We start from the raw sequence: 288358 nt of genomic DNA, 5'->3' as shown, positions 1-288358 counted from the left end.
GAAAAAAAGCATAATAAAACTACAAAAAGGATACGAAATACTGAACTCGAAACCGGGTGATTTCTATGCCAGCTTCACCCACCCACTTTTACAAGAAAAAGGAAAAAATGGAAATAGAAAATTGAATGAAAAAATTTAACGTCGCGGTAGTCCAATGGTGAAACTCAACATCGCAAAATCAGCTGATTTTCGAAGTCGAGAGTTGTAAGGTTCGAGACATTGTAAAGGCAGTTGCTTTTATTTGGATTTAAATGCTAGAATGTGACCAGCGTTCCTTGGCGGTAGGGTTTTAATTAACCACTCGTCTCAGCAGTGATCGCCCTGAGTCTGTTCAAGACTGTACCGCTACATTTACAATTATATGCCAGACTTCGCGCAGATGCCTCAACAACTCTGCAAAGTACTGTTGACATCATGTCACTGTGCTGTTACTCTGTAACTGGTATACATATATATACACTCGTGCGTCTATTTATGTATATAAGGGAAATTTTAAGATTTAAAAAAATAAATTTCAATAAAAAATAATTTTTTAAAATCGATGTGGATACCACAAGACTTCCTTGTACGCCTTTTAAATTGCATATACACATTTTTTGCTGCACTCGTTTAAACTAATTTCATTTGAAAGTGAAATGATCTTCCAACTCCTTAATAATGTGGACTGTTACACAATTGCTGACATATTAGTTTTTATTAACATAAAATATTTCTAAATTATTAATTTAATAATCTTACATGAAATTTTAAGATAGAGTAAAATTTCCTTTTTTACTCGTATTACTAGATCAGTATTTTTCTTATCTTTGTGATTAACAAAAGTTAATAATCAGATTTCTGGTGAATCCTATAAATAAAAGTTAATAATAACTAAATTATTCCGTTTAGTGATCTCCTGTATACTGGTTTCAAATGTTAATTTCGATTTTACGGTGTAAATATTCAGTTTTTATTATTGGATTGTTTGGTGAATAATCTAAAATGAAAAAGAAACATTCTTACTGGAAAAAGAAAGATAACATGAAGAAATATATCCTAAAAAAACAACAATAAGAAAAAGAAAATATTAAAAACAAGGGAAGAATAAAAAAAATTAAGAGAAGATGATAAATATAAAGAGGAAGAAAATGTTCGAATCAAAGAAAGAATAAAACAAAAGAAAGAATAAAAAGATTAAGAGAAGGTAATAAGTATAAACAGTAAGAAAACGATAAGATCAAGTAGAATAAAAAGATTAACAGAGGATGGTAATTATAAAGAGAGAGAAAATGTATAACTAGAGAACGTGTACACAAATTAAGATCAGCAGAATTACATCAAACCAAACAGCGATTAAATGATTGACAACAAAAAACAAATAAACAAAATGATGATAAACTCCGACTAGGGTGAATGTTGTCCGACAATATCAGAGGAGTAATGAACTGAAAGATACGAATTTTTTGCAATTTATTAAAGATCGGGCATGTATGCCTCAGTGTATATAACGTTCTTGTGAGGGTTTATTTTTCAGTCACTCTGTAGTTAACTTTAATGTAGATAAAATTAAACAGAAATTAAACTAGAAAATCCAAAAATAATATACCATTATAATTATAATTTTCAATTAATATTAAATAATTAGATGTTACACCCAATCTATTACATGTACACATATGTAGTAATGTCTAATTAATTACAAACATTTTTTTTAAATACATAAAATTCTATTTTATTAATACGTCGAATTTTATTTCATTTTTTTTAATGTTATTATTGAATTATTTTTTGTAAATTTTTTTTTACAATCACGGGTTAATAATAATTAATAAATTAATATATTTAAATTAAAAAAAGTTAGAAACAATAAACTAAAATAAAATAACTTTAAAAAAAGGAAATGAAGTCTTATTCGAACCGATGTGTCTTACCTTGAAAGATCCAAATATTTCATTAATTAAAATTTTATTTGGGCATAACTCTGGAACCAATGAAAATAAATACCACTTATGATATATATTTTAAAAACCTCTCAATGAGGGCTTACTACTGCCGAAAAAGAAAGTCCAAAATTTTAATGTTTGGAAATTTTGGGGTTTTTATGGACACTTTGTTTGATTCAGTCGAACGCAATCAAAAGGGAAGTGCACAACTACATGTTACAGAAGTCTTAAATCTAAAATATCAACATTCTGTGGCTAATCGTTTTTGAGTTAAGCGAGATACATACTGTCGCCGAATGGCTTTAACGGCACGTGGCAGTTACTAATCTTACGGTAGGCCTGAAAAGGGCCGTTTTTGTCGTCCATTACCTCCGACAGCTCGTTGTAATTACTAACCTTACGGTAGGCCCGAGAAGGGCTGTTTGTTTCGAATGGCTTTGACGACTCGTAATTCATAACCTTGTGGTGAGACGGAAAAGGGCCATTTTGTGCGTTAGCTCTGAGAAAAGCTGTTGGATCCGGAAACTGGTCTCCGGCGACATCAGGGAGTTGCGGCTCGTCCATTAAGAGAAGGTAATAAATATAAAGAAGAAAAAACATATATATCCGACCGAGTTTCCCTCAGCGCAGTTGGGTCCTACTACAGCGTGGCAGTGTCGATCTTTTATTGGAGCCGGTGAGTGGTGGGGCTGCAACGCCACTATGATGGGAGAACTGCGCGGTCATCTGCGTGTGGGAGTGATGCTGTATCAGCGCGTACGTATACTGTGCGCCACTCACATTGTGCTACCGTGTTCGCCCGCCGATATTAAATTAGTCATATATGTGGTAATAATACATGCGTACGTACGTACCTACAGACGTCGCGCTGAAACTTGTCAAAATGGATTCAGAGATGGTCAAAATAGATATTTCCGTTGAAATATGAAAACCGAAATTTTTTGCGATCACAATACTTCCTTAACTTCGTACAAGCAAATAAAAAATCAGGAATTTACTCACCAATAGATAATTAATAGTAATCAATGTAAGCTTCATTCATTCTTACCTGTAACAAAAAAAAACAAAAAACGAATTAATATATAAATTAATTAAATAAATGTCTTAACAAACGCAGACAAAAGTTTACGTAACTCTTTCGTAAACCCAAATTTTAAATGATTTCATAACATTACTTTAAAACTTGCTTACTGAAATAGTGTCAGTTCAATTTTAATCGTAAACAATAATTTTTACTTTTATTTTACTTTTTTGATCTTTATTATATATATATATATATATATATATATATATATATATATATAATACAAACATACTATTATATAAAGAAGAAGAGGGTCTTTGTTTTTTCGGATTAAATAAAAAAACTACTCGATCAATCCCAATAAAATTTGTGCCCATGTTTCGTGGCATAACTGAGAAGGTTATTTCTCGAAAAAAATATATCCATAATTGTGAAGATTTGCTGATTGAAAGACAAACAGTAATGATTGAGTTTATAAATTGTGAGTCTGTATCACTGAGTGCGCTGGGTTTGAATTTAATGATTTGAATCAATCGAATGAATAATATTACAAAAAAAAATAGAATTAAATTTATATTAAATAAAATATTAAATAAATTTTTAAAATTTATATTTAATAATAATGGGCTTTCCGTGGGGGCTGCATGCGACGCTAAAGTGGTGAGATATGTGAGCACCTCGCGGGAGGCTAGACCAAAAATCACCATCAACTGGTAGCAAACGGAGTGCCCCTGGGGCGGTGTTTTGGGAATTGAAATGGAGTGCTCTTATAATATCTCTGCAAACAATCATCCGATTTTCAAAATTCAAATGGGGTATTTGTTAGCAGGTTGAAGGATAACTTTTGCATGCATAAGGTACACTCTCCACCTAACAGATCACGGTTATGCGGAAATATATATATATATATATATATATACAAACATATAATTAAACTGTTTGTTTGTTAACGCATCACCTTAGAACTAAGCGGCCGAACACTTCTTCTGAAATTCGCAGGATACAATCGTGTTATTCCAGGGAAGACTTAAGTCATCGGCCGAGGCTGTAGCTCCCTTGAAGATTAAGATATTGAAATTATTCATTATTTTTCTGCCCCTAAGGAGGGTGAAGTTGTGAATTAAAAATATTCATTAAGGAAAAAATAAATTAATCCTTTTACCTCATTATTATAATTCTGTTACCACGACAAAAAAATAAGTTATGAATTTTTTGTCGGCAAAGGTGCCTGTACTTCAGTTACTATTATTCTGCCGGCCTGCGTGGCGCGAGTGGTAGCGTCTCGGCCTTTCATCCGGAGGTCCAGGCTTTGAATCCCGGTCAGGCACGGCATTTTCACACACGCTACAAATCGTTCATCTCATCCTCTGCAGAAATATCTAACGGCAATCCCGAAGGTTAAAAAAAAAGAAGTTACTATTATCCTATCTTTTGCAATTTAGTTTCTTTTTCAGGTTTGTATAAAGCCTGAATAATATAATTATTATTTATCAGTATTATTTTCACAACTATGAGCACAACATACAATACGGGGTCGAGGGGTTGGAGCCCTCTGGTTTAATGGGAATGGCGACCGAAGCAAGCTGTCCAAGACGATGTTATTCCTGAAAATTTGGGAACGGCGAGGGAAATGATCTCTGCAGCCATGGGATAGACTCCTTGGCTGGGGGGCCAAGGAGCCTATCCCCGCTTTGGGAGATCCCTCTGAGTTGTCTCCACGATTCGCCTAGTCTAGCCTGAGCTGCGAGAGTCCAGGTTCTGGCTAGACGAGCCGGCTAGTCCATATATATATATATAAAATCCTACAGTCCTTAAATTATTTTTGTATTTTTTTAAAGAATATGAACGTAACAAGATTATTATTTACTTTTTAATAATATTTATTTTAATTGATCTATTACAAAAATTTATTAATTTTTTGTTTTCCCTTCTATTCTCTTCGGGTTGTTGGTTATCATAATCATCCTTTAAGGATTTTTTCCCCCAATCACTTGATTTGATAATATGGATGTCACTCTTTGACGTCGTTTTAAAAAAAAATATTATTTTTTTAAATTGGCTAGTGTGAATGTAAGCAGTCCGGATACTTGAACTTCCGAAAAATCGGCGTCCGGGGGTAACGGGCGTCCTATTGTGTATATGTATATATATATATATATACACTGAAAGAAAAAAAATTTAAACGATATAAAAATAAATGAGAGGTATGATTTTTCAACTGAAAACTTATTTATGAATGGATTATAATACAGAAAAATAATGTACAAATGACCTCCGTCAGGAGAGATATCCATATTATAATCACACACACACACACACACACACACACACACACACACACACACACACACACACACACACGCACACATATATATATAAGTGCTGTGTTTCCTTATGTCATATGGATATGTTCCCTGAAACAGGTCATTTGTACCATGTTTTTCTGTATTATAATATGTTTACAAAATAAAGTTTTCAGTTATTTCTTAATAAATATAGATTTTGCTCTTTTCTTTACAGCTTCTACTTTTCCTGTCATCATTTATATCACCTTGTTTTTCACTACTGCTTCAGTTATCGTATGTGTCACCTAATTCTTTAAAAATTAAAAAAAAAAAAATTATTAGTGATAGATGCAAAAAATCAACTTTACAGCTCAAATCAAATCGTTCACAAAAACCTACCAACCATATTAATAAACTAATTAAGTCATTGTCCCATCCAACACTCCTTAGCGACTAAACAGAACTAAGTAAAGATAATATAATAATATGAATTGATAGTTATGAATGAATATAATTAAAATATGATTGTATTCATGTCGGAATCCTGTCGCTGGATTGTGATATCTAACAATGTGTTAAATTCCTGAATTTATTTGTACAAAGCAAAAATCTAGATAAAATTATTCTAAGGTGAATTAATCAAAAATCGGTAACTGCAATTAAAAAAAATTCTTCATTCATAAATTAGATAAGGTAATTAATGTGCCCCAAAAAAAATATTATATTTATCATTTAAAAAAGTTAACAACTTTCAAGATAGTAGGTAATAATTTAAGCAAACTATTTTTAAACAAAAATAAAAGGAATATTTTACTTTATTATGTTTTTTTTTTTTTAGTGGGTGAGATAGTACAACTTGATAGTTTCAAGGGATGACTTTATGAATTTCAAATGATTCATAAAAGCTTATTTTATTCTACTTTGCATTAATCTTGGCTGATTTTAGATCATTTAAAAACTTTAAATATATTAATACAATTTAAAAAATAATAATTTTCCTATATAAGATAAAACTGTTTCCTTTTTGTCTCCTTACTCTAACTAAACAGATTAATATAAAAGGGATGGTGCCACAAAACTGGCAAGACCCTTGTGGGGACACCTAATCTTTCATCTTTTACAAAACTCACTTCCGATTATAAATGATATAAATTAAGTATGATTTAGTTAAGTTAAATAATAAATATTAAACGTATTATAAAACAATGTTAAATTAAGTATGATTAAGTTAAGTTAAATAATGCATATTAAATTGTATTATAAAACAATCTTAATTTTGGTTCTAAACTATGAATAGATAACCTTAGAGTACAGTTATAATTAGTATCAGAATTACTCCAATTATTATTCATTTTGTAAAAGTGAAAGAAATAAAAAATTTGAATTTGAATTTGAATATTTAAATGACTTTGATTTTTTATTTATGTAATCATATGACTACTGGCAACGTGATAAAAATCATGTCATTCCGTACCAGTTTTAAAAAAAATAATAAGCAACTATGCAAGGCTTACTAAAACGACTAGTATCTTTAAAATTGAGCTAAACTTACAATTATTTAAGCCATTTTTTTTCTTTAACCTCTGCGGCCATCGTTAGGTATTGCTTCAAAGGTTGAGATGAATGACAATTTTTCTAGCGTGTGAAAATGTCATGTCTGACCGGGATTCGAACCCAATTTAAATTTACGAAATAGTAGCTCTAACTCTGTTTGCTCCATATACTAGCTATATGAGAAATAACATTACTCTTAAAGAAAGCTAGTCTAATTGGTACGTCTTGTATCTCAGATGCTTTATACAGAGTTCCACGAAGAAACTGAAAAACATTGACACGTTCTACTGGTAAAAATAATGAATAAAGTTCATATAAACTTAGGTCTTTTCTTTCTTTTTCCTGTTTAGCCTCCGGTAACTACCGTTTAGATAATTCTTCAGATGATGAATGAGGATGATATGTATGAGTGTAAATGAAGTGTAAGTCTTGTACATTCTCAGTTCGACCAAATTAAGGATTAAAATTCGTGTTTTCTCATTTTTCATTATTTTCATCTGTAGAACATGTCCTGAAAGTTTCTCCGTTTCTTCGTGGGACACTCTGTATATATGTTAAAACGATAATATGATTGCAAAAGTTAATGTTATAAACCAAGAAATTAATTACTTCTTTTTATTGTGAAATAATGAACAGTTCAGTTCAGAAAAAGAAATAATCGTCTTTAAAAAATCAATTTACACTTTTTACAAGAGTATTTATTACGAGTATTTGTCGTATAGTATTTTTTATTGGTCATAAAATTTAGCTTCTGAAAGAGATCTTACTTTACCCTTTGGTATAACAACAAATATAGAGAAAATATGAATGACAGATTAAATAATTTTAATTTAAGTAATTATCCGTTCTTTCATTAAAATCAAATAAGTTTTCTAAAAGCTGTTGTTAACATGGATAAAAATAGGCTTAAAGGAATGAGTTATATCTTACTAACCACTTACCTTTTTATTAATTTTTTTGAATTGGAAGATTTATTACAAGCAAACCTGAAGAAATTTATAAAATTTATGAAAAAGAATATTCTGCTTTTACGATTTTGCAATTTTAATGTAAAGCAAAAACAATAATAAATTATTACATGTTTTATAATAATGAAGCTTTATTTATCGGTCAAGTGATTTTTTTTTTTTTTTTAAATATTTCTAATGCTATTTAAAAGACCTAGCAATTTTTGCTCCAAGTAGAAGGACAAGATTTCTTTTTCTCTAGACTACATCTTTTAGTTATGGTGTAGTAACGATATTTATAATAATATATACACAGTTTATGATTTTAATTAACAAAAGAACGGAATAAAAATTATAAATCAAACAGAAATTTAAATGTTATAAAATTTTCGATCGTTTTTTAAAAAAATGTTCTACAGAATTTATGTAACGTTTAAAATCAATTTTACACTGTTACCTATATTTAAAGCATAACATAAACTAACTATACTTTTTCTAAAAGATACAGATTCTATTTCATCAAACTTTAAAGTTTCCATGAATTTTTTTTAATTATAATAAAAAAAACATGATAATAAAGGTAAACTGAAACTAATCTTTGTAAAATGAATTATTTAATAAACTTGATTGGGATTTCATTTGTATGAATATCGAAAAACTATAAGCAAATAATCTAATATATAAATCTAGTGTTATCTATGAGTCTGTTACTCTTTTATCCAAAAAATACTTAATCGATTGAACTGAAGTTTTGTACAAACGTCGTTTTTATAACTGGAAAAAACATAGGATTATGTCCGTTACGAAATTTTCATCTTTTCGAGATGGTGGCAGTTTTAATCACTTGCAATAACAAACGGACTATGTTCCTTGGCGATATTCAAATGAAATATGGCAAAACCCTTGAAAAAACTTATTTGGAGATCTTGAAGTATTTAAAATTAAATATTCTAAAATAATGTCTTTTTTCTTTATCGATATCTCTTTCGAGTAACGAGAAAGTAGCTTTAAAGGTGTACGGTGCGGCAGCTCGACCAACAAAGCCATTTCCACAGTATGGGCAACGTATTGCTTTGCGATTGGCACCTGCCTCCGGTTACTAAATAAAAAAAAACTTTAAAATAAAAAATAAGAACTAAGTGCGGGGGCACCTACTCATGGTGTTTGTCGGGTAATGCGAAGAACGCTGCAAAGTAATTTTTACTCGTACAAAAAACGGGTAACCAGCTATAACTAATATTTTTAAGATGCGCAAGATTATTCTGAAACTCGCTCATACAAAGTTATATTCAGCTCATACAAAGTTTCCAGTCCTGTACCGACCTAACCCTTGCTCTTAAGAAATAAGAATTGACTGACAGTTTTTAAATTGAACAAACATTAATTGTTATTTATCAGTGTTTTCCCACAAGGATGAGGATAATAAACTAAGTGGGATACAAGGGGGCACAGCCCACCAACTAGATTGGAAGGACAAACAAAGTGAGCCCTGACCGGGTAGTGTGTCATCATTAAATATTCATAAATATTTAATGAATGAAATAGAAGAAGAAATCTATATGATTTTGAATATTATAAATTAGAATAAAACAAGAAAATGATGATTTATCTGTTTGGATAAAAAGGTGATGACAGTTCATTTTCAAATCAACATTTAGTTATCATTAATTATAAAATAATCAATATGATTACGATTTTATTCTTTTAAATCGGTTTAATATAAAAAAATAAATATCGTTTAATTGGTGAAAATAATATGTACATTAATTATAGAATATTTATCAGCAATATAATAAATTTAAAAAAAGAATTACCGCAAGAAAAAAACTTTTTTGAGCACTGCACAGTTTTATAATACCAACAAATCCATCACATTTTATAGGTACTATATTTAAAGGTAAAATAAAAAAAATAAATAAATAAATAAAGCTTAATAGCATCATCCTACCGGATAATCAGCTTCCAGAAATAAAATAATAGTAAACAAGAAATAAAGGCTTAAGTTGCATTATTAATAATATAAAAAAATAATATTAATATTAAAAAGGATGATAAATGGAAAATTAAAAATTAATGACTTCTATTATTTTTAAAATATAAAGGATTAAAATATACATGTACGCCTTTTATACAGTCTTTTATCAGTAAGTACTTCTTTATCCAGTAAAGAATACAGTTATGAATTTTTTAAATCTATTTGTAAAACGATCATAAAACATTTTAAACGTTTTCTAATTTTTATAGCTTAGATTACACAGGATAATTCACGAAAAGATAAAACGTTTCAGTACCTTTTCCTGTTGGTAAACGTACAAAAGAGAGTTCACATAAATATAGGTTTGAAAACGCTTCGTTAGCAAGTGTCGGATGGCAAAAGATTATTTCTGCACCTTCGATAAAACTATTATATGACATCTTACTTGAAATTTTGAAAAAAATTGCTTACAAGTGACGAGATTTTCTTTACGAAATAATCGTCATAACATACTACACGACAAATCCATGCGATTTGATATTCATCTAGTACTGAGTTCTGCGTTACGCTGTGCTTGCAAATTATCTTCTTCTCTTCAAACGCAGAAGTTCTTGACGTTGAATGGAATACGAATTTGACGAAAAAGAACGAACGAGTTGTGTGTAAAAACTGAAGCAAAGATTTTGAGATTTTAACTCCCTCTACCAGGGATTGTCTCTATTAGGGACATTCACGAAGTGCAGTTATTGGACGAAATATTCTTTTCTTGTTCCCCACAATGATTTTTTGCCTTGGAACATAATAGATTCGACACGTTCAGACAATTCCCGCCTATCATAACTGGGTTAAAGAGAAACATGTTCTTTTACGTACACATTCTTTTACAATTTTTTCATTCAGTAAGAGCAGCACTTCACATACTAAAGGTTTTGTTATAAATATTAAAACTGGTATATTCCTTGTTCGATTTCTACGGTTTCTAAAACCGAGTTACGAATTCCGTTTTCTAGACTGCAGCCGCAAACCGCTGCTTAAGAGAGCAAAATTGTGACAACTCAGCTTTGCAAAACAGCGTTTATCTTTCTTGTCCTTTAACGAAAGAGATATTTCATGACTTTGTACGATAAACATAAGATTATGTAAAATCCGTTTGCTTGTAAAAACAAACTGCACGTTGTTTATCTGGTATCTCATGGATTAAGTCAAATCCATGTCGAATGAAAATAACAAAGTGACAAGCACAACAAATACACGCAGTATACGATTGAAATAATTTACTGCACCGAGTAGTATGCAGCCAGTGAAAAACACAAGGCAGGTTGAAATATAATTATAGAACTATAGATAACACAAAAATTAGTAATTTAATACTATATAATCTGAATAACGGTATTAGTAATTTAGAAAATCAAAATTAAGGATGTGTTCGCTTTTGAAATAAGAGTCAAAAATTCATACTGTAGATAATAAAAGTTATTATACGAGTATTAATACTACTTTACAATTTTATTTTTATTTCACATATTCCTAATATTTTAATATTTGTCTGGCAAGTAATATCTAATTCTGGAATTTTAATATTTCGACATCAAACATATCGTATGCCTTTGTTACGATAATTAGAGAACAGACAAGGTACACTTTAATAATTAGATAAACTAGATACCAAACCAAATTAATACCGCTTTGACAACCTAATTTGTAATACCTATATCTATACCAATCCACTTTGCCATAACATTATTATTATGCAGGTTACATTAGGACAGAAATAGCATACTACTTGTTCTCTGATTTCGATATAGCTATATACTGGATAAGAGGGAACTGTTAATTTGATTTATACAACTTCAGAGCTTAATGAAGGCAAATATCTGCTAAATATAAATTTTTGAAATATATATATTTTATAAAAATAACTGACAACATAATTGTAATACTTTCCTGGCCTTGGTTATTTATTTTTATTTAGTGAAAAAATAATTTGTACATGTAAAATTTACCTTTTTAAGGTGGGAGTAATTAATGATAAAGTTTTATTGTAAAATTATCATTGTATGTTTAAATAGACCAAAAAAAACTTTTGTTCTGCTTTGTTTTGTTCGGTGTTGTTTAATTTTGTTCTGCTTCCCTACCACCAAAATAACCTTCCAAGAACATTGCCCCTAGGAATTTTTGGTCATAGCTCGCTTTGCTCTCCCTTCCCTTTTTCTTCCGTTTTCCTTTCCTTCCGTTTCCCTTTCCTTCTCCCGTTTCTCTTTCCCTTATTTCCCTTTTACCCTTCCTCTTTTCTTTTTCCTCTTTCCATTTCCTTTTACGGTTTATCCTTTTCACCGTTTTTCTTTGTTCCACTTTCCCCTTCTTCCCTTTTTACCATCTTTCCTTTTACCTTTCTCGATTTTTCCCTATTTCCGTTTTCCCATTTTTCCCTTCTCTCTTCTTCCCCGCGCGTAGATCGGTCCAGTACTTTTTTTAGTCTATAGCGGACACATATATCGGAAACATTGCAATGGAATAGTAAAATATTTTGTATAGCGTATGTTGCTTTTACGTCCAACATATAGCTGTGTTATTAAAAAATAACATTTTTTTTTTTTTTTTAAATAATACGAAATTAATTTTTTATTGTTTTGAACCCCTTAAAATCAACATTAGTAAAATCCTTTCTTAGTGCATTCCTACTTAAAGATAAGAAGGTACCCTGAAAATTTCAAGTCTCTACCTATAACAGTTTAGTTGTCCGTTGATTATGAGTCAGTGAATCAGTCAGGACATTCTCTTTTATATAAGAGATGTATTAAAATTTTGGCTCAAACATTTCCAATATCACTAGATCAATTTCACTGAAATTCAGATATGCTGTAGTATAGTACCTGAAATTTTTCATGTAAAATTTTGTTTAGATGTTCTTGAGTTACGCACAATTTAAGGTGTCAAAAATTTTAACGGGGCAAGTTAAAAGCGTCGGTCGTTATGACTGCAAACTGGAATGTTGATGTATGCGGTAACTACTGATCAAAGGATTTTTTTTGTAAAATTTTTTATTGGAATCAGTTGATACTTTTTCAAAAGGAAACAAAATAAAATAACGAAATTCGGATTCTGAGCAGAATTGCTCAAGAGTTTTTTGTTCTTTAGTGTTCTTGGATGATGAAACGACAAGAAATGTAAAAAACCTTTCACCTAGTGATTACCAAACGTTCCATCTTGCAGAATAACTCTAGAGCTATGATGCCAGGAAAGTAAAAGAAAGGGAAAATGCTTTAATTTATAATAACAGAATATGGACTTTTTTATGGTTCTTTTTTTGAACCTAGCTATGTGCAATTGAATAATAAGGTGAGAAAAATGATATATTTTTGTTTTTCATGTTATTTTATCTGTAGTAAGAAAGTTATAAGGAATGATTGAATAAAAAAAAAAAAAATTGAAAAGACGTTGGAAATAATGTGAACATAATGGCTTATAACTATTTACCGCATCCTTAAAAGCAGGTGCTATACAATAAAGAATAAGGGATTAATTATCAAGAAAAGACTAAGAATTAAACTGCAAGTAATTTTCCAAAGAAAGTGATTTTTTTTGTTAACAGATAATATTTTATGTCACCAAACACGTAAGTGGTCTTTTAATATGAGCTGTTCGAATTATTCGTTATGTAATAATGCATTATTCAGCAAGCAAAATGAGAGCCATTAATATACGAATACAAAGTAAGTTACTACACGAGTCTTGGCGAGTCTCGTAAACTTCGCAAGAGCGCTTTATTGGCCATTATAGAGGTGAAGTCAATATTTTTTTCAAATATTGGGAAATACTGGGATATTGATCTAAACCAATCATAGAATACATTGTTTACGGAATTTTTTTTTTAATTTTCCAAAAAAATGCATTTCTGTGCCAATATATTATTAGTCGTTTATAAAGGTTATTAGTAGTAATCGATCGGAGTTATAAAGATATTTCTTTACGTCGGATTTTGAAATCCGACGTAATTTGAAATCCGACGTATTAAAATTAATAAAAGTATAAACAGTATAATACAGAATCTTAGTTATCTACAGCTGTACTTTCAAATTAATCTCTACTTGCTAACTACTAAATCGAATTAAATCAAAGTAAAAATCCAGCTGATACATTAAATATTATCCGCTTTTGATTGGTCACGGGTTGAAACCCGTAGGCTTTAGATCGGTTAAACATCTGTATTGTAATGATAATCTGTTTCATATTCATTATGATATAGGTTCCAGCCGAGTAATTCAAATCGTTATAACACAGCGGTAGAAAAAAAAATTATTAGCAAAAATTGATGATAATTGTTGATATTTGAGACAACTCAAATATCAACAACTTTTTAATTTCATGTCTTTTTTAAAATATAAATAAACTTTTGTTTCCCGGGTATACAATCAGTTATACTGTAGAGCTGTATATTAAGCTACATAAGGAAAACTGTATTAACTGATCAAATTTTGCATGTCCAGGTTTTTGCAGATTATGACCCCACCTCGAATAATAATAATGATAATGACAATAATAATAATAATAATAAAATGACAAAAAAGATGTAAAGATACACATGATTTGGATAAATATGTAAAATACTTTATAATTTAATATGCTTAGATATGCTAAGTAACCACGACTTCTAGAATGTATAAAAAAAAGAAATACCAATATTTTTGCGTCGTTGTCACCACATAAATTTAACCCGGCAGGAATCAATATTTTTTTAAAGTGAATCAGTCCCTCTATAGCACTGTACTACGCACAATTTTATTTTAAAAAATAATAAAAGAGGTAAATTGCACTCGTCATTGAGCGAACAAATAGGCGTTTTCACAAATACATTCAGTTGACAACACAACTGGAAATAGAACCCCGGACAGAAATACTTTGTGGTTGAGAATCCCAACAATGGTAAGGTATTACACTGTTATGGAATGTAGTAAATAATATAGTGGATTGTCATGATGATCAGCATATTCGGAAAGAATATTTTGCAGCAAAAGAGATATCCAACAAAACTACACACCAAAAACCAAATTAAATTGCAAGTATGTCGACTAAATCGATTAAGTTTTAATAAAAATACTTAATAATCTGTACTTCATATATTGTTTTCTATAAAAATTGCAATTTAGGTTAAACGATTAATTGGTTAAAGGCGGTTCTTTTAATCCTTTTAACTGAGTATAATCTACTATATTCGTGTATATATGAATAAAATAATTTAATGGTGTCTGAATCTGTTACACTTTCGCCCAAAACCACTCAAACATTAAAGTGAAATTTTTCACGAACACAGATTGTATACTTAGAAAGAACATAGGACTATTGGCGTAATGATATGCTTCACAGTTACAATATGGTGGCCGTTTTTATCGCTTACGGTAACAACCGGATAATGTTCCTCACTAAAATTCATCTTTATTATGGCCCAACCCTGGGTCAAGTGAACTTTGAAACCAATTGCAGTATTCGAAATTAAATTATTTACAAAAGTCTTTTTTCGATAACTCTTTCGGTTATCGATAAAAACAAGTTTTAAATGTGCAACAACAGACGGCGTGACAGCTCACCGACACAATCACTGCAATTGCTAATGTGTGTGTGTGTGTGAGACGCGACCGGCAGTCTTCAGTTACTTGACTAAAAAAATAAAATAAAAATAAAAAATGAGAAATGAAGTACGGTCACTTCGTGATGTTTGTCGGGTAACGTAGAAAGTAGTAATAAAATAATAATAAAAACCTTAGAAAATACTTTTGTTACCCGTCCTTCGTACGGAAATGGAGTTCGGGCTACTATTTTTAAGATTTGGTCCGACTATTCTGAATCCCGCAAACTTCAGATCATTCAAAGTTTCGTGTCGGGTGATCCCATTGTTGCTCTGAAGAAATTACAGTAAACTGAAAGTTTTTTTTTATAAACTTAACTGTTTTAATGACTATTTATCAGTATTATTCACAAACGCAATAGCCTAGTGAAAACAGTAGTGGTCCAGGAGGCGGAGCCTCCTAGCTAGCCAGGAACACCGAGTGAAGCGAGCACTGATCCACTATTATAACATAAATAAACAATTTTATGAAACGGTTGACTAACAATTCAGAGTGGGCATAGGGGTTTAGCCATAGTAGTTCAATCAATAACTTTAATTTCATAAGTCTAAGTGAAAAATTTAAGAAGCTTAGACTAATCCTACACTTTCGACTTGGACTTCTCAAACCAATATTGAATTTTTTCTAACTACAAACTGATTAAATTCTATTATGAACCTTTTTTTTAGAAGGAATAAAACATTATATATATATATATAATGTTATAATATTTATTATAACTATAAAACTTTTTCCAGCTGTGAAAGCCTGGCAGATCACCCCTAATTATATATGGGTGCTGCAGAAGGACAACATCGAGGCTCCGTCTCTGTACAATCTCACCTAACTCAACCTGGACTACATAAGCACCCTGGGCATTTAGTTGACCGAATCTAAACATCTAAGGAATTAAAGTACAGCGCAACGGCCCTTATATAACAGCTTATGCTCCCCTTATGGACGGTCCTTATGCTCCTTACTAACAACTGGGTGCTAACAGCTGATGATTCTTGTGCAACTTCTTACAGTTAGTACAGGTTGGAGCCTCGGACTTATGCGAACAATCGTCAAGTTTGTGGCCCTCCTCGCCACAATCTATGGGACTTCTAAGCCTCCGTGCTCTGACATCCCCGGGGTTATGCTATACTTAAATGCAAAACCGGTCCTGGGTGGAGAGGAACGGTGAATTAGGAGGTTTAGTCGGTACGGTGAGGTCAAACACAGGCTTTTAGCAACATCTAGCCGAACCCATTCGGGTCTGACACACCACCACTTATGTAGGTGGGTTGGTAAATGTATATCTCCACAACATCGAAAAAAAAAGTTTAATTCAGGATACCACAATCGTGAACTGTTACCCACGCAATTTAAATATTTATAGGTAATTTGAGGAAACAGGTTTAGCAATGAAAAACAAACCACCAGGCAGTATGTGGACTGTTCATACCCCAGACAATATCGAGACTTTGAGATTTTGTTATAAGAAACACACATCGTTCGTCAACATGCAGTGTCTTTACAATCGCATCGTTCACCATTTCTAAGAATACTGTTGCAGGACTTACTTTACCATCAGCACCAGTTGGAGATCATCCAGAAATTCAAACCATACACATCACATAAATTTCCATCAATTTTGTGAACGAATGGATGTAAAGATATACGATAATAATGACTTTGTTAACAAAATAGGGGTGTTGGAAGAAGCCAATTTCCCGCATAAAGGATCTTTTAAAAAAGAAAATTTTCGTTATTGGGAAGAAGAGGATCCTAAATTATTGCTGTAATAGTGTAGCCGTTACACAGCTACACCAGTGCCCTTATAATAGGTCTTTAGTTTTTTGAAAATTTGATGTTGGCCTCACGATTTCAGTCACGTTAGACTGATAAGTCAAAATGCTGAAAAACTTTGTTGCGCAAAAGCTATCAACATTTCAACAAAATATTAACAATGTTTGGTTTCAAAAAGAAGGATCAACATCACACACAGCGCGAACATCGATGGCTGCTGTATAACAATTGTTTGGTAACTGTATAATTTCGAGAAATGATAACATTTCATGGGCTTTCAGATCTTATAACTGTACACATATTGTACAACAGGAATTGGCAAATGCAAATTCCTGTTGCTCACTTGCTCAATTGCAACATGTCATCTTCCAAAACTATACTTGTGTACGTATTTATAAACAGGATGTTTTTTTCTAAATAAATGTTTTAAGTTTATTTTTTCATAAGAATATTTAATTTTCAAAATGTCCTGTTTTCAAGAATTACTCTATATAAAACAAATCGGTTTTTTCCTTGGAAGAGAAAATTTATACAATTTTCTTTTCTTTTTTCCTGTTGAATTTTAGCTACTTTAATCAACAGGATCTAAACGATCTGACTGAAAATAAAATTAATTCCTGAAAAATGATACAGTCATTTATATGAATAGTAAGGAATCAATGAAGTGATTGCTAGGAAAAATAAGGAGAGAAACTGTCTCTCATCGGCTTATATAATAAGCCAATCGAAGCACGTAGAAACGCAGATGATATTAACCCTATAAGGGATTGAATAAGTAATGCTTATAAATTTCAGTAAAAAGGTAAATAAAACTATTTCTTATATCAGAGATGAATTTCATGCCTCAAAAATAACAATTCAATTTGCTATTACTCAGGAAGATCGTATAAAGCAAAAAACTGAAAAATAATCTTCAGGATAATAGCACAAAAACTTTTCTTATCGTATATTTGATACTAATTTATATAAACAAATTAGTCAACATCTCTTCACTAACTGTAATCAACGCCCAACAAAAACTCTGAAGATAAATTTATGAAAATTTGTATACACGTTTTTCTTACAGTGTAAATACACTCTAGGAAGAATTTTTCAAATTCCGAGTTTAAAGGGTTAAAATAGAGTAAAAATGAAATTTACTATTTTTTTTTTTAATTTCTCGGTAACAAATGAAGAAATCCACTTGATTTTTGGTGTGTATACTCTTCACACAAATATAAAAACTGATTTCTAGATTTTTTAAAATTCGATATTGAAAGGGGTAAAACAAAATAAAAAAAAAGTTGAATGATTGCAAATTTTCTACTTATCAGATTATACTGAAATTAACCCAATTTTGGCTTGCAAATATTTTTTACATAAATATTTAAAAACAATTTCCGGGTTTTTTGAATTTTACTATTTTAAGGATAAAAAAACAAATAATTTTTTACATTTTTGAGGAGTTTAATGCTACACTGTATCAATCTTTATGGGATTTGGTAACATTGTGATGGTAATTTAAGTTTGTAATTCTGATTGTGTATTTCGTGAGCGAAGTCTCGACGGAAAATGCTAGGAAATATATAATTTATAAATTATATAACACACACATGGATAATTGATAAAATTTTAAAGTAAAAAGAATAATAATAATAGTGATTTAATTTTACTCACCCGTGCAGTGAGCCATCTGGGTCAGGCAGCACGATTTTCGGTAGAACATTTGAAAGCCTTCTACGTGTACGAAGTGTCTGTGTGGATAAATGCCATCGATCAATTACAGAACCAGAAGGTGTTGAAACACCAGGAAAAAATTTAACCGGACTGTGTGGTGAAAGTATTGTTAAACGGCGATCTTGACCGGTTTGTGGTTGTAAAGATAAATGTAATTGTGCAGATGATTGCGGTCTATATCTTGGACCCATAACACGTAATTCTCTTTCCAGATTTTCTAAAGATTTTGCAGGTTGTTGTTGTTGTTCTTGTGATTGTTGTTGGTGTTCCGGGACACTTGATGTGGATGAAGCGATCCAACCTTCTCTTAAATACTGACCGGTGTTAGACCTCATATTATCTTGCGATTTACTCAAACAGCCTTGAAACGGTAAATTAACAACTAAATTAGTTTGAATTTGACAATCGTTACTAGCGCTGCTTGAATCTTGAAATGATAATGATCTTTCCACGATACCTTCTTCACTATGAGCTTTAGTATTTTGAAAATAACCGGTCGATAAAGTGGATGATTTATCGACAATTATTTCATGACTTCTGCTATGAAAAGATGAAACTTTACCGGCAACATTTAAAAAATCAGGACTTTTTGATGAAAGAAGGGTTAATGATGATGATGCCGATGAAGATGTGGATAAATAGCTTGATTCATCGACGGATAATAAAGTACCGGTTTTATCTTCAGTTATTGCTGGTGGTGATTCAGGAGCTGTTGCTTCATCTAGTGATTTCTTTTGTTCTATTATGGTCGGTGGTATTTCAACATTAGAACGATGCGGTAATGACGAATGTTTAATATATCGTGAAGCATATAATGTCAAAGAAGGAGGTTCATATAACGGAAATGGATGTGAAGCACTAGAAATGTTTTCAGATGATATTTTTGATGAACTGATAGAACTTACGGTGATTTCAGATTGTTTCGTGACGCTTGATGATGTTGAAAAAATTGTTAAAATATTTTCATCTTTATTCGCACTATCAATACGTGTAATTGAACTTCTGCTATAAGATTTTGCTTTGTCTTCTTGCGTTTTTTGTTCAGTAACTTCGACAACCGATGAAATAGATTCATCATCGTAACTAGTAGAACTGGATATTACATCAAGAGGTTCTGACAATGATATGTCGTCATCATCGGGTTCAGTTATTATTGGATTTGTATTTTCACAAAAATCTTTCTTGGCTCCATCCATTTTTACGAACAATAATCTATTTTTAATAATCGCAAATAATTTCAAATTTTATATATCACTTTAGTCACTTAAGTAAATTTTCACTTGGTAATATTTAATTATCATTTTAGTAGATTTTACAAACCGATTCAAGGATATAATTTTCTTAAACTTCCATATTTTATCAATAATTTTAAGTATTTTCATTATTAGTTATAGTGACAAAAATATTTTAAAAGTACTATTTTTATAAAATAAAAACTCAAACCATTAGAATATGTCCATAATTTTTTTTTTTATATATAATACAAATGTTAATATTTTGAAATTTCTAAATAATAAAATAATTTTATTTCAACTTTCACTAATGTTACTTATCAATTTCAGTCTTCTTTATTTATTTTATTCTCTTTCCGTTAGATATAAATTAATTTACTTTGTAAATATATTTAATTCACCATGAATAGTTATTTATGTTTTTATATATAATACATTCTTTTTTTTTCTAAATACCAGTCTCAAAATGCTTATAAATTACGCTGAATATCTTCTGAAAAGACAATTAAAAAAATATATATGTATGTGTGTACGTACGCAAACGCACTAGCATGCAGGAACCTCACACACATACATTCAAAGCAAAAAAACAGTAGTTTCTTTTAATAAATAATTCTAAAACATAAATGTTCAAAACCTTTTGTGTAATAAACAAAAAGCATTTTATGTAAAAAAGAAATAATTTTATTTCCGAGCCTTCTCCTTTAAATAAATTTAGTTCCTAGAAATCTGGATAGTAAAAGAATGATAGAAAAATTTAAAAATGTTTTAATAGAAAAGAAATTTTCCCTTTTATATCAATAAAGTTCTTTATTTTATTATATTATTATTTTCTTTATATATAAAGAAGTTTATATAAAAAGTTTATATATACAAACGGTTACGAAAAAATAAAACGTACAAATACTATTTACAACAACCTCTTCATAAAATAAAGTAATAACTACGGTCGTGTCTGTGCACGCATCACGCAAAAACTGGACAGATTTTAATGAAACTTTGCATATTTATAGCTTAAAGACTTGGTCATTATCTCCAATTAAAATTATCACGATATTTCTCATCGGGGTTAATTCATTAAAGATATTCTCTTGACTTCTCTACTTGAAACAACGGCGTTCTTAACTGTGCGCGTTTTCTTGCCACAAACAAGAGGGTGAACAACGCAATCGGGTGCCTAGTGTAGGAAGTAGTTTTTTCTGTCTCATATTAAAGTGAGCGACATTTGCGCGAGCACCTGATAAAGGTCTGTTTTGAGATGCTAAGATATTTTCTCGTGAATGCTCAGTTGTACATTGTCAGTAATAATTTCTAATTGTTAGTAATTAATATCTATTAAACTATAAACTATTAAATATCTATTAATATTATTTATTATTATTATTATTGTTGTTCTTTCTGTAGTATTGTAATTAAGTTAGCTATAATTAAATTCAATTAGCATATTTAGCTTGAATTACAATCGCATAATAATAATTTTTTTATCAACATATTTCCGTTTGTTCGTCATATTTTTAATAAATTTTCATTTTAAATTAAAAACGAATAAAAACCTAAAGTTGACAACGGTAAAATAAAAATAATATATAACAAAATTGAAAAAACAAGAAAGAAATAGGTACATAAAAATTAAACAAAAGGTACTATTCATATCTTACTCTAGAATAAAATTACTTATACGACTATAATTTTGAAAAATAGTGTAGTAGTCAAGGTCGACCCAATCCCCCACCGACAATCCGTCTTGCCGTACCTCGATTTGTTTTAGTAGACCTTCTTAATATATCTTATAATAAAACAATATCACTAAGAGAAGGTAAGAAAATTAGATCGACTGAAATAGAAATTAAAATTAAAGGCCTGACATAAGAAAGCTTGGCATTTTACATTTTTTAACAAGAGTTCTTGTTAATTTTGTTCATGAGAACTTTTTTTTAAACTTATTTTTCTTACCTGTACAATAATATTAACAGAAAAGGTTTGGTAAGGATTTCATAAAACTTGTTTATATTTTAATTAGAATAAATTTGGTGAATTTAAATTCACTAAATTATCAATTGAAATGAATATTTTTTTCTAAAAATTTGTTATACAAATTGAAGCGTTTGATAATCTAGATTAATATTTGATAATTTAGAAAATATTTAATGAAAAATTTTAAATGAATTTTGTTAAATATAGTATATATATTTAAGAAACGTCAAACAAAATTCAACTCATACACATATATATATATATATATATATATATATATACTACTTTTATACAGTTCACATAAAAGAAAAAAGCGAAGTATAATTTACTAAATAAGTGGATAAAACGAAATCTTATGTGCAAGATAGAATTTCAGAGTGTAGTAAAAAGAGGCTCACAAGGATTTCAAATATTTGTAATTGAAGAATTGTAAAAAAACTTGCCTTCGAAACCCTTAGGGAAAGATATAGCAACCCTTTAGAAAAAAGAGGAAACATGGTACTGAACCTATATATAAATTTTCTCTAACGTTCCTAACAGTATCTAACTCAAAAAATACCTCTTCCGAAAGTTGTTTTTACACCAAATTTTTTTTACTTTAATAAAAAATATATAACTTTTGTCTTATTTAAGGAAACAAGAAGATTGTCAATAAAAAATTTTCCATCTACTTCTTACAATGATCTAACGATATTTTATTTAAAGTAAACAATATTTAATGACAATTATTTAAAAATATATTACAGTCGTTGTAATATCCATATTGATTTCATCAGGGTCATCATAAAAATACATTTTTATACTTCATAAAAATTTTCTTTGAAAATATAACCCAAGTTTAAGTGAAAAGTATAGTGAAAAATTAGTTAAAACTTTAAACATATCCAGTTAATTAACAGTTAGCTGTTAGAAACCGTCTTGGTACACAGGGAAAAGAATTCTTTCCTTTTAAATTGAACAACGCGGGTTTGATTCCCGGCCAGGATCTGAGAAATTAATAACGAGTAAATTCTAAAGATATACTGATGAGCATATTTAAATTGATTCAACTAAAATAAAAAGGTATTAAAAAAAATTATAAGCGTTCAAAAAGAAAATTTTAAATTATTTATGTATTTATACAAATCGGTTCACATGCATGTACAAAATAATGCTGGTGAGAGAAGACAAGTTCTAGTATCGCGGTTAGTAATCATGTACGCACGGAGAACCCTCATTAAAACTCAGTTACGTGAAAAACAAATGCTGTATGAAATTTCATGTATTTAAATAGTTACAACCTTCCTTTGAAACATAATATATATTTTCGTAAAATTTACATTGAAATCGATCAATTTATCCAATAGATAAAGGAAAACAAAGAATTTTTTACTGAATAAATTTCAGCTGTTTCCGCAGTCGTCCGTTAGTGGTGTAAATAAACATAGTTATCATGGAGTCTAAATCATGAAAAAATATAAAAAATATATACATAACATGATTAATTATATCTGATGATTATTAAGAATAATTTAAAATTAAAATAAATTTATATTAAAAATTAAATAAATTCAAAATAAAAATTAAAAAATCTAACCAAAATATAATTTACTGGAATCCCTGGAAATTAAAAAAAAAAAGAAAAAATGAATTCGAAATTATTGTATTAGGTCCTACCACCATTACGTCTATACATGACCTGACACAACACAAAGAGTGTGTGTCACTCTCAAAAGTGACACACAATAATTTACAGGTGTAACCAATCATCCCAAGCCACGATTATTGAGGAAGGTGAGGCATGAAATAGTTTTTTCGCCTTGTTGTCCTCGCTGTATCAAATATAATAGGGGAGTAAAAGTAATATAGTAGGTATCTCAAAATCAAAACGAAATAGATTACACTTTCTTCTGATTTGGATTAAGTCGTCTTAATCAAAAATACTGAACGTATAAATTAAATTTTCACAATTTTATTGGTCCTTTTCTACACCAACAAAATCCACACGGCTTTCCATTTGTAGATGACACGTAATCATATTCTTGTTATTTGTATTAAATGGTAAATCCTACCAAATATAATACCTATTGCTACTTGTACTGCTGTTTCTATTATAGGAGCATCCATTAATGAATTCTTATACTCTTGAGTTGAATACTTCCTTCCACACCTTTAAAAAATCCTGGGTATTAGTGAAAGATTCCCAAATTGAAATCTCAGGAGGCTCTTTCGTGTATAAAGTAAAATTAATACTTTAGAGCATGTATTTAACCTGCTCAACATAAAATCACTGATTAGTGATGTTTTGCTTCCTTTCCAGGTAAAAATGCGTAGATTTTTCCGAAGGAAGTTTTTGTAGCATAAATATTTACCAATTGGAGCAGACCGAGGTACAGCCTTTCGATTATTTACCTTGTTTTGGGGTCCTTCACTAGGTAGATATCGATTACTTCTAAGGGGAAAACGTTTGACCCGCGGAATTTACTCATAAAACTGCGGATGTGGCTACTCAATCCAAAGGTGTCACTGATTCCGGCTATGTTAGCCATTCCTGGGTATTGGATGCTGCTGATAGTCATGATGTATGGTTGGAGATCTTTTATTTCTTATTCCTGTTTTAGCCTCCGGTAATTACCGTTCACATAAAACTTCAGAGGATGAATGAGGATGATATTTACGAGTGTAAATGAAGTGTAGACTTGTACAGTCTCAGTTCAACTATTCCTGAGATGTGTAGTTAATTGAAACCCAACAACCAAGGAACACCGGTATCCACGATCTAGTTTTCAAATCCGTGTAAAAATAACTGAATTTACTAGAACTTGAACGCTGGAACTCTCGACTTCCAAATCAGCTGATTTGGGAATACGCGTTCACTACTAGACCAACCCGGGGGGTTTTGGTTGGAGATCTAAGTGAAATCGTAACTCATCAAACGAAACTTGGATAATCTAATCGATACGATTTGGCGGTAATGTACTGTACTTTGATCTTGGTGTTTGTTGACGACATGCCATAATCTTCATTGGCTTGGCTACTCAATTCTATAGATTATGGAGTGGCCTATTCTACAAATAGTTAGCCTAGGCAAAGGGAACATAGAGGTGTAACGCATTCCCTTGAAAAGACAGAGCCCTCGATGGTTACAAATCAAACATGACTTTGAGAACCTTCCCGAAATGAGTTCTAAGGAAACTGGAGGAACTCACCACTGCAGCTAACTGGTGCTTGGTCACGGTGTTGGACTCTTAAGAGTAACTGTTTTGCCTTTAGAGAATCTGTGGATCTTGTATTCGTTCTGCGCGCGTGTATTCTTGAAATGGAGTGAAACCTGTCTACTCAACCGCTTGGATATTTTTTGTTCCATTTCATCTCGATGGCCCCTGCAGTCTCAGGTTTAATGCGACATCATGGTAAGTATCAGAACTTCTTATGAGCAAGGGAATCGATATTCCAAGCACATTTTGGTTCCGTTAGAGTAAGAAGGTAGTGCAAATTTGTAAGAAGGAGCCTCAAGTTTGAAACAAGTGTGGAGCGCTGGGATCCAAAGCTGCCGCTTCCAACTCTCAGTCGGGGAGTCAATTGCAACCGCGGGGTGGTTGGCAAATGGGAAACTTTGCAAGCTCCCCACAGCTCTGAATGTAGATTATTCATTTTCCCTAATTTACCTTTTTTTACTTTTACTAAAAGAAAACCAGCGAAGGTTTGATTTCCATCGACTATCGATAAACATTACTTGGATAAAAGTTAAGAATATAAAACCTTTGAGGTAATACGTCTATGATATGTGGTTTGATGAAGTATCCCTGTATATAGATTTATTCGATATTTTATACAACAGACCCAATCAGGGGCTACAGGCTTATTGTATAAAACCGGGCCAATTCATTATATTCTTTGAAATGAGATCTTGCCTGATGTTTTTGGTGAAAAAAAGTATGATTTGACTACCTAGATATCTCCTGATAATACTACAATATTACAGATTCTTTTAATGTAACTCTCAAAAGCAAAAAAAAAAAATTATTAAAACTATACGCTACACAAAGCAATTCAAGATAAAAATTCTGAATTCCGTCCAGGAAAATCTAAAACGTTGCTAGGAACATAACCGTGACCATATTAACATGGTCAATCATGACATATATTTTATTTTATTGTTTTTAATGTATTCATATTACTCAAATTAATGTTTAAAAAAAATAAATACGATTTTACACTTCTGGTTTGTAAAATAAGAAAGAAACAAGAGATGTAAAGAAACAAAAACAGAGAACAGAAAAAGTAAAACAACATCGTTTTTGAAAGCAGGAAATTATGATTTTTTGGAATTAAAAAAGATTTCCATCTTTAAAGGAAAACCCTAAAAAATGTTAAGAAATTTATTTTCCAGAAAAAATCAACAAATAGTTTTTTTCAAATACTATTAATTTATTTTTATTTAAAAAAAAAAATATTTCTCATAATTTTCTCTTCCTAGAAAGAGAGATAAAAAATAAACAAAATAAGAAACGAATAATAGATCAAATGAGTGAATGAGATTTATAAAACACAGTAGTGATTGAATATATATAACGACATGAACGAAAATATAACGAATAATAAACAGATGATGTTTAAGTTCCTTCGGCAATGTGAAATGGGTGTTCCATTCATTTGATTAGTATTCAATTCAATTTTTCATACTTGTATTCTGTTCATTTCAAAAATAAATTATTTTACGTACATTCCCATTCTTTTAACTCCATTTATTTGTTTTTTTTTTTTGGTGGATTAAAAACCAACCAATAACAACAATATTAAATTGGTTTTATAGTAAAAAAAATAAAATAAAAAAAAAAAAAACAAACGCAGGCAGGAAAGAGGAGTTAAACAACTTTGAAATGTTTCTATACGTATGTACTAATATGTTTTATACACTAATATATATATATAATATATATTAGTAAATGAGACTGAAATTCCGTCGCTACACCCAATATACATTATTTTTAATGATATATTTCCCTTAAATAAAGCTAAACAAAAAGTAACCTATTATTTTGATTTAAAATAATTTTTAATTGCAATTATATTTCTACAAATTATAATAAAAAAATTTTTTTCTACAAAATTCTTCTACCTCCATAATCTTTTCTCCTCCTATTTTCACATTCAGTGGTCCATCTTTGTTATTTCTACTACATTTCATTACTTTTGTTTTGTTCTTGTTTATTTTCATGCGATAGTTCTTGCGTAGGATTTCATCTAAGCCGTTCCCTGTTTCTTCTAAATCCTTTTTACTCTCGGCTAGAATTACTATGTCATCAGCAAATCGTAGCATCTTTATCTTTTCACCTTGTACTGTTACTCTGAATCTAAATTGTTCTTTAACATCATAAACTGCTAGTTCCATGTAAAGATTAAAAAGTAACGGAGATAGGGAACATCCTTGTCGGACTCCCTTTCTTATTACGGCTTCTTTCTTATGTTCTTCAATTATTACTGTTGCTGTTTGGTTACTGTACATGTTAGCAATTGTTCTTCTATCTCTGTATTTGAACCCTAATTTTTTTTAAATCCTGAACATTTTATTCCAATCTACGTTATCGAAAGCCTTTTCTGGGTCTATAAACGCCAAGTATGTTGGTTTGTTTTTCTTTAATCTTCCTTCTACTATTAATCTGAGGCCTAAAATTGCTTCCCTTGTCCCTATACCTTTCCTGAAACCAAATTGGTTTTCTCCTAACACTTCTTCCACTCTCCTCTCAATTCTTATGTATATAATTCTAGTTAAGATTTTTGAAGCATGACTAGTTAAACTAATTGTTCTGTATTCTTCACATTTATCTGCCCCTGCTTTCTTTGGTATCATGACTATAACACTTTTTTTGAAGTCTGAAGGAAATTCCCCTTTTTCATAAATATTACACACCAGTTTGTATAATCTATCAATCGCTTCCTCACCTGCACTGCGCAGTAATTCTACAGATATTCCGTCTATTCCAAGAGCCTTTCTGCCATTTAAATCTTTTAATGCTTTCTTAAATAAAAATTTCTAATGACATTAGGAAAATATTGAAGTTGTTTAAGTATTACTTTGCCCCCAGCACATAAAGATCAAGAGTTTCATTATTACATTTTTCGCATTGCGATAGTTACATATTTAATCATTTAGCTATTTGAATATTTTTTAAATATCAATTTCAGAATGAAAATACGCTGATTTGATACTTAACATATTTCCAAAGGTTGAACCGGATTTTGACCTGAGAGTATCAGTAGGTATTCAAACGTTTGAACAAGTTCTGGCGTAGTTTCGTTGTCTGCGATCATAAATTCGTGTTAAATGTTAATAGTGTGATAATCGACTATTTAATGTACACAATCACACTACTGCATTAAAAGATAAGGTTTTTCGTTTGTTTTTACAAACAATTAGTTGAATTATGAAAAATTCACGTAAATGAAAATTTCAGAAAACTCACATAATTCAATAAAAAAACAAAATGAAAGCTGTAAAATTTCTACTTTAATTTAATACAAAACAGATTAAAAGGTGAAGAAAAACGTAATAATTTTAAATAGACCAAAACTTTCCTTTAAAGACTTTTTTCTTTTAATGTAAAAATAATACAATTTAAACAAACACTAATAATTATTAATAGCAATAAAAAATGTCGAAGATTTTGAAGTGCACAGAAAAGAAACATAGACGGATAACACTATAGATTACGACTCAAATCATCCAACGGAAAATAAATTAGCGGCTTTCAGATACATGATAAATAAATTACGTGATTTGCCATTAAAGAAACCAGCATGTAACAGAAATTGAACACTACTTTTCATATAGCAGAAAGTAATGAATATAAAACAGTAATGATGCAAAGAATGATCAAAAATAAAAGAAATGGAATTAAAAAGATAAAAATAAATAAAGAAATCTATACATGGGCTAGATTAACTTTAACAGGAAAAGAAGTATACCCGATCAAGAAATGTTTCAATTAGTTTAGTATAAACCTGGCTGTAAATACGAATAAACTTGAGAAGATTTATTTAACAGTGATAATCAAAATAAAATGTAAATGCGATGTAACATGAACTGGGCAAACGGGAACAAAATTAAAATAAAGATTTAACGAACAAATGAAATCTTTTAAATTCAGAAAACAGGATTCTAACTACGCAAAACATTTAATTAAAGAATGATTCATTTAAAATGGAGGACTCGATGAACTGATTCACAACTGTATAAAAGGAGAAAGACTGAATATTTTAGAGAATTTAGTAATGTTTAAATTGAGAAATAATGGAAAAAACTATTATAAATGAACAAATTAATAATCAACCGCATGGTTTATTTAGAAATCTTAATTTTCTCAAAACAGGAAATATAATTTATTTAATAATTAGATGTAGAATAACCAACAGATAACAAAGAACATAAAGCTAGGTAATGTATGTGATTTGAGTGGAGTAAGGGGCGAGAACGAACGTTATATAAAGTTTTACAAAGGAGAAGAATTGCCAGTACAGCGAGTTCTGAAAATGGAATTTATTATAAACGCACCAGCAGGTGATTTAGTAATGACGAAGCTGAGAAAGTTAGATTAATATACTAAATATAATAATAAAAATAGCTTCTAAAACAAACTTAATCATCAAAGAAATTTTTTATTACGACAATTTGTAAGAACAAACGAAACATTATAAACAATTTTATAAAAAATCAAGTTAGGATTTTAATTTTTATCGGTCATTAAATTTATAACAGTTTTATTTTAGTTACATTTTATTATCATTCCTTTCGCTATTTGGTTTTGGAAGCCAATTACTTTTATACCCATTAGCGTTGATAAACCACCTAGTCTCTGTTTTTTTTATTTCATCAGTATACTGTATAATGTTTCAACACTACAATTTTCCAAATGTCATGCCTTAACATTATTTATCCTAAACTTGAAACCTTTAAATAGTAAATATTTCATTGGTTAACTATACAATAGATAAATTTTAGATAAATTTTTGATAGTGATTCATTTTATTTGATTTCATTTTAAATGAATTAATTATTATTAAAATTACATTAACATTTAATGTTAATAATATTACCTTACTGTATTGCTTTAACTCTTATTTCTGTTTTATTTTGTTTATATTACCTGAAGGATAAGTTTCTGGAAAATATATACCGAGCATAATTTAGACTGTAAGAAAATAATTTAATTAAAATTTTCTGAAAAATTTTTTTCTCGTTTTCTTGTTAATTTTTAATCAAAAATTCATTAAGAAATGATTCATTAAGAATTGTTTTTTCTATAAACATCTAAATCTTTAAAAATTATTTTTGTTTTATTGGTAGTAATCGTATTCAATTTTATTACATGAAAAATTAAAACAATTCCTCTAACAAAAAAAAGAAAAATTAGGAAAGAAATCCCCAAATTTCAGTATGAGCACTAACAGATTATTAGTGTGTCTAATTCCAGTTCTCTACTCAACGACGCATCATCAATCTTTCTCAGCAGAGAAATGTAAAACTAATATTTCTTCTTCATGCCTCTAAAATATATATTGTCTGATTCAAGGAGGTTAGACAGGAAAATAGTTAAAATTATACCAAACATCATTTTCCCGGAAACCTACGAAATTTAATTATTACACTATTCCAACACATCAAGTAATCGTAAGGTGAATGAAAAATTATTTTCGAATTATGAACTCGTAACATAATTTCTTCTTTTTTTTTTTGTCTTCAGTCATTTGACTGGTTTGATGCAGCTCTTCAAGATTCCCTATCTAGTGCTAGTCGTTTCATTTCAGTATACCCTCTACATCCTACATCCCCAACAATTTGTTTTACATACTCCAAACGTGGCCTGCCTACACAATTTTTCCCTTCTACCTGTCCTTCCAATATAAAAGCGACTATTCCAGGATGCCTTAGTATGTGGCCTATAAGTCTGTCTCTTCTTTTACTATATTTTTCCAAATGCTTCTTTCTTCATCTATTTGCCGCAATACCTCTTCATTTGTCACTTTATCCACCCATCTGATTTTTAACATTCTCCTATAGCACCACATTTCAAAAGTTTCTAATCTTTTCTTCTCAGATACTCCGATCGTCCAAGTTTCACTTCCATATAAAGCGACACTCCAAACATACACTTTCAAAAATCTTTTCCTGAGATTTAAATTAATTTTTGATGTAAACAAATTATATTTCTTACTAAAGGCTCGTTTAGCTTGTGCTATTCGGCATTTTATATCGCTCCTGCTTCGTCCATCTTTAGTAATTTTACTTGCCAAATAACAAAATTCTTCTACCTCCATAATCTTTTCTCCTCCTATTTTCACATTCAGTGGTCCATCTTTGTTATTTCTACTACATTTCATTACTTTTGTTTTGTTCTTGTTTATTTTCATGCGATAGTTCTTGCGTAGGACTTCATCTATACTGTTCGTTGTTTCTTCTAAATCCTTTTTACTCTCGGCTAGAATTACTATATCATCACCAAATCGTAGCATCTTTATCTTTTCACCTTGTACTGTTACTCCGAATCTAAATTGTTCTTTAACATCATTAACTGCTAGTTCCATGTAAAGATTAAAAAGTAACGGAGATAGGGAACATCCTTGTCGGACTCCCTTTCTTATTAGGGCTTCTTTCTTATGTTCTTCAATTGTTATTGTTGCTGTTTGGTTACTGTACATGTTAGCAATTGTTCTTCTATCTCTGTATTTGAACCCTAATTTTTTTTAAATCCTGAACATTTTATTCCAATCTACGTTATCGAAAGCCTTTTCTGGGTCTATAAACGCCAAGTATGTTGGTTTGTTTTTCTTTAATCTTCCTTCTACTATTAATCTGAGGCCTAAAATTGCTTCCCTTGTCCCTATACTTTTCCTGAAACCAAATTGGTCTTCTCCTAACACTTCTTCCACTCTCCTCTCAATTCTTCTGTATAAAATTCTAGTTAAGATTTTTGATGCATGACTAGTTAATCTAATTGTTCTATATTCTTCACATTTATCTGCCTCTGCTTTCTTTGGTATCATCACTATAACACTTTTTTTGAAGTCTGACGGAAATTCCCCTTTTTCATAAATATTACACACCAGTTTGTATAATCTATCAATCGCTTCCTCACCTGCACTGCGCAGTAATTCTACAGGTATTCCGTCTATTCCAGGAGCCTTTCTGCCATTTAAATCTTTTAATGCTCTCTTAAATTCAGATCTCAGTATTGTTTCTCCCATTTCATCCTCCTCAACTTCCTCTTCTTCCTCCATAACACCATTTTCTAATTCATTTCCTCCGTATAACTCTTCAATATATTCCACCCATCTATCGACTTTACCTTTCGTATTATATATTGGTGTACCATCTTTGTTTAACACATTATTAGATTTTAATTTATGTACCCCAAAATTTTCCTTAACTTTCCTGTATGCTCCGTCTATTTTACCAATGTTCATTTCTCTTTCCACTTCTGAACACTTTTCTTTAATCCACTCTTCTTTCGCCAGTTTGCACTTCCTAACATAATTTCTAAAAACGAATAAAATCTTTAAAAATTTAAGTATAGAAAATTTTATTATGTTAGCATCTACTTAGGTAAACAGGTTTTCGGATTAATTTTCGGTATAAAATTTTAGTAATTATAGTTCAATATGTAATATAATCCACAATAATTTTTAATACATAAGCTAAACCGTTTTCAAATATGCAAACCAAAACAATTATAAATGTTTTCTATAGTTGTTAAGAAAATTTTATATTTAGAATTCTACTAACTGTTATCATTTTATAATAATTAACTGAACAGAAAATGATCAAATAGTAATGACAAAATTTCATCTCAAATTATATACATATCTGTAAAATAATGTCTCATCCCATCACGATTGTTTGTTTTAATACGCATTAGCTACTAAAAAACAAAAAAAATCCCTTTCGGCACGGCGGAAGGCAGAGGTAGATTTCACCGGTGGTAATAAGTAGGGGATAAAAAATATTTCCATCTTAAAGTTAAGAAAATTTCAAATTTATTCAATATGACAATGGTTACATGTGAAAAAAGTTTCACATGTTTAGCATACATTTCCCATCTTCTTACAATTCCAGCAACATTTTGGTCATCCATTGCTGTAAGGGTTGGTCATATCAAAGATTATTTCAGACAAAGGTTTTAGCTAATGTTTGGAGAACGAACGATTACTTTAAACCGATTCGATACTGTGCTATTAAGAGAGATATTAGTTGTTATGACTTCGAAACCCCATTTTTTCCACCTCCTGGGCCAATGGTTGGTGATATCCAAACATTTTACTTAGATAATTTTCACGCCCTTATTCAAAGAATAGTAAGAACTTTAAACAAATTCGATATTTTACTTAAAAAGAGTGTTATAGGAATATTTTTTTTCAGAAAAGCCCCCTTGATCCGATTTTTCCATTTAACAAACTCCACTGAGATTTTGGGTCGTTATATTTTATGTATCAATTTGGAAAATATTGGTGAAAAATTACGACAGTTCGTGCTCACAAGAAATTAAAATATATATAAACCTTTGGGCTGACGGTAGTTTTGGGATCTGGTGAATGTGAAACGCGAAGATATGTCGAAATTTTTCGGAGGTTGAATCATGGTACCCAGCTTTCCTACGAAATCTTTCTAACAGTAAAAATATTTTGCGTTCCATTTTGTAAATATTTTATGCCTTTCATCATACTTATGTACTTTAATATTTATTGCATAAATAAAATTAGTATAAAAAAACGTTAAAAAAATAAATAAAGTTGGTGAACACAATAAACCCAATTGTAGCAAATGAAAATAAAATATATAAACAAAAAATCCATATGGGTAATAAGATACACTACTATTAAAATATTTATTTTTATTTTTAATTACAAAAAAGAGGTGTTAATAAGGATTAATTTTACACATGCATTACCAACCACTGTACTTTTTGTCTATTTATTTAAAGCCTGAATTACACAATTTAAGGAAAAAAAATTTACATGGGCAAATCAAATCCCTTTAAATTTAACATATTTTTATTACCTCATCAAAGTTTTAAAAATAAAGGAAACATTAAGAGATAAATAACATTTCTCTACAAGATATGATGGCATATATCGATTTAAAAACAAAAACAGATAATGATACCAATAAACTTAACTGACGTTGCATAAATTTACTGCTATCGATATTGAAGGAAAATTAAATTTCACTACGTTGGCATATATATTACATGTTTTAAACAATTAATAACCGTATTAGTTATAACTCATACAAAACAACCCTGTTGAAATACAGAAAGCCACCAGAAATATTGTTCGTCGGTAAACTACTGTGTCCAGTGTGGGGAAGGATATTTTCGACGATTTATTTAATTGCTTGTAAGTCGATTTTATTGTTAGTATTAGTATTTGTTATTTTTCTAAATTAATAATTTTTATTTTGTAATATTTAAAATATTGTTTCATTTAATTAAAATCTACATTTTGAGTTGTTTTGCTTTTAATAAACTTCAAAGTTTTTACATTAATATTTATTTTCTGTAGACTTTATTCATATTGTTTTACTCGAAATCAAATTTTCTGTATGTTTTGTTAAGAATATTTATTTTTTTATCATCCATTTAACAAAGATATCTGATCAAACAATTTGTATTTGTCTCAGATTTTTCAAAAAATACAGTTGTCAGACCGATCTTTTTTTTTCAAATTTTCAGGTCAGATTTCATACAAGACCATTAAAGTTTCTCCTTTTTGGTGACAAAGAATTACAGTACGGGTTAATTTTACCGAGCGCGCAGGAATCAGACCGAAATATTTTTTTCTGCCAATACTCGCTTACGAAGCATTTTCAAAACTATGTTTATAAGTTTCGTATTTATTTTCACCAGTAGAGCATGATATGAAAGTTTGTTACATTTTTAGTGGATCACTTTAAATATAAAAAAAAATCGCTTTTTAATTCTTTTTCATGTTTGGCTATATTTAATGTTGGTTATAAGCAAAGAATTTTTCAATATTAAAATCCTTATTTACCATGTATATTCCATGTAATACTTAATTTTTTTTTAAAAAGTAATAAAAAAACTCTTATAACCTCAATTGCTTAATTTATAAAACTAAATCTGTACGGAAGCCAAACATTTTTGTCATATATTTGGCTAAATATAGTTGCTTCGATATCACGCTATCATACAAAGGACTTTTTTTTAAATGAAAAATGATGATTTATTTGAGATTCTTCAGATCCTTTTAAAATGATATCTCAAAATTTATAAAAATCTGATTATTAATTACTTGAGACTTAATCAATTAAGATAAGTTCTTAGGAATAAAAGCTTTAAATTATTTCAAATTTTCTTAAAAAAGAAACCTCTAAAATAAACTTTCAGAAAATTATGTTAAGGTAATGAAACACTTAACCCTCCAGAATTTTAATTATACTTTATTAAACATCGGATGATCGATTTCAAGATATTTTAACTGCAACTTGACCGACCTCGTACAATAATTATTAAGAAAGTAGAATAAAACTACTTTATATAAACCCCCAAAAAACACTAAGAATGTGAAAATCCCTCAAAACAATTGTTTGCCCCAAATCACAAAAACAATTTATATACAAAGAAACTGAATAGTATTTGCTATTCTCATATTCTTTAAAACATAATTGTTTGCTTCAAACGCAGAGAAAAAAATTTTTATAAAAAAACATATGTTTTTACATGTTACCATGGAACTACATAAATATACAAACACTAATTTTAATTGATTAACGTAAAGTACACAAAAAAAGTAAAATAAATGTTGAAGAAAAAAATCTGTAAAACTCTCAAAGTATCCATAAACCAATCAAAACCGACCTCTGTATATTACGTATTAAAAATTAGACCAAAACAAAACAGTTTAAATATATACATAGTACACGTATGTGAAAGAGATGAAATATAAATCTGATTACGAACACAATCGAACTCGACCTGGAGTAACTAAATGTAGGGCATCTGTTTTAACACATTAATTACAACCACGCTTAAGTCAGCAAGACACTTCATTGTATGTGACAAGCAATTTCCTCACCAACGTACAGTTAAGATTAAATTGTATGTACTTCGATATATATAGGATAGGTCATAATATCATGCTGACATAAACATAATGTTAGTCATGTGCACCTGGCAATCACTTATTTTCTAAGTAATCGGTTATTCTAAGAATTGTTAATTGCAGTTCGTTTTAATAACATATTTTATTCAGCTCTATTGTAGATCTCACCAAGTTGTAACACTTCATAATAATATTGAAAGTATGCAAAATATTATATATATTATATATTATTATATATATATTATTATATAATATAATATTATATAACTTGATTTAAAAATTTTTAAATTACAGTTTTCAGATTTCAACGGAAATATCCATTTTGACCATCCCTGAACACATTTTGACTAGTTTTGTATCCTTTGTAAACCTTTTGTATCATCTACTTGTGCACCTCCCATTTCGATTGCAATCGAGTGAAATAAAAATTTGTTTCCTTTTAAAAATGTGTATATATAATTTAATAAGCATACAAGGAAATCATGTGGTATCCACATCAGATGTGGTGAAACATCTGATTATTTAATATTAACTGAAAATTATAATTTAGAATCGTATTATATTTATTTATGCATTTGCTTCAGTCTGCTTGGTAATAAATATGGCTATAAAATTTAGTATCCTTCTCCTATTTCGTTTTTGCTTTCTTTTTGTTGTTGGTTACATCATAAAAGTTTAAAAAACATAGTATTAGATAGATGTAATACTTAAAGAATAATAATGGGACTTTTACTCTAACCTAATATTACAGATAAGATTGTTGAATTAATAATTGTATAAATATTTGATGTTAATAAAAACTAATATTTTAGTAATTTTGTAACTGTCCACTTTATTAAAGAATTGGAGGATCATCTCATCTTCAAATGAAATAAGTTTAAATGTAGTTCAGCAAAAAATTTGTATATATAATTTAATAGGCGTATAAGGAATTTATGTGGTGTCCACATCAGATTTTTTCTTTGAAATAATTTATAACAATAAAATCTTTATCGACACAGTAGAATTTGTAGTATTTTTAAAAGTATATATATTTTTATATTTTAAATAAATCTATGAAAAAATCATTTAAATTAATAAATAAATGTAACTGAAACCGAATTATTTATATAGCCCTTTATGGTGCACAGAAATGTTGTACGGAACTATTACCTTTGATATGTGACTTGATACAGATGAATATAGTCATCCTTCTTTAAAAAGAAGATGTATTTCACGTAAAGAAAAAGCTTGTCTTTAAAAATATATTTCTCGTAAGTTTTGTTCATATAATCGGATTGTTTTAACCACTAATCATTGTATTTTAATAAATTTCTAAAATATACGGTACAAAAATAATTCAATAATTTAAATTAATAACGAAATTATGTAAAAAAAAAGATTGAGATTGAAAAATTAAAATTTGAAGAATAGAAGACTGAAGGAAAGAAACAGAGCTGAAAGTGAACCAGGAGAAGACATTGTAGGTAGTAAGAAGCCTATCACCGAGGCATCCCCAATATGCACATCAATTGAGCTTTTTAAACTTTGATAATTAATTTAGAAAGACTTTGATTGTTCTACACTTCTTTGGATTCTATTTCATGCTTACTTGAACTGACCGCACTCAATCTTTAGAAATGGTGGAAATTCACCAAGGATGGATAACCAGCTTAGCTACTCTTTTCAAGGACCATATTTCAGGGACCATATACTCTGAAATCCGCCTTCTTCAGATCACTCAAAGTTTCTTGTTCTAACAAAACTGTTGCTTTCAAGAAATTACAATACACTTATAGTTTTTATAAATTGAACAGAATTTAAATGTTATTTACCAATATTATTCTCAGAAGCATGATGATAATGAACACGGTGGCGGTCTAGAAGGCGGAGCTAGCTAAAGAAGAAGAGCGAAACGAATCCTGACGAAAATGTAATGTAATTCAGTGACGGAAATTAAATACTACATTATTACAATAAAAAAATTAACCTACAGTTTCTAATGATACCAGAGTATAAATCGATTGTAGGCTGATGTAAAACTTGCCGATGCTTAACGATATCATATGATGTAACATCAAAGTGTTTTTCTTTTAATATTAATAACGACTCTTTTGATTGGTCTGTGTTAATAATATTTTATCACATAAAAACTGATGGTAAGGGAAATATAGAGGAATGATAACGGTAAGAGGGTTAAAACACAACATATATACACACAAAAAAGACACCAGTTATACGCTTGACCAAGCGTATGTAATAGAGAGTGAAGGAATATGTGAAAGGGTTGCAAGTTAGCACGCATACAATCTATATTTAGATTAACACAAATAGGAACTAACTATTCTATCACGATTCATTCTTTATTTAAATTAAAATAAAATAAAACAGATAAATTCTTCATAAATTTAAATTTATTTTATATTCAATGTAAAGAAATAAAATAATTTTTCTAAATATGATATTCTTGAAATTTTTCCTACTAAATGGAAAGAAATTGCTAAACGAATTATTTATTACAAAAATGATAAATTTACTTCAAGTTATGCGTTTTATTAAAAAAATAATTTTTGAATTTTTAGATTTACTTGAGGATCTGTTTACGTATTTATATATATATTTAGAAATATAAAAACATCATTAAAAATAATTCAAACTTAAATTATTTATCTGAATAAAGCAATCGTAAATTTCACTGAATAATTTAATAACAAGACGAGATGACATAATAAAATATGCAGATGTGAAAATGGAGAAAAATTGTTAACGGGAATTTTAGTGTATTTCAAAACGGAAACAGAAGTAAAATATAATTTTTGAATTTTTAGATTTACTTGAGGTCTATTTTTACTCGTATATATATATATATATATATATATATATTTCGAAATGTAAAAGATCATTAACAATACTTCAAGTTTAAATTATTTAACTGGATTAGGCAATGACAAATTTTCAGTAATAATTTCATATCAAGATGAAATGATATAATAAAATATGCAGTTGTGAAAATAGAGAAAAATTGTTGAAGTGAAAAAAAATAACACGTCATGAATTAATGAAGCGACATTCTTCAAGATATACATATATATATACCCTAATAAGAAGAAAGTAGAATCAGTGTTTGTATGTATACATAGCTTATATTTTATTCATGTATATAAATAAATAAACATATATATATATATATATGCTTATATGCGCTATGATTTCAGACTCCTGTGCTTGTATTAAATATTAGCTGCAATATTTTACAGCTTACACATTCATATACGTCGATTGTAAGGTAAATTACATACCCAATTTAACCGTTTTGTCTGTGTTAGAAATTTGTTATTTAAAATGTTCATATATACACGCTCATGTACGCGCATCCGCACACAAACACACACACACATATACACAGAATAAGATGTAGCGTATTAAGTGTACGTAAAGATTCTACCAAATGCAATTTAAAAAAAGCAAGCTTAACAATATCAAACCTTATATAAAAATTTTCTCTGTATAAACATACTAAAATAACAATAAGGATTATTTCATTAAACTTAATTTCACTGAATAAATATAATATTTACTGAATTGATTTAAATGACACAGAAATAATACTCCTCCATCAGAGAAGAGTATTGAGTTACTTTGGTTAATGTATCATTCGATAAAATTTTTTTGAGCATTACAAATTGAAATTGCAAAAAAAAAATATATTTTGGAGGTTCCCATACTCAAGGGGAAATATTCGGGTAACATTAATTTTTAGGAAAATAAAACCTAAAATGTGATAATTTTAGAAAAAGAACTTTTCTAAATCGTTTAAAAATGTAGAGATACAGACATAATTCTAAATAAACAATTTTTTATTTTCTGGGAAGGGGGTGAACATTTCTGATGATTATATTTTTTTCAAGAAATACTAAACAGTAAGGGCAACCAAAAAAATTAGGATTTTTACATTTTAAATGCACTGGGTAACTTGTTAGATGGTTTTTTTTTTATAAAAAAAAAAATGTTGATACCACAGACTATTGGAGTGAGAAGGTCGAAAAAGTTTTTTATTGTCATTTGAAAACATATTAATGGAGAAAGTATAGATGCAAAGAACTCCATAAAATACTCCTTTCCTTAACAAGATATAACTGAAAAGAGTTTATTAAATAACTAAAAGTTTATTAAACTTTTTGCAAAAGTTTAATAAATTCTTTTCCCCCGAAAGTAGTACCTATCTACCAAGTTTGAAGAAAATAGGTCAACGGCATCCAGAATTATAAGACCAAATACAAACCAACATATAAACATACACAGCGCGAACATCCGTCAAACAAAAAGGTTTTTGGATTCAGGAACATTGGAAAAATCTTTCTCGCAAATTATTAAAATTTATTTATTTAAAAAGTGCACCGAATTCCTTCCGTTTTTCTAATAATTTATGAACCCACACAGTTCTTATACGATTCCGTTTATGGCGAACGTTTTCCATCCGATTTGGAAAAAAGATTGCGCTAGAAGAAAGATTATGAAATAATAATAGCGTAAGAGGTTACACAACCTGCATCTCCAAAAGATGCCAATTGCAATACGTAGCAAACAGGAATATTTTTAAGAAACAAATCAACTTTACACATTATATTCTATTAAGAATTATATGGAAAAAAAAAACCAAGTATTACTTGTTGAATTAAATATGGGTAGTACTAGGAATGAGAACAAGTGTACATATATATATATATATATATACACACACAAGTCCTCTTTCAACGGAACATTTATTGTTTTCCATATTATTCAAAGCTAGTGCGCATTTGAATATATTAAAACGTATACATCATTAATTCTACAGTAATTTTAAAGACGATTTTAAAAAGAACTTGCACCAAAACTCTTAAGCTGTGGGCAAAGTATAAACAAAAGATATAAAACTTAAAACTCATACTCCTTCTTTTGCAAAGACCAACTAAAAATATTAAACGTAAAACACTACGTGTCAACTTTACGAATGCCAGATTTATTATTTAAAACTTTTTTTATATAATAAAATTCTCTTTAAAAATATATAGCTAAACGTAAAAAAAGAAAAAAATAATACTTTTGTGATGATGAATCGTAGTCTAAAGACGATAATTCTATTGCACTTGTAGATAAAAAGAGAAAAATTGGAAAAATTTGCATTTTAATTCATTATCAAGAAAAGTAAATAAATGAAAGTTGTTCAAAAACTGTGAAAAATTATAATCTAATGTCAATACATTATATAAGCATTTCTACTGTAAAACACTTAAATGGTCTTTAATAAATTATAACTTCTTTTTTATATATTTCAAACAATTTCATATCTCAGTTAATTATTAATTTCATATAAAAAACAATTTTTTATACAACGAAAAAGATAAAAAGATATACCTAAATACGAAAATAAACACTTAAAAAAATAAAAGAAAAAATCAAAACATACAAAGTAACTTTTTTCATAAATTCATAAATTTTAATAAAAACTTTTCTTTTTTTCTCGTTTTTCTAGTTTTTGTATGTCTGAATGGAAGAAATTTTATAAAATTTATAAAAATTTATATATATATATATATATATATATATATATATATATATATATATATATATATACACACACATACAAAAAAATAGTGGCGTGTGTGAGTTTGGTTTGATTCTAGTCTAGTTTTACGACGCAAAAACCAATCAACCGACGGAGAAGAAATCTTTCATGAACATAGTTTTTATATCTGAAAATAATATACGAGTGTTGCCGTTAGGAACTGTTTCACCGTTTGAAGATAGTGGCAGTTTTAATGGCTTATAATAACAAAAAGGTTATGTTCCCTGCTGATACTTAACTTTACTACGGCCAAGCTGTTGGTCAAACCGAATTCTGAGAACACTTGCAGTGTTTTTAATTAATTTTCTACAAAAACTTTTTTTACCATCTCTTTCGGTTATCAAGAAAAGTTGCCTTTAAGATACGACAGTGGACTCTTGATACGACGGTGGCTCAACAAACAAGCCACTCCCATTTTTTCTGTGCTTGCGACTCGACTGGCTGCATATGCCTCTGGTTACCAAAAAAAATTAGAAACCAACTTCAGTTACCTCAAAAAGTGATGAAACGCTAAGAACTGTCAAAGTACTTCTTTACCCATTCTTCGTATGGGTAACCAAAAATTCGATTATATATGTTACTAAACCACACATACAGTTTCGGACGAATTCCACAAATTCGTGTGTATTCGCCCACTAACATGCCCGCAAGAGTGTGGTTTGTTATGCGCACAGCTCTAAACGGTGCTCATATTGAGACACATTAAAAGGTAAATATATTTTGTAAATTCCCGTAATAAAACACATAAATTCTAAATGAAGTAAAGTAAATTTAATCTAACCCCCTATGGTATTTAAACACCGAAGATTATAACCCCCTCCCACGTGTTTTTCGGATGTCCGGTACTTATAACCAATTTGATAAGACAACCGTTATTTAGAAACAAAAAAAAATTAATATAATTTTTAAAATGACATACTTCGGTAAAGTTACGTTACACGTTAATAAATAAACATAAACCAAATAAAAAAACCTTCACAAAAATTAAAAAAAAAGTATATTATTAACCTTAGAAAGTACACTTTATGAGATATTTATAAACAAAACAAACATTTTGGTACTAGTTCTACCTCCACCTAGAACAAAAAAATAAGTAATAAATTTTCATTATTAACCGATTAATTCTCTTCATGTAATCTACAATTCATATTGTACATTATGCTTTGTAACGTATTGCATAATAAATGTGTACATATATGTGTCATTTTACAACATAGTTCACTTGAAATTAGATATTAAATTTAAACTCACATAAAAGAAACTAAAATAGCAAACATCAGTTATTGACAGAAACATCAGATTTATAATATTGTTTCCCTCACAACACAGTTATTGACAGAAACATCAGATTTATAATATTGTTTCGCTCACAACTCAAAATTATAGTTACATACTTTAATATTAAAATGTCTGTTACAGAGAATATATAGTTGATCGATAATTATTGCACGTTTAATTAGAATATGCTTTTATAACATAATAAAGCAGAATTAATTACTATCGAATGTTCCTCGGAGTAGAGCTTATATAATAAAAATATTTAAAATATCGAAAGAAAAAACAAAACAAAAATTATACGAAAATTGTTTTAAATTGTATTTTTTTACTGATTCTTATTATATTTATTTATTTACTTTCCTCTCTTATTATGGAAAGCTCTTGATTTCCAGCAACGTAAATGTAACGCCAAAACTTATCCGTGTTGGCCGTTTGAGGTTTCGGTTAGAGGGGAATTAATGACAAATTAGTTTAAGGATCACCATTAGTAGCTTTGTAAGGAACATAAAAATAACAGGAAAATTAAAAAGGCAGTAAAGCAATTTATAGACGTAACTTTAATTATATGAACAGCGCGGTACAAAAACTATACAACTTGCCTATTTACAAAAATGTCCGATTGTTTTAATGCTTCTTGGAAGTTTACAGGAAAACTTTTCACTGGATAATTGAAGAAGGTTTTTTAATAACTGTAACACTTGAAAAGTATCCTCGTTAAAAACACTACTAGTATTTACACGACAAACAGTTGATTATATGAATAAATAACGTTGATTTTATTATGAAAAGAAGGTGGTAAACAACAGTACTTATTACTCCCAGCACCAAAATTAAAATTGAATTTTAACATTCTCCGCAGTAATAAAAATATTAATTATTTTTATGATCTTATAAATAAAAATTACTCAAAGATAAAAGTGGAACACCAGTACTACCAGAGCAATTCATTTTAAAAAAGACACGACAATTGTTTGAAACATTAAAAGCGATCAAAAAATTGATAGAGCTTGTTGCAAACCACAGTTGAAGCGTTTCCATAGACAACACATTTTCGATGATAGGGGTATGGATTCGTTCAGTTGTTTCTTGTCTCTCGTAGTGTTTGTGTTAGATAAATCGTGTTTAATGCTTTTAACTTTATAACAAAAGAGGCACAAGGTGGACCCCGATCCTTTTTAAACAAGTACAAAAACACGTCTCGTAAGCTACGGGATTTCACTCGGTAGTGTTCAAAAACTTTTAAAGGAAGCAAAAATTAATTCCCATAAAGGCTTTAGCACTCCTAAAACAATCGTAACACTAAAAAAACCTAAAATTTCTATAAATAACTTTGATAAAAGTATCATTCGTAAAGCGAATTATAATTTTTACATCGATAAAGGTGAACGCTTCGATCGCTACAACCGGTCGTAAAAAAAAATAAAAATCGATTTTCAAAGAAACATTTGGAATATACGACGCAATACCAAAGACATAGGGTTCAAGGGGAAAAAACTTAAGTAAAATAATTAGAAAATCCAGAAAACATACTACGTTGCTTAAGAGCTATTACAGTGTATCGTATTCAAAACAAACCCATAACTTTCACGGACGAATCCTATGTACACGCCAGTCATACCAAACCAATATCGTGGAGTGACGACTCTGACCGCAACCATGCGGCTTCGATTTCTAAAGGCAAGCGTACTTGCATTGTTTCTGCCGGTTCCAATGTAATGGTTTAGTCAAAAACGCGCGTTTTATATTTAAATCTGGTACCAAAACTGGAGACTACCATGATTATGTGGATTCTGATCCTTATGAGAGGCGGGTAAAACAACAATTATCTCCTAATCGATTCAGTTTTAGCCGAGAAAGGTCAAAGAGTTTTGAGATTGCCTCCTTATTCTTCGAAATAAACCTGACTGAAAAAATTTGGGCGACTTTAAAAAGAGTATATCGCGAAAAATTTTATAATTATAAGATGTTATTGCGTTAATTGAAGAACGAGCAAATCAATTATGAATGCCGAATGAAAATCAAGGTGCGACCAAGTCAAGGACATAGAATACGAGCTGACCCTAGCCTAGATTTGACCAGTTCTTGACCGGACACGGCTGCTTTCGCTCATACCTAAAGAGATTCATGAGGGCGGAGTCCGACTTGGGTGTCTATTACGGGCAAGTCGACTCCGTCGAACATACTATTTTCGATATCTTCATTGGGATCAAACATAGAAGAGATTGTAATCAGTATTTGGGACAGAAAAGAAGTTAAACTAAGAAGTTTCAATGTAAGTATATGACATCCCATAAAATTAAAGTAATATTAACATTTATAGACCTTTAATGAGCCATTTCTATCAAACTGAGTGAGTGAGGGTGATAGTATGATTTTATTTACAAAAATAATCTGCGTAAAAAAACCAATGCTGAGAAATGCATCACGTTAAAAAAAAGCTTAAATTTGTATATCATTTAATTAGAGACATAAAATATACGTTTTAATATTTAATAAATATTCGTTTTAATTGAAGAGAAAAACAAAAAACCTTAAAATTTAGCTGACAATAAAAAAACTACCAAGTAGTGGAGGATTATTATTATTTTTTTAATAAATATTTTCGGCTCCAAGAATTTATAAATCCCCAAACAAAGAAACCCAGGAGGTATGTCTAACACGTTTAACAAAAAAAAATGTCTTTGAATGTCAGTTTTAAAATATAACAATGGACATTCCATACATACGAGCTGGAGTAGAGTGTGTGATATATATATCATACATAACAAGATAGCAAAACAGAATTAGATTCCAGGAATATTAACCTGTAATAATAATATAGACAATAATTAACGATACTTAAAGCATATCTACTAGGATTAAGTACGTAGGAATGTATTGTAATGGGAGTACTTAGGAATAATTTATGACACTTTAAGCATATCTAGTAAGATTAAGTACGCAGGAATGTAATTGGAGTTCAATGTTAATTGGATGCATTTATGAATTAGCGTTTGATTAAACATAAATGCAAGAGCATAGTACTTAGCATATGTAAGCGCTATTATTGGATATGTGTAATTTTTAAAATTGTTAGTATGTTGAAGCCTTTGTTTTTTACGTAACGTCTCTTTAGTCCTCCACTTGCTTTGTTAGAATCAACATCTGAAGCAAGCCTTGAATTCGCTTCGTTTCAATGAATATGTAACGAAGGGTTCTTCGTTAACATGTATGCTTAACATAGTATAATAATTTTATTGGAAGACATATCTAATAATAATTAATATTAATAATAGAGTGTACATCTAAGTTGTAAAATGTAATAATTATAATAAATAAGAATTAGTTATTAAAAATATTCATCGTCAAGAATAGACTTATTAACTTTCATCTACCGTTTGTGTTCATAAAATAAAAATAAATAAAGAAATAAAATTTAAACAAGGTTTAAATTTACGATCAATTTGTTACATATATAATACAGAATATAGAATCTGTAGCGTCGGTATTAATTTTTTTCAAAATTTATTAAGAGAGTGCGGGATGTCGCGAAAAGAATGATTACTATTTCCTTCAGAGAAATTTTTTATTAAAGAAAATGTATTAGCTACAATGCATACATCATTAATTTCTGTATTTGCAAATAGATCTTTCAAACAGACCTTTCTTTACAATTTTTAAAATTATCTCATTCATTCACTATATCCTCGCAGATCATAATTTTGTTTTCCGCCTTAAAAATGACACATCTAGATGAAGAATATATATTTATTATAAGTTCAGATGGGCACCGGGGCAGTCATGGCCAGTTGTTAAACTGTACATGGCCAGATATCGCTTCTAGGACTACCAGGTATAATAACTTCATTCTCTACCAGCGAAGACCATCTTTTACTTTCACTTCACAATAGGAAAAATTGTCGAATAGAAACTCTAAACTTAATATCCTAAGACACTATGACACCGTTGGTATTAATACAATTTGTATAAATTAAAGTTTCCACTTACCAACAGTTTTCAATATACATGTCTTAATATTTTCGGAGTCACCACTCCATTATCAGGGATTTCATAGAAGATGTAATTCAAAATTCATATGTGTAACTTCTCTATGTATAATTATATTTTTAATTAAAATTGTTGTGTTCATAATAGTCGATCGTCAAAAAATAATTTATACGTTAATAAAAACACATAATTAACGTTTATATGACGTTGCCTTTTTCTAGAGGGGATTCCAGCTGATCCATTTTCCGAGATATTAAATATAACATAAATATGTAATGTAATTAATAAATATTAATTTTTGTAAATCCATAATTAATTTCTACATACACGCTATGTACGAAGTGTATGCAGTAATAAAACGATTTTAATTACTTTCTGAGGTAAAAAAAAATAAAAAATCTAGGCGATCCGGATACGAATAAAAAAACACCGTAATTTTAAAATTCATTCAAACGAAAGATCTACTACCAATGGGACCGTGAAATGAAACAAACCTACCGAAAGAAGCGCTGTATTGCTCCAAACAGACAGTGGATATCTATTTTAACCACACCCTCTTAAAAAATAAAAGGTAATTAATACTTTTTCTTAATTTAAATTCGACCGCACAAAATAAATTTAAAAATTCTCTTCTTAAAATAAAATATTAAATTATAGTTACGCGTTTTAATTAACTTTTTATTACCGCAAGCATTAAACTTTTAAAAGATAGATTTAAAGTTTATTTAAACGTAATTCTGAAACTAACTACGATATTAAATAATTTCCTTTCATTGTGTTCTGTTTCTGTTTCATTTAATGGTGTAAGTATTTTCTTTGTATTCATTAATTTAACTCATTCTCTTGACATTATATACATAAAACTTTTCATCCTAGTTAGCGTAATATAATTATTGACATTGATTTCTCCATTTACAGTTTTAATTTTTTTTCTTTGCTTTAAGTAATTTCAGAGATATTTCGGTATCAACAGAAATATATGTGAAAAGTGTTATTAAAAGCACGGTTAAAATGTTTGTGGTTAAAATATATCCTTCAAATATTTGAAAGAAATTAAAAATAATAATTTAAAAGTGTTAAAAATGTACGGATTTATGTGTACCATCTCAATCACTGATATAAAAAATAATAATAATAATTATTATCAGCAATCGAATAATTAATTTTGTAACAATGATTGAAACAATAAACATGTCTGTACTTTTAGAACGTAATTCTATTCTAAACTAGCATTCCCTCATCACGGCTTTGCCTAAGATTTAAACGTATATAACATAAAAAATAGATATTTTTTTTGTAATTATGGTTGGGAGGGATGTGCTCTTACAATTACGCTATTCACAACTTAAAATAAATCCCAAATTAATTCTTTAATGAAATATCGAAGTTCGTCAAATACAATTTTGCTCCCAGCTCAGTTAAATTCAGGAGTTCCATCATTTCATTTTTTGACTACAATAGTTACACATTTTTAATGATATCAAAGTTTTAATCAAAAGTTTATTTGTAAACTAACATATTTCTTGAAGAACGCGATTAAAACCCCAGATGAAGAGCTGCGATGCTACCACTCCGTTACGAAGATTCGCCTCTTTATAGTAAGGATATTTAAAAGTATATGGTCTAATGTAGAGCAGATGTCTGCAAAACTATAAGTCGTACAGGGGAAAATAAAGCAGTAAATGGAAAGTTAATATTTAACTCTTATATAAATAATCGAAAAAATCTTTTTTTTTTCGATTTTAGTTAAAATAACTAACAATAAAGAAAAAATTGATAAGTAAAAATAAAATTAAAGTATGAAAAGAATGGCAAATTAAATTAAAAAAAATAAAAGAAAATTAGAGAGCTGGAGAGAAAAAAGAAGGAAACGAAAAGAAGAAATGAAAATGAAATAAAAGAAGAAAATGAAAGGAAAATGAATGAGAAAAAGAAAGAAAAGTTGTTACCTCAAACGATTTTCTTTTAGAAAAGTCACACGAATAGTTTTATCTCAATAAATGTATTTTTCTTTAAAAGAAGAATACGTTTAAAACATACCCAAACTTCGGTGAAATAGTCCGTAACGGAACCAAATCTTTCAATCCAGAAAACAGGTATTAGTTTTATGCAGGTTAATATACCTCAATCAATTATAAATGTACGTAAAAAACTGATGGTACATTTAATATAGTGGCCCTCAATTAAGGATTTCGATTAAATTTCAACTTTCAAAATTTACAAATTGACAAAGAACTCTAAAACACTAATTTTAAAATGCATGATAATATACATATAAAGTATTTCTGGTTTAATTCATGGTATAGCAAACATTTTTTTTGTTTTCATTTTAATTATTTGTAATTAGATTTATATTATTTTTATCCTTACTAAAAATTCATCAGATTATCAAGGTGCCTCTTTACAAAAAATATAAATTTCTCTAATGCAAAGTAAAGGCACTCAATAAGAACCGGTATTTTAAATTTACCGCCATTTTCGAACTACACAATTCTAAGCCGCTATATTTTATATCTGTTTTAATGAAACTTAGAGGTTATTATAAGTGCCAAATTATACTGTAGAACATTTATTTATTGTAAAAACCAATTACAAAAATAGGTATATTTGGCGTAAAAAAAAAATTACCCACTCATTTCGGTAGATATAATGCTTCATCAAGTTCAACTTTTGAAAAGTTAAACAGTTTGATAATATATATTCTCTCAAAAATGATACACCTCATGTGCGTCAATGATCCGGTTAGTTCGCACAAAATATCACTTCAGTGATAGAAAATTGGATAACTTTTGAATGTATAGAGGTGTGTGTGTGTGTGTGTATATATATATATATATATATATATATATATATATATATATATATATATATATATATATGTGTGTGTGTGTGTGTGTGTGTGTGTGTGTGTGTGTGTGTGTGTGTGTGTGTGTGTGTGTGTGTGTGTGTGTGTGTGTGTGTGTGTGTGTGTGTGTGCGTGCGTTGGGATATATTTCCCTTAATATCTCTGTAATGGGTGTACGTATAATCATGAAATTTAATGGGATAACTCGAATACATGTTAGTGGTATTGTACAATTAAATTTATATGAAAATTAGATAAACAGGTGAGATTGTTGTTTAAATTAATTAATATGTCTATCTCGAGATAGATGAGTTTTGATCTAGTACTTCCCCGGGGAATTTTCAAACTATTATTAGTAATATTTTAACATTATTAAATTTTAACATTATTATATTATATTTTAACATTATTATTATATTTTAACATTATTTAATATTTTAACATTTCCCCATATTCTTCCATCCAACACAAAAAAAAAATCTTAAAGTTTTTCTGAAGTATTTATGAAAATTATTAGTAACGCTATAAAAACGTTTGAATAAAAATCCCTTATCCTCCCCATCCTTTAAATTAAAAACAAATTATTTTAAATATTTATAATTTTAAATTTTTTGAACATTTTGAAGTAGATAAACAAAATAAAAAAGAGGTATAGTTACATTATCATTACATGAATTGAGGGAATAATTTTTAAGTTTTATAACTGTTTTTAGAACAAATAAGTTCACAACTTTCTTTTATTGCATTTCATTCCTTAAGTAAATTTTTAAAAACGATTCAAATATTATTAATAATTTTCAAATATTTTATCAGGAAAATGATTAAACATTAAACTTTATAGAATTTTTTTAAAAAATTCACTACATCGTCGATGTTTTTATTTTTAAGATTTATAATTTAAACAATTACTAAAAAAAAATTAACCGAGACATCTGCTATTGATTTCCCGGCAAATATAGCTAGAATATTAAAGGGGAAAGTAAAGAGGTCATATCAAAAAAGGGGTATCGGATTTTTTGTATATATTCAGGTTTTAGGAACCAACTTGTTCATCTAGAGAAAAAAAAACATATGTATCTATATGTACCGCACTAGTTTTGGCTTTATATCTGAGGATTGACCAAACCAATTTTCTTTAAAAATTTATAAATAATTTGGCTCAAATATTTCTATGTAAGAGGCATTGATCAAATTAGTTTTTTTTGAAAAGTCATTAATAATGTGTGGGTAAAACAATTTTGATTTTCTTCAGAGGTATTTTAGAGAAAACTTTATTAAAGCATATTTGTTACAATGATATATATAAAAACCAAATATTTTTGAAAAATGAATACCCAATTCTTAAAATTGAAAAATATGTTTTCTGTTCTTTTGCTATATCTCCCTTCGGTTTATTTATAAATTTCAAAAATTTATTGAATGTTTGTACTTCATATATAGAGCTTTAAGAAATGTTTATATATATTTTTTTTTAAATTATAGACCGATAACCTAAAATGCATAAAATTTTTTTTTGAAAATTGTCTTTTGTTACTTTAGCTTCTGCTGAAGGAGGTGTTAAAATTTAAAGAAATCTTTACATAAGAATTTTTTAAGCTTAACCTACAAATGAATATGTTTAGAAATCTTTCTCTTAAAATTTATTCATTCACCTCTAAAAATATACGTTGTTTTTTGTTGGTTTTTTGCCTGTACACTTTTAATTTTTTTATTTTTTTTTTCTTTATTTTAAAGGAGTATTAAGATTAAAGTAGTTTTGGGAGCTACATTACATTGCAGATGCAAAATGAGAAGCAATATTTTCATTACTTTAATAAAACTTGTACTTTAATTTTTCAGTATTTTTTAAAATTATTAGAGATCAGTTATAAATAACGTTTTCCTAAAGTTTTCCCGTAGAGTAAGGCAGCACCTAAAATCACAAATATTTTTATTCTTATTTGGAAATTTTGATGTTTAAATCTTATTAACCCATTTCAAAAAGGAGGTTATGTATACGATACGTATATGTTTTTTATGTTTGTTTGCGCGTTAACGTTTTTCTTATTAATCAGACTGAAATAAATCTTGTTGCAATATACGCATCCGCTTTTCTCGGTGATAACATGATGATGAAAAACATTTTTAGATACAAAATTTCGGTCAGAAAATTGACAACAAAACGTTTATCGACGTTCAGCAAGTAGGTAGGGACAATGAGAATCCTGATATTCTATATGTACGTGTCACTTTAGATGATGTTATATGATATTCTGTAGGGTAATTAATGTGAGTTTCTGCACAAGATATGTAGCAGAGTTCATAAAATCATTAAAAAAAATCGAGATATCTCGTCTTATACCTTTCACACCCAATAGAAATTATATATAATATTCAGCATTGGTAGGAAAGTCGGAGTTTTATAATTCTATCTAAGTGCATCATATTACATGGTCTACTGATGTTTCTATTTTTTTTTAAAATAAATAATTTGATAATCATGACATAATTGAGGTCACCGAGAGAATCATTCAATACTTTCCCAGCTTTTTCCCTTTTTTAAATTTTTTATTTTAAATTTAAAAAAAAATTTCTTGCAGGAATACAAATGTTAATATAGTACATGTTTATTAATATGCTGTATATTAAAATATGCTTATATTTTTAGATTAAAAAAACTGATGGAACCAATTTTTTTCGCAAATTATTAAAAAAATTGAAGATGCACAGTTTTTACTAAAGCTTTAGTCGGGGACATTCTGTAGGTAGTGAATCGATCCACCCCCAACTGGCACAGAGCAATGTTGCAATATTTCAAAGAGCGCAAAAAATAATCATTTCCCATCTTTTTAATAATATTTAAGAAATGAAATAAATAATAATTTGGTATTTATTTTACACACGCATATAATAAGAATTTCTAGATATTTTGTTTTATTAAAAATAAATATGACATTATACTAGGATGATAAATATTATGGATAATTTTCTATTTTATTTAAGTATTTAGCAAGCCTTTTAAAAAAATTATTCTTGATAACAACTAACAATTTTCATGAAGTAAAATCCAGTTTGTAAAACATTAAATGTACATTTTTCCACCCACTACTCTACACGTAGAGAATTAATTCTAAATACTGTAACATACTCTAAAAAAAAATGAAATCTATTTCAAAAATTAATTTTACATTCTTTAATTGTCAGATGACAATACTTAGATACATGAAACATTTAATATACATTATAACATTTAAAATAACCTAATAAATGCGTTATTGTCATTCAGTATTCATTTACATTACGTTATTTATTTTTCAATGGATGATATAAGTATTTCTTCGCGAAAGAATATTTTAAAATTATGAAAGACTAATTTTAGATTAAATTCTCCCAGGCTATATTTCAAAATAATTCAATACGTGTTTGATAAGTAAATTTCCTTAGATTCTGTGTTGCACAATATTAAAAAGGGTCTAGACCACTGTTTTTCAACCGGTGGTCCGCAGAAAAATTTTAGCAATTCGTGAACTTCTTTATATTTAATACACAGCTTTACAACCTTTAAATACACTATTACTTATTTTTTAATGGCAATAGTAATGTACATAACTGATAAAACGGATCACTGCTTACCGTACAACTGCGAGTTTAAAACACTGTCTGAATTTTTTTGGTAATTAATCCTCGAATTACTAAAAAAGAAAACCTGCACTTTTTTCAATTTGGTATGTAATTTTTTATGTGGTCCGCAATACAAGCTTAAAAGTTTTATTAATCCATAGTATCAGTTGCGTTGAGAATCACTGGTCTATAGTACTGATTCTCAAAATTTTTAAGCGTGGCAAATCCTATTTGTGAGTTGAAACTTGCATGTTTTAGTTTGAAATATCAGGAAAATATTATCTTTGCCTTTTTTTTTTATCAGCCATCGCCTTCCTATACCGCCTGAACGCCCGCCCCCCAATTTTCTGTGAGCCTTCCCACCCCCCCCCCCCTGAAGGCCACCAGCGCTCACAAGTGGGAGTTATCGCCCACTTTCAAAACGAATCGTCTAGACCAACTATTATCTTTTTTAAACCGGTGAAGAGAGTTAAAGAAAATTTAACTCGGTAACAAAGAAGATCAACTTAATCCACATAGATCGAGTAATCAAAACAACTGCTACTCTTTTCAGAGATAAAATAATTATAAATTTCATGCGTATCGGATTGGTAGAGTTTATTAATTGCACAGAAGTATAACATGAAAATTTTTTAGTTGATTTCAACTTTTCATACTATTATATAAAGAGACAACCTCTCTCTCATTTATTCTCGATAACCGCCAAAATCTATTGAACCAATCATTACGAAATTTTAATTATAGCTTTCTTTTGAACCCTAAATGTTTACTTCACCAATCTCACTACTATATAGAGCATAAATACACATTTAAAAAAAATGTTTAAATAAATAACCAATAACTTCCTTATATAAAAGAAAAACATATATATAAATAAACTAGAACTCCTTCAACTAAATTTAATGTCGTATATATTGTAGATATTGACCATAACGATTGTCAATGTCGATGTCGACTTAAGGAAGTTATTAAATGAATTATTAAATTTTATATCATTCTTTATAAAATATTAATTTCTATTATTATCGTAATATAAGTAAAAACAAACGCTACTTTTTCATTTCTCCCCTCTAAAGGTTTGCCAGTTTTTCACCTGGTAATATAAATATGGTGATATAGAGTTATTTCTCCAACCTGGTTATTGTTATTATCAATATTTCCTCCTACTTTGAGTTATTTCCCAGTGAAAAACTTTTAAACTTTTGGGAAGGGGAGAAACGAAAAAGAACCAAATTAGTTTGATGATAAAATTAAAGAGAATGGCTACCATTTACATATTTAATAAAGTTATGAAGGTTTGAAAAATATTGAATTTCAATATAAAATAAAATTATTACTTTGTCATGTAAAAAGTTACTGAATATTCAAATTATATAAATCAAAACTTAATGAAAAAAAATGATGGGTAATTTAAAAAAAAATACATATCTACATTATAACACATGTTGAAATGATTATTCAATGAAACAGTTGAACGGAGAAAAAACTAGAAACTTTGAATTTAACTCATTTATTGAATTTAACTTTAAGTGAATTTATTTGATGTCACGTATTTTACGGCAACCTCATTTTTTTTTTAAAAATTCTTTATTGTGCAAAGTAGACAAATTACTTCTTTAGAAAAAAACAGTAATACATATTTTATTTCCTAATAAAATATAAAATATTTTTTAAAATTATTATTATTATTATTACTATTATTTAAATAAGACATGAAGAGAAGTACCTCATTAATTTCAAGCATTTAGTCTATTAATGAAAATAAGGGAATAATAATTGTTGAATTATTTTATATTAGAAGAAGAGAAAAAAATATAAATCTTCGTGTTAACAACAAAAAATAAATAAGGAAAAGCACTTTTAGTACAAAAAGATAACCATACTTCATTTATTTAATAATAAATAATGAAAAAATATGAATATACACACAGCGATTCACGAATAATTCAACAAAGTTACAGGATATAAATTCTACTACCGGAAGTAAACATGAAAGTTCACATAAAGAATTGAAAAAAAAAAAGGTTCCCGGCACCTTTTTAGTAGTTTTGGAGAAATTTGCCGTAAAAATAAAAGATTGGCGTCGATAAACACTATTTTATGTTTGGCATAAAATAATTTTTTAAATGAGTAATAAACGCATAAAAGTTTTAAAGGAAACTTGTAGATAATTTGATTTTGAGGAAGATGCTATGAAAAGATTCACAAAACCTAAATAAAAACACAAGAATTTCAAAGATAATTAAAAACAAAATGTGGCAGATTTTAAGTAAGTAATAAACGAAACAAACTCTTGACTCTGAATATTCATATTGAATTCAGTTTAAATAAATTATAAAGTGGCATTATTAATGGCTGCAATTGGCCCTTATTGTGTCACTTCAATATAATAAAATTATTCTACATTTTATGCTATAATTTTACAAACTTTTTGAAATAATAAACCAAGTAGAAAATAAAGGAAAAGCAATTTTCTCTCCGTTATTTTTTTATAATGTTGGAAAAATATACTAATTTATTCGCTCAATTTTCTAATGTGTAATTTTTTTACCAGCTGATTAATGTGTACGTGTAAAAAAAGTTGGCAAAATATTGTTAGACGTTTCTCGCTTGGTTATTTATTCATATATAGTGGAAAATTAATGATAAATGAAAAAAGTTTGAAAAACTCAAAAAATGGATACTTCTCTCAGCATAGCTTTTGAGCTATGCTGACAGGAAAGTAAAAATTAAATTTGTTATTTTTCAAAACGATTATTTCGAATTCAAAACTGAAAGAAAGTCTTTCTTCTCAGTGGTTTGTCCCTCCAGTAATATTCTGAATAGAAAGTTTAGCAGTAATTTTTTTTTTATCTAACAAATTTTAATAAATACATACTTTATTTATATTAAAATCTGTTGTCACTTATAGAAATTACTTATTGTAGGACCGTAAAACAACCGAATTTTTTTTGGAGGGTAGATTTTTTTTGATAGAAAAATAAATTACACATTTTTTAAAAAGTTATTAAAAATTCCTCTTGATGATGATAGTTTTATAACTCAGCTTCAAACTTTAATTATGACTGCATAAATTGCAGTCTTCTGATAAAATATCAATAGGTTAAAGTAAATACTCGTACATTAGCTGTCGATTGGAATGTACATTTTAATGGGCTTTTAGGATACTGATAGTTTAACATTCATTACAATACCCATAAAAATATTGAGGCCTTACTAACTGAGAATCATAATACAATGAATTTCCTCTTAACCGATTACGATTTAACCGGCCTATATGGAAGCGTTTTTCCGCAGTTAGGTGACTGTCTTGTTAATAAATTTTGTTCTTAAAGTTATTTATTCTTAATAAACATCATGACACAAACTAAATTTTTACTGTGACCGCAAACTGTACTGCATTTCAAGCAGAAAGCAAACGACGATTATAACATGATTTTATAACCGATAGATCACTTTACAATTTGATTTGTTTTAAAAGAATTTCATAAAATGGTACTTTATTTACAGATGACATACGTAAAGGAAATAACCAACTTTAACCTTGTATTTGTCTTTCTACGCTAATTAACGCTGCTCAACGAAATATTGCTAATTTTTTGGCTAAATTATTACGTTTTTGTTACTTATTTTAATTATACAATATGAAAATGTTTTATTTAATCCAGGTGTAAATTTCCAAATACTTTTTTTTATTTTGTAACGTCTCTGAAGTACCTTTAAACTTGTAATCCTTGCTGTACAAAGAAATTGTAAGAAAGTGTTAGAACATATTAATTAAGGTGAACTAGTAAAACGTGTTCGTGACTAATTAGTTCCCGATAAAAGAACGGGAAACGATAGGCGTTATAAAATAATTTTATAAATTTTAATATTAATATAATAATCTTTTACTATTTATTGATAAACTGTATATAATATAGTACTACGTTTCTTATAATATATATTTGGCTTAATTGGCCATTTCGATAACCGACTGAGAGTCGAATCCCGACTCGGTCGGTGAAGAGGAAGTCCATTATATTATTTATATATAAATGTATATATATATATATATATATATATATATATATATATATATATTCTAGTTCACGGTCGCAGCTTCGCCCGCGCAATATGATTACTTGCGTTTCCCGTCTTTTATTTTTTTATTTTATATTTTTAATCAAGTAACCGGAGTCTCACACACAGTAACAGTGGCAGTAGCTGTGTTGGTTTGGTTGAGTCGCCGCGCCGTATGCCATCGCACCCTTTAAAAAAATCGGAATTCAATAAAACCCGAAAATACTTTTTAGATATTTATCTGAAGAGTATTTCTAAGTTCAAATCTACTGAATATCAATTAGTATAGTCGTGACTAGGTTAATTTGCGATTACTGTTCAAAATTTTATTTATCTATCTTCACCATCTTTCAATGTCGAATTTTAAAACTCCAGGAATCGGTTTATTCACATGAAGATTACAATAATCAAAAATGAGGTTCATATCTTATCTTCATTTGTTACTGAGAAATTAAAAAAAAAGAGCCGGGTCAAAAACAAAATAAAAAATCCATTTGAACCCTTTGAACTCGGAATTCTAAAAAAAATTACAAATTAGATTTTAGACATTCACATGAAGACTACACTCACCGGATATCAGGCTGATATCTTCATTTGTTACCGAGAAATTAACAAACATTATAAATTTTTTGTTACTCCATTTTACCCTTTTAAACTCGGAATTTCAAAAAGTCCTTTCTTAGTGTGCACTTACACCGTAAGAAGAACGTTTATACAAATTTTCATCAATTTATCTTCCGTAGTTTTTGCTTGGCATTCACTATGAATTATTCACGATATGTTCTCTTCAATTTCAGTTAAGAGCTCTATTGAAAAATATCTTGAAAGCGGCTCGCCTAAGAAAGGAGAATGAGAATTTACCGGCTCTCCGCCTAGCACCCCGATTGAGAGGTGAGGCACTGTAACGGATTATTTATTATATACACGTTTCAATAAATAATTTTATATCTTAATATATAGCCTATGACGCTCCCGATTACATAATGAAGCTACTGTTAAAGTTTGGTAGCGATTAGTTTAGCAGTTCTTGAGAATTTTGACGTACAAACAAACGTTTCTTCCTCTTTATATATATACATATATATATATATATATATATATATATATATATATATACATACACATATTTCCTTAACTAAAACAAATGTTTAAGAGTAATATTTATTTCTATAAAAATTGTCATTTTTCTATTAGAATTCTAGTTTATTTGAAATCAATTTAATTAATAAAATGAATAAAGTTTTAATTATTTTTCCTTACCAAAGGGTCTTTAATAAACAATCAAAACGTTTTGCATTTTTGCAATGTAACACTGATATTTCGAAAGATTTTTCTGCAGTTCCTCCAATGTGTATATAAAAATCCAGCTGTGTCAGCGAGTCTGTTACTCTTTCACGTAAAAAAAATTCAACCGATTGAGCTGAAATTTAACATAACATAATTTTTACCCCCGGAAAGAAAATACGACTTTTTCCGTTATTAAATGATTTCTCTGTTTTAAGATTGTGGCCGTTTTAATAGCTTCAAGTAACAACCGGATTGTTTCTTGCCGATACTACATTTTACTATGGCCAAACCGTTAGTCAACTGAATTAGTTTTCGTAAGTCAAATTGAATTCAGAAAACACTTGAACTATGTGAAACTACACTTTCTACAAAAAAATTTGCTGTTGTTTTTTAATATCTCTTTTTATGTATAAAATTACCTTTAAAAATGCGAAGGTGCACCGCTAGGCGGTTCAGAGAACACAGCCAGTGCTATTGTTACTGTGTATGTGACGCAATTAGTTGCACCTGTCTCCGATTAGTTTACTAAAAACCGTAAAGTAAATATTAAAAATTAAAAATGAACTAGGTAATAGCCTCATGGTGTCTGTCGGATTGTAGTTGGGTTTTAATTATCCAACACGTCTCACGAACGGTCGACCGCTCATCATTAGTCGACTTTCAGACATTCATTTCTGAAGTAATGCCTTATGGTGGTTTCAGAGGCTAAACAGAATAACTGGGTGTTATTCTGAGGTTATTCTGGGTGTTATTCTGGGTGTTATTCTAGTTGTGTAAAACTAAGAACCGTGAAAAATACGGTTTTTAGCTTTGAAGGGATAACCTGTTAAACTGCTATTTTTAAGATGGGGTCGACTCTTCTGAAACCCGCATTCTTCACATCACTCAAAAGTTTCGAGTCTTGGGCTGAGCAAGCTGTTTCTCTGGAGACATTACAATACACCGCGAGTTTTTATAAAGTAAACAAGTTTTAATTGATAATTATCAGTATTATTCTTCAAAGCATGATGGTAATGAGCACGGTGGAGTTTCAAAGGCCGGAGCCTTTCCCGACTACAAAAATTTTATTTAAATATTATAATGTTGAATATTATCACAATACTATAACAAAATTATTTTACTTTACCAGTTTAGGACAAATAAATTACCTGAAATATTAACGTAAAGACGTTAATATTATTTTATAACGTTATATCTATTCAAGTAGTTTATAAGTATACATTTTCAATATTTTAAGTAGAGATTACCACTGCACAACAATATGTAATTTTAATAAAAATAAAAATAAAAAGAAATAATATTATTATAAAGATATAAAAATTATCTTATACAATACTGTATAATAAGATAATTAAACAAACTTGATTAGTAAAAATGTAAAAGCATTCGTTAATATTTTTATCATATGAAAGTTAATTGTACATTCATAACAATTTAGTGAGTGGTTAACAAACGATTTTTTTTAATTTTTTCTTTTAGTTAATTTCAGTCTCTTCTTTTCAATTATTCACCCAATTTTTCGTAATATGACTCTAATAATAAATGGATTTAAAAGTTTTTTAAATTTTTTTTTTAAGAAATATTTAATAAAAACTACCTGTTGTTTATTTGTTCGGTTTTTCGTTAAAAAAACTAATTATAACAAATTACATATTGTATTAATTATTTTTAGTAACAAAAGATCCGAATGTAACTAATAAAGTAATCATTAATTATGTTGATACGTATATTTATTTATTAAAATGTATTTTAATAAAAAAAAATTATACACCGTTTAAATAAAGATGTTTTTCAAAGAAAATAACAAAGGCACTAAAATAAGGTATTTTTTTTTTTTTACTTAGACTGACAATTGTTTGCACAGCTGTTATAACAACGTAGAAGCTGTAGCAACATTTAGCGTTTAGTTACACAAGATATGACGGTGTATAAAATAAAAATAAAATAGAGCTTAAAATTAAATTTTTAACTGAATGATATAGAAGAAAATATTGTTAATTTTGGAGTACACTGAACAGCGCTGATATAAACACCACCGTTGTAATTACACAGCAATATTATCGAAATCGTGCAATCTAGATCGGACTATTTTCCGGTAATTTGAATGCAGAGAAGTCAAATTTCTTACTCTTTTTCATGTTCAGTTGACGTTACCTACGAAGAGTTATTCAAAGAAATAAAATTTTTATTAGGTTGCAAAATTTTATTTCTTTATTGTCAGTTTAACAAAGTTATAGTACGAGGTATGTTTGAAAAGTAGGTTACAACGTGTCTGTAACTCAGAGGGAAATTTTTCGTATCAAAGTTGGCATTCCTGCGTGAAAGGGTGATCCAAGTGGAGAAAAAGGCTGGATGGGGGTGAATCAGATTGGTTCGGTAAGAGTTGTGTCTTAACATCAACCCATTTGATTCCGCCAAATGAGAAGTGCGAGCCCTCACCCTATATCTCGCTATCGCTAAAAATGAGAAGCCCCCCAACATCCACCACGAAATTGTTTCTATTTACGGTGATGTGATGACAAATGATAAAGAAAAAAAAATTATGTAGGGAGTTTAACATTCACGATGAACAAAGGAGCGTAAGATCGACGATTGTGACAAACTAGTTTGATGACAAACTGGATCGGCTGGTTCGCGAAGATTGCCATTTGACTGTAGACGAACTTCATGGAATGTATCCAGAAGTTTGTCAAACTGTGCTGTATGAAACGGTAACCAACCGTTTGGATTTTGGAAAATTGTACGCAAGGTAGGTATCGAAAATGTTAACAGAACACAAAACACATCGAGTACATTTTTCTCGGGAGGTTCTCGATCGTTACGAGCTCGAGGGTGAAGAATTCCTCAACTATTGTGACTGGAGATGTGAAACACACATTGGTAACCTATGGAGTGGCGGCATACTGCCACCTTAGCCAAAAAATTAAAAACTCAACCGTCTGAAAAAAAAACATTATGGCGAAATATTTCTACGATGAAAAAGAAATTATGCTTATTGATTTTTTGACTCCAGGACAATCCATAAATTCTGAAAGACGTGCGAGACCCTCCAAAAACTTTGACGGGCAATCTAAACAAATGAAGAGAGCAGCTGACAAAAAGAGTATATCTACTGCACAATACGCTTCGCCCCTCACCGCACCCAAAACAATCGTTCTCCACAACAGTTTTGGTTAGGATATTCAGATCCATTCTGCTCATACAGATACACGTGTGTAAACGTCATAAAAAATTTCATTATAAATATTGTAACGTTACTTTCCGAACACACCTCGTACGTCAAATTCAAAAAAAAATATAATAATCGAGAACAATTTCTTTTTGCTTGATTACTAATTTAACAAAGAATCTATAGAACACTTGTACGTGGGAATATAGAAATGGAATTTTTTATTATTATATATAATAATAATAATATATGTGTGTGTGCGCGCGCGCGCGTGGGTGTCTGTGTAGTCAAAAATTAAAATATATATTTTTTAAACTAATTTTTTGGCATACCCCCAAGTATACTTTGCGTACCTCCTGGGGTCCGCGTACCCCACTTCGGAGACAACTGATCTAGATAAAACAACCATATGTATCTACATTTGTGTGTCGCAGTGCTTTGGGCCTTATATTACAGGATTGACCAAGCCGATTTTTTTTTCAAATTTGATTCAAAAATTTCTATATATGAGGCGTTGATCATACACTATTTTTTTAATTCTAAATTCGTAAAGGCTGTGTGGGTATATCGTGAAAAAATAGTTTTGATTTTCTTAAGAAACATTTTAGAGAAAAATTAATTAATTACAGAAAAATTGTTACCAAAAAATCCTACATAAACTAATTTTTTTTTTTCAAAAATCTAGCTCCATCTCTTAAAATTGAAATTTATATAATATTTTTTTGTTTTTTCCCTAAATCTCTCTTCGGTTTATATACTTTTCAAACAAAAATATTTTTTTGAAAAATATATTAAAATCTATATCAGATATATTAAAGTAGCAATTATTTGGCAGATTTAGTTTTAATACCTAATTATATCAGTATTTTAAGACTAGGGAACTTTTGCACTCGGTGTTAATTTTTTGCACCAATAAAAATATCTTCTTTTATTTATAAAATATGATAACGTAAACGAAAAATTTAGTTTAATTAGTTTTACAATTAATTCTGTTTTTTCTTAAATTAAGTTTTTTTAAATATTCTTTCTTTTAAAGGGTTTTAAAATTAAATTTCCATATTAAATCAGTAATACTTTTAAATAAAAGTAAAGAAAATCATTATTTTTATTATTTCATACTTTCGTTAAAACAGTAACATATTACCTAGGGATAAGACAAAATAAAATCATAAAAAAAGTTATATGTTAAACGTTTTCCGTTATAAAGAGGAAATTTTTTATTAAAATTCATGAAAAACGGATTCATATTTGCTCAAAGAATTGCATGATCAACAAATAAATTGAATAAGAAAATACAACAACGATTTTAGTAGAAAAAGATAAATTGTTTTTTTTGTATATAAAAACCGAATATTAAATAAAATTAAATGTTCATATTGGATTCATAATTTTTACAATAATTGTATAAGCAGTAACTAAATGAATGTAACTTATTTACAACTGCAGTAATCCACAACAAAATTTTAGTCTTCAAAGTAAAAAGAATCGGCCGATCTCCATGGCGAAGTGATAGTTTCTTGGTTTTGATCCGGCGATACCGGGTTCTAATCTCGATTAGGCACAGCATTTTTCATATTTTACATAATTTTCATTTCATTTTCTCATGGCAAACGCTTCAAGCTTATGTGGGGAATTCATTATTAAAAAAATTTGTAAAGAAAAAATTAATAAAAGTAAAAAAAAAAAAATAATTTTATAATGTAACAGGGTTTATATATCGGGTTTTAATAATCCAAATTAATATGGACTGTAGGAATCTCAAACTGCAGAGATATATTTGGATTACTGGTAATAGTCGTATAAAACATGAAGCTATTAAGCAATCAATATTACGAAAGGCGGACGTAATAAACGTAGTACTAAATAATATTTTTAATTTTTAACAGTGTTAGACTAATTATATAAAAAGTATCTTTTTATATAATCTTCAAAGTACTTTTTTTATACAAAGAACGTTCAATAATTAAAGAGACAAATGGCAGCAGGAGAAAAATTATTTAATAGAATAAACTGATACTGTTAAGATGGCACTCATGACATAAAAAATACCGACTATTCAAAAAAAAAAAAATTCAGTTATTATAACCACTTTTGATTATCTTAAAATGTTTGTTCCGCTTGAAATGTGTACCTGAAAATCGTGTTTTAATTATATTTCTATATTATGAACATCGGAAATTCACTACACGACATTAAAACAGTCCGGTAAGAAATGCACTAACCGTGCGAATTTTACAAGTGGAATAATTAAAATCAAGTAGAACCATTTTCATCGATTTTTATCATACTGGAAGACCGGTAGAAGTTCGGAGTAACGCTTTCCAAAATTACGTTTATGATATTACCAAAAAGAAATGACAGATACAAATTTGGAAAATTGAGTATCAGCATTGTCAATTCAATTATCCATAAGCTGAATTACAACAAAACGTATTCGAAACGTGTTTTGGGACAATCTACTCAAAAAACCCGAATTCACATTTGTACATTAATTAAACGACTGGTTTTTAGCGGAAGGTAATATTTTTTTTTAGTCGCATGATAACTTATGATGAAACATGGGTTCAATATTTTACGCCGGAATCTAACAGTCAATGAATGGAATGAAAACATCTGAATTCAATTCCTAAGGAAAAGATTCTAAATCTATTTGTCAGCTGATAAAGTGATGCTACAGTATTCTGGATCAGTTTAGTTTGTCAATATAGTGTTTAATAATTAGTGAGTATTATTGTGACATGCTAGAAATCGAAATGAAACCCCCAATAAGCAGGAGACGTCCTTTCTTAAAAAGCGAAATTCTTTTTAATAATAACACCCTCCCCAATATCTCTCAAATATAAAGGAAGCTTTTCAAAAGTCAGGTCTGGAGGTTTTGTCACATCAAGCTTACATTACCGACTCCGTATCATATTTTTTAATGTTTTATCCCTTCAAAGAGTTTTTCCTGGCTCCAAGTTCGACAAAAACGAGGAAATCCAGAATGCGGCTCAAAAATACCTAAAATAAGCAAAAAATTGTTTACTACTGAAATAAGAAAACACACAGAATGATGGAACAAATGCCTAAATGTAACCGGAGAATTATTGACAAGTTGCGTTAATTTCATTATCACTGAATAAATAATAACTATTCAAGTCATTCTCTTTAATCGTTTGAACGATCTACAATAACTGTCACAAAAAGAATGACAACAAAGCTCATTGTTCCAGAAGTGATAATTATTTATGATTAAATTACTATTTCATAATGTGTATTTGATTACTTGATTAGTTTTCTTTTACCTCTTCGCACAAATTTTAAAATTAAAAAAATTCTAGCCCGGTTTTGCGTAAGAACGACTTTTCGTTTCCGACTCCCTATTCTATTTTGCAATCAGAAACGCATTGATTTTCAGAATACAACGGCAATACATACGTTCGATCATCGAACACATAAGCATCAACTTTCAATTCACACACCACTATGATTCTCTTTATAAGCAGGTACGAAAAATAAACCTCTGTATAGACAACAATCTCAAATTGAGGTTATATTTTTTGTTGTACATTAAATTGAACGTAATTCAAGAATGATTCAACAAAACTTCATCAAATTCTCACAAGCACAACTTCAGATACACTATTACAGGAAATCTAAATTTACGTGAAATTGATGAAGTAGTTTTGGAGATTTTTGAGCCACAAATTTTATACATACGTGAAACGCAAACTACAACTTGAAAATTTTTACCCCCAAAACCCTTAAATTATCCTACAAAAATAAATGAAGATTAATTATTATTCTTCTAAAAACAGTATAGATATTTTTATAATTAATTTGTACATTCATATAAACTTACATATCGCGTAAGATGAAAAACGTAACCATACAGGTATTTTTTTCTTTTTATTTTTGAATAATTTCACTAATGAGATGAAACTGCGCGACTTAAGTAAAACAATAAATAGATACAAAATAAATCAAACTGCCGCTATCTTTTACATTATTTTTTTATTGTTGTTATAGAATGTGTAATTTATTAACATTCACCAAACCGATAAAGATTTATGCTGAGTCTAATAAAATCTGTTGACGGAACAAATGTGAGTAACGTTAAAAAATATTTTAAATAAAAATTTTATTAAAATGTAACATGCAATATTGTTATTTACACACTCACTCCCGTAAAAAAAATAAGAGCAATTAAATTATTAAAGTAAAACGATTGGTTATACAACAGAGTACATAAATGTCGATCAACATTAGATTGTAAAAAAAAAAAATTGAAATTTTATCACCACGCTACGGTTTAATCAAACACTTTAGTGTTTAAACTAAACTTCAATATTATCATCAAAAAAACCTCATCCGCTATAAAAAAAAAATCATTCATACGCAAACCCCTCCCACACTAATACAAAGTAAAGAGAATGTGTTTTTATCTCTAAGCCAGGAGCTTTTAACTAGTACAAACATTCGGTTAAGTACGGTTCAGAATATTAAATATTACTCGTTTATCAGCTATATATTTAATTTTAATATAATGTACAAAGAAATATATTTGATAACGTAATAAAACCTGTGGGTTACTAATATATCTTACACATATTATTTCATAAAAAAATGATATTTGTTTTGTTTTACTTCTGAACAAAGATTAAAAACAAATAAGTTTTGAAAATCAATATTTACTTTTCATGCTTTTGAGTTTAATCATATAAATGAAATCCCATCTGTGAGTAGATTGTAAAATGTTCTTTCTTAGAAATTGTAATCAATACCGTATGATGAAATCTGTTTAGAGGAATAGACTTGTTTCTCCTACAGAGTCCTAAACAAAATGCAACATATCAATCAATCAGCCTTTTATAAAATTTAAACTGATTAACGAAACGGAAGATGTCGGACGGTGCAGTATCCTTCTTCTTATTCCAGTATATGAACGTCCCTGACTTACATCAGGGACGTAAGTTCAAGTTTATTTATTACTCATCAATGAACTGACGAGTAATAAATATCTGGCTGGAAATTCAGAATCTGTGAATTCTAAGACTGCGATCCGATCCAAAGGAAATTTCGAAGGCAGAATCCCCACGGAACGATGTGTCTGCCTGCTTATTTTCCATGACGCGTTTCCTTTACCGTTTAAAATAGGCAGAAAGCTTAATATTTATGGGGCTACCATTCCGCGTACGGGAAGGGGACTGATGGCGACTGTAGGACCTGTTCCTATCCAGTTGAATTGACTGTCTTACTTAATTTTAATGTGTACCTGAATACAGAAAGAGATTGCCGAATGTATCTGTATTGATTGCTTCCCGGCCTCTAGCCCCGTACGTTTAATTTGGATATACTGCTACCTGTAGCGATTTGCTTCAACAAGTACAGCGTGTCTACGTTCACGTCGTCGGGGCTGAAAACGATGAGTGGCTGTCAGTCAACCTGCGCTGCTGTGGAGTGTGGGCTACACAGCCGCGTAGTGTGTTGCAGTAGTGCCAATGTCGGCTAAGTAAGAACGTTTCCTTTGTTGTGTTCCCATTTCATAGGTTCATGAGGCCAAAACATTTTTCTAGATCTTCTGGCAGGTTCGGGAAGCGATTCGCTCCGAACCTGGAGCCTGGCATTACAGTTGGTGCTTGTTTGGTTCAGCAGCTATGGAGCAACCCGGAGGGGGATGCCTGAACGACTTGGTGGGGTTAGCCAAGGACATGGTGGCCAGTGACCCCTTCAAGGCGAGAAGGTCGCTTGGTAGGTCTTCGCCGAGGCCACGATCCTCCGAGAAAGAGGTCTCAGACGTCTCCACGAGGGTGATAGAGCCCCTGGGTTCTCGTACACCGGTGGAATTTGCACTAAATTCTGCCGAAACTACAGTGCCAAGCTGTGTGGGGACAACCTCGGTTGGAACCGTACAGGGAAAGTCCAGCTGAGGGGGGCAGACAGTCTGACAGGCGTCTCGTACCGAAGTCAGAAGTGGTGAAAGATAGTGGAACGGTGATCAGCTCTAATCCACAGACCTCTGGAACGAAGCCTTCCTTAGGGAAGACCAGCTTTGGAGCTGAAGGTTTGGGAAGGATCAAGGAAATGCGGTCCACATGGACTAAATTCTTCCCCAAGAAGGATTCACGGATTTTGGTGGAGGGTCGGCAGTTAGTCGACTTTTACCAGTGAGAGTGCAGTTTGTTGGTTGCTGAGCTGGCTTTATGATGTGAAAGCCTCAAGGCCGCCAGACGGGCCCTTGATTCTGTTGTGTCAAGGCTTCCGGTAAAGTTGACCAAGTGGTGGAGGATGTCAGCGGTTTTCAGCCGGTTACGAGTGAGGCGCTTGGCAAGACCCCACAAGAGTATTAATCTGGTAGAGGAGAAGGTTGAAAAGCCTACCTCCTTTACCACGGTAACTTCCGCTGCGGGGCCTAAAAGGCGTAGTCCACCGCTGCCAGCCAGATGCCGGCTAGCAAAATTAAGAGAGCCACTGTCAAATCAGGTGTAATCGGTGGGTCCCGATTACACCTGGTCCGGTGGCTTCGTCAGCCACGTCGGAGCTAATCCTGAAAAAGGTCCTAAATCCGAGGAAGGTAAGGTTCCAATTTTCCCGGGTCATGAAAACAAGGGACAATAGCGTCGTGCTGGGGTGGTGAATGAGCAGCAGGCGAAACGGCTGTTGGAGGCCGACGTTCTGAAAAAGAACGGGCTGAAGGTTGAGTTGCTGGCCGAGCGGCGGCCAGAAATATTGCTATATGATCTGCCAAGGGCGATCCCGAAATCCTCAAGGCCATGTACGGTCAAAATCCGTTGTTGGATATGGCCGTCAAAGATTTCCTTCGGGAAACCAAGGTGGTTCAGCAGCTGAGGAGGAAGGAAGTCCAAAGAGTCACTGGGTGTTGGAGACCTTGCCAAAGATCCGGCAGGACTTGGTGGCCAGTGGACGTCTGTTTTTCTAATGGACTTCATGTACAGTTTTCGACCATATACAAGTCGCCCGATGCTTCAAATATTAGGGCTTTGGACACACCCCTCTTCGCTGCAGACACAGTCAGAGATATGAGATCACTGTGACCCTGCCTTGCACGCCTGCCAAGTGCACCGCCCATACCTTGGTGAATTGTACCTTGGAATGGCGCATGGAGCTCAGGGAAGAAGTGAAATTGATGGCTAAGCAGTTCGGCCGGGCCATCAAGACTGGCTGCGATAAGGTCCTACGGCGGTCTTGGCCAATCGACGGACCCTTAAAAGGTGGCCAGTTTCCCTGATCGAAAAGTGCCTAGAGCCGTCATAACCGCCGCTTCCGAGGAGCCGTCTGTTAAACGCAGACGGTAACCCGGGAAATAGTGGTGGTCCTCTGAACTTAGCGTGCTGCGCGCAAGAGTTAGGACCGCTAGGAGAAAATATACCAGCGTCGTCCCGTTACGGGGATTATCGTTGATTATGTGCGCGTTGAGGGTCTGCGGATCTACCGGCGCGCCCATAATGAGTATGTTCATGCCATCAAGGAAGGCAGACTGAAGTTATGTCAAGACTCCATGCGTGACTCGCAGCGCAGCTCCTGGCAGCTACCGAAGCCAAAGCCACTGCAGGTGCTGTCCAGTCTTCGATGCGGGTTTGGTGGTCGTGATCATACTTTAACATCTGTGGAGACTTACCAGGCCTTCCTCGACACTCTGTTTTCAGATGCATCTGAGGGGGAAGCAGAGGTCGGCGTTAGGACGGGGGCTATGCCCTTCCCTGGCGTGCGTGCTGTGGATCCCGCGTATACAGACCGAGTGGTTTCTCGAATGGCCTGCCGAAGTGGCATCTGCCGCCTGCGGAAGAGGTTGCAGAGCCTCGCGATGGAAGCATGGCAACTTTAATGTGACAACTACGACTAAGGGACGATCCTTGTATAAGTTTATACAGGATCTGGGTGGATGTTATGCCTCGAGCTCGATTTTAAGGACAACGGGTGCTCGAGTACTCAACAACTATTTTAATTTAAACCAATATCTCTTTTGGTTCTGCCTGACAGCTGATGAGCTGTGCGTTTGCAGGGAGGTCCAACGAACGAACACATGATGTTCGACTGCCCAGTTCTTGGAGGAGCCAGAACTCAGGCCACCTGGGAACTTAGAGGTCAAGGGGAAAATTGGCCACTCATAAGCGGTCAGTCAATGCGGCGAGAGAGACTTTGTCGGACCGTGTGGGTGTTTCTTTATGCCGTTGCGTTCTTCAATTGGCACCAGTAATTTTTCGTAGAAAAATGACTCCTACCGTGCTGCTGTAGGAAGCTACTCGAGAGTGATGGCCATAATAAAGCCCCAAGCGCTTTAATATGGTGGATAGGTACTTGTTTGCATTCAGCGACCTAGGCGTGGCAGCGAGTTGCTGTCTTGGCGAAGTAAATTAATTTATTAGTAAATATATATTTTATTAGTTGACGGGGCGCGGCTACCTTTTTTTTTTTAGTAATATATGACAAGTGAGCGGTGGGACACAAAGCGAGTGGTGTGTGTCACCACGCTTAGTTCGCTCACGCAATTAGGTTAGCTGGAGGAGCTATTTAGGACTGGTCGCGTAACTGTTTCGAGGCTCAGTAGCCATTTGTGGCACAGACATTCGGTTATATGCTTTAGGACGATCGAATGGAGTGGTTACGGGAAAGATTTCAACGGCAAATACATTTCGGTATGTGTATTCGCCGATACAGATACCGAAATGATAGATTAAAATTGAGGATTTTACCCTTTTGTGATATGGAAACTTACCTTTATCTTATCCTTTTCGTATAAATAGCGTTTAAACAAATTCATTACTATATTTTTAACAAAATAAAAATTAGATATTTAAAAAAATAATCAGTGGAACCTGCATTCGATAAAAATATTAAAGAAATAGTTTTTTTTTTTTGTTTTAGTTATATTTTTTTGATTGTAACACAGTTATCAAAAATGTTTACCAATTTAAAAAACTTAGTAATGCTAGTTGTTAGATTAAATGACATATTTGGACAGATTTTTCATAAAAAATATTTTCTTCTAAACTGGGCGATTACTATGGTGACGGTGTTGAGCGGTAGAAGGAAACTTATTCAACGACACGCCTCCTATTTGACGAAATAGTTTTTTAGTAATTATATTGTTGGCCTCAGAGTTATCGCTATTTACAGCTTATCGGATAAAATTAATTAATTTAAATGAATAATAACTTTTAATTGTTAGAATACTGAAAACTCGTAATTCCTTTAATTTTATTATCAAACTAATTTGTTTTTGCGTATATTGGGATATTAATAAAGAATTTCAAATTTTAAACTTTGAAAACTTCAAGATCAATAACTTTAAACCATACTGGAAACCACTGTTCGATATAAATTGTTCGATATAGATTGTTCGATATAAATGAATTTTAGAGAAACTGTCAGAAATTAATTACTGAAAATCGATTTTAATATTTACATCACTCATATAACGCTGTGATTTTCTTCCGCAACATGACGTACCAATGAAATTTAATTTTACGCAAGAGTACTTTCATTTATATTACAACTTATTTTTGTGTAAAATTTTTATGGCGACAAATTTAATATAGTAATTTAATCAATTTTTATAATAATATTTCATATTTTGTTAAAACTCTTCCACAATCTATTGATTAAATTTCAGACTTTTTAAGTATTGCACACATTAGCTAAGAGTAATTTTATTTTAATCGTGAAAATGACTTTACAATTCAAAATAAAACTAAGGCATACATTTTATTTTCGTAATAATTTTTTTAAATGTATTTTTTTTATTTATAAAAGCCGTTTTATTTTTTATTAAGTTTCCATATATTATTATTAAGTTTGGAGTAAAATGATTATCACGGCATAAAATATATTTAATATCAAATTTTTTAAAGATAATAATTGAAAAATATTATTATTATACCATTAGGCATGTTTGTAAAGTAAGATTCATTTTCAACTTAAATATATATAAACAGATCATGCTTGTGTAGCTAAGTTATTTCAGGCAATAGTCAGCTGTTAACAACAACAGTTTAGTCATTTTGTCGTTAGTTATTTATATCCATCTATTTATAAGTGCTATAATTCGTTTTCCTGCAAAGTGTGAAGTATTCGAAGACTGATCTGATTTTGGGGGCAAAAGTAATTCTGCTGCTGAAATTCACAAGAAAAGTTGTAAACCTTACTGGTTCAATATTAGGAGTGTCGCTAAAGTAAGACAGTAGTGCCGTTCATTTTGAGAAGGGCAAACGAGCACTCACGCTGAAAAACATAACGACTGGCCACATGAGGAACGAAGCTTCCTGTTTTTCGGAACAAAATAGGCATCTTGCTTGTCAAATTTAGTCATAGCGGAGCTGTAAAAAACGCCGATACGTATTACGAAACATTAAAAAATCTTAAAAGAATTATATAAAAAAAAAAACAAAAAACAAACAAACAATGTTGGATGCTATTCCACGTAGTTTTGTATTTTCATGACAATGCCCGACCACAAACGGCTAATAATACAGTGAGACGATTGGGGAAATTTCAATCATCCACTCTATAACCCTGACGACTTACTTCCCGGCGATTATTTACCTTTTCTTTGTCTTAAACCGTGGCTTGTATAACAAAGGTCTGACATTGGCTATCAATTTCAAAATTCCATTAGTGCGGGGTTTAAGTCACTGGCAGCGGAATTTAAATACCGGTTTAAACTAGTGAAACTATACCAAAAATATGTTGAACTTGAAGGTAGCTGTGTAGAAAATAGTAAATAAATTTACTTTTATCCGTAAATGATATTAAAGTTTATTCATATTTTTTGTCTCGGTTTTATTTCAAAACGGACGTTACTCTTAGAAATACAGTTCGTATATTAAAGTTTATCTGCATTACACAAAAACATAACAGTTTAATAATTTTTATTATACATTATATATTTATTAATATTTTAGATTAATATATATTAACACATAATTTTTTTTTATTTGTGATATTTGTATATAATACATTTATACGATCCTCTCCTGGAATTACTGTATTTGTTGAAATTTTTAGTCTTTTAAATAAATACAAAATGTGATATTTGTAACTAGTAGCTCTGAAAAAATATGATATTATGTAAATAATTTAATGGATTTAGCTCCACAAAGAAACTCAAGTAATGAAGTGAAAATTGTATAAACAGAACTGTCCAATATAATCGAATTTGCAAGTATATTGCTGTATTCCGTATTTATAATTACAAGTGATATGAAGAGGTCAATGTCACTTGTATTTTAATGGGTCACATCTATGGTGATAAGAAATAATATCATGAACTGAAGAGTAGAAGTAAATAGAAAACCACTTTCCCTCCTCACGTTCCTTAGTAATCTTGTAATGAAATGATTGTTATTCTTAAAATATATGTGCCGTTCAAGTAGTATAATCCATACAAATTAACATAGTTTATAAAATAATTGCAATTTCATGAATAATAAATTTATAGATTAAGAATTAAATTTATATAAAGTAGATTATTTCAATAGCATATATATATATATAAAGTGTAATATGTAATACATATATATAATACAATATTTACGTAATATATGTACGTTTGAATGTTTAATAAATTGGTTCAGTAGTTCTAAAGAAAACTAAATTATCGTTATAATAGTAGAATATTAATTCCATCATTGCAATCTTTAATAATCTAGAGTCTAGACCTTTTAAACTCTCATCAGTACTTCAATTTTTTTTCTTAAATTAAAATACTTTAACCATTATTCTGATTAGGTATACAAACTCTTATAATTTCATATCGCTCATAAAAGTAATTACATAAAATATGCCATGAAATATTATGTATAAATAATGAGAATTAACCTAGTAATCTACACCACCATATATACGGTTTTCCCGTAATCCTCAATTTTTACCTCTAAACCTAAAATAAAAATTACTAACTTAAAGCCAAATTCAACTTCGTAACATCTAATTACTTCTGTTTGATTATTTCTGCTAAGCAATTAGAAAAGCGAAAGAGACGATTTGTTTGTGTGTGCACGAAGTAATGGAAAAATGGTTAAAATTGTTCTTATAATCAAGAAATCAGAAACAGATAGTGTGAAAGATTCTATTAAGAAAATATATCATCATAGATTAATTAACGTATCATTATAGAATTATTAACGTAGTTTGATTAGAGGTAAATTTTAGGACATCAGTGGTCTTTTAATATGTTGAAGGAAAACTGTGAGTAAAAGAGACAAAAATAGAGAGAGAAAGAATCATGTATTCAGAAACCAAAAAAATTAACCTTCTACGATTACATTAAGTTTTCGTTAAACTTTTAATAACTACCAACGATTTAAATAAAGTTAACATTAAGATATATGTGCGTGCTGGCGTAAGTGTGTATTTATAAGTGCAATGACGTGCATTCCTACAATCTTAATGAACAAACATTTTTAATTTTTTGTTTTTACAATTCATATTAACTTCTAAAACACTTCGGAAAAGTCAAACGGAAACATGAAAAAAAAACTCTTAGTTTCACTGAACAGTATTCATTTCTTAAATGAAATATTTAATATGTTTTTAAGATGCAAGCGAAAATAAATAAAAAAATTATAGATTTTTTATGTACATCACGTCATCCCCATGATAATTTCATAACTCATAGTCAAAAATTTGAATTTCTTTTTCGATTTTGACACCATGGAAAATAAAGTTGGAGTTCAACTTAATTTCGTCAAATTTTGTTTTCTCTTTTCTTCCAGTTTTCCTTCATCATTTAATTGTAATTATTTTTTTCATTATTCCGACCGCTGGATCTTAATTCGAGATTTTTCAATTTTAACTTGTAAATTTCCAAATTTTTGGATTGTATTTTTCAAAAGGGTTTTTAAATTAGATTTCCTCTTCACAGATCTATTTTTTCTCAAGCCTTTTCTTTGATAAAAAATTAAATTGATATTTTTGGTTTTAAAGAAATTCGAATACTTTTTTTGTCAAATCTATTTTTACTAATTTTTTTAAGTACCCGTAAAGTATTAATCATTTTTTCTTACGGAATCGGAATTATTTCCGGTTTGTTGGTATATTTCGCAATTATTTTAATTGTCCAGTTTTTATTTCGTTTTTTTAGATCACAAAATATTACTTAATTTTTTTTTTACTTTTTCTATTTTTTTCTTTAAACATGTTTAAGCTTAACGACTTGTTACAGTATCTTATTTTTGCATTTATGGAAAATAATTTTTTGTTGTAGATCCCTTTAGTTAATTAATCTATACGCTTTCTCAAATTTTCCCGATTATTTCATCGATCACCATTTTTTTTCTAAGCCATTGTCCCAGATCTTTTCTTGTAAGTATTATAATTTTTAATACTGGAATTCTCCAAAGTCCGACTTAACGGATTTTGTGTATAAATTTAGTTTTTTTTCTATGAATATTTTGTAATCCATTTTTTCGTTTTTTATTTGTAATTTTTAAGACAGATTTCTGTTGATTTGATATTCTGAGTTAAGTACCAAATCGTAGGCGAAAATAATCAGGTCATTATTTATTATATTACATTCATAGTATTTACCATAGGGTGATTTCTTTTAATTAAAAACCAACTTCAAATTTATTACATTTTTCTTTACATTTATTATTAACTCAGGAAAATCCTAATCTCGGCAAGTGGAGAAAAATTCTCAGAAATTAATTTCACTGAATAAGTATTCAGTGAATCCTCATTCATGGAATACCTTATATAATTTCAGTAAAAGGTATAAGCCAATTACAAAAAAAAATTAATAAGATTTTTCTTCATTTACAAGAACCTACTGCCTTTTTCTTTCTAAAGACATAATAAATCTAATTAAATATATTCTCCTTTGATAATTTTGGGTTAAATCCGGGGTTAAGCATATTAAAAAAAAAGTTTTTTTAGTCATTTAACTACTCGAATAATACTTCTTTTTCAATTTTAATAAGTATCATCATATTTCATACTAAAGAATTTAACCAGCTATAACTCCATCCATTATTAAGTTAATTAACACAAACGCTGTTTTAATATATTGAAAATCTACAAACTTCCTACTGTAATAAAAATTAATAACAATCCCATCTTTTGGTGTCTTTTTTCGAAAGCGGACACATTTATCAAATTGTTATTATAATGGTAAAAATAAGTTTTATTTATATTTACTCTTATGGATGCAAAAACAAATTCAGCAAAATTGATCGAATGGTTTCCTGCCGATATTACATTGGTGCTACATCAATTCGCATAAATATTTAGTGCAGACTCGATATACCAAACTCTTTGTAATTCCGCGTTTTCGCAGCTTCCTTTATAATCTCCAATGAGGTTTTATGCCGCTCAGTAATTGGACTTCAAACGTTAATCGTATGATTAACAATATGTGTAAAATTGTAACCTTGTATATCATCGTAACCACCCAGCAATCAGAAATTATGATTGTTTCAGGTCTAATAATATATCGACCTGGGGGACCGCATACACGAAACATTCTTTCGTTTCTCAGAAAATTCTTGCAAACACCCACTGATGAGGGTAAAACGTCCCTCCCAAAAATAGTATTTTTGCGTTGAAAATAAAATGATTCATCTGCATCCACTTTCAGATCAGTCATCCGTATTAATGATTAGTTTACGGAATAACATGTCCGGGAACACTTCCGTACAACAGTTTTCCATTAAGGTATTGCAACACTATCCGTAAAAAATTCTCTACAAAACGTAAAACTGGTATTCTCTATTCAATGCGTACGGGAAATAAACAAAAACTTCCAATTTCAGTTTTCTGGCTTGTAGCCATCTATCGCCCTGTAAAATAGAAATTTTGACTACCTGTTTTAGCACAATTCCATTTATCTTCCTCGTCGCGACATTTATAACCCTAGGATTATATAAAAACTAAAACTAGAACTATATAGAAACTATCACAGATAGAACTGTGACATTTAGTTTATTCCATTTTACAGGAAAAACACGTTAAAATTATCAAATTTGTTCCTTAATTTAGGTTTCAAGAATTTTGAAATGGCGCCATATTCTGTTCGTTCTGGCGAAATATTCCGCTAGCTAACACTCGAAAACAAAGATTTTACAAATATATTGTTGCAGTTACTTTTTGATTTGCTTATATTAAAGTCCCAAATAAGCTCTCGATCTATTGCTGTATAATTTAAAATTACTGTGTATTATTCAATTAAAACCAGTTTTCAAGGAACAATCTAGTAAGACTTTCCCAAACGAACATTCTTATTATTTTTGTGGTTCTCTCAAATAATAATTCATTCTAACAAAGTTATCATCTATAACTTCTACTTACCCTAAGTTAATATAATTTATTTATCTCGTGTTCTGGCGGTTTAGTGGCACATATTTTTTTAATTAAAACTTTTTTTCGGTATTTTGGAGTCTTGTAATTGATTCACAAAATTATATTTATATATTTTTTCGTAAGCATATTAGGAAACCGAATATTAGTACTTTTGAACTAACTTTATAGTTTACACCGTTATTACGTAACGATTACTACAAAATTTTAATTTTGGCGGCATTTTTTTTCTAAGTAAAATTTAAGAGAAATCACACCGTTAAATATTTATTTTGAAAATGTCGATCTCCGTGGCATAGTGGTAGCTTCTCAATCTTTCATTCTGGGGAATGTCCCGGGTTCAAATCCCAGATAGGCATGGCATATTTCATATGCTACAAAAATTTAATTTCCATATTCCGACATACAAGTTCTTCTGTGATGAATTAATTCAAGGAAAAATACTTATTTTTAAAAAATTGATTTTTTCCGACACTGATCACTGTAGAACTACGTAGTATAGCTATGTAGCTTTGGGCTACTTTTATATCTCTCCAATTCGCCTTCATTCTTTAATTGTGCCGCTTTTCCGACCACATTAGATTAGCTCATTCTTTCTTCTTTTTCTGGATCCCTTTGAATTTTTCTGGTTTCCTAAGTACCCTTCTGTCTTTTAAATCCATCACGTTTGTTTGAACCAATTAATGCTCTTCGTCTTGTCACCACTACACTTGTCAAAATTTTTCTTCCTAACTCTGATTGAATCCTTTCTTGTCTGATGTCCGTAGAATGCCAGTCTTCGCTTACGTAATGCTTCCTTGAATCTATCTAACTCTCGGTGAAGTTCCTCATTCTTCCTTCATTCCAACCATCATTTCTAGGCCCTAGGATTTTCCTTAGTAAGGAAAAGTTTGTCTATTTGCAGTTTATCTATTTCTTCTTGGTTCAAAGCTACGCATTCTGCCGCGTATAAAATTCCTGGTCGGATTACCTCAGTATAGTCCCTGATCTTGCATATTCTTTAGATCCGTTTCTTATTGTATACGTCCTTCGTTCGCCCATAGAATCATTGATCCTAACGATGTTTGCTTTCTTATCCACTCCATTTGAACTTCACCCAAGTACCTAAATTTCCTCATCTTCTTAATTCTCCTAGCTTTGTCTACAACACTTTTGGTGCGTTTTTAATATTTGTCTTATACTCTGTTTTTTCTTAGAAATTTGTAAACTTGCTTTTTTGGCCATTCCGAGTTCAACATTTATTTGTTGTTCCGCCGTTTCTACACTTTATGCCAAGAGGGCGAATTCATCTGCAAAGGCCAGACAATCAATGTTCAGATTCTCTCTCACACATCCCAATTTGACTTGCAAGATAAACATCTTGGCAAACTTTATTCTCTATTCTTCTTACTACAACAAAAAGAAGAGGGGACTGTCCTTCCCCCTGCCTGATTCCAGTCTTGATTCCAAAAGAATAAGATGTTTCCCCTTTAAATGTACTCTTGAACTTTCTGTCTGTGAGTCTGCTCGATGAGATTTATTAGTAGTATTTGGTCAATAAAATCTTTTTAAAAAAATTGAATTTATTTTTAAAAAAACAAAAGATATGGATTAGTTTTTGTTCGAATGGAGATTATTATCAAAATGAATAACACAAAACGGTGATTTTCTCATAAAGCATTATATAATAAATAAATATGTAATATCTTTTATCTGAATTTGATGAATGAGATTTATTTTTTTTTGCCTAATATTATTGTAAACATATTTATGGGTGATATGAATATTATCAGAAAAAAATAATTTCGTTAGATTGTACATTAAATGTGTTAATAAAGATTAAATTTATTTTTAATAAATTCCCCATTCCCGGGAGAGCGTAAGAAAAAACTCGATTTTCTTCAGAGGCATTTTAAAGAAAATTTTATTAAAGCAAATTTGTTACTTACAATACATATATATAAATAATCTAAAAAATACACGTTTCAAAAAAATAACCACCCTCTTAAAATTGAAATATATATATTTTTCAAAAGTTTTACTTCATGTGTAGAGCTATCAAAAAATTTCTACCATTATTTTTAAAATTATACACTTCGGACCTAAAACATAGAAAAGGTTTTTAGGAAATTTTCTTTTTCTTCTTTTAGCCTTTAATGAATACGGAATAAGATTTAGAGAAAACTTTACCAAAGAAAATTTGCTAAATTTAGCTTATATATTAATATTTTTAGAAAAATGTTTCATAAAATTTATTTCTCATGTCCAAAAAATATACATTATTTATTTTTTGGCTCTCTTTAAATTTTTATTATTAATAGCCAGGAAAGTCATGTAATACTCTATCGGCTTTTTTAGGATTTTTTTTCAGCCTCTTCATTCACAGTTTAGAGTGAATATAGTAGAAATAAGAGTTTAAGATAAATGTAGGAAATGGCAATTCAATAGAAATCATTATTTATGTAATTAATAACTAGAAAAAATTTTTCTTAGAAAAATTTAAATAATTTTATAACTGTTCCACACACATTATAAAAAAAATGTGTAACTTAAGTAATATTATTAATACATTTAAGAGCAAATAAAATATTAATTAAAAATTTAGGAATATTACATTTAATATAATTCTAATTTTCTGTCTAAAAATTATATTCCTTAAAAAAAGAGTATGGACAACATGAAAAATTTATTTATTTATTTATATTAATTTAAGTAAAACAAGAATATGTTTGTTGAAATACAACGTATGAATTTAAATAGCTTATTATCTGTAAGACAACTAAAAATTTTATCCTATTATAAAAATAATTTTTTTAAAAATTAAAATAATTATTAGAACAAAATAATAAACAAATACGTTAAAATTTTGGTTCAAACATAAATTTAGCGATAGTATAGCTAAATAATAAGCCATAATAATTTTATTACATAACCAGGGTGTAAACACAACCTATATAAACTTATTACAATCCCTATACGAAGAAAGAAAAGCTACAATCTGTGTCAACGAACATAAATTAGAGATAAATGTACAAAAAGGTGCACTTCAAGGCATCACTGTATCACACATTCTCTTCTCAGCCGGCCTCGAGGAGATATTTAGAAAAATGGAGTAGGAAGTAGAGAGCATACAAATAAATGGCACCTATCTAAACTACCTGAAATTCGCAGATAACATAGTCCTTTTCTCACAAGAACTACAAAGACACGTACAGGAATTACAAATGGCTGGTAAACATACGGTCTAAGGATGAACCTTAAAAAGAGCCAGGTCATGTTCATCAAGTTAGCCGAGGAAAGAAAGATTTTATTTTCAAGAGAAAAACTCGAAGCGGTAGATCATTACATATATCTTGTCCACAGATGTCAATGAGAGTGATACAATCAAAGAAATTGAATGACGAGTTAGCTTGAGTGACAGGAACTCAAGATACATAACATCGTTTTTGTGAACGAACTCCTCTTTGGCCTTGAAAAGAAAGTTTTCGATCAATGCATCCTATCAGACCTAACCTATAGAAGAAAAATTTTGGACATTAACCGTTTTATCATTACAGAAACTACGGGTAACACAAAGAAGTATGGAACGATGTATGTTTGCAATTACCAGACAAAATACAAAGACCTGTGAATAGATCAGAGAACAGTGGAAAGTTCTTGATATCATCCCGAGAGTTAAAGAACTAAAATGTCGGTGGGCAGACCTTGTAGAAACAACTGATGGCAGATGAACTAAATTAGCCACTTGGATGGACAAGACTAGATATTAAACGACCACGAAAAAGACCAAAGGGTGTTTTCATTTGATGATATTTTCAAGTACATTGGACCGAATTGGCAGAAAATCAAACAAGATGGTATTCATCCTGAAAAGGCATTCATCCGACATCGGGTCGACAACGGTTGAAATAATGATTTGCGCCCGCCCACACACACGCAAGCACACACAATATATATATATGTATAGAAACGGCCTCTTGTTTCAAGAGTGAATTAATAGTGAATGGAGAATTAGTAGTTCAATCCCTTTTCTCAAGTGTAAATTATATTAGCATCATCGTCTTCGTTTATTTATTTGGTTTTATTAAATAATAATTAATCATTCTTTAAGTGAACGAATAACACTGTTGATGATCTACGGGTACGGTGATAGAGTACGGCCTTTTAGATTTCAAAACAGAGAACAAATAAGTAATCCACGGTACAACTATTTCAAGAAACTCTCAGAAATCGTTCTCGCATTGGGAGACATAAAACCTCCTAGTCTACCTCCAACAGTTCAAAGATTTGAAATATTTCCATAATTAATATCACCTGTATGCATGCGTGGGTGTGAATGCGCAACTTTTTTTCGATAAGTGTTAAACAATTATTATCAATAATTATACAAACAATCGAAATTTGTCTCTACTTTTATATATTTGTAAACGGTTCAGGCTAAGCTTAAATGATTTTTATGCTTAGTCTATAATTTTATATTATCTTACAAATAAAATAAAAGTAATTAAGATTCAGTTAATGGATTACCAGTATTTCTAGGAACTTCATTTATTTATTTATTTTTTTATAAATATTTCCTAATATGTTAAGATTTCGTTCAATGAATTAATTACTATCAGTTAAAAAATAATAGAAAACTTTTATTATTTAATGCTTTTGTAAATGGAGGGAGAAAATATTTTTTGTTTAAAAGTTGTTCTTAACACTAGAAATTTAACAAACTACATTATTAAAGAATTTTTTTTTTTGTTTTACATTTATTGCTTTCTATTGTGGAAATTTCCTTCTTTAGGTACCTTTACTCTAAAAATGTTTTGACAACAATAATAATTAATGAAACATGAAATTTTAGACAAATGAAAAAAGATTTTATGAATGAAACATTTGTAAAACATTCAAAAAGTAAAATTCAGATTCCTTCAAGCATATACTATATATGTTTACTTACTTTAGAAGTAAGCAATATTTAATTTTTCAATTGATAGTAATTGATACATTAAATATTATCAAATACAAAACATTTATTTTTCTAATTAATTATAAATAATTAAATTACTAATCAACATGTTTTATTCACTTTAGTAGACAACTTTTTATTTATTTGTATTTCTTCTAACATGTAAAAAGAGGGAAAAATTAACGTTATTTTTTTTTCTTTTAACGATAGGTAATATCGGACATGTTATGTATTATAATAGTTATTTTGACGGTACAATTATTTCATTAGTTATATAATTAAATCTTAATTTTAACTTAGATACTGGAATATTTTAAATAATTTATTTTAGGAACGATCACAATATTATATATATACAAGAAAAAAATATTACAAGAATATTGTTGAACTAAATTAGTATTTGCATAAAATTAAAATTTTCCATCAATAAAAATGTATAACAAAAAAAACCTATATTGATTTTTAAGAAAATTAAAAGGTACTTTAATAGAGTACCAGCGCCTCTAGTTGTTCCCTTCAAATTGATGGCTTTATCGAATAAATTTTTTATCCATTCTTAATTTATGACCACTACATTATTTCAACAAAAAGATCTCGGATTAATTTATGTATTGACTGCTTCGTGATTACTTCCGGCAATCAGCTTTCCTGTATTGTATCGAGTATTTCCAAAATTGGGTTCTCGACCCATATGATGCGACGAAAGTAGAAATTCGACGAAGTAGAATTTCATGTGGTACCTGATAGTTCTTTTGTGCTTTTTATTCCACCATTTCAGATAATCTCGCCAGCGTTTAACGATTTGAATATGAGCCCCGCTTTGAGGATAGTCGAAATAGTATCTATGATTTACAGTACAATAACGGAACCCTTCTATTTTCAGTGCATCGGCTTGGTACGCACGCTAGGAATCCGAGTAAATATACTCCCGTCATTAACATTGTCTTTGATAGCATGCAGCAGGGTTTGAATAGATCTGTCCATAAATTTGTTTAAAAAAACGTTCGCCGTTTACACCAAAACCCATTTTTTTTTTGTTGGTAGACGCAATTATCGTGATCCTTGAGAATAGCATCTCATCGAATTTGACAAACGTATATTTCTCCCATCCTTACTTGACCTGCGCTGTTTAGTATGAGTACTGTATTCAAACCAATACCCAAATTACGGTGATACCAAGCATCACTTGACAGTTCAAACGCCCTACTTTACTGAAAACGAAAGACAGTCACGAAGCTGAACTTAGTATTCTTCAGACACAGATAATGACTCAACCGATACGTTTCTTACAACCCCGTCAACTTTGTAAAGACCGATAGCGATTACGTTGCGATATGTCCTGGTTCCCGGTAGAATGCGACGCAGTTGCAAATGCTTATGTTAAATGTTGGTAGCGAAATTAAACCGCTTTCAATATAACACAAAGACTCAACTCTAGATAACCGATTGCAAAACATAAGTTACAGATATCTATTTGAATTTCCATCACTGTAGTATTGTAACTTACCCTTATCCTATCATTTTTGTTCGAGGTATTTAATCAAATATTATTCATATTAGGACCGTAAAATGAAGCACGGTAATGGATTTCTTCTAACTTTGAAAAAATAATGAGAAAATGATAATGAAAAAAAAATTCAGAAGAAACTAAAAGGTATCCTTTTCTTAGAGTAACATGTCCAGTTAAACAATCTATTCTTTTTAATACAGGCAATGGCACGTCCAAAAGCTATTGTTCGACTAGAAGGGTTACCGGTTTTGAATAAGAATGTTTCTGTTATATCCCCTGGTCTGCCCACAATACCCACCTCATCCCTTAACTGAGGAAGCGATAATTTTCATCGTCTATGCGCTTACACATTCTCATAAATTCTTATATAAAATACTTTATTCTTATATAAATACTATAGTCGAGTTGTGGACTGCACGGTGTGTAGAAGTGTCTTTCTAGAGCTCCGCGTTTTTTGTTATTTTCGATTGGTTTTTTGGTTTTTACATTGATTTGGTGGACTGGAACTATAAGTGGATTGGACAAGGAATACGGACTATCATTTTTGACTTATTTGGTTACGGATTTATCAAGTTTTTTATAGTTTTTTTTTCTCATTAGTGAGATCAATATTTTTGTGTTTTTTACTCGCTAAATCTTAGATATTATAGTGTGTTAAAGTGTTGGTGACTTTTAACAATAACGAAAAGACTACTAGTGTGTATAAAAAATGAGTAAACTTATTGTACAATAACTTTTTAACAGTTTTGTGAGGTTATAATAGAGCTTATAATAGCAAATTATTAGTTAGTCGACAGGCTAATACCAGTCTGAAATTAACTGTAAACAAGGACTTAGGAAATTTTTTCGTGTATTAGTAGTTATGCGAGTGAAATTTTTCTAAGTCTTTAGACTAGTTTTTATTAGGGAATTCTTAGTTCCTTAATAATTTCTGAACCAATCGTCCTACATCCCTCATCCCAAGTTATAAATCCATCCCAAAAAGTTTCCTACCCACTGACCCCCCAACCACCCCCCAAAATTTTTGACCCTATTTTTGGGTTGATACATTTTACCGATCCCCCCGACCCCCCACAAATTTTATTTTGGGGCTCCTATCCCCGAGTGGGTACTCGTTGGACTCGGGATCGTCCCCATAGTCCAACAGCGCTAATATGAGACGAAGAGGATCACTCCCCTTAGAGGGATCATCGCAGGGAGCTTCTAGCTCACAAAAGGTTACCATTACTAAGAAAACGGAGGGTAAATGTAAAAAGAGACCCCGACATGGGTCCTCAGAAGAAGAAGAAGGACCGCCGGAGGGCCTTAGCAATCTGGTTTACCAATTGGGATTAACTATGGTGGCGCTGAGACAGCATAGCTGAGACCGGGTCTCTCAAAATACATAAGTACACATGAGCAGGAGCTCAAAGGCATATATGATGGGCTTAATGCCTTGACGCAAGTCTGGTCCCCTTTATCAGTTGTTACGCAGGCTACTCAGACGGACCCTATAGTTGTGGAAGATGAGATGGAGCAAATTCTTACTAAGGAGCTGACAGATGAGCAAATAATAGATCTACTGCCCAAAAGGTGGCCAAATAGTTTGCGGAACAAAATTAGTTTGATTAACGAGTTGCCTTCTGAGGTGGTGGACTCTTGTACTGTTAGTGATTTAAGTAAATCAAGTCGAGGGGATGAAAAAGAAGGTATTAGTACCAAATACAAAGTAGGCGACATTCGTAAAGATGTACAATCAATTCTTGGAGACTGTGACGAAATTAAGAAAAGTAAATACAAAATCTACTATGATGGTAATGCTACTGAGAAGAGCACAATGGGAGCTATATTGAGGGCTTTAAGGAAGATTATTCCTCAGGCTGGTAATTTAGTTTTTGTCGTCCCCAATAATAATATTGGAAACTACATGAAGAAATTAATATCTTATTTGCGGAGAGACGAGGAAGTAGCGGTTAAAGTGCTTACGATCCCAGTTGAAGGTAAAGCTATACAAGGCAAATCTGGACAAGCCCATATTAAAAAGTCGACACCACCGGCAGTTGACACTCGTACTGTGGTTATCAAAGCAGCTGGAAAATCCTATTCTGATTTACTTAAAACGATGAAGTCTGCAGTAAGTAGCGAAGATGCAAAAGAGGTCATCTCCTTACGTAAGGGCAGGAATGAAGAACTCCACGTGAGAATTCAGGGAGCGCAGAAAGCTGCTGAGTTTACAAGTAACCTACGAGATAAGGCGGCAGATTTGCATGTTGACCTGCGTACAAGAGCGGGAAGGCGCACAATAGTTCACATCAGAGATGTAGAATATGACACCACTGAGACAGAAATTTTTGCTGCAATTACTGCAAGAGTAGGTACTGATGAGGATATCAAGATATCGTCAATTAGAAAAGGGTACGCCGAGACCCAAAATGTTACAGTTATCACCTCGTATAGGGCTGCCTGTAAGCTGGTGGAACAAAGGTTGAGGATTGGCTGGGTAAATTGTCGGGCATATATTAGGGAATCAGAGGAAAAGTGCTTCAGATGCTGGAATACTGGACATCGTAAACATGAGTGCAAGGGCCCTGACAGAATGGATCTCTGCTTCAATTGTGGAGGCAGAGACCACAAGATTGCTGAATGCCGGGAGCATTGTAGCTGCCTGGACTGTGGGAGCCAAGAACACCGCACCGGTGGCTTGGGGTGCTCAAAACATTTAAATGCTTAGGGTGATAATGGTTAACGCAAACAGAAGCACCATGTCTCATGATTTGGTTAGTGAACTGGTCATAGAGCAGAGGGCTGATTTATTGATAATCACGGAGCCGAACAAGTACCTTGTTGCTAGATCAGGCTGGATGGTGGATACAAATGGTGACGTGGCAATTATGGATGTAAGTGGCAGGATAGCATGGAGATTGACGTCCAGATCTGGAGGCATGTTGGCGGTGGAGTCGGATTCAACACTAGCGATTGGTGCCTATGTGTCTCCAAACTGTGACATAAATGAATTTACTAGAAGACTAGACATAATACAAGGAGTAGTAAATAACGCTAGGAAGAAAGTCATTATTCTAGGTGATTTCAATAGTAAAGCGATTGCAGCAGGGAGCGCATACACCAATCGCAGAGGTGAGATCCTTACGGATATGATGCGGGCAATTAGCTGTCTTTGTGTAAATGATGGCACCCCTACATATGAGGCGAGAGGACACTCGTCAGTCTTGGACTTAACAATCGATAAGATAGATGGAGTAAGATAGATGGACAATATATGGAGTAGGGAACACTGGGACTGGCGAGTGTTACCATATGATGTGGCGAGTGACCATCATGCCACTATGATTACCATAAAAGGCTCAGACTATGTGACTAGAGAGAAAATGCCCTATAGTAGTTTTACAAAGGAACAGATCGAGATCATAATCGATAGAACGGCCGAAAGGATTATCAACATAGAGAATCTGACACCAGTTGCCCTGACTAACGTTATAAGACAAGAAATGGGCAGAGTAGCTCACAGAAGAGCCAATACACACTCAGTGTATTGGTGGAATATAGAGATTGAAACACTGAGAGGGCTCCTACAATCGCGCAGAAGAAGGAAGTAGAGACTCAGAATGCGAGGCGGACAGGAGTACGAGGTGGCATCTCTGGCTTATAAAGAGACCAGACGGGCCTTAAACAAAGCTATTCGTATGTCTAAGAAAAAACAATGGCACAGACTCTGCGAGGAGTTAGACGGACACCCCTGGGGACAGGCATACAAAATAATCACTAAGCGATTTGAAAGGCGTCTGCCCGTATTAAATAATGAGCAGGTAGAACAACAATTTAATGAGCTATTCCCCGGTAGAGTAGAAACTGCAGGAAATGTTACAGACTGCGAACCCAGACGCTTTACGTTCTCTGAACTGCACTTGGCTGTAGCACAACTGGGTAATAGGAAGAGCCCGGGTCCAGACGGAATTCCAGCGGCACTCCTTAAAGGGCTGATAAAGAGAATTCCTTATGAAATGCTTGATGTTGCCAGCCATGGATTAGAAAACAAAACATTTCCAGGAATCTGGAAGGAATCTAGGGTGGTGTTTATCCCAAAAAGGCACAAATGAGAATGGAGAACCTTTATAGAGACCATTGAGTCTTTTAAATACCATGGCGAAGGTAGTGGAGAAGATGCTCGCTGGCCGAATCTTTAAGGAACTTGAGGAAGGAATAGGCATTAGTGGAAATCAGTTTGGATTCATGAAGCGTCGTTCGACGATACAGGCGGCGACAAAGGTGATCGACTGGGCTAAGGATACTAGGAGCGGCACATGGAGAACGAGGCGTATTCCCCTATTCATAGCTTTAGATGTAAAAAATGCATTCGGTTCTATTAAGTGGGAATCAATAAATAGGGCATTAGTGGAAAAAGGTATCAGTCCTTATTTAAGAAGGCAGATAGGGGAATACCTCTCAAATAGAGAATGCTTGGTGGAGACGCAGAGTGAGTGCCTACGTTTCAATATTTATGGCGGTGTGCCACAGGGGTCTGTACTGGGACCTTTAATCTGGATACTGGCCTTCGATGGGATATTAAGACTAGACTATCAGGATGGGGTACAAGTAATTGCCTATGCCGATGACCTGGCGATACTCATCAAGGGTAAAACAACTGTCGATGTACAAGAGAGTGCTAACAACACATTACGGACGATAGATAATTGGTTGAAAGAGAGGGGACTCCAGCTGGCAATAGAAAAATGTAAATATATTATGTTCACAGGGAAGAGGATTTTAGACCGTCCGGCCATCCAAATTGGAAACCAACAAATAACAGAGGTCGAAAAGATTAAATACCTGGGTGTGACTTTTGAGAGGAATTGCCGGTTCACCCAGCATATAATAGACATATGTGCCAAAGGTGAACAGATGACTAAAAATTTGAATATAATAATGTCTTCGCAGAGAGCTCCAAGATCCACTAAGCAAAGGGCGATAGCGTCCACAGTGACATCTATGATGTTATATGCAGTACCAGTGTGGTGGCACTCAGTCAGGGTTAAAAGAAATTTGAACAGACTGGTTAGTACTCATAGGAGGCTGTTGCTGGGGGTTGTTTCAGCTTACAGGACGGTCTCCTATGAGGCGTTGTGCGTGTTGTCTGGGGTGCCACCAATAGACTTAATGGCCCTGAATAGAATCGAGAGGGCGCAAGGCCTCGAAGCAAATGAAGCAAAAGATAAACTTAGACATAGATGGCAAAATAGATGGCAGGAGGATGGACCAGCCAGACGCACGAAGGAGCTGATTCCAGATCTTACACTACGGTTAGACAGGGAACATGGTGAGTTAAATTATCATATCACGCAGTTTTTTACAGGTCATGGAAATTTCAATGAGTACCTCCATCGTGTTGGAAGAAGGCCAGGTCCAGAATGTATGTACTGTGAGAGAATTGACAATGCAGAACACACATTTTTCTGCTGCGAGAGGTGGGCAATTAAAAGGAGGAACTGTGGCATAATAGGTATGAGCCCAGCAGAGGTCCTAGAGCACATGTTGAGGAGCGAAATAAACTGGAAGAAGGTTACGGAATTTATAGTAGCAGTATTAACAGAGAAGGATATAGATGAAAGGCGACTAGGTTACTAGTGTAGAATAGGGTAGGGTGGACAGCCTCAGTGGTGAGAGACGGCACGCTGAGGTGTGTCGTTCTCAATGATCCACTGAGGACTCCAAGGGTTTAGATAGGTTCCGATGAAGAAGAAGTGTAAGAAAAGACCCGGTGCCACGGGTAGTCGTGGGTATGTCGTGGTTTCCAAATGGGCAAACAGAAAATCACTCAAAAGAGCTGACACCGGGAGCCGACCTGCCATGCCGGACGTTCAGCCGGTAGGCGGAGAGGCTCGTTAGAGTTTACCAGACACTCCCCTGGGTGGCGCAATACCAATCAGTTGGACCGGCCCGGAGGAGTAGAGTGAAAAAAAAAAAAGGGGGATATAAATACTGCGAGAAACCACCGGGGAGAGTGAGTAATTGTGCGAGACAATGTGTTCATTGGAAATCGTGATAACAAGCGATGATTAATAAAGCCTGAGTTTGACGCGGTTGCGGTGACGGTGATATCAATAAGCTTGTGGTAATAACGAGTGAAGAGTACGTCACGAGCATTCCATTGTGGCCAGTGGGTGAATGCAGGAAGTTGTTCGGTGAGTTATTCGTGAAAGTGACATTATTATTCAATCATAAACTGTAGGGAAGTTCAACTGTAGACAGTAAAGGAAAGAATTGTAAGATCCTTAAACTTTTCTACTGTAATGTTTCTGTTAATGCAATATCAGGTTTTAGGTACCATTACGACGTTTTTAATAAGTTGGACTGAATTGTGGTTTTTTATAATGTAACTATCACAAAAAAATTTTGTCCCTTTTATTTTATTATTTTGTATGTTACATTTATTTACTGTCATTATTATTATTATTTTTATTACTTATTTCATTTATATGTCTTTAAAATAATAAATTATATTTTTAAGAAATTTTAGAACGCAAATCTCTCAATATCCCCTGTTCGAATCGCGAACGGGCGGCAATAAATTGATAAAAAGAAATAAATTCTGTATTTAAACAAATAATCAGTGGCGCTGGTATTCAATAAAAGTAAAAAAATAAAAATAAATTACAATTAGACTTTCTTGTTAGGGATTTTTCTCCCATTGATTTTATTTTATCATCAATTTTTAATAATATTTTTTTTAATCTGAACGGTATATTTTCGACCTTTTTATAATATGTTTCAAGACTAATTTAATGCAATCAATGATTCACAAATGTTTAATTGTCTTATCATTTTGGTATCTTACTAATTGAATCATTTGAAATTAATGATTTATAACCATAAATATGGATTCTACGTGATACTTTTGGTAAATTACATATATTAAAAAAATACTAAAGCGAAAAAAATAAATTATACTAAAGGTTAAAATTAACTCAGCGTCAAATAATGGGCAGGCAGGAGTAGGTTTCGTGATGAACAAGAAGATAGGGAGGAGAGTGGAGTATTTCAAAACGCATAGCGATAGAATCATTGTAATAAGGATAAAATCAAAACCTAAACCGACAACGATTGTTAACGTTTATATGCCTACAAGCGCCCATGATGATGATGAGGTAGAGTGTGTATACGAAGAGATTGTTGAAGCAATTAAACACGTAAAAGGAGATGAAAATTTAATAATAGTTGGAGATTGGAATGCAAGCATTGGAAAAGGCAAGGAAGGAAATATAGTGGGTGAATACGGGCTGGGCAAAAGGAATGAAAGAGGGGACCGACTTATAGAGTTTTGCACGAAGTATAATTTAGTAATTGCCAACACCCAATTTAAAAATCATAATAGAAGAATATACACTTGGAAAAAGCCAGGCGATACTGCAAGGTATCAGATAGATTATATCATGGTTAAGCAAAGATTTAGAAATCAACTCGTTGACTGCAAAACTTACCCTGGAGCAGACATTGATAGCGACCATAATTTGGTGATAATGAAATGTAGATTGGGGTTTAAAAACCTGAAGAAAAGGTGTCAGATGAATCGGTGGAATTTAGAGAAGCTTGAGGAAGAGGAGGTAAAGAAGATTTTTGAGGAGGACATCGCAAGAGGTCTGAGTAAAAAAGATAAGGTAGAAAATGTAGAAGAAGAATGGGAGAATGTTAAAAAGGAAATTCTTAAATCAGCAGAAGCAAACTTAGGCGGAATAAAGAGAACCGGTAGAAAACCTTGGGTTTCAGACGATATATTGCAGCTGATGGATGAACGTAGAAAATATAAGAATGCTAGTGATGAAGAAAGTAAAAGGAACTATCGGAAATTAAGAAATACTATAAACAGGAAGTGCAAACTGGTGAAAGAAGAGTGGATTAAAGAAAAGTGTTCAGAAGTGGAAAGAGAAATGAACATTGGTAAAATAGACGGAGCATACAGGAAAGTTAAGGAAAATTTTGGGGTACATAAATTAAAATGTAATAATGTGTTAAACAAAGATGGTACACCAATATATAATACGAAAGGTAAAGTCGATAGATGGGTGGAATATATTGAAGAATTATACGGAGGAAATGAATTAGAAAATGGTGTTATAGAGGAAGAAGAGGAAGTTGAGGAGGATGAAATGGGAGAAACAATACTGAGATCTGAATTTAAGAGAGCATTAAAAGATTTAAATGGCAGAAAGGCTCCTGGAATAGACGGAATACCTGTAGAATTACTGCGCAGTGCAGGTGAGGAAGCGATTGATAGATTATACAAACTGGTGTGTAATATTTATGAAAATGGGGAATTTCCATCAGACTTCAAAAAAAGTGTTATAGTTATGATACCAAAGAAAGCAGGGGCAGATAAATGTGAAGAATACAGAACAATTAGTTTAACTAGTCATGCATCAAAAATCTTAACTAGAATTTTATACAGAAGAATTGAGAGGAGAGTGGAAGAAGTGTTAGGAGATGACCAATTTGGTTTCAGGAAAAGTATAGGGACAAGGGAAGCAATTTTAGGCCTCAGATTAATAGTAGAAGGAAGATTAAAGAAAAACAAACCAACATACTTGGCGTTTATAGACCTAGAAAAGGCTTTCGATAACGTAGACTGGAATAAAATGTTCAGCATTTTAAAAAAATTAGGGTTTAAATACAGAGATAGAAGAACAATTGCTAACATGTACAGGAACCAAACAGCAACAATAACAATTGAAGAACATAAGAAAGAAGCCCTAATAAGAAAGGGAGTCCGACAAGGATGTTCCCTATCGCCGTTACTTTTTAATCTTTACATGGAACTAGCAGTTAATGATGTTAAAGAACAATTTAGATTCGGAGTAACAGTACAAGGTGAAAAGATAAAGATGCTACCATTTGCTGATGATATAGTAATTCTAGCCGAGAGTAAAAAGGATTTAGAAGAAACAATGAACGGCATAGATGAAGTCCTACGCAAAAACTATCGCATGAAAATAAACAAGAACAAAACAAAAGTAATGAAATGTAGTAGAAATAACAAAGATGGACCGCTGAATGTGAAAATAGGAGGAGAAAAGATTATGGAGGTAGAAGAATTTTGTTATTTGGGAAGTAAAATTACTAAAGATGGACGAAGCAGGAGCGATATAAAATGCCGAATAGCACAAGCTAAACGAGCCTTCAGTAAGAAATATAATTTGTTTACATCAAAAATGAATTTAAATGTCAGGAAAAGATTTTTGAAAGTGTATGTTTGGAGTGTCGCTTTATATGGAAGTGAAACTTGGACAATCGGAGTATCTGAAAAGAAAAGATTAGAAGCTTTTGAAATGTGGTGCTATAGGAGAATGTTAAAAATCAGATGGGTGGATAAAGTGACAAATGAAGAGGTATTGCGGCAAATAGATGAAGAAAGTAGCATTTGGAAAAATATAGTTAAAAGAAGAAACAGACTTATAGGCCACATATTAAGGCATCCTGGAATAGTCACTTTAATATTGGAAGGACAGGTAGAAGGGAAAAATTGTGTAGGCAGGCCACGTTTGGAGTATGTAAAACAAATTGTTGGGGATGTAGGATGTAGAGGGTATACTGAAATGAAACGACTAGCACTAGATAGGGAATCTTGGAGAGCTGCATCAAACCAGTCAAATGACTGAAGACAAAAAAAAAAAAAAAAAAAAGGTTAAAATAATTATTTATAACTGATGATATTAACATTTATTTAAATAAGAACAAAAAAAAGTAGAACTGATAAAAATCGAACATGTTCCATAAAACTATAAAAACAGACTGGGTTAGAACAATTTTATTATTTTTGTTAATTATTATTAATGTAATATTTTGAACATAGTACTTAGCTTTAAATAGATAAATAAGTTGGTTATTCAAAACAATATAAAAAAGATAATTTGTCAAAAAAGTTGATTAACAATATTTTTTTTTTAATATTCAATCCACGTATTATGTACAGTTAGTAACTTTTATAGTAGAAAATAAACGTAAAATTATTACTAAAATAAGGGGTTTTGTATAAATGTTTATGTGATCATTTTTGTTTCAAATGGTACCAGCCACTAGGGTAGTTTAGTGATTAATTAATCGTTGTAAATCAGTTGTTTAACAGCTTATTTTTTAAATCGAAGGGTCTGAAGTCAAATCCCTTATTGTTTTTTAATACTAAACAATGGAACCGGTGTACTTTGGTAGTTGGGGTTCAAATTAATCACACGTCTCAGGAAGATTACACCGCATCGGATAGCAGTGGGAGGGGACAGTTACTTATTGGGGGAAAGGGGAAATTTCACAAGTTGTACAGATTGTCACTTATCATTAGAAAAAAGTCATGCACTACTGGAAGTGTTAAAACAGTTAATCGTACCAAATTGAAAACTTAGGTGTCCAGAATAAAGCTAAATAAAGATTAGCCAAGAAAATGATTTTATATAAAAAATTTGCAAAAAAAATGAATATATCTTAATATTCCAGGATCTACAAAGGTAACGAAATAAAATCTCGAAGAACAGTAATTTCTTTTATCGATTGTCATATTTTATACTCTTTTATATGGAGTGCGTGCGCGTGTGTATATAGAGCAAGTTGTGTCATACCTCGGCTGTTCGATTTTGGCAACTCAATTTTAGGCAGACACCCGGCGCGAGGCTACGGACAGTTTGCTTTAAGGCGTTCGTTAGAGGTTAGCAATAGCGCGTGCGCAATTCATTCCGTAACTGGGTTTGTGCTGTCGACGTCAGTGCGTGTACAGTCAGCAAAAGAAGTGAATCGCGAATTACCGTATAATTGTGTTTATACTGGGTATTTTATATGGTGTATTTTATAACGTAAATGTATTCTATTTAAATCAAATTGTAAATATGACCCCTAAAAAATCATGCAAGTGGAGAACCTCTTTTCAATAATTCTGATTATGACTATACCGTCTCCGCAAATGAATGATTTTTGCCCTTGGTGAAAATGCATGCGTCCTTCTCGTTTTGGAGGGGATAATATTATGATTTACAGGACTATGTCCAGTTGACAACAATAAACGGCCGAAGTATAGTACAATAGTAATAGCATCAGTAAAATCTCTAGTGCATCTATCAAGAACCATATGATGAGTGGTTTGTTCTGACTTTTACAACAACTAGTGCGGTGTAATATTTTTTAAAACAATTTGTATTTATTTTATTTATATTTTATATTTATTTTTTTTTAACGACTGATATTGGGAAATTACTGTCTGTAAATTATTAAACTTATTCTATTTTTTTTCTAAAATAGAAAACAGTATTTTGAACTAAAAAGAATGAGCAATACTTTTTCAATAAATTCTTTAAAAATGATGAAAAAATTAATTCTCTATAAATCTGCGTATTAAAATTTTACAAAAAAAAAAAATTTTTTTTATTCTCCTTTGTTTCTGAGATAAATTAATAGTAATCATTCCTAATGTAAAAACATTGTGGATATTAATTAAATCGTAATCATTAAAATCCATATAATAAAATTACCAAAACAGATAAAAATACATAACGTGTCCGTGAATCGGAATATAAATATTTTTTACCTATCTAACAAATGTTTAATTTATAGATTACAGGTGAAAAATTCCGTTAATTTTTCCCAACATTAATATAATATCTAAAATTTATAATTTTTAGTTAATTTAAAAATAATTAAATTTATACGACTAGCGTAATAATAATTATAAATATTATATACATACTAATTCGAATCGATGAAAAATATTTTGAAAACCTCTTTTCTTTTCAATTCATAAAACTTAAAAATACCACAATTAAACTATAAAACTGTTTATTAATAATCAATTAACAATACTATTAAAATAAATATCACTATCGAGTAAATATTTTTTTAATTTTATAATTAACAAAAAAAAAATACTGTTGAATCTATTAGTAAAATATTATTATACATTTTTTTTCAATAATTATCACAAAGTGTTTTGTGATAATGATTTTTTAATTAAATACGTATACTTTCAATATAAAAAATAATACATAGATACGCTATCAATATTAAATATTTCAGATATATTTAGTTATATTTATAACTGGTTTCAATGTCACATAAAAAAAAAGAAAAAAAAAAAAGGATAAAGATAATATTTTTATAGAATTATATAACTGCAACAAATAAAAAAGCACAACTCGATTAAAACAAACCAACTACCAGCCGCGTACGACAGACTGAGCTAACAAGAACAGAAACCAGCGTTTTAGTCTTGAACAGTTTATAGAGGGGGAATATCCCCCCCCCCCATCAATATCACACTCACTAACGTTATTGTATTATAACGGTGATGCATCCTTATATGTTATTACGCATCCCAAATATAATATAACAATTATATATGTAAATAAAAAAGTAAACAAATGTTGCTTATATACTGCAAAAGTTTTCGTTTATATAATATAATCAGCAAACTAAAATATACTATCCCACAGGTCAACAAAAAAAAAATAAAAATAATTTGAACTCAGATAAAAGTAAATGAAAATGTATTTTTTTATGCTGAATCTTAAAATGAAATCAGTTTTCTTCATCACCCTCAGAGTTTTAGTTATGACCCTTTAAATTATTGAAAATTCTCTTAAGTAATAAAATAAAATAAAAAAAATAATAATTACAATAAAAATTCCTATCTTTATTTTGAAGACATTCACGTTTATCGTAATATCTTTTTTTCTTATATTCCTTTTGTTTTCAGTGAAGTCTTTTCTTTTTATCATTCAGCAGTCACATGTCATAGATTCATACCATCTGCCTTGATAACGTTGTTCCATCTGCAATATATGTTGGCCGAACCTTTCTCCTTGTTCGACGCTGATGCCATCCGAGTTTAAAGGAAAAAGTCTAAATGAGAATGTAAATAATGAATTTTCAATGAAATTCTGCAACCTACATTTTTGTAGTTCACTAAGAGTTTATTTATAAGCTGATCAAGGTTTTCAGCTTTTATGTTTCCAACAAAATCAGTAACATCTTTGAATGACTTCCATGCTGCCAGTTCTTTAAGATTCAGTTATCTGTCAAATGTATATTCTTATTTGTGGCCCGATGAATTTCGCTGTTTTAATTTGGCTTCATAATTGTGAATAAACTACAGTTAAATATTTAAAGCCGTCTCCATCTTTATCAAACGTTTTTATAACATTCTTCATCAGGTATAGTTTTATGTGTAGAGGTGGTAAAATAATACGATCTGCTTTGACAAGGGAAATGTTGACAACATTTTAACCAGTATTTAACTGCGTAGTGTTTAACTGTTGCCCAACTATCTCACCCACACAAGAAATACATATATTTTTTAAACCCACTCTGGAGACCGGGAAGAAGCTCTATCATTTTCAAGCCAGCAATGATTCGCCATGAGTGTTAATCGTACTTAATAGCTTTTAAAATTTTTACATATTTTCATACGTTTTTTCATTCCTACAGCATGTGCTAACGGTTTAGAAGAAAACTTATTCGAGCTATGCAACAACACTGCGTTTAAATTTCTTTTTATTAAGTCTGTAATTAAACGCCGATCATGAATAACATATTCAATGTCCAATTCACACATTAGCCCCTTAACTTCACGGCAGAAACAAATTAAAACATCTCTTCTGTAGTATTTCAGTAAATTTTCGTTTCGATTTTTATATACCGAAATTTTAGTATCATTGGTTAATAAATTATATTCTTTAAGACGTGAACCTGTGAGTTCTGCAAGTTGTTTTGACAAATACAAGACGTGAATTAGGTCGCTCAGTTCTGTTTGCATGATGAATTGAGGTTCAGTATTTGATTCCTCTGGAATGTAATTAATATCTATTGAAGGTGAGGATTCATCGGTTGAGCCTTCTGGGAAATCAGAAATTTTTTTCCAAGAAGTTGGAGCAATCTGAATCGGTAAATCAACAGCATATAGTTCTAATCTCACAGCTGAACGAACATTTGAGTATGGGATACTGCTTTTATTGTTTGATTTATAACCAGTAACATTTGTTAAGCAAAAATAGCAGTCATCATAATGGTTAGAACACTCTCGCCAAATCACAGGTACGCCAAAAGGCAAGAGATCTTTTTCTTCTTTTAAACTCTGGGTTTAACGTAGCTATAAGTGGAGCCCAGAATTTATCGTCTCCCAAGGGACAGTCAAAATAATATCTGTACGACGTTTTCAGCAGTTTGATACTGGTTTTCGTTGACTTTACATAGCAAACGAAACAAAAAATATTTGGAGAATTTTTACAAGCCCGATTTTTATTCATTGTAAAATTGAAAATGTTTAAATAAGTTAAAAATCATAAAAATCTTTCCTTTCACTTAATGTATAGCACCACTTAGAAACAATCTTTATAATAAATATATGATAAACCACTGCCGCAACAAAGAACACATTAAGTCACATAAGAGCTGAACTCATACTGAAGAAAATTTCATCACGTTGAATTACTCATTACTTATACTGATATGTCTATACATGTCCTGCTTGACATGAAATGACGTCATTTGACTATTATGTATCAACAATAGGTCTACAGCATGCATTAAAATATAAATCAGTTTTGAATACGTAAACATTCAGACGTACTAACTTATTGTGTTGTTTGTTCCACGAACGACGAAACATATTTACGGAGATTAATCAACGAACATTACACATGATGGGTTGTTTCGGAATACATATTCAGATTCATCATATAAAATACTGCACAGAACACCCACTTCCTTTTCAATTCCAAATTTTATTTTGTCCAGTGTAATCTAAAAACATTTGAATACACTAATCAATACAAAGACTGTATCTAACATGTTACACAACCTTTTTCAGTGTAAACTGGGTGCTAATTTCAAATATGCGACTGAAATTGTGTTACCACGTAAAGGTTTTACGTAAATGGTAATTTTTTTTTATAATACACTTATATTGATCAACTACTGGTTACAATTAAGAATGGTTACTGTATTTTTAGTTTTAAACAATATGCTTACATGCTTAATAAAGAAAAAAAAATATATATATATATACACTCTTTTTCCGAGATTTTGAAAATTACCTCCTGTAAAGCCTATAAAGGGTTGGTGCGGAGAGGGTGGCGTGGCGATCACAACTATCACATGGTGGGTGTTTTCCCCACCAGAAGACAGTGAGAAATAGACAGCTACAAATATGTCTGTATGATGACATGGAATTCAACACACAATTCTTTCCATCATGGCGCCTTCCGAGACAAGACTCCAGCGATTTGGCCTGGTGAATTCAGGTGTGTTCAGATATTGTGGACAACTAGATGACGTATACAACTAGTATGTATCAATATAGGTCTACAACATGCATCATAATATAAATCAGATGGAAATAAGCAAACACACAGACGTTATTTGTGCAGTTTGTTTCACGAATGGTGGAATAAATAAATTTAAGGGTCTGTAACATAAGAACGGTACTTAATGGGTTATTTCGGAATAAATATTCATATTCAGCATATGAAATACTATACAGAAAACCTAATACCTTTTCAGTTCCTAATTTTATGTTGACCAGTGTTATCAAAACAATTAATATAACCATAAAGATATTTTCTAAAAAAAAAAATTATAATGTAATAAAATAATGTATATAAAATTATTCTGTCATTGTTTTCTTCCTATGAATTTAGACCTACAATAGCTTCTTATTTTGAATTTTTTTATTAATACTGAAATAGGTGTTTAAAAAAATAATTTAAAAAAGTTTGATATTACGCATGTGTGAAACGGACAATTAAAACTACTTTAAAAAAAAATGGAATCAATATGGTGGATATGCAGTGAGTTTTACAACAAAATTAAGCTGTTGTCTTCTGTTCATTTTTTTTCAGCAACTACAATACATGCTAATCAAACTATTACAGTTACTTATAAAAGTTTTATTTTTTGGCTATGAAAAGTACCAAACCTAACCGAAATTCGAACCTTTGAACCTTCCAGATGAAAAGAAAAATTGCTATCACTCCGCCACGGAAAATCAAATAATAATCACACAATGTAATATTTAATTTCTTATTATGAAGTATCTACAATATTTCCTTTTCGCGTAGAATTCCATGAATTATTTTAAATAAATTAACAATACATATATATATATATATATATATATATAAAAGTTAGCAACGTATTACACGATTTTCCCGACTATTAATTACAAATATTTAAAAGGATTAGACCCCAAAAAAAGAAACTGAATATGTATATTTTAAAGATGGGGATTAAATATCTTATAATGAAACATTATACTTAAAATATTCATATACAGGTTAAACTAAAAAATAATACGCCTTTCAATAAAGGTTAAAACGAAGAAAAAGAAAATTTTCAAAAAATCTTATTGCATTTTAGTACCGGAGTCTACACATTAAAAAAAATTGTAAACCTCTCTTGATAGATTCTTTTATATGAAGTATAACCTTTCAAAACATTTACGAAAAATATTTAAACCGAAGAGAGATAGAGGAAAAGAAAAAAAAACATATATTAAAATTTTAAAAGACGAAGATTGATTTTGTTTATTTTATTAATTTGGATAATTTATGTATGAATGTGGGGAACAAATTTGCTTTGATAAAGTTTTATCTAAAATGCCCCTGAATAAAATCCAGATACTTTTTTTTCAGTATATCTCGCGATATTCCCCAACCCTTAACGAATTTTGAAAAAAAAAATTAGATTATTCAATAAATACAAATATTTGAGTCAAATTTAAAGAAAATCGATTCGGTCAATTCTGAGATTTAAGACCAAAAGCAATGCGACATACTCGTACATATACATAAAAACGTGGAGCGCCCGTCATTGCATTATATTTTATAATTGTTTCAATGAACGGCCCTCCACGCTTTTATTGTTCACGTTATAAAATGTAAAGGAATTTTGTTAATCAATTCACTCAATTTTGATTTTTATAATTAAATGTTGTCAGAGATGTAATAAATAAATGTTTACATACTAGCACATTAACCACCGTAAATACAAAAATGGTTTATAGATCATTATCATCATAGATCATATTATAGATTATCATTATCATCATATTATAGATCATATCATTATCTATCAAATCATTTATAGTTTGAATTTAATCCAAGAGTTTATTATAGACATTTATTTTTGATCTGATATGACAGTGAAATTATTTTCCTTTTTCTTGGTGCATCTTTGTTTTGAATAGTTTATCCAAAAAATTTTTACTTTAATTCATTAATTTCCCAATAGTGAAATTTCCGTACTTTTTTGTAATGTTTTCATTAGTTAAACAAAACCGTATTTTAAAATTACTTTTTTGTTACTTTTTTCTATTTTATATTTTTAGTCTCAATTAGACTAAACAAATTACTGTCACAATTAGACAGAGTATTATTATGAATCTTCTCGGACACAGTCAAAGTGAAATGTGTTAATTTATTACTTTTAAAAATATTGTATAAATGATTACGTAACTCTACACAATTGTACATGTACAGTAAAATCGTAGATGGATTTCTTCTGAAATATAATGATTTAGCAAAATAAACAACCGATTCAAACATATTCTGCATAAATCTAAAAGAACTGATTCACTGACACTAGTTAACAGTTGACACTAGCTGTCTACATATAATCCACCTTCACATAGGCTATTTATTTTCTTGTGAAGCAGAAAGCACTACTGACTGGCACCCTGCGTCGAAGTTTTTCGTACGCTTGTGCGGGGGTTTGAATTTCTGTTATTGCAAACAAGAAATTTTCTATGAAAATAGATTTTTAATGGAATTTTTTGATATCACAATACACTGTCATCAACAAGCATGTGTGCAAAATTTTAGCTTTCTATCTCATCTGGAAGTATGTAGGTTAAATTCTGATGAAAAAATTCTGATCATCCCGCCAGGCGTCGGAGTCGACGGAACATGTTAAATAAAATCTATAAAAACAGTAGCCCTTGCAAACTTGTATTCCATTTAATAAATTGAGCACAACAATGGGATTAATTTTAAAAAAAATTTAATTAGTAAAGCATAAATATAATAATGAACAAAACGGAATTGTCAATCTTAATTGATTCTAGAATATTTAACCAATGCACAGAAATAAATATAGCGTAAGAGCAACATCGTAAACGCTGTTTTGTGGGATGGCCATCTCTGATGACAAACAGAAGATACTCTTACTACATATTGATGTTTTTTTTTGTAAATAACGATGTCATTTACAGTAATATCGGTAATGTCAAACCACATTACCGATCTGCTATGGACCAATTTAGCGAGTTGAAAAGTACAACGGTTACACACATATCTATAAGACGACTCTGTCTCGGCCGACGGATATGGCTGTTAAATAATACCAGATGATAACGATGTAATATATAAGCGTAGTGCCTATTCCTCTGTGTTCTTTTGCAAAGCCTACACAATTTACTCTACGTTGCGAGTTATTGAGGTAGTGACACGGAAGCTTTCTGATAATAAACTGATTTTATAAGTATACTTGAGAGCTTGAACTGCAAACGATCTGAACCCACCGTTCAAAAATCTACGATACCTTCTCAAGAGTAAACAAGTATTTGTATGGGTTCTCGGGCCACTACGGCATCCTCGGGAACGAACGGCTACAAAAGTGGCTAACAAAAGAGCGGCAAAAAATGGCCTCTGATTAGAATTAACTTTTAAAAGCGATTTTAGGAAAAACAGTCCGTATCAAACGGAATCTTCTAGTCCGTGGAATATGAGGCGAAGTAACAAACAGTAATTTGCATTACATTAAAACTGCTGGACTAGGAAATATTTAACAAGTTCTTTAACTTAATTCCTTCGTTTTTATAATACTTCCCAGCAGCAATTGCGCCAGTATATATGTATATATATATATATATATATATATATATATATATATATATATATATATATTAAATTAAAATTTCAAACGTGTATTATACAAACAACAGAAACACAAGATCCGTTATTTTTTAAATCTCTTAGCTTAGCTATACATATTATGTCACACCAAAGTATAAAAACAATCTTATAAAATAGTTCATCTCACACAATCAATATTAAGGACCTCTAAATCAAATTAAAAACCTACACATAAAAATATTACAACTACTTTATAAATGTTACATTTTCTCTTTCTCTCTCAGACACACACACACGCACATATATATATATATATATATCTAAATCGATTCAGAAAAAAAAATGTAAATAATAAAAACTGTATAATATTCGTAAAATCATATTCTACAGATTATAAATTACATCAATTCTTTGTTTTGTAAAAATATTACTTTTTTCATTTACTTCATTTCATAAACAAGTTAAAATATATTTTTAAGATAAGATTATTGGAATATATTTTTTCTTTTTCATACAGTTGATGAAAAAAAAAACAAACAAAAAACAGTAAGCAGTTAATTTAAAAAGTTTGATTAATTTTTTTTAAATAAGATTAAAGTTTTATAAGTTATATTTTTTCTTTAAAAAAAAAGTTAAAAAAAATACATCAATATTATTAATGTAAGTTGAAATATTTATTCAGGTTATTATTATTATTATTTTAATCATACAAAGTATATTAGTTATAAAATAAATGAATTGCAACTTTTAAATATAACCCAAACAGAAATATTCAACCTAAAGTGAACAAATTAACAACAAAAATCACATTAAATTTAAATAATAAGAGTACTACGTAATTGTTGATATGAAATAATAAATAAAAGATTTCAAAAACCGTTTTCATAAAAAACATCTCTAATATAAAACTTGATGAGCATTTCGATTGTTAAACAGTCATCATCAGTTGTTACAAGGAGAATAAATAAAGATCAATATTGATATAAAAACGCCAGTATATATATATAAAAATGGGATATGATGTATTGGTAAAGAAATAAGCAATTGATCAATCTGCCCGCTGGCCACTGCTAGATGTCACGGACTACAAAAATTTATTTCAGAAAATTAAAAAAAAAAATTTATAAACCATGAAAGTATTATTAATCCATAATGAAATATTACCATTAAAAAAATATTTTTAAAAGGATAATGCTAATAATAATTTTTTCTTAAATATTTATATTTATTTACAAATAAAAAATGAAGGAAAGGTAGTTTTATTAAAAATGGTAATCATATTTAATTAATGGTATATATAATTAATGCGTAGTATAATTATATTGTATTATAACTTCCAAAAATAAAGAAATTGTTGACTTGTAAAACCATTGTTCGTGTAATTAAAGAAAAAAATTGAAAATATTCCGTATGATTACTATATTATTATTAAAAAATAAATATAATCAAAGATAATTAAACACTAACAATTAAGCTACAAGAATTATAAAATCATTATCATCTACAAGAAATATTTAAAAAAATATGATTATTGAAAAATAACATACTGCTATAGATTGTCAGCAACTGTAGATATGTAAGGTATTATTTAAATAAATTTAATAAGAAGAATTACAAACATCTTATTTGGATGATGTTGAGTAATACGGGGGAAGTATTAACTAATAATGAAAAATACTACTTAATACGACAAAATATAGAAAGCGTAAACACACAGAAGTGTTATTTGGGGCATCTAAAGTAGATATCTGAGAACATTTACTGTACGGCGCAAATTCTCATGCATACTCAAGTACATATAGCCTACGGTTTTGTAGTTATTCATAGTGCCAATCTGCCGAACTAACAATTTATTCCAACCGTCCGCGCTAATTGAACTAACTAAACTTTGATGAATAATAAGAGCGTATAGGTCGAAAACAATAAAATACAATGATTGGACTACTGCGTTTTGATAAAATTAAAGCCGTTTTATATACAAGAAGGAGAGGTACGGTAAGCCTCATTTAAATCATTTATCAACAAAAATCATTTATCAAGAGAGAGAAAAAATTAATATACAGATTACCAGGTAATATTCCTAGAGAATGAAGAAAAACTACAAAAAATATTATAAATAAATAAGAAATATACACCAAAGAGTGAGAAATTAAGATCGTCTACTGAGAAAAACAATTAGAATAAATTATTTTTAAATATTTAGGACATTTAATAGAATTTGTAGGAAACTACAAGAAAAAGAAAAGAAGTAGAAATATATATATAACAAACACTAACTATTAAGGAATGTTATAAAGCTGCTAAAAACAAAATTTCATACAATCAATATCCGAAAAAGATTTGTAAAATGTTTAGATAGTAGAATTGTTCAATGCAAATATATAGAGAATAAATAAAAATAAAATAAAATACTTAGAACGTTTTAAAAAGTGTTTTTAGGGGAACGTGTTTAAAAACAGAAGGCCAGAAAAAGTTGCTAACTAATGAGGATAATAGAAGTCAAAATCATTTTGACGACAAAAAGGGCTAGATAAATTAACTGGGTGACCTATACTCTAAGAATAAATGAAATTCAGCAAAAAAATTATAGAACCAAATAGATACATAGGAATGATCATGATAGCTTTGATAGATAACTTGAAAAAAGGAAAAGTTGAAAAAATAAAAAACCATCAGGACAGAAGATCAAGGCTACTGCAATTCTTTGATACACATCAGCAGACGTGTAAATCAATGAAGAAGAAATATATATATATATATATATACACACACACACCTTATTTCCGTAATAGAATAAAAATAGAAATACCAAAGAAGAAAAAGTTATCACAAATTAATTTGTTTTCAGATTATCCTTTTCGTCTCTTCAACCACGTCATTAAAATTTTATGTAAAACAAATAAAAAAAAAAAAATACTTTTTTTACAATCGCGTTATCAAGTTTATTTTTTCAAAATTATTTAAACGTATTATACAGAGTGATATTAATTTACGGAAAGGCTTCATATTTGAAAACTGATGGATAGTGGGATGTAAAACAAGTGTCGATCTGCCTAGAAATAAAATACATTATAGTGTATTTGAAATTTCACTTCGTCATCTTCAATCTGCCACATTCAATCAAATTTTGTTTTTAAACAAGGTGGAAATATGATTGACGATTTTAGTGTAAAAGTATCCGATAAAAAGATGGCAAAAATCGTTTCTTGATAAATATCTTCGTTTTTTAGTTACAGGAAAATTTGCAAAAAACCGAAAAACGCGGTACAAATAAAACGAGATAAAACGCTGCATAGCAACTTTTTAATTTCGTATACCTTCAAAATTATTTAATAAAACGTTATAAATGGTTAATCTTGAAATTAATGGCTCAGATCAGGTTGCAATGGCCGAAAGAACCTTCATAATAATAAATAATAATAATCATACCCAATGACTAAAAATTTTTAATACTAATAAAAATTAAATCACTAGGTCAACTAATATTATTTACTTTAATTAACACAGTATTTAATTTTTTTAATTTTTTGTATATGTATATATTGCATTGTGTATATGTGCAGATTCGTTCACTAAACTTTTCAAATCGTCATTCTTTACAGGTTTTATTTTGTATTTTATTTTTTATAAGCGATAAAAACAAGAGGTAATTAAGATTCAGTATATAAAAGCATTACTAAAATTTATTGGAACTACTTTTATTTACTGAAAAAATTTTAGGAATTAAGATCCAGCATACTGTATTCTTTTCTTTTTAAATCAGGGAGAAAACTGTTTATTTTTAGTAGTTGTTCTTATCAAGTCGTTCGGTAGAATGACGCCGGTGAGAGTTTGTCGGATGGCGGAAACACCGAAGACTTATTTACTTGACTAACTAGCAAATCGACATTTCAAAATTGTTTAAATTGTTTAAAATATAAAAAAAATAATAATTTTTATGAAACAAAGCTACATATCATCGCCTGAATATAGGTTTTTCGATAATCTTTGTAATTTCACATTTTTTAATTTGAAAATGTGAAACTTTTGTTCTCCTAACTCTTAGTGTTTTCCTAACCCGTTTACAAATCGCGTCGCTAGGTAGCAGTACTTGACAGTACTAGGTAGTTATACTTGAAATAATAAAATTTAAAATAAAAATTTTAAAGAGATTATACTATTATTAAAAACGGAATAAATAAAACAGAAATAAATTGGTAAAGTTTTTATTCTACAATTAGAATTATATGGTGGCGCTGGGGTCGTAATATTTCGAAATATTGTATTTATAGTCTGATTTAGCTCATACCCGAAATATATATTTTTACGTGACAAGACATATTTTTGCAAAAAAATTAAAAAAAAAAAAAACGATTTTAATTCATGAAGATAGAGTGCTTTATTTGATGAGAATTTTGTAGCTACTTTTTCACAAAACAAGAAGAATCATATTATTAACAGATAAACAGTTACTGAGTAGACTTGATATATCGTCCAATCAACCAATTGCATGATTTCAGATTTAGTATATTCTTGCTGTTCTACTTGAGTGGAATCTTTCTCTTTAAGTTAGGTTAAATTCTTTTTCAGTGCATTTGGTAAAATCCTTTCATTAGTTTAATTAATTTAAGGCAATTAGTTCTTTATTAGGTTGATGTTGTATATAGTGTACGTCCATTTCATATTTTTTTAACTAAAAACTTGATTATAATTTTGAAAATCAATTTAGTGATATAAGGCTGAACTAAAACATATTTTTAAAATAATATAATTATAAAATGAACTACATTCCAGCAAATAAGATAATTTTAACATTTTATTTTAGTTATCAATATATATTATATATCGTGGTTAAAAAAGTCTGAATATGATTGTAAATTTTACAATTGTAATGGTTTTATTTTGAATAAATAAAGTTAGATAACTTCGTAAACGTTTGATAACTTTCGTAACAATGTCGGAACACTTTCGTGACATATTGCTAAACAGAGAACACTAAAATTTTAATCTTCCTCAAAACTTAATAAAAGATGAATTAACTTTTTTCTGGTATATCTTAAGCATTTGTTAGTCAAATAAATACAATAAGTTTTTGATATTTTTAACATTTTAATGAATAAAAACACTTTTGTGTCTTATTTTGAAATTACGAAAGCGTTACTTTATCATCTTGAAAATTATATTTTGATTTCAATACATTTTTTTTTTCAGCTCGCAGTATTAGCCACATTTTCACTTCAAGTATTTCGTATACGTATTACGCAAAGCGGTCGTAAATTTCCCGGTTTCTTTTACGAATTCTTGTTTAAATATAATAATCAATGCTCCGAGATTTTTAGCAGATTTTAACAGAGAAATTGACAACGTAGAAGATTTTAAGATGGGCAATATTCTTGCGCAATTAAATGAAGATCTGCAACGTACACTTGATACAGTAACAAAATGCGTAGAAAACGATAACAATCAAATTTTAAGATTTTTCATTAGTGGTGAAGGAGCGACCGGTAAAGGTTTTCTTATCCACGCAATTTAAAATACAATTGAAGAAAATTTCCCTCTAACTGCTCCAACTGGTATCGCTGCGAACAACATCAAAGGACTAACAATCCACAGACTTTTTCAATTGCCTGTAGAACATGATGCAACTCCAAACTACAGACATTGTCAGATACCGGATTGAAATCAATACAAGAAAACTTGAAAAACACTCCTTTAATCATTACTGATGAAATTTTGATGATATCTAACATAACTTTCACAAATACAAATCTTAGATTATATGAAATATTCGGCACCCTGATGAACAAGATGGTTGGTTTGGAAAACGACACGTTTTATTATTTGGAGATTTGTTGCAACTTCCATCAAAATTACTTAAGATGAAACTAATAGATACTTAGCATTATTTGGTTCCTTTGATTTATGGAAGATTATTTTCTATTACAATGAATTGACTATCATTGTGAGACAAAAAAACGATCTAGGAATACTCTAAATTGCTATCTGGAATTATAATCGGATATTTGAACAATGACGATCAAAAACAACTTAATACTAGAAAATTTATTTTTACAAATACTGACTGCTGGAAGGAATTGCTCGAATTGCGCAATTATATCGATAAACTACCAATAGATGTCTTCTAGCAACCCGTTAAATGTGTAAAAAATTAAATACTGAAACGTTAAGACGCATCTCTTCTGAAGAAACTGAAGTAGGTGATTATGCAACGTATGGGAGGAAAAAAATCAATAATGCTTTAAAATCACATTATGAAAATTGTTCTAAAACTGGAGGTCTTCCTAAGATCATTACTATAAAAATTGTTGTTAAAGTCATGTTGACTAGAAATATCGATGTATCTCAAGGAGATTTGTTACTGGTACCGTGGGTATTGTAAAAAGTATAAAACAAAACGTTGATGATAAAAATTATGTTCAACAAGTAACGATTACTCTATTTTCTGAGGAAGAACGTACAGTTTAAAGAATAAGTATTTTATTTGAATTAATGGACAAAGTTTTCGTCATGCGGATACAATTTCCTATATGTTTAAGTTATGCTATCACCGTATATAAATCACGAGGAAGGAGTATAAAAAATGCCTTCGTAGATGCTGGTAATATTATTTTTACAGTTGATCAAGCATACGTCGCTTTGTCAAGAACAACGTCTATTGAGGGTTTGTATTTGATCAATTTTGATCCATCCACGATCCAAGGCCAGATCTGAAGCATGAATGCAATAGATTAAAAAGTAAATATAGGCCTTGTCTTCTAGTTCTTGAAGAGGAGAAAAATGAATTAAAAAAAGTCAAGAGCGATATTTGGATTATGCCTAAACATATTAATGAGTGCCAAGCATCGAATGATGCAAGTGATATCAACTACGCAAAAAATAGAGAATTGCACGGATTATCTAATGGTAATTCAACTATACTAATTCAGTTATTCAATGTTTGTTTAATTGTGCGTTATTAAAGAATGAGATTCTGAAATTACCGAATAATTATGTCACTCTCAGTGACATAGGTCACTTAAAAATTATATAAATAGAGCTAAAACATGATAGAAATAAAAAAATATGTACATGAAATTTTAATATTCAATGACAACATAAAATAACTAAAACTAAAGCAATAAAAATAAGTGTCTAATTTCCTGCAAACTATTCTGAAAAAAATAGTAATAAGTGCACTATTTCATCACGGTCAGTGAATAAAAGAAGAGTATTATAGTAGCATGATCAAAATTGGAAAATTTGGATTGAAGATAAAGAATTATTAATTGAAAAAAAAAGTTGGCCAAGAAATTCCAAAAACGTTTATGTTTGTTTTAGAATAAATTTGAGTTTTTATTATATACGTGAATACAATCGACGAAAAGTTTAGCAAACACATGACAGATATCAGAACTTTTATAAAATCAGTTTCAATTTAACGAATGAACAGAAAAAAAAAACAAATGATATCCAAACGCTGAAAACAATAACAATTTTAAGGTTTTGGTGAGAGTTTGCCGTCAATTGAAAACATCAAAAATCGAAAATAAAAATTCACCAATTTATTTATTTATAGTTCTTCAAAAAGACATTATCCGAATCATAAAAGAACAGATATGTATGAAAGGCGAAATAATAATTGTTATATATTTTTCCTACTTCATTTTCTCAAATAAAACAATATACACCATTAAATATTTTATTCCTATATACTGAATATTAAATTTTCATAAATATTAAATATTTTATTCCTCTACTAATATTTTAACTAAATTATAGAACTTTTTTAATACAAAACAAATATGAAACTATCGAGAAGTAATTGGAGGTAAACAATTTTTTTATATACTTGTATATGTACTTAATAACACAAATCACATAAAATATCCGTCAAAGTTTTTTAAGTGTGTGACTGAAAATGCAAAAACTCTTGCCGGCCCGATTTCATACTTTTAAGAACGAATTTTAACAAAATTTCTATATTTTACGCTTAACATTATTATTTATTGTTCTATCATTATCTCATTGTCATATGCATTATCTCAAAAATAATAATAATAATAATAACTGTCGGTTGGGGCGAAAAAATTCTATATAAAGAACTATAATCAATTTCTGATTTCAATAAAAAGATTACTTAATGAACAGATGAAAGATCAACAGTAGTGGCAGTACGGGTCGTTTAGGCAATTTGAAGTGAATATTACACATCTTATTACGTGAACTAATTATCATTAGTAGGTTTCTATTTATATATTTATCATGTTCCTAATTGTAAAAAAGTTATACAATATTAATCATATGTAAATTTTACCTTCAATAAAATGTTTCCTTGATATTTTGAAAATTCAAAGTGACAAACTCATTTACAATGTCACCTTCGCCCTAAAGTATCATACTACCAGTACTGCCCCTGTGCATTAATTAGCTTGGAAAAAATTTACTCATTGAATAAAAAAATTACTAAACATATTTAAATTTTGTGAACGAAATTTATTGTTGAAAGTTACTTTTACTGTAAAAATTTTTTGTTTCTTTGAAAATAATTTTACAAGACTTCTTGACACTAATAATTAATGAAATACGTGATTTTTTAGCTAAATAGAAAACGATTTCATAAGTAGTCCTACAAAGTCTACTCTTTGGAAAAACTGTTTACATGGGAATTTTGTATAATTATTTAATTTGCGAATTAAAACATTTAATTTACAAAAACATTAGTAATAACGTTTGTAATGGTAAATTCAAATTATTTCTATTTTATTAAATTCATAGTTATTTACTTAAAAAAAAAAAAAACAATAATTAACTTTTCAATTGATAAATATGTGCCTATTATTTAATAGGCACGTTAAATAATATCCAAAAAAAATAATTTTTTTCCTATCTTACAAAAATAAAATATATAATATGCATATATATAAATTTACATGTAAATAATTAAATTACTAATCAAACATCTTTTATTCACTTGAGTAGACGACTTTTTATTTATTTCTATTTCAGCTAACATATAAACTGAGGGAAAAAATTATCATTATTTGTTTTATTTTTAAGGTTAGGTCAGATCATCGGTTAGGTAATTGATTATTACATATCTTCCCAGTTCTTTTAAGAGTAGAAATTATTGTATTTTTAAATTAAAAGTAAGTATCTTAGGTATGAAAAAGTACTAAACACATAAATTTAAAAAAAAAAATATTATTAATTTACAATTATTAAAGTATAAGTAAACTGTAATTAATTCTGTTGAGAAGCGCATGAGTGTCTATTAAGACTTTCATATCCACTGGTGCGCTGTAGACTCGCGTAAATTTATTCTTTTATTTGAAATTGTATTTATTTCTTGGAACGACTGAAATTAGGAAATTACTGTAAGTAAAGTATTTTTTTTTCTAAATAGTAAACTATATAGTGAACTGAAAAGAATGATAGATGCTTTAAATCAGTTTTTTAAATACTGAAAAAAATTAATTTTCCTTTAAATAAACAAATTAAAATTTTACAAAAAAAAAATCAATAAATTTGTTTGATTTTTGTTATTGAATGTTTTCAGTAAAAAAAATTGAACTATCTATGTTTCAACTAATGACCCAGACACTTGAAATGATAATCTTTACAATAATAACTAGCGCTAATGATAATAATATTAAAAATTCAGAAGAGCAAATAATTTTAAACTACTAGAAATTACATGGTTAGGTAAACTGATGTTATTTACTTTATCACAATAATTAATTATAAAATTTAGTAAAAATTTTCGGTCCTCAATTTTTAAATACTGTATTGTTTTCTTTTTAAATCTGAAATTTAGAAAATGGATTACAAATTTAGAGTAGTAAATGAGCTGTTACATTGCAACAATGCAATTTGTATCACACATTGCCAGTTATTAACTTGTATTTAAAATACATTTAAAAAATGTAGGTATTTTTAAATGAAAAGTACTTAAAATTTTATTTCATTAATACTTCTGATATTTTTCTTTTATATTGTTATGATTGAATTATTATTTATCGTAAACCTTTTCTTACAATCAGTGGTTAATAAATCAATATAATTAAATTTAAACAAGAGACCTCCATAGGTATAAAAAAAAACAATTTTTATTTATTTATTTACCTATAAAATAAAAAATTAATATTTTTACAAAAAAAAAAAATTAAAGTGTGGTTATTGTTTTTCAATAAAAAGGAATTATTGTATCGTAAAAATAAAAATAGAGCTAAAAATGATTAACTGATAAAATATTTTGGTATAAAAATATATTTAATTTTCTTCTAAAATAGTTAACAGTATATTGAACTGTTTAAAGATTAATAATTTTTTTCAATTTTTTTTAAAAACTGTGAAAAAAATTAATTTTTTCTAATTAACTAAATTAAAATATTACAAAAAACCAATCAATTTCTTTTTGAAAAATTATCCGTTAAATCTCAAATAAATTATTGTATTTATACCTAATTTAAAATAATATTATATATTAAATTATAATTTTTATGAAGCAATTTATTACAATGTATTACAGGTAAAAAATTACGTTAACTTTATCGAAAATTAAATAAAATTAATTAAATTTATTATTTTCCGTTAAATTATAAATAACGAAATTTACTGTACAAAATATTTAAATATATACGTAAAAATCAGATTTTAATATTAAAAATAATCACATTAATATTATTACCGCTCACCTGGTCGCATTGAATAATCCTCAGGTAGAAGTATTTACTTGGAGCTTGATAAAGCCTACAAGTTTTTCTATCATTGTAGCTGCGATTTTTCTCGTTTTTGCCTTATAGTTTATACAAGACGCGACTGTAAATAAAAAATTAAAGAAGATAAAGTACCAAAAAAAACAATACCCAGGAATATTAAAATACACAGAACCAATACAAAATAATATAAATTCGAACAGATTGAGTCCTGAACAGAAAGTAATTCATCGATAATAATTCTCTTCATATTAACTCGACGAAAGATTTTTAGAAAATCCTTTTTCTTTTTAGCCTCTAAATTTAAAAATATGAAATGATTCAGAATATATTAAACCAATTTTGGTGTTAATTAAAAAACAAAAACCAGAATAAAAGTTATACTTTTAGAGAATTACAAAACTATAAAAAGTAGAATAGTATAAGAACTAGACTTCAGGTAACGCAGGCAACTTCATTAGTTGCAATCGTTTTTGAACGACTGTCTTAAACAGAGTAATATCTGATATATACTTCAAAACGTTTAAAGAGTGGCGATAGTAGTGAGATCACGGTAAGGTACAGAAGCATATTAGTAACATATTGGTTAGGTATCACACATTTCATACATAACACACGTATCATACATTTTGTAGACGCGCAACATCTTATTGATGAACACTATTAATTTTTACAAAAATTCGGTATTATATAAAACTTGCATATAGATTTTTTAAATTTTTATACCCAGCCATGTTGCAGGAAAAATTTTAAATGCGCTTTTGATTTTTTAAATCGGGTATAAAGCAAGGAGAAACCTAAAATTTATGAAAAATATCAAGAAAATGTAGCAATAATGTATTTTTTATCTGTTCCCTTTAATCGCGAAAACTACCGAACCAATCGTTATTAAATTTCAATTAAACCTTTCTTTTGACTACAATATGTATAACACAATTTAAATATCAGATCATACCCCTATATAAATTAAATTTAAACAAACATATTAATAAATAACCTAGAACTTCTTTTTATAAATCTACTATAAATGTCTACAAAGATTGTCATGTTTACGTAAATATAATCTTCTTCAGGCAATTTCTATGCGATATACAAAATTTAACGTCTTAATTTTTTTGAAAATATTATTTTGAAAAAATTTAATAATATTTTTGAAAATATTATCGTCATAATTTAAAACTATTTTCCAATCTATTTTCAAGGACAAAATACAATAAATATTCCGACCGTTCAACTTTTACCAAGTCTTTCGCAAGTATAAAAAATATATTCTATTTAATTTATTTGTTTATCTGCTTGTATAAAATTAGAAATAAATATTAAAAAAAAAATGTTAAAAATTTGAATGTTTTTAATAAAAAGGAATTATTTTATCACATCAATACAAACAAAACTTAAAAAAAAAAAAAAAATGAAAAGAAATGATAATTTTTTTCAATAATTTTTTTTTGTTGAAATGATAAAAAATTACTTTTCTTTAAACAAACAAATAATTTATAAATTATATTAAATAAACATTATATATTATAAAGTAAAAGTATTCATAAAATAATTAATTATAATCGTGAATATTTTAATAACAATGGTGCATATAATAAACTTACCTTAACTGTAAATATATGGTGTTCCAAATTTTCGGTATGAAGAGCCCACTGGTAAAAAATGACGTTAAGTTTTTCCAAAAATTAAACATAATTATTTAAAACTTATATTTTTAGTTAAAATATAAATAATTAAATTTATATGACTAGGCTTTTAAAAATAAAACTCATAAACGCCTTTATATCACAATTGTTGCGACAGTAAATAGAAAAATTATCCACGATGCGCTAAATAACTACAAATAAATATTACTGCTAATATTACAATTAAAAAAAATAAATACATATAAACGTTTTCATTGATAATGAAAATCATCGTACTTTTTTATTCACAAAATTAAAATTGTTAGTGAATAACAATTAAGTACACTTTGAATAACGTTTAACTACCGATCACAACGTTGAAATGAGGATGTGAATACAATTTCCCCGTAAAATTTAAGACTGAATTTATAAATAGTGACGAGGTAGAACAGATTAGTAACCCTGGTGATGGGGGTGGCGCTAGTACACCCCTCCCGCCATTAAAAGGAACATTACATCCCTCCCACTAAATTTTCCTATCGCAACGATCGGGATATAACAAAAAAATAAAAACGTTTTTCCTACAAAAAATACGATAAACTTTTTAAACTTAAAACTATTCAAAACAAATGAAAATTTACAAACCGACATGAAGACCGGTTAACTTTTTACACGTATCATACATTCCGTTGACACGGAGAACATTTTTTTTATGGACTGATGACTCTATTAATGGTGACAAAAACCCGTAGTATATAAAACACGGAGGTATAGAGTAAATATTGTTGCGCTCCAGCAATGTTACAGGAGAAATTCCGAATGTGCTTTCGATTTTTTAAATCGGTTATAAAGCAAAGAGAATATCAAAAATTCATGTGAACCACATTACAATGTAGAAACAACGTCGTTTTCTATTGTTTCTTTTAACAATGAAAACTACTGACTGTGTGTAATTAATGTGATTGCCTATGTCAATATATTATTTTCTTCAGACATTTACTACATGATTACTAAAATTAATAACGTTAATTGCATAAGCATATGAAAAAATCTACGTACTTTAAAAAAGATTTATTTTATTTTTTTTTTACATTCATTATGGCCATTTGACGTTTTTTTTTAAATTTAATTTTACCCATATGATTCTCCATGAGTATGAAGCCCCCAAACTGAAAAAATATTGAAAATATATATCTTTTAATTTTTCAAAAAAAAAAAAACAATAATCATACTCTTCTACTTACTTCCTGAATTATACAAAAACTAATTGTTTTTTCTTATTTAAGTGTATCAAATTTAAAAAATATTTTTACAAAAATCTGGTTATGTTTTTCAATTAAAGAATTATTTTATAATGACAAGTAGGTGGAATTTATGAGTTATAGGAATTATTTTACTTTTACTTTTATTTTACTTTTTATTTATTTGTATTTCAGCTAACATGTAAACGAAGGGTTTTTTTCTTTTTAACGATAGGACATATCGCCGATAAGGTGACGTATTATTTATCTTCCCGTTCTTTTTAACTGTATAAATTATTGTATTAGTCATATAGTCAAAAGTTAGTTTTAACTTAGATACCGAAATATGTTAAAAACACCTTTTAGGTACGACCACAATAGTGTGTATGTATATACACATAACGTAATATATATATATATATATATATATTAGGTTAGTTAAACCTTTATATATATATATATATAAATAAAGGTTTAACTAACACGATATTCAAGTATCAGGAAACTTAGTGTATTCTGTTGGGAATCACATGTATGTCTGTTTATACTTTCATATCCACTCGTGCCGTGTGCTCGAAAATGTATGCCCAATTATACTTTAAAAACAAAATTATTTGCACTTTTTCGAACGACTGATATTAGGAAATTACTGTCAGTTAAATATTAATTTTATGTAACTTTTTTCAAATGGAAAATATTTTTTCCGAAAAGAAAAATAATAAGAATAAAACAGAAAGGAATAATAAACTGTTTCAATAATTTTTCATTCAAAATGGTGAAAATGATTAATTTTCTTTAAAACTAGAAATTCAAATTTTAGAAAAAATATTAATTTTTTTTAAAAAAGTTACCTTACATTTGAGATAAATTAACTGAATTCGTACCTATTTCTATGAAGCGATTTTTTGAACTTCAAACATATAGGTACAAAACAACTTTTATATATATATATATATATATATATATATATATATATATATATATTATTTGTATTTTCTATTAAAACTCATTTAATAAACTGTTTGATTAAATACAAATTGTATTTTGTATTGATAACTATCAATTATAATTATGTTTTCTACTCATGGCAGTGAATCCACTTCTACGTGAAAATTTATTTATTACAACTATCAGCTACATTTAATTATAATAATGCGTATTGAATAAATTTATTAATAAAATTCCTTTGCATATTACACCATGAAATATAAAATCGTGGGCGCCCTTCAATAAATTACATTATGTTTTTCTAATAATTTCATTGATATATACGTAGTACATTATCAATGAAATTATTAGAAAAACATAATGTAATTCATTGAAGGGAGCCCACGATTTTATCTACGTGAAAATATCACGAGGGGCCAAGAAAACAAAATTAATTTCAAAAAATTTTATTTAAAATTAAAACCTACTCGAATGCTACTTCGATTGGTTAACAGTCATGAATAATAGACATTACGAAAAAAGCATACATACTTCAAAGAAAGAAAGAAATTTATTTATTTTTTTTTTAAATGGAATAATAACCAAAATATTAACAAGCAAATAGCAAATATGTAACGACACTACAGAATGAGTACGAGTTTTAATTTTTTTTTTAATTTACTTTAAAAGGTTTAAACTATTTAAACCTAAAATTAAGACTCTATATCGCATCATAATACAAAGCTCTTTTATAGGTTGAATATATAAAACATATCTCAACAAAGATAAACACAGCATTACTTAAAACCAGTCAACGCAAATCACCTCCCCCAATAAATTTAAGGAAAGGATAACTGCTTAATGTTTTTGATTAAAACCTTTCAGGAAAGGATTTTAAATAGATTTAAAATTCAGAAAACTTGTTGATACACGGTTTTTTTCAAGAATAAAATTTCTGTTTCAATATTTAGAAAAAAATTTTCCAACTCTGCAATTCAATGTATATTAAGTGAATTTTTTTTTTAAATCACCGTATCTAAAAGAACTGTTGTATCTATTTATTATAGAAATAGAATATTATTTAGTAACAAGTATCACCAAATTGTTTTCGTAATTATTTTAATTATATACGCGTACAATTTTTTTATATACATTCAAAATACAAGTTAATTACTTAGATACGTGATCAATATTAAGATAATAAAAACGGTAATAAATAATATTAATTGCTTTCATGTTAAATAAAAAACAAAGATAAGAATAAACGATAAAATATGTATATTTTAGAGAATTATAAAACTGTAATAACAAATAAACAAGTATAAATACTTGACTTAAGGATCTACTTCACAAACCCCTTACGACACACTAAGTGTAGAGAACAGATATCACAGTTCTAACAGTTGTTACGGTTACAAAGTTAAATGAGTGCGATAGTAATAACAGCAGGTATACAACCTTATTAGTAGCGTTAGTGGGGTTTGAGGAAGCCCACCAGACTGGTCTAGTGGTTAACTCGTCATCGCAATTGTTCTAATTTCAAAGTCGAGAGTTCTAAAATTCAAATACTAGTAAATGCAATTACTTTTATACCGATCGCATGAATAATGTGTGAAAAAAAATTTATATTTTTTAAAACATTTTATTTCTTTTCCTTTTCACTACTTGTTAATTATTTTTTAACCGAAATGCTGCTCCTTGAATATGGAAGCCCCCAAAATGAAACAAGTTTTTTTTATTCCCACCGTTTTCAACTTTCACTACGTTCACAACAAGTATAAAAAATTTGGATTTCAATAAAAACGCTGACAACACAGTTGTAGACTTTCCTGTCGCGCTGCGTTTTCTGATGCAAGGCTTACAAACACGCGCGCGCGCAAAAAATTACAATATTTTTCATTTTATTTAAATATAATATTTTTGTTTATTTCAATGATTCTAACTAAAGTGCGTGCGCGTACTGTATTTCATTCATGCTAGTATGACGGTATAGCGGCCACTTTAAATAAATTTTTAAACTTTAAATATTATTTAATTATTTAATTCTATTACTAAACTGTGACACCACAACATAGCAGGCGACTACAACAGTTGTACGTCGGTGTTACACAGCGGTCCTTATGATGAGAGGGGATACTATTGACGCAGTGCACCAACTTAGCTGCTAGTTTATTTAGATCATTTTTTGGAAGGGGTGCGAATTTTCAAAAATATTTTTTGCTGATATTATTTTTTAATTGTTAATAATAGTGCCTAAGAAAAGTAAGACCTTAATTATCGAAATCTCGAGATGCTAAGGATGACCTAGCTGTAAAGACTCACCCCCTTTATATTATAAACTTAATGGCATTAATGCCCCATATATAAGTAATCTGATCAAGTTTGGTCGAAATCGGTCCAGTAGTTCTGGAGATTTTCATATGTATTAAAAATCAATTATAAATTTTTATTATATATATAGAAAAAGCTAAACAATTTATAAATAATAATAATTTTAAAGGTCTAAAGAAGGGATCCTACTCCAAAAATTCTTCTAAAATTATCAAATTTAATTTTGTTTTCAAGGACATTTATGATAAACAACAATTTAATTTAACTAATAATACTCGTAACCCCATATTTAAAGCCTTATCCAAGATTCACATACGGGTTTCTCATACGTCCACTTATAAATTTTATTAATTCACGTACATATCACCTAGTAAATTTTTATCTAATACGTTAAAGGAAAATATCAAAATAAATAACAAATATAACCTAAAAAATGGTTATGAATTAATACACATTATTAACAAAATTAAAAAATAAACCAATCAGCTAAACTCATAAACTTATATTTAAAGGATATGTATACTAATATTAATACAAACGAAACTATAAATATCTTATATAAATACTTATCTAAATTAAATTTACATATGAAATAATCGAATTACTTAAATTACGCTTCCATTACAACTATTTTAAATTACAATAAATATTATCAACAAGAAAAAGGACTTATTATGGGTTCACCTGTTTCGGCTATTATGGCATACATTTATATGAATGAATTCGAAAATACTATTACCGATCATTTTCAACAATCATTAAATCCTTTTATATAAAAGATACGTTGATGAGATCATAATTATTTTTAACCGCATTAATTCCATATTTATTACAATAACAATTAATTAATCAATGAACAGGTCAAATTTGAAGATGATTATTAATAATTATCAAGTTGCCTAACTTGATTATCTCTCTCCCGCTACTATTATTCATAAAAACTGATACACTTTAACTGAATTGACGTAATTATTTTTATACAATGACGACCAGCTGTTATGATTTTCTAATTTCTTAATTTATGTTTTAATTTTTATGTTTTATATTACGAAAAACGTTTTCTCCTGAGGACACTCTAATGACAGAAAGCGTTAGGGATATAATATAAATTGTAGGTAATGTTGATTATTATTCTATTTTTATATTATAACTAATTATAAAATATTTTATTAATTAATCATTGTATTAAATATATCTAACAATTGAATAATTTTTACTTTTATAATTTACAAAAAAAAACCTCCTAAGTTTTTTGTAATTATTTTAATCACACAACCGCGCGCGCGCACACACACACACATCTTCCAAAATAAAAAAAATTATTATTCAGATACGTGATCAATATTAAGATAATTAAGTAGTTCAGAAATGATTTTAATTGCTTAATATGTTAATTAAAAAAATAAAAATAACGGTTACTATTTTTTTTATTTTGATCTATAAAACAACAATAATAAATAAGCAAGTATAAGAATTAGACTTAACAACGTGTGACAGACTGATATAAACCGCAATGTGTTATATGCATGAGCAGTTTAAAGAGCAGGGAATAAAAACAAGAATATATAAAGGAGCTTATTAGTAGCCCATTGGTTAGGAGTGATGATAATAGCCAACAAACAATAATACATCCACTGTCCTTACAGTACGAACTTTACTTTTTGACGGAAAATCACCAAACATAATATAAAATCTTTTTCGTGAAGACACACGATAAAAGTTTTCAACGATTAAACTGTTTAAAACTAATAAAATTTACAGACTGGATTGAAGACTAGCAAATTATTAACACGCATCATACATTCCGTCGATAAGCAAAATATTTTATTGATGCAAATCAACAATATTGCAGTAGAAAGTCCGAATGTGTTTTTGATTTTTTAAATCATTTATAACCATCTCACTACAATGGAAAAACAACGCCTTTTTCATTTTAAACGCAAAAACGTAAGACTATCGTTACGAAATTACAATTTAACCTTTACTTTGACTCCGAAATGCATTCAACAATTCAAATATCTTAAATCTTGCTCCTTTATTAATCATAAATGTAAAAAAAAAAAATTATAAATAAATAACCTAGAACTCCTATAACTAAATTTACTATCACTGACTATAAAAATTGTCATAATCATACGTCAATATCGCCTTCTTCAGACAATTATTAAGTGATTTACTAAATTTAATGACATTGTCTGAATAATATCTTGAAAAATGCCTTTTTATTTATAAAACAATTTATTTTTTTTTATTATCACCAATTTATGATTATCTTTTAAAAATTAATTTTACCTAAATCCTTCTCCGTGAGTATGGAACCCCAAAAATATTGCAGATTATTTTCAATTACACCGTTCAACTTTCAGTAGGTTCTTCACAAGTACGGAAAAAATAATTACCAGCATTAAAAATAATTATCAGCAATACCAATACTTCTAGGAACTTTAGTTATTACTTTTTTTTTTTTTTTGTTAATTTTTCCTAAGATAATTATAGATTTGGTTGCAGGAATGATTTACTATAAATTAAAAAAATTATTTTAATTTCTGCTTTTTAAATCTGCCGAAAATAATGTTTCTTATTGAAAAGAAATAGTTACCTACCACTTGAACATTGTATATACATATTTATATTTTTTTTTTTTTTTTTTTTTTAGTTTTAACATTTACTGCATTTTATTGCAGAAAATTTCTTACATAGGCATTATTACTCTAAATATTATTTTTTCTGAATTAATTTTACTAGAATTTTTGTCACAATAATTGATGACATATGTTACGAACTTTTAGCCAAATGGAAAAAGATTTTATGAGTGGAAAGCACATAAAATGAATTATAAGACGACAACCCTTTAGAAAAAAAAAAATGTTTACACGGAAATTTTGTATAATAAATTAATTTGACTACGCAAAACATATATATATATATATATTTTAATTCATAGTTAAATAATTAAATTATTTATCAAACAACTTTTATTTACTTTGGAAACATTTATTTTTCTTTTTACGTATAGGTCGTCATCGGACAGGTTATGTATTGTTAATTACCTTACAAATTCCTTTAATAATGTATTTAGTCATATAAACTTTGATTTCAATGTCACGGAGAGAGCCACAAGCGAGGAGAGTGTTTTCAACGGGACAGAAAAAAGGAAGACGAAGCAGAGTCACGAATACAGGGGTCGCGGTAGCAGAAACAGAGGAGAAAGCTCGTCGCACTGATGGTTTTCTGCACTTCAACGCAACATTAGGTAGTGGGGTGGGGAGTGTCTGTTGGAAGGTTCCTCTAGATTGGCGACAGATATTATTGTAGTCAGCTGAACATGTCGCATTTTAATGTGATATGTGGTCGATTCTGAGGCCTCTGTCAATGGACCGAGATGACGAACAAAGTGGGAACATCGTTAGAATGATCGAAGAACGATGGGCAAGAATTTTCGAGGCGGTAACCACCATGCTGCAACCCAAGGCGGATCAGACAGGCTGGGAGTTTTTCCGGATGCTCGAGAAGTGCTGGCTACTGGGCCGACACGGATAGCTGGCGTGGGATGACGGTGGGCGGCCACCCTTTGTGATTGGCGGGGGGGGGGGGGGGAGCTATTTGAAGTCGTCTGTCTATCGTCCTCTAATTATATCGTCGCCGCCGTTCTGAGTCGGCGCTAGGTGTGCCCGGATGGTTGCATGGGAACTGCGTTCATGACATAGGGATTAGGTCCGGCCCATGTGCGACTAGAGGGGGTACAGTTTAACCAAGTGTGAGTACCGCACAGCCACTACAGCGGGTCTGGTAGCGGTTAGTAGAATTTTTCCCTCTTTCTACGGAAAAAAAAATTCTTATGTGGACACCACACGACTTTCTTGTACGCCTATTAAATTACATAAACTCATTTTTTAAAGTGAAAAGTTAACAAAATTTTATTTCATTAATAATTTCTGATATTTTTCCAATTTCTTTTTTTTATTGAATTATTATTTATCATAAAATATTTTTTTTACAATCAGAGGTTAATAATTGTTAATAAATCAATATATTTAAATTAAAAAAAAAAGTTAAAAAAAATATATGTACATGACGTCGGATTCGAACTGATGTGCCTGTGGCTTATTAATAATTATTAACCTCTCATTGTAAAAAATGTTTACAATGAATAATAATTCAATTACAAAAGTTTTTAATGAAATAAAATTTTATGTACTTTTCATTTTTAAAGAGTATGTAAATGTAATTTAATAGGCGTTCAAGGAAGTCATGTGTTGTGCACATCAAATTTTTATAATAACTTTTAAAAAATAAACGTGTAAAAATCCCACTAAAAATAGTATTAAAAAAGAAATAATTGCACTCAGAAAGAGAATTATATAAGACTTTTTTTCTATATTTATATTACTATGTGGATAGGACATTCATCTCTTAGCAGTGGTTGTTTGCAGGAATTTTAAGAGAAACAAATGAATGTTTCGTGTACGCGGTCCCCCAGGTCGATGTAAAGAAGTGTATTGGATCTGAGACAAACATAATTTCATTTTATTGACGGGTTACGATTATATACGTAATCTATAAGGTTACAATTTTACATATATTGTTAATCACACGGTGAACTTTTGAGGTCCAATTACCTGGGGGCATATAAACTGAATGGAGATTGCATGGGCAGCAGCGAAGCATGGAATCGTTCAATTATATTTTGCTGGATTTCGCTTTGTTTTGCCACTACAATAGTAAATATAAGTAGAACTCTTTTTTACCATTACAATAACAATTTAGAGAATGTGTCCGCTTTCGAAAAAAGACCCAACAGAAGGGATCGGTAATAATTTTTATCACAGTAAGAACTAAGTAGATTTTTCATACATTAAATCAGTGTCTGTTAATTAGTTTATGCATGAAGGTGGGCTAAAATTTAATAGAAAATATGATGATAGTTATTAAAGTCGAAAAATAAATATAATTCAAATAATTAAGTGACGATTATTATTATTATATTCAAAGGAGTGGACGATATATTTAATTAAGATTTATTTGTCTTTAGAAAGAAAACGGGAATGAGTTCTTGAAAATGCAGAAAAATCTTATTAATTTTGTGATCAGCATTCAGATAATATTAAACTATAGACGATTTCATTTGTAATCATAAAAAAATCTCTTTTATGACAGTTTCAATTTTTCTTTTAATTTTCCGTTGTATTGTAGATTTTAATTATTTACTTTAGAAATAGATTTTTTAAATCTCGCTCTTCTAACCTATTTCGTTTTTCCAAGACACAGACCGATTTTCTAACAGCAGCACCATTACATTAAAATTGTGATTTTTTTTTAAAGAAACTGGTATCTTGTTAATAAACAATGGGAAATGTATAATTTTCTTTCATGTTTTTTTTTGTCCTTCTTCTATATTATTGTAAGATAAAGTATCAATGATCATTGTTTCAATAATATTTTATTTTATTATGATATTTTCAATATTGTTAAATTATTATAATTTAGTACATCATAAGTAATAAAATTATTATATTTGAGATCGCGTACAAGTAAGTTAGATATAAAGTGAAGATCTCTTCTTTTTTTCTGTTTAGCCTCCGCAATCAGCGTAAGGTATTACTTCAGAGAATTAATGAGTAGGATATATAGGAATGTAAATGTAGTGTAGGCTTGTACAGATGCAGGTCGACAATTCCCGAGATGTGTGGCTAATTGAAATCCAACCACTGTAGAGTGGTTGATCTACAGTTGACTGTAGTTCTACAGTTGAGATCGTGTCCAGTTATTTAATTTTATTTTATTTTTTGATGAAAGGAAAACTGGTTTTTAATATAGATTATATAGAATAATTGCCGTAACTTTAAAATTTATGAAGAGATTTGAATAAATGTAATTTTCTTTGTTGTAAACAACTTTTTAGATAACGTAACATTTAAAAAAACCAGAGGTTGCAAAAATGTTAAAAATTAATAAGTTTGCATAGCTGCCATTTCATAATCGATTGAGAGATTAGGTTCATTATTTTTACACAAGCAAACCTTTAGTTATCCAAGAAAAAAGTGAAATTTCAACTCGATAACGTCAAATATTCCTAAGAATTACAATTTTATGTTAAAATTGCAAAATGGAGAAATTCCGATTTCTGAACATATGTTAATAAACGTTTTTCCTATATTTCGATGTATAGTAAATATAATATATATATATAAATATATATATATATAAATATATATATATATCCTAATGATATATACAGAATAATATATATATATATATATATACAGTCGACATCTATATAACGAAAATCTCGATTTTACAATTTTTTTTACTGCACCGAAGACATTTTAATACAACTACAAAACAATAAATTTACCTTCATTTTACTAATTACACCTAAATATAACGAAATGGTGATATACTGCATATTAACATAATATAGTATCTAGTAACAAGTAATTTTTACGAAAAGTGTTTTAAAAATAATGACATTAACTTTAGTATTTTGTGTACCTCCGGGAGTTTATTGAAGTTATTCTTTTGATTTCCGTTACAAATTGTATCTCTACACAAACATAATGTATTCATAACAATCAAGAATGATAGGTTATTTTTATTGAACTGGTAAAGCGAAAATTACCAAGATTCTCTTACAACCCATTATCAGAAAAATTCTAACAAAAGAATTAAACATGTGTTCTACAGTTTCTGTCTGCCTGTACGTTAATGTAGCGCAATTTACCGATACTCATTAACAATGTAGATCACTAAAATTACAGTGCAAACTTTTATTCTTTTATCTAACGAGACATTTATCTACAGTACGTAGACGTAACAAATACGTAGAATTCCTAAAAAAAAACATTTAATACATACGCCCTCTATTGTAAAATGCATACATTATCAGTATAATAGCAATAATTTTTCCTGGGATTAATTCAGTTGGTCTCTTTCTTTGGATTACGTTTCTCGCGTTGTACAGTACTATGCTGTACTGTTTTTTAATGAGCTGAATACAATGTCAAAAGGGACGTATCTTAAGTGTTTCGGAAAAAATTGCATTATATGAAAAGTTGAAAAAGGTGTTAAAAAAAATATCGCGGAAAAAACTTGGAATTCATTGTCAACAATCTTAAAAAGCCGGGACGTAATAATACAAAAAATAGACCGGCGTAAAAAAATCGAGTGAGAAAAAATTATAAGCCCTGGAATTTTGAGCCGCATTAGGACAAAAGGTTTTCCAGTTAATCAATAGGTGGTTAGAGAAGCTTAAAAAAATATATTTTGTTATTTATAAAGTAACTTCTGAATAAAATGCAAGTGCCAACATAAGTGACTGTGAAAAACTTGGAAGCAGACTGACTCTGTTGAAACCGATTTTAGAAGGTATCCGTGAAAATACATTTTAACGCGGATGAGATGGGTCTATTTTTCCAATTTTCATCCAAAAAAACGTTAAATACAAAAAGGTTTTTATCCAAAAGATAATCCGTGCTTTTGTGGTAAACAAAATAAACTAAGAATTACGGTATTAGTAACTACAAAGGTGCTAGGGCGTGAAATACTTAAAATTTTGGTAATCGGAAAAAAATTTAATGAAAAATTTTAAGTTCAACTACCGAAAAAGAATCCTGAAAAAAAATGTTAACCCTTTTAGAGAACGAAATTGTCTTTGTTAATATAGTTGACGTCCAGGAGTGTATTTCTGAATTATGAAAAGGATGGACCGATGAAGTTAAGATGAAATAATATTAAATTGCTTTTGTAAAACTGGTTTCAGCACCGTCACGAAGAATGGAATGAAGAAGATGATATGACACTAGTGCAGTTAATAAATCACTGTAATTTCCTCTAAACAATTGGAAATGTCAGTAACGAAGTTAAACTGGAAGATTTTTTCCCTGCTGATTAACAGGTTACCGTTTCTGATTTTCACGATGATAATGTACTTCATAGTGTTAGCATGTCCTCTGAACCGGTAGAAAAAGAAGGTGATGATGACAAAATTTTCAAAAACCAGCAAGAGAGAAGAAAACCTAACGGCATTAGAGGCATTTATCGAGAAAGGGTTTTTTCTGTCTCTTTTTTCGAAAAAAAAGAAAATACATCATACAGTAGTAATTTTGTAAATATATCGATCCCCACTAACTTTTACCATCAAGTATTTCTTATTTTGAAATACAATTAACAGACTCCATACTTTTAACTTAACTATTTATTAGCGCACAAAATATTTTGTTTACTGATTGCGTTAAAAATGATTCATAATTATTTTATTGTACAAATGATGAGTGTCTAGTTCTAAATATTTGTATGTTGTATGAAGAAGAGGATGATGTATGAGTGTAAATGAAGTGTAGTCTTGTACACCCTTAGTCCAGCCATTCCTGAGATGTGTGGTTAATTGAAACCGAATCACCAAAGAACACCGGTATTCACGATCTAGTATTCAAATCCGTATAAAAATAACCGACTTTACTAGGACTTGAACGCTAGAAATCTCGACCTTCAAATCAGCTGATTTGGGAAGACGCGTTCACCACTAGACTAAACCGGCGCGTTAAGCGGTTAACGCGACTCTTTAATTTTATATACGTACTAACAAAAAAAAAAACTACTGAAGTAATGAAGATCCATTACCATTATTCTATTACCAATATTTCTAGGAACAGTATTTATTTTATTTTTTTTTACTGAAAAATTTAAGGAATTAAAACCCATCATATACAATCATAACAAATACATCTAGGAATCATTTATTATTATTTTTATTTATTTATCTTTTTATTTTGTAAATATTTTATAAAATAGTAATTTTTTTTCAAGAATTTATGACTAAAAAATAAAATACAAATTTTTTTTTTACTGTTTTTTTTTTTATTTTTGAATTATTGAGAAAACTGTTTATTGTTTAAAAGTTGTTCTTATACGTATCAATTGAAAATCATAAGGTATATTATTAAACCCACCGGGTTGGTCTAGTGGTTAACGCGTCTTCCCGAATCAGCTGATTTGGAAGTCGAGAGTTACAGCGTTCAAGTCCTAGTAAAGCCAGTTATTTTTACACGGACTTGAATACTGGATTGTGGATACCGGTGTTCTTTGGTGGTTGGGTTTGAATTAACCACACATCCTCAGGAACGGTCGAACTGAGAATGTACAAGATTACACTTCATTTACACTCATACATATCATCCTCTGAAGAATTACCTAAAACGGTAGTTACCGGAGGCTAAACAGGAAAAAGAAAGAAAGGTATATTATTAAAGAATGTTTTGTTTCCCTTTATTATCTACTGCATTCAATTGTTGAAAGTTTCCCAATTTAGGTACTTCTACTGTAAAAATGTTTATATATAAATAATTAAATTACCAATCAAGCAGCTTTTATTTACTTAGTTAGAAGTAAAGATTTTTTATTTATTTCTATTTCAGCTAACATTTAAACTGAGGGAAAAAATTAAGGTTTTTTTTTTCTTTTTAATGATAGGTCATATCACCGGTTAGGTAATGGATTAAAAAAATGACCTGAACACGAAAATAACATACAACTTATCGTTAAGTATACGTACAAATTTTATATGTTTTATTAACAATAATAAAAAACAAAGTAAAAAAATTAATATTGTTACAACATACCTGGTTCGGTTGTATAGTCATCCTATTATTTGTTGTATATACATAATACTTCACGTTTTCGCGTCATATTTTTACTTAATAAGGTACGACGATTAACAAAAAAATTAGCGACAACGAACTACCAGATAATAAAATAATAATATACAAAAAATAAAACAAAGAACCCCCAAAACAAAAATCACTATATGTGGATATGGATACATATTAAATTAATTCAAAAATTTTATTATAAATGAACTACAAAATGTTTCATTAATAATTAACGATTGAATATTTGGTTAATTTTATAATTAACAAAAATTTAATTACGTTTATTGAAACAAAAATATAAATTTCTTTAAAAAAAAAGATTTATTATTTAGATAAGTGATCAAAACGAAGATAATTAAAAAATTCTGAAATAATTTCTTTTCATGTTAACTAAAAAACAAAAGAAAAGAATAAATATTATTTTTTTTAGAAAATTATAGAACTATAGTTCACAAAATATAAAGAAGTACTGTGTCGAAGCTGCATGTGACAAGTTGGCTTAGACATCGGTTGCATAAGATAGAATGACCTAACGAGTGTTGCGTACTTGAGCAGTACAAATAGTGGGGGTAGTAATAAGAGTAGGAACAGAAACATATTAGTAGCTATTTGGTTATTAGTGGGAAAAAATAGTAACAACCCGCAAAATCACATACACTGTCGTTACGGTACGAATTTTAGTTTACCAAGAAGGAACACCAATAATAATACAAAAACTTTTTCAAACAAAAACAAGCAAAACGTTTTAAACGATTAACTATTAAAAACTAATAAAAATTTACAGACGGGAATGCAGTCTTTAGTTTATTAACACGTATCCTGTCGACAAGCAAAACATTTTCTATCATTAACTACAAATTAAAATTTTACAAAAAATCAATCGATTTCTTTTTGAAAAATAATTATTTATATATATCGTTTCGATGTTTTATTCATGAATATGTATATAATAAAATTACCCTAATTGATAAAAATACACAACTTGCTCATAATTATGCATATAAATAATGAAATTTACAGAACTAAATATTTAAACGTATAAATAAAAAACAGATTTAATATAATATAAATAATGTTATTACAACCCACCTGGACTCGTTGAATACCACTCACTAGGACGTATTTACATGCCGGTTCATAAAGCCTACAATTTTTTTTTGCATTGCCGCGTTTTTTCTCGTTTTTTTATAAGTACATATAAAACGCGACTATAAATAAGAAATTAAAGAAAGGCGATAAGCAACATATATATAATCAGAAATATTACAATACCGATGATCAACAGACATAACTGAATCGTAAAGAGTCTTTCGTCAGAAGAATCTAATTCCTGAGGATCACTTTCCTCCATAATATCCTCCATAATAAATGGAAGGATTTGTAAATTCCGTTTTCTTATTATACGAAAAATTTAAAAATATCGAAATGAATCAGAAGATATAAAACCGATTTACTTCATATAACTATTGTAAAATATACAAGTAGCGTCTTTAAACACCGATGGCGTTTGAAACACTGAGTTAAACAGAATAATTTCCGGCGTATATTTGAGGGGGTTCTCAAGAGGGGTGGGAAGGTAATAAGGGCTGGTACGAAAGCGCATTTGTAGCTCATTGGTTACGGGCGGGGATATATTACCCATACCTCACAATTTTATATCATCTGTCGCTACAATAAAAATACTACATATCTTCCCGGTTCCTTTAACACATCAATCAGGGTGTTTATAAAAAATTAATAATTTTTGGAAGGATATTTCTTAAAATTTCAGTTAAATTAATTGCAGTCATTCATAGTTAAAAATAATTTTAGAAATTAATTAAACTATAATTTTTATGAAACGATCAACTGAACTTCAAGTAATAGTAATAAGACGACTTATATAACTTCTTTTTTTTTCAAAAGTATTTAAAAGTCATGGAAAATACATCAAATTAAAAAAAAAAACACACTACATTAAAAACAAGTATTTCATAAAAAATAAAGTTATTTGTAAATAATTATTTGCAATATTTTATTAACTGAACTACATACAAAAAAAATTACCTAATAGGTAAAAAACATACAACGTGTCCTTATGTATGAGTATAAATTTTATGTATATTTTAACAACAATAATACAAAACGTCAAAAAATTAATATTGTTACAACATACAACGTCCAGTTGTATACTCAGCCGATAGATGTATTTATTTGCTGGTTGTTAAAACCTTTACGTTTTTATCTCATATTAATTTTTTGGTAATATACGGCGACCGAAAAGAGAAAAATTAACGACAAAAAGCTAACAAAAAATAAAGTAATATTATACATAAGATGAGCTGCCAAAATATAAACCGCTATACATATTAAATTAATTAATTAATTAATTAATTGTTTGTGTATACATATTAAATTAATTCGACGGCAAATATTTGTAAAATCCGATTTCTTTTTTATCCAAAATGTTATTACAAATAAACTATAAAATTTCTCATTAATAATTACGACAGAATATTTTTTTTGTTTTATAATTAACAAAAATTTAATTACATTTATTGAAACCACAAATATAAATTTCTTTAAAAAAAACAGAATAATTATTTAGGTAAATGATCAATATGAAGATAATTTAAAAATTCAGAAATAATTTTATCTGCATTCCATGTTAACTAAAAAAGAATAAAAATTAACTTTTTTAGAGAATTACTGGGAGTTAGTAATAAGAGTAGGAACAGAAATTTATTAGTACCTCATTGGTTATTAGTGGGAGGAAGTAGGCACAACACAAAACATTACTACAATCATTAAGGTAAGAAGTTTAGTTTTCAAACGAGCAACACCAAAAATAATACGAAAACCTTTTTCAAACAAAAACAAGATAAACGATTAAACTATTATAAACTAATGAAAATTTACAGACGGGAATTAATACTTGTAGTTTGTTACCACGTATCATACATCCGGTCAACTTGAAAAATATTTTATTGATCGGATGTAGCAATGTTGTAAAAGAAATTTTGAATGCGCTATTGGTTTTAAAAATCGTATTTAATCATCTCACTACAATGGAGAAACAATAATATTTTGATTTTTCTACTGTAAACGCGAATAGTATTGAGCCTGTCCTTACAAAATTTCAGGTTACCTTTACTTTAACTCAGAAATGTACACCACAATTCAAATATCAGAAGTGTTGTACCATTATAAATAAAAAATTCATAAAAAACCATAAATAAATATATGGAACTCCTAATACTAAATTTACTGTCACTGACTATAAAAAATAGCACAGTAAATGTCAATATCGTCTTCTTCACACAATTATTATGTGATGTAATAAATTTCATGTCACTGTCTGAATAATATACTGAAAAATGTCTTTTTATTTTTAAACACTTAACTTGTTTTTTATTAACACCACTTGATGATTATTTATTTTTTTTTTTTAATTAATTTTACCCAAATGCTTTTCCTAGAGTATGGAAGCAAAGAAAATGAACCAAATTATTTTCAGTCCCACCGTTCAACTTTCAGTAGGTTATTCTGAACCCAAGTATAGAAAAAAATTGCTAATGTATTTATTTGTTTATCTGTGGGTATAAAATTATAAATAAATAAATAAAGTTTGATTATTTTTTTTCAATAAAAAGGAATTATTTTATCGTAACAATACAAATAAGGCTTAAAATGATAGAATTGATAAAATATTTTGGTATAAAATTTATTTAATTTTCTTCTAAACTGGTAAACAATCAATTTCTTTTCGAATTTCAGGTAAATAAATTGTAGTCATAACTAATTTAAAATAATCTTATATAGTAATTAAATTATCATGTTTAGAAAGCGATTTATATAGAAATATTTTTTTTATACTAAAACGGATTTAAAACAATTATTTATATATATAGTTTCGATTTATTTAAATCATGAATATGTATATAATAAAATTACCCTAAGCGATAAAAATATAAATCACGCTAATAATTATGATTATAAATAATGAAATTTACAGGATTAAATATGTAAACGTATCAGATCATAATAATACTGGCAATAATCATATTAAAATAAATTAAAACTCACCTCGTCCCGTTGAATTCTACTCACATAGTATTCACTTGCAGGTTGATAAAGCATACTTTTTTTCTTCCCATTTTTCTCGATTTGTTTTATTAGTACATATAAAACGTGACCATAAATAACAAATTATAGATAGTAAATAAGCAAGTAAACAGTAATCAGGAATATTACAATAACCAGAAGCACTCTAAAAAAAATACGACAGACTTTTGCTTGCGCCGCCGGATAGACTTCCTCGACAACGTTTCCCTCCATGACTCGAAAGAAGATTTTTAGAAAATTCTTTTTTCTTAATACCCTCTAAATAGAAAAAAATTGAAATGATTCAGAAACTATTAAACTTATTTATTTCCTATAACTATTGTAAAATAGTATAAGAACCGGATTAAGATCTTTCAATCGCGACGTTGTTTGAAAGACTAAGTTAAACTTAGTCTAAGGGTATATATTTCAGGTGATCTAAAGAGAGAGGGGAGGTAATAAGAGTACGTACAGAAGCGCGTTAGTTACTCATTGGTTAGAAGTGGGGATACTACCCCACCACGCAATTTTAAATGATCTGTCGCTACAATACAAATATTTCTTTTGGAAGTAAGAACACCTAAAATAAAACATATTTTTTTCGCAGAAAAACTCGATAAATGATTAAACTATTAAAAACAAATGACAATTTAGACAGTGAATGAAGTCTAGTTATTACTCTTTTTATTACACGTACACAAAATTTTTGTTATCAATTTAAATAATTACAAAAATCCGTACTATATATAACCGATATCGATATGCACCAGCAATGTTGCAGAAGAAATTCAAAATGCGCTTTTAATTTTTTAAATCGGATATAAAGCTAAGAAATTACCAAAAGATCATGAATAATCTCACTACAACGAAAAAATAACGTTCTTTTATTTGTTTCCTTTAACCAAGAAAAAATATTAATGTTGTGAAATTTTAATTATATTTTCTCTTGACTCAAAAATGTACACCAGAAGTCAAACATCAGAAATCTTACTCCTGCATAAGGAAAATATTAAAAAAAACCCTATAAATAAAAAACCAAATACTTGAATTACTATTGTTTTACTGAATTTACTGTCTCTATATGTAGTAACGAATGATTGTCTATGTCAACATTGTTTTCTTCAATAATTATTACGTGATTTACTAAAGTTAATATGGTTAGTGCATATTTATATAAAAATATTTACGTTTTTTTTATGGCCATTTGTCGATATTTTTAAAACATTTTTCCTATATGATTACCCATAAGTATGGACAGTTTTTGTTTTTCTTTGTTTTTTTTATTTAAGTGTATGAAATTTGACATATATATATATTTACTAAAAATCTGATTATTATTATTTTTTTTTAATAATAAGGTATTATTTTATCATGACTCATAGACGGAATCTATGAGTTATAGGAAATATTTTATCATTGCACTTATAATATCATAGAGCTTAAAATTATTGAATTGAACAAATTTCTGGTGTAAAAATTAATTCCGTAACTTCTCATGCGTAGTCAGGAATTTCCGTTTATTTTATGAGAGTCTCGTGTATTAATGTGCTGTAATATTTTTAAGATTATTTTTTTAGAACCCCTAGATAAGCATAATCTTTAATTTTATATTATCAACCTAACAAAAGTGAAGTATTTAAGGTCCAGTATATACATGCATTACCAGTTTTTCTAGAAACTTTATTGATTTCATTTTTTTACGTAATAAATTAAAGTAACTAAAACCCAGCATCAGAATCATAACGAGAATATATATAGGAATTTTTGTTTTTTTTATTATTATTTTCTAAGATATTATACATTTCCTTTAAGAAATTAATTACTTTCAATTTAAAAATAAAATAAATCATTTTTTAATTATTCCTGTTTTTCAAAATTAACGTTATTGTTTTTCTTTTTAAGGATAAGTTATGACCTATCCTTAATGCTATCCTTATGCTATCGGGCAAGTTATGTATTACTATATAACATCCCAGTTCCTTTAACCCACAAATCAGGGTGTTTATAAAAACAATTAATAATTTTTTGAAGTATTTCCCTTAAAACTTGAGTTAAATTATTTGCAGTCATTCATAGTTAAAAATAATTTTAGATGTTGAATTATAATTTTTATTAAGAGATTTTTTGAGCTTTTAATCAATAGTTATAGAACGACTTATATAAACATCATTATAGTTGTATAAAACCCAATTATCAATAAATATAGTTTTTCAAAAAAATTTAAAACATTAATGAGCATATAAAATTACTCTAACAGATAAAAATACAAAACGTGTCCATAATTTGGATTATAAATCTATTTTATTCATCCAATAGATGTTTAATTTACAGATAAATGATTTTTATTTAAAAGTTCTTCCTGTATCTTATCATTTGAACTTTATATTTTTTATTTTTTGTTTTAACATTTACTGCATTCTATTGTTGAAACTTTCCTTCTTCAGGTATTTTTTACCTGAACTTTATTTTTACTTTTATAATAATAATATATTTATTTTTGACTTCAATAATTTATGAAATCTATTATTTTTTTTTTAATTTTAGAGGTTAATTAAATTACCATGTTTATGAAGCGATTTGGTGAACTTCAAATATATAGTTACAAAACGAATTCTTATACTATTTTTATTTTAAAAATAATATAAGAAGCCGTATTTACTTACCACCTAAAAACGTATTTAATTACCACGCCAAATACATCATATAAAAGAAAAATAGACAATAGAAAATATAGTAAAAAATTATTTATAGATATTGATTTGCAAAGTGTTAATCATTAAAGTGTAGGTAATAAAATGACGCTAACAAATAAAAACATACGTGTCCTTAAACATGAGTATAAATATAATTTATGTAAACATATTCCTGTATCCAAAAAATGTTTAATTTTAGATTTCAGGTATAAATTACGATAACTTCTTCAAAAATTAAATACAATTATTTAAAATTTACTATTTTTAGATAAATTATAAACAATAAATACGACTAAATATATAAAAATTTAATAAAAGTCATTTAATAATAATAATAAGAAGAAGAAAAGAAGAAGTTGCAGCATTAATAAAGTTATTTTTATTTCAACCCACCCGGTCTGACAGGTAGATGTATTTATTTGGAGGTAGTTAAACCCTACACGTTTATGTGTCTACTGCAGTAACTATGAGATACAATTTGTATCTCATAGTTTTACATATGTATGTATGTATATATATATATATATATATATATATATATATATATATATATATATATATATGTATATACGTCGCGACTATGAATAAAAATTTATCAAAACCAAACAAACAAAGAATAACAACACAAATAAAAAGATTACAAAAAAATAAAGACCGACTATTAGGTGAACATAAGTAAACCCATCCACAATAATTGAAGTCATTCTAAATCAACTCCACGGAAAATATTTCAAAAATACGTTTTCTTTTTATACAGAAACTAAAAAATATGACAATTAAACTATAAAATCTCTTTATTAATAATTAATTAATTATACTATTATATATAACAGTACGATTAAAAAAAAAAAAATTATTTTTATAATTAACAAATACTTTATTTTACTTTAATAAAACTTTATTTTTTACTTTGAAACTTTTTCATAATTATTTTATTATGTATATATATATTTTTTTTCAAATGACAACTAATTAATTACGTGATCAATATTAAGATAATTAAATGTATCGGAAAATATTAAAACTGATTCAGTGTAAATTAAAAGACAAAAAAGAAGAATAATGTTAATATATTTTGAAGAATTATAAGAAATCATACAGTGTAAGAACTCGCGTCAACGTCATAAAGCAGCAACGGCGTTTGACAGACTGACTTTAAGAGTTTAAAGAAGGGAGATATTAATAAGAGTAGATATACGTTACTCACTGGCGAAAAGTAGGGGTAATATCCCCACCCACAATATTAAATTGACTGTCGCTACATTAAACGAAATTAAGATTTCCCCCTTCTAGGTCAACGTAACAGTAGGCTGGCTTAGGCATGACAGATGAGCGGGATTTATTGTACCACCTAAGCAGAAGATATCATCCGATTGTTTATAAAATGGCACACACATTTGTTCGTATAGTGAAATTCCGCATGCGAGTAATTTTTTAAATTGAGTGTAAAGAAAAGAGAATGGCAAAGGTCATGGATACTGAGAACAATGAAAAATGTCTAGAAACAGCCCTGTTTTGGGGATTTGAAACGACTAAAAGACTAAAATTTACGTAAGATACCAAATTTAAATTCCATAAAATAGCAATCATTGAAATGTTTTCAAAACTGGAGTATTCCGTGCTTCAGGAGATGTATTAAAAACTCAGTAGAAATTAATGCGATCAAATAAATTTCGCGATGAAAACTGCTAACTAAACAAAATATTGAAAGAATCTACGGCATAACTCAATGCCGTAGAGTTAATATTTTATGAAGTGTTTTTTTTAACGGGTTGGTAGTGATCATGTTTAAGATGATTTTTTTTTTTAATTACAATATTTTTAAATTTATTTTCATGTAATATTTTCCTAAAATTATCACCAATATAAGTGTCACATTTCCATAATCCAAACTGGCTTCACTGACGCTCTCCTGACTGACGCAAATTGGACTGCGGGTTGAGTATATTTTAAATAACGAAAAAATATAAATCATATTTTTTCTTGACGAATTATTTCACCACAAGAGCTTGCACAAAAATGTGTACTTGAGTATAAGGAAATGGAATTTTATGCTCATGAAAAATCTGTTAGCTGATAAGATTCTATTACCGGATGAAAAGCCCAGATAATTCAGTTCCATCCGTCGCTACCTGACCCTTTTTCAAACTGGTCAATTTCATCTTTTTTATGCTAAAAATAATGTTTCAATACCCCTCACCAAACTGCTTTTTGTATTTTTTTCGGGATTTATTCGTCATTTTGTTGTTGTTAGCAAGACTTGTGAAATTGAGTTTATATTTTAAAAAAACACCGAAACATACATCAAATTAAGAAACAAAGAAAATGTAAGGAAATATAAACAGACAGAAGAAAATGAAATGTATCTTCGGGAACAAATGAATAAATTCATCAAAAAAGCTGTTCTCGAATACAGTATGTAGAAGTTGAATGCGTGAAATTTTTACCAATAAATTACAATAACACAAGATTGGCAAAATAATTAAAAGTAGCTAGAAGCAAAAACATAAAATACGATGAAAGAATGAAAGTTGTAGAGAAAATTCAGAAAAACTATTTTACGTAACTAGACAAAAAGCATCAAAAAATAAAACAAAAAATGTAACATAGAGAACTGGCCAGGTTACTATAAGTGGCTAGAAAAACATACACTGTAGCTACTTTCAGAAGATATATAAAGCTGATTCTCATTAATAAGTTTGAAATATGTTTTTGCTTTTCACTGGGATATTAAAACCACAAACTATTAGAGGAAGAGAACATTAGTATCTTTACGTATCCTACGATCAATTTTTCAAAATAGCAAGGCACAATTTCCGGAGTTGACCGGGTTCTTTTTCAAGCGGACGCAACTGATCAATGTCCGAAAGGCCGAAACGTTGCCCCTTCGCTCCGGTGATCGGTATTTTAAAATGTATATTAACTGCTTTTTTTTTTTTTAATTTTAACTTTTCATAATAACATCAAGTTTTAATGTGATGTCATACATACGTACAGGAAATGAATACACTTAGAAAAAACCCAGATAAATGTTCTAGTTAGTTTGAACTCAAATTATTAGCTTTTTTAATAACTAAACTGAATAAAAATGTTAATTTTGTTTAAAACAATGTGCAGTAAGTATCGTTTAATGTTACATCGGATATAGTGACCAAAAACTTATTTATTGGTTGGTTTGATATGCTGTTAATATATAAATACTGTAGGTATGTTGTTTATAATTACATCGGTTATAGAGACATTTTGGTTATCATGACTTACGTATTTTTTCTACTGCAATGCAATATTTTATCGCTTATAATGACGGACGGAAGTGACTCGTCATAACGTAGTATATCTACATTCTAACTTCAGAAATATTTGAACGGTTAAAATGAGTCACCTTTTCCTTTTCACCTCAATGTGTAATATAATTCTTGTTTTTCTTATTTACTTCCTGTACCAGATTATTGTAAATTGAAGCAGCCATATTCAGTTGTTGTTAATCTTTTGCTATGAAGGAATCAATCGTTCGGGTACAGTATTTTATTTTACGTATCCTGTGTAATGCAATTAATAATGACTTTGCAAAAAACATTCAAGATAGAAAAAAGGCGCACATTATCTGGCGGTTAAAGAATGCTGAAACAAATAAGGACATTTCCCAAGAAGTAGGCATAGGTAATTTGACAATATCGGTGATATGGAAGAACCGTGAAAAAATTAAGAAAAATTTTAAAACAAATTTATGAAAGCAAAAAAGTTACGGCCTGGTCAACATAACTACGTAGACCAAACACTATTAAAATGGTTTAAATACCAGTGGGCTAATGATGATATTCCTATTAGTAGCCCTACATTGCAAACTAAGGCAACGATTTTTCTGAAAAATTTTGTAAACCATTTGAAATAACATTAGCTTGAATGCAACGGTTCCGTCAGCGTCACGATACTGTGTCGAGAAGAATAAGCGGCGAGGCCGCAGCAGCTTCGACTGGTGTGTTAGAAAGATGGCTAGAAACCATTTGGCCAAGATTAAAAGAGGGCTATTCGGAGAAAAATCTATAATTCTGATGATTCGAGTACTAGGCCAGAAAGAACCCTTCAGATTAAAGGCGAAACGTGTTCGGAGGGAAAATTAACAAAAGAAAGACTAATAGTACTAATTACTACAAATATGACTGGAGATGACAAAAAACTTGGTTGTAGGGAAAAGTGCTAAACCCCTATGTTTTAAAAATTTTAAATCGCTTTTGGTATGTACGAACATAACAAGAAATCTTGGATGACAAGTGATATCTTTACGTCTTGGTTATGAAAATAGGCCCTTGATTTAAAGATTGAAAATGAAAAAATACCACTGCTCGTTGACAACTTTCCGGCTCATCCACACGTTCAAAATCTATCGCGAATAAAGTTAATGTTCTTACCACCGAAGAAACATCAGTCTTACAGCCCTTAGATCAAGTCGGTAAAAGTCCACTAGACAAAACATATAATTTTACAAATGATACAGGATTTAGATAAAAAATAACTATTCTGGATGCTACAATTACATTAGAAAGATCATGGAATGAAGTTTCTACGCTGACTATAAAAAAATTGCTTTCGACATGTAGCATTTTTACCACAAGCTGGTGAAGTTACTGACGTCGCATGCAAAGAAGAATCTTTGGCGAAATGGGGCAATAGTCTGCAAAACCAATCGTTGTCAGATGCATTGTTTGAAGACTATAAAGAAGTTGACAAAGAGTTAGAAACGCATGAAACTGTAACAGATTATGATGTATTGACTTCAGTACTAGGAGAAATAGACTGAGGCTAGGTAATGACAACGATGAAGACATTAGCCCGCCAAATCTTCCAGGCGTTTTAGCGGCAATGAAAACCGTTTGTCGGTTTCTCAGTTTTACAGAAATTGCTAATGAAGAAACAAAAAGTCTTTGTTCTGATTTAGAAAGTACCTTCGAAAAATGTATTACAACACGAAATGTTTGAAAAAAAGCAAAATAACAGACTTTTGCAGAAAGGTCATTTTTAAATATTTCTCTGTTTTCTTTTATTCTACAGTATTTGTATTTATTTTTTTTTTATATTATTTTATTACAGAAATAAATTATGATTATTTTTTTACTGCATTATAATACCCGCGTGGATGGCTTAAGTAGTTCCATTAAGCTACCTAAATATCGGTTATTGTGACTAAATATCGGTTATTGTTACAATGATCTAAAATCGTCAGTTCCTTGGAGGTCACTATAAACGATATTTACTGTATTATTTATTTAATCTATTACCACAATATTAAGTTTTGATGGCGTGGCGCAAGTGGTAGCGTCTCGGTCTTTCATCCGGAGTTCGAATCCCGACAGGCATGCTACATTTCCATATCCCACGCACAAGCTTCAAGCTTTTGTGGTGATATCATCAAGAAAAAAAACTGCATAGTAAACAAATATTTAAATAAAAATTTAAAAAAATACTCTTTAACTAATGAAAAGATTACAAAATGGTGGGTTATACGACCACCAATATAAATATATAAAAAAAATATAAATGGACTAATTTAAGAATAATCTTGCTCATGTTATAATTATAAATATAATATAACTTAACCTAACTTAACTTAAAAAATAAATTGTTTGGAAAAATTTTGCAATACAAATATATTTAAAGATGCGCTAAAAAAATAAAAATAATTCACTTTCATAATAAATCAAGAAGAAATGTTTATAAAAAGTTTTGATTAAATTCAGATCACATTTTATATTGAAATGATGAGTTATAATTTGTTTTTATTCATGGTAGTGAATGCACTTTTTTACGTGAACATTTACTTGTTACAACTCTCATCTACATTTATCTATATGCATATTGAATAAATTTATTAACAAAATTGCTATTCATTTACATAAAAAATAATAAAATCGTGTGGCGCCCTTCAATGAATTAAATTATGATTTTTATTCATTTGATTGATAATTTCCTACGTGAGAATTCATTAGGGAGCCAAGAAAACAAAATTACATGCAACAAACGGTTAGAAAATTTTATTTAAAATTAAAACCTAGACGATAGCTACTTCGAATTGTAAACAGTCATTAATAATAGACAATACAAAAAACATATATACCACAAAGAAACAAATAAATTTAAAGTTTTATAAAAAATGAAATAACCAAAATATTAACAATATTGACAAATAGAAAATACATAAATGACACTGCAAAACGAGTACGATTTTATCATTTCAACCAATAAAAACAAAATGTTTAATTTTTTTTTTAATTTTCTTTAAAAATATTTTATTTAAACCTAAAATCAAGTCTTTATATCGCATCTTAATACAGAGCTCTTTTTATAGGTTGGATATATAAAGCTTATCCCAACAAACATAGAGACAGTATGTTAGTTAAAAACCAATCAACGCAAAATTGCCTCCCCCAATAAATTTAAGGAAAGGATAACAGTTTAATGGTTTTATGATTAAAAACACTGAGGAAAGGATTTTAAAATCCTTTCATATTTGAAATTAAAAAAACTGTTCATACGCGGTTGTTTTCAATAATAAAATTGCTGTTTCTCTATTTATAAAAAACTTCCACTTAACTAATTCCTGATTATTAAGAGAATTTTTTTAAAACCACCGTGTCTAAAATACTAATTTTGTGATCAGCTTTCAGATGATGTTAGGCTACAGTTGATTTTTCTGTTTTTTAAATTTAAAATTAATCAAATTTCCTTTATTATATTTTTCCTTTAGTTTACCCTACCTATCGTAAATTGTAATTATTTTTTTACAAACCTATTCTTTTGACATATTTAATTTTAATTTTCGAAGAAAATGACCACGTTTCTATGTAAAGAAACATGTGGTTAAAATTGTGTTTTCTTAAAAGTAATTTGGATATTGATACTGTACTATGGGAAATGGTTAATTCCTACATTCCTTAAATGGTTAATGTTAATTCCTTCCTTATTAACATGCATCAATGATATTTTTCGAATTGAGATCACGTCAAGGTAATCTGATGTTATTAAGACGAAATGAAAATTGGTTTTTAATGTAGGGTATCTAGAATGTTTACCATAACTCTCTTAATAATTTTTGCAAATACTTATTAATTTAAGAACGTATTGAATAAATACGATGTCATTTTCTTTGTTATAAAAACGCGTAATATTTTTTGTGAATGATGAAATTTTTATGAACCAGGGGTTGCAAAGATGTTAACAAATAATAAGATTATGTAGCCGCCATTTCGAGATGGATTGAGACATCAGGTTCATTATACCTCTTAAGTACCCTAGCAGCTTTCGAAATTTAGTTCTACGGTTAACCAATCCTGAGGAATAAATTTTTATCTTAATAATACAATGAAGGGTGGCCGGTAAACTAGCTGACAAATAATTTAAACCGGCAAATTAAAAAAAAAAAAAAAAAAAATTTTTTTTTTTAGAAATTCTTTTATTTGAAATAAATTAATTATAGACATACCAAATTTAAAATAATATTAGATATTAATTAAAATTACCAATTTTATGAAGCGATTTATTGAACTTCAAATCGATATTTATAAAATTAGCTAGATATATATTATGTAATTAAAACGCTTAAAAATCGTGCCAATTTCATCAGAATAAGAGTAATATATACAATAAAAAGTACATCATAAAAAAAATTATTTATAAATATCCTTTTTTCAAACTTTTAATCATTAAATTGCTTATGATAAACTTACCCTAACGTTTAAAAATACACAAATTGTACTCAATTATGGATATAAATAAGTAAATATAATTTACCTATCCAACAAATGTTTAATTTATAGTTATGCGTAAAAATTACTTTAACTTTTTCAGAAAATTAAATGTAGTTATTGGCAATTTACTATTTTTATTTAAATTATAAACAATGAAATTTATACGATTAGGCAATTAACAATATAAATAAAATCATATGATAATAATAATACGAGGTATTATAACACCAATAATAAAATTAATATTATTACAATCCAACCAGGTCCAGTTGTATACTAGTCCGGTGGATGTATTTATTCGCAATTTGTTAATATCCTACTCGTTTATTTTTTCTCGTAGCACTGATTTGTAGCTAATAATTAAATATACACGTCGCAATTATAAATAGAAAAATTAAGCACACATACAAAGAATCAATGTTAACAATAATAACAAAAAGATAAATAGAAATAATTTGCTTCCATGACACTCAAACGACTCGACAGAAAATATGTGGAAAATCCCTTTTTTTAACCGCAAAATTTAAAAATATTACAAATAATTAATTAATTATAAAATTGTTTATTAATAATTAATTACAGTTATTAATAATTACATTATTAAATAATTAATAATTAATTAAATATACTGTTAAATATCACTAACGATTAAATATTTTTTAAATTTTTATAACAAAAAAAAAAAAATTCTGTATCTGTTTATTCTATTAGTAAAACATTATTTTTTTAAACAACAATTGCCAACAAGATGTTTCTTAATTATTTTAAATATATATTTATATATACTTTCAAAATACAAGATATTAATTACTTAGATACGTATGAGATAATTAAATCGGTCACAACTTTTCTTAATGTTTGTTAAAAAACAAAAAAAAAAATAAAGGTTATATTTTTTAGAGAATCATAAAACTATAATAACAAATAACAAGAACTCCACTTAAGCGTATAGACTATCAGCCACATACGACACATTGAGAGAACAACAGAAAGTAACGTTTTTCTCATGAACTGTTTAAAGATTAGGAGGATTGAATTAAGGGTAGTTACTATTCAATAAGGTGAGGTGCATATTCGGAAAGTTTACTAAATACTGAGTGTACATTCACGTTCCAGTTGTACTAGTGAAGGAATTGAGATTTCGCTGTTTTAAACATTATTTTCTGTGTGTATGGACGCAGATACATATCATAATAGTGTTATATAATATATTATATTATAATTATATTATATTATATTATATTATATTATATTATATTATATTATATATTATATTTTATTTATTAGGTCTTATTTATATTAATTTCATATCAATGAATTAATTGATGTCATTTTAATTTCAATGTTAAATAATAAAACATCCGTTTTTCTTCTGGTTAATTATGGTTATTTTTGTATGAATTATAAATGTTATCTTTTGCTCAGTTGTTTCGTAATAAGAGCAATTGTTTTCTTAGTTATGTACTTTAAAACACAACCATGATGAAAATATATCATACTAAAAACGTATATACAGATAAATAAAGTAAAAATTTCTTACATTAATTGTTTTGCTTTTTGTAATGATATTATGACGAAAAGAGACGCCACGGGAGTCATAGAATTATAATTTAAAATTTTGAAATAGGTCTGTAGTAATAAGCATTACGTAATTTGTAGACCTGTCAAAAACAAATATTCTCTGTTCTTTGCACTGGAAATTTCAAAGAAGTTGTTACTTAAAAATAGTGTGTTAAATGTCAAATGAACGCAGAAAACCTCTTTGTAGTCAAGTGCGTCGTCTCGCGTTTAACGTTATTAAGTTCATAGACAAAGAAAAGATGGATCATTGGTGCCTCTTGTGAAAGTGACGGAACATGCTTGCACATTGCTAAACTTAACCTTTTCAGATCATTTAGTCTTGGAACTGGTTATGTACGGCGTCAGTTTTAAAACGCTGTTACAAAATCATTTTATATCGCAACTAAGTCAGTTATTTTGTTTTATATTCACAAAGGAATCAGTTTTATTACACAATTTGAACGACGTTTATACGATGTAAAATGTTTTATTTAGACTAGAAAGAATATGAACATTTTTTCTCAGAAATGTGTGTGTGTGTGTGTGTGTGGTGTGTGTGTATGACTTGTGTATTATAATTGCTATGACGATTATGGATTTATATATTATTTACAAAAATAGATTATCTTAGTAACAACATATCGATGTTTTAAAACACATAATAAATTATGATATACGGCACTCACAAAAAAAAGGAATTTGTGGTCATAAATACGTCAGTTTTACTTGAGGTCTATAAATATTTTTTCTGACAAATGAGGTAAACATGTAACACATAATGAATAACACTATACAGTAAAAATTGTTTTTTGACAATCTGAATAACTTTTTCAGTGGTGGGGATTTTTATAAAACGTAATTTTCTGAATCTACTTTCACTTACACTAACATATGTTACTAATCTGTGATTTATGACAAGAGTTTTTTATCATATTTTGCCCAATTTTCAACTGATATGCTTGAAAGTATTATTTTTACAATCAAAAAACAATGTTTCATAAACACAAGGCAAAAAAAAAAAAATTCGCTAATAAAAAACGCGGTACAAATGAGAAAAAAAATTCTGCAATTAAATTATCGTAATTTTTGTACTGTTTCAATTTTTTCTGTTGTTACAGGCATAAAAACTATCCAATCGTAACGGTTTTTTTTTGTCAGAATCTTTTAAATCTCTTTAATATACTGTAATATTTTAAAATGTTTATCACAAGAGGATAGCATAAGACTATGAAGGGAAGCAATCAGATACCAACATATTTTCCGTTGAGCGCTAATCAAGCACAGATCATTGTGATGGGAGAAAGTTAAGCTGATCTGCAGTAACTGACATCGGGAAAATTGGATATGAAGCAGAGACTACTGATTCTCAAATTCAAACGACAAAGAAAAAAATACACTCCTCATAATATAAGAAATAGAGGATTTCTCTAGGTTTTTTTAGTAGAAGAAAATTTCCTAAATATTTCGAACTCTAGAAGGAATTACTATACGAAAATTATACAATTGTCGCCAGGAACTACTTAACCGCTAGCAGGAAAATTTTACAGCTAGCAGGAAAACACTGAGGAAAATGATAAAATTTATGAGTTTTCAATTCATGTACAATTATATGTTTCAATAAATGTACAATTCCAACAGTAAAAAAAAAGATTATAACAAAGAGATGAACAATGACAATTTTTTGAAGAATATTTAAAAGCAAGTTATCCCAGGACTACCGACAAAATTGTATTTTAGTCATTCATAACGCACCTTACCATAATAAAGAAAAAAATAAACCGCGGTCATCCAATTCATTGAAAAAAGTTATTCAACAATGGCTACAAAAAAATAAAATTAACTGCGACCTAGATCTACAAAAAAAAAAACTTTTAGAGATTGTCAAACTACACCACCCAGAACCACAATATGAATTCGACGAAATAACAAAGGAATTACAGTGGCTAGATTGCCACCTTACAACTTAAATGAATTTATTTTGAATGTAGTTACAAAATAATTTGAACCGCAGTATGTCCCACATGTCATTAACAGAACTGAGAGCCATTATAAGATATGCAATTTTGTCGATTACTGTAGAAGTCTGAAAAAGATCAGTGTCGAAAGTTCATGAAATAATAGATTCTTACTGGAAAAGAGATGCATTAATGGAAGATGCCTTTGAAAACATAATTAGAAATATAGGGAAGGACGTTGATGAGACATCAGGTAGTAAAGATGAATTGGAAATTAATTCCGGTGGAAATGAAACTGAGTAAAGCTCAGAAATGGAGGAATTGTTGGCCTGTCATAGAAGATATTTCTACAGAAACTACAAAACTAACTGTGTTAAGGTAGTATAATAAAGATCGTTTAATTATTTAATAGATTAATATAAAAATATTACTTTATTCCGCTGTTATATCCAACTTGTTGCGATTCCGAAAGGCTTATATATGCAAATTATGACTATCATCTTCCAATATAATGCTGTGAACTATGATAGAGTTTTGTTGAAAACGTTTAGTTAATTAAATCATTGTTATTAATTGCAAGTTAAATCTATTTCATTTATGAGTACAGTAATGTAAATTAATATTTTGAATTTGTTATTACCGTAATCAGAAATAAATTACAGGTTAAAAATATACAATAACCTATTTTAAACGGACAATATTTTTTGTTTAGAACGAATTGACAAGCATGTCACTTTGTTCAATATAGCATGTCACTTTGTTTGGTTATAGACAGAGATATGTCCATCTTTGTCTATAGCCAAACAAAACAACATTGCTGCGGTCCACGAATATGAAAGTCGCTTTGTCGACTTGTATAGTAGCTATTAGTAACCCCGATGGTAATAAGTGGTGATAGAAGGGAGATTTCTACCACCCATTTAATTCACAATATTAAATCCTGTGTCGCTACAGTACAAATATTAGTTTTAGAACAAACAACACCTAAAATAACACAAAGGGTTTTCCTAGAAACACAAGATAAATATTTTAAACGATTAAAATATTTAAAACGGATAAAATTTACATACAAAATTGAAGACTAATTACTTTTCTAATACGTCATATATTTAATCCACATGCAACAAATTTCATAGATGGACTAATGACTCGATTAATATTACAAAAATCCGTAACATAGAAAACCAACCAACATTGACGCGCACCGGAAATGTTGCAGCAGAAATTCCGAAAATGCTTCTGATTTTTAAATCGGGTCAAAAACAAGGAAAATACCAAAAAATCGAGAATATTGAGAACTACGAAAAATGACCAGAAGCAAAATTATAACATACCTTCCACCGCAATCATTTTTGGTGATTTGCAACGCTAGTACAAATAACTTGAAACTACACAACGCGCCGAACTTATATTGATAAAATAAAAATTATTAGATTGTTTTCAAAGCCGAAGTATTCCATGCTTAACAGATATGTTAACAAGTTCCGCTATGAAGAATGCTTCTTCATCAATATATTGAAGGGTTACGGTCACAACGTATTAAGATTACCACCAGAATCCATAACTCAGGTCGATAAAGTTAATTTGGCTGAAAATTAAAAAACTCAGGTTGCGTAAAAAATTGTGTTATATCGGCAAAATATACTAAAAAACTGGCCAAGATAACATTCCGGAAAAATTCGAAAAACAATATTGGGTAACATGTTTTAATCTCTCTAATATGTAGAAACAGCGTCGTTTTCAGTTGTTCCTTTTAACCACGAAAACTACTGAACCAATCGTAAAGAAATTTCAATTGTAACTTTCTTTTGACTTGTATATCACAGGTCAAATATCAGACATCTTACTACTTTATAAATCAAAATTTAAAAAACCTGCAAATAAAGAACCTAGAACTTCTTTTACTAAATTTACTGTTACTGTCTATAACGATTGTTATTGTCTATGTCAATATTCTTTTCTTCAAACAATGTATTATTATGCGATTTACTAAATGTAATGTCATTGTCTATAAAAGATTTTAAAGAAATATCTTCGTATTTTTTCAACAATTTTAAAAGGTTTTTAAATTCATTATCGCCACTTGGGAGTTTTTTTAAAATTAATTTTACCCATATGCTCTCCTTGAGTATGGAAGCCACCAACATGAAAAACTTTCTGTTTTCCATTTTTTTTTTAAATACAACAATCTCACCGTTCAACTTTCACTAAGTGCGTCACAAGTATAGACAAAATATTTATTCTTTTGTATTTATTTTTTGAGTGTGTAAATTCAGAAATAAATATTTTTACAAAAAATTGTTTAAAAAACTGGTTATCTTTTAGATAAAACGCAATTATTTTATCATTACAATACAAATAATGATTAAAACTGATTGAATTAAAAACAAAACTTTTTGGCGAAAAGTGAATTGGCGACTGTTTTATGATTGTGTCGTTTTACATTATACTGTTCGTGTTAATTTTTACGATTATTTTTAACTTGTTCAATAACTACATTTTTTTAAATAACCCATGTAAAATTCCTAAAACTGTCATCCAATACAAATGTCGCAATTTCAATTCGAACTGCTTTTACTGGTATTCTACCAGGTCGCACTTCCGGCTGGGAAAATATTCATATATTAATAATTGGATTAAATATACATTCTTTTTCATTACGAATTATTTCACCATAGAATCTTACAGAAACGTTTATACGTGGAAATATAGATATGGAATTTTGTAGCGTACGAAATATGACATACCGTGAACTGAATAAAAGTTTTCATTTTATTTAAAATTACTTATTACGTATTTTTTATTTAATCCCGACAACATCAAGTTTTGATGTAAAGAAATATAACTACATAGGTAACGAATATGTATACAAAAAGATTACACGAGCCCATCACTATAATTGAAAAATTTCAATTGTTATTTTATACTTCACTGAACTGTATATAAATAATTTCTCATTTTTTATTTGACGCAACTTATGACTTATTTTATTTATCGTAACTTCAATTTTTAATGATAGAAAATGCATTCGTACATAAAAATGAAATGTTTCTTAAACTTTATAATTACAAGAAACGTACTTACACAAAAACTATATACTAAGTTATGATTACTTTTAATATTACGTATGATGCTTATATTAACAGACATAAAAATCTGATGTAGACATCACATGACTTCCTTCTACTCCTATAAAATAACATATTCACATTTTTTGCTGCACTTCATTTAATCTTATTTCATATGAAAGTAAGATACGATCCTCCTTTGGACATTTACATAAATGCATTTTGGTGGACAACACATTAAATCACATTTTTTGTGATATCCGTATCAGCATTTTTTGTTAGTTAATATATTTTCTTTTTCCTGTTTAGCCTCCGATAATTACCTTTCAGATAATACTTCAGAGGATGAATGAGGATGATATGTATGATTGTAAATGAAGTGTAGTCTTGTACAGTTTCAGTTCGACCATTCCTGAGATGTGTGGTTAATTGAAACCCAACCACTAAAGAACAGCGGTACCGACGATCTAGTATTCAAATCCGTGTAAAAATAACTGACTTTCCTAGGACTTGAACGCTGGAACCCTCGACAACTTAGTTTATATATTAATTTTGTTTCACGTCACTCAAGTAGTTATTCCTAAGTTAGAACGTATCGGATCCGTAACCGCACACACGAGTTCAAATCCGACTTCATACAATTATAAATAATTAAAATATATTGATTTATTTATAATTATTAGCCACTATAAAAATTTTTGAATTAAAATGAAAAGTACATAAAATTTTATTTCATTAATAACTTCTGATTTTTTTTATTGTTATTGAATTATCATTTATTGTAAATCGTTTTTTACAATAAGAGGTAAATAATTATTAATAAATCAATATATTTAAATTTAAAAAAAAATATACATGTGTATATGACGTCGGATTCAAACCAATGTGCCTTCCCCCTTGTAAGATCCAAATATTTCATTAATTAAAATTTTATTTGGCTATAACTCTGGAACGAGTGAAAATAAGTACCACTTATAACATATCATTGAAAATCTTTCAATGAGAGCTTATTACTACAGTTAAGAAAAAGTACAGGCGATTGCACTCAAAAGGGGAGGTGCACAACTAGATATAACAACAGCCCTAATTACAAAATTTCAATATCCTACAGCTAATCGTTTTTGAGGTATGCAAGATACATTCATACGTACGTACGTACAGATGTCACGCCGAAACTAGTCAAAATAAATTCAGGGATGTTCAAAACGGGTATTTCCGTTGAAATCTGAAAATCGAAATTCTTCGCGATCACAATACTTCCTTTACTTCGTACAAGAAAGTAATCAGTATGATTTCCACACTCAGTAAAAAAATCCATCCTGATTTTGACTCCCTTGTACGAAGTTGTGATTGCGAAAAATTTCGGTTTCCAGATTTCAACGGAAATATCCATTTTGACCTTCCCTGAATCCATTTTGACTAGTTTTGGCGTGACGTCTGTACGTACGTATGAACGTATCTCGCATAACTTAATAACGATGAGCCGTAGAATGTTGAAATTTTGGATTTAGGATTGTTGTAATATCTATTTGTGAACTTCCTATTTTGATTGCAGTCAACTGAAACAAAAGTGTCCAAAAAAGCCAAAAATCTAATAAATTTGGATTTGGAATTACTCTTAACTGTAGTAATAAGCTCTCATTGAGAGATTTTCAACGATCTACCATAAGTGGTACTTATTTTCACTCGTTGCAGAGTTATAGCCAAATAAAATGATTTTAATTAATGAAATATTTGAATCTTAGGGGAAGGCGCATCGGTTCTCATCCTGGGCAAAAATATTAAGATCTATCGAGAGATTTATGTGATATGAATATCAATTCGTAAATATGAAGCTATAAATATTCTTATGGTGGTATTATTTCTTTAAAAAATTATGAGATAAATAAGGGTGATTTGTATTGATTAATCATATATCACCGCTTGTAGTAACTGTACGTAAAAATTACGGAGGATATTATGGCTCATTTGTGTTCGGTGATATTAAGTAATTTTAACATTATTATAAATAGGTTATGGAATATTCATATTATCCCTTCAATATTTTATTTTTTGCCTTATTTTTTTTCAATAATTTGTATTAATTTTCATTATCAGTAAAATGCATTCAACACCAAAGGTGAATAAATATGGAAAAATGTTTCAACTTTTACAAAAAATAATGCTGAGTGATTCACGAAGCAGTAACAAAATCTCATGACTTGTTCTAGAGATGAAAATAAAGAACGAATTTCACATAAACATAGGTTCAGAAACGCTTCGTTAGCTAATGTCAGATTGTGAAAGATTTGTGCTGCTTTTTGCGCCTTCAGTATAATTAAGTCCGATTGTAATTCTTTAATCTTAAATTATGGAGTAAATTTTTTTTGTTCGACCTGAAATCTGACCAGAAAATTTGAAAATAAAGTAGATCCTAAGACTGTATGTTTATTACTTTTCGAGAAATCGGGAGTAACAGACAAATGATTTGCGTCGAAAAACACACTATTTTATATTTGGCGTAAAATAACTTTATTAAGTAATAAATTCTCAAAATGTTAAACTAAACTTGCAAAGAATATATTCTGTGTGTAATGATATCAATAAAGTCAACAGAAATTAATTTTTGAGATCAGATTCTATATAAATCCACTAAATTTACCCTTTAATTTGGGTGCAAATTATTACAGTCAGGCTTAATTTTATCGAATACGCAGGAGTGAAATCATTTGCCAGCGTTTCCGAAACTATATTTTTATGAATTCTTAATTATATTCAACAGTAGATATCTCCTGAAAGAATGTTTCATTCTTCGTGAATCTCTCTGTATAAAATTATTTCACAGCGCTTGGTGTTAACATATCCCGATCTTTTTAATAATATTAGTTATACCAGAAATAAATGACGTAATTATATATCTAAAGGCGATAGAATATTTTTTTTATGGGCACGATTACCAGTATATTTAATCTTAATTTATAATACTCTTTTTTTCATATTATTTACTTTGGGTTGCAAAGGATCAATTTCTTATCTTTTCGTTGCTTTCCGATTTATCCATATTCTTTAATTGTTTCTGAGTGAGTGTTTTTTTCCTTTCTTCTGATACGTTCGCCCCTCTTTTAGATTTTGTTTGTTTTTAGAATCTTAGGTTTCCATCTCTTATTATTTCTCTTAAATAGGGTTTATTTTCAATTATTTCATCTAAAATATTTAATTCAATACTTTTATCGAATATGAGCGCCACCACTTGTTCCCTTCAAATCGGTGAATTTTTCGAATGAATATCTTAATTCTGTGTTAATTTACGTGCTACTGCACTATTTTAATTTTAAGAAAACCGAAAACTTACTTACTGTTCTTTCTTATTGTATCTAATATTTTACAGAACCCGTACTCGTCTCGTGTCATATGAATTCGGCGAAGCAAGATTCCAAGTGGTGCCTGGCAATTCTCCTGTGCTTTTTATTCTGTAATTTCAGCGAGACCGAAAGCTTCCAGTGGTTTGAATATGAGCGTGTCAGTTGCGACAGGTCATGGTTCTCAGCAGAGTGCCAGAGAGTCGCAGGAACTCTATTTAAACGTCTTCATTAGTCGGCAAATTCCAAACATTCATGTTATACGTCGGTAGCAAATTAAACAGCTTTCACTATAAACGCGCAGAACCGACTCCAAGTAACCGACTGCAATACACTGAGCAGTTACCGGGTTGAATTTACGTTATTGTGATAAGGAAACTTAGCTTATCATTTCCAGTCGAGGAATTTAATCAAAAAGCACTCCTGTATTGTTAACAAAAAAGAAGAAAATTGGGCATTTAAACAATCAGTGGAGCCGGTATTCGATAAAAGTATCTTTAATTAATTTAAATCTTCTTGGATTTGTTTACCCATTTGCTCTTAGTTTTTCTATATTTTAAAAAATTAAGTATTTGTTTTAAAAATCTATTATCGTTCATTTTAAAGATATGACTACAGAACTTGATTTCTTTTTCCCATAATTTTTTAAGATACAGGTTTTTATTGCGAATTAAAACGTTGGGTCCAAAATAACTTAAAAACTTTCGGCCTACTATTTTCCTTTATTTTTCTTTCTCTCTATTTTAAGTGTAGAATTCATTTACTGTTTGGGGTTTTAGCCGCGTTTAGGCTTTCGGTTTTTTTACTTATTTATAGTGTCTAATGTTTGAGTTTCATGATAATGGTTTCTTGGTGAATGTCTTTTCGGTTAATTGAAAAATACACTAGTTCATTTTTTTTTCTAGACTGTTATTTTTAATAATATTTATTGTACAAATATTTCATTTATTTGAATAGAGTTTTTAGGAATTTAAAATTTATATTCATAACGAAACAAGAACTTAAGATTATTCGTTCATAATTTCTTTTAATAAAATTAAGAACATTTCGTGTTTCTTCTTTAGTGAGAAATTATCAAGAAAATATTTTGCAAGTGGGAAAAGATCACTCCTAGCCGCTGACATGCCTAACCGGGATTCGAAATCGGGACCTCCAGATGAAAGGCAAAGACGCTACCACCCGCATTCTATTTGGAATTCTTATAATAATTTTATATAATTTTTATTGAATTAATGAAATTTTTTATGGTTAACGCTGAAAGGAAAAAACTGATATTAAATTGTATTGTGAAATAATTTTAAAAGGAATTATTAAAAAAACAGGTAAAATTATTACGTTTAAACTTTTATAAATAACCAACTTATTCAAAATTTTCAATAACAATAATAAATAATACTAACAAATATATGAAAAGAAACATCTGTATTTGTTGTTGCTAAGATTGTAAAAATAACTTTCTAAAAGCGGCCAAGAAACATATCAAAAAGAAAATCTATTTCATTAACCTATAAGTAGTTTGTTTTAGTGCATCTGAGTGTAAATAAATTTAAAAGTAAAAATAATTTTAAAAATAAAATAATTATCTTTAGTGGAATTTAAAAATTAAAATTTGTCACAATAATATTATATTTATTCAATAATTTATCATCTCAAAATTTAAAAAAAAGAAATTGAAAAAAATATATATATATATGTATAAATTACTTTAGGGGAAAAAGAAACGTGCAAACTTGAGATAAATAGTTTGCAGGTCCTATCCCATAAGATTAGGCAGTTTTTTTAACTATACCTCTCTTATAGTAATGATACAATGTGGTAATACAACAGCATCACAAAAATTATTTTTAAATCAAATTAAAAAAAAAATTATAAAAGTTATTAAAAAAACGAACTATGAAAAAGAAAGTAATATAGGATCTTATCAATAATCATTTAGTTTCATTTTTAAACGTTGACCTTTAAGAAAAGTAAACTTATTAAAATAAAAGCTGTACAAAAAACAGTTTCAAGATAAAACATAATTTCATTAACACTTAGTAGGACGACCTCACGATCGATACGAATACGATGTATTCGTATAGATCATCAAAATAGAGAAACGGTTTTTGTGTGGGCTTTTGGTTTCACAGTTCATAAACTTACCGAATAAAATAAAATATTTAGATAAAAGTATTGTACTCCCAAAAGAAATTTTTTAATGAAATCAGGAGTATATTTAAGTTGTTCAACAACTACTTTGTTCCTAGCCCAACAAAGTGCAGAAGTTCCATCCATTTTTTCCACCGCAACAATTATGTATTTTAATCCTGTTACCAATTTGAATATCTTAAAAATTCAGATAGTCTATTTCAAGGTGATAATCAAAAGCTGATTTTATATCTAACATGTCGTATTTCTTAAAGGTTGAACTCAATTTTTATCCGAGCGTATACGTTACTCTTCAATCCTTAGAAAACGTTCTGGTGTAGATTTACGTTAATACTACTATAGATTCTAATAGACCTAGAGGTTCTTCTTACTATCTGTGACCTGAACCTTACCTAGGCGTTATGAAAATATTAATAGCCAATTGAAAGTCGAAAATATGACAGTAATGCGTATGGCTTGCCCTGATGGAATTTCTTAATTAAAAAAAAAATATCTACAGAGTGTAACCGCGTGAAGATGAGTTCTCCATTAGATTAGATAACGATATTAAATTTAATAAAACTCATAATAACTCATAATAAGAAGTCGATATTCATATCAAAATTCAATATTCTTCAAACCATTAAAACATTTTTAAATATGTAATTTCTCGTTATTTCCTTTAATTTTATTATCAAACAATGTTGATTTTTACGTATTTTATATAACACAAATCGATCTTTTATAGAATATGGCTTTAAATTTAGTAAATCACATAATAACAGTCTGAAGAAGCGATATTGACATAGACAATGGTCGATACAGCCAATGGCAGTCAATATTGAGAAAAACATTAAATTTTGTAAAAAAGTTCTAGGTTGTTTATTTATTCTTTTTTGTTTTTATTTGTGATTAATATAATAGTGAGTCGGTGCGGTTTGAATTGTGGTAATATTCCGGAGGTCATAAGAAAGCTACAGTTAAAATAGTGATTGGTTCAGTAGTTTTCGCGGTTACCGAAAATAAACGAAAAAGACTCTTAATATAGTAGAAAGATTAAATATCTTAACTTGTCAAATTAAATGTAACTAGTAAACTAGAAACGTACAATTTGCTACATAATAACCATTAAAAATATATTAACCAAGTTTTATATAAAAAAAAAAACAGACTCATTAATTCTTAAAATAATATATTTTGTATTAAAAAAAATTCTAAGCGTTTTAGGTTTATTTCTCATTTGTAAATAAGTAGGAATTTATCAACGTTCAGCATAACATTCTTTCTGTAATGCACGAAATGCATTTATTTTTTTTTTTTAATTTATTTAATAATCTAGACGGTATTTAAAAGAAAATGTAAATTAATGACTAATAATGTACCAATATAAAATATTTATCTGTATATAAACAAAATAAAATTCAACATTAATTCACAGTTATACTAATTACTCACCATTAATTAATGACGTAATACATATATATATATATACGGATATAAATGGTCTTACCTGAAACAAAAAAATGAAATATAAATAATTTGCATATATTTGTAAATAAATAATGCACAACAGCAATTATAAAAATTAAATTATTAGGAACGATATGAAAATGATTTTTCCTCAACTTGTTCAATAACAATGATTTTTAATTAAATTTTACGAGAAAAACGGTGGTGAAAACCGTTTCTCGAAAAGCGCCTTCATCGAATGTCAAACAATGTTGCAAAAACGGTAAAATTGCAGTAGTATTAAAACGAGGTAAAACTTCCTGAGTTAACATTTCTTATTTTATTACCTTCAGGATTGCATCCAATAACAAAACAAATAATGTTGGAATTAAAGCCTCAAAAACTAATAATAATACACACTAACTAAAAATCTGCAACATTACTATAATAATTATATAACTTATGGTTTCAGAAAGATGGGGCACCAAGTCACTATTATATAAAGGCAGAACAAACTTTTAAATGAAACATTTTCACAACATTTGATAGTTCGTAGTGGAGTCATAGAATGCCCTGCCAGGTCTATCTTTCCCTATATTATTGTTTTTGAGGTTACATAAAATATACAAATCAAAACCTGTAAACACTGATGACTTGAAAAAGCGTATAATTGACGAATCTGCATGTATTCCACCAAAACATAATACAAAAAGTTAAAAACTGAAAAAAAATAACGTTAGCTTACTAAACTGTAGAAGGGAAGCATTTTGAACGGGTTTGGGCCATGAATTCTAATAGTAAATTTGTTATTGGATGGAATCTTTTAGAATTCAATCCTATAGAAGTCCATCCATTTTTTTTAAAATTATTTCATATTACTTAAGTAATACGAATAAAGTTGCTACAGGGGGTTTATCTCGATTTGTTATTACCGCGATTTTTCCATTTTTACAAATTTGATTGCTTATAACTCGGAAACGAAGAAATCTATCAAAAAACGGGTTTCTCCATCGATTTTTCCTCGTAAACTTTACACCATTATCGTGTATCACATATCCAACTTCCTTTGCTATTAAAAAAAAATATTTTATTCAATGTGGCACATCCAAGGTGGTAGATAAATATTTCAAACACACAAAAAAGTTGTTATTTTGTAATGTACTATATAGATCGCATTTGTTTCTACCTCCTAGTATCCTGAAATATGAAGCATTAATATTACTCTGTATATATATATTTTTTTCTTCTTCTTTTTCTTTTACGGAACAAAAATAGTAGGCCCAGTAATAGAGTTAATTAATATTTTGCTTGAAGAAGTAAGAATCCATTAAAAACATTAAATTTTCCAGCCTTTGTTTAAACATAATGATAAAAAGGATACAAGAAAATTACAGGTTATTTCCATACCATTTTTTAAAATATTGAATATTTATGTTTCAATAGGCCATACAATCAGAATGAAAAAATAATTTATGTATTATATTAACTTATTAGAAGAACCAAGAGTTGTTTAGAGAAGAAAATTCTATAAAAATAAAACTGCTTTAATAATTTATGTAGAAAAATTGATAAATGTACAGTACTAGATTCAGAGGAAATCTTAGGCTTTTCTCCCGAGTTCAAATCTGAAAGTTTTGGATCTAGGTAACGTTATAGACTATGAATTTTACAACATTATAATTAAAACGTAATTAACGATAGCAACTTTACAAATTCAAAATCATAAAATGATTAATGCGTATTAAAAGAGGAAATTCGTAGGTTAACAGCAGCTGACCTCGTTACTGTAAAAGAGGCACAGCACAGCACGATGGCACAGTATTCCCTACACACTTGTTTTACATTTGTTTATATTTCCATATTTTTCTGTTTATAATGTTTCGTATTACTTGTATATATTGTTTATTACTTGTTTCTATATACTTGTAATAATTTAGCATGTTTCGAACTGAACGATGAAAAACTGTTGATTAGTATCCAGTATCTCATCCAGGGTAAAGAAATTCCCTAAAGAATTTTGGGCAAAATAAATACCTACTACTTACAAAGGACTTTAAAATACCTATTCGAGTGACGTTATCTCATTTCTCAATTCCCTTTAGGAGTAAATTAACTACTCGTTGAAGCCTTTTTTACTCGGTGAAGCCCTTTGGATTTTTGGCTGAAAGTTCCGTCGCATCAACGTTAGTATTGTAGAACATTTAGAGATACTGCGTCCTTATAATCTTACTTTTGATTAGTATTTCTCGTTTCATTAACAAAGTTCATCAGAATAATTTAAAAATTTGGCTCGCCTGAATAATTTATCATTGTTTTCGTTTAAATTTATTTATTTTTATTGTGTTTACATCTAATCGGATCAAACAAATACACTAGAATAACTTACACGAAGAATTTTTAGTGTATACTTCAGATACAAGACATTTGTAAGTAAATATTTAGGTCTATTCTGATATCAGATATGAAATTTCTGTAGTCATTTTTAGACAAAGTATTGGAAATGTTCATTCACCGGTTAACTGAATGAAATAAAAAACTTAAAATACATGATGGACTTAAGTACAATAATATATTACCAACTTTTGGTTAATATACCACGAGATGTAAATAAAATCGAAGTTTTCACACAGTTCCATTGTTTTTTGTAGTATATTTCATTTTATATGATTATAATTTGAATACTACTAAATTTTTTTTTTAAATAACAGAAGTAAAAATTAAATTTTTTATTACATTATTGAATATGGTAGATCATTTATATTTACATTTAATTCTACGTATATCTCATTTACTTTATTTCATTTAATTTTTATGTTAAGTATTAGTAATTTTGGTATTGTGAGATAATAAGATGTGTTAAAATTTGCACCTTTATTTCAAAATATTTTACATTTTTTAAAAATGTGTTTGAAATAAGGGCCAGACTGCTGTATCCAATGTGGCGGAGGAGATTTTCAACAGCTGGTTAATTATTTGTACTTTTCTTTTATGATTTTTTTTTATTTTTCTAAAATACTTAATTCTTTTCTTATAGTAATATTGTAAATTTTTTTACCTAGTTAAAATCTGTCACATATTATTTCTTAATAAAATCCTAAATTCTTAAGTTTGTATTAGTTTCTATGAATTTTATTTATACCGATTTACTCAAGACGAAATTCTCTACAAATTGTTTTTACACATTTTTATTTGTTTATTACGCCATTCAATAAAATTATTTTACGCCAAGCGTTATATAGTATGTTTTTCGACCTCAGTCTTTTGTCTTTTACCTCGAAATCTACCAAAAACAACTTTCTTGGACCTATATTTTTTTAATTTTCTGATCAAATTTCATTCAGAAAACCGCTAAATTTTCCCCTTAATTTGAGTTGGTTTAATTTTGACGAAGGTTCCGAAATCAGGACGAATCTTTCGCCAAGTGACTTATGTTAACGAAGCGTTTTCGAACCTATGTTTGTATGAACTTTCCTTTCACCAGAAGAAGATATATGAGCAATATAATATTTATGTTTTTATAGTTTTAATTATTTAAAAAAAATACAAAACAATATTTATTTTACGAATAAAAAATTAATTTAAATCACATAACTTTGTTAGTAGAGTATTTGTAGTTGAAATTCTTAAAGTAATACAAACATTTGTTATGAAAAAATATTTAATAAATGACAAATATGCTATAGATTAATTTTATCTGTTTTGTTTCATTCAATGATGTTAAATTGTTTATACTGCGTTATTTCTAAATTAACTCTGTGTTTAGACGATTCATATTGTTTTACTAATTATTATTTGAAAGAATTATGAAGAACTCTTCCTATAAAATATAAAAATTTAAATAGGAATTACTTTTGATTCTTTTGATATAACCATCTTCATGACGTCATAAAATCAGGAGTATGCCTAACTAGGTGTAGGGTTTATCTTAATATAACCTAACCTAAATAATAAGCTTACTATAACCTAAATTAGTTACTTCTTAATACAGAAACAATTAATTTCTAGTTAGCAAGAACAAAATTAATTTTCTTAATTCTGTACCATAAGCAGCAACATATAGAAATTATGTCAGATATATCCGTACGTAAAATTAATTTCACCCCATTAATTTGTCATCCTTGTTGGTGCATAATACAATAATAAATTACGGTAGACAATAGACAAGTAATATAGAAACAATTTAATTCTATTAAATGCTCCATTAAGTAGTATAAAATGTTGTAACAAAGTAAAAGATTATTACTTTGTGGAAGTAACTAATTAAATTATTGCGAACTGTTGCTAGGTAATACAGTAATTTTGATAGAGGAGATGCACTCAGGTTAATATTTACTTATAATAATAATAATTGAAATATTCGGATTTATTTGTAAAATATTCACGAGCAAATTTATTTCACTAATTAAGGGGATTTTCTCAGAATATTTATCGGATAATAATAAGTGTTCTGCCCAAAGGCAGATTTTCACATGGCCGCCCTCTATTCTGTTCGATTCTGTGCCATCCGTTTCATTTTATAATAACTTCCTTCCTCTTTATATTGTCTACCATTTTCATTCGTCTCCGATCTCTTGCTTTCCTCCTCGTTACAAATCCTTCCAATGCCGTCACCAACAGACAGTCACGTCTCAGCCAATGTCCCAACCAACTGCATTTTCTTCATTTTATTATTTCAATAATCGCCCTCTCTTATCCCACTCTACGAAGCACCTCCTCATTCTGAACTCTCTCCGTCAAGCTGATCTTTTCCATTCTCCTCCAAACCCACATTTCAAAGGCCTCCAATATTCCCTCCTCTCCCTTCCTAATAGTCCATGTCTCTGCCCCATAAGGGCCGCACTCAACACAAATCATTTTGTAAGATTTTTCCTTAGTTGCAGATCTAGTATGGTTGGTTAATATCATGAGAGAAGAAGAATGAATTAAAACAATTTTAAACGAATGTGTAGAAACTGAAGAAAAGGAGAGGCTGGAAAAGAGTAAAAAGTATAAACCGTCTAAAAGGAAAGAGAAAAAAATCAGGAATTTAATAAACAATCTCGCACTCCCTCATTTCTTTTTCATTTCCACTACCCAAAGAGTTAATTTTTCCATTTCACAGATTCAAGGCAGATTAAAATAATAGGTTTTAATTTGTTACATCTCTTTTAATTATTTCATCATGGATTTTAATACTTCATCTAAAAAATATAATCTCACAAATAACAAATTAATACATTTTACATAAAATTATGAATAAAATTTAATCTGCTTTTAATTTATTAAAGGCATTCATATGCATTATATTTTTATTAATTTATTAATCTGATTTAACTCTGTAATTTGGTAAGCTTATTTGTATATTGTTTTTGTATTTATCATTATTAATTAAGGTCTTGGAGGCCTGTTTGAATGGATTTGCGTAATATGGGATGATTGCGAGGGAATAATAAAATATCCTATGATTTTCTCGTAATTTTCATTATTTTAATTTAAATTTTGTGACTATTGATTTACATATTCATGGATTTTTATTTTACATCATACCTGTAACTTTGTTATTATTTTTTTACACCACATTTTAGATCAATATAATTATGATAAATAATAATATATAATTTTTTGACTGGTGTGGTTTTATATTAACGTTAATCATTGGTATTTTCTGTTCCATTAGAAATGGTCCAGCAAAATTTCTGTACAATTATGTAGTATTTTATAATACAAAAACAAAAGTTATGCAGTAATGAAAATATCTTCCATACATCTGTACAAATTATAAAATGATTCCAAGGGTCGTCCCAACGCGCAAATAATGCAAAAACTATAGACCAAGTTTTAATAACACTTTGCAGATTTATATTTTAGAGGATTGGTCATTATCAACAATTAGAATTATCACATTATTCCTCAAGGGAGTTAAGTTATTAAAGATATTCGTTTAAGGAAAAAATATTAATACTTTTGCATCACTACATTTCTGTTTCCACAGTAAAAGAATACGATACATTTAACCTAATTACTTAATTAAGTGTGCCAAAATAAGTATCTCTGATAACAGTAAGAGTTATAAAAAACTTATTGGTAAATTTCACTTTATTTCCTTAAGCACTAAAAATAGGCATAGAAATTCTTCAAACCGCTTTTCTTTTTTTTTATAGAATCCCTTAACTTTTGTGTCAATTTTCAATAGAAACCATAATTTTAAAACGTTTTTTTATTATTAGGTATTTATTTTATAAATACAGCTATTCAGGACACAAACCTGGTTTGCAGCTGGATCTATGTATGTATGCACATTCTTTAAATCAACGATTACAGTGTTAAAGATTTACTCTTTCTTTATTGTGTTTTGTAGTCTAAATGAAATGATTTATTTGAAATATTCCATACGTTTAGATATCTCACGAATACATAAAGAAACAGTGTCTATTTAATTTTTCCCGATAATCGCGAAAACTACAGAACCGAACATTACGAAATTTTAACTTAAGATTTTTTTTATGACTTCCGAATTGTTTACCACAGTATAAACCTCACTACTATTTAAATTAATAAAACAATCGTAAAAATATACAATCTGAAACTTCTTTTAGTAAATTTAATGTCATTATCAATAAAGGATCGTGAATTTACGATACTAATAGTATTGTAATGTACATAATAAATTAATTTGAAAATAAAATTGAATTAAACTACAATTATTTACACAATAAACAAAGTATTGATGGTTTGAGGAATATTGAATTTCGATATCGGTATAGACTTCTTCAGAAAGTTATTATGTGATTTTACCATATTAACTGCCGTTATCTAATTTAGCGGAAATTCACGAGAACTCATCCTCATATGAGCAAAGTATATTTTAATACCTCGAACTAAGAAGTTCCATCAAGATAAACGATACACACTTATCTGGCACAGATTCGACTCCAGTTTGATATTAATATTTCCATAATGCCTAGGTCGGCGAAATCACAAACACGATGAAGAACTTCTAGAAATAGTAGAATTTATGTTCGTAGACAAGGAGAATCTACTCCAAAACGTTCTCAAAGCCTTTTAACAGCAACGTATACACTCGGCTCAAAATCGAGTCTAACCTTTGAGAAATTCGTTGTGTCTCAAATCAGCTTTAGGTTAACATTCTGAAACTGACTATCTGAATTCGAAAGATATTCAAATAGGTAATACGATTAAAAAATGGAATGCGATGCCAAATAATGGAATCATGAATCTTGGAGCTTGGTCTGCTGAGGAGCAAAGTAGTTTTTTAACAACTTCAATCCTACTGATCTCATTAAGAATTTGATTTTGGAAACACATCTCTTATTTAAATTTAAACATTTTATTTTATCCGGTTAGTTTGGGAATAGCGATAACTCTGCGAACAACAGCCTACACGTAATTCCAAAAAAAATATTTACAATTTTTAAAGTTAATAGCGCGGGCAAAACTGAACAGGGATACTATATTTTACAAAATATAGATTTTTTTTGTTTTATAGCATAATTATTTTTTTATTTATTTAATTATAACAGTTAAATAATAATTGACTTCAAATCCCTTAAATTTTTCTACTACAGGAAGCAAAGCATTTTCAAAAAATAGAAACCCATAATTTTTTTATAGTTTTCAGTATTGATTATCATTTTTAGACTTTTTTTTGTTACATATTTTTTCCTTAACACAAAGATTTAGAAGTTACAAGCTTTCTAAAGTGAAACCAAAAATGGCAACCAACTTAGTTTTTTCACCGTGTTAAACTAAACCCAGGAATTGTTTATATCTCTTATTTTTGGTCTTTAGAGAATTTTTGGTGGACGCATTTTTGGTTTTTGGTATATTTCATTGGAAAAAAGAATTCTTAATAACCGATTTTGTTATCAAAAAATAAGATTTTTACTCTGGCAATTTAATAACAGGAATTAGGTTATTCTGGATATTACCTATGGATTCTGGATTATTACCTAAAACATCTTTTATCCTGAGAAAAACCAGAAGCGAAAGATATGTGTATTTTCGTATTTGTTGGAGTCTAAGCCACACTAATATTCAAAAAATCGGATGTGGCATAAATTCGAACATTTTTTTCGAAAAAAAAGGTTTCTTATAGAGCTTTCCTTTTCCAATTCCTTAAATATTGTACATTATTACGATTTAATAATAATATTTAAAAAAAACTAACAATTGAAAATAAAAACATCCTCTCTTCAGAGTTAATAGATTTTTCATTGCAAATTGGTAGATTTAACTTACTTTCTGTCGTTAGGTTTTTAAAAGGCAAAAGAAGCCATGGATAAATTAAAAATTTTAATGTAACAAGACGTCGTTGCAGAAAATTGTAGAAAAGGGAAGGATTTTTGTTTAACGGAGAACTTCAATCTGCCAGAAACTTCCTGTGTATTTTAAAGAAGAGTTCATCAAGTTTCAGCTACATATCATTGTATTTCGTGCAAAATATTTCTGAGTTTATGTGTATTGGAAACGCACATGAAATCTCTCTTTACTTGGATATGCCGCGTAATTATACAGTACCTTCAAAGAACGAACAATAGGTTAAAGTAGTGAGTACAGGAAAAGATAAAAAACGTGTCACTGTACCATTCTTAATATTAAACAGGAAAAAATGACAAAGAGATTTCAGCCACAGAGATCGGATGATTTTGTTCGTTTTGTTTATTTTAACATTTTTTTTGTGTTTTTTTAAAACAGTTTGTGAACAACATAATCTAAAGAATGGACTTGTATACAATAAACAACTTTTCTTTCAGGAATTTTTGAATACAGGTTGTTCCCAAAAGACACTCCAGCTGCGAGCAGCATTAACTTTCCAAGTGGACACCAGCCACTTAAGCATCTTGGGACTTATTTGTTGTTATTTGCATATATGTGCGAGCGCGTGCGTGTGAATGGTCGTAAATATACATATATCAGATTGATTATATTATTTTACAGGATGATTAATTTTTATAGCCCTTCTTTGTATAAAATAAGTAAATATTAAGTGAGAATTTTTATGAAAAAAATTACTTTTATAAAAACTGCACGTAGTATTACAGCATTTCATTGTTAAAGAAATAAACATTTTGTTTCCCCTTTTTTGAATTTTTAAATGAAGTTATTAATTATTTCTGATTTTACGAAACATTATTTTTTAAATTGTGTTAATTTTAACCAAAAGTTTGTATTATTTATAAAATATAATTTTATTTGTACTTACAAAATATATTAATGTAATTGTGTCAAAAATTAAATTTATGTGTTTGCTTCTGCTTAGGTTACATATTGTGTTTTGAACGTAACTAAACAGCAACCGCCAGTATGATTTCGACAAACGTTAGATATGTTAAAATTCACCGTTGACGTATAGAATCCATGTCTGAGTATAACGTACCATTTGTAATACACAACAGTTCATTAGTATTCTTGTCTTAATAGTTTCGATCGAAAATGATGAATTTCAAACATGACGAATTTGAACAACAATTAATTTGCTTATCCTATACGAAAATGAATTTTTAAAGTTAAACTGCATATTAAAATCAATCGATTTGCGAAACAAAAAAGCATAGAACACTGATCCAACTTGGTAATATAAATCCATTTAACAAAGAAGCAAAATATAATTTTTGTTTTTTTTTTTTTTTTTTTTTTAACAAAAGAAAAAGGTAATCTTTATACCCTTGTTTTTAATTATGATTCAAATTCAAGCTTTGTAACTTTAATTTTTAAAAAAGCCAAAACAATGTTTCATAACATATTGGGAAAACTTATATTTATTTTTCGTAAAATTTAAGCTCTTTTTGTTCGTTATTTGTGAATAATGGAAAAACAAGAATTAATCTACAGCCTCAAGAATCATACTGGAACAAAGTTTTCTCTGTAATAAATATTTTTATAACGGTAATTAAAACTGTGGCTGTTTATAAATTTTGATTGGTAGTAGAAATAAAAAAAAAACCATTCACGAAGAATTTAACAGACTTTCAGACTAGTACAAACTATTGGTGTAAATAAACTAATTAATAATAGAAATGATTGATATTAAATAAAGGAGAAAGTTTATTGAGACGTAGGTTCAAAAACGCTTTATAAGCGATTGCTAGTTGTTAGTATTTCCAAGCTTGTAAGTACATGAAAGAGATTACTTTAAAGAAATTTAGATAAAATTAATTTTTAATAAAATTTAATGATAAATTAAAATTTAATTTTTTATCAGCTTTATAGGGTCTAAAAAATTATTTTATTTATGTTTTATTATATTTTATTTTTAATCTTTTTTTTCTATTTTGATTGTTTATTTGTACCTATAAATCAATATGTCCTAACTGAGTGACTGATTCATCACCACCCAGCTAAAATTATTGAAGATAAATTGATGAAATTTTTTATAAAAGTTCTTCTTACGGTATGAGTGCACATTAAGAAAGGATTTTTTTTTGAAATTCGAGTTTAGAAAGATAAAATCGCGTAACAATGCAATTTATTATTTTTTTAATTTCTCGGTAAAAATAAAGATATCAGCTTGATTTTTGGTGAGTATAATCTTCACGTATATATCAATGAATTTATTTCAATTTTTTTGTTATTCCGAATTTAAAAGATTAAAATGGATTTTGAATTTTTCTTGAAACCCGGTTATTTTTTTTTAATTTCTTGGTAAGAAATGAAGATATAAGCTTCAATTATATGCAATTTTCGTGTAAATACTTAAAAACCTATTTTTTAGATTTTTGAAATTCGATCTTGAAAAGGGATGAAGAAAAGTAAAACTCTTTGAACAATTATTGCAAATTTTCCCCATTTCGTTTAGTATAGAAAAAAAAGATTGAATAAATACTATTCAATCTAAAAGAGATATTTACTGGAGTAGGGCATGCAAATACTCTTCAGATAAATGCCTAAAACCCATTTTCGGTTTTTTAATTTCGATTTTTTAAGAAGTGTGACGTTTTACGGCGCGGCGGCACAACTAACACAGCTACTGTTACTGTATGTGCGACGCGTCTGGCTGCTCCTACCTTTGGTTAATTGATTAAAATCGTAAAATATTAGTAACTAAACATTTTTTTTTAAATGAAAAACGAAGTACGATCACCTCCTAGTGGTGTTTGTCGGGAAATGCTAAGAACCGGGCAAAATACATTTTTACGTGTATGAAGTACGGGTAACCAGTAGCAACCAATATATTTGGTGGAAGCTAACTGCTTTGAAACCCAAATTCTTAGACAACTAAAAATTTCGGGTCCTGTACTGACAAAGCTGTTGCTCAGAAGAAATTACAATACACTAATATTTTTTTATAAATTTAACCCCGTCTAATTTTTATTTATCATTATTATTCTCGTAAGAATGAGTATAATGGACACAGGGGGCACAGAGCAGAGCCCTCTAGCTAGACGGGAAGGACCAGCGAAGGGAGCCATGGCCTGCTAACTATCTCCTGACCGCGACGGAAAACGCAAGTAACAATACAGTGCGGGCGAAGACGAGACGGGAATGCTAGAATGGGGATTGTAATACTTTCTTTCTTTGCTGGGCAATTTTCTTATTTTCCTGTACAGTTTTTCTTTATTTAAGCGTTGGGGAGAAATTCGCTGTTTATCAAATTTTCCTTTTATATTTTTAATAATAATTTTTATTAACCGTTTTATTGGATTTAATGAAAACCTAAAACCAATATTCTTGATTAAATAATTTCTATTTATAAATAAATAAGTCTACTATTAAAAAAACATTGCTGTGAAGTCGCGACCAGGGAACGCTAGTATATATATATAAAACACTTCAAAATTTTACAGTTGCTTATATCATCACACTATTAGCTTTGAAATTGGATAAAGTCGTTGGTTTGTTATAAAAACATTTGTATACAAGAAAAACTACGAAATCCCTTCATAAAACTGCAAAAATTATTAAGAATAATGCTAACAGTATAAGACGTCCTCGTGAAGCATAAATTCGTGCTTAGTACTGCATTCAACAAGATAACGTTTACATAGAACGATGTTTAACTATTTTTTATTTGCTTTATTTTCATTTAATCATAAATTAATATATCAGTAATAAGTCATGAGATAAAAGCTATAATGTAATTTTTTTCAATTAAATTTTTAATTCTGTTTTATGAATTTCTCAATCAATAGTTAAATTTGCTTCAAAAACTTTTTTTTTAGAATGGAAAAGAGAGTTTTTGTTTTGTTTAAAATTGCATTGTTTTTCTGCCACTTCAAAAATAATTTTATTTTAAACTTTTATTTATTTTCTATTGTCATTAGTTGCATTAAATCTCTAACAACTAAAATTTATAAAAACATTTTATATGTTTATTGGCAATTTAATAAAATTAATCAAAGGTAAACCTAAAACGTTTTTTCAATTCAATTTTTTTCCTGGACATACAACATAACACAAGTGTCGTTATCAGCGTCCGGACTGTCGCTTTTTGACTCAAGTCAAAAATTTAATTTTTTTTCTTGGGTGCACAGCAAAGCGAATCAGCGCCCGGAAATAATATTACTATAATAAACAATTTAAGTGAACAATAAAAATTAAATAAAGCGAAGTATTTAATACAGATTGTAAAAAAAAGTAAACTAGAAAAAAATTATTAATTTTATATCAACGTCTATAAAAAAATTAATTTGTATTATTATCGTAAAATACACAAAATCAAATTACTAATTCAGAACTCGAAAGAAAACGAAATCCAGAACTTACTAAACGCAGCAAATATAAGCCTGTACGCCACAAACATAATGAAGTCATCAAGATCTTTTTCACGTTGGACAAAAACTGAAAATATACAGAACAGTCATCAGACCAGTCTTATAATATGGAGCCGAAACATGTACTTTAAGTAAAAGAGTGGAGAAAACCCCGTAAAATTCGATAACAATGTTCTCAGAATGATATTTAGATCAACCAGAGAGGGAGATACTTGGAAGATTAAGCAGAACCAAGAAAAAGGGTACTTTATGATGCGCAGAACAAGTTTATGAAATAAGTGGAAGAGGTGAGGAGTAGGTGGTTAATACGGACCGGTTACGTAATAAGACGACAAGAAGATGTCCTGATGAGACAGATCTGGAAGGGAAAAAACCCTCGGGAAGACCACAAAATAGTGATGAAGAGAACAGGTGGACCAGGACATGAACAGGCGGGCGACTGAAGAGGATGCTTAGGATCGGATAAGGTGGAAGGTGTTTGTTGGCGAGGCCAAATACAATCTTGGGTATAAATGGTCATGGAAGTAATAAATTTACGCATATAGCGCAAGCCGTGTCGGCGCTGCTAGTTAGTAAATATATTCGGAAATACTTAGGCTTGGATCAAACACGTATTTAAGGCAACTTTGTAGTAACAGAATGTAAAATGAATTTAAAAAATTTTAAAACAAAATATTTAATTCAACAATAAACTAGTAAATTAAATACATTATTTTATAATAATGGGATTATTAAATATTATATATATATATATATATATATGTATTTATTTATTATAAAATGTACTTCACTGTACATCCACATAGGAAAATTGTCTATTCATTTCCAATAGAATAATATTGATACATTCAGTACACTATAGTATAGAAAAGCGTTACCTAAGAGTGTATAAAAATTACAAATCAATACCTTGGGTGCTTCTTTGGGACTTAATATAAGCAAAAATGTTCATATTAAACGTATTACCGAAAACGCTTTGTTTTCTAGTCCCGACTAGCAAAATATTTCTTTCCGATTTTGCTTCAAGGGTAAAAATGAAGCTACATTGAATTTCTTGGGATCCAAATCAAGAGGGAAAGTTTTTTGGTTTTATTATTTTGATTTGATAAATTAAAACAATATAAGTTCAAAACTTTTATCTCTAATAATTCCCAAGAAAGCATTGCAAACCTTGTGTTTGCTGCGACTACCAACTAACAGTACACCATATCCTTGTGGACTGTGTCTGTTATGCGTCACTGAGACTAAAATTTAAATTAGGGGCTAACTTCTGAAATATGTTAGGAAACAATATGATGATATTATCATCAATATGTTTTGTTATTTCTTACCACCGTGCCTCTATATTCGAATATTTAATAATTATCGTAAAGTGTTTTATAATATATTTTACAATTTAACTATTTTGCCTATGAAAATGTACTTTTGAATGTTAATTTTATGAAAATTTTAAACATTTATTTTTGCGTCTAAATAAAAATAATAATTTAAAAAGCATGCATACAAAAAATAAAATATAATTCAATTATTATTACCTGGGTAAATAATCTTTAGATTTTTGAGAGATGATTCTTGGAGATAAACTTGAAATCTTCTTACGTTCATGAAATCTTTCAAATGAAAATTTCCATTTCTCAAGAACAGGACTTGAAGGTAAACTTAATGTATTTTGCTTATTTGGTGAAAGTATAGTTATACGACGTTCATTAATCGTTGGTACTCTTAAAGGTAAATGCGGTTCCGATAATTGCCGTCTATGTTTAGGGTAGAAATTAGGTTTTTCTTTTTTAAAATTTTCTGTAGTATTTCCTTTTTGATTTATCCGTTCATGTTTTACTTGGTCGTCTGGTATAGATGAGGCAACCAAAACGTGTGGTAAATTTTTATAAGTACTAGATAACATATTATCCTCTACTTTATTCTGATATTCTAAAAGCATCGAATTAACGCAAAGTGAAAAATGTTTTTGATGTTGATTATTTGTTATTGCATCTGTTCCTTTAAAATATTCAGAAGTTTTAATTGAATCATTATTATGAAAGGGTTTTAAATTTTTCTTTATTGAACGATTTGACGAATTTTCTACAACATGATATTTATTATGAAACGATACATTTTTAGATGGAACATTTAAAAACTCTAGACTTCTTGATGATCTAAGATTTGATGATGGTTTTAATTCTACGCTAAATAAGTAGTTGACACTGGCTTCATTTATCTTGATATTAAAGTTTTCTGAAGTAATCTCAACCGGGTCATCGGATATCGATTTTTTTTGTTCTAATATTGTTGGTGGTATTTCAAACCGGGAATAATAAATTTGTGAAGTTTTCGAAATAAATCGTGAATTATGATAAGATGTTGTTATCGATTCATCTAATTTATTATGATCTATTTTATTACTAGAAACTTCAAGATCGATTGAAATTTTATCTAATGAACTAAACTTCTTAATAGAATCATTTTTTTTTGTTGAAAATGTATTAGGTGAATTTGACGTTATTTCTTCATTTATAATATTTTTATCTGACTTTATAAATGGAACTGAATGTCGCCTATTTGATAGAATATCTTGTTTTTTACAAATATAATCTTCACCGATAGAGATCTCAGAATTACAAATAGCATTCGCAGTCTCTTCTAATATATATGTCATATCTGACTGCGATACAATAGGAATTGTATTTTCAACAATATTTTTTTTACTTCTGTCCATAATATTTTAAGATAAGCTTTTACAACAATGATAATATAATATTTAATATCATATGCTATCACTAAACTTAATTAGTTTTTTAATCATATGATGTTAATTTTTATTTCTACAAAACTTCGAATAAAAACTGTTATATGCACTTTACTATACAAAAACTGTTTACTTTAAATTAAATATTACTTAGAAAAATAACATGTTATAAAATTACATTAAACTTTTCTAATTTAAAAACATCCTAACCATTATTTTACACACACACACACACACACATATATGTATATATATATATATATATAATGTAAATAATAAAATCCAAATTTTTGAAAGATTATAATTTATATAAAATTATGTATTTACATTAATTATTAACACCAGTATTATTAATTTTATTTTATGTTTTTAATTTTAATTTATTTTATACTGCTAAACATATTCTTCCTCATTTTCACGATAATCTTACTTATTATTTAAAAAAAGATAGCTCTCTAGAAATTTATTTTGATGAATTCAGTTATTCACAAAAAAAAATTAAAGAAGTTTAATTAATTTTTATCCAAATTGGTTGAATATATATATCGTAACCTGATTTACGAAAATATATATATATATATATATATATAAATTAATACATAAAAAACAGTTTTTATTGCCTAAATTTATCGTAACAAAAAATATTATATTATAATCATAATGATTTATAATTTTTCATTCATAATCAAATTTGTGGCTGAAAAAGTTTTAAAAACTACTACATCAATTTCATTGAAATTTAAATAAGCTGTATTAGTGTATCTGAAGTTGAATATGTACTGAATAAGTTAAGTTGAAGTTGTATTTTTATACATTTTATAAAAATATTTTGAGTCATTCCTGAGTTACGCTCAATTTAAGGTCAACAATAGACAACGTTGATTTTGAGTTTGTGTATTTTTCATACGTGCATATACAGTGAGTTACAGTAGTATGGTATTTTAACTTGATGCCCGTGTGTGAAGTCTAGTCGTTATTTTAAATTATTTCAACAAATTAGGGTTATAATATTTTATTTTTTTTATAAACTGAAAATATATTTTAGTATTAAATAAATTAAAAAATTATACCTCTGTTAGTTTTCTCATTTAGTTCATGTTTTGTATGTTTTTTCCGCAAAAAAATTATATAAGAAATATTCAATGTAAATAACGAAAAGTGGTGTTGTGCAAAAATGCACAAGAATTTTTTTTGGGGGGGAGATTTGATGAATACTTCCCCAAAGAAGCTGGAGAAAATTGTACATAAGAATATGAATGATTGAATTTTATAGCGTATGAAAAATGCCATGCCTAATCGGGATTCAAACCCGGGAGGTTCGTGTGAAAAGACGAGATTTTACCACTCTGCCATAGAGATCGGCTTATTAATTTATAATAATTTTTTTTTACTGGTTAAAAATATTCTACTTATATAAAAATTATGTAAACACAAAAAGGAATTAAATCTTTCCGAAAAACTTCAGTTCATTAGAATTCAACCATTTCATCTTTAAAGTGCTGTAACATGTAACAACTGATCTGTTAGTAATAAATAATTTTGAAATAAAAGAAAATTTTTTAAATATTAATATTTACTATGAACTGGATTGTATGATTTTTTTCTTTTTTTGAACGAATTGGCAATAGCTATTTTTTTTTTTTTTTTGAAGAATGGGTAAATATGTAAATTATTCCAATAGTATACAGTCCCAAATTTCATGAAAAAAATTTATTAGGATTGTCCAATAATTAAACAAACGAATGTAGAAAAATTCTTATTTATTCAAACTACTTTCCAATAATTCCTTGGTAACATTTAGGTTCTTATGCCTAAAGTACCTTTAATTACCTATCTTATGTCGTCCTAAAACTTGTTAAACAGTATAAAACTGTATTGAAAACACTTCAAACCATATTGAAAAAGTGATGGAAAATAAGTTTCCACCAACTTTTGTAAACAAAATTCATTTTATAGCTACAATACATTGACCTAACTCTATAAAATTACTAATTATATATTAAAAACCGTAAAAAAAATTATAAAACAAAGATTAAGACCACATTTTAATATTCTGAGGTTGAAATTTTAAAAATGTTTCGTTTAAAATCTTAGTAAAAGTTAATTGCTTTCATACGGATTTGAATACTAAAACGTGGATACCGTTGTAAGTTGCTGGGGTTCAATTAACCACACGTCTCAGGAATGGACGGCCTGAGTCTGTGCAAGACTATACCTCATTTACATATCATACATACTAGTATCATCCACGTCTCATTGGTCGGTGGGGAGGGTTATTTAATGCTCACTTGAATAGATTGCAAGTATACAATATGAGAAAATTAAAATTATTGTGTAATTTCCTTTTAATTGTTGTCAGAAAAAACTTTGTTAAAAAAAATCTGATGGAAATTTTTTTTAAACACTAGGTTTTTTCTATTTTATAATTACCAATTAAACAAAGTAATTTTACGCCAAAAATAAAAGTTTGTTCTCATTCCCAATCTTTTTGATTTTGCTAAATATTTTTAGAGCCACGAAAAATACACTTCTGGGATTTATTTATTTATATTTTCAATTTTTCAGGTTACTTTTCATGTAATACTACTAAATTAATTTCTTAATTTAGATCCCAAAAATTAAAGTTTATCTTAATTTTACCGAAAGCATAGAAATCAGGGCGAAATCTCTCACCAGACGACAGTCGCTAACGAAGCGTTTCCAAATGTATTTCTATGTGAACTTTTTTCTTTATTTTCACTAGTAGAGCATGACCTAAAGTTATGTTACATTCTTTGTGAATCACTCTGTGGATATATGGAATTTTATTAAAATATATCAACCGGTCCTTGATGTATTAATTTTAAAACATATACAAATGCGTAAAAAATTAAGAACGTTTATTTATAATAATATTGTTTATGTTATTATATTATTTATTAATATTATTTTATATTATTATAAATTATATATTATTATATTTTATTATATATATTTCATATTATTATAGTTATTAATATTATTTGTTTACGTTGTTGTTTCTACAAAGAATCTAATTCCAAAATTATTTAAAATAAATACAAACATATGAAATTTTTTCATTTATTTTATAATACCGAATTATAAATAATACCTAAAAAAGCACGTCTTTAAGTACGGTGCAACAATATTAACTAAAAATATAATCAATATCACTAAGTCAACAATATCTGTGCCAAAGGAATAAAAACGGTCTGCTATAAGAAATAAGTAAAACTGACAGAGAAAGAAATAGCGTATACGTTAAAATTCAACAAAAGGTCATGAATCTTATTCAAAGTAACACTAAATTGTTTTTTTGTTTATATTTTTTTTTTTGTGATGGGAAATACTATACTAAAAATAAAATGAATAATTAAACATTTTCTTTAAAAAAAAATTGATTATTTCATTGCTTTATTGTTATTTATAATTGTTTTATTTTTCTGATTATAATTACAAAGTCATAGCATAAGCTTATACGAAATTAATTAGAAGGAAATTAGATTATAAAAGTGATAGCAAACATGTTTTAAAACTTTCCCGGAATTTACACGAGCTTAAAAAGTTATTAATCACTCGTCTAGTGATGAATTGAAAATTATGCGTCAATTTATACTATTTTTTTTATATGTTAACTGATTTACATATTTTTCTTAATTACAGAAAACCCGTAAATGAAAAAAAAAAGAAGATAACGTAAAATAAATACAGAATGAGCCACGAAGAATCTGACAGAAAAACTTTCAGTGCAGGTTTACTGGTAAAATAAATAAAAAAATTATATAAACATAAGTTCCGAAATGATTCGTTAGAGAATGTCGGCTAGCTATAGATTTCGCCATGATTTCTGTGCCTTTGGTAAAATTAAGCCAGACTGTAATTTTTGGTACCCAAATTAAGGGGTTTTTGGCTTTATATGAAATCTGATCGAATAAATAGAAAAAATAATTGCTCCCAGAACTTACAATTACAATTTTTGTAATTTTTCAGATCTATGGGGTAAAAAAAAAGATTGGATTCGAAAAAAAGTTATGTTTCGCATAAAATAAAATTGTTAAATAGGTAATAATCACTTAATCAGTTTTAAATAAAATCTGTGGAAAATTTTGTTCTGAGTAAAATTGAATGAAAAGTCCGATGAAACTATATACAGATCTAAACATTTCAAAGTTTATCAAAAATAAAACATAAAAATGTTTCTCATCTTAACAAGGTATTAAACAAAAAAAAATTAATATTAGAAAACAGAAATTAAATATTAAAAAAAAATAAACAATCAAAATTAAAAATCAAATAAAACAATTTATTACGTTAAAATTAATTATTATTGTTTGGTTTTATGGTTTATTTTTGTATTTGTTATTTCTCTACAAGTTTTGTTTAAAATTTTTATGTGCTTTTGACAAAGTTATTTTACTCCAAACATTAAAAGTTTATTTTTGACCGCAATCTTTTGTCTTTTACTCTAGATTTCATGAAAACTACTAAAAATATATTTCTGTGACCTATTTTTTTGTTTCAATTCTCCACGTCAGATTTCACGTAATCCTCCTAAATTTATGCCTTAATTTGGGTTCCAAAAATAAAAAAAAACACATCTTAAAAGATAATATAGAGTTCGTCAGATCCGATTAAGCAGTTCTGGGGCGTCATAAAAAAGTGATGGGGTATACAGGGAAAAATGTTTTTGTTTTCTAAAGTAGCAGTACATACCATCTAATAATAATTAAATTGTGTAAATGACATCCTGTAGATGGCGGCCTTTAGCTGCAACACAGTGTTAAAAACGATCTCTGAAGCTTTGTACAGCTTGTTCACACATATTGTTGTGTATGGCGTTAAATTCTTCAACAAATATGCTCCTTAGTGCTAGTGAGGTGTGACGGAGAAGTTTAAACACATTTTCCCTCAAATATCCTCAACAAATTCTCAAATCGGATGACCGCGCAGGCCACCACAAATCATCCTCAGAGAGACCAGACGTCCGGGAAAAATCTCACTAATAACATTGAGTGAATTTCGGGCTGTGTGTTTATTCACAGCCCCACTGAGATAAAAATGTGCCTCGTTGCTACTGAAGAAAGCTGCGTCGGAGATTATCTGTGCAAGCATTTGCTCACACATATTTTGGTGATTGGTATAGTCTGTTGCACTCAAATCTTGAGATATGCAAAATCCTCCTCAAAGTGCGATCTGACATTCCCAAAACATCAAAATTCCTTCGAGCAGAACGTCTTGACGAATTCTCGATCGCTGATCTCACCATATGCACATTTTTTGGTGTTCTGATGAACTTGCGACGGTCATGTGTACCTCTTCCTTGCGCTACCAGTTTCTTCCAACTACCTAAACAAGGACGAAATTGTATTCGTATTAGGAAAGTCATTGTTGCGCAGAATGTAGAACCGTCTCCGAAGAGCTATTGCGTCGCGATCACGACGGTTGTTTTCAAAATACACGCGCACGGCAAAGCCACGATATGCTCCAGTCAAAACCACGTCGGCAACTGAAAAGGGGTGATCGACCGAAGAGAGGGAAACCAAATACATCTGCCTACTCCCACCACCGCGCGAGCATTGACCCCCAAAATCCGCTTAGTCGGTTCTACCTACCCTTTACTTTGAAATAATCGACTATATTTGTAGAATATTCTTTACGTCTTTTGCATTAGTGTAAATATATTGGATAAAAAGACTAATATTTTTCTTTAAGAAAAATTATGTAATATTAAAATTAAATACTACTGATTAAAAATTAAATTAAAGCGATTTAGAAATAAAATATATATGTTTTCTTCTTTTTTCTTTTTTTTTTATCAAACCATTATTAATAAGAGATTTATTTAGTTTAAAACTAGTGACAAAGACCAAATATACCAAAATATAGAATATACCAAAACCTAGAAGGTGTGAAATAAATACGGGTATTATTTTTTGTTTTATTTTAACTGGGTTTAGGAAGGAAAACCGTTATAGTTTTTAAAAGAATTTAAAAAAAAATCATATTCCATGACTACAAAATCAAAGCCAAGTAGGACTAAAACATTAATTTAGATATTTATTAAATTTAATTAATTTTAAAAATAATTATCATATTCCGAAATACCTAATTTAAGTTCTTATAACTGAACTTGAAATTGAACCTTGATTAAAAAAATGTGTTAAGAAAGCTGTTATATTTTCCTGCCAATGGTTATTTATTCTTACACAAAGGAAAAATAATGATATATGAGAATATTTAAAAAATTGAAATAAACGATTTTTCAAACTTTTATCGGCTCCACCGTCTACAATATTATTAACAACGTATTTTTTTGGGCTACTTGCACTAATACTATGCGTAGGAAGACAAAACAATTCGGTTAAAAAATATGCAATAAATATTTTTTATTTTTGATGAACAGGATAAATTAGGTGGCAAATTTTTTTTAAATGGTAAGATAATTATTCACAAATTTACTGAGCTTAGTATAAAATCAAACTACGTTAAAATTTATCGCAAAGAGACTATCGCAAGAGACTATCTACACCACCCCTGCAGATATTGATCTTAGAATTTTACCAACAAATTGCCACAAATACACAAATATCTGTGCCAAATTTCAAAAAGATCGGTGTATCCAGTCAAAATACTTACATTACCCCTACATACCCCATACATACTTACATTACCCCTAGATCTTTTTGTTGGGGGTTCCTGGGTCATGAAACGTGGAAAAATCAATAACCCATTTTTTGACTGATTACCATACTTATAGCTCTAGAGCTATAATGCCAGGAAAGTAAACTTCTTTAATTAAATTTAGAATTTTATTTAAATTTTCTATACAGTAACCATAGTTTTCAACATACAATAAGCTGTCACTCATATTTTGATACCATTAGCTGATAAGATTTTTGATTCAAAAGCTGAGATTATTTTTTCGTACCATATATAGTATACAAAAAAAAAAAAAAATGGAAATATGCCAAGAACAAAATAATTCGGGTGTTTTCGTTGGGATAAATAAATGATTATGTTTAAGTTTTACAAAGAATCTCAGGCTTTGAAAAAAATAAATATAAATCGGTGCGTTATAACACTTAAAATTTTAATATAATTTAAAAGGTTTCGGATTAATTTAAATGTTATATAATTCTTTAGAAATTTTTGTTTATATTTCCTTGTAATCGCATTTAAAATAAATTCCTTTAAAAAGTACAATTAAAACAAGCGTTAAATTTTATTTAATTTTTAAATTATTATTGACGAAATTTTTCTTTTTAAAAGATAAAAGAAAGTTAAATTTTAGTTAAGCCAAGTAAAATTACTGTAAAGTAAGCGAGTGTATAAATTTAAAAAAAAAAGAAGAAAGCAATTGTTTACTATCAACAAGCGGTAACAATAAAATAGCAACAAGTACGCTAGATTTTATCACTCAAATTAATAATGAATCAATTTAATAACACAGACTTTAAAATAAAAAAATTGTTTTAAATTAAACTTGATTTCAAAATTTCTTTTATAATTTATCAAAATATAATAATATTTATAATATAATATAATATTTATCAAAATATTATAATGATAATAAATTATTTTACTTTTTTTGGTGATTAAAAGTTGATTAAAGGTTCTCGATAAGCTCTCCACCACTACATTTCGGCCTCTTCTACCAACTCGATCAATAAATCATTCACTTGGACGGCTATCCTAATATGTGGTCTGAATAATTTGTAAGCTACATTCCTTTAAAGTGTATCATAATATTACCTCACCCATTTTATTTTGTTTTGTTTTTGTTTTTTTAATGACAATAGCCGGTCAAGCTCGCTTCGCTCTTCTTTCCCGTCTAGTTAGGAATCCCACTGTGTTCATTATTATCATGGTTGTGAGAATAATACTGATAAATAATAATTAAAGCCTGTTCAACTTATAATCACAGTTTACTATAATTTCTTCAAAGCAACAGCTAGGTCAACACAAGGCTCAAAACTTTCAGTGATCTGAGTATGTGGGTTTCAGAATAGTCGGCCCCCCATTTTTAAAATAGTACTTATAGCTGGTTACCCGTCCTTCCTACGACTAAAAAATGTATTTTACATGGTCCTTAGTGAAACCCGACAAACAACACGTTTATTTATTGTAAAATCGCATTACAAAAATAGGGAGTGGTTGGCAGAAGTAATGAGAAAATTAGGTACTCACTTAGATAAACGAAATGTCCCATCTCTGTTAACTGTTGAAGTGTTGATAAAAAAATTTAATCCTACTTATTCCTTCTAAGATGATACATAGCTTATGCGACAACGTTCTGGTCGGTCTGTACAAAACATCGCTACCAGGCACAGTGAGAGTGTAACAATTGATTCTAAAACATCAACATACCATAGAGCACAACAATTGAATATTTCACGGTTTAAATTTCGACAAAAGACCTTTTCCTACACGCATAGAAAATTAAACTTGCTCAATATTTGCTTCCTAGAAACCAACATCAACGATGATATTCGTCGTTTGGCTGTTGGAACATAAGGAAATAGATGGTGAATTTCAACGGAAAATAACCTTTACTGACGTTCATTTCCACCTTAACGACATCGTGGATTAACAAAATTGTTAAATTTGGGGCAGTGACAACCAAAGAGTGGTTCACACACATTCCAATCATCCATAAAAAGTGACTATAGTTCGCAATTTAGGATGAAGGAGTGTCTGGCCCTATTTATTCGAGAGCTGATGTTTTTGTTACGGTGACTGCTATTCATTATCGTGCGATGCTCGTGAATTTTGTTTTGCAAACTGGAAGATATGGACGCAGAAGATATATATAGTTTAAACCGGAAATTCGCACCTGTCACACAATAAATGAAACCATCCGATTACTGCCGACCAAATTTCCAGGTCATGTAATCTGTTGTTTTGAAAATCAGAATTAGCCAACACGATCGTGCGATCTAACACCTAGCGATTACTTTTTGCAGGACTGTTTGAAGAGTAATGTGTTTGCCAATAATTCATAGATATTTCTACAACTGAAGAAACGAAATTCGCCGCCGTATTAAAGAAATTGACATACAGATATGTGAATATGTACTTAAAATTTTATTAAAAGAGGGAATACCTGCCGTCGCAGCCGTGACGATCATTTAGCTGACATATCTTTCAACATTTAACCAACTACATAGTACTTTATAACACAATAAAAATATTAAATATTGTTGACAGAAAGTGAGTTGTTTGTCTTAATTCAAAGACTGCTTCTGAAACACCCTCTAAATCTGCTTAAGCATTACGCACCAAATTAATTCAAAGTATTTTTTTATTTTTTTTCAAAGTATTTTTCAAAGTATTTTCGCATATGATATTTTAACTGTATTAAGCTTTGACGCCACTACAGACATGTAGATAAAGCGGTATATATTTAAAATTTTATTGTTTATTTCTATTATGAAGCAAATTTTATATTAAAGCGCGAAATTTAATTAAAATATTTCCTTATAAAGTAATTTTGCAACGGGATATTAATTTTAAATATTCTGCAGCTCCATCAGGCAAAAGAGATGAAATGGAAACCAGATTAAAATAAAAACAATGTGGAAATCAATATTGTAATCTAAAATCGATTTTAGGTTTTATAACAGTTTGATCTATTTTAATAATAAACCTCTTCATTAATATTTAAAAATCCTATAGCTTATTTGAAATATAAATCTGTCAAAGTAAACCCGGTAAAGTTATGCAACCTCTTTTCTTGCTTTTTTTTCTACATATCACTTGCTACCTACCTACTTCTTAAAAACCAAATTTTAATCAGCTGCTCAAAATATTACCAAACCAAAAAATGGAATTTTAAAATACGAAAGGGTTTTAGTTATCAAATAATTTAAATATTAATTAAATAACCAACTCCAAAAAGAGTTTTAAAATTTTAATAATATATTGTTAAAAGATTCAATAATTAAGATCGGCCCAGTTGTTTTTGAGTTTTAAGCAAACATTCATTCATACATATAAACAAACATTCTGATTTATACATAAGAGATTATTTTGATGTTATAAATAAATCAGTGCATTTAATACAATAATTTTTGTTTAACACTTGTATATTTTTTTTAATTTACTTCCGTATAAATGGTGTAAAACATTTTTTTTAATAATGTAATGTTATTTTTATTGAATTTTTTTTACTTTTTAGTTAATTTTAATTTTTCCATTTACTGAACATTTTTTTTTAAGTTGTAGTGATTTCAGTAAGAAACAGCTTTAATTAAAAATTTAAAAAAAGAGTAAACGTATGTTCATAATACTACTGGTATGAATAAGGAATGTTGTTTAAGAATCCAGTGAAAATCAATTGTAATTTATACAAAATAAAAGTTATTTAGTATTTTGAGGCAGAACAGTCGATATATATTAGCTATCATGTGAAAATGATAAGCCTTGCCTTATAAGTTTCGCTGACACTTATAAACAAGGCCTAACCTTACAATATGTTATAATTATAATATATAATTACATATTATATTTTTTTCCTCTAAGCGGTAGTTAATATAGAAATTATTTCAACGATTCTATTTATTTAATTCTTTTATTTAAAATAAAATTCAAAATCGTCCCACATTTGATAATTGTTATAGATTTATTTTTCATATTATTCATATTTTTCATATTAATTTAATAAAACTTAAGATTTATTAAAATAAAGAACCAAACAATAATAATAATAATAATAATTGTTAATTTATAAATAAAAATTCCAAAAAAAAACTTTATTTTTGATAACCATATCATTCTTTGGCAACATTCGTTTGGCACGTTGCACATCTCACCGTTTTCAGAATTAAAACTTAAAACATTTACAAGGTTGATGACAGGAATGTTACTAACCTGAAAATTATTGAATTTTTTTATAAAAAAAAATTAGTCATTAATTATTTAATTTGTATGAGATTTATATTAAAAAAAATTATTAAATGTTTAAAAACAAAAAATAAAAAGATAAAAATATATAACAACAATGTTAGAGACAAAAAATTGATATTAACACATATTATTTTGCGTTAAAAAAAAATTTATCAGTGGATGAAAAATACGTTACTTTTTTAATATCTAACAAAGTACTTCTTTTAGCTAACACACACAGTGCATTCTACCGGTATTTAATAAAACAACAAAATGAAACATGTTACGATACTAAATTTAGACCATTCAATAATAATAATTTTGTTTTTTATTTAATGATTAAAATAAAATTGCTATTATATTTTATATTACTTACTTCAATGAAAAATTAATAAATATTTCTCCAATAGTATTAAAAAAAAAATTATTTTCTAATAACAATAATTTTTAGGCAATTTAGAACTTTAAAAAATCGTTATAGCATAAGGTTTACACGTTTCAAAATTATTTTTATTAATTAATTTAATTAAATTACATTTATTTTACGTGTATGTATGTGTCTACTCTTACTCTTCTTAAAAAAAAATACGTATTTTATTATATAAAAGTTTTCTTTTGTTAAATTTATTTAAAAATAAATATCACTGCAAATTCATTTTATAATTGATATTATGTTTGAATGTATCGGTAATTGATTAAATCTTATTAACCACTGAACTGATTTAACTGATGATTTCACTGCTGTATTTAAAGAAATTTGAAGAAGGTTAGAAGCGTAAAATTTTATAGAATCGTTCATGTTTTATATACGAATAGTAACACTTTCCGTTTATTTATCTTTTAAATATCCGTTTTTATATCTTTTTTTTTTTAGAAAAAAAAAGTAGCTAATTACATGACTCCGCAAATAAAATTTAGAAAATAAGTTAAATTTTATTTATTTTGTGTAATTGCATTAATAAAAAATCTTCAGTCAACAGCAATTTATAAAAAATTATATTGTTTTACATTTTTCGTAAATGGGATGGAAAAAATTATGAACACTAAGTAATAAAGAAAAATAACTTTAAAAAGTAAAACAAAATTATCAAATAAACAAAAAAAAATAATGTAAAACTAAATAAATATTGATAAAATTTTAACAAATGTCCTTTATTTATTTTTTTTTTTACTTTTTGAAGTCGAAAACAAATGCCAGCAACTTACTAAATCGTTATTTATCAAAATTTATTTATTTATAAATATTATTTGAGGATTTAAATACATTTTTTAGTTTTATTTTTATTAAAGTTATGGATAAAAGTACAAAAAAGAAACCCAATTGAAAATATGCACTCTTAATAAACACAAAAGGGGGCAAAATACGTATTATGATAAAAATTAAAATAAAGTTACCACAACCGAGCGTGAGCTAAGGCTGTTGGATTTCCAGAGAACATCCAGTACTAAATAATACAATAAAAAAAGATAGTACTCGATTCTGTATCTAGCAAACTCATAACCGCACTTTTGAGCCTTTTTATTAAATGCTTAGCTTGCTTCACTATTAAATATGCATTATGCTTATGTATGTTCCATCGGAAGTATAATATTTCTTAGAACTTCTTTCAAAAGTCATAATGAGATTTTAGGATATAAAAATGGGCTATCAGATCATCATTTGGTACAAATAAATATGAATCATATAGACCAATAATTAAAGAATGAAAATATCAACCACTAGACCAACACGTTGGGTTGAACTTAAAATAGTCTGATTTTAAATAAAATCACTAAATGTGGCTTCCAAGAATTACAGTTTAGCTTAATTTTACCAAAATCGCAAAACGAAGGGGAAATTTTTCGGCAGCCATCAAATCACTAACAAATCATTTCCAAATCTACGTTGTTTATTGCATTCTTCTTGAATCATTCTGTTTATAATGCGTCATTTTATAACATCAATAAATTATTTTCTTGATGAAAAAAGAACTTAAAATAATTTATGTAGAATATGAAATATTTTTTCCAAAGAATAAATAAAAAAATCACCAAAATCCGACCATTTGATAAAACAGTAACTTTTGAATATTTTTAGATAAAATAAGAAAACCATCCAACTTAATTGAGAGATTTATTTTTCAAGTTGTACAGTACTTCTTGGGAAAGGATTTTTTTAACGAAGAAATACTTTTCAAGTTTTTATCATTGGTGACAAACATAAAAACAAACGTTAATTTATCAGCGAAAAATTATTTTTAATTTAGTGATTAATTAATTATTTGTAATTAAAATAGTAATATTTTATAACCGTTTTTTTTGTGGGGTCACTAAGTTATGTTTTTGAAAAGATTACGAGGTTCATAGAAATAAAATTTCGAAATTATTCTAAATTTTCATTCAATTTTTAAAAAAAGTAATCAGTTCTGAAACTGTTAAGATTAATTATCTAAATTTTTGTTTTGGACATTAATTTATATAGTATTTTAAACGATGAATGTTAAAAACAGTTTACAGACGTATAAAGTTAATTTTTTTGTATATTACAAGCATTATTTTCTCACCTTAACTAATGAAATATCACAGGCATAATATCTCAAAGAAATATTGAAATTATCAGAAATACAATACCGGTCAGATATGACTTTATCATAATTAACGAATCGAATCAATAACATTGATCTGTTTTAACAAAATATTACATTACTTCATAAATTATTTTTATACAATTTTAATTATCTTTTATCGTTAACATAATTGAATTGTTAAAACGTAATGATATCTATGTGTGTACCTTGATATCATTCTGAACTATTCAGAATGATATCTGGGTACTTGAATAAGAATATCAGAATCATACTTTATTTTCCTATGTATTTTTATAGGAAAAATTAAGAATATTATGTAAAAAATGAGGAATAAAAAATAATACTTATTTCCACATCCTGTGTCTTATTTTATGTTCGTAGAATCTCTCTGTATTCAATTTTTTTAGTTAAAAAAAAAGTCCAACCTCTGCGTTTCTTGGGAATGATTTTTTATTCATACATAGAGCGTATAAAAATACGCTAAGTCTATAAAAATACAAGAGAAAAAAATTAAAACCAACGCCAAAAGGATATGGGCGTCCTGACTAGACGGGAACAGCAAGCGAAGCGAATTGTGGGGGGAGGAATGGCAAGCGAAGCAAGGACTGATGCCACGGGGTAAGCAAAGGGATTACTCCTGAGACGTGTGGTTAATTGAATCTCCAAAGATCACCGGTATCCACGATCTAGTTTTCAGAAATGAATAAAAGTAACTAATTTTATTAGGATGTGAACCTGAGAACTTCGACTTCAAAAGCTGATTTTCAATATATTATTGTTATACATACACATTTAGTACTTTTATATATATATTATTTACACACAAACACACACATCATTATTTTAAAAGAAGGATTAACCTATAAATTTTTCTATGATAATATATTTGATTTTTTACAAGAATAAATCATTTTATTAATATTTTACGATCGTATTGTAAGAGAAAAAAATGACAGATAAAGGCAACTTTTTCTTTTTTTACTTTACCGTTTTAATTAATTTAGGTCTGTAAAATAATATTAATTAAACCTTTTTTAATATTAATTAAACCTAGTTACTAGGATCCTTCGGAAAGTTCTCGGCTTGAGACGACCAAACGACTACGATATTTGTCAAATATGTACCTTTAGATTGCGTGTTCTGAAGTTTCATATGCGTGAATTTAGTTGATCGTTTGTGGCGATAGAGTAAAGCAAACAAATTTGCAATTTTTTTTTTGAAAAATGTGTAAAATTAAAGTTCGAGCAGTTATAAATTATTATGTTTTAAAAGGTTTATCCCCGACAGAAAAACAAAAGGGTTAGATTTCTCTTTAAAGGATTTTTCCCTTTGTTTTCGACGAAAAAAACTGGGCTGATGGATTTAAATGTGGGCGTTCAGACATTCATGATGACGAAATTTCCAAAACTCGCTACGACCAACCAAAATCTAAAAACAAATTCACAATGCGTTAGTAAAAAATCGCCCACTAAAAAGTCGCGAGTTTGTTGATATTGCGAACATCTAGGTAGACCGTCCTACATGTTACACAACACGATGTTTTGGACGTGGATAAGCTTACCGATCGATTGGTTTCTCTTTTGTTAACAGTCGACCAAAAACGTTTTCGACTGAACAATTCTCAAAGGTATCTACATTTATTTAAACACATTCCGCTAAGTTTCTTCGATGTTTTATAAAGTAGATGAAACATGGATTCACCACAACACGATACAGACCAAACAGTGCGTGGTAGCAAGTGACACAGTGCACCAAAGAAAGCAAAATCGGTTCCATCTGCAGTAAAATTCATGGATACATTTTATGAGATTCTCGTGGTGTAGTTTACATACCTGGGAAAAGACAGGACCATCAGCAGAAATTATCACAATTCAATAATGGAACGATTGAAGGGTGCTATTTAAGCTACACATTGAAACCTATTAAACTTATACATTTGGCCAAAAAGTATCTGCTCTTTCACCGCAATATTGCTCCTAAACATACATCTCGGATTGTTGCTGCAATACACCATGACCTTTACTTCGATGTGCATTCACATTCTACCGGATTTAGCTCCATATGATTACTTCTTCCCGAACCTTAATAAATGGCTCACTAGAGTAAGATTCACTTCAAATGTTAGGATAACCGGTCAAAGCTGAGAAAACTGCTTATTTTGCAGGGTAGGACAAATCGTATTACATTGAAGTTACGATAAGAATGTTTTCTAAATAAATAGCATCGCAAGTTATAACGTTGAAAAATAAAAATACAATTTCTGAAAATTTTTTTCGTTTTTTTTGGCGGGTGGAGAACTTTCCGAACACCCTCGAATTTCATAGTGAAATAATTTTATATTTTTAATTAACAATCTACAAAAGGTTTGTCTAAAAGAAATACTACACCCGGGTAAATTTATTCACATATTCTCTTAGAACTTTCATTATAAACCCGTTAATAAATTTTGCTTATCTTAAGTTTATAACGAACATTTTAACTATAATATTTTGCTTAAGAAAAATAAATTCATACATTTATCATATTATACACAAGAATAATTTATCAATGTTTATAGAATTCACAAAACCTCGTTTTAATAATAATGAATAAAGCACACAAAACATAATATAAAAAGTCGATTTTCACCACTCAAAACACACAAAAAATCACGACATTATAGATATCCATTAAAACGTAATAAACACAAAACATAAATTAGAATAAAGAAAATAACTTAACAATAAACATACGTAGTTCACGATAATAATTATAAAACAATATACAAATATAAAATGATTATACCGGAAAGATAACCATTATCAATAGAAATTCAACCGCATTACGGATGTGAAGTTTGATAAATATGGTATATATACATTCTAAAATCATTCTTTAAGCAGTTTTTACGTATGTGAATATATATATGTTACAAATATATCTAGCCAGGAGGCTCCTTGGACCCCCAACGTGTTCATTATATTCATGGTTGAGAGAATATTAAATATTGTATAGATATTCATTAAAGAAAAAATAATTTAGTCATATTACTTCATTATATTTTTGTTGCCATGATGATAGAAATAAAAAAAAAAGTAAAAGGATAATTCTTAATCCTTAAATGATTATATTTAATATCTTAACCACCAAGAGGGCTAGGGCTTCGATCTACAACGTTCCCTGAGATAACACAAATGTATCCTGAAATTTGAAAGTAATCGCTTGTGTGATCCATTTGCAAACTAACAGTCAGACCCACTAACTTTCGCATTTACGTATAAAAATATTTTCATAAATATTACAAATTTATGTATAAATGTTTCATTCTATAATAATCTGCAAATATAATATGTTGGGACAACATATAATTTTATATACGATATTAAACATATTACCAACAATATTTATAACTGAAAAAAATCTACATATAGAATTGTTTGTGTAATTTTTTTTCCCAGTAATAAATTCAGGATTATACAGAATGATAATAAAAATTATACAGAATTATTCAGAATGATAATAAAAAAAATTTAATCAGAAAGAAATAACGCACTAAGATAACAAATGTTCACTGAATTATAATAATTATTTGCGATAACTTTTCTGCACATAATCGTTAAGGTGCGATTCTAACGGTTCAATGAATGACAGAATTAGTACGCAATCTAACGGTTCAATGAGTGACTAAACTTCCTTACGGCTAAATACAGTACAATAATCGTTGAATTTCAACTACAGTCCTTGATTTATTTTTTTTCAATATTTTGCTATTTAGAAATTTATCGTAATTTTTATTACTTTTTCAGTTAAATAATTGAATACAACAGTCAGGTGAGTGGGAATGAGATGAGAATCTTTTGTATTTTTTTTTTTTTTTAAGCATTAAAACTGAAAAAAGAAAATCGTTTAAAATAAGAACCATCATTTTACTTTAAAATTTCATGAATTGAATGTTGTAAAACTATAAAAATAATAATTATTATTAATGTACAATAATAATGATAAAATATATTAATTGTAATAAATCATTCTTAAAAAGATATAGAATAAAGAATAAATATTTATTAGTTTAATATTTTTGCAGAATAAAAAAAAAATTGTTAGCAGAATCTGAAAAGAACATTTTTTTTTATGAACAGTTATTCTTTTACGTTTATTTTATAATGAATTTAATTATTACCATGTTATTTTTATAATACGAGTATTTTTAGAATAACCAGTCTTACAATTAAAATTTTTAAATCACTTCTTTATTGGGCTTACTATTTGGGCCAAATGATAAAAATAATGTTTTTATTTGCTAATAATTTTTTTTTTTATTATTATTATTGGTTGATAACACACAGGTCAACAAAGAAAAAAAAATAATTTGGAACTGAAATAAAAGTAAATGAATTGGAATATTTTTTTTTTTTTTGCTGGATCTTAAAATGAAATCAGTCTTTCATCACCCTCAGGTTTTAGTTATGACCCTTTATAATATGGAAAAACTTCTAAAATAATAGAATACAAAAACAATAATAATTACAATTAAAATTTCTACCTTTATTTTGCAAACATGTACGTTTATCTTAATTACTCTTTTTATTTTCCTTTTGTGTTCAGTGAAGTCTTTTTTTTTTATCAACCATCAGAAGTCACTGATCATAGATGCATCCCATCTGATTTGATAACGTTGTTCCATTTGCAATATAAGTAGTATTAAAACCTCAGGTTCTGCGTCAGGCCGACCAGTCCTGAGCACGAGCCACTGACGCAGAACCTAAGGTTTCTTCTCACGGAGAGCACTACCACTTTCCAGTTAAATTCTCAACATGCAAGTGTCTATCTACTGCAAAAACCATACCAAAACGTAACTCTGTTTTCTTCAATAATAGATCAATCATTGTCTTCAATAAATTGATCCGGACCCGAGGTTCAGAGCACCGCCACTTTCTAGTTAAATTCTCATCACCAAAGCGACTATTTACTACAAAAATCCAAAAATTTTAAAAAAGGGCGTAACTCGATAGTAGAGGAGAAATTGGAAGAAATGGGAATTTCAAGGAGATTGGCCTTTTGTACAACAACTTAAAAGATTTTAATAAAAATTTAAAAAAAGGGCGTAACTCGAAAACGGTACGTCCTAGCCCATTTTTAACTAGATTTTGAAAGGGTACTTGCCAATTTCTGGGAACGATTGACACTACTTTCATCCGCACAAGTCCACCCGTTCTCGAGTTACACCCTCATTTTTTTTAAATTGATGAAGAAATTGCGTTCAGTTAACAGTTTTAATCACTTATAAAATGGGACATCATTATTTTCAGCAAAAGCAAAAAACACAATTAACATTTCTACTTATTAAGATTGTTTAATTACTTTGTCGGTTAACGGCGAGTAATCCACTACAGTTTCATATATTAATAAACAATACGCGATTGTGTTTGGTTTAAAATTCTCTTCAATTTTAATATTAATTTTCAAATCAATAACACTCATTTTTATTGATTCATCCTATCGTGAACAATCAATCACACACAACGGATATTTGTTTTTATAATCCGAAAACGTACATGGCAAATCGGTCGCTTTATAATACAATTGTTTAAAATCGACAAACATTTTGTACCTCAACATTTGATCACCCTCTTAATCATCGTATGGACAACAGTTTGAATTTATAAATACTTTAGCTTTATTTAATCTATCGGTTTGAAAGCCTACAATAACGTATATAGGTTTGTCCAATGTGATGATGTTTTTAATTCCAAACCATAGATTTTGTCTGTGGTACTGATGGATTCTGATGAATTTCCCAACTTCTAAACGGTATGCGCAATTCGTCATTTTTTCTCTCAATTTGGACAATCCCAATTGATATTGACTCGAAACCTTTAAATATGGTACAAGCCATGCAAAATCTGTTATTTCTAGTCTAGATTTATGATCTGAATCAGTGGCCAGATGGCGTTTACATCATCACTAGTACGTTTCAATAATAATTTTTGCCTGTTTTTTATAATTATTTTTTTATAATCTTCGGCAAAACCCAACAACATTGAAAGGGGTATGTATAAAGTAAACGCCCCATCGTCGTCTATATTAATTTTATTTGTACCAGTAACCCAGCCGGCTTGTTCCAACAATAGAATCGAATTGTTTGTTATTGAAATTTCATAATAAAGGTCACGCCTACGTTTTTCGTACAGGCCACCTCTTGCCCGTTTATTTTGTAAACAATTTCATCGAATAGAAAGGCCCCGGCAAAATTAACCAATTCTGATGTCGCTTTTTTATTGTTTTCACCGTTTCCCACGAATACGTAGACAATGATCGCCCGGAACAGTATACTCGTCCGATTGATTTATTCTTATTATAATCTTGACCCCCGTTTTAAAGTTGTTTTCAAATGGGGTGTGTTTATGTATTTGTTTGTATGTTAACGATTCGTCAGTAGACGTAACATATTTAACATTTAAATAATTCATCTCTATATAAGAAAAAAATATTTTTAATTTCAACAACTTATTGAAAGGTTTTTAATTTTGCTATTAATTTAACTATTTGCTAGGTTTTTAATTTTCCACCGACAATTTCAAATCCTTGATATTTTCATTTCTTAATGCTTTCCTCTGTCAATTTATATGTTTTTTTTTTTTTTAAATCATCATCGTCACTTTTATATGGCATTCTAATAAAGAGAAAAAAATTAAATTGCAACAACTTATTTACATTCTCTCAATACCAACGACATGCTTACCCGTTCGCCGCGGAAAATTTAACAACTGATCGTATTCATCGGTCAATTTTATTATCAAGTTGGTAATTTCTTCTTCATCTACTGGTACGAATGTAATATAAAATGGACATTCTTCAATCACTTCACCAGGATCGACACTCAGCGGGAAATCATACAAAATGCAATCTTGTTTCTCGTTTTTATATCCGCCCGAAATAATATTACATTTTACACGTATTACATTTACAGGAGCGATATTTAATATTCGATCTGAATGTTGTGTTTAAATTGGTTTGAGAATTCTCGCCCCATAACCCAAAAGACTGCCAATACTTGAATCTGCATCTGAAAAATCTATCCACACGGTGCTTTTAATTTCACATTGTAACGTATTGCTATTCGCCTTTAATGTGATTGATATTTTAATTTTCTTCATTTCATTTTGTATATATTCACCAATTTCATCTTCAATTTCATAACTACCCGTCGGTATTGTTATGTAAATTTTCTTTTAAATTCATAATTGTTATTTTCATATTTTTTAACGGATTTAACCGGTCATAAATCTACTGCTTTATTCACCATAGAACCAATAATACCACGACCTTTTTTCTTAGTCTTGGTCTCACCTTTTTTCTTCATGTCTATATATAAAAAAAATTTAATTTCAATTATAAACTATTGATACTACGGCTTTTAACTAGGAAGAAACCGAATCATTTAGTCGGCTGGAATTCCAGCCAACAAAATTCATCATGGTTTATCGAGTATTTTTAATATTGCCCCGACAATGGATTTAATTTGGTTCACGATGAGATCTTCTGTAATGCGGCCGTTTAATTCATCGTCTATATACTGCACAATTTTTTCTTCAAGAGGTTCGAGGGAATCTTGCATCTGCAAGTTTCATTTTTTCATCCTCTATATATTTTTTAATGTTTACATCAAGATTTGTAATTTCTTCATTTAATCGTTCTACACCCACAAACTTTTCACTGAGACTATTTGTGTATTCGTCAGTCATAAGTTTACATCGTTTAAAATTCAACGCATTCTTTTCATCAATAGGATGGGATACATTACACAATCTATGATTTTTTACATCAAAATTTCCTTCTGGTGTGAGTGAAAAACCTTGGTCTCCACGTCGACGACCTTTACCTAATTTTATTCGCGACATTTCTCTATATAAAGAAATTTAAAAGTAATATTTAAAAACCTATTCAAATTCAACATCTTTCAATTCTTTAATTATGGATATGATTTCATTTGAAACGGACTTGTTTCCAGCATCATATTCACCCACAAGTGTATACAATCTATCAATCAATTCGTTTGGATCATCCCAATATAAATATACTGGATCATAATTGAATTGAACGTGGAACAACCCAGAACCATTAAAAGACGTTGATGGTGTTTTATCTGGGGATATTAGGTAAACGGGTTTTTTTTATAGGAAACAATTTTCTAATAAACTTCGTTATATTTAAAAGATTTATTCGATTTCACTGTTTGTGAATCGTGTCGTTCCATCAAATGAGCACCAGTATATTTCAACATTTCTCCATAAACCTTCTGTGTGAACCTTTTTCAAGTCTAGATTTTTAGAAGACCTGGTGTGGCCGAATAAATGAAATCCCCCAAATGAATTTTATCGTCTTTAAATTCAATTTTAATGTCACCCAAAGTATAAGTATCTTTATTTTTATCATACTTTACACCATATACACGGTCTAGAAATGTTTTTGCACCAGTTTTTAACACTACCATGTATGGTTTAATTATTTCATTGACAATCTTCTAATATAGGCGCATATTTTGTATATATTCTAGGTTGTTCTTCTTGAGATTGATCAGAATCAATCTCAAGACTACATCTTCTTCCTCTTCTGAATCTTGTTCCAATAAACTCTGTTCACATTTCTCTTGGTGTCTTTGTGAATGAGCCGACAATCTATCACTCCCTAACTCTGTCTACATCAATTTCTCCATCAGTTTTAGATGGAGGTTTTCTAGGTCTATTTACTTTTTCTTTAATTTCATTTATAGGATCTATTATTGGTTTGAAACGGTTAGCAAATAAAGCTTCTTCTTCGGGCAAACCATCATAAAGTCTGCATGTTTACGTTTAAAAATTAAGCTTGTCAATTTCAATCATTTGTTTCTCCTTTTTCATTGCTCTATAAAGACAAAAAGAAACTTAAAAAAAATCTTTTATTAACGTTAAACGGTATGTTAAACGTTGCGTTATACGTAATAATAAATTTGTCGATGTTGTTTCTACATCGACCTTTATTTTTATTCTTTTCTTTGTCGATGGCTACAAAACTATATTGGTTTATATTCCAAACTTGATCGCACATTGATTTAAAATCATCAAAAGACATGTCAACGTTTACATGATCATCGTAAATATGTTTTAAATTGTCTTATTTGAATAAAATTAAAAAATTACAATTGTCATGTACGAGTTGTTTTGGCATTTTGGTATATGTTTGTGCTAGATAAAAACAATCAATTTTATTACAACGGCCCCGTGCAAAATAAGCACCTATATTAGTTTGTTTCTCTTTTATTACATCATCAAAAATCATTATTGAATGTGGATCAACAGCCTCTGGCAGAGGAACTTCATAGTTTTCGGTATATTCATAATAGCCCTTTTCAGGATTCATCACTATTAAATTTGACAACATTATACAGAGAGGTTGATGAAGTGATTTTGAGAAAATGTACAAGTTTTGAAAACGAACACCGTTTTCTTGAACTAAAAGATTAAAAACTTCATTTGTTTTACCACAATTAGATGGCCAGCATACAATAATTTAATGGTGTTTTGGAATTAGAGTACCATGTTTACTTTTGTTTTTAAATGTACATCCACCCAATACATTTACAATGGGGAATTTTGTTTTTTGTTGTATGTCCTTCACATCTCTCTAATGAAAAAAAAAAAAATGAAAAAATTGATACCAATTTAAAGTTATATTGAAAAAAACAACGCCTGTGAAAATTAGCTTTTGAAAAATCAATGGGAAATTCTTTTTTAAATGAGTGATTCAAAATATTCTCACATTTATAAAAAGGGTCATATTCTATTTTCAAATGTATTGTTTTACAATCATCTTCTATAATGTAATAAAACGAATCAATTACAGAATTAATTTCAGATTCTATTTGCATTTGAATACATTCATCTAAATTTACATAGGTTGAATATTTAAATTTAGGTGTTGGATTTGGTGAAATAATTTTATTATTACGAAGCTTCATTTTGGTATCTATAAAAAAGTTTAATTTTTTAAATTCAAATAGACTATTGATAGAAGTAGGTTTTCTGATTTATTTTTAAACTGTATAAAATTAATATTTTTAACATTTTTACAAAAATTAATCGGCTCAAATTCCGATGGGCAAAACACTATTTAAAAATCAGAAACATTGGCTACTCGGAATTCCGAGGGGCCAAACACTATACATATGTATTTAATAAAAATCAATTAGATTTAGTAATTTCAGGTTTGTAGATGAATATTTTTAACTTTTCAATTTATAGAAAACATTTTTGCAATTTTATATAATATTTTAAAATTCATTAAATTTAGAATAATTTTGTCCCGCAGATTTGCGAGACGAAAATAATTCATATAAAGTCGTTTCAAAGGGTACAAATCCATTACAAAATCCATTACATTTAGTAATTTCATGTGGTTAAGTTTAAACTTTTCAATTTATTGAAAATATTAAACATTTTTGTTTACAAAATTTTTACAGTTTAGAGTTCACGGTTTATTAACAAAATTCATTAAAATTTGTGCTTCAAAAGGCAAATCTCCACTACTACATGTGTATATATATATATATATATATATATATATATATATATATATTCGAGATTTTTCGAGATGAAATGGATCTAAAATTCTTGTCAGTTATGGCAAGAAACACGGGTAAAAATTTGGTTACGATTGATCGAGAAGTTTTTTTTGTTTATCCCGAACAAAAACCCTTTTCCTCTTTATATGTATACTAATATCGATTTTCTATTAAAAATACAAAAAAAAAATTGCAATTAAGGTAGGAATAAAAATGAATTTACATCAAAACAAGAGAAAAAATGTATAAGATACCACCTGATGCTGATTAGATAATTGTTAATATAGTTATTTTATTTTTTTTTTAAATTAATGACAAAGATACAGAAACAATTTTTATTAATAAAAAAATAAAAAGAATACCACTAACCGTATTTCTTTGCCAATAACTACAGTCCAACCTCTTTTACGTCGATCAGCTCGCAATCTACGTTGATTTGCACTAAAGAAAGATTCCTCTTCATCGTTAACGTTAATAAGACTTCTGTCACTCAAACTAGGATCTTTGTAATCTTTTACAGATAACAACGCCATTGTTAGTCCTTTATCGGAAATTTCTTCCTTCTTATCGTTTGCGTTACCGGTTTTATTTTTATCACTCATTATATTATAATTTTGATTGTTGTGTAATGATGTACTTGTAATAGTTGTAGTGTGAGAACTAGTGCTAACGTACAGTTCACGATTTATTTTAATGTGAATTTTTCTACTCCTAATATCGGTGTATGATTGAGATATAGATACGCTTGAAGTATTCTTCGCACGATTCATAAAGCGGATTAATTAAATGTTATTTATTTTTAATTAAAGTTAGAGTAGTTCAAAATTTTATGTAATATATATTATAGAGTCACATTACAACTGTAATTAAAAGATTAATCACATCTTTTTTTTAAAAATAGAACTATGAATTTGTAAGAATTGTTGGTTTTCTTTAAATAATAAAAAAAAAGATTAAAAATTAGTAATACAAATATTTTTACAGTATTTTTTAAGAATAATTAAGTGAGTTCATGCAATAATTAAGGTTTAACATGCATTAAATTAGGGATCAGTTTCTCTAGAAGAATAAAATAAAAATGCCTATTTTTATATTAGTAAAAATAGGCATTTTTCTCTTATTGAAAAATATTTTAACGTTATATAGAAACTTTTTTTCTGAGTGGAGATGGAGTTATGGAGTTTGAACAGACTCATCCTAATTTCTAAGTCTAAGTTAAATATTGCAGTTACAATTTTTCTAACTAATTTTTTTCATAAAGAGAAAAATAAAAAATATATATATATCCACTGCTGGATTCGAACGCTGGTCTTCAATATTACTAACAGGCATTCAATTCCTAAAATTAAATTTAAGCAATTTTCTCTTTTATATACATTACAAATATATATATATATATATTTTTTTTTTTTTTTTCTTTTTTTAATTAACGCGAACACCAACTGATCTTCAGTCATTTTTTTAAAATATGTTACATAAACATAAAGCTTGTGCGTTTGATATGGAAATGGAATTTTGTAGCGTATGAAAAATGCCATACCTGACCGGGATTCGAATTCGAGACCTCCGGATGAAAGGGCGAGACGCTACTACTTTGCCACGGACAACGGCTTCTATTATTATTATTATTAATTTTTTTTTTTTAATTTAATAATTAAGAAATTTATTATCTGAAATCTATGAGAGCGATTAAGATTGAAATTGTAAATAAAATTTGTATTGGATGATGGATAAAAAGATTATATTTATTATAAGACAACAAGACATACTATGGACTTATGGAATAGGACAACTTTGTTGATCATGAGTTGATCACTTTAATATTGCGGTTAGAAACAAACGTTTTAGAATAATGCTGAACGCTAAACACACTATGGTGTGCTACAGAATTATATGTAAAAGAAGAGATTCAAATTTCTAAAATGAAATACCAAAACAAACTGGAAAATAATTCTTTAGTTTTGGAGCTTATTGTACTATAAATAATAAACAGTAATACTTCGTACTCCACTGTTCTTTTTACTTAAATTATAATTTTAGTACTTATTTGTCTTTTCTTTGTTTAATTTTTACAAATCTGTTTGTAAAATAATTAATTACTTTTGAAGCAAATCCGTTGGATATTGTCTTCCTAGAATTTACTTACATTTTTATATTTAACTAATTTTAAATAAAATTCATTTTAAATAGAAAAAACCAAGACCTTAACTTATTAATATAAAACTATTTGAGATCGTTGATGGAAAAAGAAAATAATATGTCGGATTTAAAATGTATATGCTGATCGGGGATCGGGAGGTATTTCTAATATTTTTTTTTATGATGTGTTCTAATGTTAATTAAAGATAGTACTTCCTTATTGAAAGATTTCTAATTAATTTTAACACACTAAGTGCTGAGAACTTGCAGGCGCGTGGTCTACATATGCAACCTGTTACTACGTACATATGCGTGGTAATACAACGGTTTTTCTTGCACTACTGGTGAGGGCCAGCATTTACTTTTCACTCGGTATCGTATGTTAGCGCATCAGAGATGTATATATTTTGTTACGGTGCAGTTCGGAGTTACATTGAATGGGGCGTTTTTGGTGTAATATTAAAATTGCGTGAACTTTCATCACTTTTAAATGAGGACGGATTTATAATAAATAGATTTATTTTATAAATTATTTGTATTTAAGTTAATACTGATCAGACGATTATGTTTTACTTTTACATTATAATTATATATGTATTATTGTACATATTACTCTTATTTTCATTTTAAATTAATACTTTTTGGTGATTATTTTTATCCTTTATAATAAATACAATGCACGGTTTATAAATTTTATCATTTATTCTTTTAAATAAAAATGTCATATACAATGTATTATTTCATTATGTGTTTAAAACATAAATTGTATACGTACTTTACTGGTTTGTCAAATCTATTCTTGAAAATTCAGAGGAATTTACATACCAACTAATTCTCAGGTCGTAAATAATTCAGATGATAAATGATATCAGATAACTGTAAATTAATCTAACCGAGACAAGAGAAAAATTAAAAAAATTAAATCAATTATTTATATACGGAATAAGTTGAGGATTTATTTCACGTAAATTTAACACAGTTTTTTTACAGGTAAAATCCACAAACTTAGGTCTTATTTTTTCATAAAACTAAGCCCAACCAGTCGCGAGTGAGTTTTCAGCAAGGACGACATAAATCCAGTGATTTTTCTTCCCCCACGAAGCGATAGTGCGTGGTCGTGTTTTTCAGGTTTTTTAAACGTTATATATTCCAAGACATATATAAATGTTGATAACTAGTATACTTACGTGAGTTAAAAATTTAAAAAAATAATTCAGCAGTGGGGGTTAATACACACTTATAAAAAGCAAGCAGTGAATGTGAATAGCAGATATTAAGTTTTGAAAAATAAAGTTTTATAGTATTTAAATGAAAACATAGATTTTATAAATAGTCGTTAATATACTAAAAAGAAAGGAAGGCTTGTCAGGCTGATAATAAAAACATTAAGAATTAATTACATGGTAAAAATTAGTTCAAAAATTTCAATAAACATAATGAGAAATAAATTTATTAATTCCAATACATTATATATGATAGATTATATGTCCAGAGGCAATATGGATCAAATCTAATCCTACTGTTAGCTGTTCTTTAAAGCGGACAGAGCATTAAAAATTTGGAATAAATATGGAATAAAGAGATCATTTCTTGTTTTTTGTAAAATCATTAACAACTAAAAAATAATAGTAAAAAATTTTTCTAAGCCAAATTCGTAAAAATCGACACTGAATTTTTTATATAATTTTTAAATGTTTAATTATTTACGTAAGTTTATGAGTAAAGAAAATATGCAAAGCAGCTGAAATTATACGTAACTCTAAACTCTTATACACAGTCAGTGTAACACTGGAAAAACCGTTACATATTTAAGTAGGATGAAAGGATATATGTTTGGAGTTACCAGACGGGATAGGAAGACTTGCAAATAGATCACAGAACCAACAAAAGTACATCATATCATAATGAAAGTGAAAGGATTAAAATGGCGGTGAGTAGGGCATGTAGCAAGAAGAACTGATGGCAGGTGAACTAAGCTAACCCACCAAGTTAGTTTAGTGGTGAACGCGTCTTCGCAAATCAGCTGATTTCGAATTCGAGAGTTTTAAGGTTCAAATCCTAGTAAAAACAGTTACTTTTATACCGATTTGAATACTAGATTGTGGATACCGGTGTTCTTTGGTGGTTGGGTTTCAATTAACCACACATCTCAGGAATGGTCGACCTGAGACTGTACAAGACCACACTTCATTTACTTTCATACATATTATCCTCTGAAGTAATTCCTAATGCGGTTCCGGAGGCTAAACAGAAAAAGAAAGAAAGAAATAAGGTGAAAGCACTTGAATGAATAGAACTAGGAAGATGTTAAACGCTAACAAAGACTTTCCGCAGTCTTTTTGGTAGGATTGTACAAGACCGTATTAGTTGGAAATATGCTGAAGAGGCCTTCGTCCTACAGTGGATCGATAACGGCTGAAATGAATATATAATACGAGTATAGAAATTCTTTCTAATTATTTCTTAAATCATGATAAAAAATTCAGGTCTTTTCTGTTAGGAACCGGAATCCTGTTTTTTTGTCATTTCTCACGGATTAATAAAAATTATTACTAGGTTGGACAGATACAGGAATAACAGAATTACCGACGAACTTCAGCTGTCAATGAAACAACTGAATAGGACAGAGATAACTGGCTGGTTCATTTTCAGAGAATGGAAGATAATACCTAAACTATGCTTTAGACTACATTACTAGAGGAAGGTGAAAGATTGGAAGACCGAGGTTACGTTGAGCGGAACAGGCGTATAACCTAATCCTTGTCGGCAGAATATGTTGGCAATAGTGATTTATTTAATACGCTAATGAGACTGGTTAGATAAATCAATGAAATATCGCATATTATTGGTTGGTTGTTAAAATTGTGCAGTCTGTGTATGAACATGTATACTACGCATGCGTAGAAATTAAGCTTGTCTAAATTTTAAATTTATTAATATGTTTATTTCTGTTTCAAAAACAATATATATATATATATATATATATCGTGTTAACACGAGTTGTTTATTACATTGTATATATATATATATATATATATATATATATATATATAAACTCAATAAATTAATATGAATGCACTAATAATACACAGAACACCAAAACACGAACAAATTGATCTATTTATATTAAAAAGTAATTTCTTTACACACGCACCCATACACAAAGATTTTATTTCTAGCTACACTGAATAAACGTACGGACCATAGATATGTTACACGAATACTGAGTTTTTAAATGTGACTAAAATCGTCAAGCATTATGGAATCACGTATGGTTGATAAAATGGCAGCTAGATTTAGTATGATGGGAGGGGGTAAGAGCGGATGGGAGATTGCAAAAGTCTGAGCCAAGAAGTTTAAAGCAAAGATGTTATTAAGAATTTAAATACGTCCCGGTATACTACATTCGTTAAAAGCTACTACTACCTACCGAAATGTTGTACAACTTGTGGTCGGATATTTATTTAGTTTAATGATATAGCCAAGTATTTCAAATTAATTTTATACAGTATAACACTGTTAATTTAAAAAATCTACATTTTCTATTTATTTATTTTAAATGAAAATTTATATTAACATTTCTTGGAACTATTTAAACTGATATAAATTTCATAGTTCTTTAACCTTATAGGGTAAACCTACCTCAGAATAAAAAAAAAATTGTAATTTTTATATATAAAAATTGTAAATATAAATATATATATTTTTATTTCTATAAATATCTAGCGATAAATATACAAGTCCTAATAATGTAACATGTTAAAACAAAATCTGATGTGGACAACATATGAGTTCCTTGTACGCCTATTAAATTACAATTATACATTTTTTTAAATGAAAAGTATATAAAATTTTATTTCGTTAAAATTGATTTTTTTTTTTGTTATATTGAATTCTTATTCATCATAATTTTTTTTTTACAATCAGAGATTAATAGTTATTAATAAATCAATATACTTAAATAAAAAAAAATAAGAAAAAAGGAGATGAAGTCTAATTCGAATCGACGGCCTTCCCCTTATAAGATTCAAATATTTCATTAATTAAAATTTTATTTGGCTATAACACCGGAACGAATGAAATTAAGTACCACATATGATATATCGTTGAAAGGCTCGCAATGAGGGCTTATTACTGCAGGTAAGTAAAACTTCAAAATCCTGATTCTTTTTGGCTTTTGAGCTTTTTTGGACACTTCCGATTGGAATCAAAGCCGATTGCAATCAAAAGGGGAGATGCACAACCAGATTTTAAACCAGTCTTAAATCCAAAATTTCAACTTACTACGGCTAATCTTTTTTGAGTTATGTGAGATTCATACGTACGTACATACATACATATATACACATACGTACGTACGTACAGACGTCACGCCGAAAGTAGTCAAAATGGATTCAGGGATGGTCAAAATGAAAATTTCCGTTGTAATCTGGAAACCTAAATTTTTCACGATAGCAATAATTCGTTAACTTTGAACAAGGAAGTAAAGATGACATGTATAGTTTTTTACTTCATTGTGCGAAGTAAAGAAAATATTGTGATCGCGAAAATTTAAGATTTCAAATTTCAACGGAAATATCCATTTTGGCCATCCCTGAATTCATTTTGACTAGTTTCGACGTAACGTCTGTATGTACGTATGCATGTATCTCGCATAACTCACAAACTATTAGCCGTAGGATGTTGAAATTTTGGATTTAGGACTGTTGTAACATCTAGTTGTGCACCTGTCCTTTTGATTGCAATCGACTGAACTAAAAGTGTTCAAAATCCAAAAAAATTGGATATGGGTCTTTTTCTTAACTGCAATAATAAGCCCTCATTGAGAGCTTTTCAACGATATTAATAAGTGGTACTTATATTCAATCGTTCCAGAGTTATAGTCAAATGAAATTTTAATTAATGAAATATTTGGATCTTAAGGGAAGGAGAAGGTACATCGGTTCGAAACAGACTTCATCCCATTTCTTTTAATTTAAATATATTGATTTATAAATAAATATTAACCTTTGATTATAAAAAATAATGCCATAAATAATTGAATAACAATAAAAATAAAAATTAATCAGAAGTATTTAATGAAGTAAAATGTTATGTTCTTTTCATTAAAAAAAAAAGAGTATATGTACGTAATTTAATAGGCGTACAAGGAAGTCATATGTTGTCGACATCAAAATGTTTTTTCAAACTAAGTTGATTTATAGCTTTTATAATAATTTTTTTTCCTGAGGCTATAAATAAAGGAATAAGGAAAACTTAAACTCCTTAAAAATATGACATTAATTATATTCAATATTCCCACGCACAAGTTTAAAGCTTTGTGGAAATTATAAAGTAAAACAATAAATAAAAATAAATTAATTAAAGCGTTAATTAATTAAAATAATTAATAACACTAATTTTTTAAAAATAATTCTAAAAATTTAATTAATTAAAATATTTAGCTTTTAAATAAAAAAAAATCTTTGATAACTGCAGCCAGTTCCAAACAGTGAATCTACAAAAAAATTTACAAAGTCGAGTTTGATACATGTGGAAGAAAAATAATTAAACCAAAATGAAATGGTCAGAATAGAGAAGATCAAACACACTAAAAGAATAAAACAAATGCGATGGAAGAAAAAAAAACCAGAGAAATAATATTTACGGGTCCACCACAGTTGTCCTACCGCAAAAAAAATAGAAAACTTACCTTTAAAAATTATATTTTCAAATTAAGTTGTTAAGTAGTACTTACGATTAGAGTTTAAAACCAAAAAAACTTCATACAAATTTTATTTCATACTAAAATAATTTTTTTGTGAGGTAATGTGAAAAGAGTGGATCAGAAATAATTTTTTTTTTCTAATATTATCCAATATTTATAAAAAAAAAAGTGCAGTACATTTAGAATACTTAGGTTGCTAACAAATATCACAAAATTTAATTAAATTATTACGCAACAATGTATTTTGGCTAATATATTACCCCGATCACTGATCTTAAGTCTAATTTAAACAAAACAAAATTTTGTTTTATTTAAAGAAATATATGAGCTAAGGTTGCTCAATGAATTTAATTAGGTATTTGTTTAGATATTTAAAAAACCTTACGACAGAGTTGTACTGCTTTCCTGGCATTCTTACAAAGTGGAAAAATAATTATAAATGAAAAAGTTACCTAAGATTCCTTTTTTAGGATTGGAGGTAATTTTTGATGATATTTTACTGCAAAATTATCATTATATATTTTAGTTGTAAAAAAAAAATTGAAAAATTAAAAAAAAAATCGTTATTTTTATTTTCCCCTACCTCAAAAATCACTTTCCAAGAATTTTATTTTATTTTTATTGTTATAAAACAAAATTCCACTAAAATATGTACAACCAATAAAAAGTTACCTAAGAGCTTTTTTTGTGGTGGCGGGTGGGTGAATTATGATGAAAAATATTGTAATATTATTAGTAAAAGCTTATTATTAAAATTTTTAATATTATCAAAGTTTTTATAAATTCAAAAACTCGATATTTTTCAACTTTGATCAGCTCCTCCACACTTACAATGCCCAAAAAATATTATTTTGGGTCGCTTTCACCACTCCACTATATATAGAAGACATTAAAAAACAATCGTTTAAAAATATGTTATTATACACATAATTACATAAATAAAAAGATAGACTTTTGTGAAAGGGGAAATTTTGGAGAAAAATTAAAAAATAAAATGTTAAAATAGGCCAAATGTTAAAACCCCACTCATGCAATGTTTGCAAAATTTTGAAAAAATTGACGCCGACCCCCCCCCCTCCCCCCCCGAAAAAAAGGAGAGATATTGACTCCAGAAAAATTTTACACAACAAATTGCCCAACATAGATTAATTAGTCTCTGTAGAAACGTACATCAAAAATGGTTTACCATTCAAAAGTTATTAAGCTTTTAACAAAGCATGTACATATACATAAGAACATTACACCCCACTATTTTTTGTATTTCGGGGCCTCTAGGACATTAAACGTCGAGAAATGAAAAAAACCACCAATATTAAAATTGTTCACTGATTATCATGCATTCCTTCTTCTTAACAGCATAGTTCTAAATAGCTGTGATATCAGGAAAGTAATAAATAATCAATCCATAGAAACGTTCTATTTTGATAGGAATAAAATATTTTACTAACTCGATAATGAAGTTTTAAAATAATAAAATTAATATTATTTGAAGTAAACAAGGCTCATTTAGGGTTAATTCTAGAAGTTAACGTCTCTTAAAAACAAAACTATCAAGTGTTATAATTAAACTTAACAACCTAAATTTAAATATATTTGAAACTAAACATGTTGTTCTACGCCATCGTAAGAAAGATCACTAACGTACACACACATTTTAAACTTATTTTGAGGTTAGGTAAGCATACATCGTGTTGGAAGTATAACGCGGTAGATGAAAATATAATATTCGAATTTAAAAATGAAATGGCATAGACGTTTGTAGGGCTAGTTTTATTGAGTATAACTGTCGTATCAAGGCCGCGTATCGCTCGGCCACTAACATAACTGTCACAGAAATAGAAACAACATTTCACTATATTATAATAATCAAATCCCCACCACTTTTCGCAAACTACAACTACTGCATAACTGTTAACTCTATGTATAATCAAGAAAGAGAAATATTTAAAGAAAAAAGATAAAAAGATACACTCAAGTTACTGCCAAGTAACGTCACATTTAATCACACATTTCCTCATTTAATTTCTCACCCCCTCTAAAATTCCTTTCACCTAATCCTCCCTCTAAAATCCACCTACATAAAACATATATATATATATATATATATATATATATATATATATATATATATATATATTCATCTATAAAAATCCCACTAGCAATAAAATTAAATGTGAAACATCGTTAAACAATTTTATGACTATTGTAAGTGCGTAATTTTATTTAAATAAATGTTTGTATCAATGCAAACACGTAAATGCATTTACAAGTAAAACAAACAAAATTACTAAAAAGTAATGGGTTTTTTATTTTATTTTTTTTTTTTTAGATACTAAAAGAAAAAATCTGATGTAGACACCACATGACTTCCTTTTACGCCTATTAAATTACACATACACATTTTTAAAAGTACACAAAATGTTATTTAACTAATAACTTCTGTTTATCATTTTTTTTTTCTTATTGTTACTATTGAATTATCATTTATTGTACTTTTTTTTATAATCAAACAGTGAAGAAAATGTTGCAAACAATGAAAGAATAAGATGATTAAGAGAAGGTGTTAAATATAAAGAGGAAGAAAACGTTAAGACCAAGGAAAGAAAAACAAGTTTAAAAGAGGATGATGAACATAAAGCTCTCTTTAAATTTTCAAATTTTCTCTCTAGAAAATTTGAAAATCAGAGAACATGTACACAAATTAAGATCAGGAGAATTATATTAACCCAAAGAGCGATTAAATGAGTAGCAAAAAAAACATATAAACAAAATGATGAACAACTCTTAGGGAGAATTTTGTCCGACAATATTGCCGGCCTCCGTGGTGCGAGTGGTAGCGTCTTGCCCTTTCACTCGGAGGTCCTGGGCTCGAATCCCGGTCAGGCATGGCATTTTTTCATACCCTACATTTTCCATATCTCACGCACAGGATTCAAGCTTATTGTGGTGATGTCATCGAAAACAAAAAAAAATATCAGAGGAGTAATACTCTAAAACTAAAAAGATAAAAAGTTTTTGCAATTTATTAAAGATTGGGCATATTTGCCTCAGTGTATATGTTAGATTGTTCTTGTGAGGGTTTATTTTTCAGTCACTCAATACTTTAACGCAGATAAAATTAAACAGAAATTCCAGAAAAAATTAAATAAAATTATACAGAAATTAAACTAGAAAATCCGAAAATTATACGATTTTAAATTCTAATTTTCAATTAATATTAAATAACCAGATGTTTGACCAAATCTATTACATATAAACATATGTAATAATGCCTGTTAAATTGCATATACACATTTTTTAAAAGTAATTGAAATTTTATTTCAATCATAATTTCAGAATTTTTTTTATTGTTATAACTGAATAATTATTGATTGTATTATTTTTTACAATCAAATCTAATAATTAATTAGATAATTAATTAGTTAATAATTATTAATAAAGCAATATATTAAAATTTAAAATAAAGTTTAAAAAACAAAAGGAGGTGAAGTCTCATTCGAATCGATGTGCCTTCCCTTGTAAGATTCAAATATTTCTTTAATTATAATTTTATTTGGCTAAATCCATATTTTATTTTTAATTTTTGGCTTTTTTGGACACTTTCGACTGCAATCAAAAGGTGGGCACCCCACCTTCCAACATCTAGTTGTGCGCACAACTAGATGTTACAACAATCCAAAATTCAAAATTTCAACATACTACTACTAATAATTTTTAAGTTATGCGAGATACGTACGTACAGACGTCACGTCGAAATTAGTTAAGATGGATTCACCGATGGTCAAAATAAATATTTACGTTGAAGTATTAAAACCGGAATTTTTCGCGACCACAATACTTCATTTACTTCGTACAAGGAAGTAAAACGAATGTTTGCTTTCATACAAAATGTGCTTGTTATATATGAAAGAAAACACTCACATTTATTTTAATACCATCAAAAGTTTGTTTTCTATGAAAAACATAAATCATTAAAATTATTAAAGCAACAGCTGTTTTTGTGTAAGACAGGCGTGTCTAGTCTATGTCTAGTCGTGTCTAGTTCTAGTGAAAATTTATCTTGTGCTGAGTTATATCCAGGTATAATATCGTTAGATTGTATTGTGTATCTTAGTATTGTTTCTAGAAGGAATAATTTTGTTTGGTGTCGTTTTTGAATAAGCGTCATAATCTTCCATATCGCGTTGCTATGGACCAGCTACAAGCTGTTCCTTCTAGTAACGGCGAATCAACGCATGTAAACAATAACCTACAAAGTAATAAAATGTATGGGCTTCTGCAGTGTTTTGACAGGGACTCTCGGAAATCGGCGCGGCGTAATTTAATTAGAGACGACATTATCGATAACATGAGCGACTTTCCAGGTGCAGAGAGTGAAAATGATATTACGGATTTTAGTGAGGCAAACCCTTCCCGCCAAGCAATACCATTATTGCGCATACAAAATTAAAATGTCAGTTAATAGAATGATGAAATTCCAGTACCAAAAAACGCCAACGCACAACTTATACTGAACTGTTTATATTCGCGTAAAATCAGGTGGTCCATCTACTTTTGCTTATCCTACGTCAAATAAATTTAGTCTTCTTGACAAAATATTTGAAACGAAAGTATTCATGCAATAACCTTAAAACCTGAGTCTATTATTGTAACAGGCATTAATCCAATAACTGAATTGAAAAATTTTGTTTTGAAATTATTTCCTAAAGTTATCGTTGTTAAGTATCAATTGACAATGAAATCGGGTCGCACGTTAAAATTTCTACCAGTTGATATTGAAACAAAAAAAATTATTAGGTCAAAAATGCTTGAAAACAATATTAGTCACTAGATATGTAAACTTAAACATGAAAGAGCATATATAGAGTGGTCACGCGAGGCATGCATCACTCGGAAGATAAGTCAGTAATCATTGATAAATTGACAAAGTTAGACCACGAGGTTAGAAACGTTACTAACGTTCTACATCGTCAAACGAAGGAACCGCTGCCACTTTATATGGTAGACTAGGTGCCCAAATCTAATAATAATAACATTTTTGACGCGTGATCACTCAACTATACAATTGTAAGCTTTGAAGCTTTGTATATTGAAAAAAATAAGTAGTCCATTGCAAACGTTCCCAACGTTTTGGGCATACCAAATATGTATGCAATTGCCTGCACCGTTGTGTGAAATGTGGTGCAGATCATGCCACAACAGTCTGTTCTTAGGCATCACAGGTTCCAGCTTTTTTGTGTTAACTGCGGCGATCAATACTCAGCGAGTTACAAAGAGTGCAAAAAATTTATCAACAGTATGAAACTAAGGTCTATTCTCTCAAACCCGCCCTATCATCCAGGGTTGCAACTACTAAGAATTTTACTAGTAAGTAATAATACCAATCTGAGTGCTAAAACAGTAGATCGTGTAAATAACTCCAGAACAATGATTTTCATAATTATAATAATAATAATAATAATGTTAATAAATATAATAATAGGATGAATATTTCTGGTAATACCAACGCTGAAAAAGTTAATATGAGTAGTCCCTGTGATCAACAAACTATTGGTAACCACAATTTTCATGGGCTCATAAATGTCGTGAACCATATGTTTCGAAGATTTGAGAGAGTGCTTGAAAATATAATGGATAGAATGATTAGACTATCCGTGCATCGTCTTGAGAAAAAATGTACAACTGTTTCAGACTAGTAATCTGGAATGATAATGGGATATCTGATAAAAAAAAAAAATGAATTAGAAACTTTTTTTAATATTAATAAGATAGACACAATGCATATATCTGAAACAAGGTTTACGGATAGATATTATGTAAAGTTTCTAAAAAACATCTGTTCCAAATTTAATTTTTTTTGCCCTACGGAACTATCTGTGATAGAACGTTTGTAAATATTTCATCTTTAGAAAAATAACTGCTGATATCTGATATATAATCATAAATTACAAAATAAAAGGTGTTATTTCCTTTCAAATTAAAATCAGTGTTTGCAAGAAATTTCGTTTAACACAAAACTAGATTTATTCAATTTCAATTACGTATGGTTGTAATATGAGGTTTAATTTGAAATAGTAATTTAAAGAATTCATCCAGCTGTAAGGTAAAGAATTTATGATAAGAGCTAGGGCTTTTCCGTAAATATTCTAGGTCTTTCGGCTTTTCCATATTACAAGAAGGTTTCAATGTTTTTCTGTTGCTTATGCTGTAACATTAAACCGATTTCACTGAAAATATCACAATTTATTATTTGTTCCGAGAGTAATTACATGTAATTAGTTCCATACGTTGAAGACCGTTTATAAGACATACATTGACAATTTAAAAAACATATTATTTTTAATCACAGTCTACGGAAGTCGATATTGACATACACATTGATCGATATAGATGATATCTCTTGATATATAAAACGACAGGTAAATTAAGTTTTAGGTTATTTATTTATGATTTATATGTTGGTGAGACTGATAAGGTTTGAACTGTGGTAAGTATTCCGAGGGTTATAAGAAGAAAGAAAGAAAATTAATAATAAATTGATATTGTAAATTTATTGTTTTCGTAAGTTACAAAAACAATGTTAAAAAAACCCGTAAATTACAATATTAATTTTTATGTGGAAGATAAAACTTTTATAATATAAAAATATCATTGCGTTCAAACGAAAAAATATTGGTCGACACACAATTTAAACCAAGAGGAATAGCGAAGCACAGCAGACTCGGCTAGTAGTGAATATGATTACATCTTGTACACAGAAGGAATTTCGAACAACATTAATGCTTATATAAAGCCCGTAATTAAATTTTTATGTAAAATATTTATAAAAATAATTAAATAGTAAATTATGTTACACCGTTAATAAACAGTAATAAACAAATATATATTGTCTCCTTCCAAATTGGAACGATTTAAATTGCCTGTGCAATAATATATTCTTTAAATTAATAAAAATCAAGTTTACTTTTTTCATTCATTATTATTTTTATTATAAATGCATCTCTTAGAAAATTTCATATCGTTCATAAATTAAATAATAATTATTATTATTAAAATAAAAAAACTTACCCAAAACCCTCCTCCAATTTGTAAAATATGAATAACTTTTACTCACCTGAAACAAAAAAGACGAAAAAAATGAGTCATTTTCTAGTTAAAAATCAACCATTTCAAGAATAAATAAAAATATTTTTTTTTTATACTAAAAACTTCTTTTTTACCTTAGGAAAAAGGTAGAAAAAAACCTCTTTTTTTCTTCCATTTTTTCAAACACACAAAAAGCTTATTCTAACAAGTAGATGAAAAAAAATCCTCCGGTAACCAAACCCAAAATTTACTAATGAATAACCAACATACTTACTTTTATAAAAATATTGTTCTAGAAATAAAGGTTACTTATAATTTATAAAAGAACTAGATATTTTCTCAATAGTAAGAGTAAAAAACAAATTGGCCAGCAAATAGGAGTGACACAAGGTGCTGCCAAACCCCTGCCTTGTAATTTTTACGAATATATATAAAAGTAGGAAAGAAACTGAAATTATATCTAGTACTTCACTAACAGAACAGATGCAAACAAATTTTATTTCATATTATTTATTATGAAACCAGGAATGAGTTAAGAGAAAGATGTAGATTCAATGCTGGGGAGTCAATTTCACTAAAAAATTGTACTATAAAATTATGAAGCGAGAGGAAAAAATGACTGTAATGAAGACATGAGTGGTAGTAAAAATCTATGGATGATGTTAAAAAGGTAGGATTAAGTTACCACAAAGAAAGGAAGGTTTTTTAGAAAATAAATTTACCATCATCAAACACACATATATTAGGTATTATAAATAAATATAAATATTAAAAATATTTTTACGGAGTGCAGAACTTAGTAAAGCAAAAATTGGATAATAAAGAAGTTTAATGGCGAAATGAAAAAGAGTGAACTTTGAGAAAGAATCTCATAAAAGGAAGGATAAGTTTGGTGACCTATATTTTTCTAGAGCTACTGAATTTGTTTGAAACAGTAATTACAGATTACGAAAGCAGTTAAGAAAGATAAAATTGACGTAGTAAAATAAAAAATTTGTCTTATTTCGAAAGGGGACACAATTACCAAATGATATTATATTAGTAAAAGTAAATTTTACTTATAATCATTGTTATGGAGGCCAAAAAAGGCAGTGTACTGCAAAATTTGACCGAACAAGTCCGTATCGATGTCACGTTAGCGCCACCTGAATTCACCTCAATCTATTCCATCAATTCCCTGCTGCGCATAAACGCTCCATGTGTTTGTATGCGCCTCGGTAATTGGATTTCGGAAGTTGAGTGTTTAATAGTTTAATGTGTAAATTTATAACCTTAAAGGTAAGCTTTGTTACAGTTAGGCTTTTTACAGTTCTGCTGTAGGAATCTTTCCTTGAGATAATGGCTGGCCACCTCCCAAACTAGCTCCAAGCGCTGTTAAATGGTGGACAGGTACTAGCTGGCATACAGCGACCGAGGCGTAGCAGCCTAAATTGCTGCCTTTTATATTTTAACTATGTAAGTTTTTAATTGTAATAAGGGATGCACCTCCCCGATTTAGTTTTATTGATGACAAGTGAGCGATTGGGACACTTAAGCGGGTGCTGTACGGCACCCTTCTTAATTCGCTCACGCAAGTTAGGTAGCTCATTAAGAGCATATAGGATCGAGGTAGCTATACCGTTTTTAGAGGAACAGTAGCCGTTTTTGGCACGGAACATTTGGTCTATGCTCTAGGGCGACCGAATGGGGTGGTGCTGGGAGAAATTCCAGCTAACCAAACCTTACAGGTAAGTGCATCATTGTAATTCAGCCAGTAATAAGAAATTATGTTCGGCGCAGGGCTAATACACTTCTTTATAAAACTTAATAACGTGTCTTTCGTTCGATCCGGTTCCGCATATACGAAGCATTTTTTTGTTTCTCTGCAAATCCTGCAAACACCCAGTGATAAAAGTAAATCGTTTCTATATTGAATTTTCGTCTTGAAAAAGAGATTCTCTATTTCCATCTATTATTACTGGGTTAAGGAGTAAAATGTCCGTACACACTTGCTTACAACATTTTTCCAATCGGTTACAACGGCACTAGCCATACCAAATTCATTGATACAAAGTTTAAAACTGATAGTTTCCCTATTCCATGCGTATAGAAAATGAACAACAAATTCCGACTTCAGTACAGCAGCCACGTATTGCTCCTTAAATGAGCATCACTAAAACAACATGCCTTTGCACAATTCTATTTCTCTTCCTTGTCCCTTAACGAAAGAGACATTTCATGACTGTACGCTAAACCTAGTATTATGTAAAATTTCTTTTTTTGGCTGGCTTTTAAATAATAAAAAAACATATTGTTTATTGGGCACTTCACGGATTAAATCAATCAAACCCATTTTGGATGAAAATAAGGGATAATAGGTAACAAACACACCAAATACATCCAGTACATGATTGAAATTATTAACTGAACCGACAAGTAGTACTCAGCCAGCTAAATTATTATGATACGATAAGCCAGGTTGAAATATAATTGCTATAACGACAGATAAGGAGTTAAACATTAACAATTTAATTTTATTTATTACTACTCAACCATAAGTAATTTATATAACTATAGTAGTAATTCAGAGAGTAAAAATTATGAAATATTTACGCTTTCATAAAACCAAAAATATAATTCTATTTCTTAAAAAAAACTTAGAACACAGTATACACTCTTTTACAATGACAATATTACGAATGGAAGCTTAACAAAAATTCTGTTATAATTTCTAGTCATAGATCGATGACACTATTTTTATTAAATAATTTAACAAAAAAAAACAAAAAAAAACTCCTCGACAAACTGTCCATAAATTGTAAACTTCTTTCTGACATTGAATCCCGATAATACTTCTCCAGCCCTTTCCATTCTTTTTTTTTTTCAAAAAATTATGTATGCAAAAACTATCATAATAAATTTTATAGTTGTATGTTATATCTTTCCTTACATATAATGAAAATAGATACCAACATATATAAATAAAATATACCTGTTTTGAATAAAGAATATTTTATCCAGATTATTGACAAACATTTTCACACGCTACAAAAATTGACATTAATCTCATCCTCTGAAGCAATACCTAACGGTGAACCCAGAGGTTAAAAAAAAAAATTACGGCAAACTTATATTCTAATACAGAAAATAGCTATGTAACGGAGTTCATGGTCATATTAAAAGGTACATAAATTCTTATATTTTAGTGAATAAATTTCGTATAAAAAATCTATGAAAACAAAATTTACCAACTATTTAAATTTATAGTATTCCAATTATGTCCCCTTCAGTGAATTTTTACTTAATATTCTCATTTTATTCATATATTGCATTATATGTTGTAACTTCACACTAAATAAACCATAAACTGAAAGATTTCTTTATAATACAACAGAAATTATTTTGTTTAAATTAAATTATTTCCACTTATATTCCAACATTAAAATTTCTTATTAAAAGAGAATATTTAAATTAGTATTTGTAAATGTTCATATTGACTAAAGCTTCAACGAAATCTGTGACGGTATTTACGAAATGACACCTAATAATTCTAAAGAAATCCGCAAGAATGCGGGTGGTGTTTATTTCTAGTACATATTGAAATTAATTTTTTTCTTTGTATATTTCGTAGACGTATATTTCTATTGTTATTTAAATGACATAATAACAAATAACGTTCGACAATAGAAAATTTGTTTTTGTTTACAGTTTAAAAATTCTGTTCTATACCTTTTGTAAGTATTGTTACTATTATTGTCTAATAAATTTACAATTCATACAAAGTTAATAGTGACAGTGGTTGTGTTGGTTGAGTTGCCCGCCGTACACCTTTGCACTTAATAGCTACTTTTCTGATGATCAGATCCGAAAAAAAGATATCGAAAAGACAAACAATGAAGTATTAGTATTATTAAATAGTGTAATCCCTGAAGATTGGAGAAAAACGAAGCAACATGTTACAGGAGTTGCATATGAAGTCATAAAACGAGAAATTCCCTGGGACGTAGTCGTAGACAATTTAATTGTAAATATAAAAGAGTCATCTGGTTCATCTTCCAGTTACGATAGCGGCCTGAAGGTAACGAAATGGATGGAATTCAACCACATTCTGATGAATAACACCACAGTATTTACTTATAATAATTATTTATGTTGTACGATAGTTATTCCCCGATTTTAAATAATATATTGTAATGATGATTATTATTATGTTAATAAAAACCAGTGTTAATTGTTTATCTAAAAATAAAATAAATACATTTTATAGTTGCCCAACGAATCTACGAGCTTGTGACGTCACGTGCTAACTTCTCATTATATATTGTTTTCCGAAACATTATTTTTCCTCACACTTGTTATTTTTATTTCGTTTTTCGACTAAAAACAATACGAGAGCCCAAATAATACATTTATGTTGTTGTGTGTTCAATTCTTTCCACTTGAGTTGATTACACGTATAAAAATGCTTAATGACTCAATCTTGTTAACAATAACAATTCCTAAACCAATGACTAATGCTTTGATTGGTGTTATGTACAGACCTATAACAATTTATTCATGTAGTTAGAAATAATGTCTTTCGTCACGATGCCATTTAGATCCGCAATTCGTAGTACACAATATGTGTATAACGAAATAAAATTTAGTCCAGTATACATCGTGTTCAGTGAAGGCATTCAGATAGCGTTTTTGTGCGATCATATTATTTTATAATAACTCGTTTTTTGCAAATTTTTTGTAATAAATTACACTAAAAAACATAATTTTTGTATCCTAACATGCAAAACATAATTTTAATCTGTTTTTTGATGCTGAAAACGAATATGAACTCAGAACCTTTCTATCACCCACCATTTCTGAAAAACAAATTAATTAAAGAAATTTTTTTCATTTTTCAACTAATAATTATCAATTTAAGCTCCTATATTGTATTTTTTGCTCATTTTTTATTGTTTAACTTTGTTAACATAATTTTTAAGCTATAAATAAACAATACTAGACAAAGAATTAAATCATATCATGGTCACCTATTATGACATCATTTCTAATACTGAAGAGTGAGCCTTCGTGGACAAGATTAATCATGTCTGTGCAGGTCAAAGCATGTAGCTGAACACAGCTGTGTTGTTTGTACTAAGGAATGGATTTAGGAATGAATTAATTTTGTTTCAGTCTTATTGCTGTCTTAAGTTTGTTAACATTGCAGTGTCATAGTGCCTTGAAATTGTGTAAATAATGTGGATGCCTTTTGTTATGCATGTGGTGAGTTTACCGTAAAATCAAATAGAAAAATACATTAAACCTTTCATTAAATAAAAAATCATTTGTAATTTGTAATTTCAGTATAAAATTAGTGATCAGGATAAGACGTGGGCTCCTCATATAGTATGCACTAATTGTTCTGTATATTTAAGAGCATAGCTGAAAGGAACACAGAAGGCTTTTCAATTTGGTGTACCTAAGGGTTGGCGTGAACCAAAGGATCATGAAACAGACTGTTACTTTTGTTTAACAAGTGTCTGGAATTTCAAAAAAATCTAAGATACTGTAAAATATCCTTCACTATAATCTCAAATCAGGCCTGTACCTCACAGTGAAAGTATTCCAGTTCCTGAGTCACCTATGAATGTATGTTTTAAAAGCAGCGATGAAGAATCAGGCAGTACTGAAGAAGACAACAGTGATTTTCATTTTAAATTATTTTCCAATAAGACACATCTTATAACACAAAGTGAATTAAATGACTTGTAACTTGTAAATGACTTATAACACAAAAGAATTAAATTAAAAATCATATTTCGGGAAACGGCTTGCACTTAATTTTAAGAGAAAAGAATTGCTAGATCGGTGGTAATGAGCGAGCGAGAGAGATGAGAAGATTAATGAGAAAGAGGACAGGTACGTTTGGCAACATTTGACACCTCGCCTTCCTTCCGATGGCCGCATGCGGCTACGATGCCATGTGGAAGTTGCGAAGAGGTCGGGAAACCGAGGCATTTGGGATGCGGTTTCGAGCCGGGCTAGAACCGGAGGGGAACGGCTATCACAATGCACCGGGTCAAAATTTTGTACAGTTGGCCATTTCCCGCCTGCGGAAGAGGCTATGGAGCCTCGCGATGGAGGCATGGCAGCATGAATGGCACACCACGAATAAGGGAAGATCTCTGTATAGATTTATACAGGATCTGGGGGGATGGTATGCCTCGAATTCATTTTTAAGGGCGGCGGGTGCCCAAGTGCTCACCAACCATGTGAATTTGATGCAATATCTGTTCAGGTTTCGCATAGCGGCTGATGAGTTGTGTGTCTGCGAGGAAGTCCAGTCGAACGAACATCTGATGTTTGACTGCCCTACTCTTGGGGGGGCGAGAGACCGGGCCAACCTGGAACTTAGAGGTCAGCGGGAAAACTGGCCGCTCATAAACGGCGAGTCAATGTGGCGAGAGCCGCATTGTCGGACGGTGTGGGAGTTCCTCGATGAGGTTGCGATGTTCAACCGTCATCGTTAGATTGTTTAATTTAAATGGGATTTTACTGATTCCTATAGCGTAGCTGTGGGAAGTCTTCTCTGAAATAATGGCTGGCCACCAGCCCAGTAAAAGCACCAAGCGCTTTAAATGATGGACAGGCACTAGCTGGCTAACAGCGACCAAGGCGTGGCGGTTTAAATTGCCGTCTATTAATATATAACTACATAGTTTTTAATTTGTAACAAGGGGCGCCGCTCCCCGATTTAGTTTTAATGTGGACAAGTGAGCGGTAGGGACACTTAAGCGGGTGCTGTACGGCACCCTGCTTAACCGCTCACGCAAGTTAGGAGCTCATTAGGAGTATTTAGGAAAACGAGGCCGCAAATCTGTTTCAGAGGCACAGTAGCCATTTTTTGGCACGGACATTTGGTCTATGCTCTAGGGCGACCGAATGGGGTGGTGGTGGGAGAAATGCCAGCTAACCAACAATGCGGCTACGATACGTTAATCGCCAGAACCAAATTTTCAATAACATCAGCATAAATTATAAAAGGCAGATTATTTATTAGTAACTATTGTAATTTAAGTACGAAGACTTTTGACGAGGAAAAATTCAGAACTTCATCCTCAACGGGGCTAGCGCCTAGATCTATGGATTAAAACCTTCTCTAGGATACCACAAGTGTATTCTAAAAATTTTAAAGCAATCGGTCGGTTGGTTCTCATGTGATTCTGTTGCAATCGGACAAACAGAACCCGCCAAAAACTTCGGCGTCTATGATATTAGATTAAATAACTGGTTGGATTTATAGTACATTAAAATTATTGTACTCAATGAAAGTAATTTTGACTAGTGCCGCTTAAGAATGACATTCGGATAATCTAAAGAAACAAATTAATGCAAGCATATCCGTTTCTGTAATAATGCGTTATACTTGGTAAGTCACCGGTATAAATAAAAAAATTGTCCGTAATAAATAAACAATCCGAACAAGAAAAATTTTGTCAAATTGTAGGCGATGTATAAAAAGTAGAAGGTGTTATTTCTTTACTGACTAGTTTAACTTAAATAATTAACTTCATAACAGTTAAAAATACTTAGTGGTTTTCCGTAATCCCGGTAAATTTTGTTTGTCTTTGTTTGTAAATCTATGTTTGTCTTTTAAGTTGTTTTTTTATTCATTAAAGTGTTAACAATATTACACTTTATACTAGGGCAAAATAATTCAAAAAATTTCCCTATTAAATTTTTTTCTCTGATTTTACGTCAAATTTCCTTATTTTTATTACCAACGATTTTCAAGTTATCGCCCATTTTAAAACCAATATCTATTTTAATGAGAAATATTTGTTTTTAACTACTGATCGAATGAGACCTTTTTCTTTCTTTTTCCTGTTTAGCCTCCGGTAACTACCGTTTAGATAATTCTTCAGAGGATGAATGAGGATGATATATGTATGAGTGTAAATGAAGTGTAGTCTTGTACATTCTCAGTTCGACCATTCCTGAGATGTGTGGTTAATTGAAACCCAACCACCAAAGAACACCGCTATCTACGATCTAGTATTCAAATCCGTGTAAAAATAACTGGCTTTACTAGGACTTGAACGCTGTAACTCTCGACTTCCAAATCAGCTGATTTGGGAAGACGCGTTAACCACTAGACCAACCCGGTGGGTTGATCGTATGAGACCTATTAACTCGATTTTTTTTCTATTTATTTACTGTAAAATGGGCAATTTACTAATTTACTATTAATGGGCTACTATGTAGCAATAATACATATCTTGAAGTGATTCTTAAAAAATTAAAATATCACGAAAACTTTAAGAAAATTTGTTTGGAATACAAAAAATGACATAATCTAACAGTGAAATGAAAATGGCGGAAAAAATAAACCTGAAAACATTATATTTCTGTTCAATTAGATTAGTAATGAAGAAACATTCTAAAAATACCTAGAATTTTGTTAGAAAAATTTTTCAATTTGATGAACCGCGGGACTGGAATATGTCATTTTATTATTTTTTACGGTGAATTTACGAATCGCGCCGCTAGATAGCAGTACTCGATAGTACTAGGTAGCGTACAAAAAACTTTATAATGTACTTGAAATAATAAAATTTTAAAGAAATCATACTACAGCTTGTTTTAATAGTAAATGCTGTTATGTAAATGATTGTACCGACAATGAAATAATTTTCTTAATGCCCATCACTTCTATAAAAAAAAATAAAAGGATTAATTTACAAGAGATTACACTAGTTTTAGTAAAGAAAGGAATAAATTAAACAGAAATAAATTCGATTGGTAAAATCGAATTTAAGGATAAAAATTGAGGTTTACACTTACAAAGTAATAAGTGCAATATTACATCTCTGAATTTTGATTCGTAAAGGTCATTACACTAGATTTATTAAAAAAGGAAAAGTATTGTATGAAGTGAATGATATGACTATCAGCAAAAAAAAATAAATTGGGAGTGAAATTCAATTTGTTTGTTCTAAGGCAATAAATTTTAATAATAATTCCATAAGATAAAAATAAGTAATACATAAAAAAATAAAAGAATAATCTAGCAAAACGCAGTGATAATCCAAAAAAATTACAATGAAATTGTAAACCGTACGGTAAGTCTCGCAGATATAATTTCTTCCACTCAAAAAACAAAAATTTCTGTAATATAAATAAAACTGTTTTTACCAAAACGATACTGATATCAAAAAAAAGGTAAGACACTACATTTCTATTATCAAAATCTGTTATTTATTTAGAATTTTCTTTAAATAAAAAAACAGATAAATATATGTAATAGACGTTAGATATACAATAATAGATAATAAACAACGTTTTAGCGTTCCATATAATAAGCAAAAAAATAAAAATTTGTTACAATACTCTTACCGGCCACTTTCATCATCACTCCATCACTCCAACATTCGTAGTTTACGCGTTCCAGAGTACTCCATTCTCAAAACTACTTTTAACAATGAGTCTTCCTGAGTTGGGATCGTTGAATAAATATCCATGTTAAAACTTCTCTTACTCGCCAGCCATCGAAATTGGTGCTCATTCTTTAAATAAATTAAGTCTTATGTAAGTGTGATTATAATTATTTTTATTATGAGTTGCAAATATCATTCACATATATAACATTATTAACTAGCGAATCTTTATGCAAATGTATTGTATAAATATATGTAATATCATGTATTCAGTCAAAGTTGAGTTCTTCGAAACTTGAAGTAAACTCGCAGAAGACTGCTTGAATGAAGTGCTGAGCCTGCTTATATACTGTGTACAGAGTGCTGAATCGTCAGGAGCCGTGTGCATCCGAAAGGAGCCGAGTGTTGGCGATAGGAGCCGAGTGCATCCGAAAGGAGCTGTTTGAACTGTACGGAGCCGCTGAATCGTCAGGAGCCGAGTGAGAATTTTGTATGGTTTAATTATTATAATTTAGGTAATATTTTTTATCAGGTTATAATTTGTTAATAACATATCAATAAAAATAAAAGTTTTAAAATTAAATAAAAAATTTAATACCTTAACACTTAAACAATCTAACATTTAATAGTTATAACGTCAGAGTACAAAAGGTTTTATTCATTAAAATAGTCCAATTTTGATACAACTTGTCCATAGAATTACAAAATTTTAAAAACCTCCAAAGTAATTGGTTGTTTGTCTAATTTGGGTATATTCTGACATCTGGTTTTTACAACCATGTTTTTACATATGGCTTTGGATACCAGTCTTTCAGATGTGGGTCTAATAGGTAATGACTTGCTCAGTGTTGTAGGTTATGTTTATGCAGCAGTTTTTTCCTTTGTTACACACCATTTAAGGAAGTAATAAATATTTACTTACTGTAAAATAAAATGTAGACCAGACTTTAAGTTAAAACGAATTTTATGCGAAAGGACAATTTTTTATTTCTCCCAAAAAGCAATATTGCAATATATATATATATATATATATTTCTCAATGTTCCAGTCTCTTGGTTGATCACTTGTCTAGGGCAAAACTTCATGAATCAAAACTGCTGATACAAGATGGAAATATATTAAAGAAACCATTTTACACTTTTTGTGTTCTGAGAGTAGTTCAACACTATGGACTAGAATTTCATCTCAGGACTGATGGAAAATGTATGTTTCATCCTCACTAATTATTTGACCCAAGAATTTTATTATCTTATTTCAATTCAAATAGATGAGTGAAGGACATACCTACCCATCTAGTATTTCATATCTCATCAGTTGGTTGCTGAGGGACCTTTTTACTCGGTCATGCTTTTTAATATTCTATATAGTTATAAACAATGCCCTACTTTGTATCATTTGAAAAATTTATTTAGTCACATTTGCTACTTTAGGCTGACACACTATTATATTTATTATTATTCTTTTTTTTTTTTGATGACAAATGAATTTGTTACTTTGAAAAAATACCAACCCTGATTGGGATTCAAGCCCAGAACCTTTTGGTTAAAAGCCGAGATGTTACCCTCTTGCCTAAGTACTTAGCAGTTATTACATAAATCTTTGTTGATCAACATCTACTGGCGTCGAAGGACACATACTCTTTTGTTTATTAACCTTCTCAACTTTACACGGTTCATAAACCAATGTTGCACCTATTGCATACTTATCACATTAAAGTCACAAACTGTTTCACATTCACAATGAATTGTTGCTGTTCTTTACAGCTACAAAAAAAGCAAACAACAGAAGATGATATATCATCTTTGTATATATTTAGAATAATTGTTATTGTTGAATTACCTGCTAAACAAAAGAAGAGTGCTGGGTGTTGATTAGTTACTCTCTATCTAATATTAAACATATAAATTAAGATAAATTAGCTTACTATATGTAGTACAATTGTTAGAGTTACACAGGAGAATTTATTTTCCAACCTTCTCTGTTATATACATACATATTAACTGTTTGTTATGTTATCTATAATGTGTATTACTTTTATGAGTGTGGGCATAGTAATATGAAGTAAGATGGTTTTACCTTCAATTCTATCTTCCATTATCAATTGATAAATACATGAACAGTTACTTTTGTTAATGTACTTACACATTTGTCTATTAGATGGAACACGCTGAATAACCATTCACAAATTATGAAGTAGAGGCCAAAAATTCATTCTAGACTTCTAAATGTGGTAAAATATTTACAGACTTCTTAACTCGTTTTTATTTTATTTTTTTCTGAATGTCATGCACTTGACAAGTATTACCTTTTTATCTTTGTGCTTTCTTCAGTTTTCTTTTTTTTTTGTCTTCAGTCATTTGACTGGTTTGATGCAGCTCTCCAAGATACCCTATCTAGTACTAGTCGTTTCATTTCAGTATATCCTCTACATCCTACATCCCTAACAATTTGTTTTACATATTCCAAACGTGGCCTGCCTACACAATTTTTTCCTTCTACCTGTCCTTCCAATATTAAAGCGACTATTCCAGGATGCCTTAGTATGTGACCTATAAGTCTGTCTCTTCTTTTAACTATATTTTTCCAAATGCTTCTTTCTTCATCTATTTGCCGCAATACCTCTTCATTTGTCACTTTATCCACCCATCTGATTTTTAACATTCTCCTATAGCACCACATTTCAAAAGCTTCTAATCTTTTCTTCTCAGATACTCCGATTGTCCAAGTTTCACTTCCATATAAAGCGACACTCCAAACATACACTCTCAAAAAATTTTCCTGACATTTAAATTAATTTTTGATGTAAACAAATTATATTTCTTACTGAAGGCTCGTTTAGCTTGTGCTATTCTGCATTTTATATTGCTCCTGCTTCGTCCATCTTTAGTAATTCTACTTCCCAAATAACAAAATTCTTCTATCTCCATAATCTTTTCTCCTCCTATTTTCACATTCTTTGTTATTTCTACTACATTTCATTACTTTTGTTTTCTTTTTGTTTATTTTCATGCGATAGTTCTTGCGTAGGACTTCATCTATGCCGTTCATTGTTTCTTCTAAATCCTTTTTACTCTCGGCTAGAATTACTATATCATCAGCAAATTGTAGCATCTTTATCTTTTCACCCTGTACTGTTACTCCGAATCTAAATCGTTCTTTAACATGATTAACTGCTAGTTCCATGTAAAGATTAAAAAGTAACGGAGATAGGGAACATCCTTGTCGGACTCGCTTTCTTATTACGGCTTCTTTCTTATGTTCTTCAATTGTTACTGTTGCTGTTTGGTTCCTGTACATGTTAGCAATTGTTCTTCTATCTCTGTATTTGAACCCTAACTTTTTTAAAATGCTGAACATTTTATTCCAGTCTACGTTATCGAATGCCTTTTCTAGGTCTATAAACACCAAGTATGTTGTTTTGTATTTCTTTAATCTTCCTTCTACTATTAATCTGAGGCCTAAAATTGCTTCCCTTGTCCCCATACTTTTCCTGAAACCAAATTGGTCTTCTCCTAACACTTCTTCAACTCTCCTCTCAATTCTTCTGTATAGAATTCTAGTTAAGATTTTTGATGCACGACAAGTTAAACTAATTGTTCTGTATTCTTCACATTTATCTGCTCCTGCTTTCTTTGGTATCATGACTATAACACTTTTTTTGAATTCTGATGGAAATTCCCCTTTTTTATAAATATTACACACCAGTTTGTATAATCTATCAATCGCTTCCTCACCTGCACTGCGCAGTAATTCTACAGGTATTCCGTCTATTCCAGGAGCCTTTCTGCCATTTAAATCTTTTAATGCTCTCTTAAATTCAGATCTCAGTATTGTTTCTCCCATTTCATCCTGCTCAACTTCCTCTTCTTTCTCTATAACACCATTTTCTAATTCAGTCCCTCTGTATAACTCTTCAATATATTCCACCCATCTATCGACTTTACCATTCGTGTTATATATTGGTGTACCATCTTTGTTTAACACATTATTAGATTTTAATTTATGTACCCCAAAATTTTCCTTAACTTCCCTGTATGCTCCGTCTATTTTACCAATGTTCATCATTCATGTTTTACCAATCTTCAGTTAGATGAAACAAAAGGCGATAAAGATTTCCTATTTTCTGATCTCAGTTCCTTTTGTATGTTTATGAATATTTTTGTTTGTAAAACCTGTACCAAGGTTTTTCTGGAATCAAATAAAAATGAAACTTTCTATGCTTCTTCAATCATAAAATTGATAAAATTTTTTGTTATTATTTAAGGTTGTTCTTGAAGTGCTTTTCCACTTTGGATACTTTAAAAATTATATATGAAAATAATACACATGTGTGTGTGTGTGTGGATGTGTGTGTGTATATATGCATACACCTTGTTATTGTTTTATATAATAGAATTTAACTAATATAACTTGTAATATAAAAAACTCTATTGTTATGACAAAAAATTAATAAAAATTTAATTTAAATGCTAACTGTTCTGTATTTGAATGTTTGTTTAATATGACTGTTTATATAAAAATCTAGCTTTTATAAAAAAATGCAATAAAATTTTAATTTATTAGCAAACTCTACGGTATTTGAAAGTTTGTTATTCAATATGTCGTTATATATAAAAATCTAACTTTTAAAAAAATTTAATAAAAATTTAATTTGAATCCTACTGTGTTGAGTGGTTCTGGGTAAGATTGTAAACATTACATCTGTGGGTTGATTGTTTTCTCTCTTTCTTTATTCTTACTTATTGGATTAGACAATAGGAATTAGGTCAACCAATGTCTTGGTTCTACCTTTAGCGTCATGTTAATATCTTCTTGTAACTGGAAGGTTAGCTGTTGTTTTCTTCTTTAATTATTTTATGTTTAACGATGATAATTTTTTCTGCCGGGTAACTGTTCAAGTACTATTGTTTCATATTTAGAGGTTACACATAAAGAAAAACTAGTATCCTTGGTGCATACTGGGTAACATAATATCTTCTAATTTTTATTAAAATGTTATTTAACAATACAGATTCAAGAAGAGTCTACAGATTTATTAAGGTTTTACAACAATAAATAAAAATAAGATTCTAAAATTACTTTATTATTACTAAGCGTATTTTTTATTTTTTTATAGGACTCTAAAGGATCATCCATGCATATTTCCAGCATTCTTTCTTTCTTTCTCTTAACTTTTCCCTCCACTCTTTGGTCTGTCAATTATTTCCTTTCTGTTTCTTTGAAAATTTAGATCCGTATATTAGTTTTCTGAGTGATTGCCATTTAAACATTTTTTTTTTAGAAATATTTAATAATTTTAGTTCTTTTTCAATTCCTTTGAACCAGGTTATTTTGGTTTTTCTTTTTCTGAAGAAATATTTGTTTTTTTAATTTAATTTCATTCAGTCTATAAAAGTCACTATATCATTTGAGTATTTCATTGTGGCCTCCATTTCTTTCAAAATTTTGGGCCGTAGATTTTCTTGTTAAATTTCCATTTAGCGCTAAGACAGAGCTATGGCTAGAAGGAAAAGTATTGTAATCGTTTCAATTTGGGCATATGCGGTTATCACCGGATCTTGACGCCTAAGGAACCCATAAAACCAAAAAACCGGATAGAAATTTTCCGGATATTAGTATGTACGTGTGTATGTTCGGTGTCGCCCTCTATATCACTATGATACGCTTTTGTTTAGTGCTACCCGGGTCAACTCGGAATCACTCAGGAATGGTTGTTGTGTTGAGGAGGGTAATTTTTAGACGAGGGGAAGAGTGGAGAAAATTTTGGTTCAATTTTTAAAAACATTTTTTGTCAAAAAATCTTTTTTCGACTTTTTCTATTTTTTTACACTCTTTAACGAAACAATTCTGAACTTATGTTTATATTAACTTTAATATTCACCAGTAGATCACGTCCTGAAAGTTTGTTGCATTCTTCCTGATGCACTGTGTATGTACAAATTCTACATATTCTTTATTTGCAGGGTAAACATAGAATTTATAATTGAAATCAATTTTTGTAACAAAAATTATATGATTGAGAATCTATTACACATTCCGGATTCTAGGTTTTTAACGTCTACAATATAATAAATAAAATAAAATCATAAAATATCTGCTACTATAAAAATAAGCAACGTAAATTTTAAATTCAAGGTTAATGTGTTTTAGTTTTATTTTTCTCTTTTAATTTGCATAATAAAATTTAGTATAGTATATTATAAATACAGCTATGAATATAAAATTTTAACATCATGTAAGTTTATGTTACATTTACTAAAATAAAACTTATGTTAATATAAAAAAATGTTCCTATTCTTTCTGTCATTTTATTATACATAAAAAAAAAATAAATTTATTTTATCGGCCGTATAAAGATAAATTAAAAGTTTTATAAAGAGTGTATCACGAACTTCTCCCGGGATTTTCATAACCTATTCTATTCGTGAAAATAATGGAAAAAGTTGACATAAACTTACTGTATAGGCTAAAATGTTTCATTTCCGAGTTACGACTAATTAAAGATTTCAGCTACTCCGGTGAAATGAGGTCGTACTGGAATTTTTAGAATGTTAATTAAGGAACAGAATTAGAGATATCTTATGGTGTTTGACCTGAAAAATAGAATAAATAAGGTTCCAAAACCATTCTGCAAAAGTTTTTGAGAAATCTAGAGTGAATAAAATGAATTAAGGTAAAAATCTAAACGTGTTGGATCAGGTGATCTTGGTAACCAGGCGTGTAGACTCCTACGACCGATCCATTTATCAGGGAAATGATGCTTTAAGTGAATGGAAACTGCGATAGAGAAGTGAGGAGGCGTGCTACCGTGCTGAAAGTATTCTTTACATCTCAGCGCCAGGGAAATATCAAGTAGCTGCGGCAATTCTTCTTGAAGAAAGTGCAAGTAGACCTAAGCATTTAAGCAGCCAGGTAATACTGTGCTGAAGGCCGCACCATACAATGAAACTAAATAGGTGTTGAGAATTGTCTTCCACCACTTTTTCATGAGAATTTACTTCTGCCCATGTATGCCCACTGCATAAGTTGTCGACGAGATCTGCCTCGTTGATAAACATAACACACTTGTAAGAGTTATCGATTTGTATTCACCAGTTGCAGAACTCTAGCTATAGCGGCCATCTCCTGTGTGTACATGTTAAACTGGATGTTTATGATAAGGATAAAATTAATTTTAAGTATCCTCCAAACTATCGCATGCGAACTCCGTTCCGCTTACAAAAACGTACTGTACTGACACCTGGACTGCGCTGAACTACATCGATAATAAATTCATCACTAACAACGCCCTGTTGGACAGATCACTCGTAGCTGGTATCAGTAATAAATAGTGAACCTATTTCCCGAAGATTCCGAAAATCGGAGCTAATTGTTTTAGAATCTGGAATCCTGTGATTCGAAAACGTATTTCCCACTTTACTGCAGCAGCCATAGCATTACCTCGCACATCCTAAATGAATATCATATCAGTGTATTCCTCTGTTGTATACAAGTACGCCATTACTTCATTGGAAAATTAATTACGTTCAAACTAAAGTTCACAAAAACCTTTGCTAACGACATTACAGTTCACAGTAACCGATATACTTAATGTACCTTACAGAATTATTTAAACACTAATATAGTATTGCGCATTGTTGAGCAGATGTTATTATTCTATTGCCAACTTTGAAATAAGAAATTTTCAATTAATTTATCGTATTTATGTCATTAATAAAAAAACTATCAAGTTATTTTTATTTGTTTCTATTTTCAATTGGGTAATTTCATTTATTTAACTGTAATTTTTAACAGTAAATTTTGTTTTTAAAAATCCATCATATCACCAGAAACGAAGTTGGTTTTTGTTTATATTAAATAAGTACTTTTCTGACAAATATATAGAGCTATGTACTGTTTCTAAATAAAATTCGAATTTTTCTAATTTTTCATTAGTCAACTTATATTACATTTAGTTCAGAATTAAATTCTCTAAAAGGTTTGTTTAAAAGCTGTATGCGTTTATTACTCTTTTAACAAATTTATTGCATGTTAAACATAATAAACAGGGTTTCTTACCCCAATTTATTGTTTTTCACTCCTCATTTCTCAAAAACTACTGCAGATACGGTTCTGAGGCCTATTTTTCAAGTCAAAAACCATGAGATATCACGAATTATGTTTTTTAATTAACGTCTTATAAATTTCAGTATGACCCATTTCACCGGGGTAGCTGAAATCCGTGCGATATCTTTCATTAGACGTAACTCGCAAACGAAACATTTTAGGAGATATGTTTATATGAGTTTTTCTCATTATTTTCACGAGTAAAACAGATTATGAAAATCTCGGGAGAACTTTGTGACTAATTCTGTATAGTGGAAAAATAACCATACATGAAAATAAACCAAAGGAAGTGTTAAAAAATTTTAAAAATCTGCATTTTTAAACTTGATCGACTATCCCATCCCCAATATTGCCACAAAAATATTCTTTGGGGTTCACTTGAATTACTACTATACCTGGAAGACTAAATAAAGAGATTAAAGAATATGTTATAAATAAAAAATATAGCTATTTGATTTTTGGGTGAAGGAGGGGAAATTTGTGGAAAACCTTTTTTTAGATAGTAAGATGAGCGTGCATGCATGAATTGAGCTTTATATAAAGTGAGGTTATGTTTGAAAAATTTTGAGAAAATTGATTCAAAAAACTATCTAATTCCTGGCGATACCGACCCAAAGCTTTAGCAACAAATTGCCCAACGTACACGATTCCAAACCTTTAACAATAAACCCAAATTTTATTAACAAATTGCTCTTTCTTTATATTTCAAACTAAAATTAAATACCTACTACACTAGTACAAAAAAAAAATCAGCGAGTTGAAAAGTTTTAAAAATTTGAATGTTTTCCTTCGTGTTTGATCGAGCCATGGGGGAAACGAGATTTTTTCAGTTAACTGCATTAAAATCGTTTAAAAGTTTATGATTGTTTTTTTGTATGTCTACGATTTTTCTGAACCGAAATATTCCATTTTAAAGAGAAAAGGCCACTTTGTCTTTAATGCTGCACATCTCCCGATCTAAGCAACGTATTGATACAAATAAATATGGAAATTAAAGGGTTCTGATTAATTGATTTTCATTGGATTTTATTGATTTTCAATAATTGCAATTGCTGTTTTTAAGAGCGCATCTTAAAAATAGCATTTTCAATTATTATTTTTAACAGATTAAAGTTTTTGGGGGTGCAAGAAATTTTTTAATATCAATGTGGACGGTGGGCGAAAAAGTTTGAGAATCAATGTTCTAGAGGTTTGGTGCCATGAAAATAAAAGAGATGAGTATATTAAAACAATCAATTCTTTTTAAAGGATAGATTAAAAATTCATTTTTTTTTACGGTTTTAAATGGTCTTGCTGCCACCTTTAGAAACTGATACTTTTGTTCTCACTATGTAGAAAGTGGTTGACAAGTGTGATGGATGTGAAATGTGTATTCAAATAGTACAACATTGTGACATATTAATATGCGAGTTACCGATCAATATTAAATCGACCTCAAAAAAGAAGGAAGTTTTTTAATCGATTTGTGGGTTTATATATCTATATCGTATAAATTTCTTTTTAATACATTGTATTCTTACAGTTTATCAAATTCACCTATTTCGATGAACGTTTATCAGTTAAAGTAAAGGAAAACATCAGTTAGTTCCGATGAGTTTTAAACTGAATATTTAAAAAAAAATAAATGATTTGAAGACTTTTTTCGTTTTATCACCATTTTACTTCAGTATTCTATTATTAAAACAATAATACTTTCTCTATTAACAGTACCTATAAAGCAACTTGTGCTAACTGACTGATTCATCAATGCCCAGCAAAAACTACAGAAGATAAACTGATGAAAATGTGTATACATCTTCTTACGGTGTAAGTGCACAGGAAGAATTTTTTTTTTAAATTCCGAGTTTAAAGGGTTCAATAAAATAACAATGAAATTTATTTATTTTTTTAATCTCTTTGTAACAAATGAACATATCAACTTGATTTTTTGTGTGTGTAATCAAGTAAATATCCAAAAACAAATTTGTACATTTTTTTGAAATTTGACATTGAAAGAGATGAAGAAAGATAAAAGTAATGTTGAAAAATGATTCAAAATTTTCCACATTTCTAACTATACGAGATATTCATTCGAACTAGGCTTGCAAATACTCTTCAGTTAAATACTGAATAGGAACCATTTTCTGGTTTTTTGAATCTAAAATCCCCTCTCCTCTATAATGCAACTGCCATCCGATCCTATTACTGATGTTTGTTATAGCGACATCACCAACAGCATCAGCCAGCCAGTCATGACGAGCAGCAGTACCTAAGTTCGGCTCAGTAGTAATCACGATGTCAACATTAAATTCCCTGGCGGTCTCTCCCACTAAATCATGGGACAGAATACTCCTGTTGGCATTGAACAATATTATACTAATCATTTCTGGCTTTGCCGCACTTTACGCCTCCGGTGCGATGGTCAGTCCCATTACAATCGAGGCATTTGGACGCTGCTTTACAATCACGTATAAGGTGGCCTGTACCCCCACAGTTGTAGCACAAAGCCGACCTATCAGGACCTCTGCACTCAAAACTGGTGTGTCCCAGCGCCCAACATTTATGACATTTGACAGGATCCGTTCTGATGTATGAGCGGCAGTGCACCCAACCAACTCTAAGTCTATTCGAAATTAATTTTAGTGCTGCCCTATGATTTTTGATGACTGTAGCATTACGTGTATTACCGTAGGCGTTTCTTATCGAGGTGATCCGGAACGTTTCAGCGGCACCAATAACTGCAACTATCGCCTCACTAATATCACACTCTGACGTTTCTTCTTCTAAGTCCTTTATATGCACAACCGCTCTTCTATCACCCCTTGTTCTTACGTTCACTTGAAGGTCTGCCGCTCTGTCCTTAAACACCGTAGTAAATTGAGCTGCTTGCTCGGCATTCTTGATCCTGACCTCTAATTCGTTGTTTCTTCCTTTTCTTAGAGAAAGGATTTCTCCAGCTTCTTCCTTGTTTATTTTGCCCTACATGGTACGGAGCAAATCCGCATAGGACTTGCCCTGTCCCTTGATAAAAACTATTTTGCTCCCCTCAACTGGAGGCGTCGAGCGACGAGCCGAAGCAGACCTAGATCGCCCACGGCTTGAGTCTGATTTCCTGGGTACTACCAATGTTGCAGGTTCCTCGTTGGTTCTATGCAAATATATATATAAGTATTTTTCTCAAAATAATGCCATATTCACCAGTTGGTAGAATATAGGTCACTTTGCGTACACTGACTAGTACCTTTCTTAATGCATTTATAATGCATCTGGCCGCAAGCTTTTCCCCTTTTTCGGAATCGAAGAAAATAGTAAATTTATTTTTCTTAGTAGCCTCCATTTGGAGACTCTCCATCATTGTGGAGGAGTCTAATGCGATCATGCCTGCTTGGATCTTCTCTGTGGCCGCTCTCTTCAATTTACTGATGTCAACAAATTGACATGTATCCCCGTCTGTCGGAAGAGTAACGACTTTCGCCTTGTTCATTGCCCACGCAGACCACCTGCGCGGGAGTAACTCAATTAATTCATCATCAGACAAATCAAGATTTAAGATTTCTGTCTGATCCGTATCAGAAGCAGGATCAGTCTGAGTGGACTGCGTGTTAACCTCTACGGGAAGAGGCACATCAGACAGATCAGTTAAGCCCTCATGTATTCTCCTCAGCTCCTGCTCGTGGACTGCTATATATCTAGTCAAACCTGACCCCGTATGCTTTTTCAGGGCATCAATCGCTTGTCCAAGCTGTTGAACCAGACTGCCAAATGAGTAGGGCGACCCATCCTCTTCTTCAGAGGAGCCCTGACGGGCTCTCTTTTCCCTTTGATGTCCATTTTCTTGGCTACAGACGATTTCGTCGTGCCACCACTTTGGGAGAATGTACCTTCCAAAGGAAGTGACCCACGCCTTCTCATGGTGTGGCACTGGACTCAGTAGAGAATTCCGAGTCCAGCGAGTGGTCGAGGGGGGTAAAATGTATCCTCCAAAAAATTTTTATTAAATTTTTGGGAGGAAGGGGGAGGGGTCAAAAGTTGAGGATTTTTGTCATCGGAATTTATATCAAGGAAGTTTTTGTATAGGGTAACTATTGCAGGAGTTATGAAGGAAAAGGAATTCCCCCTACTAAATTCGCTTCGTAGCACTCAGTAAAATTTCCTATACACAGTAGGAAGTATTAGAGAATTTCCTAAATCCTTGACCGATAACTGTCGATGTACAAGAGAGTGCTAACAACACGTTACGGACGATAGATAATTGGTTGAAAGAGAGGGGACTCCAGCTGGCAATAGAAAAATGTAAATATATTATGTTCACAGGGAAGAGTATTTTAGACCGTCCGGCCATCCAAATTGGAAACCAACAAATAACAAAGGTCGAAAAGATTAAATACCTGGGTGTGACTTATGAGTGGAATTGCCGGTTCACCCAGCATATAATAGACATATGTGCCAAAGGTGAACAGATGACTAAGAATTTGAATATAATAATGTCTTCGCAGAGAGCTCCAAGACCCACTAAGCGAAGGGCGATAGCGTCCACAGTGACATCCATGATGTTATATGCAGTACCAGTGTGGTGGCACTCAGTCAGGGTTAAAAGAAATTTGAACAGACTGGTTAGTACTCATAGGAGGCTGTTGCTGGGGGTTGTTTCAGATTACAGGACGGTCTCCTATGAGGCGTTGTGCGTGTTGTCTGGGGTGCCACCAATAGACTTAATGGCCCTAAATAGAGTCGAGAGGGCGCAAGGCCTCGAAGCAAATGAAGCAAAAGATAGACTTAGACATATATGGCAAAATAGATGGCAGCAGGATGGACCAGCCAGACGCACGAAGGAGCTGATTCCAGATCTTGCACTATGGTTAGACAGAGAACATGGTGAGTTAAATTATCATATCACGCAGTTTTTTATAGGTCATGGCAATTTCAATGAGTACCTCCATCATGTTGGAAGAAGGCCAGGTACAGAATGTATGTACTGTGAGAGAATTGACAATGCAGAACACTCATTTTTCTGCTGCGAGAGGTGGGCAATTAAAAGGAGGAACTGTGGCATAATAGGTATGAGCCCAGCAGAGGTCCTAGAACACATGTTGAGGAGCGAAATAAACTGGAAGAAGGTTACGGAATTTATAGTAGCAGTATTAACAGAGAAGGATATAGATGAAAGGCGACTAGGTTACTAGTGTAGAATAGGGTAGGGTGGACAGCCTCAGTGGTGAGAGACGGCACGCTGAGGTGTGTCGTTCTCAATGATCCACTGAAAAGTGTCGTTCTCAATGATCCACTGAGGACTCCAAGGGTTTAGATAGGTTCCGATGAAGAAGAAGAGTAAGAAAAGACCCGGTGCCACGTTACGGCTATTCGAGGTATGTCGTGGTTTCCAAATGGGCAAACAGAAAATCACTCAAAAGAGCTGACACCGACGAGCGGACCTGCCATGCCGGACGTTCAGCCGGCAGGCGGAGAGGCTCGTTAGAGTTTACCAGACACTCCCCTGGGTGGCGCAATACCAACCAGTCGGACGGGCCCAGGGGAGTAGAGTGGAAAAAAAAAAGGATGAATGAGGATGATATGTATGAGTGTAAATGAAGTGTAGTCTTGTACATTCTCAGTTCGACCATTCCTGAGATGTGTGGTTAATTGAAACCCAACCACTAAAGAACAGCGGTATCCACGATCTAGTCTAATTAGTGGTCCTATATTGTACAAACTGTGCTGTAATGAAATTCAGTTCACTTATATTTTTTATAAATTAGAGGCTTTATTTTTAATTTTTCATTATTATTCTCACAAGCATGAGTTTAATGAAAACAGAAGGGTCCAGGGAGTAGAGCCCCTTGGTTAGACGGGAAGGAAGCCCTAACCTGCTAAACATTCCCTGACCGCGACAGGAAACGAAAGTAACCATACAGCGCGGGTGATGACGCGACGGGGATGCTAGTATGTATATATATAGTATGTATGTATATATATTTTATAGGAGAGATGATGAGAAAAATTATACTTATTCAATTTTTTTTAAATCTAGATATTTCGAAGTTGGTAAAAATGAGAAATTTCAAATCTTTACTCGGGTTGATTTTGCAGAGATTTGAAGTGTGCATTCTTTCTTATATGTAATTACGTCCTACTTGCACATTACAGTGTTGAACAGTTGGATAAATTCTGTTCATATTCTTCACGGGAATCATAATTATTAGTTGATTTTTGTGTGTCCGCATGCGCGCGCGTGCATGTTTATGTGTAAGTAATGGTTTGGTCATTTATTGTTCAGTAGACTACAAAGTATATTAGTCAATTTGAGTAAAATTTTTAAACTATGTTCTCTGATTTTTTTTTTTTCATGTTATGTGATCTTTGTTTTTACTTATTTTCAATGAACGTAGCAGTAAGTGTGCCGTTTTATATATATATATATATATGTGTGTATGTTTGTTAGGTTATGTAAGGTTTTTTATAGTGTCGAAACCTTTTGTGTGATTTTCAAATGACATAGTGTGTTGAGTAGTCTACGGATCATATTTGTAAAAACTAGATAGTTTATGAAAGGTTGGCTTGTTTAGTTGTGTGAATGAAAGTACGTCATTACTGGTTTTTTTTTTTGTATATTTTTAAAGTGTCTTTTGTTGTTTGATTTTTGTGATGGTGAGACCAACAAAATTATTTGTTTATTATGATTAAATTTAGTTATAGAATTAAGTCTGTGGTTATTTTGGTATTGTAGTGTTATCATAAAGTATACACTATTTCTAAACTTTTACGTGTTTATTATAAATTTAACAAAATTATTTTACTATAAATTACTAACAAGATAATTGACCTCAGCTAATTACAAAACGGTTGGATAGAATATTGAGAAATATATAATGGTATAAATAGATGAATGGTTTGGTATATTCTTGATTCAAGAATGTGCTTATTTTTAATTGCCTTTACAAATAGATTTTTTCTGCCTTAATATTTGATAATAATAAATATAAAGAAATAAAATTAGTTAATAAAATAAAATAAAAATTATTTTTTTAACGACAATCTGTTGTTACTTTCAGAGTGAATTTCATAATATTCTCGTTCACCATTCATTTGAAAGAACACATAAAAAATGAAAAAGTATAAATTAAACCAATTGACAAAAAGAGAATAAAAGTAAGGTGAATTAAGATGAATGAGAAAATGAAGAAAGCTTGAATTCAGGAAAACTTTTACAAGCTTTTAATTAAACACACTTAACGTTGTATGTGAGTATTCTTTTTTTTACTCATACGTGTAATTCTATCTATTCTTGAAATTTTGTTTGGAAAAAAATTACTACAATATTATACACACGTGCACACACTTTTTCAATTCAGAATGATATAACAAAAAAAAATCAATGGACCTAAGCACAGACCGTGGAGACAGCCAACCCGAATATTTACCAACCGGCATTGGAGTAAGAGTTTGGTGTAATCTGTAAGTTACTTTTTTCAAGCAAGTGATAGCTGGCGAGCCAAATTAAGGTGTACATTTAGGGGTTTTATATGAAATCTAACAATAAAGTTGAAAAAAGTAGGCCATAAAACTGTTTTTTCAGTAGTTTTTAAGAAATATGTGCTAAAAGACAAAAGACTGGTATCAAAAAACACACTGTTTTATGATTGGCGTAAAATAATTTGGTTAAATGAGTAATGAACTCATAAAAGTTATAAACCAAACTTCTAGAGAATTTGATTACGAATAAAATGGGTGAATTTAGTCCACAGGAACTAAATACAAACACAGGAATTTTGAAGTTTATTAAAAACAAAACGTGGCAGATTTAAACTAAATATTAAACGAAACAAAATTTTCAATATTAAAAAAAAAACAGAATTAAATATTTTACAAAAATAGCAAACACAAACAATTAAATAAAATTGCTTAAAACGTACTTTGCAACAGTGAATATAGCACTGCCAGAAGAACAATGTTTTTGGTGGCTTTCCTTGTATTAAGTGTACCGCTCTGAGAATTCTAATAACTAACTCTTCTGTTGTATTATAATTTGGTTCAAATATTAATGATTTCAAGAGGTCTCATGTGTAATGGTTGAGTGATATAAGTCAGGTGATCTTCGGAGGCAGTTGATAGGAGCCACGTTCCACTCGTTTAAAAAAAACGCATTTACGTGTTCTCAAACTTCTAGATAAAAGAGTGAAGTTGCTCTCATCGTGAAGGAAAATCATCTGCCTTTATTGTTTTCAGAAGAACGTCTTCAAATAAATCTAGCAAATTATTTTGCAAAACGTTTAAGTACGAAGCCAGAAACATTCTCACTGAAAAGAAATGGTTGCAATATTGTGTTTCTTATAATACCACACCAAAGACTTATGTTGAACCTGTTTCGACAGTGCCGCGTGGAGTTTCTTGACTCCATACGGGATTCTTTTTTATAAGTAAAAATTCCACTTTAAGTAAATATGGTTTCTACGGTTAAAAAAATAAAATTTTGCGTTATTAACTTTGTCCAAAATCCAGTGACAACATTTTAAAGGAAGATCGATAGGAAGTAAATTTTTTTACCTATTTTATATCAAAAGGATGGAATTTATGTTTTTTTGAAAGTGTTCGTCATACTTTGTGTTAAACCAGTGCGCTAAGAAATTCTTGGTACAGAAGGAACAATAGGTACCTTACTTAATAGGTATATTTAATAGGTATCCGCACGATAGGTATAGAAGCGACGACAGTCATAGCTGCCACCGATTGATCTGCAGGGCAGGATGAAACATTCTATTGCTTTGAGGAGTAGAGGAATGTGGCTGTCGATGAGATGTTCAGAGCTTGGAACGACAAGTGGAATGCGGCGGAGACCGGACGGTGGACACACAGGCTCATCAGTGACGTCAGCAGCTGGGTAGAGCGGAAGCACGGTGATACCAATTACGAGCTTACCCAGTTTCTATCAGGGCACGAGTGCTTTAAAGATTAGCTGTACCGTATGAGTAGGAGCACTACGAGATGCTGCTATGATTGTGAGGAGCAGGACATAGCAGAACACGTAGTGTTTTCATGCACGAGGTGGAGAGACTTGAGGGCTGCCGTGATGAGCCACAGCGCAGTAAACGTGGATAATGTAATAAGTGGGATGTTGGGTGGCAGAGATGCTTGGACGAGAGTGACGAATGCGGTGTCAGCCATAATTAGAAACAAGGCAGCAGAGGAGAGGGGCAGGCAGACTGGATGACTGCAGTTAACCTGAGGCGGAGAGACCGATGCCGGATGGCTATAGGCGGCCAGCCTTAGTGGGTGGGCGGCGGGGGCTCCGCGAATTCGGCGCTCGCCGATGGATCCCCTGAGGACATCGATCTATCTATTTTAATTCAGTGACAAGAGCGCCCGGGTGTTGCGCAGGGGCTGTGTATATACCACGTGGACCGTGTGTATATATACCACGTGGTATATACCTGTTTATACCGGGTGTTGCATAGGAGACATATCTAAATACGTCCTCTGTGTGACTAGAGGACTAAAGGTTTTTTAACGGATGAGAGCCTTGCACTTGCCGTCGAGCGGGCCTAGCGGTGGCTGGCAGAGCTTTTATCTCCTCCTACAGAAAAAAAGAAGAAATTCTTTGTACTGCTGCCTGGGCTAAGTTCTACCTGGTGAATTACTGTTTTCTTCTTTTCCGACAGGATGTTGATCGTGTTCAACAACATATGAAGACGACCATGATGCAGGAGTATGTGTATACCGAAATACCGAAGAAATGGTTCTGTAACTTGGAATCCGCCTGTTCGGAAATCTTTGATGATATTTTCGCTGTGTAGGTCGTGCGTTTCCATTGCAGTAAACAATAAACAAAATTGCGTTAACCAATAAACAAAAATGATGTTTCCGTATTCTTCATTGGAAAGTTTATTAGTAAATGTTAATGACATTTACGCACTATTCCAATCAGTTATTTTAGCAATAAAATACGAGTAGTAAAAAATAAAATATATTTTATATTTTCTACCAGTAGGAGAAAGCAGATATTTTTATGTTGGATTGCAATTGTTTTTTTGACTATCAGTTAAACAAGAGTGAGATAGCAAATATGCATGCATTACTATGAGGAGGTGGAAGAGCACTCATAAGAGATCATCTACCAATACTGGAATAATATATTTGTATGATGTCCTCAACGTCTGCTTCTCGAATCTCGCTCAAGTATATAGTCTCCTCTCTATCCTTCTTTTTTAGACATAAATGTAATATAAAAAAAAAAAACATAACTTTTAATCTAGATTGCTTTTTAATGAAGTCGATAATGAATTTCAGCTATAATATACGCACACCTGTAAGGGCTAAAGATTTCATCCTTTGCAAGGGCAAGTAATAAGTTTTAATATTTTGAACGTCTTTTATTTCCCGAGCTCATAAAACCATGTATCTGTAAATAAGTATGCCGTTTAAAAACGTGTTTTAGAAGGATTTCACTCGAGCTAACCGTGCGCGGGCGTGTACACATACAATAAATTTTTCAGTTAATAATTATAAAATTTTAAAATCAATGAATTAATACGAAGAACGTGGAAACAGTTAACCGGATTATTTACGAACCTATAATGGATTAAAACTTTGGTATAATCTATAAATTTACCACATAATTTGAACCAATGATAAGTTTTTTATTTTGATTTTATAAATATAAAAACGAAAAGAGAAATTCAATATACATTGAAACTTCTTGTTTATGGGCTGTAAATGAGAATTTTGTATCTGTGAGGAAGGAAATGTTAAATGAAATATGCACGATAATGAAAGAAATATTTTTAATTGTCATGAGACTGATCTTTTTTCCGAGCTTTTCCCAATGAAATAATGTGTTTGAAAGAAGAAAAATGTACAAGGGGGAAGATATCCAGATAGCCAGATAGAAAGACTGGCTGTTTTGTTAGACATACATTTTTCAGGTGAATTTGAAAAGCTACTGATCATCGGTAAAACTGCAAAGGCATGAATTTTTAATGGTCTGAACATACATTCATTAGAAACTGAACGGTAATCAAATAAAAATCTTGAATGACTAGGTACATAATGATGGACTGACTGTTAACTTTTGATCGTGGAATGGGAAGGTAAAATTGTAAAGTGATACTATTCTTGGACAATGCAAAATCCCAACCTAACGTTAGCTTAGAAAATGTAGAATTGATATTTCTTCTTGATCAAGGGATCATTCAGAACTTTAAAATTCAGTACAGAAAAAAGATGTTGCGGTACATATTGTCAAGAATGAATGAAGATACGAACTTTCTAAACGCATTAGTGTGTTGGTTGCAGTTTTATTAACTCGTATGAGAATAAAGCAGGTTACTACTACAACAGTGAGAAATTGTTTCGCTAAAGCCGACATGAAACCTCCACAAACTAACTACAATTTTCAATGCGAAAGATATTGAAAATTTTACTGAACCAAATGAAAATTCTGCGGAATAGAATAAATTACAAAACTAATTTAACTGTTTAGAAACTACAATGAGTATCCAGAATATTGACTACACACTTAATATTTAAGACGTACGGACTGACATCCGTGATTTTGTTGGTGCCTCACACTTGATTACTTTCAAAACGAATGACAGTGACTCTGACGATGATGAACCTAGTTTTACCATCACGTGTAAGGAAGCGACAAAAGATGTTAGAAAATTAATTTAGTATTTGTCACAAAAAGGATTAACAAAAGGCGTTATTTTAAAATCAGAAGTGCAGTTGCTTATTGAAAAAATATGTACCAGAATTTAATTCAAATATTTAAAATAGACTGCTATTTTAAATTATCTACGTATAAATAAATTGTGCGTATCCGTATTTGAGTTTACATTATTTTTTGAACGAGTTTTTTGATTAATATTCTCGTAAGTTGTAGCTTTTTTGATTAATATTTTTGTAGCGTATATTGTGTTTTATTCAGTTTTAGTGCAGTCCAGTAATTTTATTATCTTATTTTGTTGGTCAGTTTCAATAGTACATTGTTATTTATTTGTTCGTTTCAAACGTAGAGTACAGTAACTTATTTTCAATGAAACAATAAAAAACATTGAATTTTCACTAAGTCGTTTTTTTAGCAACCAATTTTTTAAAAAAAATTTATTTACATGAAATAAATACGCAATACTACTGTTCTATTCAAAGTGTTTTTATTTCTGTACCATCACCAAACATTTAAACTGTACTCAAATTTTTCTGAATAGGGGACTCCGGTAAATATCGGACAGATTGTTGTTGCCTCCCGGGTCTGTGTAATGCTTAATTGGGGTTCCATCGCCGGGAGTATTTAAAATACTTCATTTTAAATTAAGTATTTCTAATTAATAAGTACGTTATTTATTTATTTGTTTTCCCGGAAAAGAATAGCATTTATTACATTTGAAGACTTACATGAAAAAAAAAAAGATTCCGTAGACAGAGAAAAAATTATTACAAACGGTGAAAGAATACGGGGTTAGATAATAGTAAAGCCAGTTATTTTTACACTGATTTGAATACTAAATCGTGGATACCGGTGTTCTTTGGTGGTTGGGTTTCAATTAACCACACATCTCAGGAATGGTCGAACTGAGAATGTACAAGACTACACTTCATTTACACTCATACATATCATCCTCATTCATCCTCTGAAGTATTATCTAAACGGTAGTTACCGGAGGCTAAACAGGAAAAAGAAAGGCACACATACGCACTTTAACATCATCTTGCGGAACCAGCAGCGAGTCCAACACTGTCCGTAAAAATAAAAGATTTTTGTTCCCGAGCCGTGTCCGAAACTAGGAAGTTTTACTGTTTACTGTACATATACGTATACATATGTACGTATACGTATACAACAAGTTTTTAAATTGAGGTACTTCCAAGACGAAGACGTAAATTGGTAAAACGCTTAAATCTGGTGTCTGAAATTTTGTTTAATTTATTAAAATATCAAAATAAAAAAAAAATATAATTTTGTGTTGTGTAAATAGAAAAAACGGATTATAAAATGGATTGAAAACAAATTTTTTCAGGTTATTGTTTAGACTCCATTTCTTTGACATAAATATAGCATATTTAACTACACACTAAATACATCTAGTGTGTAGATAAAAAAGTCATAAAATTTCACTGCGCGCTTGTACGCAAGTGGCATAAATTTCCCATTTTTTTTACGGCCAAGAATTAAGCCTCCCTATTTTTAATGTCTTTACGAGCTCAATAAACCATGTATCTAGAAATAATTATACAGTTTATGCGTACATAGAAATTAATCTGTGAACCGAGTAAATGTAAGATTAGCTCCCGTAACCATCTATATAAAGCATTTATTAAATGATTTCAACACTTTTAGAAAATAAAATAGAAATAAAAAATTTCTCTATCCATTTCCGTCTTCCAAACATAATTTTAAAAAATCCTAAAATACTTTTATATAGTATTTTATATAAATATTTGTGTCAAATGTTTTAATTTTTGAAAAACATATCATCAACGGAACTAAATACATCGATTGTTTTAAATTTTCATATTTTTTTTAGAGATACGTAAAAAACATTCTAATTTTTTATTTATTTCTGAAGTTCTGTTGAACTCATTTAATACTCAGTTCTGTTATCCAAAATAAATCCAGTCCATAAAAGCTTCTTTGTCTGAATTTTTCTTGTCTGAACTAAGCAAATTCAGACAAGAAGCTTTTATGACTTATTGGGACTCAGATATGATAAATTCCTCCAACACTACGTACACTACTGCTGGTTTGTTTCAGGATTAGAGAACAAAATCCAAGCCTTATCTACAATATGGCTAAACAGTTCATTGGTAACGCTACAAAAATATATGAGCTGCAGGCAAAATGTCTTTTCTTGCCTCGTTCACTCATAGTTTATAACATCCACGTGGCTCACTGCTTCCGGTAACTTAATTTTTCCGTCACAACTACATAAATCTCTGACTGCTAACCGTTAAAAACTCATTTAATAATTGTGAAGTGTAAGTCGACTTGTTTATGAATTTTTTCGTTTACTTTCTCTAAAAGAAATTATCTGTGATTACAGACAGTCGACCCATTATATTATTCCTTGTTAATATTCGACCTGCATTCTGAGAAACATTACTTTCGAACTTTACCATCACATACAACATTTGGTCCACAAACATCGCCAATTTCTTTTTGAAGTTCAGTACATTTTTTCAACGTTGAGAAATGAATTGCTGCAGTAACCTCATACTTGGCGAGACTATTTATTTTAGGACTAATTTTAATAACTAAAATTACACAACCCGATTATCAAGAATATAGTTATATTCTTGACTGGGATGCTATTGATAACAGATGACTGATACAAATAGACATTTTACTTAACCAAGTGCTCTCTGTTTGCAAAGTTTAAATCGCTAGCAAAGTTGAAGTAGTTCTTACTTCACCTGGCCTGGCCTTTGTTAAAATAAATACATGAAGATATTAGTATACAAAATAAATCACAATTCAGTAGAAGTATAATATTCTTTGACATATACTTATTATGTAAACGTAAAACGGAAATTCATAAAGTGCATATTTTTTTCTTCGATATGAATACTGTTATTTAAAACCTCATCATGATATTTCAATGAAAAAAAAATATTTTAAATAAATTGGTGGAAAATTCTTTTGATTGATTCGGATATTTTATTACTTTATTATGAAGAGCATAGTAAAGTCTCTTGTTCGAGTGTTTAAATGATGTGGGAAAAAATCCTTTCTACTAGAAGAGGTATCTATGTCCGGTTTCAAGTCTCCAACTCTTCCGTTCTAAGCAATCTTTTCGACGCCTTGTAAATGAAAACTTTAGAGATTGTTAATCAAAATACATTTTACTTACTTTTCCTACAGATCTTTTTAAAATTTATTTGGTTAACTAGAATAATTCTACCAGATTTCTGTCTCCTACCTGGAGGAAACTGAAGGACTTATGATGAATTAATTAGAGCTTTAAAATTTATATGTACAAAGATATCATTGAGAATTACGTTAAAGTGTTCTGATTAATCAATAAACAACTTTCAAATAAAACTGATGTGCTTCGTAAAAATTTTAAGAATTTTAATAATCGTTAGATTTTTCAAACGTAGAATTAGAAGTTCGAATATGAACAGACAGAATAAAGTAAAGTAGATTTACTTCTGGTTATGACGGTAAACGACCTGAGGGGCTTATAGTCCTTTGCAGGTTAACATCCCTTCTCTCTACCCATTCTCTCTTTTGTTATCGTTGATTCCTTCTTTTCTAGATATATAAACTATGATAATTCGGTCGATCTCTACGTTGTGTGCCTAAGGAGGCGATACCAGATGGAGAAGCATGTGAGATGGTGACTCTGCCTCTAGACATATCCAGGGTGTCTTTATTTACTATACAGGTTGCATAAATGGAGGAATTGTTTGATTTGCCTATTGAGTAAAGCAAGTCTTTGTACTTGTACTTACACAAGCATATGATATTCAACTACATTTTATTTTGTTGCAATAAAAATATTTTCTCTTTATATACTAATTACTTAATTTGTTAAACAATAACCTGAGAAGAGTTCATAAATGAATCCATATACCAAAAAACTATATTTTATATATACTATTAAATTTTATTGCTCACGCTCTGGTTTTTTTGTATTATTTTTTGAATGATTGTTTATTAAGGAAAGTAAAACTATAAAAACGTAATTATAGTAAAAAAAAAAAATAAATATCTATTATAATTTTTTCCAACATTACACTATTTCAAACTATTGTGTCGAACGGTTTAATTGGGCAGGTGATTTGAAAATCTATTTATCCTTATCCCAAAAGCAAAATATTTAATAATTTAAAAAAGGTACAATTCATTTTAACAGTCAAAAAAATTACTCCAAAAATATTTAGCTTGTTTATGATCGTAAAATATCTAATTAGAATATATATACAAATAAATAAATAATTTAATAGAACGTGTTACGTATGGAGAGTAATGCACGTACAAAGATTAGCAAGAGACCTAACCAACATCTCTGAAAAAGAAGATATGAACAAACGAGCACGCAAATTGAAACACGCACGACCAACTCACACGAAAAATATACATAAAAAATGCATCTTTATTAATGCCAAGATCCGTCATTACAAGACCGTCATCCAACCCAAAAGCTGCTGAATGGAAAGATCCTCAGGAAAATTCAAGGAAACCGATGAGTAATACAAACTCCAAACCAACAGAGACTTCTACACACATTGTGAAAAACTCGATGAAACCGATATAATCCGAAAACGCAAAGTCCAATTCTTCGGACACATTAAATTACTAACAAAATGTCTCATCATAAAAAAAATTAAAAAAATCCCTTTTGGCACGCCAAAAGCCGGAGGTAGATTTCACAGGTTCACAAGTAGGGGATAAAAAAAGATTTCCACCTTAAAGTTAAGAAAAACTTCAAATTTACTCAATACGACAATGGGGGCATGTGAAAAGAAGTTTCACATGTTTAGCATACGACAAGCTCCCATCTTCTTACAATTCCTGCATCATTTTGGTCATCTCTTGCAGTACGGTTGTTCATATCAATTGTTTCAAAGATTTGAGGTAATGTTTAGAGAACTAACGCCTCTAAACTGATACTGCGCCTTTTAAGGGAGGTATGATTTTTTTTTGTCTTCGAAACCCCATTTTTTCCACCCCTTGGGCCAATGGTTGATGATATCAAAAAACGTAAAGTTATTTGATAAAACTATAAGTTTTAGGCCCTTATCCAAAGAATAGTGGGAACCTTTTTAACGAATTCGATATTGTACTTAATAAGAGAGTTATGGCTACATTTTGTTTTTTCGAAAAATTCCCCCATTTCCACCCCCACGGTCTGATTTTTCCAATAAACAACTCCACCGAGATTTTGGGTCATTATATTTTATGCATCAATTTGAAAGTAATTGGCCAAAAATTACAACAGTTATCTTGTCCACAAGAAAGTGAAATATATATATATATAAATGCAATTATAAACTTTTGAACTGACGGTGGTTTTGGGGCCTCGGGGATGTGAAACACGAAGATATTCAAAATTTTTCGGAAGACAAATTATGGTATCCATTACAATAAGTAACTTTATTATGAAATCTACTTAAAAATAATGGGTGGATCGAAGATGTCGGTAAGGACATGCAAGAGATAAATACCACGCATGAAAAAAATAAGACAGGAATACATTCAAGATAAAATTAAGAATTTCAGTGTGTTTAAGAACTAACAAAACAAGTTAAGAACAACTTGGTGGTCAGAAAGAGAACCAGCCCCATTCACAAATAAAATATTTATTAAAAAAAAAAAAATAATCAATACACATTTAGACAGATGTGTACAACTATTATTAAATGGATTAATAAAATTCTTATATTTTGTAATATAGAAAATTTTGTTTCGTTTAATACCAAATTAAAATTTGCCACTTTTTGATATATTTTGTTTTTAACAAACTTCGAAATTCTTACGTTTATAATTAGTTTCTGTGAATTTTATTCAGAAATCCATTTTACTCAAAATCAAATTCTCTGTAAGTGTTTAATTTATCTACCCAATCAATAAAACTATTTTGTGCCAAATATAAAATAATATGGTTTATGGTCCTAATATTTTGTTTTTTACAGCAGATTTTTGAAAACTACTTAAAATACAGTTCTGGAAACTAATTTTTTATATTTTTTCACATATTATTTTATATAAAACCATTAAATTTAATCCTTAATTTGGAACGAAAGAATTACAGTCTGGCTTAATTTTACCGAAGGCCCAGAAATCAGGGGAAATCATTGGCCTTCTGTCACTCGGCGTGAAGTGTTTCCAAACCTATATTTATTTGAACTTTCTTCTTTATTTTCATCAGTGGAACATATCCTGAAAATCTGTTACACTCTTCGTGAATCAGTCTGTTTATAAACTTAATGTTAGAAAATGAACAGATTTCATGGAATAGTTTTTTCCTGTATCTGTTGCTTCTTTCGAATTGAAGTAAAAAAATTGAAAAACAGATTGTCAATTGGATCAAAAAATGAGACTATTTTTACAAAAATAACAAATTGTTTTTGGCAACTCAAATTAAAAAAAAAGGAAAAATTAGGAGCGTAAAAACATTTTTCAATGATTGATATTGAATAATATAAATTAGCTTTTTGTAAAAGCAGTGATATCTTTCATTATGAGGTTAACGATGAGTTTGAATATGGCATATATTTTTTTGTACTTCCAAAATTAATATCAGATTTTTTCTTTAAAAGTAATATTTATCTTGTATTTTGCAGCACAATTAATTTAAATACATAATTTAACATATTTATTTTACTACCTCTATTAGTAAATAATGTACCTATTGTTACTATTAATATTATTACAGCGATTTAAAATAATGTTATTTAAAAATGCCTATAACAAAATAAAACTTGGATTTGTGTGTATGTGTGTGTGTGTGTGTGTGTGTGTGTGTGTGTGTGTGTGTGTGTGTGTGTGTGTGTGTGTGTGTGTGTGTGTGTGTTCAAGTGTTAAGCACGCGCGAACGCTTGAAGGGCGGAGTTTAAGGAGTACAATCGATTACATTTAGTTATTTTGTCTACGTATTCTCTGTAAAAAAAAGACATATAAAACACCAAACAATGTTTCTAATCAATATAATGTAAAGTGAAGTTCGACAAAGATACCTTACAATTACTTTAAACACACTCTATATATATATATAAACCAAAAGATTATGATATTATTGAAGTATTAATGAATTCCATACAATTTTAAATCAATGAAAACATCCTGTAGAAATAAAATTTAAAATAATTATAAATCTTACGGCCTAAAATATTTTTCATAATAAAAAATTCTTTCGCAGTTCTGCGCAAGAAGACTGAATTTTCGTTTTCTATTTTTTATAATACTTTTTATATAAATTTTTTGCGCAAAAAATACACAAAACTTAAATTCAACGAGAAAAGTGTTATAAATATCTAAAAGAGGTATATATATTTTTTTTATTTAATGTTAAGATATATTTACTATTTATAAGAAAATTAAATTTATAACCGTAATTTGATGAAATAATTAAAAATAACGATTAGATCCTACACACAAGTATCAAGTTTAAATTCATTACTGTAACTCACGACGTAAAGCACATAATGAAGTTATGTTGCTGTTGTCGACCGCAAATTGAGCGTAACTAAAGAACGACTCAACCAATCTTCATCAAATTATCACATGCAAAACAGATACACTACTACAGTAAAATAAATTTAAATTTTATTAGATCGATTTCTCGATCTAATAGTTTTGAAGATTTTCGAACCAAAAGGTTTTATCCGTGAATGGGATATTCGTAATCCTCATATCTCAAATGCAAAGAATTATATTTCACAATCCAAATCCCACCGTTTGACCGAAAGTAATATAGTACTTTTTTAAAAAAGTCATTTAAAAAGCTCTTAAGTGTTTTGATAAACTAAGTGTAGTAGAAACACAAAATCCCGCCATAAGTTATCGTACATCAAAACTATTTTTAAATATTTCACAGTATTTTACGATAATAGAACAAAAAAAATTGTTTTTACGTTCTCAGTGTGTATAGCTGGAACACCTATTTAAAAAGAAAAAAAATAGTGATCATGTTAAAAATAGGGCACACTTAAGAAAATTTTATGATTCAAATAGTAAATTAAGAATAAAAAATCTGATGTGGACACCATATGACTTAAATTACATATACACATTTTTAAAGTACATAACATTTTTAATCACTAATAACTTTTGATTTTTTCATTTTTTTTAACTACTATTTATTTTTAAATTTTTTACAATTACAGGTTAATAATTATTAATAAATCAACATATATAAATTAAAAAAATGGGATCAAGTCAAATTCGAACCGATGTGCCTTCCCCTTGTAAGATCAAAATATTTCATTATTTAAATTTTATTTGGCTGTAATCCTGGAGCCAATGAAAATAAGTACCACTTGTACGATAAATTGTTCAAAAGCTCTCAATGAGGGCTTATTACTGCAGTTAGGAAAAAGTCCAAAATTAAAAATTTTTGGGTTTTGAGTTTGTTTGGTTAAGTCGATCAAAAGAGAAGTTCCACAACTAGATGCTATAACAGTCGTAAATACGAAATTTTAACATCCTACGGCTAATCTTTTTGAGTTATGCGGGATACATACATATGCACGCACGTACGTACATAATAACGCCGAAACTGGTCCAAATGGATTCAGGGATGGTCAAAATGTATATTGAAATCTGAAAACCGAAATTTTTCGCGATCACAATACTTCCCTTTTCTTCGTACAATGAAGTAAAAAACATAAATATATATGTATGTGTACCGCATTGTTTTTAGCTTTAAGCATTTTAGGATTGATTAAAACAGATTTCTTTTAATTTGGCTCAAACATTTCTATATAGAGGCAGTGATTATATTTTTTTCAAAATTTGTTCAGTTGATGAGGAAGGATGTCGCGAAAAAACCAGTTTCGATTTTCTTCAGAGACATTTTAGATAAAACATAATTAAAGCCAATTTATTTCCTGCAATGCATATATAAATGATCTCCAAAAAACCGTTTTCAAAAAATCAGAACCCATCTAAAAATTGAAATGTACGTTTTATTTTCAAAACACAAAAATTCCAGAGTTGCCATCTTTGCTACTAGCGCTATCGAGCGGAAAGATAAGTAATCACACTACAGCCATGTACACAACTAACACACTGTACACCTCATCCAAGATATTATAACAAATTAAAATACCGATTTTCTATTTCGTAGATCCGGTACGACTTAATTTATGCAGATGAATTTATTAAAATACATAAAAATCATTTTAAAATTACAAATTAGAATTTATTTATATGGCGAGCGAATACTTGAATAATTAAAGAAAACATGAATGGATGTTTCCGCTTTGGATAATATGTGCAGTAAAAACCTTCTGACAGCAAGTTAGAATTGAATGTTTGGGCTCCGTCTTGCTGCGCGTAAAAGTTTTCACCATAAGGTTTTGGATGGCGGGCAAAATCTATGTGTGAAAAATATCAAGATACGCCTCACCAGTTACGGTACCCTCGAAGAAGGGATCAATCAAACTACGCACTGATAGACCACACCATGCTGGGCGTCTCTGGGTGCTGCTTTTGTGGTATTCAGGGGCGTCTTGACGGCGGTTTGCAAAAGATAGTGAATGTCACGCGGGACTCCGCGATGGAGCTGTGCGGGAGTAGGCGTTTATTCTCCTCTCCCGGGCGGACCGGAGCGGAGTCAGATAGAAACTCACTTTGAGTAATAAGCGGGGTTCTTAAGGGAACTAGGTCTAAATTTCGCTGTGTGAAACTTTTAGTGGGAAAGTTTGTTATAGAGGCTGTTAGTACGGATCTGAGACAATCAGTAGTTGGCTCTTTAATAGTTAGGACTAGGCGCGGGGTCTTCATTCCGCGGTTAGGCTTCGAGCTTAGTTCCTGAGGGCGTAGTGGTAGCTGCAGGTGTCCGTTGTCTTCTTTCTGAAGGCATAAACACGTAAAACTATCTCGGGGTGAACTTTACCGATGCAGATGTCTCTCGGGGCATCTGCATCAGTGGCATCTCTGCGGGGCATGGACTGAAAGCTGTGGTGCGCACAATCAGTTTGAGGGCGAGAAGATGTCCTCCGTTAAAGCCACTACTGGCTAGGAACGGAGGGGGTGGTGTAGCGACCGGACACGCTACGAGGTGGGATCTTCTCCCCTCGGGGGGGGAATCGAGATGATAGACCACACCACACAGCAACTCCCAGTAGATTCACTACCTTGTCCACATGAGCGTGAGGATTTTCAGGACCCCAGTAGACACAATTGTGGTGGTGGTGGTGGTGGTGGTTCACAGTACCGTTAAGTTTGAATTGCGTTTTGTCGGTCCACAAAAACTTCACTGCAAATTTCTCATGTTCGCCAACCATGTTCCGAAACCATTCACAGTACTACATCCATCGATTAGATCGTCCTCATTCATCACGTGTAGCAGTTTCGGAATATACACTTTCCACTTTGCATTCTTCAGAATTCGTCACACTTGACCGGCTCACCCCACTTTCATATGCTATCAGGTTCACTGATTTTTGCGGTGTTCAAGTGAAATATTGCAACACCGCCGCACTGGACGCCAGGCTTGTAGCTGTTCGTCGTCGGCCGGATTTTTCCTTGTGCATTCCTTTTAACTCTTTCTCTGCCACTGCCGTTGTACCTCGTGAATGTTCTCGTACTACAAGTACTACTTCAGTACAGCCTTGCGTTCCACAAACGATAAGCAAACCTCAACCATTGTTGCTATTCGACTGTCTAATGCTGCACTGGCTAATATGACTGGCTCGATTCACCACCAATCACTCACGCATGCGAGGTATAAATTGCCAGCTCCGCCTACCACGATAAATTTAACATCTATTACACTACTTTACACATTAGATTAGTGATTTAGTTGAAGTCTTTTAGTTTATACATTATTTAATTACAACTAGTGAGTACACTTTTTGGACCCTTGTATAAATATATATATATATAATCGAAAAAAATCATGGACAAATTTTATTTTTTCCTATATATCCAATTTTTGCAGCAATATTTTTCAATTTTTAGTTTACCATATTCGGCATGGTAAAACGTTTTTTTATTACATACCTCATGCGTTATATAATTTATATATTTAAAAAAAGAAACAAATACGAGAAAAACAACATGGAACCAATAGAAAGAGAAAACGTCCTCGGGGCAATCAATCAGAACATCGTAGAGTGTCATTTACAATAATAAAAACTCGTTTACTTTCATTTACGTATGCAGTGACGAAATTGTTCTTCTATATTGCCGTATAAGAATTCCCATTTAATTTACACGGGTTTATTGTATCATCTTAAACCCTAAGTATTACGAAATTTTAAATTAAATTTTTCACAGTAAGCCGAAAGTTTTATTTATTGTTTATATTTGATCTCGCATCACGCGAGAAACAGATTTCTTTCAATTTTTCAGCATACATTCGTGTTATCTCAGGGAAGGTTTTAGAAGGTCTGAGGGTGTCTAGAACCTCGGTCTATACCGAGGTTCTAGACACCCTCAGAGTGAAGGGTCAAAGATATTCATTAAAGAAAAAAAATTAATAAGTAATAATTAAATTAATTCCTGTCACCATGGCAACAGAAATAAGTTATGGAGTTTTCATCGTTAAATGTCAGTATATTTTAGTTACCATAGTTACTTATATTCTCTCTTTTGCAATTTAGTTCCTTTTGCAGGTAAAGCCTGAATACTTTAATTGTAATATATCAGAATTATTCTTACAACCATGAGCGTTAAGAATATTTTGTGGTCCTGGCTAGACGGGAATGACGGGCGAAACGAAATCTGCAAGAGTGCAGAGGACGGGGCCCCCCTGGCTACACGGTAACGGCTTGCGAAGTAATCTGTAAAGACTCTTGGGGGGAAACCCCCTGGACAGATGGGAATGGTGAGCGAAACGAGTTGTGCGGCTCTGAGAGGCACTTGCATCGGCCCCGGGTCTCGCCTACGCCGACCTGGGCAAGGGGCAGAGACCCCTGGCTAGACAACCAACTAATCTACTTATAAAACTAACGTATTTAAAAAAAAATAATTTAAATAAAACTGAATATTGTGTAAGCACCGTTTAAGTAAGGTTATTAATTTACAATATATTATTTATGGTCAGTTAATTATGAAACGTATCCAATTTTAATCAAAGGTATTCTTACTTTCAATTAATACATTTTTTTACGTCTATACGGATTATCATTAATTTCTGTTACCAGGGTTTAGATAACCTACATCTTTTTTAATAGAATTTATTAACACAAAATTGAGGCAGTATAACTCGGTGATAAGATTTATAAGTTTATATGTTTAATTCTACATAGAAGTTACAAAATATGAAAAAATCCAAGGCAAAAAATCAAAGATAGAATTGGATTATTAAAATTTAAAAAAAAATGTCTGTTTACGGTAACAGAAAAAACTGAAAGAATTAAATATTTCCACTGATGATATTTTAAAAAGAGACTTATTTAGGAAAAATATTTATAATATTGAATTCCGTAAACTTGAAAGAAAAAATACCTCGTAACAACGTGAATGACTGAGAGAATTAGAATGTCAGAAATATAGAGAACGCTAGAATAAGGAATCTTTAATGTGGTGCATTGTTAGTTGACCGTATATATATATATACAGCCTGATTTTTTAGTCCTGTTACCCAATTGTTAATGTCTGGTAATTTTTTTCTAAGAAAGGGAAATTTTGTTTTGTGACACGAAGTTGGTAGGGCTGCACAACCGGTATAGATACGACAGTGTGAGTTGATTCGCCTTGAGCTGTGTAAACTTTTGTGCCGTTTCCGGACGTGTTACGAACAGAAAGTGTTTTACCATAAAACGAGTTTCCATTTTTGAACAATATTTTGCTACGAAATCGTACGCCAGTGTAAAAGAAAAATTTCAAATTAAATTTGTTGGTGTTCCTCCGCCAGAATTAATGTCAATTTCTAGGCTAGCAAACCGATTTCGAGAGAGAGGTAGTGTTTGCGACAGAAAACGTAGTGATCGACCAACTCGCTTGACAGATGACGTTTTAGAGAATGTGAAAACAAGATCGCTCAATTCTCCACGGAAAAGTTTACGAAAACTTTCCACACAAGTCGGTTTGTCATATTCGAGTGTTCAGAAAGCCTCTAAAAAATTTAAATTGTATCCGTATCGCGTACGATTAGTCCAAGAGCTTCAGCCTCCAGATTTAAACAAGCGATTGCAATATTACCATCGGTTTAGGTCTCTCGTAAACGATAACGGAATCGAATTTTTAACCCCAGTGTTCTTTAGTGATGAAGCTTGGATCCATCTCGACGGTTATGTGAACAGTCAAACCTGTCGAATTTGGGTGGTTGAAACTCCTAACGCTTTACAAGACAAATCTTTGCATCCTGAAAAAAATGGTGTGTGGTGTGCGATATCTCGTCATCGTATAGTCGGACCCATATTCTTCGAACACACAGTAAATGGTGAAGTATACAGGAATATTGTGCGCCAATTTATGTCCCTCCTGGAACCTCAATAACGGTATTGCTGGTTTCAGCAAGACGGTGCTACATGCCACACGTCTCGAGAAACCGTGGATTTTCTGCAAGAGTTCTTTGATCATCGAATAATAAGCCAGGACTATGGCCTCCAAGGTCTCCAGACCTCACATCTCCTGACTACTTTTTGTGGGGCTGTATTAAGGCAGAGGCCTTCAAAAACAATCCTCACACTATTGATGAACTTAAATCAATATTACAGAATTAATCACGAATATTTCCACTGCAACTCTTAAAAAGGTTTCTGCTAATATACTGAAAAGAGTCCGTGCGTGTATAACCGCAAGGGGTGGGCATTTTGAGCATATTATTTAACAATTATGTAAGTAATAGCTTTTTATTAAATCCCTTTGTAAGTAACAAGTACATTTTTTTATGCCACCTACATTTCCCTTTCTTAAATTACATTTAAAATTGGGTAACAGAACTAAAAAATCACTCTGTATAAATATATAAAATAAATGAACATAATTAAAAGTTTGGTAAAACATTAACAAAATAAGCATTACGGAACTTCACAAAATTTAACCTATCCCTTTATCCCTTTTATCCTTTCTCCTTTTCCCGCTCCTTTCCTTTATCCCCTTCTCCATTTTCCCTCTCCAGTATCCTTCCCTTTTCTCCATTTTCCTTTTACCATTTTTCTTTTCCGTATTACATTTTCCCAGTTCACTCTTTCCCTCCCCTTTCCCTTTCCTTCCCCATTTATCTTTCCCTTCTTTTCTTTCCCCTTTTTTCTTTCGCCGTTCCCCTTTTCTTTTTTCTCCTTTTCGCTTCTCCATTTCCATTTCCTTTTACTGTTTTCCTTTTTTTCTTTTCTCCATTTTCCCCTTATTCCCGTTTACCTTTATCGATTTTTCCCTATTTCCCTTTTTCGATTTTTCGCTTTCTCCCTTTTTCCCGAGTGTAAATCGTCCAGTAGTTTTTTAGTCTATAGCGGACACACATATTGGAAACACTGTAATGCAATCGTAAAATATTTAGTATAGCGTGTGTTGCTTTTACTTCCAACAGATAGCGTTGTTTTTTAAAAAAAGCATATTTTTACCTGTCACAGGTGTGACATCTTAGGCACATAAATAGGTATATAAAAACGTGTGCTTATTCGAATGCAACGTTGTGTCAAAATGTCAAAGCAATCGGTGAAGAACTTTCGGAGATTTAAGATTTTGAACAAACGAACATTAATATTTTTATTTATATAGATTGTATCTGTGTATAGAATTTAATCTGGTAAAAATCGCAGATTGTAATTTCAACCTCATCAATTGTAACTGTACAACCAAAACAAGTAAATTCACGGAAAAATTACGCCATTAAATCAATACCGAACGTTACTAACTAGTTGACTCATTTGACATTTATACTAATACTGACGTCATAAGCAGTAACTAGAATATTTTTTTTTATATTTTATTTTTTGTAAAAGAAATTACAAAATTGAAAAAATATACAATATGCTTTTCCATTAGTGTGATGATAGTTTAAGCCGTAACAATACATGGTACAAAAAAGAGATTATTGAATAAAATTTTTTCTTTATATCATAACAAATATTCTTCATCTCACTATTACACAAACTACATCCTTTTGATTAGTATAACTGCAAAAACGACTGAACCGACCATTACAAAATTTTAATTGTAGTTTTCTTATTGATACCAGAATGTTTAAAATCTGAATAGGCATTGGGTATTTTCTGTTTACCCCCACAATGTATTATTTTAACGTTATCTATTACGTATTAGTAATTGTTCATGTTATAATTATAATTATTTAGTATTTGGAGGTATTTGCAGGGAAATTATCTATATAATCCAACCAAACTTAACCTACACTCGCTAACCTTGACTAGCGATCGTAGGTTAAGTTTGGCTAGGTTATATTTATAATTATAACATAAGCAATTACTAATACGTTTGGTAAAAAAAACCATTGTGAGGAAACCAGAAAAGACCCTCGGCATGATAGAAGGGACGTTGTTCAGCAGAAACGTGACGAAATCACTAACAAAAACGCAGCGTATACTGTATTCACTCTATACTGTATACTAATCTGTAGCAGTAATTTATACTGTATTCAATTAGCTTGTAGATTGAAGAATAAACAAACGTTGCGTTTGCGTCCGTGATGTCGTCATGTTTCTGCGAGTCACGTCCCTTGTATCAGTACCGATTCACAATGGGGCCGTATCTATAAACAGCACAATAATCATCACCTGCACTAGTCAACGATTAGTAATGTAGCACTCATGTAATCAAAAAATAATAAATTTATAATATTATGTCGTTCAGTTCTATTAAACACCTTGATCTTTTCATATGATCACTGTTTTTTCAGGTGCCAAATTTTTGTGTTTCTGTTATTTATTTATTTCAATGTTATTTAAAGTTAATATACCAGTAATACAATTTTTTTAAAGTTTAACAGAACGTGAGTGTAATCCTAGATTTGTGTCTACGACATGAGTTATACCATTATTTTGAGAACTTGTTTGATATCTATTCAGCTGATAATGGAGCACGATTATTGATATCCCCTCCAAAAAAAGCCATTAAGTCGTGCGGAAAACACTTCATTTTAAATTCATTCAAAAGCGAATTACACAGTAATCAAACGGCGTTGATTTCGGATGTTGTTAATAAAACTACTAACATAAGTGGAAGTTGTCTGCCAGTGTACAACGTGATTTTCGAGTATAAATTTACTGAAGAATTAGGCCTCTTAAGAAAAAAAAACCCTGCAGGTCAATTGAAGAAAAAGTTGATGATTTAGATAAAAGCACGATTCGTAAAAAAAAAAAAAACACGAATTTTATTTTCGAAACGAACTATCTACAATTATACGCAAAGTTTTACGAGTTGTAAATGCTGATAACGATCAACCAGATTTCCGAAGAACAACTTTTTATTAATTGGTAAAAAGTATGAATTTTAAATACGAAAAAGGGTCCGGGATAGTACCTTAATTGAAAGGGATGGTACCATTATATGGTGAAGACATTACCTTACTGAAATAAAGAAAATGAGGCAAGAAGGGCGTAGAATATATTATATGGATGAAACATGGGTCAACAAAGGTCACATAAAAATTTAGTTTAGTTAGATAAAACTATGAATTTGTCAAAGAAGCCTTTCTGTGTGGCTTATCAACTGGTTATAAGGCTCCATCCGGTAAAGGTAGGCGCCTCATAATCACGCATATCAGCAATGATAGCGGGTTTCTGGTCTCTAGTGGTATCTGGATTTTTTAATCTAAATCTACAGAAGACAGAGAAATGCTTTAGCGATGTGTTACCTCTTCTAGAAGATAATTCTTTGATAGTCTTAGACAATGCCCATTATCATTAACGTAAAACGGAAAAAATTCCAGTCGTGGCTTGGAAAACGAATGATATCAAAATGAGCTTTAATTAAATAGGAGTGATTTTTGAAAAGGATGAACTTAAGGTTCAATTATTGCAAAGGGTTTTCGCGTATTAAATTAATTTTAGTGTGTATGAAATTCAGGAGTTAGGCAAGATCTAATGCTAAAACTGTGATTCAATTACCTCGCTACCATTATGAACTCAATCCAATTGTACTAATTTGGGGATAATTCAAAAGTTACGTAACGTCAGAAAATAATACTTTTAAAATATCTAATGTTAAAAATTTATGCCTAAAAGCCATCGATAAAACGGGCAAGCAGAAATGGAAAAACTGTATTAAACATGTAACAGATACTGTTGAACCAAATTACTGGAAATTGGAAAATACAAGAGAAAATAAAATAGATCCACTCATTGTATCTCTTAATACTGACAGCACTACGGATTTCTTGCAATCAGACGACGCAAACTGAATTGAATTTATTATTTATCTATTATGATAGAAATTTAATCTAAAATATTAGTGAAGTTTCACTGTTAGTGGACAATTGACAATTTCATAACTTAAAAATCTTAAGGAAACTACGTAGCCATAAACAATTTTAATGAATAATATATTCATGGGTCATTAGGTGTGGCGAACAAGGAAAGAAATATTTATTAATTATTTAATATGTCTTAATTTAATTTAATTTAAAATGTATATATAATTTTTGTAAAATATAATAGCTCGTGGCTATTGAATATTAACGTCGAGTAGTTTTTTAATATCAGGTTTTACAGGAGATGCTTGTGAATCGGCCGCCTGAACACTTGTACGCGCAGTTTGTTTATTTCAACTCTATAAGTTAACTGAATTTGGTATAGTTTCAGAATCTCTTCTACTCTTTCCACATAAAATTTTTACCTATTTATTAGTAAATGTTTAACCCTATTAACTCTCATATATGTTTTCTTGCAAAATATTTACTCGACATCTAAGGCAACGATGTAACAAATCTACATGTACATGATTTCTTCTGGAATGTACCAAATATTTTAAGGATTTATTACATACAAGGTAACTACTTCATTGTAGTAAATAAAGATAATAAATTAGTTCAATTAAAGTAATATAATTTAACTTAAACAAACAGAATTATTAAATATAAAGTTACGAAAGCAGTTACGTAAAAACTGTATCCTAATAATTTAGACCTAAATAAAAGCAAATGAATCTTTGTTTGGAATAAAAAATAAATTCCGGATATATTTAAAAATACTTTTCACATCTCCTAAATCAAGTAAAGTATCATTGTTTATAAATAATTCTATAACAAATATAAAAAATTACTTAAAAAAAATTTCATTTACGTACCCACAAATCCATGAATGCCTTCTACGAGGTGCTGATGGTGTGTTTGGAACTAAGAAGACGGTAGGAACACATTGGCCGGATATAGAATCACCTTCTGGAGTCATTGTCAATGGTATACGAAGTTCTGGTACACGAAGTTGACTCATTCCAGTAGATGTTGAAGAAGATTTTTTTGATGGTACTGCTGATTCAATACCAGCTGGTCCTGTAGCTGTTACCGATGAATTAGCGTTATCGGCTGCCATATTTATTAATTTATTTATAAAAATTTCATCGTGGATTTTTTATTTTTTATCAAAAAATAAAATTTTTAATGTTTATAATAAACGATAATTAAGTCCCATATAATATATTTTTTAACAACATTTTTTTAAATGTATAATTGTTTTTAAAACACATTTATGTGGATAATTATAATCCGACAAATAAGTAAATGAATCCATTTTTCATATTGTTTTTTTTTTCAAAAATATACAGTGTTGTAGTCACACATTTTTATTAAAAAAATTTGTTCGTTGTTTGAAAAAAGTGAAAAAAATTAAATACAAATTCCGATATACATAAAACAAAAAATTAATTGCATTTTATTAATATGATTATGTATATAAATAAGTTGTATGATAATGTCTTTGTTAATAAATTAATATAAATATTTGTTTTAACTTAATTATATGTAGTGTTATCCACTCATACGTTACTGTATTAACAAAAACAAGACACAAAAAAATACAATAGAATGTTCATTCTATAAGTTCATTACATTTATTAAAATTATTTACCGAAATAAATAATAAAGTTACTACTCATATCTTAAGGCGCATATTAAAAAAAATTATACTCTAAGCGTCAACAACAATAATCAAACTAAGTTCAACGAATTTTAACGAACACAATGTTACGTTTAACATTTATTTATTTATTATTAGTAAATGAAGCCAGCAGATATTAATTATAAATTAGCACATACTATTAAAGCGAACACCACAATAACAGCGATAAATTAGTGTTTTTAATACTAATAATATTAGTTTTTACAATTAGTTCAGTAGAAAATTATTCTTCAAAAGTAAATTTTTCAGTCATGTTATGTAAGAGAAAATACAAATATCTGATAAAATTCAGTTAAGGAAAATGTATGTCAACTTATAACTTAATCTTACGTTAAAAAATAAAAATAAAGAAAAAAACAAACTGAATAGATATGATCTTTTATACGCTTATAAAAACACACATATACTCAGAAAAGTACCCAACAAACATAAAAATTGATCGATTAAAAATCTTACATTAAAATTTTATTTTTACTAGCCGATCAGGGCTTGCTTCCCCTTTCCGTTTAGCCCGGTTGTAGATCTTCTTTGGACCCTCGCTGTGTTCTTTATTCTCAGGATTATAAGAATAATATCTATAAAATATCCAATGAAGGCATTTTGAAAAGCGCTCTTGTAGGTCTTATATGGATTTGAAAATCACTGGATTTAGGATACTCTCCAAACAACAGTGTTTCCATTACCTTCGGTGATTTTTGAATATCGGCGTTCTTATTCTATACATTATAGCTAAAGCCATTTCTACTCTTATTTGACCACAGTAACTCGACAATGACATTTATTGGCGTTAATAGTCTGGACGTAGCAATCTCGGTCAGCACCAACCGGGAATTATACACTTAGCTGTTTCAGAGGATCGATATACTCTCATTATTTTAGCAGTCTTTGAATAATAAGAAACGTTCTTCTTTTTCTTGAAGGCATAATTTTTAACTTTTGACAATTCGATATCCGCTGTTAAAAGAACAATCAAGACCTATAAAAGTTCTCTAAATGTACTAATTTAAGCTAATTACAATAAAATAACAATAATAATTCAAACAGAACAAAAAATCATAGTAAAATATATTTTATTTGACCTTTCACCTCAATTCTTTCGAAAACTATCAAGTTTGGTCAAAGTACCAGTTCGTGTCATCAGATCATTTTTGATGTTTTGTTAATGTAGAACATTTTACTCGATTACTAGTGTTACGCACGTACACAAACATACTAACAGTTTTTTTTTGTTTTTTTTTAATAGTACAGATTGGAAGAATAAATAGATTCTTCAATAATTATGCAGTGTTTCGATTGGAAAAAAATCAGTTTAGGATGTATTTTATACAAAAAAATAAAAAGAAAACTCTGATAAACATGAGAGCGGAAACGCTGTTACATATAGGCTACCTTCAATTATCTTTTCTAGAAGGGAGGACTTACCTACATTGGGAGACAAAATTTATAAATTATCTTATTTTCAGATTTTATTGATGGTATTTCAAAAAACGTTAAAAAGAGAAATATTTTCTTCTGTTAAAATTTTTTCGAAAAATTCATCGTTCTCGAGATATAAGCGAAAATGTGCTCAGCAAAAGGAACCAGGAATACATTCCAGGAATACCCGCCTGCGTGCTGTATGTTGCCAGTATACGTTGCACTTCATTACTGTTAAAGATGGAGTATGGTTATACGAAAAAAAAGCTATACTAATATCGTACCTAGATGACTAATAACCGAATGGTTAAGTAATAGAAACAACAAAAAACAGCAAAATAAAATAATTCTTAAAAAACAAAAAACCCGAAAAGAAATTGTTAAACAACTTTTTCTTTCTTTCTTTCTTACAGGGATTTTTTCAAGATACAGTAAGTTAGTCTACGATCTAAAATTTTATTTCATTTACACATTTTATATTATAATCGGGTGCCTGAGTAGACTATATAAATTGGTCCCCGCTTTGTTAGATTAATAATCACCCAAATACAACATAAAACGTATAAATAATATTAAATTCACATCGAAAACTGATTTACTGAATTCTGATAAAATTCCAGAAAGAAAAACTCGTTTAATAATTTTATGTTCGTTTTTCATAATTATTCTCGGTAGTTGTGTGCATATACTAATCGGGTTTTATGTCTTTTAATAATTGTTTTATTACTTCATTAAATCAATTTCATTATAGAGCTCAATTTGTTTAATTCAATATAAAATGAGCGAGAGCTTCTGTTCATACAATTATTAGTATTTATTTGAATATTAAATTAATTTTTAATTTAAAAAAAAATAACAGTTTTTTTATGGATTTCCGTTTGCGTTTTTTGGAAAATTTAATTAAATTTACATATATGAATGTAAAGTAGAATTTTAATCTGAACAAAAATTACATAGTAAATGAACGAAGTGTTTTGTTATGTTGATACGAACGTAATCTACGTAAAAAAAATGAATATTAATACGTATTTGAAATTATTTCAGTTTAGGAATACTACTGACGTTTCATTTTCAAAAAATTAAACACTTTAAAACAATACTCATTCGTTAAGTATAAAATTGAACATAATTAATTAGTTGCACGATGTTAAATTTGTTTAAAAATAGGAAAACTGTGTACAGAAATAAAAAAGAAATAGATTTATAAAAGCTTTTTCAAAGCAACTGATTCTAGTCAGGTCATACACTACAATACATACGGCTTCTTTTATCAATAAAACTTAACTTATACTTTTTTAACACCTGCCTATTAACCATATACATATACAGCTATATAGAGTGACTCAAAAAGGATTGCAACCCATTTCTAATTTTGAAATCGTTTAAATTGTGACTTGGAAAGTTCCATAAAGTCTACAGGTCATCTTAGACGATCCATTACCAACATTTTGCTGAAGTGCTGGGTTCAGTACAAATGTTTTAATTGAATAAGCTTGATGAAAAATTTCATCAAGCTGAGAAGAACGATATAATGAACAATTTTCTGTAATATTCTAATCCAAATTGATAGAGGGATAATGTTTCAAATTTAAAGAATTAACTAATCCATGATTTAAGAAATTGAAAAATAGCACGAAATACCTGTATTTGATATAACAGCGCACCGGTATTGCAATCAATTGTTAAAATGTATATTGAAGGAGATGTTAAAGAAGTGAAGAAGAATATCAAAGACGTTAAAACTTAATAAGTTTTATTTGTAAATTTTATTTTTTCTAAACTTAAAATATCACATCTTCAGAAATACCATTTTAAGTAATAATACAAGAAATGTTTGGAAAAATCATTTATTAAATAACCTGTGTGAAAGTTATTATCGTTACCAAACGTTTCATCATTTCAAAATGGTGCCAGTTTTAATGTTTCGCGGTTACAACAGAATTCCTTGCCGACATTCAACTTTACTGTGCTCAAATCCTTTGCTATAGTCAAATCAAATTCAGTCACCACTTGCAGTATTTACACTTTAATTTTATACAAATAAAAGATTTTTGGCTTTTGCGATCTTTTTCTGTTTTGAAAAAAGTAGGTTCCAAGATGCGACCATGCGCGACTCAATCACCGCAGCCACTGCGACTGTTGGAGCGCGTACGACTGGCAGCATCTGCCTCCATGTGCTTGACTAAAAAAAAAACATTAATAAAAAAGAACAGCAAAATACTTTTTTATTCGTACGAAGGTCGGTTTAATAGCTATAACTACTAGTTTTAAGATGGGGCCGAATATTCTAAAATCCACATACTTGAGATTACTCAAAGTTTCAAGTCCTGTGCTGACCAGATTGTTGCTTTGAAGAAATTAAAATAAACTGATAGTTTTTATAATTAAACAAGCTTTAATTGTTATATATCATTATTATTCTCACAAGCATGGTGGTAATGAACACCTTGAAGTTCTGGTTAGACAGGAAGGTGAACGAAACAAACCCTGACCCGGCGAAACTGTGTTAAGATGTTTTGACGATACTTAACGAAACTCCCTTAGAAAATACCTTGAAATTGTGCTAATTTTACAAAAGCATTAGCAAATGATTATAGTATAATAAACAATTAGGATATTTAAAGAACTAAATGCACTTTTTAATGTATATAACTTCATTAACACAATTATTTCTTGTGACCAAATAGACTCAGAATTTTATTTTTGTACATTTAAAAAAATTCTAATCAGTCTAATTAGTTCTATTTCTGTTTGAATTTCTTTGCTCCATTATTCCAATAACGTAAAAAAAAAAATTACTGGATTTTGTATCTCTTGGATGAGGCGTAAAGCATTAAGGCTAGAATCAAACGCAAAAACAACATAGTCGAATATTGAAACCGCTATCTTTCTGCTTGACAGCGCCACTATCAAATATGGAAACTTCTGAACAGAATGCCTTCTGTGTTATGCAGTTTGTTAAATGTGAATCTCTAGTAATAGTTCAACAGGCGTTCCATAGAAGTTTACAATAACCTCCAAGTGACAATAATTCCGGATTCGAATCGCTACTTGCCATTCATCTCATCCTCTTAAATAATACCTATCGGTGGTCCCCGAGGTTAAAAAAAGTGAAAATAATTGTGATGACTGTTTTTAAAGAAACGCTCTTACATACGGGTACGTTAACAACTGTTACAAGGTTTGAAATCTTGAAGTCGACTACGATGTGCGTGCCGACGTCGCAATCGAAATGTTGCAGATGGGTATAATGACTTTCTTGGTCGTATTGTGTTAAGTAATGAGTCAACACTTCATTTTAGTAAAAAAGTAAACAAAAATAATGTCTGTATCTGTTAACTGAAAATCCCCATGTACTGTTACATTGTGATAGGGGCTCTCCAAAATTAAATGTTATGTGCAGCGGCGGCAAATTTACGGGGCGTTCATTTATGCTGAAGCAAGCGTAACAAGAACAACCAAAAGCAGAGAGGACGGAATGACAAGTGCTGAGGGATAACCTCTACAAAACAGCGTCAATGTGTAACATACACTACTGGTGATTAGGAAGACCACAAGACGTAAACTAAACACAGAGCGAAGAGGTGAAGGACAGCCCTCTGCAAAGCCATCACTCGTCTGCACCTGAGCGGATGGGTGCTGTGATGAGGCACGGGGACTCTTGACCCCCTGAGGCCAAAAGACACCCCCGAGGTTGTGCTATGCTTGACTGTTGATCCGGCCTCGGGTGGGGAGATACGGTGAAATAGGAGTTTTAGTCGGTAGGGTACGGGCACACATAGGTTCTGATAACAACATCTAGCCGAACCTGTACGAGTCCGACACTCCCCCACTTCGTAGGGGGTACGTAAATGGTATTTCTCCGCAACACTGTAAAAAAAAAGAAAGAAAAAGAAAAAAAAAGCGTAACAAGAAACCCACCGGGTTGGTCTAGTGGTGAACGCGCCTTCCCAAATCAGCTGATTTGGAAGTTGAGAGTTCCAGCGTTGAAGTTCTAGTAAAGTCAGTTATTTTTACACGGATTTGAATACTAGATCGTGGATTCCGGTGTTCATTGGTGGTTGGGTTTCAATTAACCACACATCTCAGGAACGGTCGAACTGAGACTGTACAAGACTACACTTCGTTTACACTCATACATATCATCCTCATTCATCCTCTGAAGTATTATCTGAATGGTAATTACCGGAGGCTAAACAGGAAAAAGAAAGAAAGTGTAACAAGAATTACTTGTTTAGATGTTGTGCTTGAATGTGAATATCCAAAAACCAATTTCTAGATTTTTTAAAGTCTTACTTTAAAGGGTTAAAACTGATTTTTGAATTTTGATTGAAACCTATCTATCATTACAGCTATATTTTTTAATTTTTCGGTAACAAGTGAAAATATCAACTTGATTTTAGTGTATGTAATCTTCATCTGAATATCTAAAAATTGATTTCTAGATTTTTTCCAAATTCGATTTTTTAAGGAGTGTAGAAATGTAAAAATAATTTGAACAATGACGGCAAATTTTCCCCATATCCGATTACACTAAACGAGGTTTGGAAATACTCTTCAGATAAATGTCTAAAAACCATTTTCGAGGTTTTTTGAATCTCGATTATTATTTAAGAGAAGCTACGGTGTACGGAGCGGGAACTAAACTAACACAGCCACTGCCACTAATACTATATGTGCGACGCGATTGGCTGCACCTCCGGTTACTTGACCAAAATATTTAAAATAAAAAAAATTGACCGTGACGGGAAACACATGTAACCATATAGAGTAGGCAATGCCGCGACGGGAATGATAGTATATATATATATATATATATATATATATATATATATATATATATAATTATTTACTTTTGTTTAATACATATTTATTCTTTTCACTTTCTTAACAGCTTTCAGACAGATCTCTAGTTCGTTAAAACATAATAAAAAAATAAACGTTTTATTAAAACATATTTAATTGAAGTATTGCCATACTTCAATTACTTAAATATGTTTTTAATAGAGTATTTATATTTTTATTTGTTCTGACCAACCAGAAATCCTTCCGAAAGGAATTAAGAATTCGAAAAAAGTATTAAGCAGTAACGAAATAATATTTTTATATATAAATGTATTCTTCTGCTACTATGCAATTTGCAAAATAAATAAATAAATAAATATATATATATATATATATAAAATAAAAAATTTGTTTAATTGTCGGTAACAATGTTAAAAAAACAAGCAATATTTTTTTTTAAACATTAAATGAGACGATATAAAAATATAAGGGTTATTAAATCGATGTAATTAATAATCGCAATTTAAATACCTAAAATAATATTAAAACAGATAGGAAATAAATTAATACAATACGTGGGAAGAGGATGTAATAAAAATAACTAAATAAAATATATGATTATAAAAAAATACAACACGGTTTATAAAATATATTTCATTACGTACATTTATAAATTTCCTAACCTATTATTATAAATTATTTTCCCAAAATTGAAATTTCAACCAATGGTTTAAAGATAAATGAAAAATAATATCGTCATACGTAATGGATACCTATAGTATTTCCATACACTTACGTACATGCGCTTAGGTTTAGTATATATTTAAAATTAACCTAAGTAATAATGACAATGCCCTTGGGTCTAAAAGTAGACTACGAGACAGTTTAAGAAAGAAAAAGTAAATTGGTGACACACACACACACATATATATATATATATATATATATGTGTGTGTGTGTGTGTGTGTGTGTGTGTGTGTTACCTTTAGAATCTATGAATGTGTACGGGCGAATACGTAGTTAGATGTGAATGTGTTTGTATACAAAAAAAACGTGTATCCTCCATGCATGCATGTATAAATACTTACTGTGATGCAAACGTATTTGTGTGTAAATAAAAAGTCTCCACTAAGTCTTTTTAGTAAGTAGGGTTTTTTTATTCATTTTATTTTGGTATAAGATGAGACAAGAACAGATGTTTCAAGAGGAGAACTAGCTTGGAATGAAATGAATTTAAAAAAAAAAATAGCGTGGAAGACAGTGAACTAAAATAATTATAGAAAAAAGAAAACACATTTCTTTAGTTTAGTTGGTAAAAGTTGTTCCGGTTATTTATATACAACAGTTAGGATACATACATTCGGCAACTACAAGGCAAAATAGATGGCAAATAATACAGTAGTCTTACTCTCCCGATTCAGATGCGAGTAGACGTACATACGTGTGAAGAGAGAAAAATAAACTGAGAAGTGGATTACTAAGTTGACAGTTTGGAAGATGCTATATCTTTTATGCTAACCTTTACACTATTGCACAGTAGACCATTCCAGATGAATGAAGGAATCGGTTTTCTTATTACGCATGAATGTTGTGACTATGTCTGGATTTACTCCAAGAATATCTAAATAAATATAAATACTGTATTTTATATATATATAAATTTTTATTTTAATCACGTTATAAATAAAAAAACAAATGAGATAGCTTTCAAATTTTGTTACGTAAAATGGCTGCCTTAATTGGCAAAACATTAAATATAATTTAGTTAGTAATAATTAAAATTTAATTAAATATAATTAGTCAGAGATAATATTAAGATAACAAATAAATTACAATTTTTTTTTTTGTTTTAAAAAATGTATATTTATATTCTCATCAATTTAATGATTAATAAAGACTTTTTTTGGTAAAACTTTAGTTAATTTATCACGTGAGAAAGATTTAAGACGATTAACGCTGAATTTAAAACAAAAATAATAAAAAATTTGTTTCAAATCGATTAGTTTGAACTATTGAAAGTGATAAGATGTATAAAAATAATACTTCAAGGGATAGAAATGATAAAAAAACGCAGGAGTAATAAATTATTTCAGATGGTATTATTTTTGATAATTTAAATAAAATTCATGAATATAAATTTAGAAACAAAAATTCCTTTTTTAAAGAATGTCTCAATAAGAACCAGTATTTTAAATGAGAAAAACAACTCACTATTTACCAACAATATTTAATATTTTTATTGTAATATTAAGTACAACATAGGAGGTTAAAATGTGGAATAATATCTCAGCCAAATGACCACCATAGCTCTGTCGGAAAGTATCAAATCTATTAATAAAGTTTTCAAATACTTATTTACATGTCTGTAAGTCAATTTCTTAAACAAATTGTGAAATTCCTTCAACTCTAGGCGTCTTTAAAGAATGTAGGAATATACATTACTCTTCAAATAACCCTATAATATTTAAACGCAAGGTGTAATATAGCCCGTCGACCAAGCTGACCAGTTGTCAACTCAAAAACGAGTGATTACAAGACCTGGAAATTTGGTCTACAATAATTGCATGGTTTCGGGTACTATGTGGCAGGTTGCACCAACCTATTAAAATCGTGTATCTTCCAATTCTGACAAAAAAACTACTCCACATCGTACGATAATGAACGCCATTCACCAGAGTCGTTTTCGAAGAAAACGACTCTGGTGAATGGCCCACTCAACTTTTCAGCCCAAATTGCACACCATATCCGTCCACTTTTTGTGGATGCATAAAATGCACGTGAACTATCCTTGGGTGTTGTCACCGCCGCAAATTGGACGATCTTGTTTATTCACAAAGCCGTTATACCGGAAATTGGAATCGTTACTAGAAATTATTTTTCGTTGAAATTCATCAAACACCGAATCACGAAGTCTCTTCTTAATTGATAGTCTCTAAGAACCTGATCTTGTACCAACTGAATTTTGTTCGCATAAAAAATAAGGGGTTTTTGACAAAATATGTTGTACTGTAGCTCGTAAAACGTGATTGTTTTATTACATAGCGTATTGATGTTTTAGGATAAATTGTTACTCTCTCATTCACTGCAGCGATGTTTTATACAGACCAATCGATCGGAAAGTTGAGGTACATGTGTTGTATCATCTTTTAGGGAATACCTAACCTCAAACTTATTAATCATTCTTTAAAAGTTGACCTTCACGAAGCATTGTGTCGACCAAATCTGTGGGTAATTTACTCATTGTTTCCGCCAAACAATCTCCATTTTTGTAATGTCTTTTTTTACAATAAATAAACGTTCTTCAACGTGTGACGAAGCATTTTTAATAAACTTTAAATTTTCCAGAGGCAGGTTTCAAATATGGCGGTTTAGAATTTTGTAATTCGAAAATGGCTTGTAATTTAAATACCTGTTCTTCCTGCGCTTATTGAGACACCTTACACAATTATATACATTATGTAGCTACTGTAATATATAAATGGATATAACTGCCGTATATATACGAGTAACTATAAATAAAAACGGAAGTTTTTTATTTGGTTTATCCAAGACCAAAAAAATGTATATATATAAACATATTTTTAATTTAAAAAAATTATAGTTTTTTATTGAAAAGCTAATACATGGAACAAAGCTAATTAATGGAAAATCACTGATCAATAAAATCTAAAATTGAACGATAACATTAAAAAAAAAAAACTAATCATATCGTAGTTAATAAAAATATATTTATAATTCTCTTGCGAAGAGAGCATTAAAAAGCATTTCCAATCGGTCAGTTGTACCTCCATCAAATGCCAGTTATTTAATAAATCAATGTACTCCATATAATTTCTATATGTCATGTTTATCGTTAGCTCACAAAATGCAAACTGATGCCACAGATTTATTTCTGCTTCACAACAAGGAGGTTGAACTAAACACCAATGGCCTTTAACTGGAGGCAGCAACATTAAATCACCAAAAACCACATTAACTCCGCCAAATAACTTATCGTTATTAATCAGACACAGAAAATTACGAAATAATTTAGATACTTTGTTGAATCGGTGCCTTTTTCTACAAACTTAATGTTTAGATGAAATACAAATTTGTTCTATAATAGTAAATAAGTATACTTCACATAAAATCAATACCGATATTACATTAGTGGATTAGTGCTTTTATTGCTTTTCCGATTGCAATTTTACGTATTTTTATATACGCCACGTATAGGCCCATTCAAGTAACACAAGTTTGATAATGTATTTTGGCACCGATTTAAAAAAGTGTCTAAGGAATTAATTATGTATTTGGACGAAATTATTTCTTACTTTTTAGTGTGCATTTTGGTGTCGGCTCCATTTTTTTTTTTTTTAGTAATTATTTTATTTGTAATCTCATAAAATAATAATAATAAAATATAAATAATATATTAACTATAATAAAATAAATAATAATAATTATAATTTGTAATCTCATAAAATTATGTTTCAATCACAGAAATTTGATTGGTTATTAAAATAAGATAAGCAACTTCATGCCGTTATTATGAAGTGAATTATTAAGGTTTAAATTCATCAGCAAAAATATAGTGGGGAAATAAATTTCTTTTAGGTTAAAAGAAAGGTTAAAACAATTGTTATACTTTAATAAAAAAAGGAAATCTGTATAGACTAACAAAGGTGTAATAGTAATAGTAGAATAAAATAAAAGCTAACAAAACGTTAATTTGTTTTTCCAATTATTATGAAGTTAAGCTTCAAATAAATCGCCACCGATAATTAAAAGACTTGTAAACGAGATTGATGTTAAAAAAGAATCACTAACAAGCAAAACAAAATCAAAACGTCAAATTCAGCGGATTTATGCGACTTTATCCTTTATCCTTTACAAATGATTTGTTCTCTAGGAATACAGTAAACCCTCTTTTAAATAATGCTATGGTCAAATGCGCTCTTAAACAACAAATATACAACTATAATTTATGTATAAATTCTTTTATTCTTTTAATATGTATAAAATAGGAACCACTATTAAGCAGGCTCTACTTGTAAAAAGAAAGGACACGTAAAAAGCTTTATCATTTTTCTCAATCTAAAATTTAAAGGAACATTTGATGAATCCCTGTTTGACCTCTCCGGAGACCACAGAAATCGCAGATTATACTTTCAATAAAAAATGTTTTTTTTTTTTTTGAAAATCTTTACGTTTTAGGGTTCAACTAGTTCAAGTAGACAAAAAACAAATAATCATATATTTGTACGTATGTATGTCGCACCGCTCTTGGGCTTATTTTTCCGGATTGACCAAATCGATTTTCTTCAAATTTGACCGAAATTTTTTTATATAAGTAGCATCGATCATTCTAAATTCGTTAAGGGGATGAAGGATATCGCGTAAAACCAATCTCGATTTTCTTCGGAAGCATTTTAGAGAAAATTTTAGTAACGCAAATTTGTTACTTAAAATGCACAATATATAATCACTTTATTTTCTTTAAAAAATCAACCAACAGTTCTTAAAATTGAAATGTATGATTTTTACTCTTTTGCTGTATTTCCCTTCGCTTTAAATTTTTTTTCAAAAATTTAAAAATATTATACTTCGTATATAGATCTATCAAGAAATATCTTCATTTGTTTTAGAATTATAAACCCTGAGCCTAAAATGCAGAAGAGTATTATTATAATTTTTTTTTGTATTATCCTTTATTAAAAGGAGTGTTAGATTTCGAGAAAACTTTCCTTAAGCAAATTTGTTAAGCTTTACATATGAATATTTTTAGAAAAACTTTTAGAAAAAAGTTTTTATAAAATTTTAGAAGACACGTTTTTAATAAAATTAAATGACAGTTGCAGTAAATACCGGAAAATTTAGGTCAATAATTTACTATGTTAGTTATGAATACAATTTTTGGTGTAATGTTTCTTAAGCTGACATGAGTAAATAACCAACTATATATGATTATTAAAATGTATTAAAACAACGATATAAAAAAAAAAACATTTATAGATTTCACGGTTTTCCAATGTCTAATCAAATGTTAAAAAAACGATGCATTGTTATTCATTAGTTTGTTAAGGAAAAAAAATATATATATATCTAAATACCGAAATACAGTATCGATCTAAACAACAGTGCTCAGCTGGTGTCGAGGAAGAAACAGCGCCATTCCCACATAATACTCTTTCCCACCTACCAGCTAACCACCTACACAGAGCGCCCCTGTTGGCCAAATTTCCAAACATGTTCCCTAGTCAAAGCCCTGTTTGCTGCTACCAGGGAGCAGCTCGTAAGTTTCGATTTGACCCACAAAACTAGAACACCAAGCTTTACCCTGAACTAACCTATCCAAATAATGATTCCATTCAACCAAAGTGTATCTGATAATTCAGGAAACCCCGATTATCTGAGGTACAACATATATTGTAGTCTTTTCATATTATTTAGTACAAAACTATATAAAAGATTTCCTGGAAATTAATTTAAATAATCAATATTTTTAACACATAGATTAACAATGAAGGGCATATCTGTCCATTGAATAAGTTTCCTTCGTCCAGTTTCTTCTCGGTGATTTTTATGAAGTTTATTTATTTATTATAATTGATTTTTTATTTATTTTCAAGTACTTTAACTAAAAAGCGTCCTAACAAAAATAACTGTAAAAGCAATTTTTTTGATTATTTAGAAGAATTTTTACATTTTTTTCGTAAATCAGTCCTACATTCCTTTTGAGATCATTAAAAAAAATATTTTTGCGTTGTGATATTCCATTTAGGGAGAACCTTTAACGAATATAAATTACGTAAATTAATTTTTTAACAACTTAAGGAGTACTTTGTAAATTTCCAAAAAAGAACTATCTAGACTTACAAACTGATGATAAAAGTAAAAATAAATTTGAAAATTTTATTCGGATTAAATATTTATAAAAATTTCTAAGCGGTTTGATCAAGTAATAAATAATAGTACTCAAAATAGCGTACAGTTATTCAGCTATTACATAAAATCCTGAACCATGTATTTAAAAATATAACAATTAAATGAAGTTTTTAGTAAAATAAAACTGGTAATATAGATTATACAAATCTAAGAATAAATATGTCACGGATCATATTATGAGAATAAAAAACTTAATGAAAGACAAATTAGGGGGAAAAGTTTCTGACACCAATTTTCTACTATTTATCAGTCTAAAAATAAATGGATCTTATATATATGAAAACATAAAGGGAACTTACATTGAAAATGATGAAAATTGGAAGCCAAAAGACTACTACTCTATGGTCGGGCAATTTTTGAATGCTGACACATCCACAAATATGAATAATACCTCCGGCGCGGCTTCGCCTGACTAGTATGGTTACGTACGTTTTCCAAAGGAGTATAAAGGAGGTTTATCCGGTCAGTTTCCCGTTTAGCCAGTTGGCTCTATTCCCCGGACCACTCTTTGTTCATTAAACTCATGATTGGGGGAATAATAATGATAAAAGTTAAATCCTGTTCAATTTATAAAAATTATCATTGTATTGTAATTTCTTAGAGAAACAGTTTGGTCAGTACAGGATCCAATAATTGGTTTTTAGATTTCCCGTCGAGGCTACCTCTCGAAAAACATAATCACAATTACAAACATAAAATATCACCACAATTTTATCAGATGTCATAAAGATAAAGACTGATTTAATAGTGGCAGCATAAAAGGCAGAAACATAAAAAAAAATATAATAATTTTTTTTTACTCCTTAAAATATTAAAATTAAAAAATTCGAAAATGGTTTATAGTTATTTATCTGAAGACCATTTGAAAGCACAATCTACTGCACATATCGTTTATTATACCAGAAATGGGAATATTTGAAATCACTTTTCGAAATTATTTTATCTTTCTTTATCCCTTTCAAAGTCGAAATTCTAAAAGAAATCTAGAAATCTATTTATATATTCACATGAAGATTACACACACAAAAAATAAAGTTTGTATCTTCATTTGTTACTGAGAAAATAAAAAAATAAAAAAACTGTAAATTTCATTGTTACTCCATTTTAACTAAAAATCCTAACTTAGTGAGCAATCACACCGTAAGAATATGTATACAAATTTTCATCATTTATCTTCAGTAGTTTTTGCTGGGAGTCGATAATTCTGCCAGTCAGTCAGTCAGGACAAGTTGCTTTATAGATGCAGATATATATAAATAAATACAAAGATTAGTCTGCAATTTAATCAGCATAAAGAAATTCTAATTTTGTATATTTTGGTTTTCTAATATTTTGTTATGACACAACCTACTTGACCGCACTGGGGAAAAGTAAAAATTTTTAAAAATTAACGTTTTCGTTTGCGATTAAAAAAATCCTTAAAGCAATATTTCTAACTTCTAGCAATTCTAAAAAAAAAAATAATTAAAAAATAGAGAAATAATATGAGGAAAAGAAAACAATACTATATGTTATATATACTATATATATACATATATATATATATATATATATGTTATATGTTATAGGTGCAAAAACAGCCCGGGAAAACAAAAATCATAGTCTATAAGAATCAGAATCTAAAAGGAATTTTAACAATATTAAAATTTTAGCTAGGATTAAACAAAAATGGAAACGGAAATGAAACTAGAACCTTCCTAATGACAGATAATGAATAATACTTTTTTCAATTTTTCACATATCTTTCCAAACAAAATTGGTGTTTAATACAATATAGTTATTGTTAAGGTTAAATTTAATCAATGCATGTGAATTACAATGAATCAATCTATCCCATGGAATTAAAAATCACCAGTTCTAAAAGAAATAGAAAAAAAAAATTTGATTAAAACTTTCATTTAATTATATTTTTATGTAATTTAGAAAAAGAAACATCAACGTAACACTCAACATGACATCCTTAGAGTTCGTTATTACACTCATCCCAGCTAAATTTCAACCCAATCATAGCATTCAATGGGCACAAAGAGAATATGTTATCAACAAGTACCAGGTGTCCGCTGTTGTTATTTAATACACATTTGCGCGCGCACGAACATAGATGTGTGAATTGAATGTCCAGTTACACGCATGCGTAGATCAGTTAAGGAAGGACTATATAGAGACAAAGAGAAAGAGAATGTGTGTATGTGAGAGAGAGAGATAAATGTACTATATTAATTAAATAATGAAAGGTTTTTTCTAAGAGCTGTTACGTTGACGGTTCATCAATATTTTAACACCACATATTTTATTTAAATGTCAAAAAAGCTCTAAAACTGAAATACAGTAAATATCGTTTATAGTGACCTCCAAGGAACCGATGATTTTAAGTCATTATAACCGATAGTCAAAATAACCGTTGTTTAGGTAGCTTAGTGGTACTACTTTAATATGTCACCTACACGGGTATTGTAATACAATCAAATAATGATCATTAAAAATAATAATAACATATTTCCGTAATAAAATAGTACAAAAAATAACAAACAAAAATATGGAATAATAAATACAAATACGGTAGAGTAAGAGAAGAAAGAGAAAAATTGTAAAAATTACTTTTTTGAAACAGTCGGTTATATTGCTTTGTTTCTAACATTTTTTATTGTAATACAGTTTTAGAAACTTCTTTTCTATATCAAAACACTGTTTGTTTCTTCATTAGCGATTTCTGTAAAACTAAGAAACCGGTAAACGGTTTTTATTGCCACTAAAACGTCTGGAAGATTTGGCGGGTTGATGTCTTCATCGTTGTCATTAACTACGTCCCTGTCTATTTCTGCTAGTACTGAAGCCACCATCATCATCTGTTACAGCAATGGTTCCCAAAATTTCCTAGTCGCGGTACCCTTTCTCAATTAAAATTTTTCTATGGCGCTCTACCGTAAGTTTGACTACTTTTAAGTAAGACAAAAAATGCCGGCCTCTGTGGCGCGAGTGGTAGCGTCTCGGCCTTTCACCCAGAGGTCCCGGGTTCGAATCCCGGTCAGGCATGGTATTTTAACACACGCTACAAATCATTCATCTCATCCTCTGAAGTAATGCTTAACTGTGGACTCGGAGGTTAAAAAAAAAAAGAAAAGTAAATAAAACTCGTGTATTTTCATTATTTTTTTACTTCATTAACATTAAATTAATAATTATAAATGTTTTGGTTCAATTAATTATGAAGCTTTTAAATATTTCGCGACGCCTCTGTGAAGAGGTTCCGACTTCCCGGGGCGCCACAGCGCACAGTTTGGGAATCTCTGTGTTACAGTTTCATGCGTGTTCATTCTTGGTCAATATCATTATGTTGACTAGGCCGTAATTTTTTTGCTTTCATAGAACGTGTTTCAATTTTTTTTTTTAATTTTATCACGGTTCTTCCATATCACCGATATTTTCGAATGACCTCCGCCTAATTCTTGGACAATGTCCTTTTAGTTTCACCATTCTCTAATCGCCAGATAAGTGTGCCTTTTCCTCAATCATGAATGTTTTACGCGAAGTCATAACAAAATCACTATTAAATGAATTACACAGGATACGTAAAATATACACTGTACAGCACGATATGATACGGTCATAGCAAAAGAATAACAGCAACAGAATATGGCGGCTTCAGTTTACAATAAACTGGTAGAGGAAGAAGATAAAAAAACAAGAACTGTAGTACTTATGCAGGTAAAAAGGAAAAGGAGATTAATTTTAACTGTCAAAATATTTCTGTAGCTACAATGCAGATAATGATGAGTCACTTCTGTTCGTCATTAAAAGCGATAAAATGTCGCATTGCAATAGAAAAAATAAGTCATAGTAACTGATATGTCACTACAACCGATGAAATTATTAATAGTATACATACTGTATTTATCTATTAACAGCATACCAAATCAACTAAGAGACAAGTTTTTGGTCACAATCTGCGATATCTCATTATATCCGATGTCACTATAAACGACACTTACTGTATTTGTTCACTATAACTAAAAGTAAATAAAATAAAAATAAATAAAAGAACACTGAAGGACTGCTATTATGTAATTTTTTTATATACCAAACGTTACTTACAAAGCACCACAAAGAAAAAAAATACCTCTGTCTGTGTGTGTGTTTAATTAAAGAAATAATATTAACGTTAATAATAAATTAAAATAATTAATAGTAAATAAATCAATAACATAATGATTCAAATAAACTTGATTTAATAGATGAGGAGATGAAATCTGGCAGAAAATTGTGTAATGCATTTTCTTTCTTTTTTCCTTTTTAGCCTCTGGGAATTACCTTACAGGTAATTCTCATTAAGATGATGAATGAGGATGATATGTATGAGTGTAAATGAAGTGTAGTCTTGTACAGTCTCAGTTTGACCATTTCTGATATGTGTGGTTAACTGAAACCCAACTACCAAAGAACACCGGTATCCATATTTTAATATTCAAATCCGTATAAAAGTAATTGCCTTTACTAGGACTTGAACGCTGAAACTCTCGACTTCCAAATCGGCTGATTTAGGAAGACGCGTTCACCACTAGATCAACCCGATGGGTGCATAATACATTTTCCGGAACTTATGTTTATATTAACTTTCTTGTTTATTTCCACCATTAGAACATGTCTTGAATGTTAGTTTTAGACTCTTCTTTGAATCACTGTGTATTTTTCTACATTTTTGTTTTCTTTTTACTTTTTTTTTTATACACATAAAATATCAAATAATAGAACAATAAATAATAGCTTATTAAAATATACCGGAAAACAAGAAAACTCTAACAAAATAAGCATTTGGAATTAAAGATCACCATTAGAGTGAATCAAATATAAACCGGAATTTTTGCTGCCGTTGACGTACGTATAATGGAGAGAGACGTGGTTCTCAGTGTTGTATGTAGGGATGCGTGGAGGGAATCCCACTATTAAAAAAGTGAGAACACTACTTTTTCTATTTAGTATCACAATGTCAGAACAGGAGGACTCATCGCGCGTTGCCCATCGTATTATTATTAAATTTCTAACTGCAGAGGGTATGAAACCATCCGAAATTTTGAGAAGACTTCAGGCAAACTGTCGGAGACGACAGAATTTAAATAACTCAAGTATAAGATTGGCATAAGCAGATTTTGAAGGACGAGAACCAGTTGAAAACGAAGGTAACCAACGTCGGCTAAGGATAATTGCTAATACTGAAAACGTTTTCATGAAGAACGGTAGTTCTCGATAATAGTCCCGAAACGTCACAAGGCTTCCCAAACGTCTTTCCCTACGGTTTGGGATGCACCATTACACCCCACAATCAAAACTGGCAATTATGGAGAGGAAAAAAAAGGGAGAAACTGCACTCAATTAAGCCAAAACAAGACTTATCGCCCTGCGATTATAATTTGTTTGTGCTACTAAAAGAAGCACTTGGAGGACAGAAATTTGTAGAGAATTCTGCTGTTGAAGCGTTGGTGCGCAAATAGTTGATGTGACTCCCGCTTCATTTTACGATAGTGAAATCAAGAAGCTACCTATCCGCTGAAAAAAAATGGTTTCAACAATACGAAATTATGTAGAAAAATAATATATGTATATACATATACATATATATATTTTTATTATCCTTCAATAACTTATAAAACAAAAATTCCGGTTTATATTTAATTTATATTTAAAACCAACGAAATAAAATAAATAAAAAAAAAACAAAAATAAAATAATAGTAATAAAGTTTGTTATTAAATCAAATTCGAAAGTTAATACAAAGTAAAAAAAGTTATTACAGGGGGTTTTACCTCATTTTATTACTATGCATTTTCCCGTTTTTGCTACTTTGATCAAACACAAAGGAATTTATTGAAATTTTAGCCACTGCTTTTACCATAAAGTTTACATCAAAATCACGTATTAAAAAAAATGTTGATACATGGCGAATCCAAAATAGCGGAAAAAAATTTCAAACAAACCATAAAGTAGCAATTTTGTAACTATGTAGATCCGCGCTTGTTTCTAACTCCTAGAATATAACATTTTTGTAATAGAAAGCCGTTTAAATATACTTTAATATCACTCTGTGTAATTTCTGGTTATCAAGGATATTTTTTTAAACTATTATTTATAGTAAATTATCATTTGTGTCATTATATTTTCATGTGATGTTTTTCAGCAATACTAGGCTACAACCGATTTCTATGATCTTATATTTTTATAATTAGTTAAAGCCTTCTTTGCTCTAGAATTGCAATGTCTTTCCCTTACACATCCTTAATTCCAATTACTTTCTTTAAAACTCAACTTATAAGTGTTTGTTCTTCGACAGGTTCAAGTTTATGTTTAGAAACTTCGAAGAAAGAACTACAATGAGCGTTAAAAGTTTAGGTTAACTTTACTAAACTTTATATATTCGTCTATTTTTAAAAAAAAATCAATAAATAGGACGACTGATTAATCGTTTGTAAATTTCAGTATTTCCTCATGTTTAATTAAATACAGATTTCTGTTTAAATTTGTTTCTTTTTTGTAATAAATAATTTGTTGTAACAAGCTCTGTGCTCTGTACTTGGAATAAAATATAAAAAGTTTATGCCAAGCCTAGCTGGATTTCCAATTCACAACTTTCCGAATAATTTTAAGGCGCTACACACCGTCAAGGAAATATATATATATATATACTAGCGCGTCACGTCTTCACCCGCGCTATACCGTTATTTTCATTTCCCGTCGCAGTCAGGGGATGTTTAACCGGTCATGGCTCGATTCGCTCGCACTTCCCGTCTAGCTAGGGGCACTACGCCTTGGACCCCTCTGTGTTCATTAAACTCATGCTTTTGAGAATAATAATAAATAAAAATTAAAGCCTGTTCAGTTGAAAATATCAGTTATTGTAAATTTCTTCAGAGTAACAATTTAGTCAGTACAGAACCCAAGACTTTGAGTCACCTGAAAAATGCGGGTTTCAAAATAGTCGGCCTCCATCATAAAAATAGTAGTTATAGTTAAAAATAGTACGATATCCGTACGAAGGACAGATTAAAATGTATTTTGCCTGGTTCTTAACCTTACCCGAAAAACTACCTAGGATGTGTTCGTAGTTCACCGTTTCTCATAAAAAAAAATGATTTTATATTTTACTTTTATTAGTCAAGCTACCAAAGGTAGTTGCATTTCCGACAGCAGCAGATTTATTAAAAAAAAAAACTTAAAATATTCAATTATAAAAATGTGTAACGTTGTAATTATAACAGATATTGAGTAGACACCAAGAACCAACATATAAAACTATGAATTATTATAAACATAATATATTTGACCTGGAAGTGTCAGTTGAGGATGAAAAAAAAATAACTGAACGCGAAATAGTGGGAACTGCATTGGTTACTGCAGAGAAACTCACACTTCACGTTGTCCAATAAAATTCCAATTCACAAAGCTATCCTACGAGCGATTTGAACTTATGGTATGGAGTTGTAGGGGACAACAAATAATAGTAACCCTAGATATCAAACAGCGATTCAAAAACAATGAAAAGAGAATAATTGCAGAATCACCATGGTTCAAACGCAACGATGAGATTCAAGATTATCATCTGGAACTTCTGACTGTTAGTGAGGTTGTGATAAAGCACAGTCTTAAATACCAAAAACTAGAAAATCAAGTCAATCACTTAGCGATCAATCTGCTTGGAAAGAGCGGAGACGTCCGAAGGTTGAAACATCTCCCCATGTACTTGATTTAAGGGCTGCTGAATGACAGTTTGAAGTTACTGTCGCCAAATATGGTGATATTATTTTTTATTACTTGTTTGTTTGTAATTACAAGTTGTATTAATTTTGTCAATTTCTACATTGTTATATGTCTATCGACTCGCTATCGCTTGATTTTTTTATTGATTATTTTTCTATTTGTTGGATATTATTTGTTTCTATGGACTGTGAAGTGAAGGCAGATATAGAGTCTTGTACTAATGAACTTTAAAAACATTACTTATGGATTGACTTAGTATCGTGTGAACCCCTATCGTGTGGTTATTACACAAGCCTGCGATGTCCGTTTTTTATGTATTGATTCTCATATATTTTTTAGCGCTGAATCCAAAAATAACCTTCATTTTTTCCATCACGTTAAAACGTGATGGAAAATTATTATAAAACATTTTTTTAATAATAAATTAACATAATATATCCACTTTTTTAGCTAAACAGTTCAGTGGATCAGAAGAGGATGGTGAGGGGAAGTCACAATAAAATTTATATTGTATATATTATACAATTTTATTCCTTGTGTCGAAGTTTCTTTGGACGGCTTTTACTCTGCTTCACGCTTTTCCTTCTATGTTCTAGATAGGATTCAACTCGGTTTAACATCCAGCAATAGTCTGCCTTCACCGTAGTAGTATATTTTCCTTGATACCTCCTTTCTATTTCTTTCCTGTCCTGATGAAATCTTTCACCCATCTCTTCGCTAATGGCACTCAGATTTTCAGGAAAATAGTTCTCATGTGAATTAAGGACGTGAACCTTCAAGCTCATGGAACAGCCTATATTTTTGTACTTCTGCAGCATGTTCTCAAAGATTGATTTGAAGTTTGAATGAATCTTTCTTATTGCCCAAAAACTTGGTTACTACCTCTTTCGCTCACCACGGTTCTTTTTCCGAAACTTTCATTTGTTAGTCAAAATTACCATCTTTGAGAAGTTTTCTAATCCCGGAACCAGTAGACATCCTCATTTAGTTGGCGGTTGGTATGACTGGAAATTTGTCACAGATGTATTTAAAACATTCTTTTGATAATATTTTGCCAAATTTCTTCAAGCCTAACTTGATATGTAGAGGCGAAGAGAGAACTTTATTCGGATCTATGACAGCTGGTCGGAGCAGATTTTTGGTTCCAAGTCCTAATGAAACTCTTTTTGGCAAATTTCTCCTTATCCAGTGATTTGTTTTTCTCTTTCTGCTATCCCATTCACACAAAAAACAAGAAACCTTTGTGTATCCTTCTTGCTGTCCTAAAAGCATCGATATTATTTTGAGATCGCAGCACATAATCCACTTATGATTGTCGTATTTAATTTTATCAAGAACGAATTCCAAATTATCATAGTCCTCTTTTAATTGGACAGAATGTCCGACGAGTATTGACGGATACGTATTCCCACTGTGAAAGACAACTGTGAGGCTTTTTTTGGACAAATTTATGAACAGTCTCCAATCGGTACTTTCGTACAGAATGTTAAATATAATCAAAAGTCCACGTAAATCTGTGCAGAAGACTAATACTCCTTCTTCCAAAATATATGGAAGAAAATCCTTTTCTCTGCTTTAAATAGAAGCAGGTTCTTCTTTTTTAGCCTAAAACCAAGCAATTCTGAATTTTCTTTCGTCAGATGTAAGTCTCGAACCAAATCGTTTAGTTCAACCTGTGAATAAAGCTCTGATGCTCAGCTATCTCTGGGTTCGTAGTCCTCGATGTTATCTTTATTTAAATCACTTGTAGAACCGTCAATTTCAAGTCAATTTTCCGGTGGAATCGGCATCGGGATGTCTGAACCAAGAGGAACTTTCTTTTTTTATTCTTCAAATTAAAACCGTGAACACCGGTTGAACAAAAGTAACAATCATTTATGTGATTTTGTGGCGCTCGCCATACTATTGGAACTCCAAATCTGAACACTTCTTGTTCACACTTTGACCATCGTTTAAGTCCTTGAAAACATGTGTAACAAACGTAGTGGGATGCCCGTGTTTTGTCTTAATCTTCTATTTTCTCTACGAAATACATGAGGAACTGTTGCCGAACGAAACTTGTTATATTTATTTTTTTCTTTCCACAATTAACTCACCGCAAATGTAACAAAAAAAAAATCTGCAGAATTTTTGCAGCCTCACAAAGCCGTTTGATTTTCACAATTTTTCAACTTTTTACAAATTTTGAAATTTGCGATTTTTAAAAATTCCTGATATCTTGGAAAAAATGAAGGTTAGTTTCGGATACAGCGCTGAAAATACATATGAGGCAATTATCAAACGTTAAAAACCACTCCACAACCCAAATTTTGCAGGCTTTTGTATTCAAACGATTTACGAATGGTTTCACATAAGGAGCTGGTTGTAAATACTAGTTGTGAAATAAGACATTAAAAAAAAATAATGAATGAAATGTAACAATAGTACTCAAACATTTATTATCTATTAATCTGAGTTAAGAATTTAGGGATAATAACTCTGTTAGAAATGAATTAATTATTGAAAGCAGTAATAATAAAAAGAGCAGTAATACATTTTTATTATTACTGCTTTCGTTAGGGAAAGTCTTACCGGCTTTTTCATTGATTGATTGGTTTTGTTCCGTAGTATTCATTTATATAACCATTACAATGAAATTTTATGTCAAGCGGGAGAAAGAGAAAGATTTTTTAGATCTGGCCTTGAAAAGTCTGGGTTAACCTTATGTAGTTGTCTACTTTAAAAGGATCAATAATTTGGACGATCGATCCTTTGTGAATTTCAGTATTTCCTCCAGTTTAATTAAGGTATATGTGGATGATAATTTTGCTCTTCTTTTCTTTCTAATACTTGCCATCACGTTGGTGATTGCTTGTAATGATAATAAAAATCACTTTGATATTTACAGAATTAGTATGCAACTGATAAGAAACAAAGGATTAATTTATTCTTTAAAACATGAGGTGACAGCTTTTTATGCGACTACTAATATGATAAAATAGGTGCCATTTAATAAGGAAGATTATAGCAGAAAACACATTTTATTAAAGATATTAAGTTACTACTAAGTTAAATGGTTTTACTAAAAAAAAAAAAAAAATTGACAATACACAGAAAACAGGCAAAAAACTTTAACAAAGGACAGTAAAATCAACTTACATCAAAGTAACACAGTTAAGGAAGATCATGAACAAAAATTGCGTTATCTCCCTGTGATAAATTATAACACCATTGTTACACTTGGAATTATTACATTGTTTTAATATTATATACTTTTGCTTATCGGAGCAATTTTTGAAATATATAATTACTATTATGCGATTTCTCTATTCTTTAGAATCTTCAAGGACAAACTCTTTAAATAACAAAGCCAATTTTTAATAAACGATGCGGTGTGATTATTATTTTTTCTTAATCCTCTTTTAATCAATACACGCTTCTATTTTAATTAAATCATTTATAAATATTCCTGACAGTTCTTTACAAACATATAAAATAGGTTTTTGTAATGCAGAACGAATTCATTTACGACGATGCGCCGAATTTATATTCAACTCTCTTAAATGTATATAATTAAAATTTACAATTTTAATTATATAAAAATTATTTGAGTTTTCTGTATTATCTTTTAGCTATTTTTGCCATTTGGCGTATGGCAGATGGTAATTTTATTGTTATACTTAGAAACTGTAATATTTCTTTGTGATTTTATTTCGCTTTTGTCATGCATCATATGCGTTTTCTATTTATATTGTGTTTTTGTGTTACTGGGTTTTAGTTTATAATTTAATTTTTAATACTTATTTATTTACAACATAAATACCGTGTCCGGGCGCTGATGAAGATACTTCCTTATGCGTCCAGAAAAAAGAACCCCGAACGAACTCCAATATGAAGGTAAACTCGTCTAAACGGATATTATTTTCAGTTTCCAGTAAATGTTTCTTCAACTTAACGTTAAATAATTCTACCCGACCCAACGGGTTGGTCTAGTGGTAAACTCGTCATCGCAAATCAGCTGATTTCTAAGTCGATAGTACCAACGTTCAAATCCTAGTAAAGTCAGTTACTTTTATACGGATTTGAATGCTAGATCGTGGATAGGGATGTTCTTTGATGGTTGGGTTTCAATTAACTACGCATCTCAAGAAAGGTCGACCTCAGATTGTACAAGACTACACTTCATTTATATTCATTCATATCATCCTCATTCATCCTCTGAAATAATACCTTACAGTCGTTCCTTAGGCTAAACAGAAAAAGAATTCTTCCGCCAACGATACAACTATGTACTTACTATACAATAATGACATCATATTTTTTTTTGAAAAATGTTTTTCAAAATTTGCAAAAAGAAATAGTTGTTATCTAAAGTATATAAATTAACTTAACTTTTATTCAAATCAAATTAAACTTTTCTAAAGCTCAGTTGTGCGGCATACGAGAACTAATAACGAATCATTATAATACGTATATTAAAAATCATATCACAGAAATTTACTTAATTCATATTTGGGAAGGATAATGAGAAAAGATTATTTTACTCATCAGTAAAATTGCTTGATTTATTTAAAAGAGTAATTCTCTTATGTTTTTAAAAGATTAATTTAAATAATTTCATTAAATAACATGTTAAAACTTACTGAAAGTTAAAACAAAACAAAAGTGTCTTTATCTCTCTTTATTTGTTATGTTTCATTTATCGGCAAGTGTAAATATAGCTATCTGTTCGGTCGATTAAAGTTAAAGATTCTCTGGTAATTTCTATCTTCTTACAGTTTTAATTTTCCAGTCGCCAGTATAGCTAGCTAGGATAGGTACATTAAGAAGAAACGTCTTAAAACATCATGTCAAAAATGGAAGTATCGGGTTATTTTGCAAATCTTTACGTTTTAACGTAAAGACTTCTTTAACTAGTTCATCTAGACAAAAAACATACGTATTTTCGTATATATGCTTACGTATATGTGTCGCAGTGCTTTTGGCTTTATATCTGAGGATTGATTGAACCGAATTTTTTCAAATTTGTCTCAAATATATCTTCATATGGGACAATGATCTTATTAATTATTTTTAAAAATAAAGTGAAAAGGGGATGACGCGTAAAAACAGTTTCGGTTTTCTTCAGAGACATTTTAGAGAAAAAATTACTTTGGAAGATTTGTTAATTACAACCCATATATAAATAATTTAAAAAATCAGCCCCCCACATGTTATAATTGAAATAATATTTTTTGTTTTTTAGTTCTATCTTAATCTCCCTTCGTTTTAACAACATTTCAAAAAAAAAATTTCATAGTTTATATTTCATATATAGAGCTGTCAAGAAATGTGCATAATTTTTTTAAATTATTGTAGATCCCGAATCTAAAATACATAAAAGTTTTTGAAAATTTTCACTTTGTTCTTTTGGTTTTATTGAGGAGGTGTTGGATTTAAAGAAAACTATACTTCCGCAAATTTGTTAAGCTAAACCTATATATGAATATTTTTAAAGTTTCTTATCAATTAATTTCAAGATTTTAAGAAAATATATTCTTTACCTCTAAAACATATAATAATCTGGTTTACTTTTGGCTCCCTCAGAAAAAATTTGAAAAAGGTGGGAACGCTTCAGGAGGTCTGAGGACAGAACTGCTCTGAACCAGGACTGCTCGCCGACAAAGAGGCTGCTGAAGGAAATCATGATCGAGTCGGTCAGGGGCTAGGTACAAAATTTATTAGCTGGGCTGATGATACAGTGGTACTGGTGGTTGATAGCAACCCGGCTCTGTTAGCCCTGCAAATTCCGAGCACGTAACGTTTACGACGAAGAAGAAAGATTGTCCACGGGTTCACCTTAACAAAGTAGATATTCCTAATTCAAACACCGTTCGTTACCTAACATTACAACTGGATCGTTGCATGACGTGGAGGGAATGCGTATGCTCTCTGTCGAAAAGGTGCTGATATACAATATGTTCTTGAAGCCAATCACATACGAAATTCAACTACGGAATACTAACAGCAAGATGGTAGTCATTCAGAGGTTACAGAGCAAAATTCTAAGGAGCATAGAGCAAACACCGTGTGATTCGTGAAGAATTCTGAGATTCACGAGTACCAGAGAATCCCGTTTGTTCGCAAAAAGATTGTACGTCTGAGCACGAAGTAAATATTTAAATCCCATATTAATCATTTCTCTTTAATTTTTTTGACAATAGCGAGGATATCAGACGGCTTAAGGTTTCACGTGTTGGACCTTGGGATCGGATCCTGATGGTGAAAGTGATAAGCCTGTTACGTTGAACGATTTTGAGGTTACGTAATAATTCGGAAATTTTTTTGTGCCTTATATTTAATTGTTTTTATGAAAATAAAAATAAGGCTTTTAAATAAATAAGACTTATTTTAAATAAATAAGACTTTTAATGATTAAATAACAAAAAAAAGATTTTGCAATGAAATAGCTGTCTAAGGTATTTTATGACTTTCCCGGAAAGTAATGCAAGACTTTCCAGTTTCTATTCTTTTTTGTATAAAGTATATGTTTTAAAATTTTCCATTTTATTTTGGTATCTAACTCCACTTAATAGAATAGCAGGGATAAAATATTATTAAATATTTTTAAAAAACCAACTGTATTACATAAATAAACTCCTCTCTTTATTCTAAGCTTCATTTTAAGAGGTTTAATTTACGTTTTTAAGAGGGATTATTTACGAGAAATTAAGTAAATTTCTCAGAAATATTTATTAATTTTTCCTAAAAATTTTCAATAACATATTTATATAAAAAAAAATTAATTACCTAAAAATCCGTTCGTTACTTAAATTAACTTAATAAATTATAAAATAATTAAATCTTTATTAAACGGAATTAAGTTATGCTTTAGATTACGTTAAAATAAATAATACTTAAATAATTAATACTTAAATAATACGTTATAATAAATACTTAAATTGAAGAGGGCTCAAAAGTGGATCCCTAATTACCTGCTATTTTCTTACTTCTTCCTTTATATCTGTTTTATAAAACACTTAAGACATACTTGTCGCTTCTAAGAACAACAACAAAAATAATTTTAAACTAAGAAGAACCCACACTAACAGGTGTTCTCTCATTACCTTATATTTTTAAGACTCTAAGATGTTAATAATTATTTTAATAAATGATGAAATTCTAACACTTAACCTTTTACAATCTTATCATCGATTATGATGGAATTAAAGTAAGACTTTCTTAAGTAAAATACTTCATTGGAAAATTTCATAACGGTATAAGAGGCTTATTAAAAACAGTCAAGAAGAATTGCTCAAGACGCACTTAGTTTAATAATAATATTGAATTAATTAGTGATAAAACATTCTCATAAAGTATTAGACGTCAGCTAAATAACTTTGTTAGATTAAATATAAGCAAGGAAGGTCTGCTAACCCTACTGTTTATACATTAACACTTATCAAGGGATCAATATCAAGGGAAAAATAAACTTTTATACTAAAAAAATAAACCTTTATAAAAAACATTACAAAAAATCGATATTTTTAAACTTTGATCAGCTCCCCTACCCCTAATATTGACCCCCAATTTTTTTTTGGACCACATATACTACTACCATGTTTAAAAAGACAAAAAAATTCGAATAAAAAATATAAATAAGTAAAAAGAGTTTTTTTGATTTTTTGGGAAAAGTAGAAATTGAGGGTAATTTTTCTTTAAATTGTAAGATAATCATGGACGCACGTACTGAACTTAATATAAAGTGAGGTTATGTTTGCAAAATTCTTAGAAAATGACTGTAAAAAACTATCTACCCCATCCCTTAAGAGATATTGACCTCAAAATTTTACCAAAAATTGCCCCAAATACTCGAGTCTATGTTAAATTTCACCATAATCGGTTTATCCAGTCGAACGT

General features: G+C 29.7%; 1 protein-coding gene across 1 annotated transcript; it reads left to right on the top strand.

Moving 5' to 3' along the window:
* The first annotated feature begins 86416 nt into the window (after positions 1 to 86416).
* LOC142333388 (uncharacterized) lies at positions 86417 to 86920 on the top strand. Its single transcript, XM_075380410.1, has one exon. The coding sequence runs from the start codon at positions 86417 to 86419 to the stop codon at positions 86918 to 86920; it is 504 nt and encodes a 167-aa protein (XP_075236525.1).
* The last annotated feature ends 201438 nt before the right edge of the window (positions 86921 to 288358 follow it).

This window comes from Lycorma delicatula, chromosome 12 (assembly GCF_047948215.1).
Source record: "Lycorma delicatula isolate Av1 chromosome 12, ASM4794821v1, whole genome shotgun sequence".
Lineage (NCBI taxonomy): Eukaryota > Metazoa > Arthropoda > Insecta > Hemiptera > Fulgoridae > Lycorma > Lycorma delicatula.
Note: the sequence above shows the minus strand (reverse complement) of the source record. Positions and strands in the feature narration are given on the sequence as shown.

Bases quoted from the DNA above. Each gene is read 5' to 3' on its own strand.
- LOC142333388 (XM_075380410.1), top strand. From the start codon at position 86,417: ATGTCTCATGATTTGGTTAGTGAACTGGTCATAGAGCAGAGGGCTGAT.